Source organism: Enhydra lutris, unplaced genomic scaffold (genome assembly GCF_002288905.1).
Source record: "Enhydra lutris kenyoni isolate GAN:26980312 unplaced genomic scaffold, ASM228890v2 scaffoldscaffold68, whole genome shotgun sequence".
Classification (NCBI taxonomy): Eukaryota; Metazoa; Chordata; class Mammalia; order Carnivora; family Mustelidae; genus Enhydra; species Enhydra lutris.
Window position 1 is genome coordinate 11,260,828 of NW_019154152.1, and position 281,773 is coordinate 11,542,600.

The following is a 281,773-nucleotide window of genomic DNA, read 5'->3' on the forward strand; positions in this document are numbered from 1 at the left end:
CTGAAGCAGACTCTGTGCTCTTGACAGAATTAGTCCATGTCCAATGTCACAACCATGAAATCAAGACCTGAGGCAAAACCAAGAATTGGCCACAAAAGCAATTGAGCCACCCAGGTGCCCCAAGAGATTGAGGAAACTTAAATGCATGTTATTAAGTGAAAAAAGCCAACATGGGAAGACTATATACTTATATGAGTCCTGGTATAGGAATTTCTGGAAAAGATAAAAACTATGGAGACATTATAAAGATAAGTGGTTCCTGGGGGCTGGGGAAAAGGAGGGATAAATATGCACGGCAGAGAGTATCTTTTTTTTTTTTTTAAGATTTTTTTAAATTTTATTTTTTAAAGATAGAGATCACAAGTAGGCAGAGAGGCAGGCAGAGAGAGAGAGAGGAGGAAGCAGGTTCCCTGGCGAGCAGAGAGCCTAATGCAGGACCCTGGGACCATGACCCGAGTCAAAGGCAGAGGCTTTAACCCACTGAGCCACCCAGATGCCCCTAAAGATTTTAATTTTTTTAAAAATAATTTCTATGCTCAACATGGGTCTCAAACTTAAAACCGTGAGGTCAAGAGTCCCAAGCTCTACTGACTGAGTCAACCAGGTACCCCAGAGCAGGGGGTATTTTTAGGGTAATGAAAATACTCTATGTGACAATAACATGTGTCATACATTTGTCCAAACCCAAAGAATGTGCAACAAAGAGTGAGCTGTAATGTAAACTATGGACTTCAGGTGATTAAGATGTGTCAGCTTAGGTTTATCAATTGTAACAAATGTACTACTCTGGTTTGGGGTGTTATAATGGAGGAAGCCATGCATGTTTGGGGGCAGGGGGTACATGGGAAATCCCTATACCTTCCCCCCAACTTTTTGGGAACTATAAGCGGCTTTTTAAAGAAAAAAATAAAGTCTGAATTTGAACATTTTTTTACTAGAGGTGCTCAGCAGCAGATCTGAAGTGACAGAAGAAAGAATCTACAAACTTGAAAGTAGAAATTGTCCATTCTTAAGAACAAACAATAAAGGGGCATCTGGCTGGCTCAGGTAGTGGAACATGAGACTTTCAATCTCAGGGTTGTGAGTTTGAGACCCACACTGGGTACAGAGATTACTTAAGAAAACAGAATCTTGGGGCGCCTGGGTGGCTCAGTGGGTTGAAGCCTCTGCCTTAGGCTGGGTCATGATCCCAGGGTCCTGGGATCGAGCCCCGCATCGGCCTTTTTGCTCAGCAGGGAGCCTGCTTCCCTCTCTCTCTCTGCCTGCCTCTCTGCCTGCTTGTGATCTATGTCTGTCAAATAAATAAATAAAATCTTTAAAAAGAAAGAAAGAAAGAAAGAAAACAGAATCTTAAAAAAAAAAAAAAAAAAAGAACAAAGAACAAACTTAAGGAAGAAAAATGAAGGGAAACACAGGGACCTGTAGGAATACCTTTAAGCATATGAAAATATTAACAATGAGCATCCTAGAAGGAGCAGAGAGAGGATAAAAGCATAAATAATATTTGGATAAATTGAGGCCAAAAACTTGATTTCAAGGACAAATTTCATACAAAAAATTAATCTACACATCTAAGTTTCAGTGACCTCCAAGTAAGAGAAACTCAAAAGAATTCACACTTAGGATGCCTTTGTAGTTCAGTTGTTTAAGCATCTGCCTTTGGCTCAGGTCCTGGGACTGAGTCCCACATCAGGTCCTCCCTCAGCAGGGAGTCTCCTTCTCCCTCTCCCTCTGCTGCTTCCCCTGCTTGTGCTCTCTCTCTCACTCCCATTCTCTCAAATGAATAATGAATAAATAAAATCTTTTTAAAAATTCACACTTAAACACATTAGAGTCAACTATTGAAATATGAACAGAAAATCTTGAAAGCAGTAATAGAAAAATGACTCATCATTTACAAAGGATCCTCAGTAAGATAAATTGTTAATGTCTCATTAGAAAAACTATGAAGTCCAGGGATGCCTGGGTGGCTCAGTTGGTTGGGCGTCTGCCTTCAGCTTGGGTCATGATCAAGTCCCAATGTAGGGCTACTTGCTTGGTGAGGAGCCTGCTTCTCCCGTTGCCTGCTGCTCCCCCCCCCCCCCTGTCTGCTGCTCCCCCTGCTTGTGCTCTCTCTCTGACAAATGGATAGATAAAATCTTTAAAGGAAGGAAGGAAGGAAGGAAGAAGGAAGGAAGGAAGGATGGCTACGAAGTCCAAAAGGAATTCGGATGACATATTCTAAGTAATGAAAGGAAAAGACTGTCAACCCAGAATTTTGTAACCAAAAATCTATTCTTCAAATTGAAGGAGAAATTAAGACATATACCCAAATAAAGCAAAGCTGAGAGAATCTGTCACTAGCAAACTTTTCCTAAAAGAAATACTAAAGGTTGTCCTTCAGGTCGAAATGAAAAGAACATCAGGCAGTAACTTGAATCCACATGAAGAAATAAAGAGCACCAGTAAAAGTTACTACATACAGAAATATAAAATATGGTATAAATGTTTTTATGTTGTAATTCTTTTCTTATCCTATTTAATGGGAAAAGACAGCTTCATGAAATAATAACTATAAAATAGTATTGATATGTTTATAATGTATAAAGATGAAATTTGTATAACAATAATACAAAGTACAAAGGAGTAGGGGAAGGAATGAAGCTATATTGGAGTAAGGTTTGAACACTATTGAAACTCAGTATTAATCTGAACTAAATTATTATAAATTATGATTTAATTATAACGCCAGAGCAACTATTTTTTTTTAAGATTTTATTTGTGTATTTGACAGGCAGAGATCACAAGTAGGTAGAGAGGCAGGTAGAGAGGGGGGGGGGAAGCAGGCTCCCCACTGAGTAGAGAGCACGATGCAGGGCTCAATCCCAGGACCCCAAGATGATGACCAGAGATCACAAGTAGGTAGAGAGGCAGGTGGGGGGTGGGGGGAAGCAGGCTCCCTGCTGAGCAGAAAGCCTGATGCAGGACTCAATCCCAGGACCCTAAAATCATGACCTGAGCCGAAGGCAGAGGCTTAACCCATTGAGCCACCCAGGTGCCCCATGCCAGAGCAACTATTCAGAAAAAATTATAAAAATATAGTAAAGGAAACAACAAAGGAATTAAAATGGTACACTTGAAAATATCTACTAAACACAAAAGAAGAAAGTGACGGAGAAATAGAGGAACTAAAAAACAAAAAATACATATATAGGGGCAGCTGGGTGGCTCAGTCAGTAGAGCATGTGACTCTTGATCTAGGGGTTGTAAGTTCAAGTCTAACGTTGGGTATAGATTACTTAAAAATAAAATCTTTAAAAAAATATATAAAACAAAATTGCAGCTGTAAAACTTACATCATTAGTAATTACATTATATATAAATGGACTGAATTCCCCAATAAAATACAGAGACTGGCAGATAAAAAATCACTGCCCAACTATACACTCTCTACATGACTCAAAAAGGATAGAAAAATATATATCATGCAAAAAATGAGTAAAGGATAGCTGGAGTGACTATAATGATATCAGATGGGGTGTCTGGGTGCCTCAGTTGTTTAAGCGACTGCCTTCAGCTCAGGTCATAATCCTGGAGTCCCAGAATCGAGTCCCCCTGTGGGCTCCCTGCTCTCTCTCCCTCTCTCAAATAAATAATCTTAAACAAAAGTTTATAATGTTCTCAGGCAAAGAGAATTTAAGACAAAAATTGTTAAGAGGCAAAAATAGGCATTTTGTAATTATAAAAGGTTAATCCATCAGGAACGCATAACAATTATAAACATAAATGTACCTAATAACATAATCCCAAAATACATGAAGTAAAAACTAACAGAGTAGGATAGATAAATACATAGTTCAAAAATAGTAGTTGAGAGGGCTATGTGGCTGGCTCAGTCAGTAGAGCATACAACTCTCGATCTTGCAAAGGATCATGAGTTTGAGCCCCATGGACAGAGAGATTACTTAAAAAAACAAACAAACCAGCAGTTAGAAATTTCAATAAACCCTACCAATCATGAATAGAATAACTAGGCAGAAGATCAACAGGGAAGTGGACTTGGACAACACTAGCAACCCCGTTAGATCTAGCAGAGATCTATAGAACATGCCAGCAAACAACAGAGAATATACATTCTTCTTTTTCTTTTTTTTAAAGATTTTTTTAAAAAATTATTTACTTGTTAGAGAGAGAGTGAGCACAGGCAGACAGAGTGGTAGGCAGAGGCAGAGGGAGAAGCAGGCTCCCTGCCGAGCAAGGAGCCCGATGTGGGACTTGATCCCAGGACGCTGGGATCATGACCTGAGCCAAAAGAAGCCGCTTAACCAACTGAGCCACCCAGGCATCCCAAGAATATACATTCTTCTTAAGTGCATATGGGATATCCAATGTTAGGCCATAAAAAAGGCACCAATACATTTAAAAGAACTGAAATACAAAGTATATTTTCTGACCACAAGGGAATGAAATTAAAAATTAATAAAAGAAAGTATTAGAAAGTTCACAAATAATGTATAAATTAAACACACTCCTAAATAATGAATGAAATATTAGAAAATTAGAAGAGATATTAGAAACTATGATGAATGAAGTGAAAATCAAAATAGTAAAATTTATGGATGCAACTAAGCACTGTTTTGAAGGAAATTTAGAGCTATCAAGGGCTGTATCAAAAAGGAAGAAAGATTTTAAATGAATAACCTACCTACTTCCTTAAAAAACAAAAAAGAGCAAAATAAAACCAAAATGAACAAAAGGGAGTTAATAATTAAGAGGAAAACAAAATAAATGGAATAGAGGAGGGGTACCTGGGTGGCTCAGTTGGTTGAGCGTCTACCTTCGACTCAGATCATGATCCAAGGGTCCTAGAATCAAGCCCCAGGTCAGGCTCCCTGCTCAGCGGGAAGCCTGCTTCTCCCTCTCCCCCTGCTTCTGTTCCCTCGGTCACTCTCTTTCTGTCAGATAAATAAAAATCTTTTTAAAAATTTTAAAAAATGGAATAGAGGATAGAAAAACAATAGAGAAAATCCATGAAACCAAAAGTCAGTTCTTTTTTTTTTTTTTTAAAGATTTTATTTATTTATTTGACAGACAGAGATTACAAGTAGGCAGAGAGGCAGGCAGAGAGAGAGAGAGGAAGCAGGCTCCCTGCTGAGCAGAGAGCCCGACGTGGGGCTTGATCCCAGGACTCTGAGATCATGACCTGAGCCGAAGGCAGAGGCTTTAACCCACTGAGCCACCCAGGTGCCCCCCAAAAGTCAGTGCTTTGGCTTTATTTATTTATTTAAAAGTAGGCTCTACACCCAACATGGGGTTTGAACTCACGATCCCAAGATCAAGAGTCGCATGCTCCACTGACTGAGCCAGCCAGGCACCCCCCAAAGTTAGTTCTTTGAGAAGATCAACAAAACTGATAAACTATTATCTAGATTGATCAAGAAAAAAAGAGAGAAGAATCAAATTACTAATATCAGCAATGAAAGAGGAGACAACACTATTGCCCTTACATAAATAAAAGGCATTGTAAGAGAATAACCTGAACAATTGCATACCAATAAATTAGATGTCATAAATGAAATGGCCAAATTCCTTGAAAGACACAAACTGCCAAAGATGACTTAAGAAGAAGTAAAAAATCTATACCTGTAACAAGCAAAAAGATTGAATTCATAATCTTGAAACTTCCCACAAACAAAAGTTCAAGCTCCCACTACCTCAGTGGTGCATTCTACCAACCGTTTAAAGAATAATTAATACCATTTTGTCACAAACTCTCTCAAAAAAAAGAGGAAACACTTTCAACTCATTTTATGAGATCAATATTCCTCTGATACAAAATACATACAAAGACATCACAGGAAAACTACAGACCAATATCCCTTATGGATAAAGAAGTAAATCTTCTCAACAAAATATTAGCAAACTGAATCCAGCCACATATAAAAAGGATTATACATCATGACCAAGTGGGATTAATCCCAGAATGTAAGTTGGTTTAACATCCAAATATCAATTGATTTGAAATATCATATTACTAAAATAGAGGACAAAACCCACATGATTGCCTCAGCTGAAACATCATTTGACAAAATCAAAAATCCTTTTATAATTTAAAACAAAACCAAACCGAACATGGAACAAGCTAGGAATAGAAGTGAATTGCCACAACCTGATAAAGGTATGAAAAGCTCACAGATAACATCATAGTCAATGCCAAAAGTCTTTTCCATTAATGCCAATAATAAGCAAGTATGTCCATGCTTATCATTGTCTATTCAACTTTGTACAAAAGTTGTAGCTAGGGCGCGCCTGGCTGAGTCAGTCAGTGGAGCTAGCAACTCTTGATCTCAGGGTGTTGAGTTCAAACCCCACTTTGGGTGCAGAGATTACTTTAAAAAAAAGTTGTAGCTAAGACTATTAGTCCATAAAAAATGGGCCTCCTGGGTGGCTCAGTAGGTTGGGCCTCTGCCTTCCACTGGGGTCATGATCTCAGGGTCCTGGGACTGAGCCCCACATCGGGCTCTCTGCTCAGAGCGGAGCCTGCTTCCGCCCTGCCCCCCCGCCTGCCTCTCTGCCTACTTGTGATCTCTGTCAAATAAATAAATAAAATCTTTTTTAAAAAATCAGTTGTTTTTCTATATACTAGCAGTGAACAATAGAAAAACGAATTTAAGAATATAACTATTCACAATAGCATAAAATAGAATAAAAGACATAGAAGTGAATTTAACAAAATAAAAGACTTGTCTATTGAAAACTATAGAACATTGTTGAAAGAACTTTTTTTTAAAGATTTTATTTATTTATTTGACAGAGAGAGAAACACAGCGAGAGAGGGAACACAAGCAGGGGGAGAGGCAGGCAGAGGGAGAAGCAGGCTTCCCACTGAGCAGGGAGCCTCACGTGGTCCTCGAACCCAGGACCCTAGGATCATGACCTGAGCCGAAGGCAGATGTTTAATGACGAGCCACCCAGGCGCCCCTGTTGAAAGGAATTTAAGACCTAAATAAATGGAAAGATATCCCATGTTCATCATCAGGAGACTTAATACTGTTAAGAGGTTATTACTCCCAAAACTGATCTACAGATTCAACTCAATTCTTATCTAAATCCCTACTGGCTTTTTTGGAGAAATTGACAATCTGATCCTAAAATCCATATGGACACGCAAGAGACCTATAACAGCCAAAACAATCGTGAAAAAAAAATTAGAAGACTCACACTTTTTGGTTTCAAAACATATTACAAAGTGACAATGATCAAGACAGTGTGATAGTAGCATAAAGGTAGATATGTGGGTCAATGAAATAGAACTGAGAGTTCAGATTTTTGACAAATTGAATTGTGCCAAGACAATTCAATGGGGGAAAGAATAGTCTTTACAATATACAGTGTTGGCATACAACAGGATATTCACATGCAAAAAAATAAAGTTGGACCCTTGTTTTATACCTTATATAAAAATTAACTCACAATGGATTAAAGACCTAAATGTAGGAGCTGAAACTATAGAATTTCTTTAAAAAACAGGGGAAGAGTTTCATGGCATTGTATGAGGCAATGATTTCTTGGATATGACAGCCAAACCAAGGCAACAAAAGGAAAAAATTTGATAAACTGGACTGCATCAAAATGGAAACTGGGCACCCAAGGACAGTTAAGAGAGTGAAAAGGCAGCTTACAGAATGGGAGAAAAGATTTGCAACTTATACATCTGATAAGGGGTTAATCCAGAAAATAGAACTAGAGAGCTTCCACAACAATAGAAAGATGTGTAATACAAAAAATGGGCAAACAACTTGGGTAGACGTTTCTCCCAAGAAGGTGTACAAATGATCAAAGCCTACGAACAGATACTCAACATCACTCATCATCAGGGAAATGCAAATCAAAACCACAATGAGATATCACCTCACACCCACTAGGATGGCTTTTATTAAGACACAAAAAGTCAACAGGAAATAACAAGTGTTGGTGGGGATGTGGAGAAATCGGAACCCTTGTACACTATTGGTGGGAATGTAAAACTGTACAATTGTTACGGCAAATTTTATGGCAGTTTCTCAACAATGGAATTACCATGTGATCCCACTATCCCACATCTGAATATATACTCAAAAGAATTAAAAGCAGGGTCCTCGAAAGATAATTGTACACCAGCCATCACAAAGCCTTCTTCACAATAGCCAAGAGGTGGAAGCAACCCAGAATTGATCAGTGGGTGAATGGATAAACAAAATGTAGCAGATACATACAAGGAAGTATTATTCAGTTATTAAGAAGAAATGAAATTCTGACACAGGGATGAACCTTGAGGACATTACGCAAAGTGAAATAAGCCAGTGACAAGAAGACAAATACTGTGTGATTCCCACTTACATGAAATAGCCAGTGTAGTCCATTCATAGAGACAGAAAGTTGAATGATGGTTGCCAGGGACTGGGGAGAGGAGGAAATGGGGTGTTGTTGCTTAATGACAATGAGGTTTCAGTTTTACAAGATGCAAAGGGGTTCTGGAGATCGGTTGTACAACATAAATACCCTTAACATTACTGAATCATACCCTTAAAAAGAATTAAGATGGTGAGTTTTATATAACATATGTTTTTCCACAATTTTTTAAAAGGCTATAAAAATGCTTAATTATGTTTACAGAAATGCTAGGTGGTGAGCTATTATATTACATCATTTATCAGATCTGAGACAATTTTTCTCTGTTAAACTGGATTTTGGTACTTCAACCTCTAACCCTGTTTATCTCGTTACTCAAAAATTAACCTAATAGCTATCATTTAAGCCTACTCGTGTTGTGCCAGGCTTTTTCGTATGTAATTCTCAACAATCCTCTGGTGAGCAAATTAAGGCTCCAAAAGTCTCACTGATATTTCCCAAGGTTGTATGAGGGACGGAGCTGTCCCTGGAACCCATGGCCTAACCCTAAAGCCTGGGTTCTTCCCTACTGTGCCTCATGCCCCTCAAGCTAGTTTCATCCTAACAACTATTTGGGGGTACCTCAAAAATTCAGATCCCACTTAGAGATGAGCTTCTCTAAGTTTTGATGAATGTTGAGTGTGTGAATCCTATAACGAATAAATTAACAAAGAGATGAATGAAAACTGGAGTGAATACACTGACTGGCTGATGGAGCCTTGCATGGGTGGGGCCTGGAAGAGAGGGAAGGAAGGAAGATTTGAAAGCGGAAAGAGGAAGTACATTCCGTGGTGCATCAGAGCTCTTACAGTCAGTGTATCCTGGCTGAGGTCAGAGACCACTGGGGAAAGTCCAGGGACCTGGAGCCATCACCAGCCTGAAAAGAGGTCAGTCAAGACACAGCTGTGTGGGCTCCCAGCAGCAAAGGAGGCTCAGGCAAGATGCCCTAAGGAGGAAAGGGAGACAAGGACACTGGGCGGTGGGGGGGTGGGGTGAGAGGGTGGGGGCGGTGTAGTGTCTGAGTGGCTTGGTGGGTTAAGCATCTGCATTTGGCTCAGGTCATGATTCCAGGGTGAAGAGATGGAGTTCTGTGTTGTTTCATTTCCCTGCTCAGCCAGGAGCCTGCTTCTCTCCCTCCCTCTGCCTCCCACATATTGCCCTCCCCACCCCGCCCTGCCCGCTCATGCTCTTTTGCAGTGTTCTCTCTCTCCTGAATAAATAAAATCTTAAAAAGACAGAAAGAAAGATCCCTTGGGCTCCTGTGGGGAAAGTGCCTTTAGGGGAAGAAATGGGAGGAGGGAAGACCTGACCCCAAGCCAAGGGAAGTGAATTCCAGAAATGTTTTTGGAAGGACGCTTGGCCAGGGCTTTGTGTGGATGTGGGATGGTGAGAGAGAGGAAGCAGTCTCTGTTGTCAACCCAAAGGAACAGATCTTTAACAGATGGGAGTGGGGGTGGTGAGGGTCAGTCAGGAAAAGAGAAGTGGGCGGCACTTGTGCTGGGTGACTTCCAGGACTCTAAGCACTTGTCTAGTTGGCTGCTCCAACATGGGGTACTTTTATTTTAATCAATTAACTAATTAATTCATTAATTAATTTTGGGGTGAGGGGGGAGAGAGAGAGACACGGGAGATGGGGTGTGTGGAAGAGCAAAGGGAGAGGGTGAGAATTTGAAGCAGGCTCCATGAGATCATGACCTAAGCTGAAATCAAGAGTTAGAAGCTTAACCAACTGAGTTACCTAGGTGCCCCCATGGAGTATTTTATATTGTCCCTCAGGTCCACGGATCTCTGCACTTGTTTTCTGAGGGGTAAGGTAGGAATCTGGTGCATTAGCCTAGAGATTGCCGAGGAGACCAGTGTTATTATGGAGTGGAAGAAGGAAATGGCTTTCAAAGAACAGGGAAAGAAAAAGTATGAGGAAGTAAAAATTAGAAACCCCCAATCTTTCCATATCTGTGTTATTTGACCAAATAGCACCCCATGTGCTACCATCCGTGACTTCAGTGCTGATTGGGAGGACTCAGCAGAGCTGGGGCACTGCCTTCCCCAGGCTAGTGGATTTCTGAGCTGGCGTGGGGACCCAGGTGATCCAGGGTATGATGGAGAGCACGCGCTTGCTGGACATGGCATGAGGGCATTCTGTGTCCCTGGCCCTTTTCAGGGGAGCAGGGCATGGGTCTGAACTATTTAATTACTTTTCCTAAGTAAAGTTGAGAGAAGAGTGGGCACAAAGACATCGCCTCCAACTGAGGAAGACTCTCCCAGGGCTGATCCACTAATCCCAGATCCTCATCGAGCCCCAATCCTGGGATGAGGGAGCCCCTTTGCCAACCTTCTCTACTTCAGCTTCAGGGAGCCTCAGGACCCCAGCCTGAAGGAAGAGGGTCTGACCCCATCCTTCACTGTGGAGATAGGGAGACTGACATGGGGGCCACAGAGGACCTTACACGAGGGTCTCTCCCCTCGGGCGTGGGCCTCCCCAACCAAAGCTGTGTCTGCAGGGACAGAAAGACATGGTCTGGAGACTGATTCACTTCTGCTGCTGTTAGCCTGGACAGCGTCCATGTGCAGTGCCCGGGCCAGGATGGACCTGCTCAACGTCTGCATGGACGCCAAGCACCACAAGGCAAAGCCAGGCCCTGAGGACAAGCTGCATGGCCAGGTGAGGAGGGAGTGTGGCTCCAGTTGGGGAGGGGACTGGTTCTAACAGGGAAGACTAAGTCAGGGGGTGAGGAGAAAGGTCAACTGGCATATGCCCCCGCAACTTGGGTTATTGCTGTCTGGAAAGATGATGGTAAGGTGATGGTAAGATGTTAGGGGTGGCCTCCTCGGAGAATACCATGTCAGCAAGATACGATATAATCATTTGTCGAGCACTTACCCGGTGTTGTGTTGACTGCCCATGATTTCATACCCTCAGTGGTCCTTTGATGTAGGAGATAATGTTCTCCCCCACATAACATAAATGAGGAAAATGAGGAACCAGAGAAGCACAAGGACACACAGAGCACTCAGACATAAGCAGCCCTTGTGGTGGTGTAGGGACAGGTTTGGAGTGTGAGGGATTTTAGCGAGGATGGTTCTTCCTACTTTCCCTATATGCCAGTCCACGGAGTGTCAAGGGTGGAGAAGATGGTCTCTTCTGGCTGTGATACAGGCAACTGGTGCTGTACGTTCACTCATTCTGTAAAAATGAATGCCGTTCAGTTGTAACTCTATTGAAACTCCATGTCTCCTTTTTATGATAAAAACTCTTTATTTTTTAAATGATTTTATTTATTTATTTACCAGAGAGAGTAAGAGAGAGCACAAGCAGGGGGAGCGGCATGCACAGGGAGAAGCAGGTCCCCTCACCGCTTAGCAGGGACCCCATGCGGGACTTGATCCTGAGACCCTGGGATCATGACTTGAGCAAAGGCAGACACTTAACCAACTAAGCCACTCTGGCACCCCAATAAATACTCTTTAGACTATTTTTCTATCCTGGAATAAAATTCAAAGCCAATAGAACCTATCTGCACATTTAAGTTAAAAAAATATCAACATGACTCTCTATCTGTACTACAAAGGAAAAGCACAGGGGCACCTGGGTGGCTCACTGGGTTAAAGCCTCTGCCTTTGGCTCAGGTCATGATTCCAGTGTCCTGGAATCGAGCCCCTCATCAGGCTCTCTGTTCAGCAGGGAGCCTGCTTCCCTTCCTCTCTCTCTGACTACCTCTCTGCCGACTTGTGATCTCTGTCTGTGAAATAAATAAATAAAATCTTAAAAAAACAAAAACAAAAACAAAGGAGAAGCACAAAGAAAGTAACTTATAATAAAATAAAGTATATTTCAGTATGTCAATTCCTGGGCATGACTCCATCAGAAAATCACTGTCAAACAGCATATTTGCTTCTCATCACCAAATCACTATGAATGGGGCAGCTACAGATGAAGATCGATACAGGTGCCTTCTGCTGGCAACTTAAATGCTAGGGTACTCTAAGCTGTGTTGACATTGATGACATAATTTTCTAAGACAGTGAATAACTCTGGTAAAACAAAACACAGAGCATGGCCCTCCTTTTCACAATATTTGCAGTCCTGAAAAAGCTGGTCTATATTAAAAACTTGCTCGGATATGGTGGGTCCATATGTAAGATGGAGTTTGGTTTAGATTTAGGAAATCATAGAGAGGTCTTTCATTGACTTTTTCAGCAAATATTTTTTATGGGGCTGCCACATTTCTGGCACCGGCCTCACTGCTGGGGACAGAGACCTTAACACTTGCTGAGAAGAAAGTTACTCAACACAAATTACTACATAGGTCGTGTCCTTCTTCCTTTGCTCAAAATGTCACCCTCCAAAAAAAAAAAAAGTCATTCTCCGGTGAGACTTACACACAATCACCTTATTTAAAATTTCAAGTTATCCCATACCCCACTTTCCCAATCCCTGCTGTAATCTTCTCCATATAATTGATCAGATCCTGACGCCATATTTTTTCTCTTTTAGTTTCTTATTGTCTGTCCCCACTGATCAAGATGTAAGTTCCATGAACATATATTTCTGTCTGTTTTGTTCTCTATCATATTCTCAGCATCTAGAATAGTGACTGGAATAGAAATAGGTACTCAGTAATTATTTTTTAACGAATCTGTCAAAGAACTTTCTATGAAGTGTGAAGGGCTGCATCAATGATGGCTATTGTCCCCCAACATGGGGTTTCTCTCCGGCTCCCATGACCCCTGATCAGCCCTATTGTGACTGAATCTCCCCCAGGATGAGAGTTCCGGAGGTCAAGGACAAAAGGGTCCTCACAGTAAACTTTTCTAAGACAACCCATCTGAGGCAGGAGAGCAAGAACCAAATGCGGAGAGGCTGGAGGTGGCAGAAGGTTGTGTGTGTATGGGGGGGCGGGTGGGCACTTAGTCGGTGTCTTCCCCACACAGTGCACTCCCTGGAAGGAGAAGGCCTGCTGCTCAGTCAGCACCAGCCAGGAGCTGCACAAGGACACCTCCCTCCTGTACAACTTCACCTGGGAGCACTGTGGCAAGATGGAGCCCGCCTGCAAGCGTCACTTTATCCAGGACAACTGTCTCTATGAGTGCTCCCCCAACCTAGGGCCCTGGATCCAGGAGGTATGGGACCCTGCCTCTCCCCATCCCACCCCTGCAGCTGCCATCCAGCTCCATCAGGATTGTGGCAGGTGATGTCCCATCCCATCTGCATGTCCCATCCGCTGAGCACTGAGTGAGCCCTCCCTCCTCACCTCCCACCAGGTGAACCAGAGCTGGCGCAAGGAGCGCTTCCTGCACGTGCCCCTGTGCAAAGAGGACTGCCAGCAATGGTGGGAGGACTGTCGCACCTCCTACACCTGCAAGAACAACTGGCAACGGGGCTGGGACTGGACCTCAGGTGTGTGGGGTGGCGGGTGGGGACGGAGGTGGGGTTTGAGGATCTGGGGTGGCCAGAAACCAGCTTCAGGCCCAGGGGTTGAATGTCTGCGTCCACCCTCTCTCCGCCTACAGGAATTAACAAGTGTCCAGCCGGGACCACCTGCCGCACCTTTGAGACCTACTTTCCCACGCCCGCAGCCCTGTGTGAGGGCCTCTGGAGTCACTCCTACCAGGCCAGCAACTACAGCCGAGGGAGTGGCCGCTGCATCCAGATGTGGTTCAACCCGGCCCAGGGCAACCCCAATGAGGAGGTGGCGAGGTTCTATGCCATGGCCCTGAATGCTGGGGCCCTGCCCCGAGGGGTGGAGCCTCTCCTGCTCAGCCTGGCCCTGATGCTGCAGCTCGGGCTCCTGGGCTGAGTCTAGCCCTACCCAGACATCATGTCTGCATGTCCTGAGTTTCGATGACCAAGGTGGGCTCACAAAAGGAGGAACCCTAAGTGTGCTTCCATCCATTATCTATCCTTCAGTCATCCCATTCCTGCTCCATGGTGGGCCTTGGGGTTTGTCTGGCAGTCAGCTCAAATAAAAAGACTGACACATCCGTGTCAGATGAATTATTTTTGTTCGAGTGGGTAGATGACAGATTCCACAGTTTCTGGATTCCTTCAGATCAGAGAAATGAGACTTGGGTGTGAATCCCAGCTCTGCTACTGACTATGCCAAAGTGAAGCAGTTGCCTGTCTAGGCTAACGCTTAGTTTCCTCCTCAATAAAATGGGGATATCCGACCTTTCCCTCTGAGTTGTGAAACACAAAGAAGCTGTTGCCTGGAGAGCACGTGACAGCATGTGAGCGCAGTGTCTCACTTCAGTAGCCCTCAGGGACTCCGTTGTAGCCACAAACAAGAGCCGGGTCCAGGACTTTGTTACTTATATTGGTCCCCAAATAGCCCCCCTTTTTCCCAGGCCCTGTCTGCCTGGCTCTGTGCTCAGCTCTGCAATGGGAAAGCTGGGGATGGGAGTCCAGGCTCTGGATTCCCAGTGGGGGTGAAAAAAGTTCACCCATGATGTGGACTGAAGGGACAGAGTTGAGGCTTGGACCCTCAGAGGAGGAAGACAGAAGACGGTCTGGGAGGTTCCTGGAAGAGGAAATGCTCAAGAGCCTTCAATTGGTTTAGCTTGGATGGAAAAAGGTTGGAAACTCTCAGGGGCATCCTAGGGGCAGGAGCCTGGCCTCTCTTCTGGCAACTTTGTCCCCTCCAGGGATTGCCAGATATGCCTATCCTGTCTTTGCCCAGCTCCCAGGAACTGGGCCTGAGTTGATCTCTAGGTCTCCCTCTTGCCCTTTTCGCCTGGGGAAGTTTTGTCTCTACACTCCACTCACAGTTATCCTCAGAGAGGCACAGGGCAGTGTCTGAGAACACCAGGCAGCCCTAGAACCCTGGAGTGAAGACTCCTAATCCAGGCCCTCCCCTGCCCGTCGCAGGAAGGTGCGCCTTTCATGGCATTCACCTTCCCCCATATCTAGAGCTGAGTGACGGGGAAGTCGGGCCGTTTGTGCAGGATGGTTTACGGAGTTCCTGGAGGGGTCTGGAGACACTGGGATGTACGGGGCTGTCTGTTAGGTACTATATTTACCTAGTCTGGAAGGCCCCCACAGACCCCATTCTGTGTCCCAGGCTTTGTCCCAGCTGGGTCAAGCCAACGCATATTTGAAATAGAGGAAGGAGCTTGTCGGGACTGACCGAGATACAGGTTCACTCGAGCAAAGTGAAAGTTCTCTCCCAGGTTAAAGGGGATCTGCTGACGGCGGCGGGGGAGCTGGGCGCGGCGGGAGCCGGGCTGGAAGCCTGCGCCTTTAAGGAGCCAAGGCGCGGAGGGGCGGGGCAGGAAGCGGACTCCCGGGAGACGCTGCCACCGGCTAGGTCTTTTTTGGGGGGAAGGGGAGGGCCAGACCTCTGTGGGTCCGCCCCCTTTCCGGCGACCGGGTACCCCTCCCACCCTGGGCGCCCGGGGGCGTCCGAGCGTACAGGCTCTGGGGAGCTCCCGGGTCGGCGTCCCGCCCACAAAGGCTCAAGTTTGTCGTCTTGGAGGGAGTAGCTTGGGCGGGGGCGGGTGCTAATAATACCCGTTCGTTCTGGCGCCGCGCTTTACAGTTTACACAGCTGTCACCTTCGATACTCCTTAATTAATAATAAAAATAGCCGCTGTTCTGGAGGTTTACTGGATGCCAGGCCCTGTGCCGAGAGCTTTACAAGCACGGTCCCATTAAGTCGGCCCTCATAACATTGCTCTCACTTTGCAGAGCGGGAAGACGAGGCGCGGAGGGGTGCGGTGACTTGCCCGAGGTCACTCGGCGGGTCAGCGGCCCCGGGATCAAGACGGGGAGCCGGGGAAGGCGAAGCGCGGGTGCTACCCTCGGCTCGGCGGAGAGCCGCGGGGGCGGAGCGGCGGGCGGGGCGGAAGGCGAGGGGGGGTGCGGCGGCGGAGGATGGCCATCTTAAGTGGCCGCTGAGAGTCAAGGGCCGCTTCCCCCGGGAAGGGGGCATCGGAGCGGCGCAGGAGGTGGGGGTCTGCGCGCGGGCGGCTGCGGCTCTGGGGAGAAGTCAGGAGCCCAGGGGTTTGAGGGAACTTTCTTCTAGAAGGGCAGTGGCGGAGGGGGGCGCCTGATCTCGGACTGCTGAACCCCTTAAGGCCCGGGCCTGCGGGTATGGGGGATGGTGCCAGGGAACTTGGCCGGGAGGGGGGAAGGGCTCTGCCCGGGTTGCGAGGGGCTGCCAGGGACAGTGCGTGGGGATTCGGGATCACTGGACCTTGTCTGAGGGTTTGTGGGAGATCAGGTTTCTATGGAGGGGATTTTCCCCCGCGGGATTTGTCAGGGACTGGACCCAGTGGAGTCTGGGGGTTCGGGTCTAAGAGGGGCCTGGGTTTCATGGGAGTTGAGAGTCTGGGCCGGCCGGATAATGAGGATAGGGAAGAGGTTCTTCTTGGATCCCTCGCGGGTTTTGAGACTCGACCCGACTCCCTGAGGCTGCAAGGGAGGTGAATGGAAAAGATCTGGGGTGGAATTAGACGTTTATGGGAATTGGGGATCATATCGTTGAGATTGTTGGAGGGGGCTAACTCTCTGGACTGGGGCCCGGGGTCCCAAAATGTCCAGGAGAAGGCGGGGGGGAACTTGACCTTCGTTGGTGGGGGGGGGGGGGGGGGGGGGGGGGGTCCCAGGGGGGGTGGTGGCGGGGCAGGATCATTGTGGGTTTGGGGGGTCCCGCGTCCGGCGGGAACGCGGAGCCCATCATCCCCACTGGGAAGAGAGTGGGGGTAGGGACGGTGGGGCCGTGGGCCGAGCGGAGGGGGAGGGGGCCGGCCGCCCCGCTCTGCGCTGCGCTCCTGCCCCTCCCCCGCCGCCTCTGAACAAACTTTTCTTTCTCTTCAAGTTGAGGCCGGCGCTGCAGGCGGCAGCGGCGGCGGCGGTGCGGCGAAAGAGGCGGCCTGCGCGCCGGACCGCGGAGCCCCCGACCCCCGGCCTGGTCCGGTCCGTGGATCCTCAGGCTCTGGCCCCGGGCCCGGCCCCAGCCTCGGCCCCGAGCTTCCCGGGGCGGATGGCGCGGGGCGGTGGGCGCCGGCGGCGCTGAGCCCTGCGCGCGCTATGGCCTTGGCATGCGGGGCGCCGGGCCCGGGGGGTGCGGGGCCGGGGAGCGCGCTGGGCAGCCCGGCCCCCGCCTGGTACCACCGCGACCTGAGCCGCGCTGCCGCCGAGGAGCTGCTGGCCCGGGCAGGCCGCGATGGCAGCTTCCTGGTCCGAGACAGCGAGAGCGTGGCGGGAGCCTTCGCGCTCTGCGTCCTGTGAGTGGGGCTGGGGCTCCCGGCGGGAGGGGGCGCGGCCCCAGGTTCCTTGCCTGTGTGCGGAGGGCCTGGGACAGTGGGATGCCAGCGCCCCCAACAGTGGGGGCTTTGGCTTTAAGCCGGGGCTGAGGAAGGATGCCGGGGCACTTCCTTCCTGCTGTGTGTCTGGGGATACTTTCTGGGGCGTGGAGGGCTGGGTATGTGGGGTCCCGCTAGCCAGGGTGGCTGTAATGGGGGAAAATCTGAGGAGTTCCTGGCAGACCCTCTCAGGCACCCTTCAGGCAGAAGGGGCGGGAGGGGTGAGGATGTGTGGATGTGCATTCCAGGGTTGTGTGTAGTTCTGTTTATACAGGGATTGGGTGTCTGAGTAGTAGGCATTAGAGGTTGCAGGGCCAGAAAAACCAATGGGTGTGTGAGGATGCCCAACAGCTTCCTTAGGGGTCCTTTCTATGCCCCCAAGACTGAGGTTGGGACTGGGGAGTAGATGCCTGGGGCTGGGGAGGCAGAGTGGTGCTGAGAAGGGGTGGGGGGAGCGAGGCTATATAGGGCCATGCCATTATTTCATAAGTCAATGAGCATGGGCATGTGCCCTGGTCCTGGGTATCCTGGCCCCCTTGGCCCTGAGCTATGAGTGCTGGTTGTGGGGCTAGACTTGGCAGCTCTCTGACTGAGTCTGGTCCTGTGCCTGTACCCATCAGTGGTTCTGGGTGAGTTTGGTGGGTTTGGAGTCCTCTCCCTGAGCTGTCTCCTGTGCCCCATTGTCTGATACTATGTGGACTCCTGTGGGCCTTAGGCTCTGATTACATTCCCCCTGAGCCCTGTGAACCCTCCTAAATCCCTTTATGTCCTTTATGCTTCTGTTCTCTTCACTTCTTTGTGGGTGTATTGGTCTAGGTCAGTAGTTCTCATTCGGGGTTGATTTTACCCGTCAGGGACATTGGGCAGTGTTTGGAGACATTTTTGGCTGTCACACTGGGGTAGTGCTGCTGGCATCAAGTAGGTGAAAGCCAGTAGCGATGCTTCGCAGCATCTCGCAGTGCATGGGACAGGCCCTCACAGAACAATGCAGGCCAGAATGTGAGGACTGCTGGGGTCGAGAAGCTTGAAGAGGAATGGGTCCCCTGAGTCTCAGCTTGTGCTCCAAGTCTGACATCCAGGAGAGACTACCAAAGGACTATATCCTAGAGTCACAGCCCCCTCAGGGCATACCCCCGATGGGGCAGGGGAGGCAGGTGCTGGGTCAGCTGTTGAGTAGGAGGGGGACAGCTGGGCCTGTGTCTGGGGAGGAACATTATTGTCCCAGGAGGGGAGAGCCCTGGCTCCACTGCCAGGGGAGGAGATGGGTGGAGTGAGGGTCTTTTTGTGTCGGGGGCTTCAGCTTTGCCAGCTGACTTTGGCTACTCCTTGAATCTCAAGAGCCCGGGGATGGGTGTGGGGCGGGGGGAGTCAGAATTGGGATAAAAACTTGGGGGAAGGTGATAAGAAACATACTTGCTTACCTGTGTACATACCCACACGTCCATGGGAGGCATTTCAGGACACACTCCTGCTCTCACAGGCACTGGCCTCTGCCAGTGGCTTTAAGTCCCAGCTCTGCCTTTTACTTACTCTGTGACAGTAGTCAAATTGCTTTTCCTCTCTGAGCCTATTTCCTCTTCTGGAGAGTGGGGAGGGCACGAATATCTGTATCAAAAGGGAGGATTAAGTGAGATCACATCTGTAGGGTGTCCTACAGGCATGGCTCAGTTAATGGGATGTTATTATTCTTATAAATACAGTCCATAAAGCAGTACCCACACAGACACCTGCAGAGAACGGGGGCCCGTCAGCATCCATGAGAGCTCCGGGAGGGGACTTACTTGAGTGGAGGGGATGGACTGTGGCCAAGGTGTAGGGTCCCTTCAAATGGATATTTGGTCCTCTCTGGTGCCCAGCACACACATGGGCCCCGGGGGACACCCTTGAGCAAGCTGACCTGATGTATGGCTGCAGACGGAGTCTTCCATTCCCCACTGAGTGTGGCCCACGCTGCCCAGGCCTGGCAGCTGTCACCTGCTCAGCTGTTGCTGCCATCTGTCAGCACCCCTCTTGCCCCTCCTCAGTTTGGGGCTCTTAGAGGCCTGGGTCTCCCATAGGGGGCCCCCTTGGGGCACCCCAGTTTCCTGGCATCTGGGGCAGCAGGGAGAAAGCTGGGATACCCGCATACTTCCTAGCCAAAAGGCCCCCGCCATCCTCAGCTCCAGTAGAGCCAGACACCAGCGTAAACACAGACAGCAGGCACACACGTGTGTGAGCACATCTCCTGTGTGTGCAAACAGAGGTGAACCAGGCTTCTGAGGACTCGTACTCTGGCGGGGGGCCAGAGCTGGTACCACAGCCCAGAGGGGCTGTTTAGACAGCTGTGGAGGCCACAAAGGAGCTGCCTGTTGCTTCCCGGGCCCTGTGGTGGGTGTGGAGCCTATGTAGGTCTGGGTGGCGGAGTGGCTGGGGGTGGCACGGAGAGGGGAGTAGAGGGGGGAGGCTGGTCATTCCTGCTCTTGTTGGCAACACTAGCAGGATAGACGTGGACTGGCCTCCTCATTAACCCTGTGCATTCTGAGCAAAGGGTTTTAGGAAGACCAAGCTGAGGGACCTGAGGGCCGATCCCGGTACCCAGAGGAAGGCATGCCTTGGGGCTCAGACCTCACCCAGGGGGGCGACAGATTCTGACCCTTGCTTTGTCATCAGGTATCAGAAGCACGTGCATACATATCGGATTCTACCTGACGGAGAAGACTTCTTGGCCGTGCAGGTAGGAGCCTGGACCCTGAGCCCGACCTTGATTCCCTCTTGTGACTTGGGATCAGCTGGCTGACCCTTCTTCCACTCTTGCTGGTTCTCAGACCTCGCAGGGTGTGCCCGTGCGCCGTTTCCAGACCCTGGGTGAGCTCATCGGCCTGTATGCCCAGCCTAATCAGGGCCTCGTGTGTGCCCTGCTGCTGCCTGTGGAGAGGGAGCGAGAACCAGACCCACCTGACGACCGTGATGTTTCAGGTGCTGCCCGCTTTGCTGTGTGCACATGCCTTCTCTGCCCCTTCCCCGGACACCACCTGCTGTTTCCCCTCCTGTCTTCTCAACCTGTGTCCCCTGAAGTCCCCTGCTCCTAACCATGATGCCAGGGCCCTTTACCCCACTTTCCAGGGAAGTATCTGAGAGCCGCAGCATCCCCCCATACTTCCCTGAGGAAGGGAGGCCCACTGACTCCTGTCCACAGATGGTGAGGATGAGAAGCCCCCACTGCCCCCGCGTTCTGGCTCCACCAGTATGTCTGCCTCTGTGGGGCCTGGCAGCCCACCAGCAGCCCTTGAGACTCCCACAACTGCAGCTGCTGAGAGGTAAGACCACAGCCTCCTACATGGAGCAGGACTCCCCTTTCTCCTCTGAGAGTGGTGTCCTCATCAAAGGGGGAGAGACCTAAGCCCCCACTCCACCCCTGGGGATCTTCAGCCCATCTCAGCCCCAGAGGCAGACACCCTGATCCACGGGGCTCGGATCACTACCAGCACCATCTCCTCCGGGGATCAAGCTGGAGTGGTGGGATGCTGTCAGCAGGTTCTTCACTGACTTCTTAACCCCTCCCTGAAGTGCTCCCAATGGGCTGAGCACTGTTTCGCATGAGTACCTGAAGGGTAGCTACGGACTGGACCTGGAGGCTGTGCGAGGCGGAGCCAGCAACCTGCCCCACCTTACCCGCACCCTTGCCACCTCCTGCCGGAGGCTGCACAGGTACCCCTCCCCACAACAAGCACACGGCCTTTCCTCTGACTTGTCCTCCCCTGCTCCCTGGTTGCACAAATGTCTGATACCTCTGATCTGTGGCCCTGAACAGGGATCCAGCTGTTGTTTCCTCACTTTTCCTCACCCGAACCCTTGTATCCTTATGGTGGAGGCTGGAGCAACACACTCAGCCCCCTTTCCCCGTACTTGGTTGGGGTGGCGACTTCTGACCAGTTGTCTCCCTTAGTGAGGTGGACAAGGTCCTGTCGGGCCTGGAGATCCTGTCCAAGGTGTTTGACCAGCAGAGCTCTCCCATGGTGACCCGCCTTTTGCAGCAGCAGGTGGGAGTACGGGGAGGCCTGTGAGGAAGGGCTTCACATCTGGGTCTGGGCGGGGGACCTCCTGCTTGCTGGCCTCATGTACAAGCCTCATTCTTTCTCTGTGCAGAACCCGCCGCAGACTGGGGAGCAAGAACTCGAGAGCCTGGTGCTGAAGCTGTCAGTGTTAAAGGACTTCCTGTCAGGCATCCAGAAGAAGGTAGCCTGACTCCTGACCTCTGACCTGACCTACCAGTCCCTGAGTGTGTGTACTGGCCTAACTGATCTCAGCCCTGAATCTGTGGTTTTGCACTGATCCCATCTGCTATTTCCCTCATGGCCCCTGCTCTCCGCATGTCTCCTGACCTTGGCTGCCCTTCCCTGCTCCAGGCCCTGAAGGCCCTGCAGGACATGAGCTCCACGGCCCCGCCAGCTCCACTGCAGCCATCCATACGTAAGGCCAAGACCATCCCTGTGCAGGCCTTCGAGGTACAGAGGGGTATCGGGAGGGGCCTCGTGGGGCACAGGGCTGTTGGAGGTGAAGGGGGCGTCCCCTCTCCAAGGTCTTTTCAGCAGCCCCCCACCTCATGACCTGCAGGTGAAGCTGGACGTGACCCTGGGCGACCTGACCAAGATCGGGAAGTCACAGAAGTTCACGCTGAGCGTGGATGTGGAGGGCGGGCGGCTAGTGCTGCTGCGGAGACAGCGGGACTCGCAGGAGGACTGGACCACCTTCACACATGACCGCAGTGAGCCAGGGCCTGACCTGGGGTTGTAGGTGGGGCAGCCTCCCAGCCTCCGCGCCCGGGCCAGTGAGACTGTCCTCCGTTCCCTAGTCCGCCAGCTCATTAAGTCCCAGCGCGTCCAGAACAAGCTGGGTGTCGTGTTTGAGAAGGAGAAGGATCGGACACAGCGCAAGGATTTCATCTTTGTCAGTGCCCGGGTGAGCAGCAAGCTGGGCGAGGCCCCAGGGGCTGCAGGGGTCCCTGGGGGGTGGGAAGAGAAGAGACATGTGATGTAGGTGGGTCACCCCTCCTGGCAGGGGTGGTGGTGGGGGGCGTCTGACAGGGCAGAGAGCATCTGTGTTGAGAATGGGTGGCCTGAGGGTGGAGTCAAAGGTCCATTCAGTGAATGTTGATTGAGCACCTGTGATAGGCTTGAGTGGTGGGCCAGACAGGCATGACCCTCCCCTCGTGGGACCTGCCACCTACCAGGGACCTCTCCTCACTGGCTGTTGTCCCCCCAGAAGCGGGAGGCCTTCTGCCAGCTACTACAGCTCATGAAGAACAAACACTCCAAACAAGATGAGCCTGACATGATCTCTGTCTTCATCGGCACCTGGAACATGGGTCAGGCCCGGGTTGGGGCTGGGGGGTGGAGGAGAGGACCAGCCCCAGGGCAGAGGCCTGATCCCCCCTACCCCCCGCTATCACCTCCAGGAAGCGTGCCACCTCCAAAGAATGTGACGTCTTGGTTCACATCAAAGGGTCTGGGGAAGACCCTGGATGAGGTCACAGTGACCATACCCCATGACATCTATGTCTTTGGGACCCAGGAAAACTCAGTGGGCGACCGCGAGTGGCTGGACCTGCTACGCGGGGGCCTCAAGGAGCTCACAGATCTGGATTACCGCCCGGTGAGGGGGGTCATCTTGTCCAGTCCCTCCTTAGGCCCCCCCAGACCATCCTGTTTGACCTATGGGCAACCCTGGGGAGCACTATTTGACTGGCTTTCCCTCTGGTCCCCGGGCAAATCCTTTAGGAGATCTAACAAGTCCTTCGTGCTATGGGAACATGCTGTTTCTCTCTGGCCCCTCAGGGAAAAAGGGTAGCAGACCTTTCTGTCCTGTGACTAACAGTACAGTCTATAGTACAGGCAGGGGTGGTGGGGGAGTGTGGACAGTGCCCCCGCCTAGGGCAGAGGTGACTCTGAACCCTCTACCCAGATTGCTATGCAGTCACTGTGGAACATCAAGGTAGCTGTTCTGGTCAAGCCAGAGCACGAGAACCGAATCAGCCACGTCAGTACGTCCAGCGTGAAGACTGGCATTGCCAACACCCTGGGTGAGTAGGGTAGGCAGGGTCTCTCTGTCCACACCTCCTGCTGTGATCTCCAGGGGCTGTGTTCACACATGCGGAGACTCGGGCTGTCCACATGGACTGCATGTGCCCTGTGTGGCCCCCTGGGGATGGGGGTTGCATTCAGAGGCCTACCTGCCTCATAGCCTGGGGGGCAGGGGAAGTGGGAGTGGGAGGATCCTCCCACCACCCCTTCGAGGTGCAGAGGGGAGAGTTGGGAGCTTTCCAAAGGTGACGCAGGCCTTCCTCTCTTGCTTGCCCTGACAGGAAACAAGGGAGCTGTGGGAGTCTCCTTCATGTTCAATGGCACCTCATTTGGCTTTGTGAATTGCCACCTCACCTCGGGAAATGAGAAAACCGCCCGGTGAGGGGGCGCCTTTCCAAGTCTTTACCCTAACTCCCTATTCCTGAGCCCTCTCCCTTCTCCCATATCCCAGTCCATTACCCTCCTTCATCCTTGTCCCCGGAGACCGCCTTCTCCCTTGTCCCGACCCGACTCCTCTACTTCTATCTTGTTCCCAGCTCTTTCCTCTGTCCCCAGGGACCCTGATCCACACCCCATCCCTGACGCCAGAGACTTCTGACCTTGTCTCTGGCTCCTGACCCTGCCCCCACTCCCCCATAGGCGGAACCAGAACTACCTGGACATCCTGCGGCTGCTCTCGCTGGGCGACCGGCAGCTCAGTGCCTTTGACATCTCTCTGCGTTTCACTCACCTCTTCTGGTTTGGGGACCTCAACTACCGCCTGGACATGGATATCCAGGTGCGAACGGGGCTGCTGGGTGGCTGGGAGGGAAGCTGAGCTGGGGGCCAGTGGGGCTTCCACCTCTGGCTCTGGTTCGGGCTCAAGAGGGAGTAGCCGCCCTTATGTCTTCACTGCAGGAGATCCTGAACTACATCAGCAGGAAAGAGTTTGAGCCCCTGCTCAGGGTGGACCAGCTTAACTTGGAACGCGAAAAGCACAAGGTCTTCCTTCGATTCAGTGAGTGTGAGCCCAGCAGGTCTCCAGGGCTGGGACCTTTATGATACCCCTGGGTCTGCAGGGCCCTGACCCCCACTTGTTCCCCGCCTTCCCTAGGTGAGGAAGAGATCTCCTTCCCACCCACCTACCGCTATGAGCGGGGCTCCCGGGACACGTATGCCTGGCACAAGCAGAAGCCAACTGGGGTGAGCGGAGGGAACGGGCAGCGGGGCCCTTGGGAGAGTCCTCTGGGCTGCATCGAATCAAGAGTGCGTGTCTGGTTGAGGTCTGGGCAGTTACTACTCCAGCTTCAGTGGCCCCTCTAAGGCCTTGGGGGTGGGTGATACTGGGTGTTGTGAGGACCCTGGAAGGGAGGCGGGTACCAGGGCCTGGGGTGGTGGGAGTGCTGGGCCTTACCAGCATTCAGCTCTGTGGCAGGGCTCATGACAAGCAGCCCTGGCTGTTGGCCCTGACCATGCTGACATCCCCTGCCCCAGGTCCGGACCAATGTGCCTTCGTGGTGTGACCGGATTCTCTGGAAGTCCTACCCTGAGACCCACATCATCTGCAATTCCTACGGTCAGAGTCTCCGGGGCAGGGTGATGGGCAGTCCTGGGTGGTCACAGTCCTGATTTTGCCCTAGCTTTGGGAAGTGGTAGCAGAGAGTAAAGAGCTTGCCCCTGAGCTCCCATTCCTATCCCAGGTTGCACTGATGACATCGTCACCAGTGACCACTCCCCCGTGTTTGGGACATTTGAGGTTGGAGTTACCTCTCAGTTCATCTCCAAGAAAGGTGACTGTTCTGGATGTGCTTGTGGTGGAGGGGGAAGGGGGGCACAGGGGGTGGCCTGGGGATGTGCTGAGGTTTGACTGTATCTGTGTGTGTATGTTTGGGTGTGTACACGTATGTGCAAGACTGTTTCTGAGTAAGTACTGTGTGAGACTGTGTGTATGCCTGGGGCACCGTGAAAGGTGTGTGCCTGTGAGTGTGTGTATATCTGGGAATATAAGCACACACACATACTGGTATTTGGTTGGAGCCAAGTGTGTACCCCTGAGTGTGCCTGGTAGTGTGGGGGGTTGTTGGCCGGCAATCCCTGCAGGCATTCTGGTCCCCCAACCCCCTTGTTAGATGGTCTCTCATCCTTGGGTTGTCTGTTTGCCTGGTCCAGGGCCTGGACTTTGGGGTCTCTGCATTGGTTGCTTGGGATTGGGGAGGTCCCTCCTGGATGTCCCTCCTCCCCTGCCAGGGCCCCTAATTTCCTGTTCCAGGGCTCAGTGTCTGTCCTGTTCCTCCTGCCACCCTCTCAGCCCTCCTGACTGCCTGCCTCCCTTTGGCCCTCAGGGCTCTCAAAGACTTCGGACCAGGCCTACATTGAGTTTGAGAGCATCGAGGCCATTGTGAAGACAGCTAGCCGCACCAAGTTCTTCATTGAGTTCTACTCCACCTGCCTGGAGGGTCAGAGGCAGGCCCAGGGTGTGGCCAGGAGGGATGGGGAGCCCAAAGTGCCCAGAGTGGTCAGCCCCCTGGATAGGGGGAAAGGAAGCCAGGTGGTGGCACTCAGTTGGGTATCCCCCACCCTCTCCCCAGAGTACAAGAAGAGCTTCGAGAATGATGCCCAGAGCAGTGACAACATCAACTTCCTCAAGGTGCAGTGGTCTTCACGCCAGCTGCCCACGGTGAGGCTTTTGGCAGGGCCTGAGCCTACAAGTGAGGGCACGGGGAGAGGTGGGCCGAGTGCATATGGTTCATGCGTGTGCAATTGTGTGTGTGTGTGTGTGTGTGTGTGTGGTGGGGCTGGGCATGAGAAAGAGTGAAGGCCTTTGCTTTATTGGGCGGGGGCGGGTGGGACCAAGTTGCAGGTTCATTCATCCATTCATAAATACTTTTTGAGCCTTTGCTAAATGTCAGGTTCTCTCTTGGCCATTGAGGATGTAGAAAATGAATGACAATGGCTGTTAACTGTTATGAGAGGCCCATGCGGGGCCATGTCTTCTCTATTAAGGATTTGGGATCTTAAGTGAGAGTAAGCATGGACCAGTCTGAGGGTAGGGGTGAGTGGTGTCAGGAAAAGGAGGGGGTGGTGGAGGCTTTGTTCCTCACTGGGCCTCTCTGCTCCCCAGCTCAAGCCAATTCTGGCTGATATTGAGTACCTGCAGGACCAGCACCTCCTGCTCACGGTCAAGTCCATGGATGGCTACGAATCCTATGGTGAGGGCGGGGAGGGGTGCCAAGGGACACAGAAAGCCAAGCAGAGCTCCAGGAAGGTTTGGCAATCTGCTGGTCTGCCCCAATCTTCCCTTCAGGGGAGTGTGTGGTGGCACTCAAGTCCATGATTGGCAGCACAGCCCAGCAGTTCCTGACCTTCCTGTCCCACCGCGGCGAGGAGACAGGCAACATCCGTGGTTCCATGAAGGTGCGGGTGCCCACAGAGCGCCTGGGCACCCGTGAGCGACTCTACGGTGGGGTCCCCATTGGGAGGGATATGGGGCATAAGATGGGGTGGGCACGTCTAGGAGGGGTAGACCAGGGGTGTGGGCAGGACTTGTTAGAACCCCTGGAATATCTGGAAGTTATGCAGCCATGGCTAGAGGTGGGCCTGCACTGAGAGTAGCTGGAAGCGGCCTACAGTCCAGGACGCCAGGTCCCCTCTGAGTCTTCTTTCTCTTCCTCCCCCAGAGTGGATCAGCATTGATAAGGATGAGGCAGGAGCAAAGAGCAAAGTCCCTTCTGTGTCTCGAGGCAGCCAGGATCCCAGGTGAGCTGGGACTGTGCTGGGTGTCCCTTGAAGGGGTGCCTGGGGGCTTTGGGTCAGCCTCGACCTTATCTCACCCTTGTACACCCCTGGCAGGTCAGGGAACCGCAAGCCAGCCCCTGCAGAGGCCTCCTGCCCACTTTCCAAGTTATTTGAAGAACCAGAGAAACCCCCACCAACTGGGAGGCCCCCAGCCCCACCTCGAGCTGCCCCCCGGGAGGAGCCCTTGACCTCCAGGTGAGAGAAGGAACCTGTTACCCCCCACTTCATCTGTTGCTATGCTTGGCTCTCAGGGCCAGGCTGGGGACCATTTGCTGCCTGAGTGATCTGATGCCCCTACACTTATAGCCACTGTGGCCAGCCAGGCCTCCCTGAGGTGTGGCTCTCTGAGCCCATGGGAGCACAGTCATTCTTTCCTCCCGATTCTGCCTTAAAAAATAGAATTAGAAGGTGTTTTCTGCAACAGTTCCCTCCACATAAACAGATTTAGCTTAAACTTTCTGTTTGGCCTCAGCATGGGTTTTCCTTCGGTGCATTCTATGGAGCGCTCTCCTACAAGGTGCCTCATTGGAAATGCGTTTGTGGTCAAATGAGTTTGGGAAATGGTTCTGGCTGGATTCTTTTCTTAGACAGTACCAGTGCACATTAGTATTCGCAAAAGCTCTGAGCATGTGGACAGGAAGGAAACCCTTTTTCAACTCTGTTGAATATAGTTTCCCAAACTTAATGGGCCAGGAAACTTCTTTTCCACACAGTAACTATTAATACCCTGGGGAACTAGCGTTCTGTGGCTCATACTTGGGGAAAGTGAGGCTTACTTTCCAATTATATCTGAGTGTCGCTTGAACTTCAATAAAAGCTCCTAGCTGCGGTTCGGTGCTTTTTCACTCACCTTCACCTGCTACCAGTCACCTTGGTTTTATCTTCAGGCTTGAGTAAAACGGACCTGAATCCCTGGGTGAGAATCCTTAGTAGATTGGCCTCAGGTGCCTCCAGAGGCTTTCAAGATCTGGCCGGTCATTTGCATTAAAGTATTTATTGCCCTGCCTCCCACACCTGTTTTCCCTAATTTTAAACTCAGGTTTCACGAAGTCAGGAAAGATCTGAGAATCTTAGCAAGTCAGGAAAGGAAGTTCAGGGATTATCTATTCAACGATCATGTCTCCTGGATTTTAGAGGTGAAGACACCAGGGGCCAGCAGGGGAAAGTGATGTGTTCAAGGTCACACGCAGTTCTAAGAACCAGGGGCCCACAGTCCTGACTCCCAGTCCAGTTCTCTCTCCGCGGCACACATTGCCTTCACTTTGGTATCTGGGTCCTGACTTCATTATCCTGCTCCCAAACCCAGGTTGAAGGCAGAGGGGGCTCCAGAGCCGGAAGGGGTGGCAGCCCCCCCACCCAAGAACAGCTTCAATAACCCTGCCTACTACGTCCTTGAAGGGGTCCCCCACCAGCTGCTGCCCCCGGAGCCACCCTCGCCTGCCAGGGCCCCTGTCCCACCGGCCACCAAGAACAAAGTGGCCATCACAGTGCCTGCTCCACAGCTTGGGCGCCACCGGCCCCCCCGTGTGGGAGAGGGGAGCTCATCAGATGAGGAGTCTGGGGGCACACTGCCCCCTCCAGACTTTCCACCCCCACCACTGCCAGACTCAGCCATCTTCCTGCCCCCCAGCCTGGATCCTCTGCCAGGGCCAGTGGTCCGGGGCCGCAGCGGGGGTGAGGCCCGTGGCCCACCACCTCCCAAGGCCCATCCAAGACCCCCACTGCCCCCAGGCCCCTCACCTACCAGCACTTTCCTGGGGGAGGTAGCCAGTGGGGACGATCGCTCCTGCTCCGTGCTGCAGATGGCCAAGACGCTGAGCGAGGTGGACTATGCTCCTGCTGGGCCTGGCCGCTCAGTCCTTCTGCCAGGCCCCTTGGAGCTGCAGCCACCCCGGGGACTGCCCTCGGACTATGGCCGGCCTCTCAGCTTCCCTCCACCTCGCATCCGAGAGAGCATCCAGGAGGACCTGGCGGAGGAGGTGTGTGGACCAGGGGTGGCTGTCTGTGTGTACCTGAGGTTTGTGCTTGCCCATGGACAGTGGTGTCCTTTTACTTCACCATTCAGCACCATTCAGTGGTGTCCCTTCTGCCCTCAGCTGGGGGGACACATGAATGAATCAGCCCCAGTCCTTGGCTCTTCCCCTGAAGCATGTAGTAGAATGTGGCTGTCTGCGGGGCTTCTCTGCGTGGTACCCTCGGTGCTCCCCCTGACATGTGTCCTATTCCCTCAGGCTCCGTGCCCGCAGGGCGGGCGGGCCGGCGGACTGGGTGAGGCGGGCATGGGCGCCTGGCTGCGGGCCATCGGTTTGGAGCGTTATGAAGAGGGCCTGGTGCACAATGGCTGGGACGACCTGGAGTTTCTCAGGTGGGGCGGGGCTGGAGGTGGATGGGGTGGGGTTGGCCCCGGGGCGGAGCTACGGGCCCTCTAGAGCACTTCGCCCATCTCCGAGCTTCTCTTACCCCTACAGCGACATCACCGAGGAGGACCTGGAGGAGGCTGGGGTGCAGGACCCGGCTCACAAGCGCCTCCTTTTGGACACCCTGCAGCTCAGCAAGTGATAGCAGTGGCACTGCGAGGCTGCGAACTCGGCACCCCTACCCCTCCACTAAGGCCCAGCCACAGCCCTGAAGTTGAAAAGTTAGGAGGGGTGGGGCAGTACCTCTCTGCCTATTTATTGGGGATCTGCGTTCCCCACTGCCCAATCATTTGGAATGCCCTAATTAGGACATTCTGCCCTTCACCTGCCCCAGGTCTCCAGAGGTCAGTCACCCCGATTACCAAGGACTTGGGTTATTCGGGTGCTGACTTCCCTTTCTGAACTCCTTCTCCCAGTCCCAGGGGTGCCCGTTACGGTCCATTTGAGTATGCCTGGGCCCTCACTTTCACCGCTGTTTCTGCTGCCCTCCACCTGGCCTGAACCACAGGGGTCGGAGCTCAGCCAGGACCTCTCCCAACCCCCACTCTGGGGGTGTCTGTCCGGAAATGAAGGAATAGCCCAAGGACCGGGCTGGGGTTTATTTAAGCTTTTCTGTGTGGGTTTTGGGAGGGCGGGCACTGTAATATTGGGGCTGTTTGGGGGTGGGGAGAAGAATCTGGGCCATAAAGTGCTAGTTTGCTTAGTTCTCACTGTCTCCTGGTCTATACCACCTTGAGTTGTGGATGTGGGGCTACAGTGGGTTCCTTGCTGGTTGCAAGAGGGTCGGACTCCTGTAGGCAGCCTATCCCCATCCTGGGTACTCAGAAGGGTTGCCAGCATGATGTCTTCAATAAATTAAGTTTTATTTGGATTGAGCCAAACTCACCTCAATAAATTACAAGTTTTTCAAAGGAAAAGAACAACAACAACCCAAAAAAGGGGGTGGGGGAGGAAACCCCTCTGTCCCGATGTCCGGCAGCCAGCCCCCCTGCTCTAAACAGGCCTACCTCTGCACCAGACCGGTTGGGAATGGGAGGGGGTGAATTGGCAGTGGGACCCTTCTGGCAGCTTATTATCCCAACCACGACCAGTGCCGGTGGACCCGATCAGTGCGGGTGGACCAGAGGGCTGGGGCAGCAGGCTGGTCGCTAAGGTGAGGAATGACCCAGCCGGCTGCAGAGCCAGGGGAGGGAGCCAGGCTGTTACTCTACTTGAGGACCCTCAGGTTCCAGCACAGTTATTTGATCCCGTTTCCAAAGAAAGCCAAGCTGGAAGGGGTAGGGGTGGGGGAATCCCAGTGAAAAACACCCTGTTCTGCTGGGTGGGGAAGGTGAGGAGGAGAGGCCCTGACTTGGTCTCCAGAGCTGGGGAGGGCACACACCTAGGGGTCAGACACGGTAGGGGGTGGGGACAGCCGGGCACTTCCAGGCGGGCGCTCAAATGGGGAGGGACTCTGTCAGGTCCTGGAGGGGCAGGGGCTCTCTCCGGGGCAGGCCCGGAGCCTCCAGAGTCCGGCGGCTAGAAGAGATTGGTCTTCAGGGCCGGGCCAGGCTTCCGGTGGAAGGAGGACAGAACCCCGGAGAAGGGCCCGGGCCCGGGTTCCGTCGGCTGCCAGGCCTTAAGCAGCTCCGCCGCGCCTGCGCCCGGCCCCCCGCCCCCGCCGCCCGCCACGCCGGCCCACAATGGACCCTTGAGCGGCTGCGGCCCGGGGCCAGGGCCGGGCCCGGAGCCCAGGGCAGCAGGCAGCGGGCTGGGGCTCAGACGCGGGCTGGCCAGGCCGGGGGCGGGCGGCGGCGGCAGCGACGCGGTGCTGTCGGGCGTGGGGCTGCACGTGGACTCCTTGGAGTCGTCGTCCTCGGACGAACAGCGCGCCTCGCCCTTTTTGGCGCCCGCCGCGCCCGCCGCACCCTTGGCGCTGGCCGCACGCTCCTGTTTGCGGAACTTGGCCCGGCGGTTCTGGAACCAGACCTGCGGGCACAGGGGCCGGTCAGGCCGAGGCCGCAAGACGCGGGTGAACCCTCAGTCCGGAAGGGGCCGGATCAGGATTATTACCAGCAAGCGTCGGCCCCTCGGCCCTCCACCACTTGGCTCGTGGCCCCCCTCGCCTCTCCACTCACCTCTCCTCCACCTGCCTCTTCCTCCAGGTCTTCCCCTTGGGATCTGCTTACCCACGCACCCGCACCCCGCTGCTTCCAGTGTTCTTGGGTCTCCTGGAGGGAACTCTGCCTTTGCTCCCTCATCACTCAAAGCCCTGCCCCCAATTCCTTCCTTCCAGGAGTTTGCGCCAGGAGTGTCCCACGGTGTCCTCCAGCGGTGGAGAACGGGTTTTGGGCACCAGGGGAAATCTTTTGTTCAGGGTCTCCAGTAAAGGCGACCAGCTGAACATCTGTACTTGGATTTGTAAGACAGACAACAGAGTCCACCTGGGCGGGTCCTCCTGAGACGGGAGCCTGCCCAGAGCCCTGGGTTTCCTGATTCAGAGATTTCACAGCTGCAGAGCTGGGGAGGGGACATGGCAGCACTCACTGGCTTTCCCGGATTCGTCTGCCTCGCTTGGCACAGAGGCCGCCTGGGGCTCCCACTCTACTACCCACTCGGCCTCTTTCCACCTTCCCAAGCCTCCCTCTACATGCCTGGCCCTACTAAGGAGACCCATGGGAAATCGTGGGGCTGAAGAACTCAGTTTTCCTCCAGGGTCTCCCGAGGACCTCAGGTCTGCCAAGTCTTGGCCCCATCCCCTCCCCCAGCTGTCCATCCTCTCCTGCCCAACCACCTCCAGACTGCACGCTGGCCCCTGGTCCCAGGTCTCCGCCTCCAAGCTGCACCTGCCTGCCACCTGAGTGAGGCCCCTCTGTCCAGTGGCCCCCAAGTGTCAGGCACTAGCCTCCCACCTTCCTCCACGCGCACACTCCCACACACACGCAAACACGCACCTGCACGCGAGCCTCAGTGAGGTCGATCTTGAGCGCCAGCTCCTCGCGCGTGTAAATGTCGGGGTAGTGAGTCTCTGCGAAGACGCGCTCCAGCTCTTTGAGCTGCGCGCTGGTGAACGTGGTGCGGATGCGCCGCTGCTTGCGCTTCTCGTGCAGGCCCGACGGCTCCGGGAAGAACTTGTAGGGCACTAGGGGTGTGTGCAGGAGGGGGTAGCAACGAGGGTGGGGGCGTGAGGGCCCGAGCTCAGCCCGCAGTGTCCTGCCCTGAGATCGCTCGCGGTCTCCAGCCCCTGAGCCGGCCCCTCGGCTTCCTCCCCTCAGTCCCCGCTTCCTCCCCTCAGTCCCTAATTGAGCATCTTCCCTATTGCTCAGTGGAGATGGCAGGAGTGAAGGGGGACAGGGCGCAGGTAGACATGGGGCCCAAGAGCAGCAGCAAGGGAATCAGGATCTGATCCTCAGGTCAAGACTGCTCACCGGTCCTCAGTCCTCCCCGTGTTTCCTCACTCCCTCCAGTCCACCTGCTCCTCTGACTTCCCCTTTGGTGTGCTTCTACCTTGGTCAGTCTGCCCACTTGGTTTCAGGTCCTGGTCTGTCCACCCTAGCCTTGGTTGCCAGGTCTCATCAGCATCCTGAGTCTTCCAGTAACCAGCTGTGGACGGAGGCTGGGCGACTGAAACTGCCTGGCCTGGGCCCACTGTGAGCCCTGCCTCGTACTTTCTGTCATGTAGGGACTTGGCCCCCTCTACCCTGCCATCTCTCTCCCCCAAGCCTCATTTCCTCCATTCTTCTGGAGAACTTCTTCCATTCATCCCATTCTTCTCATGTGTCCTCTCCTCTTCCTTTTCTTTCTCCATCCACATCTCTCTTCAGCTTTCCCCTTTCAGACCATTCTTTCCTTTGTGCCCGTTGAAAAGGGTCCTTATTTTCCCCTCACCCAGGTTCCTTCACCTTCTCTTTGCCCTTCTTCTTCCTCCCAGGCACCTCTCTCTGTGAGGCAACTCCCCCACAGCCAGCCCCACCACTCTCCCTCATTCTCTTCCCATCCTTGTTCTCTTTTACCCCATCCAAGTCCCCCTGCCCCACAGACCGTGTTTCTGACAGTATCTCCTCATCCCTGTCACCAACCCCTGCTTAGGTCTCCATATTCTTCAGGAGTCCCCAGTATTCTTCATCTTTGTCCTACAACCCTAGTTCTCTATCTCCCCCCAATCCTTGTCTCCAACACTCCATTCCTAGCCCCATCTTCCTCATCTCTGTTGCTAATCTTCTTTGGTCCCCATCTCCCATATTTCCTGTCCCCATCACCTAGTTCTTGTCTCCATCTCCCCAACCCTCGGTCCCCATTTCTCCCAGGGTCCCCAATCTTCCCATTTTTGCTCACACCTATCTCCCCATCTCAGAACTCCATCTCTGGGGGGCCCATATCCTCTTTTTCTCACCCTATCTCCCCGATCCACATCCTCATCTGGCCAAGAGTACCCAATCTCCCCATCCTTGTTCCAGTTTTTGGCTCCATCTTGCTGGTTCTCATTTCTCTAAATCCAGGTCCTTATCTCACCATCCCTTCCTACCCCCTCAGGCCCCAATATTCTGTTTGGGTCCCAGTGGTCTTCCCAGGAAGGAAGGAGATAAGGAGATTGGGTGGGGCAGCCGGGACTCTAACAGGAGAGATGGGGATGATTGAGAGGGTCCATGAGTTTGAGGGTTCAGACTGGGACTTGGATCTAGAGGCTTGGAGATGTTGGGAGCTCATTCTGGGTTCTGCAGGACTCTAGCTGGGAGAGTCTCCAGGGGGAAAGGGAGAATTAAAGTGGCTTAGTGACCTGGACACTCTTTTCTTCCAGCAAGGGAGGGTTTTTCATTGGTGCAAGAGGGTCTGAGCACAGGCAGGATGGGTCCAAAACCGGGCAGGAGGGGCTTGATGGTGCTGGGGCTTCAAGAAGGCTTCCCTCTGGGCAGCTTAGCTGCTGCAGGAGCCCTTGCTGGGGGTCAGACATGAAGTGGGGTGGGGATAAGGATGGGGATCTGATTGGACTGAGCCGGGGGCATCTTCCAGGGATATGGGATGGAGAGGTTTGGTGGTCAGTCTTTGCAGGTGGGGAGGGGAGGACCTGGTGAGGGGCCTGGGGCTGGGCCAGGGATCTATTTCCCTGACCCTAAGAGCACAAGAAGGGGAAGGATGAGAGGGTGGGGCTCAACTCTGCCTACAGGAAGCCCGTCTTACAGGGAGGCTGAGGATCCCGCGGGTGTTGGAGGGCAAGGATGGTGGCGGCTGTGGGGGAGAGTCGCTATCACTTGCCAAATAGGGCAGGGGCTGTGGTTTCCGCAGGATTTGGAGGGAGGGTTGGGCCGGGTCTGGGCTCACCTGCCGAGTAAGGCGCGGGCTGGTGGTCGCGTAGAGCGCCGAGCGCGCAGTTGGAGGAGCCGAGCGCGGGGCAGGGCGGACCAGCCGCGGGAAAGGCGGGTCGCAGGGGGCTGTATTGGAAGCCGCCGGGCTGGCTGCAGGCGCCGAAGTCGCCGTAGGCGGACGCCTCCATGGCCGCCACGCACGAGTCGTACGAATTGAGGTAGGAGTAGTCCATCGGCCCGGGGGTCGGGGTCGGGGGCCGGGCCGGGCCGGGTCGGGTCGGGGTCGGGGTCCCCGGCCGGATGGGGGTCGGGATGAGGGTTCGAGCGCCTAGCGCCGAGGACCCGAGGCCGGCTCTGAGCGCCCGCGAGTCCGCCCGCCCCGTCGCGGCCGCCCTTCGCCCGGGTGCAAAGCAAGTGCAGCCCGGCCGGGCCCGCGCGCCTTTTAACGCTCAGGACCCCGCGGAGGGGGCGGGGCGGGCAAGCTCCGCGGGGCGGGGCCTGGGCGGCCCAGGCCCCACCCCCAGCTACCCCAGACCCCCACTCCAAAGGGTCCCCGCCACCCTCCTTGGGCTCCCGAGGTGCAGGGCGGGGCAGTGTTGGGCCCCATGCCTAGAGTCCCCATCCCGCCCCAATCCCGACCAGACCTTCGCTCTGTAAGCGCACAGGGCAAGGCTGGAGGGTCCCAACCCCTTCCCTCGGCCTCCCCACCTGCGGCCCCGCAGAAGGGAGGGGAGACAGGCCTGGCGGCGCTCCGGTGAAGAAGTTAATTCAATTCGTCCTGATAACCGAGTTATTCTGATCCAGCCCCTCGGTCCCGCCCCCAGCGAGGTCCCATCCCGCCGGGGACCACGGAGGCGGTTCAGGAGGGGGATGGAGACACGGACAAGGAAGAGACGGAGCCTGGGATGGGGACGCGGATGAAGCGAGGACACAGGGAGAGAAAGGGACAGAAACAGTGGTGGGGAAAGAGACAAGAGAGATACAGGTCACAGATGAAGACAAGGAGGAGACATGGAGGAGAGAGAGATTGGAGACAGGGGCAAGTGGGTCCACAGGGACAGAGATGGAGACAAAGCTGAAGCGCGTGCAAGAGAAAAACAGGGATGGAGATGGGGACAAGGCAGAGACAGAGGAAACAAGGATAAGAGAGAGACAGCAGGGAATGGAGAAAGAGAGTGAGGCAGGCGTAGAGACGGAGAAGGCCCCGGGGTGAGACAGGGATCGAAACAAGGATTGAGATGGAGATCATGAGAGAGGTGAGACAAAACAGGGCAGGAACAGGGAGACACATACACGGACACATACACATACACATACACGGAGGCGGTCTCAGAGTGACAAGGACAGGAACAGACGGAGGAGGAACAGAGCTGAGAGAAAAAGCCTTCGGAGAGCTGAGCCCCACAGTGGGAGTGCCCAGGGGGCGGTAGGATTGTGGTGGAGACCAGGCTGGGCTGCCGAGGGGGAGGGTCTCTGAAGCCCAGATCCTTCTATCCTGACTGGGCCACACAACGCTGCCCACACCTTCAGGGCCCAGCCTGCCTCTCCCCTCCCCCAGTTCCCCAGCTCTGTCTCCCTGCCCACCATCCCCCAGTGTGACCCTTTCTTTGGTCCCCAGCACCCTTGGCACAGAGTGTGTGTATGTGATGAACATCAGGATCAGGAGATAGGGAGGAACCAAGTGACCTCCACACTCTCTTTCAGCCTCCCCACCCCAGCACCTCTCTTTTTCTTCACCAGGAAAACTACCTAGCCTCAATCTGGACCTGGCCACAGACCTGACCCTCAGCAGATTCAGCCTCTGGCCTTCACATGGTGAGAAAACCAACACAGGATCCTTTCTAAAACAGAAAAGAGAAGTTTCTGCCCTTGCAGTTCACCTGAGGTAGATTGGACAGCTCTCCCATCCAGTCCCCAGCCTCCTCCACCCAAATCTTGGTAGGTCCTACAGATGGGAGAGTGAAGACCCAGAGGCCAGGGGAGAGTGGCCCCTTACTACCAAAGCCTCTGCAGGATGAGAGAAGGTCTCTGGGAATACCTTTCCCCAATTCCCCACTATAGGGAACACACCCACCCTCAGGTCATCCACTTCAAGGGCCACTAGCTCTTTTCTTCACACAAGGATCACCTATCCCCATCTTCTGTAACTATTCCATGCCAGGGAGGTTCTTTGAAGTGTTTTTTCTCATTACTTTTTAGGTATAGACTTCTAAAACTGGCAGCAAAACTGCTTCAATTCTCCCCACAGGTGTGTGAAGTGTACCTCTCGCCTTTGACACATTGTCTGCAGGGAGCCCAAAAAGGGATCTCAGAATCGAGAAATCGGAAGTGCTCTCCTCAGAACTGTTATGGCTCTCCATTGCCCTCAGGATCAAATCCCAGCCCTCATTCTGGTCACAATGTCCTCTTGTGCCAGTGCTCTGGCCTGCCTCCCCCTCCCCCTCACTGTGGCTTTCTTTGAAGCCCTCACACACTGATTGGTCTTGTAGTCCTGTCCTTTCTGGCTGGAATGTTCATTCCACTCCCCACCCCACCCCACTGCCCTCTACCTCCCTCAAACCCCCAAACCTGGATGACTCTTGTTTACCCATTTGGTCTCAACATGGACTTTATTGCTTCCTGGAAGCCTTCCCTTATGCCCCTAGACTCTGTTGAGGGTCCCATAATAGCTCCCTCTCTTCTGGTGACCTATGTCACCGATATTTGCAAAAAAGTGCAAGGTTTCAAGACAGACCTGTTACTTCCCAGCCCCACCACAGTGTCTAGTCCTTCCTTCTGCACACCACAGGTCTTCCCACGTTTGCTTGTTGAGTTAATGAAAGCTAAGCTGTGTGCTGGGGAATACCTGCCCTTGTTTCTGGGGATGGAATCCTCATCCTCTCAGTCCTACTCTCCACTCTCTGGAAAGGGATCATCCTCCCATCTTCATTCCCTCATTCCCCAGGGATAGGAAACTTCCTTCCTCTGAGCCAACCTTCTGGGTGAAAGAAAGTCCTCCCTCATCTGAGGAATTTGCTGGGGACCTTATCCCTTCTCCAGTGATAAAACTGAAGGAAAGGAGCAAATAAAGCTTGTAGTCAGGGCCAAGCAGACATATGAGGGGAGGCAAAGAGGCCCTGGTTCCAGCTGTCTCTGAGACCATGATCCATCCCTCTTATTTCTATGGTTTGGTCATTAAACCAATAAATTCCCCTGTCTGTCTAAACTACTTAAGTTTGGGCTTCTGACTCTTGCAACCAAAAGTTCTGACCAATATAATCAATGAATGCTTGACACAGTTGCAGGTAGTCTAATTATGGTAGTGGTGATTAGAAATGTTGCTTTAACATGCATGTTACAGGGTTAGCAGGGCAGGAACTGACCTTCCCATGGCTCAGGGTTGTGGAGCTGGAGGTTCCTTTCTCTGAAGGCAGCCATTTGCATCTGCTGATTGGCATAGAAACAGACACCGCCCAGAAAAATGCTTTGAACCCCATCCACTACTGGGTTCAAGTCTTTCAGATGGTGGAAGTGGGGGGACTTTGGGGGGCAGGCTGCAGTGTGTGTGTGAATGAATGTGTGTGTGTGTGTGTGTGTGTGTGTGTGTGTGTGTGTGTGTGTATGAGAGAGAGATCTGGGCAGGAAAGGGGGCTCCCTGAGAACTCACCATAAAAGAAGAAGGAAACAGGGAGAGTGGGCTACACTTTGCAAGGACCTCACACTCAAGAGGCCAGTGGTTGAGACCTGATGTGGGGAGCTCATCCTAACTGAAACTCCCTCCCACAAATGCGTGCACTTCTGGGGGAACAAAAGACTCTAGCGCAAAACACTGTCCAGCAATCTTGCTGTGACATGTCTGTGTTGAGCATGATGTCTTCACTTCCACAAGGGATGACAGATTCTGGATCCTGGTTGCTGGGTTTCAACTCTGCCACATACAGGTTTATGACAGAGTAAGTCGTTCAGCCTCTCTCTACCTCAGTTTTCTCACCTTAAACTGATTTATTTTAATGATTAGATGAATTAAAGTACATAAGTGTTTGAGTAGTACCTGGCACATAGTAAGCATTAAATAAATGTTTTTTTAATATACCGCTGGTGCACCACCACCGTCACACCCACATACTCCCTTCTCCATCTCACCAGCTGACTGAGCCCTGTGTGACTCACAGACCCAGACCACACTCTGATCAGGCTTCTCTGATTTGTTATACCTGATACCTGGATAAAGACTCTGGACATAAACCCTTATCTTTGCACCACACCATCCATCTCTACCCTCAAGATTTCAGAGGCTGTCAGGGCCTAGCAGAATTACCCAGCCTGACCTCTTAATTTTTGCAGAGGAAGAGGCTGAGGCCCAAGGAGTGGTCCTGTAGAAAGAGTTAAACTAAAAACAGTGGAAGTGTGTCAAAGTGAGAGGATTCCCACCCCTCCCCAGCCCCCCAGAGGGAGCAGCATACCAAAAGGAACCTGAGGAGGGTATTTTCCCTTCTGCTCTGACACTAACTTACTCTGAGCCTAGATGGTGGAATTGCCATGAGGATGGGTGAGGAAGGACCCATGTTTTAGAGAACTTTTTCTGCCTGTGGTCACTTGGAGAATGGTAGCCTGGGAATTCCAAGGTACCACCACCTTATTCCCACTTCTACAAGTACTCTCTGACCTTAGCCTCCCCTCAGAACTCTGAGCAAGGCTTACCTAGGCTCAGTAAGTGGCCACCATGCTAATTTATTAAGCCAGTGCCCTCCTTGTCAGCCCTTCTCTGGTATGGGGAAGTGGCAGGAGCAGTGGCTACTCCTTACCATGGAAACTCATCTTCTCACCCTCTGAAGCGATATCCTCGTGTCATATATTACATAACCATGACTGAATGCCAACTGTGATCAGACATTCATGTCTCACTTCTTTATTTTTTTTAAAGATTTTATTTTTTTATTTATTTGTCAGAGAGAAGAGCACAAGCAGGCAGAGTGGCAGGCAGGGGCAGAGAGAGAAGCAGGTTCCCCGCTGAGCAAGGAGCCCAATGTGGGACTCTATCCCAGGACCCTGGGATCATGACCTGAGCCAAAGGCAGACGCTTAACCAACTGAGCCACCCAGGCATCCCCATGTTTAACTTCTAATAAGGAAGGGACTTTATCTATCAGTAGAAAGTTAATGCATTGTCAGGTCCTGCTTGAGGACTTTTGAACTCCCCTCCACCCTATTTATCTACCAATTCCACAAGCATCCTTCTCCCAAATCCCTCTTCTTTCCTGCCATGTCTCTGTGCTCCAGAGAGAATTAGAGGCAAACACATCAACTGTATATCCTCCCAACTTGTCTATCAGAACTAATCTCTTGTTCATCTCTCTGTTATGGGGACAACCCTTTTGACCATTCTTTGCTTTTCTTCCCACCAGTACCTTGGGCTACCCAGTGTACTACCAATTTCTACTTTTGTTTTTAGCTTTTAGCATTAGGCCTTTCCAGGTACCCAAATGCTCAACCATCAAGGATCTCTGAAGAATGAAGGAGGATCTTAATCCAGTTCTAGAAATATTTTTTGAGTGTCTGATCTATGGTAGAACTTCATGAGGCACTAGACACATGGTAATAAATTAATTCTACATGCTTTCTTTAATAATCTCTTAGTCTGGGATGCCTTTGGCTCAAGCAATGATCCCAGGGTCCTGGGATTGAGTCCCACATCCGGCTACTTGCTTAAGCGAGGAGCCTACTTCTCCCTCTGCCAGCTCTGCCTGCTACTCCCCCCTGCATGTGCTCTCTCTCTCTGATAAATATATAAATAAAACCTTTATAAAACAAAAACAAAGACAAAAGAATCTCCTAGTCGGATGGGCACATGGATACTTGTCTATGGGGGAAGTAATCCCTGGAATGTTTCAGTTGTCTGGACAAGAGAATGACACTTAGATGGTGAGGTGAGTTGACTCTTCTTTTAAAAAGGGAAGAAGAAAGGGGCACCTGGATGGCTCAGTGGGTTAAGCCTCTGCCTTCAGCTCAGGTCATGATCTCAGGGTCCTGGGATGGAGCCCCTCGTCAGGCTCTCTGTTCAGTAGGGAGCCTGCTTCCCCCTCTCTCTCTGCCTGCTTCTCTGCCTACTTGTGATCTCTCTCTCTCTCTCTGTCAAATAAATAAATAAAATCTTTTTTAAAAGGAGGGTGGAGAAGGAAAAAAAGCTTGATCCTGACAACCATGCCATACATTGACAAACTTATCCAAGTTTTTGTGTGTGGGAAGGGACCTGCCTAAGGGCTGCCATAGTGGATATCTATGGTGTGGTCAGCCCAGCACAACTCTTCTCTTGGGAACAGTCTCCTCCATCCACATGGCTACCCAGGGAATCATTGCTCTTACATATTCCTACCCTCAGCCATAATTGGTCCAGATGTAGGTACTTGTCCAAAGATGGGTCAACAAACCCTTCCTCATCATTACTTCTTCTTCTTCTTCTTCTTCTTCTTCTTCTTTTTTAAGATTTTACTTATTTAGGACGCCTGGGTGGCTCAGTGGGTTAAAGCCTCTGCCTTCGGCTCAGGTCATGATCCCAGGGTCCTGGAATCGAGTCCTGTCTCGGGCTCTCTGCTCAGCGGGGAGCCTGCTTCCTCCTCTCTCTGCCTGCTTCTCTGCCTTCTCGTGATCTCTGTCTGTCAAATAAATAAATAAAATCTAAAAAAAAAGATTTTACTTATTTATTTGACAGAGAGAGAGAGAATGGGAGAGGGAGAAACAAGCCTCCCGCTGAGCAGAAGCCCAATGCGGGGCTTGATCCCAGTGTCCTGGGATTGTGACCTGAGCCCAATGCAGACACTTAATGACTGAGCCATCCAGGCGCCCTTCATCATTACTTCCTAACTGGGAAATGAATCATTCTCTTTTGAATGGTTAAAGCTATAAATATAAATCTTTTTTTTTTAAAGATTTTATTTATTTATTTTGACAGAGAGAGATCACAAGTAGACAGAGAGGCAGGCAGAGAGAGAGAGAGAGAGAGAGAGAGGGAAGCAGGCTCCCCGCTGAGCAGAGAGCCCGATGCGGGACTCGATCCCAGGACCCTGAGATCATGACCTGAGCCGAAGGCAGCGGCTTAACCCACTGAGCCACCCAGGCACCCCTATAAATATAAATCTTAGGAAATGTTTGTAGCCATTGGTCTGCAGTGAAGAAAGAATAAAATAAAAAGCTGAAGCAAAAGAGTCTCATGTTAGAATTTAGGAGCCTAGTTCCAGTGATTCCTAAGACATCCTTACTCTTTTTGCAAATTAGTTGTTCAGTCCTTCAATGGATTTTTTTTTATTCAATACATTCTTCTTTGTGTTTAATTTGGTTCAAATTGGATTTCTGCCACTTCCAAATAAAGATATTCAAATAAAAAATTGGTATAAGGTATGGAATGATGCAAAGAGCAGTTCTTAAAATACGGAACTGGCCCTGTTGATATAGGATGGGATGCAGTGAGGCTGTCTCAATCCTGAGCCTGGAAATGATATGATCTTGTTAGGTGATAATAAAGTAGCTGGAAAAACTATTGCATGTGTCTCTTAGAACTTGATGTCAATTTTTCCCCTTGCCCTGTGATTGCAACATCATACGGTTAAGTAGAAAAAGGTAAAATATTGGTGGATACTGTCTACATTTGCCACCTCAGGAAGGTGCATCAAGAGGGAACAGGTAGATGAGGGACAGCATAACAATTTGTAACTCTGGTAAAGAAACATCTGCCTGTGGCCAGCATCGGAGGCTGCAGCAAGAGGATAATCATGTGCTTGGCAGGTTGTCTATAGTCAAGTTTTCTGCCACCCCCTAAAGTGAATGTATTGATTAGAAAACAGTGAATGTCGTGTAGCTCAAATGGAGATATTTGGGAAGATCCAGAGAAATTAGGAAAGTGTGATTCTCCCAGTCCTTCTTGGCACTCTTGGCACTCTGTCCTGACAGCAGGAAAGAGTTGAAATTCATTATTCTTTTTTTGGGCATCTGGCATCTGAAACCACTTTCTAAGTTAGGGGAATTCCCATATAACAGATGCCAGACACTTGCTTTCTAAACTTCCCTTACAACCAAGATGCAGACATTTGACCTAGACTCAGCCAATCATGTACACTCATCACAGACTAAACTAAGGAATCTGTAGTAGTGAGGACTCATGGACCATAATAATTCTCTACAGGGGCAAAATTTTGCAGCAAGATCTAGTTCTAGGACAGCAGGCCCCTACAGAGCCTGTTGTTGGCAGCAGTGAGGGTTCAGTGCCAACCACATCAGCTATGCAAGGGGCAGAGGAGGCAAGGCTGTCTTCATGGAGAAAACAATGCAGCTTAATTTAGGGCAGTATTTCTAGTTCTGTGGCTCTATATTTGGTTTTCCAGTCGTTCCAGTAATTCTTTGAGATATCTAATATCTTTTATAAATGTAATACCTAATTAATGTATTTTTTGTTTAAATAAGATGGAGTTAGTTTCTGTTGCATGTAACTAATGACTCTAATATAGAAATTGGTATTAGATTGGCTGAGGGTATCAGACTATCAGAACTGTTGGAATTTTGGAATCATTGTGATGCCTGGTCGGGACCAAAGGCAGTAAAAAGTCGGAGACGGAGTATTATTGAATGGCAAAACAGTTCATCAACTTATTACCAGTGGGCACCTGGAATTAAGTAGCCATAAAAAGCATAGACTTGGGAAACTGTCAGGGATTGGTATAAAGGGAATGAGGAATTCAAGGATTGTGAGGAGTTGTGGAAAGCTTAGAGAGAGAATGAAAGAGGGTAAAAATCAAACTCAACCTTTGCTCCTGTGTGAGAGTTAGAGATGGTTTAGGAGAGGGACATGCTAGGATGTGAATCATGATTAAAGGATTTGGATGGCTAAGAGCAGCCTAAGCTCTCTATAAGTTAGGGCTAGGTTGGGTGCACATAAGGGAAAATCTAAAATAACAACAACGTAAGCAAAATAGTTGATTATTTCTTCTTCACTTAAGTTAAGTCTATAAGTAAGGAATCCAGTGCTTGTGTAGCTGCTCCATGGGCATTAAGGACTCACATTCTTCCCTTTTTTTTTTTTTAATTTCCTAGAGTGTGGTTTCTAACTTAGGTTCTTATGTCCTAGATAGCTGCTGGAGATCCAGCCATCACATCCATGTTCTAGGCAGCAAGAATGAGGAAAAAGGAAAAGAAAAAGTGCATCTCTCAGTGAGACATCTCCCTATAAGGAACCTTCTGGAAGTTTCATACAACACTTCCACTTACTTCTTTGCCTGAGCTTAGTCATTTAGTCACATCAAACTTAATGGGGGACTAGGAGGGCAAGATTTTAACTGAACACATTAGTAGCCCTCTGTCCCTAGTAGAGTCTTTGTTGCTGAGGAGAGAATGGATATTAGGCAGTTGTATTGTTATCCACTGCTACATAACAAACTACCCCCAAATTTATTAGCTTAAAACAACACACGTTTATTATCTCATAATATCTGTGGATCATGAATCTAGATGTGACTTAGCTGAACATTCTACTTCAGGGCTTCTCATAAGGTTGCAGTCAAGAGGTCAACTCTTCAGTCTCAAATGAAGCCTTGACCAGGGAAAGATTGCTTCCAAGCTCACTCATATGGTTGTTACCAGGACTCAGTTCCTCCAAAGCTGCTGGACTGAAGGGGTCGGTCCTTACCAGATGTTGGCCAGAGGTTGCCCTCTGTTCCTTGCTATATGGACCTCTCCAAAAAGGAAAGCACATAAGAAGAGCTAGACAAAATGCCAGCAAGAGAGAAGTCAGTCTTTCATAAAGTAACCTTGGAAATGACATCACTTTTGCCATATTCTATTCCTTAGAAGAAGTTATTAGGTCCTGCCCACACTCAGGGAGGGGGGATTATACAAGGACATGAGAATCAGAAGACAAGGATCACTGAGAGCCATGTCAGAAGCTATCTAACCCAGCAGGCAACTAATGATCTCTGTCACAATCCCAACCTCCCAGTAAAAGTAGCCAGCTACTACAGGAATCCCTTCCTGTCTAATGGGATAGCTTTTCTCTTGTTTGAAGACCATGTAAAGATGTCCCCCTGGGAATCATCGGGTAAGAGGAAACCAAGTTTCCTTATGCCCCATCACACTGACTTCACTATCTCCATACTTACAACCAGAATCAGCCCCCAACATGCCTAATGGTCAAATAGGAAGTCAAATTCACAAGAAGGTCTTCCCACTAAAAGAATTAAGAGATTTTTCAAGTTATATCAATAAAATCTGGCAAATACATGTGGGAATGGATTTTGAGGGTGCTGGACCAGGGAGGAGGAAGACTTAATTTAATTTTTTAAGATTTAATTTAATTTAACTTAAAATTAGGCTGAATAGATCTATATGCGTGCACATACCAGAGAGCCTGGATCCCATGAGTTAGTTCTAATATCTGGGAACTCTTTTTTTTTTTTTAAGATTTTATTTATTTGAGACACAGAGAGAGCATGAGTGGGGTGCAGTGCAGAGGGAGAAGGAGAGGGAGAATCAAACTCCTCTCTGAGCAGAAAGCCCGATTCAGGGCTCAATCCCAGGACCTGGGATTATCACCTGAGCCAAAGGCAGATGTTTAACGGACAGAGCCACCCAAGTGTCCCATAACTGGGAGTTCTAGTTGCCCATTTTTTTTTTAAAGACAAGCATTTTTTTCCCCTAGAGTTTATTATAACATCTTAGTATATTCACTTTACCTTTTATCCACCCAGCTATCCATTCTTCTATCCATCTCTCAATCTGTTTTATTTTTTGATAGATTCACAGTAAGTTGCAGACATCCATACACTTGGTTCCTAACACTTCCATGTATCATTAAGTACAGAAAAATATTATTTGTTAATTTTTCAGGTAAAAATTTCATATAGCAAAATGCATAAATCTTAATTGCACCCACCTACCATGCAATGAATTTGACACACACATACACTTGTGTAACCCAACCCCTTACCATCACCCCAGAAAGTTTTTTCATGCCTCTTCCCAATCAATCCCAACTCCCACTCCCTTACGGGGAGTAACCACTCGTCTGATTCTTTTTCCACTACAGATTTATGTTGTCCGTTCTTTAACTCCTTTGAGTATTTTGTGAAAGCCTTCTTTTACTCTAAAGCAAAAATTTTTTGAGATTCACTTATGTTGTGTGTATCAAGAATTTATTACTTTTTTTTAAATTAATGAGTAGTATTTCATTGAATGAATATACTTGTGTAGGCAGAATTCTAAGATGTCTCCCAAAATTCCTACCTCTTGGTGTACATGCCCTATGTAATTCCCAGTACTATAAATATGATTGTACTATAAAATTGACTATTAAAAAGGGGAATTATCTGGGTGCATCGGACCTAATGACATTGAACCCTTTATATTTGGATTGAGAGTTCAGAAGACAGTGAAGTCAGAGAGATTTGAAGCATCACTCAATAGGAGGAAGATTCTTCATAGCCAAATGGTGGGGCCACATGGCAAAGAATGTGGGTGACCTCTAGGAGCTGAGTGTGACTTCCAGCTGACAGCCAGTAAGAGGACAGGACCTCAGTCCTACAACTACAAGGAATTGAATTCTGCTAGGAATCTGAATAAGCTCAGGAGTGGAGTTTTCCTCAGAGCCTCCAAAAAAAAAAAAAAAAAAAAATGCAACCTGGCTGACATCCTGAGATCCTGAGCAGATGAGAACTGTGCCCTACTCTGAACTGTGAGCTAACGAGCCAATTGTAAGCTACAAAACTGTGAGCTAATGAATGAATGGTGTTTTAAGCTGCTAAGTTTTGGGTTACTTGCCACACAGTAATGTAAAACTAATTTAATATGCAGTTTGTTTAGCCATTTTCTTTTGATAGACATATGGACTATTTCTAGTTTTGTTTTAGTACAAATAGTGCTGCTATGAATATCCATATCCAAATCTTTTTTTGTGTGTGTGGATATATGTTCTCATTTTTCTTTTTTTTTCTTTTTTTTTAACATAAATATTTATTTATTTGACAGACAGAGATTACAAGTAGGCAGAGAGGCAGGCAGAGAGAGAGGGGGAAGCAGGCTCCCTGCTGAGCAGAGAGCCCCATGCGGGGCTTGATCCCAGGACCCTGGGATCATGACCTGAGCCAAAGGCAGAGGCTTTAACCCACTGAGCCACCCAGGTGCCCTGTGGAATTGTTGGGTCATAGAGGAGATGTATATTCAGTTTTTTAAGACACTGCCAGAATTTTTCCTGAAGTTGTTGTGCCATTTTACACTCCCACTAATATGAATGTGAATTCCGGTTGCTCCACATTCTCTTTAATGTCAAATAGTCAGTCTTTTAAATTTTATCCACTCTTGTGTGTGTATAGTGGATCTAATTGCTTTTTACCAGCTGATTGACTGAAACCTGGATTCACTGATTAAGTTAAATGAAGAATCCTTTGGTATAATGTAGCAGAAAGAATCCAAACACTTATGGAGATGGACATGTTGGTTTATAAAACTTTCCTTCTAGGAAGGTGTAATTCATTCAAAATCATCTTCATTCCTTGAGAGGGTCCAGATGACATTCTCTTCACTAAGCCATTGAGAAACATATTTATGAGAGAGTAATGACATCTTTGGAAAGTGTGTAGTAACTGGTTTCTCTAGGCCAGGGATGTTGGGGGAAGACATTGCAGATGGGACTAAAGAATGTGGGCATTTCATTAAGATCCTAACTGATTCATAAAACCAAGAATCCTCTGGAATGGGTGAACAGAAGGCCAACTTAAGGCAAGATAAATAGTTATGGTCTCTCACCCAATTTCCAGGCCTGGGTTAGTTCCTTGGATGAAGTGAAGTTAGATACACTTAAGGAAGATGTATAAATATCTGTCTATATATTCCTAATAGGCTTCCCCAATAGGACTATAGTCATGTCCCAGGATAACTGTTATGTTTGAATTGTGTCCTCCAAAAAGATATGTTGGAACCCTTTCCTCAGGTATCTGTGCAGTAGGTGATCTTATTTGGAAATGGGTTCCTTGCAGATGTAACCAAGCTAAGATGAGGCCATACGGGATTAGTGTGTGTCCTAATCCAATGACTGATATCCTAATAAAAAGACATTTGGACATAGAGACAAACAGCAAGAACATCAAGTGAGGATGGAGGCAGAGGTTGGAGTGAAACACTACAAGCCGGGGAATGCCAAGGATTACTGGTAACCACTAGAGGCTAGGAGAGAGGCATGGAACAGATTCTCTCTCAGATCCTCCAGAAGCAACCAACTTTGCCAACACCTTTACTTTGGACTTTTGTCTTCCAGAACCATGAGAGAATACATTTCTGTTGTTTTAAGTCACCCAGTCTTTGGTACTTGTTATGGCAGTCCTAGAAAACAAAGAGAATAACTATGCCCTTGAGAATTGCTGACTCTGGCTTAATGCTAATTGCAGCTGTAGTTGGCACAGTGATCCACCACTCACAGTGGAGGCTTATGGAATCAAGTGCAAAACTAACTTTTGAGGGGCGCCTGGGTGGCTCAGTGGGTTAAAGCCTCTGCCTTTGGCTCTGGTCCTGATCCCAGGGACCTGGGATTGAGCCCCGCATTGGGCTCTCTGCTCTGCGGGGAGCCTGCTTCCCTTCCTCTCTCTGCCTGCCTCTCTGCCTACTTGTGATCTCTGTCTATCAAGTAGATAAATAAAAATCTAAAACAAACAAACAAACAAAAAACTAACTTTTGATTCTAATCTACCTCTCTGCCAGTCCTGTTTTGAAGCCCATTTTTAAACCCATGATTTTTCTAGTTACATAGTGTATAGTTAGTCATATTCAGCAAGATGAGGCAGAATAGGTCTCTCCAATCCATGGACTATGACTGTTATGGTTGAAAGGGGTAAGTGGAAGCCCTACAGCCTCCTTCCTATCAAAATTATAAACAAAAACCAATACGGCATTGTTGGGGGAAATGTAAGACGAGGGGACCCATCAAAGACCTCGAAATTCAGAGGTGGCGATTGATATTATTTACCCTCTCAACTCACCTATCCAGCTCACGCAAAAGTCAGAAGGTGCTTGGAGAATGGCAGTGGATTATTGAAGGTTAAGACAGCTGAGGACTCCAATTGTTCTGTGTTCCAGATATGGTTTCTTTATTAGAGCAAAACAACAGAGCCTCTGCCACATGTAATAAAGTTATTAACTTGCAAATGTTTTTTTCTCAATTTCAATGAGTGAAGAAAACCAAAGGCAGTTTTGTTTAATCTGGCAAGGGCAGAAATATACCTTCATCATTTTGCTTCATGACCATGTTAACTCTCGGCCTTTGTGCCACAATTTAGTCCATAGGGACTTTGATCATCTTAGCATCACATAAGGCATCACAAAAGTACACTCTAATTATGACAGAATGCTCGTAAAACCTAAGTAGCAGGAAGTATCAGGTACTCCAGATGTCTTAGTGAGTTGGTGTTTTCAGTTTTATTTTTAAAATAAATTAATTTTTAATTTTATTTATTTACTTTTAAAATATTTTATTTATTTATTTGAGAGAGAGAGAGCATGAGCAGGGTGAGGGGCAGAGGGAGAAGCAGGCTCTCTCCTGAGCAGGGACCCCAATATGGGGGTCGATCCGGGGACTCAGGGATCATGACCTAAGCCGAAGGCAGACGCTTAATGACTGAGATACCCAGGCGCCCCATTAATTATTTTTGAGAAGATTTTATTTGTTTATTTGAGAGAGAGAGAGTGAACAAGAGAGAGAACATGAGCAGGGGCGGAGGAGTCTGCTGAGCAAGGAGTCCGACACTGGGCCAGGACCCTGAGATCATGACCTGAGCCAAAGGCAGATGCTTAACCAACGGAACCACCTAGGCACCCCAGTGTTCTTGGTTTTAGTCATTCTAAGACATGTGTAGTGGTATCTCATTGTTGTTTTAGTTTACAATTCCCCATTCACCACATGAAAAATATTTGTTTTTGTTAAGACGCTGAGATTTTGAGGTTTTCCTTTATTACATAGAAAAAAACTAAGTGCCTTCCGCCTTCCTGTGCAAATATGGACTGGTTGTTGCTCAGCAGAGCTATTGTCCTGTGATGTTCCTTTGCGTACTTGTTAGACTACATACACCATTTACTGACTTCTGTGACCTCCTTTTTCTTGGTTTAATGGAACATACATATCCCTAAGTAGCTTCCTGAGAGTGGGGGCATAAAAGACACATTTCTTGAGACCCCCTCATGTTGCCTGGGCCAACACATTTCATTAATAATTCGGCCAGGTATGGATTTCCAGGTTGAAAATAATTTTCTATCAGAATTTGAAAGCATCTCACCATTGTCTTTCAGCTTTCTACATTGTTTTTGAGGGATGTAATTATAATTCCATATTCTTTATATGTGGCTTATTTATTTTTCCTTTGGAAGCTTTCAGAATCTTTATGTTCTAAGAATTCTGGGATATTTCATGATGATATGCCTGGGTGGGAATCTGTTTTCAACCACTGGGTATTTGTGGGCCCCTTCAGTCTGAAAACTCAAGTCCTTTAGTGATGGAAAAAAACTTTTAACAGGAAAAATTTTTTAAAATGCTATTTATCTGATAATATATTCTTTCATTTAATCTCTTTCTTTTTGGAACTCCTATTAGGTGGATGGTAGGCACTCTTAATTGCTTTTTCTAATTTTATTTGTCCCCTTACATTTCCATATCTTTTTGTTCTAACTCTTTGAGATTTTCTTGTTTATCTTCCAATTATTTATGGATTAAAAAATTAGTTAACATATCTCAAAATTCTGAAAGTTATCTCTGTTCCATTATTTTTACCTTTAAAAAAAGAATCTTATTTCTGTTTCATGGTTATTTTCTCTTTTTTTTTTTTTCTTGATTTTTTTTCTTCTCTAGATTTTTGGGTGAGTTTTCTTCTGTTGTTTTCTGTATTGTTTCTGCTTCCTTCTAGTTTTGTTCTTGATTATATTTTTGGCTTTTGTGCTCAAGCTTTCCTTACATGCCTGGTGACTCTTATTTCCTTTCATATTTAGGAGTGAGGTATTAAAAAGTTGGTTGGGGGCTCTCTCTGTGCGTCCAGAGCTTGTGAAATGTGGTTTCACTGCATAGTGATTGGGTTAAGGACTCAGGGTTTTTTGCTTTTTTTTTTTTTAAATGCAAAATGTTGCTTCTACGGTTCTTTTCTCCAGGGTCATTTAGTATCTCTAGAGACAAATCTTTCAAGGTTCTGCCCAAGAAGGAAATGTGCTTGGCTGCTATTGCTCTTGAAGCTTCATGGCAGAAGCGGCTGGGGTGTGTTTTGGGCAAAGCTCTTATTCCTCACTGTTTGCTGTTTGTGGTGGTCCTGACCCTGAAGGCTCTCTGGTTGGCTTCTTTAGATGCTAACACTTCAGTCTCCTGTATCTTCAGGAAAGGGGTAATTGGCTGACCGGGATGGAAGAGACCTAGAAGTCTTACTGCATTTTAAAAATAAGTTATATTTATAGTTCTGAGCTTTTTTGCCTTCTGTGGTAGGAACTTGATTCTTTTCTTCTCCTTCCTCATTTCCTTCCTTCCTTCTTTCCTTCCTTCCTTTTTCTTTCTTTTTCTTTCTTTTTTTGCCATCGACTCTGTGGCTATTGTGTTTTCTTAGTTCTGCTATTCATTTTTCTCAGTTCTGGTTTCTCTATTTAGTTTTCATTTGTAATAGAGTACAGGCATGGATTAAGAGAAAGAAGTTTATAATTTCACTAACTTGAAATAAAAATACAGTATTAGGCCAGATGATTCAATAAAGTAAAAAATTGAAAGTAAAATATAAAAATGTCTTCCTCATTTCTTTCCTGGGTCCTCTCAAAACATTGTGAATGTTTTGATTTCTCCTAGAAATTAAAAAAAAAAACAAGTGTGTGTGTGTGTGTGTGTGTGTGTGTGAGAGAGAGAGAGAAATTGTACATATACAAAGGGGATAAAACCAGATAGTATATGGAGATTTTTTTCCCCAAAATATTCCTGGAGATATTTCACTATTGGCACATGCAGATTCATTTTGTTTTTTATAATTTATTGTGACAGCCACACTGGTTTTGAAACAATATTTCTAGAGCCTTACACAAACTATAAAGGATGTTTTGTAGAGTAAACAACTATCTCAGGGTAATTAATACTTGTCTATTAATTTATCAGGTATGTATAATTGTATTTTTTTACGTTTATTTACATAAGTAATCTCTACACATGCTCCCCTGACTAAGCCGCCAGGAGCCCCTGTATACTTGTATTTTAATACATCAACCTTTCTTAAAGTGATCCCACCTGGTGACAACAGATTACTACATATATAGTTACAAGGGTTTCAGGTGAAATGTTCAGTGAGGCAGAGAGCAAAATTATTGGGAATCTTTTGGTTGCAAGAAACAGAAATTCCACCTGAAAGGAATCTCCAGCTAAAGGGAAAAGGAGTGGGTTTCAGGGATACTCTGTAGTCTTATAGGACCTAAAAACAGGTGGGCTTCATGGAAAACTGGGACCAGAGACCCGTACACCATCACAATTATCTCTGATCTTTAGTTCTGCTCTTCTCTGCACTCTGTTCTTTACTCTAAGCAAATTCATTTCTTCAACTATTCTGGTCCTCAGAATAAATAACTTGTCAATGGACAGTTTCAGAGTTGTACATCTTAGGTAGTCTATTCTGGTTTTAAAATTTCTGGGGGAGAGAGGAATCTGATTGGTCCAGCTTGGGTCACATTAGGTTCCTACCTTAGGACAAGTAAAATGTATCCAGATGTACCCAGAGAGCAACGGATGGCAGTGAATGGACCAATATGACAGCAACCTTGAAAAACATTTGGATTGGGGCACCTGGGTGGCTCAGAGGGTTGAGCCTCTGCCTTCAGCTTGGGTCATGATCCCGGGGTCCTGGGTTCGAGCCCCGCATCGGGCTCTCTGCTCAGCTGGGAGCCTGCTTCCTGCTCCCCTGCCTGCCTGCTTATGATCTCTCTCTCTCTCTCTCTCTGTCAAATAGATAAATAAAATCTTAAAAAAGAAAATTTGGATGGTACGAAGGGTAAGGGAGAGTGTTGCTATCAGAAGGGAATGCTGAGTTGCCCAGGGGTCTGCCATTACTGAATCTTCTAATTCTTTGATGGAGACTTCCTGGAAGTGTAAGATTTTTTTTTTTCTTTTTTTAAAAGATCTCACCTATATGACAGAGAGAAAGATAGTGAGAGAAGGAACACAAGCAGCAGGAATGGGAAAGGGAGAGGGAGAAGCAGTCTTTCCACTGAGCAGAAGCCCGATGTGGGGCTTGATCCCAGGACCCTGGGATCCTAACCTGAGCCAAAGACAGGTGACTGAGCCACCAGGCACACCAAGATTTTTTTTTAATGATTTATTTTGTGAGAGAGGCAGAGAGCAAGTGTGTATGATTAGGGGGAGGAGCAGAGGGAGAGAGAGAATCTCAAGCAGACTCCTCGATGAGCATGGAGCCTAACACATAGGGCTCAACCTTAAAACCCCTGACTCCATGACTGGAGCTGAAATCAAGAGTCAGAGTCTTTTTTTTTTTTTTAAGATTTTATTTATTTATTTGACAGAGAGAGAGAGAGAGACAGCGAAAGAAGGAACACAAGCAGGGGGAGTGGGAGAGGGAGAAGCAGGCTTCCCACTGAGCAGGGAGCCCGATGAGGGGGGTTCAATCCTAGGACCCTGGGATCATGACTCCAGCCAAAGGCAGATGCTTAATGACTGAGCCACCCAGGTATGCCAAGATTCAGATTCTTAACCAACTGAGCCACTCAGGTCCCCTGGATTTGAAAAAAGATTTTATTTATTTAGAGGAACTCTACACCTAACATAGGGCCACCAACTGAGCCAGCCAGGTGTCCCTAGAAGGGGTAAGATTTCAGTGATGCCATCGTTTGAAGAAAATACAAGCCATTGGTGAAGGTTCCAAAGATTTCCTAGGTCACAGAGAAGACCCTACCAAAAGATGTCTTTATCAGTTTGGAGCCCACCAACACACCCTTTTCTGGGCCTCCAAAGCTCTGTGATCCTTTCAAGTAGAAAGCAGTAGGCATTATTGTTAAAACAAGGCCTGATTCAGAGTCTTCATTTTAACGATTTATGGAGATCTACACTTCTTTATGTAGATCAAAGTTTCTCTTTGATATCATATTTCATATTCCTGAAAAACTTCCTTTAACATTTCTTATAATGCAGGTGTGATGGTAATAAATTCTCTCAGTTTTTATTTGTCTGAAAAAGTGTTTCACTTTCAATTTTGAAATATGTTCACTGGGTATGGAATGCTGAGTTGACAGTTTCTTCCTTCAGCACTTTAAAGATGCTACTCTTTAAAGATGCCCCACTCAAGTTACTGGCAACCGCTGATGTTTTTTACCATCTCTATAGCTTTGCCTTTTCTAGAATGTCATATAGTTGGGATCATACAGTATGTAGCCTTTTTGCACTGGCCTCTTTCACTAGTAACATGAATTTATGGTTTCTCCATGTCTTTTTGAGGCTTGATAACTCATTTCTTTTTAGCACTGAATTATATTCCATTATATAGATGTAGCATAGCTTGCTTGTCCAGTTGCCTACTGAAGAATATCTTCTGGCTTGCAAAGTTTCTGGTGAGAAGTGTGCTTTGTTCCTCCATATAATGTGTCTTTTTTCCTTGGCTGCTTTCAAGATCTTCTCTTTACTTTAGTTTTTGGAATTTTGAATATATGATGTGTCCAGGCATGTGTAGTGGTTGAAAAAAATGTATACAAATTCTTTGATGCTTTAAAAAATGGAGTTTAATTCTCTTTAAGTTTGAGATGGACTTAGAGACTTCCTGCTCTCCCAGGTATTTCATTTATTATTTTTAAAAAAGATTTATTTACGGGGGTACCTGGGTGGCTCAGTCAGTTAAACATCTGCCTTTGACTCAGGTCATGATCCTGGGGTCCTGGGATTGAGCCCTCCATCAGACTCCCTGTTCAGTGGGGAGCCTGATTCTCTCTCTCTCTCTCTCTCTCTCTCTCTCTCTCTCTCTCTCTCCCTCTGCTGCTCCCCCTGCTGGTGCTCTCTCTCTAAATAAATAAACTCTTTTAAAAAATCAAAGATTGATTTATTTATTTGAGAGAGAGCAAGTGGGGGAAGGGCAGAGGGAGAGGGACTGAATTCCATGGAGACTCCCCACTGAGTGTGGAGTCCAATGCAGGGCTCAATCTCACCAACCTGAGATCATGACCGGAGCTGAAATCAAGAGTCAGATGCTTAACTGACTGAGCCATTCCATGGGTTTTGACAAATGTCTAATGACATGCACTCAACATTATCTATTATACAAAATAGTTTCATTGTCTTAAAAACCTCTGTGCTCCACTTCTCTGCCCCACTCAAGTTACTGGCAACCACTGATGTTTTTTACCATCTCTATAGCTTTGCCTTTTCCAGAATGTCATATAGTTGGGATCATACAGTATGTAGCCTTTTTGCACTGGCTTCTTTCACTAGTAACATGAATTTATGGTTTCTCCATGTCTTTTTGAGGCTTGATAACTCATTTCTTTTTAGCACTGAATTATATTCCATTATAGATGTAGCATAGCTTGCTTGTCCAATTGCCTACTAAAGAATATCTTGGTTAGGGATGCCTGGATGGTGCAGTTGGTTAAGCCTCTGACTTTTAGTTTTGGCTCAGATCATGATCTCGGGCCTGTATGATTGAGCCATGTATTGGGTTCCATGCTCAGCATGGAGTCAGCCTGGATTCTCTCTCTCTCTGCCCCACCCCACACACTGTGTGCACACTCTCTCTCAAAAATAAATAAATCTTAAAAAAGGATATGTTTTTTTTTTTCAAGTTTTGGCAATTATAAATAAAGCTGCTATAAATTTTATGTGTAGGTTTTTGTGTGGATTGAAGTTTTCAGCACATGTGGGTAAATACCCAAGAAGCATGACTGCAGGATCCCATGGTAAAAGTATGTTTAGTTTTGCAAGAAACAAACTGTTCCAAAGTGGCTGTACCATTTTGCATTCTTACCAGCAATAAATGAGAGGTCTTTTTGCTCCACATCCTCACCAGTGTTGGTGCTGTCAGTGTTATGGATTTCAGCTTTTCTAATGTGCGTGTAGTGGTATCTCATTATTGTTTTAATATGCAATTCGTTAATGATGTGTGATGTTGAACATCTTTTCACATGCTTATTTGCCCTCCATGTGTCTTTTTTAGAGAGGTGTCTGCTCAGATCTTTGCCCATTTTGTAATCTGGTTGTTCATTTTCTTACTGTTGAGTTTTAAGAGTTCTTTGTATGTTTTGGACACCAGTCTTTAATCAGATTATGTAATATGCACATATTTTCTCCCAGTCTGTGGTTTGTCCTCTCATTCTCTTGACATTTAACTTTTATGTGTTTTTTAAATGTTATTTTCTAAAGAATTTTTCTTTAAATTGAGGTATAATTTTTTGATATTAAAAAACTAAGGGGTAACTAGGTGACTGGGTTGAATGTCTGATTCTTGATTTTTCTTTTTTTAAAATATTTTATTTATTTATTTGACAGAGAGAGAAAGATCACAAGTAGGCAGAGAGGCAGGCAGAGAGAGGGGGAAGCAGGCTCCCTGCTGAGCAGAAAGCCCGATGCAGGGCTTGATCCAAGGACCCTGAGATCACAACCTGGGCCAAAGGCAGAGGCCTCACCCACTGAGCCACCCAGGCACCCCTGATTCTTGATTTTGGCTCAGGTCATGATCTCACAGTTGTGACATCGAGCCCCACATTGGGCTCTACGCTCAGCGCAGAGTCTGCCTGAGTCTCTCTCATTCTCCCTCTGCCCCTCCCCCTGCTAGTGTGTTCTCTCTCAAATAAATAAAATTTTAAAAAAGAAAAAACTTAAGATAACCTATGTCATAAAATCCATCCTCTAAAGCGTAAATTCACTGGTTTGCACAAAGTTGTGCAACCATCACCATTATGCAATTACAAAAAATTTTCATCATTCTAAAGAGAACCCTATGATCAGTCATTCCCATTCCATTCTCTCTTCTTGACAACCACTAACCTGCTTTGTCTCTACAGATTTATCTACCTGACATTTTCATGTAAATGAAATCAGAATATGTATGTACAGAAATGTAATGAATTTTATTTATTTGACACAGAGAGAGATAGCAAGAGAGGGAAAACAAGCAGGGGGAGTGGGAGTGGGAGAGGGAGAGCAGACTCCCCACTGAGCAGGGAGCCTGATGTGGGACTCGATCCCAGGTCGCTGAGATCATGACCTGATCCAAAGGCAGACGCTTAATGACTGAACCACCCAGGCGCCCCTCCATTACATTTTCTTAAAAATATCTTTTAATAAAAAAAATACCTTTCAATAAAGAGAGAGAGAAAACATGAACAGGGGAGGGCCAGAGAGACAAGCAGACTCCTCAATGAGCACAGGACTTTACCTGGGTCTCAACATGGGGCTCTACCCCAGGACCCCGAGATCATGACCTGAACTGAAGTCAGATGCTTATCCAACTGAGCCACCCAGGCATCCTTGGATTCCATCACATTTAACACGTTTTCAAGGTTCACCTCCATGTTGTCACACAAATCAGTACTTCATTCTTCTTTTGCTGAATATTCCATTGTACAGATATACCATTTCTTATCTATTCATCAGTTTGATGGTCATTTGGTTTCCACTTCTTTGCTTTTTAACATTCAAGTAACCAGTTTTTGTGTGGGTGTGTTTTATGTCTCTTAGGTATATATTTGGGAATGTAATTGCTGGGACTATAGAAACTCTATTTAATCTTTCGAGGGATTGCTAGACTTACAAAGTGGTTGCATAATTTTCCATTCCCAATTCTTCACATCTTCATCAACACTTGTTACTGTCCATGTTTGATTATAGCCATTCTGGTGGATGTGTAATGGTATCTCATTGCAGTTTCGATTTGCATTTTTCCCTGATGGTTAAATGATGTTTTGCTTATTGCCCATTTGTACATCCTCTTCAGAGAAATGTCTATTCAGACCCTTTTCCCATTTTACAATTAGGTTATTTGTCTTATTGTTGAGTTGTAAAAGTTCTTTCCTTACTCTTTATACTAGACTGGCCAGAGAAGAATGAGCGTTTAGAAGGAAGGACAGTTACTGTTGATAAAATTTAGGATGTGACCATGACATAGGTGACTGAAGTGAGGGCAGAAAAAGACCATTAAATATAAGGAAAGCAGGGTGTTAGATAAGTCATTCATGGGAAGTTAAAGCCACCAAGAATGATGGACTTGTTTTTCCATAGGTTCCTTTGTGAAAAGTTGATTACGGGACTATCCTTACAGAACAGTTTTGTTTGCTTCACTGGCCCAGGACCAGTTTTTTGTCAGTTTTTCATTGTGACATCCCAGAAACATTTGGGTATTGTGAATTTGGACCACAATTGCCCAGACAGCAAATGTTATTACTTTCTGTGTAGGTGATTCTTTCTCCTTGTATCCCTGAGTTATGGTAGGTTTTCTTTTATTTCTGTACTGATTACCAGATCAATGAGTGGTGTTTTTCTAGTTTTTATTTCACAAGGAAGTGGTCCTTTGAGACTCCTGTCTTTGTTGAAGCCCTAGCACTCGACTATTAGGCCTGTATCTTGGTCCCAAGTCTGTACAAAAACTCCTTAACTTCCACTTCATACATCTTTGACTTTTGGGTTCCCATTCATTTCTGCACCCTGGGATCTCCCATTTTTAGTTTCAAGCCCAGTTGAAAAAGTTGAACTTTTTGTTGTCATTACATATTATTTCCATGTTTGAGGTTGGGAAGGGGGTTTGCCTGGAACTACTCCATCTGTTACATATTGGTTAGAAGTCACCCCAAAACAAAGAATCTTTTGAAAACACAAATATGGTCACTTCATTCTCTTAGAATGGCATTCAAGGTACTATGAAAGCAGGAAACTTGCCTTTCTAGTTTCATTTTCCACCGCTTTCTTCTCTTCTCCACACCCAGACAGTCACAGATGACAACTCTTCTCTTTCCTTTCTCTTGTACTTAGGGTGTGTGTCGATGGGAGTGAAACTGACTTATCCTCTAGTTTGTATACTATTTAAGTAGTTACTGACAGTAATAGTAGCTTGTATCTCCTAAGAGCCTAGATCCAGAAAACAGTAACTCCATGTAGTTTCACCTCTGGACACTGTAGTGTGACATGAGTTTAGTTAACTTTAATAAATTAAAAATGCTGTTGAGTCTGGTTAGGTTTGCTCTGAATTATATATTGAGTCATCCATTCCAAGAACTTGGTATGTCTTTCCATTTGCCAGATCTTATTTTATATCCTTCAATAGGATTTTCTTAAGTTTATTCTTAAGTATTTTATAATTTTGAATAGATTTTATATAATTTAATTTTAAATAGATAACATACTAATATGGTTCAAAATTCAATTTAAAAGTATGAAAATGGGGATGCCTGGGTGGCTCAGTTGGTTAAGCGGCTGCCTTCGGCTCAGGTCATGGTCCCAGCGTCCTGGGATCGAGTCCCACATTGGGCTCCTTGCTTGGCGGGGAGCCTGCTTCTCCCTCTGCCTCTGCCTGCCACTCTGCCTGTGCTCGTGCTCTCTCTCTAATAAATAAATAAATAAAATCTTTAAAAAAAAAAGTATGAAAATGAATATAGTGAATCTTCCTTTTCCATTGCTATCCCCTTTCTCTCCCCAATCCTTTTTCAGAGGTATTTTTTTTGTATATATGAGCAAATACATATACTTATTTGTTGCAGCTGTGAATGAAATGCTTTTCCTTTGTTACTGTTTTCTAATTGACAGTTGCTAGAGTAGAAAAAACCTATTCATTTTTATACATTTATTTTCTATTCACACGCTTACCAAATTTCCTTATTAATACTACGTTTTAGTATATTCTCTTGGATTTCTTAAATACACAGTCATATTTCATCAAAAAAGATACATTATTTTCCAGTATTTATATCAATTATTTAGTTTTCTTGCCTCATTGCTTTCAGCTGAATTTTCAAAGCATGGTTGAATCCTGTCTTATTTCAGACTTTAATAAAAATAGCTTTAGTATTTACTATTAGGAATGTCTGCTACTGGGGTGCCTGGGTGGCTCAGTCAGTTAAGCGTCTGCCCGCCTTTGGTTTAGGTCATGGTTCTATGGTCCTGGGATAGAGCCCCACGTGGGGCTTTCTACTCAGCAGGTAAAAAAGAAATGTCTGCTATTATTTTTTTGATAAATAATCTTTTTCTTTTACTTAGAGCTTTATTGTATTTTATTTTAAATAAAATAATTTTTTTAAAGCAATCTCTTTGCCCAGTCTGGGCTCAAACTCATGACCTTGAGATCAAGAGTTATATGCTCTACCCACTGAGGCAGCCAGGTACCCCTAGAGCTTTATTTTTATCAAATCATAGTTACAACTGAAACATCTTATCCAATGCTTTTTTTTTTTTTAGCATATACTGATAGAAAATGTTTTCTTTCCTTCAGTTTAGAAAATTTTATTTTGAAGTATTTTTAGACTTAGACAAAAGTTGGAAAAACAATATAAAGAATTCCTGTATACCCTTACTCAGATTTCCCAAATGTTAATACTTACTTTTACCACTGTGTGTGTGTGTGTGTGTGTTTATGTGTGTGTGTGTGTCCGTGTGTATACATATATGGGCCTATGCATCTGTGTGTATAAAGTTTCCAAGCTGTTAAGCAGCTCCCTTCGGCTCAGGTCATGATCCCGGAGTCCTGGGATGGAGTCCCATACTGGGCTCCCTGCTCAGTGGGGAACCTGGTTCTCCCTCTGCCTGCTGTTCCCCCTGCTTGTGCTTGCCCGTGCTCTGACAAATAAATAAATGAAATCTTAAAAAAAAGTTTCTAGATACATTTGCAAATTCCCTTTACCTTTAACCTCTAAATACTTCAATGTATATTTTATAAAAACAAGGACATTCTCTTAATCATATATTATCAAAATAAGAAAATTAACATTAACATTAATCTTAATATTATAGACATTTAAATAATTAAAAAATTTTTTTTTTAAAGTAAGCTCTACACCCAGTGAGGGTCTTCAACCCAAGATCAAGAGTCACATGCTTGGGGCACCTGCGTGGCTCAGTCAGTATCTGCCTTCAGCTCAGGTTATGATCCTAGGGTTCTGGGATTGAGCCCTGTGTCGGGCTCCCTGCCCAGTGGGAGGTCTGTTTCTCTCTCTCCCACTCCCCCTGCTTGTGTTCCCTCTCTCCCTGTCTCATCAATCAATCAATCAATCAATCAATCAATCTTTAAAAAAAAAAAAAGTCATATGCTCTACCAACTGAGCCAGCCAGGTGCCCCTCTTCAATTTCTTGATGTAGTGTATTATATTAATAAATTTCCTGATACTGAGGCTTGTATATCACTGAAATAAACCTAATGTGATCACAGTGTATAATTCAACTTTATTTTATTTGATAATTCTTATCTACAGTCATAGGTGAGATAGGCTAGGACTATCAGGTTTGAGTATTAATCTTATGCTGGCCTTTAAAATTCAACTGAACATCTTTCCATCTTATCCCAAGGTCTGAAGCAGCTTATACAATAATTAAAAATTATAACTCATCTATTTGTTGGGCTGGATATGACAGCTACAAGTAGTGTTCACCTTGTGACCATTCTGTGGAACTGTATACATGTGATTTGCACATTTTTCCATGTATATTTCAATAAAAGTAGTTTAAGTAAAACAACATGATTTTTCAGGGGCACCTGGGTGGCTCGGTTGGTTAAGCCTCTGCCTTTGGCTCAGGTCATGATCCCAGGGTCCTGGGATCGAGTCCTGCATCTGGCTCCCTGCTTTGCGCAGGGCCTGCTTCTCCCTCTCTGCCTGCCACTCCCCCTGCTTGGGCTTTCTCTGTCGAATAAATAAAATCTTTAGAAAAAAAAAAAAAAAAAGAAGAACATGATTTTTCAGAAGGATAAATGTTTAATCAGCTTTCCAATTTCTTCTTTGGTAATTAATTGGTCTACTCAAAGTATGTTTTAGGAGTCTGCTGGAAAATTACCTATTTGCTCGGTTTCCAAATTTGTTGCCATAGAATTCTCCTGAAATTATTTAAAGAATTTCCATATCTATGTGATTTCTCATTCCTAATCTTGTACTTTTCCCCCTCTTTTCTACTTATCAGGCTGAGGCTTATGGCTTAGATGTGTTTTTTTCCCCTAAATCTTTTTGGTTTTTTTGAATGGGGGAGCGGCAAGGGGAGAGGGACAGAGAAGAATCTTAAGCAGGCTCCGTGCCCAGCAGGGAGCTCAACATGGGCCTCAATCTCACAACACTGAGATCATGACCTGAGCCAAAATCAAGAGTGGGATGCTTAACCAACTGAACCACCCAGGTGCCCCTTCCCTAAATTTCTAAAACAATCACTACACATCTCTGAGTTTTTCTTTTTGAATAACAAAGGTGTTACATTTTTCATTTTCAAGCCCTGTCGCACGCATTCTAGGATACTCAATACAGGTTCTGGGTCTTTGCCCTGTTTGCTCAGGGTCCAATCCCGGCAGATCCTACTGGCTGGCCACAAGAACATGATGAATAAATGCGTGCTCAGTGAATAAATGATACTGTCCTGTCCTGGGACTCACTGTGAAGATCTGCGCTCGCTGCAGGGCCCACCCAACCATCCGAATACCTGGAACATCTGTCATTGTGTCACATCCTGTGAAGAGGACAGTGAGCTGGACAATTGAGTGTCTGCCCTCTGGGTGCTTACCGTGCTTTCTAGTGACAAAGACAGACAGAGAACAGGTAATACAAGGGAGCTGAATTTTGCCCAGTATGTTATGGAGGCTAAAGCTAGGGGCCAACATCACTTAGGAGGTGAAGTTGAGAATCTGTAGAAGTGATACTTAAGTTCCTCAAAATCTGAGGGTTTTCCCTATCTCCTACTCTCCTCTCTGGAAGGTGGCCATTGGGTTTTCTAATACAAAAGTTACCTGGTCTTGAGTTATATGCCAGGTGCTCCTAGCCACAGCTGACTGAACGAAAGACTGACAACCAGGCATAAGAACTTTATCTAATAGGAATGTTCCATATATGATGGTCACTGACTGATTGCATTAGAACCTTTAAGGAAAATCTGAACACCAAACAGAGTGAAAGGAGAAGAAAAGGAGATGGCAGCAGAAGAGAAAAAGAACAGTGAGGTATAACAACAGCAGTCACAAATCCTATGGTATTGGATTGGAACTGTAGGTATTAGTGAGAACTCATGATTTTTAATAACATACATACAGCTACAACAATTAATTCAGATGTGTGTGTTAACATGAATACACCTATTTCCTAGCTCTGTATGCCGAAAGGGCCTAGAAGTAATGACACTCCAGTAGTAATGAATACACCTAGTGTCCATTCTTGAGTGCAAGGAACACAGGAGCTATCTGGGAAAACAGCTGATGCAGGGCTGGAACAGGAAAAATATGAGTGAGCTTGGAACATCTTGTGGTGCTAGAGAGAAAGAAGGGCTAAAAAATGATGGGGGCAATGCCAAAACAATTGCCAGTATGAGCAACAAATAAATTTGTTGCCAGTATGAGCAACAAATAAACTACTGAAGTATGAGATCATAACCCACAGAATAAGACAAATATCCATTAGTTTATACTGATATAAATAAATTGTTGAAATAAATATATGGGAGAAAAGAGGGAGCTCTTGCCTATAGCCGAATACCAATTAATAAGTACAGATGGAATAAGTAAACAGAAAGTCATCATTAGGCCAATACAACATTAATTCTTGTAAGCAAAAACCACTGATGGATGCTAAAATTAGCAGGCAAAAGTTTAAGGATAAGTAAGGTATTTACACAGCTTCAAAGTATCTCCTCACAAGATTCTTATTAATTTCAAAGGGGGAATTAGGTATTTTACAGTAGAGAAACCTGACCCACACCACCACAGTCACGTGATCCAAATTAATATCACCCACTGCTAGAAGGCACTAGAAGGGCACATCATCACTTCTAGGGTAGCTCTGCCAAAACTGCAGACCCTCAATCTAATCATGTGAAAACAGAGGACAAACCCAAATTGAGGAACATCTTATAAAATAACTGGTCTGGATATTTCGGAAGTGTCAAGGTCACGAAAGGCAAAGTAAGATGTAGGAACTACCAAGGGCTGAAGGAGACAAAGGAAACATGACAACAAAATATAACACGGGATCCTGGATTGGACCCTGGACCAGATAAAGGACACCAGTGGGAAAAATGGCAAAATCTGAATGTCTACCGATTAGTTAGTACAGTGTCAATGTTAGTTTCCTGTTTTTAATAATTATACTATAGTTTTGTAAGATGTTAGTATTAGGAGAAATGAGGTGAAGGATATATGAAAACGACTATTTTTGCAACTTTTCGTAAGTCTAAAATGATTTCAAAACAAGTAGGAGTGGTGGTAGTAGTAGTAGCAGTAAAAAGAACAGCAGTCACTGAGGTAGGGAGCAGCAGACAGCTCCTTGACGTACTGGACGGTGATTGCTGAAGCATCTGCTGGAGCCCATGTCTTGACTTCTGACTGCCTCGTACCCACCACATGGTCATGGTATTCTTCCATCACCAAAGGGACTTTAATTCCTGTTGCTATTTTCTGCTTCCTGAAAGAGAGTAGCTAACACCAAAGGAGGGATCCAAAATGGTCCTGCAGGTGATGGGGTGGTCATCAATGATGGCTAGTATCGATGGTGCCCAGAGATGCACCAGGCCTCGCTGTGTCCTAAGCCAGGGTTGACACGTGCCTGGTTTATGGTATGCCCTTGGGGGATGGTGGGTGTGCAGACCCTCTGCTTAGTGACTAACATGCAGACTGCACAGGGGAGTGGTTTATTCCAGGCTAACTCAGCTGGGACAGCAGTATAGACAGAGCTGATGCAGACTCCTTGGCCACCTAGGCACAGCCTGATTTCATTATCACTCTTCCTACAGTTCCCCGATGTCTGTGTTGGTCTCCTGAAAGAGGCCTCATAGAGCTGAGCTTGCTTGGTCATTTGGTACTGTTGTCCAGTCCCGGAGCAGAGCAGGGTAGTGACCCACTCAGCCTTCCTCCTAGAGGTGCCTTACACTGGCTTGGTTCCAAAGCTGGAGAAACATGATCTGGCCTGACACCAGAATGTGCAATGAGTGGGAACAGCTACCATAAGGCAGTGGAGCGGGGAAGAGTTCTATGGGTCCCTTCTCCTTGGAATTCTAGGGTATGGGAAAGAGGTAGCTACAGTCTACACTGCACAATCTCTGCCTGGGCCTCTGCACTCTTTTCCCACAATCTGTGCAGACATTCTGGGCACTCAGTTGCATGAAGGCCAGCAGAGGGTGGCAGGTCACAGCCTGGTACCCGTCTTTTCCCAGGCAGATCTGTTCTTAGCTGCCAAACTTCTGAGCTTTCTGTGACCATGATAAAGTTCCAGAGACTATAGGCCATGGGGATCATGCTGAAGGATAAAGATAAGGGGCCTCCTCCTCCTCCTCCTCCCTGCCTTGAAGCGGGTGGGGAAGCAGCTCCTCTCTTGGAGACCTGTTAGCAAGTTTTTGGGCCCATAACAAAGGGTCCAAGGGAGGGCAAAATCCCTATCTTTGACTTTGAGGTTGAGGAGGGGTCTACTGGGGGTAAACAGGCATCAGGCTGGGTGGAGAGGAGGGGAAGATAGGTCAGTTGCCATGCCACAGCCGAGGGGCCTTTATTGGATGTTGAGGGCACGTAAAGGCAGGTAGGTAGAAGCTAGAGGTTGTGGCACACCTTCTCAGGGTGTAGTGGTGCCCGAATGTCCAGTTTGCGGGTCTTGCTGTCCTTGTCAATGATCTCTAGCCGCAGCTTGGGTGGGCGCTTCTCAGCCTGGGGGGAGGGCAGCTCGGGGCTCTTGAGCAGCTGTTTGTCTGAGTCCTCCACAGTGATGCGCAGAGTGCAGCCCCCCGGCAGCAGGTCCTGCTCATAGGCAGCTGCCAGCTGGTTCACCACACGGCGCTCGACCTGTAGGTGATGGGCAAAGGGGTCAGCACTGCTAATGCCTGTGGCCTGTAGCCCAGGGCAAGTCAGAAACCTGAGCTTCAGCTTCCCCCTCTGCAAAGTGGGTTTAACAACACACAGCTTGCAGGACTAGGCTAAGAACTCAACAATGCCAGTTTCTGAAGTTCCCAACTTGTTCCTCATTCCTGGCTTATCCTCTAGGACCGGGGTTTTACTTGATCATCTTCTGGTTTGGGTTCTGAAGGGGCATCTGCTCTGGGTATGGGGCTATTCCAGGCTGGGAGCCCAGAGTGGGGCGGAGGCACCAGGGAGGGAGGTATGGAGGTGCCTTACTTCTCTCAGGCTCCTGTGCTTACCTCATGCTTGATGGAGCGGGCACCATAGTGCACATTGTAGCCATCAACCAACACATCTGCCACCTCGCGGTCCCAGAGCAGCGTGATGTTGTGCCTTTGCTTGGCCTGAGATAGGTCAAATAAGAACATGCCTGCATGTGGCCCAGTGCTTTCCATCTCTCACCACTCTGGCCTGAGGCCTGGGACTGTGAGTGACTGTATCCCCCAGGGCCACTGGCCCACACCAATGTGCTCCATGCCTCTAGGGGGGTTGCTTCCAACCCAGTGTTCCCTGATTTTCAATGGGCAGATGACCCAACCCCACCCATGGGCAGTTCCTGCTCTTACTCTCTTGGCCCAGAAGTTCAGTTCCTTGTTGACAAGTTGGATGAGCTCCGAGTGGCAGAAGGGGAGGAAGTAGACAATCTCGTTGATTCTTCCCAGAAACTCATCCCTCCGGAAGTGAGCCTGTAGGGCCAGGTTAGGGTAGGTGAGCTCTGTGACCCAGAAGGGGTAAAGGGAATTACTGGACCCTGGTGGGGAAGACTAAGGATGGCTAAGGGGATCTTCCCACTGGAGACTCTAGTAGGAAGGACAAAGACCTCTTACTTTCAGGATAGGGCGTATCACATTCTCCTTGAAGTTCTTTGAGATGGTTATCTTGTCATTAATCTGGACATCCCCTGTGGAAAAAGAATCATAAACTGCCTACTCCCCAGATTTAGGGAGCTCTTGCTCCCATTCACAAAAAGAGCTCTGGTCCTGCCCCTGATGGTCTGTGTGATCCTGGTCAGGGTCTCAGGCTCTTTAGGCCTCAGCCTGGTCTCCACTTGAAAGAGAGGATTGGATTGGGCACTTCCTGAGGCCCCTCCAGTTCTATGTGCTACAAATACAAAGCATGGGGTTCCTTAGTGTAGGAGTTGTGTGAGGGAGGGAAGGAGGGGGACAAGAGTCAGGACCAAGACTTGAGTTCTGACTTGGAAGAAGGGTTGGAAGGTTCATTTGCAAATAGAAAGGTGACAGATGTGGCCTCCTGGCTGATCTCATCCTTGCCCCTAGGAGATGTGCTGGTGGTCTGGGCACTTGCCCACCTGCCCAGATGGCTCAGGCTGTGTGCCATACCAAGGTTTTCTGCGATACGGTTATGGCTCATCTCCAAAGCTTCCTGTCTCAGCTGCAGTGCATGCTGTGCGATCTCGTCGCTGGCCACATTGGAGGTCATGATGAAGATGGCGTCCTTGCAGTCGATGGTCTTCCCTTTTCCATCTGTCAGCCGGCCCTGGGAAAGAACAGTGACTGCACAGTCAGGAAGTGCTAAGCTTGGGCACCTCTTCTGGGAGGTCTCTCCAGAACCCCCAGCTACTCACTCCTGCTGGTTCTCACTGTCCTGGGCTGCAACCATTCCACCTGCTGATAGTGTCTCCAATCAAGACTGAAGCTCTCTTTGTCATCCATCAGGGCCCCTGATTCATCTATGGCACCCCAAAAGTTAGCTCGATTAAACATGCATCCATGCAATACACTTTTTTAGAGGCCCAATCTGGGCCAGGCTCTATGTTGGGCACTGGGGCCTCACTGAACCTTTGACATGCTTCTTGTTAAAAAAAAAAAAAGAAAAAAGACACTCAAGAAACCAGCAATGACAATTCAGTGAGTTAAGTATTATAAGGGGTCACTGTAGGAGCTCAGAGGAGGGTATTTTATGTGGCCATTGTGAAGACTAATATGGTCATGTTGGTGAAAAATCCTTGGTTAGCCAAGCTGTGCAAATGTTCTGAACTGTTATTAGACAGCAGACATGTAATATACTACCTATTTGTTGGTATTTGTTGTATCAAAATGAACGAGACGAATGAAACAGGTATAATCTCTGCAACTTAAAGCCATCCTTTGGCTTGGCAGAGAGGGACAGAAAATAAGGCTCCTCCTTTAACCAATGTGGGAAGAGGCCTTGGAACCTTTAGCTCTTTCTAGAAAGGACACAGATGAAAGAAACCATCTGTACTGGAGACAGATGCACTGAGGAAAGAGAAGAGACAGAATGACAGAAGTATAGCTATCTGGGGCCACAGAGTTCAAGGGCAAGAAGCTCCCACCGACTCAGCAAACAATGCTGTATCACTGTACCACAGTACTTTACAGTTATTTATGACGCAAGCAGCGGTCAGGGCCTTGGTGAGTGGAACCTCTAGGGGAATAACAGTGGACACCGGTGGGGCACTTCTTGCACCACAGGTGCTGTGCTTTGTGTTCTCTGTGCCCCACTGCACTCTCCCACCAAGCACAGGACCTGACAGGCCAGAGAACATGGCCCTGGGGACACGTCACTGACCCCAACCTGTCGGCTCCTGCCTGCCCCGGGCTCAGGTGGTAGCTAGTCCTCCAAGCATTTCCCTTTCCCTGGTGGTATGGACCTCACTCAGGCTCAGTCCTTGCTTCTAAAGCCAAAGCAATGGCAGACCAGCCCTGGCCCTCAGAAGCAAAGAAGGAAGGATGTGCATTAACTCAGTACCTACTCCACGCTGGGCATGGTACCTGCTTTTTAGCCTTGCTTTATACTGGCCCTTGGCATAGGCTTCTTAGATTTATTTGTTCAATTTGAGAGAGTGCAAGTGGATGTTCTTGAGCTTTTGCCACTGGCTTCCCTGATCATGAGTAACAGAGCAACAGAATCCACCGAGGGCAATTCTAGTTCTAGGGACCCGGTCGCGGTATGTGTGTGTGCGTGTGTGTTTGTATGTCTGTGTGATGTGTCCAAATGTATGCATAGGGCACTTGGCAGAGCTCATCCCCGAGGACGGAGTAAACACACTGCTATACTGGCCAGAACAGTAACCAGTGGCAATTTCATCCCAGGATCAAAGTCCTGCTTTTTAACTGGGACGGGGATGGGTCTCAGGTGGGTGAGGGTAGCAGACATGGTGTATGACAACCCAAAGCATGACTTTCACAGTGCTCGTGTCTCCTCCTCCTCCTCCTCCTCAGAGACCTTGGCAATAAGGACTGCCAAAGAGTCCTCTCCAAAAAGGGAGCTGTCACTGTCCCATCCCAGCAATGACTGTGTGTGAATGTTACCCCAGGGTTATAGGGGCTGTTTTCCCACTGCTTCTGTCCTTGAGGGAGGAGCAGAAGCAGACTCTGCAGGGGCAGTGTCCTCCTGAGACTTCTGCCCTGCATGGCAGGCTCTGGGGTCATTAGTTCCACTTGGTGTTTTGCTGAGAGCCTCAGGGCTCCTGACCAGACTTGGGAGAACTGAGCTGGGTGGGAATGGGGGGCTTCCTTCACACCCCCAGACTGGAGCAGGAGCCCTTACAACTCCCAGCACTTGCCACTTATCCTAGTACAGCACGTATGAAGGTGGGGTGAAGTGCTTTTTGCTGTTAGTCTTCCCAACTCTTTCATGAACACCGAGGCAGAGACTGTGTATTGTGAACCACATTCCCTCTTTGACTTTCCTGATAGGTCACAAGACTCTGTTATTAGCCCTCCCTTCTTCTCTGCATACCATATACCCCCTAGCTGAGAGAGCTCATCCTTTCCTAGGGCTTCTCTTACTCTACCTGTGCTGACATTCCTCAATCTCTGATTCCAGTCCAGATCTGTCCTATGCTCTAGACTTCTCCAACTGATGACCGGCCTCTTGGACACCTCCACCTGGTCGTCCCTCAGGTATCTCATTTTTAGCAATTTCAAACCTCAACTCCTCATCTTCCTCGCCGATCTGCTGCTTGTCCTCATGGGTTCCCTGCCTCAGCTGGCGGCAGCAGCAGCTGTCCAGCCACCCAGGCCAGAGTCCTATAGTTGACCACCCCTGGCTCCTCTGTCTCCCCTCACATTCAATCCCTGAGTCCTGCACAGTCAGCCTGCTGGGAGTTCTGGCCAGCCCACTGCCCTGCTTCAGAGCAGGCATCCCCACATCTAGCCTGGATGCTTCACCAGCCTCCTCGCTGCTCCCCCTCTTCTACAGTCCATTCTATCATGGTTGCCAACAGGATCTTTATAAAGTGAGAATGTGGCCATGTTTCGTTCTTACTTAAAGCTTTTAAAGGCTCCTTTCAATCTAAAACCCACATTCCTTCGCCTGGGACCATAATTGGTCCCTGCCAACCTTACCCACTCACCTCTACTGTCCTGCTCTCACTTTCATTTTGCGGTCTAGTGGTGCTGAGCAGCTAGAGTTCCCTGGACAGGCCAGGATGCCTTGTGCCCCTGTGCTTCTGCATAATAGGTGTCCACTGTCAGCCCTTCTACACTGTTCACCTAGAACCTCCTTAGTTATCCCGGAAGGTATGCTGAATTACTGTTGAATTAAGTTAAATTAAATTAAGCAGAGCATTTCCCTTGACTCTGTGGGCTCTGGGAGTGGCTGGAGTGAGTAAGACAAGATCCCTGTCCACAAGAAACCTATAAGCATAAATCTAAGTAATCTTGAATGGCAGCTTTGGTCAATGGAACCAAGGGCATAAACTTCAGAGATGGTAGTAGGCTGCCAGAGGCCGCAAGAAGGAATTATTATCAACTCCCAGAAAGTAGTCAGTGGAGTGACAGCAGGGGAGGATTACAGGGCTTACATATGGAGGTGGTAACAACTTGGAGGTAGCACTTGTTGTATCTCAGTCAGTAGCTGCCTCCCCTCTTCTGGGCCAAGAAGGCCATCAGAGGTAACTCTACAGAGATGTAAGAAGCTGCAGTGCCCATGCCCTCTGAGCTGGGCCCCCCCTTCCCGTGAAGGCTTCCCTGCAGATCTGCCTCTCTCTTCTGGCCCTGGCTGCATAGTAGTTATTACTGAAGCTGCAGGCTCTGAACTGGACTACCTGGGCTCCCATCCTGGACTCCCTCTTCCCAGCTGCATGCCCATAGGCCAATCACTTCTCTCACTTTGCTTCAGTAATTACAGAGGCAGGAATAATAACCACCTTCATAGGGATGGTGGGAGGACTCGATGAATTGATATAAGTAAATGTTTTAGAACAGTGCTTGGCACATAAAGTAAAAAATATCTACTATTATTATGTCTTCTTTCCAACCATCTACTATGCAGGGAGCTCCCAGAGACCAGGACTGGGCCTGGTCCATAGCTGTGTACTTGAATCCCATCAAGAGAATGGAACAAGGTGGGAGGTCTCAGAGCACAGGTATGAGTAACTGAATATGTAACCTTGGAAGGACCGGCCTTCATTCCTCGGCGGCTGGTCTGGGGACAGGGTAGACTTGGGGAGCTAGGAAGATAGCAGTAAAACTGGGGCAGGGACAAGGATGCTGGGCCAGGTGGGGAAGGTGATGGGCAGCTATGAGTATATCTGGATCTGGGTCTTCCTGGCTTGGCACCTGGTATGCTATTTGGTCCAGAAGTCCCTTCCTGCTCTTTGAGTACACTTGCAACATGGGAAGCAAAACACCTTCCTGTTGTCCCCGGGCTGTAGGGGCCTAAGTGGTAAGGCAGGCTGGACTCCCTCTGGACACGTGTTGGCTGATATAGAAGAGAAGCCTCATTCCCAGTTCCACAGGGCCCCTAAAGGAGGTCAACCCTGCCTATGTTCATAAGTCTCTCTTCTCTGCTTGAGGTAAGGAGTGGTACAGAGAGGGAGAACTGGGACTCCAGAATCAAACGTATCTGTGGCCCAAACATGGTTCCTCTGCACAGTAGCTCCATGCCATAGGCAAGACATTTATAACCTCTCTGAACCTCAGTTTCTTCTGTAAAAAGAGTTTCTACTCTGCCTGCTGTTATGATGGTTAGCAATAACATCTTTAGCCTAGTACACAGAATGCACTGAAAGAGAAGAGAGTTTTTCTCATTTAGAGCTCACCCCACCAGGAGGCGGCTGTCTAGTTTGTGACAAGCCTGAAAAGGGCCTGTGGCAAGAAAAGGGCTCCATGAGCCAGAAAGTTCTTGGAGATTATCTTGGATTCAGCCTGTTTGTCATATGAGGCCCCTGATGCTTAGAGATGGAGTCGAGTTGAAACTAAAAATTCAGGTCTGTCCTGGCACCTCCGCTCTGTGTCTCTCTAGAAGGCAGCCTGGGTAGCCACAGAATTTCAATTCTTGGGTAGTGCTGGTTTGTCCTAAAGTGCCCAGCATGGGCCCTGATCCAGAAAGGGGGCAAAGCCACATCTGCTAGGTGACTGAATGTACACATGTGGAAGCAGCAAGTGAAGGAAGGGTCAGACAGGCCTCTGGGTCCTTGATTCTTATTGCTCATAGGTCCCCATGCCCCGAGATGTCCCCTACTCCATCCCAGCCCAAAGTGACTTTCACCTCATCAAATAGCTGCAGCATGATGGTGAGCACGTCTGGATGGGCCTTGTCCACCTCGTCGAAGAGCACCACAGCATTGGGACACTGCTTCAGCTTCTTGGTCAGCTGGCCGCCCTCCTCGTGGCCAATGTAGCCTGGTGGGGACCCGATAAACTTGGCCACCTGGAGGAAGGAAGGAAACATACTGGAAAGGTCTTTCTATACCTTAGTTTCTGATATGGGCATGCACAGGAAAATGGCTTCATTCATTTTTAACACTGCCTATCTCAACAAGGACAGTTGGACTTTCTTCTGGGGTGGTAGGAATCCTGCCACAATGGAAGAGTCTACAGATCTTCTCTAGGTTTCTTTTTCAGAGCAAGTCCTATGCAAATCAGATCGGTGACCCTCTTGCACATGTATGCCCCCAAAGGATGAATCCCAAGGCTGCTGGAGTTATCTAAGGTCCAAATGACAAGTCCCAAGAAAATACCCATGCAGAGTGATGTTGACTCAGAGGCCCTCCATACCATACTTCAGTGAGGACTCTCACTTACCTCATGCCGCTCTTGGAACTCAGACATGTCCAGCCTGATGAAGCCCTGTGTGGAAACAAGCAGGAGTCCATTTGGAGGCAGGAAGGTAGAGGAAGAGGGTTAAGGAGGAGAACATCTCAAATATCCCCTAGGCTTTCAGACCGCACTAATGCAAGATCTTCTATCCTATTCTATTTTTTTGGCTCCTTAACTCCTTTTCTGTCCACTCCTCTCCCACATGATTCCCTCATTCCCTACCTTAATAAACCCAAGTCATGTCCCGGCTTTTCTAAATCTGGCTCAAGATGTCTCTTTTTAGGCTTCTACTGGTCTGATTACCACATCAGCCACCCCATATTTCCCGAGGGCATCCTGTGTGTGCTGAAGCTACAGCAGCGAACAAGTCTTGGTCTACATCCTTGAGAAGAAGCCGTCAAGTGGGGCAGGTAGACATGGGTAGAGTCAGTTTCAGTCTGTGTGGGCCATGCGGAGAAGGAAGGGGGCAGCAAGCACCCAGCCAGCTCCATGGTGCCCTCAACTTTGCAGCTTTTGTGGGCACATGCCTCTTTGTTTTATATTACTTCTCTTTTGTGCTAAGAAATCTTTTAATTTATTTACATTTCTTCATTTCACTTAAAAACTATACATAAGGCAGCTTGTAGCCCATCCCTCTCCACCACCAGGCCTAGGAGTGATCTGCTGGGAACTGGCCCTCTGGGGTGAGGTTCAACCACGATTAGACCCAGGGAAAGGGTACGTGTGTGTGTATGTGGTGGGAAGTTTGCGAGTTAATGCAGGCAGAGTGTTCACTCTTTTTCATGACGAATTTAGGGACTTATAGTTACATGTGCCCTGTCCCTCCACCCAAACCAGGGTTCCCCAGGCTCCTCTCCCACTGGCACACGTTTCCACCTCAGAAAGTGCACTCACTGAATACCCTTCGTCCCACAGCTGGGGATGACAGGGCACCAAGACCCTAGAGGGAGGTAGCTATCTATGTCTGAAATCTAGGCCACATTCTAGCATGCCGCTGGTCAGAACTGTAGTTTTTCTCACATCCTGTCACTCTGTACCTGCAGTACAGGGCAGCAGAAGTGCTCTGGCAGGGACATGGCTTCCAGTCCTAGGTTGGCCACTGTCTTTGTGGCGCTGGGCATGCTGCCTCTTCTTTTGGAGCTGCAGTTCCTTTCTGTGGAACACAGGCTCTTGTTTCCTCTACCTGATTTGCTGAGTAACTGATTTGCTGAGTAACTCTGAACAAGTTTCCGGGCTTGATTTGCTTGCCTGGAATATTTTTGGTTTCACATGATCTTAGCTTAGGGTTATCTAGAAGTGAAGCAACAATTATGATAGTAATATCCAATATGTACCGATCGCTTACTATGTGCTAATGGTGTTTAGCTGTTTACATGGTCTCATTTAACATTCATAATAATCCAGTGAGATAGGTGCCATAATTGAACCCATTTTACAGATGAGAAAACAGATGGGAACACAGATCCCAGCCAACTCCGGAACAGTTGAGAGTTGGTATTTGAAGCCAGGCAGGGGACTCAGACCCTTGTCACAGTACCATGCTAACTGCCATCTTCCAGGCACTACTATCCTACCTCAGGAGAAGACCACAGAGCCCCTAAGCACTAAGGTGCTTTTGCAAGGATTATTAACCCTAATAACGGAAGCTAACAAAATTGCTCAAATTTGGGACAAAGAGCAGAGGCTAATGAGTGAGAAAAAATAAGCCAAAGATCTGAAAAAGGAATTATACAAATGTCCAAACAAAACCTTGTGAGGCAGCCAGGTCTAGAGGCATTCGTGACTTTTTACAAATGAGGCCACTAAGGATCAGAAAGCCAGAACTTAAAACCAAGTTGAGTCCCCAGCTAGTGTACATGTCACTGAGCCGGCCCTACTGCCCAGGTCCTCTCCAGCTCCTGTGACATGGCCCTTCCTGTATATCTTTCCTTGGGTCCTGCTGGCATCAGGTACAGTCCAGGACTCTCAGGTTTTGAAGGCAGGTTTCATGCCTGCCTGTTACATGGCCAGAAAATGCCTGTGCTAAACACAGACTCTGAATGGAGTTGGTACAAGAGGAGTTTTATAGAGGCACCACCTAGGATTTAAATATTAAATACACAGACGGTTGTACTGGGTTTCTCATGCCTCACATCTCCCTATTTGACACGGGAACAGACTGACAAGTTTACAATCTAGCTGCCTACTACAGCTAGGAACAATGGCACTGAAAGGAGAGTTGAGAGACTTGGATTCTGATTTTATCTCTTCCCCTTGCAACTGACCCTGGATGGGCCCCTACATGCTATAGGGTCTGGGTCTTCCCATCTGAAAAGTGGCTCTAATTCAGCATCTATGTTATCTTCCTCATGGGGTTGAACAAGAGGTCGATGGGGTGGTACCGTGGAAAATATGAGGTGATGAATAAACATGAGATCAGGGCTCAGGCACTGATTAGTGTGCTAGAGCCTGAGGTCACTGTGACAATATCTCGCTGTGGGGAGGGGTCAAGCAACCTGCCTAAGGCTAGTACAAAGAAGAACTGGAGCCTGTGCTGAGGCATGGGCAGCTCCAGGGCCTTGAGTGCCCAGCCCACTGCCTCTGAGGGGTGATGGTATACTGTAGGAAACCATCCCCATGCTTTCAGGAGCCCCTGCCCTGGTGTCAGTCAGCCCCTCGTTCAGATGCGCCGACTGAAAACGACCTGCATCATCAGTCTCTTAACACGCCCATCTCCTTTCTACACCAGCAAGTCAGCCGATGCTTCCCTTCTTCTTCCACTGTGTATGAAGACATATTAAGACAGCTTGGATAAGGAGATTATAATTTGTAATTAAATATTAACCTTTCTGACAGTATTAAAATTAAACCACTCAGAATTCCTCATCCCTAATCAGGTGGTTCCTGCCCGTAACTGTATCTTCCCTAATAGTCCTGCTAGTTTATGGCTCTTTCCAGAGTGCTAATTGTTTCAATCGCTGCCAACCTGATGAATTGTCTTAAAAATGCTATTTCAGTTGCAGCATGCTAATATGCTGTCCTTGCTTACTGCCTGTCAGGAAGGTCTGCTCTGGGCTTGGTTGAGGCAGAGCACAGCTACGGGCAGAGCCAGGGAGGCCTCGGAGCCTTTAGCCAGTTATTAGGCAGAAGGGGGCCGGGGATGTTGCCATGGCTGCCAGGCCCTCAGGGAGGAGGCAAAGGGGCAGTGAGGCCGGAAGCAGGACGGAAGGTGGCTAGGACTCTGCTGTTAGTGCAATTTTGGCTGACAGCAGCCTGAGTAATTTCTCAATGCCTCAGCTGGGGAGGCCTTCCACAGAAATTAGGCAAGGGCATCTGGGGTCACGGGCAACCTCAGGTGGTAAGCAGGGGTACCTTAGCCTCCACAGCGGAAGGCTGGTGGAAGAATGTCTGGCTTTAGTTGAAATGTTTCTGCAATCTCCAAGGATGGCTCTGACATCTCTCTCTGCAGGAAAACGTTTCCATTCAGCCTAGAAAGTCAAACTAAAAAGGCCTTGAGGGCCCGAGTCTGAATAAATATAGGGATAGTCTTCTCTTTCGGCGAGGTCCAAAGGCTCTGAAGTCATGGGGAAAAGGGTCTATGACCACCCCACAGCTTAGGGCCAAAGAAATGTTTAAAAGCTCATATACAACGGAGAGAAGCAATATGGTTATCTTCTCATTCCAACTTGTTTTCTTCTATAGGCCCCAAGACTCTCTCTAGCATGGCCTTGATGTACTAGATAGTAATAATATCTTTCTAAACCTGTTTCCCTCTCTAGCCCGAGTTCCTCAGGGCAAGGAGTATGTCCTAAATGCTGAGTTATCAGGATCTATACAATACCTGGCCAGAGCAGATGCCTGAAAATGCATGGATGAATCTCATTGGGTTCTCCTAAATGCCCTAGCAGTCAGGCAGGGCAAGGATTATTTTTACTGTTTCACAGATGAATAAGCTGAGATACAAGAAGGTTGGATAACTTGCCCAAATTCCTGGAACAACCGGTGGCCAAGTTGGGGTCAGACTGAGGCCTGCTTTCTGGGCCAGGGTCCATCTTTTTGATTCACATTGCCAGATTCAGGGAGCCTAGAATTTGGGGGGCTAGCAGTAGTGGTGAGGTCTCCATGGCCTGCACATCAGACCGACATCCCAGCCCTTACCTTTTTGGCATCTTTGTGCATATATTTGGCTGTCTGCTTGGCCAGCTCTGTCTTTCCTAATAAGAAGGAAGGGAGAGGTGTTGGGTTAGGACTAAATGACTTATCTTCTGGAATGAAAGAATATTAGAAATGGATGGACACTGGAAATAATGTTTTACGGATGGGCTCATGGAGGGTCGGTGACTCTCCCAGTCACTGGAGGGAGAATTAAAGGTGGAGCTGGAATCAGAATCAAAGTATACACTGCATCTTGATTTTTCTGTGGATAGAGATTGAGACTATTTTTCTACAGCAGCATCCTAAGAATGGAAGGTGGACTTTTATAATCTAGAGCCAATTTGTCCTTTGAAGCCCAGTGCAAACCTTGCCTCTGACAAGAGCATTCTGATTCCTGGTCACTGCACTGAATCTCTTTAGACACTTACAGTCTTGCCATTCAGCCAGGCTCCAGAGCCAAAGGCCAAACTGAGGCTGGGGGGCAGTGGTGGGTGGGGGGAGGATAAAGACTACTTCTCCTTGGCCTCATAGCCTTTCTTTGTAACATAAAGAAGAAATGACAATACCAAGTGGTGACTCTGAAGGGCCTTTTGGTATGACGGCCAAACCTTCAGAACTCATTGCCTAGCAAAGGAAATCAAGTTCTACAGTATCATGGTGAGGTGGTGGTAACCTAATCTGGGGGAGTGCTAGGTCCTTGAAGATGCTAAGAGGGAATGAAGAGACAACAAATGCATGAAAACTTGCCATCAGGACAATGATGGGAGGAGGTGGTACAGGTAGGGGTGCTCTGTGAGGGTGGAGAGTGAAGATGTGAGAATACCTCAGATAATCCAGCCCAACTGGCCAGAAAAATACCCAACCCATTTGACTAAAACCAATTTTGCTATGCACCCCACACTGTGTTGGCCACATCAAGGGCTTTCTTTAGCTTCCTAGAAGGTTATGCCCCAAGCTGTACTAAATAAGGTTGGTGTGCTGAGCAGTGGTGGTGGTTTAACTGTTCCCAAAGGGCATCGTTGGGGATGCAGAGTGGCCAGACCAGGGCTATCAGACCCCAAAGGGCCAGGTGACTTAGGCCCTACACCACAGCTTCGAGTGAGAGGGACATAATTCCAGCTGTTCCTAACCTAATGTGACAGATGATCCTCTTGCTGGCTCTGTAATTTGGAGGTGGTGTTTTCAGAGCTGGAGTTGTACAGAAGTGGATTGTGTGACTCTGGGCCATAGCAGCTAGGGTTCCCCCAGCTCTCCTCCCCCACTTTCCAATCTGCTCTCAGTTACCTATTCCAGATGATCCCAAAAAGAGGAAGACCAGAGGGTGTTCTTCGTCGTACCAGCCATTCTCCTTCCTCCGGATCGCTAGGGCCAAACACACAAGATTGGGGGGGGGGGGGCAGGGAGAGAGGCAGATAAATCAATGACACAAAAGGCAGGATAATTATCACTAAGTATACAATATGTTTTACTGCTCTGCGCCCACTCAAAGTCCTCACTACCATTAGTGCTGCCTAATCTGATTAGCTGGCAAGGCCCCTAGAGACACCTAATCAGGTTAGCATGGATTTGGAAAGCTGCCCAGAGCAGATTTCGGATAAAGTTTTCCAGGATGAGCACTCAGCGTTGCCAGGGAAACTGAAAGGCGGGTGGACGGTGAATGGAGGGGTAGGGGGCTGGTGAAGGAGAATTCGAGAGGAACTTTAGCTCTTAGATGGCTGGTTACCCATCTACTCACCACTCTTGAGAGACTGAGCCTGCCTCCTATGCAAATGGAAGAGACAGAAGCCCATGGCAGGCCCTGAGGGATCCGGGGTGTGAGCTCTGGACTCGTTCCCATTTGGGGAAACCAAGATCTAGTCTGCTGTCTGAAAGTATAGCCAAATGTACTTTCTGGAATCCAGTCAAGGGTAGTGTAGAGCTCAGGGCACAGACGGGTGAGCCACTCGGTTAGCACTGCCATTAACCATGGCCTCCAGTGAGGAGCAGTGGCTGGGGAGTGAGACAGACATGTACTAGGTTCCCTAAGAGTTCAGCTCTGCTCGAGACAGACCTGACCGCTCCTCTTCAGGAGGAAGTATATAACCAAGGGCTGTGCATTCAAGGTGAGGAAATTAAGTGCCTAGCGACAGAGTGGCAGAATCGGGCTCAGAGGCATCACTCAAGTGGAAGAGCAGGGGGAGGAATGAGGCAGAACCACTAGAAGAAAAACCATTTATTGAACATGCTATCTGCTGCACACAACTGGAAAAACTGTCAACATTTTTTATTACTCGAGACCCACACAAACACCCTGAGAGCAAAAGTCTTATTTTCAATTCTAGTCTACTAAACAGGAAACTGAGGCAAGAGATAGAGAGACTTGCCCCAGTCATACAACTAGTAGATTACTAGTTCAGAGTAGAATCTCTTCTCTCTCTAAACATTTCTTCTTTTTGCTCATATAGGGTTGCTTTAAACATGAATGGGAACATGGCAGTCAGAGGCAGGAAGGCGATAGAGCATTGTGTAATGTCAGGCTGGTCTGGTTCTCAAGTGTCAGGGGGAGATTAACAAAGAGATATATGCCAGAAGACAAGACCTGGAAAACAAGTCAACTGAGAAAGAGCTGATGGTCTTGGGGGAAAGTACTGGCCAGTCCTGAGGTACAAAGATCATAATGCTATACTGTGTGCTACGATCTATATGGCTGGGTTCCAGAGAAGTAGCTGCGGAGGTCAGGAAAGGCTTTCTGGAAGAAGTGGAACTGATGAGGGATTGTGGAAGCTGGGAAGGATCTGGAGGGCCCAAAGTGGCCAGCATGACACAACTGGGGAGACAGGAATGAACATGAGTAATTGTGGGTGGGGTCAGATTACGGTCTCAAATACCTGCCTTTGTGGCCTCTCTTACCTCAAACTCATATGCTGCTACCTGAAGATCTTTCCAGTTCTGGCCTCAGCAGAAACAGATGGAAGTGCAACCTCTTGGGAGACATCCCCTGAGAATCCTGAGAGGGCCTTAAGAAAACACTCAAGTCCAGCCTCTCCCTTGGGCAAGGTTCCAGATCATCTCTACACTGGCTGACCCAGTCCTATGGAAGGCTTGGCTCTCAGAGGAACCCACCAGCTTCACAGGTACCTGAAGGCTGGGGATGATAAGGGGTAGTCCATCCCTGGCTGAGATGGGAGTCCCCAGTGCCCCTGAGAGAAACAAGACCCTGTGCGTGGCGTTTTTGGGGAGGCAGAGATATAAATGGCAAAGGCTAGACTTCTGTGGACACGATGTGGAGGTGTGTGTTGAGGGAGGGGTGAGAGAGGGGCATCTGAAAGGAGTCATATTCTTCCAAAAGTTGGGTGAACTGAGAATGTAGGATGGAAAGAAGCTGAGCATGAACTGGGTTCAGGCTTCATGGGGTATCTGGGGGAGGCAGAAGTGGCCAGGCATCACCCAGACAGGTGGCCTGGGGGAAGTGCATTTCCCCAGGTGTCAGGTACCTGAGGTTCTGATCTTGATCTCTCTTTCAGAAAAGCTTCCCAGCTACTGTGAGCTACATACTGCTGGGCTACGCAGTTCAAAAACACCATGGAGAAGGAGGAATTGGATTATGCCTGTGGCCATCTTTCCCCCTTCTTTTCTAATAATGCACCTGGGAGAGAGCCCTTTATAATGCCAGGCAGACTCCACTGCACAGCTGTCCCTGGCCAATTCTGCCAGACCCGGGGCACGAGTCTGGGGTGGGTTTGATCTGGCCCCCTGTGAAACAGGCGAAATGCCAACCATTAAACAATTATAACTCTGGATATTTCTAATAATATCTGAAGAGAAAAATGACCAAGCAGATGGAGTCCGACAGAATGAAAAATGGAAGCAGCTAAGAAAGACTGAGGAAGGCGGGCCCCCAGGGTGTGTGGCTGGCAGGGTGGCTGATGACCATGGCTGGGAGCCCTGAGGGTTCTGTCAGGCTGGGGCAGAGACTCTGAAGGGCTGCTGGAGACGTGGCCATAGGTGCTGATGTTCTTATCATGGACCAGCAAATGCAACAACTTCTTCTGCTAGCACTTTTCAGTCTATCAAAAACTTCCATAGACATAACTTCATTTGAGCCTCATTATGAATCTACAAAGCAGGCAGGGCAGGGAATTTTATCCCCCCCTTTTATTAAGTTTACTTTTTAGTAATCTCAACACCCAACGTGAGGCTCGAACTCACGACACTGAGATCAAGAGCTGTGTGCTCTTCCGACTGAGCCAGCCAGGTGTTCCTTGATTCCCTTCTTATAGATGAGGAAATATGTGCAGAGAAGTTAGATAACCTGCTCAGGATTATACAGGTAAATAAATGAAGGCCCTGGGCTTTACCCACAACTCTGGCTGACTCTCGAGCCTGAACTCATGCTTTAGGAGTTTAAAGAAAGGAGTCAGCCTTCCTGGCCACAGCACCTCCTCATACCCTAGCCTCAGCCAGAAAACTTGTCTTTCTGTAGCCTTTCGGTCTGGCTCATTCAGCCTTTGATACATGGCCTCAGGAGCCCCTGTCCTCCAACTGTTTCCTGACCACAACTCTCTGGGTTCAAGATGGTACCAGGGTTCCCTGAGCAGGCAGCTCAGCCCCTTCCTTGGCCCGTCCCATCTCTGCAAGCTTGCACAGGCCTGGCTGCCTCTCCACAGACTGGGTCAGCACCAGTGCCTCCTTTCTGTGTTCTTTCCCTTAGGAGAATGCCTTTTCCTGGCTGTGCCTACCACTACCGGACCATCTTCAAACTCACAGGCAGCGAACTTCTTGATTAACTCCACGACCCCACCTCTACTCCATTAACTCCCGGGGTCTGGGAGTTGAGCATCTGCTCAGTAGGTTGAGCATCTGCCTTCAGCTTGGGTCTTGATCTCAGGGTCTTGGGATGGAGCCCCAATGTCAGATTCCCTGCTCAGTGGGGGTCTGTCCCTCCCCCTGGCTTGTGCTCTCTCTCTCTCTCTCAAATTGAATGAATAAAATCTTAAAACAAAAATAAAAACAAAACCTCCTGGGGTCTTTATTCTCTGGCCCACGTCACCTACAGGGTGTTACAGTAGACAGGGTAGGAGTTACAGGATCGAGTGTAGAGTCCTGGCTCTGCCACTTTCCAGCTGAGTGGCTTTGAATAAAATATGGATTCCTGTACAGCCTTGGTTTCTTCAGTTTTAAAATAGGAATAGTCAGATACACGCCAAGCCCCGCACATGTAGATGAAATGAGTCCAGGGTTATAAGGGCACTCTGCACAAGCAGGATAATCAGAGAAGTACAAACCACAGTAGTCCCAGTAGCAGTGGCAGCTGTAGTGGTATGGGACAGATATCTCTTTCATCCTCGTGCTAGTCCTGAGCAGTAGGTACTAGCTCCATTTTACATAGAAGACTGGGGCTCAGTGACGGGCATGGCAAGGGGTTTCATCCACCTGTGCCTTTGTGTCCTGGAGGAGGGTGTGCCCAGGCGTGCCCATAGTGTGTAATCTATGGCAGCAGGTGCTAGGAGCTCCATTTCCTGAGGAACTCTTGGGACTAGCCCAGAGGTGGTTTAATGCTCGATGATTGAATCAATTAATTGTTGGTTTTTCTGGGATCACAAGGAGGAAACAACAAATACTTCGATTTCCATATTACAGAGAAGAAAAGTGAGGCCTGGATCTGAGTCTCTTAATGCTTCCAGTGGTCACTATGACCCATGGTGAAGAAGGCTTCCTCTCTCTTCTTAACCCCTCTCTAGGGAGCCTTCTCCATCTGAGCCAGGTGCTGTGCTAATGTAAGGTCTGTGCCATTTAAGTGAGCGCTGCTGTGCAAACTGTGGCTTCCAAATGGGATGGGAGCCCCGGGAGAGGTGTGGGAAGAGCCATTCGTGTCCAACTGACATACGCGCCAGGACGATGAGGGGGCACTGCCAGGCAGTGTGGGCATGATGGGACATTCCAGACAGAAAGACCCACCATGTGCAAAACCAAAGCAAGAGGAGACACCTGCCTCCTCCTTCTCCCATCCCAGGCCATTACCTCCATCCAGCTCCAGGTTCTGAGGCTATCTGTGTGGGCTGACTCCTTCTTGAGAAGTTCTAGTGATCTAGTGTGGGAGGTGTATTTTAACCTAACCTGGAACATGTCTGTACCATGCTTATGGCACCTCAGGGGAACCAGTCCTTCAGAGGAATTCTTGTGGATGAGTCACCTGAACATCTTTAGCAATCTCCTGTCTATAGCTTGTAGGTTCGGGGAGCGCAGCTCAAGAAGTGCTTGCTGGCGGGGCACCTGGGTGGCTCAGTGGGTTAAAGCCTCTGCCTTCAGCTCGGGTCATGATCTCAGGGTCCTGGGATCAAGCCCCATATCAGGCTCTCTGCTCAGCCGGGAGCCTGCTTCCCTCTCTCTGCCTGCCTCTCTGCCTACTAGTGATCTCTCTCTCTCTCTGTCAAATAAATAAAATCTTTAAAAAAAAAAAAAAAAAAAAAGAAGTGCTTGCTGGCAAAATGGGTACGGACTGGAGCCTCAGGTTGGGAGGATGAGAGAAGAGTTCTCTTCTTAGTCTCTAAGGATTAGTGCTTCTGAAGGCTTACTATTGCTACTGAGTGGTTAACATGATTAACATAAAAAATGCAAATAGCTTTTGCTGAACAACCCCTACCCCAGGTGTGTGTGTGTGTGTGTGTGTGTGTGTGCGCGTGCACTTCTTAGGAATCACTGGAAGGAAGACTGCCGCCCTTCCAGAAAGAGGCTGGGATGAGAATCTGTAGAAGAGAGGCTGAATGTCAAGATGGGCTCAGGCTTCATTCACTTGAGTTCAGCAATTTTTTACAGACCTGTGTGCCTAACCCCAGGGAAATGCTGCAAGAAGGTAGTTCCTGACCTTTGGAGAGAGACATTCAAAAAGATGTCCTGTGGTAGGTACAGTGATAAAAGGTGTCCACAGGAAGCCCCAAGAACGGGCCCTGTGTCCTGGAGGAGGGCTAAGAAAGGCTTTCTGGAAAAGGCCTGGGTCCTGAGTTTCTCGACAGGCCAGGGAAGCGCCAGGGTGGTCTGGACAATGAGAATATCTGAAGTGGTACGAGGTGGAATGGGACTGCACGCAGTTTTCTAAATTAATCACAACCACGCCATGACTCAGGAATGACCTGGACTTATTTCTCAGCTCAGAAATCGGACTCTAAGGGGGTTGGTCCAGAAAGGTGAAGGGCTTGGGCAATTACAGTTTTAGACGGTCAAAAAAGGGAAGCAAAGGGGCGCCTGGGTGGCTCAGTGGGTTAAGCCGCTGCCTTCGGCTCAGGTCATGATCCCAGGTCCTGGGTTCAGGCCCCGCATTGGGCTTTCTGCTCAGCAGGGAGCCTGCTTCCTCCTCTCTCTCTGCCTGCCTCTCTGCCTGCTTGTGATTTCTCTCTGTCAAATAAATAAATAAAATCTTAAAAAAAAAAAAAAAAAAAAAAAAGGGAAGCAAAGCACAAGATAGCCCACTGTGTGACACATGGCTGATGCTGAGATTCTGAATTCAGGCCAGAGCCGGGTACGAAGATCAGTTGTGATGGCAGAGCTTTCCTCAGGGAATTCATGGGCTTCAGAGTCAAGTGGGAGCAGGTGCAATGGGTGCTGGTGATAAGCCCCTGGTTAGAGGGAGCGTCAGGGAAGCTTCCAGGTGGGCAGGCTAACCCAAAGTAGGACTGGGGAATGGCCTATCCGCAAGGGTCAAAGGTCAAGTAGTGTACGTGTTGTTATTAACTATTTCAATACACTCGTGTTCCTAGTATGCTTGTGAGCTACTAAAGGGCAGGCTTACAGCTGCTCCTCTTTCCTCAGAGCAAAGAGATGGACAAGGGGCCCAACCAAATTACTTCAGTGAACTACACTACACATCTATTTCAAGCAGAGAGTTGGAAAAACTGGAAAAACAAAAGGATTCGGTCATGGTCTCTGCTCTTGGGAGTCTACAATCTATTGCTCCTGAACTGAGTTAGGTTAAGTAAAAACCAGCTAGAGTGTGGGAGATGGGCAGGGCAGGGGTGCAGTTGGGAAAGGACCAGAAAAAATGGAATTCCAAGCAGAGGGCAGCAGGGTAGCGTCAAACACAAGCAAATCAACACAGCATGTCCACAGTGGAAGCCGCCAGGTGTACACTCGCTCAGGGAAGGGGGATGGGGTGGCAGCAACAGGGGTGGGCCTTGTATACCGGGCCATGGCAGCAAGAGCCACTCAAAGATTTTGAACAGGGCAATTTTCATATTTTACAAAGCTCACTCCAGTTGGGGAGGAGGTATGATTACAGGGGAAGGAAAGGAGGCAGGGAGACCAGGGAGGAGGCCACTACATGGTTCAAATGGGAGATTCTGAGGTCCTGAGCAAGGGCAGTGGTATTAAAAAAGGAGGGGAGAGGCCAAGTTTGAGACCCATTTAAGAGGCAGAATGCTAGGACCTAATATGTGATGGGCTATAAGGGGTGAGGGAGAGGGAGAAGCTAAGGAATTGTCTAAGTTTTTATTCAGGAGACCAGTGAATGGCAATGCCTTTACTGAGACAGAGGAGAGGTTGGCCCATTGGAGAAGGGGGTGGAGTCTAGCCCTGCATGTGCTAATGAGACAGCTAGTTGCTTTTCTGAGGAGAATGGTGGGCACAGAGGCTCTGAGCTCCCAGGAGGTTGGCCCAATGGGCTAGGCATCCTCCCCCTCCCATGCCTAGGAGTAACTGTGGATTCTGGAAGGACTGACTCACTTTCAGTGCCAAGGCTCTGGCCTGTGGTATGTAGGCTAGGCTTGCTTTGGCTCCAGTGACCCTAGAAGACCAGAGAGGCCATGGGGGCCTAAGCTAAGGGGTTGGTACTTTATCTCCTCCATTTGTAAGGCGGTAACTGCGCGCCAGCCTTGCTAGAAGCCCTGCAGCTGGGGATCACACTGATAAATTCACTGTATTACTTTGCACAAATCAATATCCCAGCACTTACCAGGGGTTGATGTGACCGAAATTGGTTTCAGCCAATTCGTGTGGGTAATAAATGGCCATTTATCAAATCAATTCATTCTGCGGCACTTCTCTGGCTGCCCATCCTCATGGTACCCCTGGGGTGCCAGGCTCTACCCAGCCAGTCCCTAGCACATAGCTGATGCTGCCTAGAGGATCTAGAGAGACCTGGCCTACCCCTGTGGATCCGCCTCTCTCTCCTGCATCTGCTTTAGTCTGGAGACCTTGGGCTACTGGCTGCTGCTTGCCCACCACAGATTCTGACCCAGAGAGTACCTCATGCTTCACTTGGTAAGGGAATATTACCTGATCACCATCAGTGTGATCACCAGCCACAGGCCTCTCAGTTAGTGGGCATACAGTTACTACCATACAAATGGAGGAGAGATGCCAACCCCACAGCTCAGGCCCCAATACCTGTTTGTCTTTTCTAGGGTCACTGAGAGAGCAGGGTCAACCTACCTAATACAGGACAAGGCGTAGGGCCTTCCTGATCTGAGGCAGAGTTTGGGTAACAAAATGGAGCTCTGGGTAGAGGGAAGCTCTCAGGGCAGACATTCCGACAACCCCTCGGAGGTGGGCAGCTGGATCATTTACTCCTGCTCTGGGCCAACGACAAAGAGAGACAAGATGGGTGGTACTTCAGAGGTCAGTGTAAGATCAGAGGAAGAGGCCAGCCTGGGGCTGGGACTACGGATCAGTCCTTGCGTGAAGGAAACAACTGTGGGCCTGATCTAAAGAACATGCCCAACCCTGGATGATAAACATCCTGAGGACAGAAACTAGAAAGAGCACGTGCTATATTGTGAGACAGTCGTGTACTTGGTTGCCCAGCTAACAGCTGGGGAAACTGACGCTCAGAGAGGCCAAGTGAGTAGCCCGAGTTGCATGGCTGTTAAGTGGCAGAGCTGCTATCGGATCCAGTTTGGTCTAATGCTCTCCATTCAACATCTTCCTCTCCGCTCCCTCCCAACTTCTGGGAGCTTTACATCTCATGGGCTTGAGGAGCCAGGGAGAGGCAGGAGGTCACAGACACGGCCTGCTGGTAAAGGACCGTGTAAGAAGCAGAGGGAAGACACTATGATGGCAGTGGCCGTGCTGGCCCCTGTGGACAGGAAACTCCAACAGGAGATGCTTTCTGAGCTCTCTGCCCAGGTAATCTCTCTCCCATGAGCAACTCCTCTCTTCAAACCCCCAAGGGCTCCCAGGGTCCCTTCTCCCTCCACCTCAGCCACAGCCTTGGCAAAGAAGTAGGGGGTTGCCACCTGCCAGGTGGAAGCTGAGAGTGGATGTATCCAGACACAAAAGGGCAGCCTGGTGTGGTTTGGGTAGTGTACTGGGGCCTGTGTGTTCAGAAAAGCTTTCTCAGCTCCTATGTGTGGCTGCAGACAGCCTTCTGACCTCTAGCTAGTGAGGCAGTTCTAGTCCGTGGGCTCCTTTTATCTGCTGCTCAGGTCAGGCCCCTGATGAAGGGTTCATGACCACTGCATGAGTCTCACTGATGTTTGAGGAGGATGGAGATCAGGCTGGGCTCGCTGTGTCGCAGGGGTGGCTGCCTTCATTTTTCAATTACTACTCTAATTGGTGTCCTAGGGCTGAAATGCCGCTCCAGAATGTCCCAGAGGAGCACCACAGTACAGTCTGATGTCTTCTTTTATCAGTGAGCCTCTATTAGGTGCTGTCTTTGGCAGTACCAGACCGCATCTGGTGGAACCAAATACTTGGAGAGAAGGGGTAAGCAACACAAATGGTACCAAGACACTGTAGGGCAGAGGTTTTTAAACTTGAGCTGAGCATCAGAATCACCTGTTATAGGTGTTATAACAGGGCCTGTTATAACACAGACTGCTGGGCTCTACCCCACAGTTTCTGATTCCACAGGTCTGGATGAGACCTGACATCTGTAATTCCAATGAGGTCCCAGAGGATACTGATGTTGCTGAGACCATTTATTTGAGAAACAATGCCTTGGGGATATCTTGTTTAAGCTGGACACAGGTTACTCTGCCCTTGCCTCATCTGAGGTCACCTTCAGAAAGTCATGCACCTGAGTCACAGACTAGAGGTGAGGCCACCACCTTGAGCAGCACCCTAGTTTTATATTCTTTCTAATGGGGTCTGCATGGGCAGGAAGAAAATTAGAGTAGGGCTTATACCAGAGAGCAATCTGGCTCCTAGTATGGGACATAAGAGCTTCTAGGGTTGAGAAGAAGGCACTTACGACTTTTTCAGGGTGTTTTTCCTAAAGTCAAGCCAGCTGCTGACAAACTATACTGAAAAGAGGCAGAATTCCAGGCTGGGAGACAAAAGACAGAAGTTCTAGTTCTGGCTGAGTTGCAACATTACAAGTGATGGATAAGCTCCTGTTCTCTGGGTCTCAGTCTGCCCACCTGAAAAGTGGGGGTTGGGGACAGTGGACCAGATGAAGATCAGAGTTAGAGCACAAGAAAGCAGCCTTGAGCAATTATTATAAGTGCTCTATATCTCAGCTTCCTCCTCTGCAATGTGGGGATTTGGGGCACCTGGGTGGATCAGCTGGTCTGCCTTCGGCTCAGATCATGATCTCAGAGTCTTGGGCTTGAGCCCCGTGTTGGGCTCCTGCTCAGTGGAGAGTCTGCTTCTCCCTCTCCCTCTGCCCCCAACTCATGCTCTCTCTTCTAAATAAATAAATAAATAAATAAATAACTTAAAACAAAAGCGGGGGGGGGGATTTAATGCTACCAACCTCATGGGGTTACTGTAAGGATTAAATGAAAATGTATGTGCCAAGCTTAACCCAATGCCTGGCACACAGGAAGTACAATGAATGTTAAGTTGTAACAGCCCCCTCCGCATGGTATGGTGACAGCATACACCTCACTGCAGCAGACCACGAGCCACCCACCCTTTTGTGGTGCTGGCTGGCCCCCTGCTACTCACCAGCACCCACTGTGGCGATGGCACTCTCCTGGCCAATGATGTGCTCCTTCAGCCGCTGTTCCAGGGGAAAGCGGCGCCGCTCCTCAGCCTCACGCTTCCGTTGCTTCTCCTGATACTGTGGGGAGAAAGGGAAGCTGGCTCAGGAGGTGCCGGGCCTGGCAGGATCGTTTCATTCCACACTATAACCCAGGGGCAAAGAACACAGGTCTGGGGCTCCAGGGGTCCAGATGCACACTCAGGCTCCTGGCCACTGGAGGCTGCCCCAGTCCTTCCCACTGTCCCCTTATCCGAGTCCTCACCTCAGGTGGCCACGGCTCAAGAGTCCTGGCTCACCCTGCTAATAAAATAAAGTACTGCAAGTAGATTAACCCTTGACTCTGGAGTCTGACAAAAGGCCTGGGTTTGAATCCCAGCTTTATCACTTACAAGATGTGCTAATTATCTGGAGCAAGTTACTGCCCCTCAGTTTTCTCATTTGTAAACTAGGGATTAAATATGATGATATGCACAATGAGCCGGCATGCGGTGTAAATGCTTAACGGAGGTTCTTTCCTTTCACTTACCCTCCTGAAAATCTTTTTGGTTTTTACTCTCTCTCTCTCTCTTTAAACATTAAATTCTATGCCCAATGTGGGGCTTGAACTCATGACCCCGAGATCAAGAGTCACACACTCTGCCGACTAAGCCAGCCAGGTGCCCCCAAAATCTTTTTGGCTTTTAAACCAGAGCTATGAACACCCTCCACTTCAATGGTATTGCATTTCAATTAAACACAATTAGTTGGCAATTGCCATGTGTCTGGCCCTGTGCATGCCATGATGGAAATGGTAGACTGGGGAGAAGGAGGAGGACTGGGATCTAGGGGGCTCTAGCTGCTGCTGAGTGTCTGGTGTGTGTCTTGCCCTTGGCTTGTTGGTCCACTTTAGAAAAGGCAGAAAGAAGGAGGCCTGGGCGTGATCACACTATAAGGGAAGAGAGGAGAGCCAGGTCTGCCCTCAGGGAGCTCTAAGTTGGACAGGGAGGTGAGGCGGGGCTTGTACACAAATACTTCTTAGGCAGGATCAGCCATTTTCCTCTAAAGTATGCATGCCTATTTCTAGCTTGTACCTATCACTAAAAAACAAACAAACAAACAAACAAAAAACAAATAAAATCCTCCCACTATTGAAAACAAATTTGCTGGGGCGCCTAAGTGGCTCAGTCAGTTAAGTGTTTGACTCTTGACTTCAGCTCAGGTCTAATCTCAGAGTCCTGAGTTCAAGCCTCACACTGGACTCCATGTTAGTGTGGAGCTTGCTTAAAAACAAAAACCAAATTTGTTCCATGTTTGTGCATCTGTCCTCTAAATTGATTATGAGTTGCCTGAGGGCAGGCACTGTCTTTTACTCACTGCTCAAGTCCTGGCACAGTAAAAGGCAGCTGGTGAGTGTCGGAAAAATAAATTTGGTGACAGATAAGAAGAGGAGAGAATTAACAGCTAACCTGGGTGGCACAGGAGTCCGGAGAAGGGAAAGATACGCACAGCCTGGAACACTGTGGGGAGGCTTCTGGGTGACTGGAGGCTTGAAGAAGTTGGACTACTGGGTTAGGCTGGAACGCGGGACTGTCTGGAGGCCAGGCAGGGTGCGTAGGTATGCAGGTCAGATCAGAAAGTGCTCATGGAACCAGGCAAATGGGGGAAGGAAGCAGGCCTTGGAATGGGACAGAAAGATCTGGATCTTCAAGAGGCTCCTTTCCCCTAAGACCCCGTAACACTGACAGCTTTCTAGAAAGAGAGCTGCCAAGGTAAGGCCCTGTCACAAAAGTTGTGGCTGCAGATTGCTCTTGCAGGCAGAGTGGATGAAAAATACCTGCTGCTTGGGCAGTGTTTTCCTGTTACGGTAGTGACCTTGACAGAAGTTAAAAAAAATAAATAGCAAACAATCCAATTTTGGCTGTTGCTATCAGTCTGTAACTGAAAGCTCCCATCAGTCCTGGGTTTCATATGGAGCAATAATTCGGCGCCAATCCCAGTGGAGCGACGCTTGCCGGTTGGAATCCAGAGTGTCACTGCGCAGCTCCCTCAGGCACCACATACATCACCTGGCTCTGACGACTCTGCCATATATCTGCCTCCTCCTCCTCCCTGCCCACCCAGCCCCTCTCAGCACTTGGGTCCACTGGGCTGGGAGGCTCTGATGGAGAGACACACACACACTGCCTGGTCCCGCACTGGCTAGCAGCCGGGCCGGCTTGGAGGCAGGCAGGCCATGAAAGCAGCTTGAAGCAATGGAAGCTGACTGCCGAGGGCTTGCTGGGTCTGCTTCCTTACCTGCCCTCAGTGATGGTCTCAGAGTCTTCCTGCCTCTGGGCCTTTGCTCATACTGCTCCCTCACCACAGAAGTCTCCTCTGTTCCCATCAACCTCTAAGTGCCCTGGTGATCTCAACTTGAATACCACATTGTCTAAATAGCCTGGCGTAAGGCTTCATGCCTGGCACCTCCAGAGTACATGTTTAACTGCCTGTTTGTCCCTCCCTACTCAGCTATGAGATCCTCGGTGACAACGGCCACGTCTTACTCAGCTCCATGGCTCTCTCACATAGCACAGGGCCTGGCTCCCAGAAGGCATCAGTGTGCGCTGCCAACTGAATGAGGTTAAGTCCCGGCTGTGGAACAGCTTGCTGAGCCAGACGCTGCACTTCACGTACAGTGTCTCCTTCAGTCCTCACAGCTGTCCCCATCGGAAGCTTGGCTCCTCTTTTGGCTCACAGCGGGGCATGTTGTATGGGAGAAGTAGGCGGCTTTGCTCCGGAGAGACCGGAATTCAAACCTCACCTCTTCACTCACTGGCAAGCTGACCTTGGGGAAGTTAACTGGCCTCCCGGAATTTTCGTTTCATCATGTCTAAAACGGAGACAGTAACTCACACCACCTTGCAGGGTCCTGGTGGGATGCTGGTGAGGATTGGGTGAGATAATCTACACAAAGAACGTGGCAGAGACTCTGGCACAGAGCAAATGTACAGGCAGGAGTGTTGGTGGAGGGACACAAGTGCAGAGCACAGTAGCTGGCCCTGGACAGGCTTCTGGTAAATGTTACTTCTCTTCTCCTTCACTGCATGTTGGTAACTACCTAACCCAGTGCTTTTTTGGGGATGAGGTGGGGGCGTTGGAACCCTTTTAACTAACTTATGCTGTGTGGGCTCCACAGATGAAGAACTGCTCTGGCTCAATTAGAATCTAGGAGCCTAGTCCACTTAGAGCCCCCATTGCCCCAGAAATGGCTCCTTCCTCAAGAAGCCTAGGTCTGAGGGTACCATCTCCATACAAACTGGGTTCTGGGGATACCTCAACTGCGCAAGGCAGCTCATCTATGCCTGTCAGTTTTCCTTACTGTGGTAGAGAATTCTGCCTCTGGGTGCTTTCCATGCATTCATCTGTAGGGCCTCTTAGAACATATCTTTTTCCTTTGTCACAGGCAAACATGACTTCTAGCCACTCTGTTGGTTTGGGTGTAGATATTGTAGTCTCCCTAAGTCTTCTCCAGGGAAACATTTTTATCTTTTATAACTCTTCGGTGTCATGATTTTAGGTGGTTTTAATATTCTTGTTATTTTCTTGGGCAAGGAGAAATGGTCCTTGACTTCTATGGGGGTGAATATGGGGGAAAGGTTATACTGTGATCTGGCTGGTTTCTTTTGTTCTTTCTTTTTCCTTTTTTTCTTTTCTAAGATTTTATTTATTTATTTGAGAGAGAGAGAGAAGTGTCATGAGCAGGGGGCAAGGGTGGAGGGAAAAGCAGACTCTCTGTTGAGCAGGGAGCCCGATTCAGGACTTGATCCCAAGACCCTGGGATCATGACCTGAGCTCAAGGCAGACACTTAACTGACTGAGTCACCCAGGTGCCCTCTTTTCTTTTTTTTTTTTTTAAATTTAAAGATTTATTTTCTTATTCTAGGTGGGGATGGGGAGCGCATGAGCAGGGAGAGGGGCAGAGGGAGAGGGGAAGCAGACTCCCTGCTGAGCATGGAGCATGAACCAGCCCCATCCTGAGGCCTTGAGATCCTGACCTGCGCTGAAATCAAGAGTTGGATGCCCAACAAACTACCCAGGCATCCCTAGCTTGTTTCTTAGGAGGTTTCTAGATGGTCCTGGGAAAGATCCAACTTTGGCCTAAATCTAGGCACATCCTGATTCTTTCCAACCTGGAACCCTAAATATCTATTAAGAAAACTTCTGAAAATGGATCAGACTTTTTGATTAAAAATGAACAGGATGCTGGAATTAAACCAGGTTAAAGTTTCCTGCTTTATGGTCTTTTCCTAGTGCTCAGCACAGAGTCTGTATTTTAAAAAAATGTGTTGAGGAGCGCCTGGGTGGCTCAGTGGGTTAAGCCTCTGCCTTCAGCTCAGGTCATGATCTCAGGGTCCTGGGATCGAGCCCCACATCTAGCTCTCTGCTCAGCAGGGAGCTTGCTTCCCCCTCTCTTTCTACCTGCCTCTCTGCCTACTTGTGATCTCTGTCAAATAAATAAATAAAAATCTTTACCAAAAAAACATGTTGAATGAACTGCTTCTTAAGGCATTAGCTAGGAGCCCCGGCTTGTGAAAAATTAGCTTGTGAAAAACCAGCTAGTGGAAGAACCAAGGAAAGGAAAATACTTGGTGTATATATATTCTATGTGGGAGAAGAGAGAAAGATGGGAGAAGGCACTTGGTAAGGGTTCCATAAATGTAGGCTACTACTGTTCCTGGCTTTTTGAGGAAGCCTACAGAGACTAAGTCAAGGCCCTATTTTGACAGGGTTCCAAGGAGAAAAAGATAGGGCAGGTGACCCAGCCTGTAGAAGCAGAGGGTACTGGGCTGAGAAGCACTAGGAAGAAGCCACCCAGGAGAGCAGGAGTGGGGGAGTGATCATCTTAATAAAAGCCACATGCAATTAGCTTCAGAAGCCCTCACCTGGAGCCGGCAGCAACCAGCTCCCCATGCTGCATCTTGGCTGGATAATCATGGCCACTGGTTTCCATCATTCTTGATTTAATATGGCACCCCTCCTGGCTGTGAGTGCATTTACAGGAAAGGGCTGGGAGGCTGGGGTGAAGCCTAGCTAGGCTCTCTCAGAGGTGGGTGGCTGGGATGAGTGGTTCTTTGGGGAGGGTTAGAGAGGGAAGGGGTATGTCAGGCAATCCTATTATTGAGTATTCCTCAGGGAACAGGTCTGACAATGAACCTGGCAGTGTGTTCACCAAAAGGGCAGCTGAGGCAGTGGTGGGAGTGGTGAGTAGGCAGAATGAGACCCTGGGTAGGAATGTGGTAGGAATGGAGGAGGGAAGAGAAGAAAGGCCAAGCTACAATTTGCCTCTCATGGGAGGTCAGGGCCACAGAGCCTACTGGCTGCTCTCAGATACACTCAGATATGCCCCATCCTCCTGACTCTAACCTCAACTCACATCACCAGGCTTCTGTCATGTGCTGAAGCTAGAATGACAGAGAGGACTGGGTAGGAAAATCACCAAAGGGACAGGAAGCAATAGATGAGACTGGGGTCAGGGGATGATAGGAAGAAACACTGAGTGGGGGGGATGATGGTAAGAGCAGCTCAGGAGGTCCAATAAAGAAGCCTGTGGGATGAGAGTGGCATCCAAGGGACTTGAAAATCTCCTGAACTAGCTCATAAAGCACACATCCCTGGAGAAGAAGTCAGGAACAGGGCAGGTGTCAGTTCTATCACACTTGGTGACTGTTATGTCAGCACCCCAGATTCCATTCTCCTCTCCTCTCTTGCAGCCCCATCCTTCTTGCTACCAGAGTGATGTTTTAATATGTAAATCAGATCATGTCACTATGCAAATAGCCAGGCTGATCCAAAGACTGGTGAGAGAAGGTTAAGAGGGGGCAAGGACTGGCTCAAGTGAGAAAATGAGTTTTGTTCTCAGTGGCATGGGATGTTTATAATCCTACAACTGGTGACATTAACTTTGATCACTTGGTTAAGGTGGTCTGTGCCAGGTTTCTCCACTATCCTTTCCCACTTTGTAATTAATAAGTATCCTTAGGGATGAAGAACTGAGCCTATGTAAATAATCCTGTTACTCCTCAAACTCCCATTCACTAGTTTTAGCATCACTGCGAAGTCTCACCTGATGGGGACCAGCTGTTCTAATCCCCATGGCCCTAAGAAGTTCGGAGTATCTCCTCTGTACAGAGATGAGGTAAATTAAAACACAGTTCCTCTAGTAGCAAGTAACAGAGACAGAATGCTAACCCTTGCGGTCTGGCTTCAGAACTTTGTACTTGCCACCTTGCAGGTAAGAAAAGACCTGTTCCCTGCCTCAGGGAGTTTAGGGTCTGTTTAGGGAGATCAGAGTTAAAACACAAATCTCCTATTCCTACTTTTAGCATGGGGCTACCTAATGATTTTACTAAAAATAAACACCAGAAATGCATAACCTGAATTTAATCATAAGGAAACATTAGACAAATCCAAATTGAGGGACATTTTACAAAATAACCTGCTTGTACTCATTAAATGTCAAGGTCATGAAAGACAAGAAAAAACTGAGGAACCATTCTAGGTTAAAGGAGACTACTAAAGAGACATGAAACTAAATCCAACTTGGGATCCAGAATTCTCTTTTCTTGTAAAGATAATCATTGGGACAACTGGTGAAATGTGAATAACATCTACAAATTAGTTAATATCAATATTAATGTTCTGCTTCTGACGACTGTATCAAGGTAAGAAAATGTCCTTGTTTTTTTACGAAACACAACTATTTAGGGGTAGAGGAGCATCATGTGTATAACTTACTTTTAAATAGTTCAGAAAAAATTATGCATATCTCTATAATATTTATATACATCATAAAGCAAAATGAAAAATGTTAACAGGTAATGTGGGTGAAGGGTTTACAGAATTCACTGCACTATTTGTGAAATTATGTAAAAATAAAATATATCAAGATAATGCTTCTCTTTGGGGGATGGGTAGTGACTGGAAGAAGTATAAGGTGGGTTTCTGAGTGAATGGTCTATTTCTTGATCAGATGTATTTAGTTTGTGAAAATTCAGTGAGCTCTATACTTGTGATATGTACACCTTATAAGAGTACATGTCAACAAAAAGTTTTCAAAAAGTTAAAAACAAAAGAGAGAGCAAAACCTTGTCCCCATAAAGCACCTAAGTCTGTGTCTGGCCCACAGTAAGCCTACAGTGAAGGTCAGATGGTATCGCCACCCCTGCAGCGCCAAACACAGGGCTAGGTGTGCACAGGTTGGCACCTGAGACGCAGCAGGGAGCAGGCTGGGCAAAATGGGGAAGAGGCATCACTTCACCCTAAGACAGGAGTAAGAGAACCCCCTTATCCTTCTGTGTACCTCACCCCTTCTCTCCTAGAGGGCTTTCCGCAGCTCTGATGGAGGCACCCAGCCTTATAGCCCAGAATGCAGGCCCAGGGGAGCACTGCATCCCCAGCTACCCCTGAAGCAAATGAAAAAATGCAGATATAGGAAATGTGCTTGTGATTCTGTCACTGGGATATGCAAATAAAATATATATGATAGGCCTATCTGCCTAATATTCCTGCCAATTCATTCTCTGGGTGTGATTAAAATGAGCAATAAATTCCTCGTGAGTCTCGGTGGAATGAGGATCTGGGAGTGGAGATGCAGGCTGGCACCAGCACGTCCCCCTCAGCTGAATATTCATCATGGAATAGCTCCCCATATTTTTGTTTTATCTGCCATCGTGTGCACAGAGATATATTTCTACCTCTCTCTTTCATCTCTTAGTTAAAACATGAAAATGGTCTAAGCTCTAAGTATTAAACTCTCCATGTAGTAAAATCCTTCAAACTGAGATCACAAGCTACCTTTTCTATGAAGCCTGCCCTGCTCATTCTGCCTGGACATGATCCATGCTTTCTTGGAGACCCCCCAAACTCTCTGCAGGCCCCTTCTAATGTACAAATCAGTCTGTGGGTATCAGAGATGAGATAGCCTGCCTCTCCCCCATACTCCTTTTCTAGACGGCCAGCTCAGAGGACAGGGGCTAGGCTTCATCTACCTCTGAATCTTCTCAGGAGGCCCAAGGAAGCTTCTGCACAAAGAATGCTGAGAAACTGAGCAACATGGCAGTAAGGAGAAAATCATTCAGGCCACTTAAGGTGACAGAGATTCTTAGATAAGTGACACATTTTTAAAAGGCAGAATGAAATTAAACATTAGGCTTATGGATAACTGGAAAATGGGAAAATTATCAAGAAATAATATTTTTAAAAAAGATTTTATTTATTTATTTGACAGAGAGAGAGGTCACAAATATGCAGAGAGGCAGGCAGAGAGAGAGGGGGAAGCAGGTTCCCCGCTGAGCAGAGAGCCCAATGTAGGGCTTGATCCCAGGACCCTGAGAACATGACCTGAGCCAAAGGCAGAGGCTTAACCCACTGAGCCATCCAGGCACCCCGAGAAATAGTATAAAGTTGAGCACCTGGCTGGCTCAGTTGGAAGAGTGTGCAACTCTTGAGTTCAAGCCCCCACACTGAGTGGAGAGATTACTAAAAAAAAGTAACTAAAAAGAAAGAAAGGAAGGAAGGAAGGAAGAAAGAAGGAAGGAAAGAAGGAAGGAAGGAGGGAAGGAAGAAAGAAAGAGAAAATTAGGTGGAAACCCCTCCCCCCATGGAACTAGGATCATAATTCACTTTCAGGGTCAAGGAGGAAATACGAATGTCTGATAGGCCGGCACATAATAGGGAGTTGAGCCGCCTATGCCTGGAGAATCTATATTCCCAAACCCTAAGGGGTCACATTTTTTATAAATTCTTGGTTTAGCAAAATAAAATATGGCTGCCATTTGAGACTCCTGTATATACAGTAGGCTATTAATCAGGTTAAAAAAAGAGGTCATTTATATATAGATAGATAAGGTCCAGAACAGGCAAATATAATGTCATAAAAGGAAATCCTCTCATTCATATCCAATAGCTATTTATAACGACTTTCTATAAGTCATCTGCTTTCTTTCTCTCAACTTCAGTTTTCCCATCTGTAAAATGGAGGTAGTAAGAGCTGCTTCAAGGATTTGTTATAGGATTAGAAAAAATACAGGAGAGCACCTGGCACAGTACCTATTATTCACTCGGGCACTAGCCTTGTACTAACATGACCAACATTAAGCCACTTCTAAGGCAGTCAAATTTAGTTAAGGATCCCTCAGCAGCCCTAACCCCTCCACCTATGCCGGCACTAAGAGGCCTGCTCTGTGTCATACCACTGAACACACCACGGACTCTCTTGGCCAAGTCCAGGGACAACCCATGATGATGGAAAGAGCCTGAGAGGGATGACAGGAGTGTAGTCCCTGAGGTTATCTGAAACATTTTCAGGGATTTCCTTAAGACACCTGAGGAAACTGACCTGGCCTCTAGGGCTGCTCCTAGGGGTGGAAAATCTAAACAGAGAGGAAGAAGTGCTTGCTCTCTAGGAACTTTCACTCTTGCTGGTCCCAAGCACTCCTCAGGATGTGCTGTGAAAGCCCATCTCCCTTCCTACCCTCCCACCCCTTCTCTGGAGGGAACTACTGCAAGACAGTTACTCAGGATTCCAGGGAGACAAACTGTATGTCTCATGCTGGTTGCCAGATATTTCCAGTTCTCCCCCTTCTGGGCACATGGGAGGGTTACTCTTCTTGGCCTCTTGTGATTGTGTGGGAACAAAGCATTATCTGTCCAGTGAGTTGTGAGTGGAAGTAGAGGGTCAATTTCTAGACTAAGTATTTAACTACAGATGCAAGACCCTCCAGAGCATTCCTTTCCCTCTGGCCAGCGACATGCAACATCCCAGATTGTGGCTGTAATGCCAGTCTGGTCTCTGAGGGCCTATGACAAACACAGGCCCCACCACTGACCCATCATGGACAGGCTGCATGAAGCCAAAAATAAATCTTCATTATTCTACACCACTGAAATTCTGGGTTGTTACAACATAATCTAGTTTATTCTGATGAATACATAGGTAATTATATACTGAATGGAATCTTAGAAACCATTTTGTGCAATGTCTTCATTTCACAGAGGTAAACTGAGCTTCAGTGAAGGGAAATGCTAGGCCCACGTCACCAAGTCAGTGAGTGGTAGAGTTGGGATCACAACCCATGTCTTGTCTGTCTCGGTCCGGTGACCTAAGTGCTCTTACTCAAGACACAGAGAATATTTGCCACCAGGTGGGACTTGTCACACTAAATCATCTCAAGGCATTTCAGCCACTGTGCCAAAAGAGACTCCACAATGATGGAAAGAACACATGACTGAGAGTCAGAAATCAAGTCTTCTGCTCTTTCATGAAGATGGCACTGAAAGCAAAGAAGGAAGTCCCTGTCCCTCCGAAAGACAAAACCAAAGCCAAAGCCAAAGCCAAAGCTGAAGCTTTTAAGAAAGCAGTGCTGAAAGGCGTCCACAGTCACAAAGAAAAGAAGATCTGCATGTCATCTATATTCCCACCGCCCAAGACAATGGGTCTCTGAAGGCAGTCCAAATATCCTCCAAAGAGCACCCCCAGGAGAAACAAATTTGACCACTGTGCCATCATCAAGATCCCCCTGACTATCGAGTTAGCCATGAAGAAAACAGAAGACAACAACACAATTGTGTTCACTGTGGATGTCAAGGCCACCAAACACCAGGTCAAATAGGCTGTGAAGAAGCTCTAGTACATGATGTGGCCAAGGTCAACACCCTGATCAGGCCCAATGGAGAAAAAAAGGCGTATGTTCAACTGGCTCTTGAGTATGATGCTTTGGATGTTGCCAACAAAACTGGGATCATCTAAACTGAGTCCAGCTGCTAAATCTAAAATTTTCACCATAAAAAGAAAAAACAAACAAACAAACTAAGGCTTTCAGTTCTAGTCCCACCATTGAACCTACTACATGACCTTGCATTCAAGTCTATTAGTTTCTGTTTTGACACCAATGCACTCTGGGACCAAAGGCAAGCCATGTCACACCCCAGGCCCCCGTTTCCCCCAGAAGTAAAATGAGTCCATTGATTTAGGCTTCAGGTATTTAAAACATGTGCCTCACAGAACGTCTATAGAGGCTGCCCAGGAGAGAAGGGCTAGGCCAGGTAGGTGTGGCTCTGATCCACCTCTCCTTCAACCAGAACAGCTTTATTTTCCTCTGACTTATTTGCTTAGGCTTCGGTAAGATTTCCCACCACTGGACTTAATGATTTCTGAGGCCCCTGGCAGCTCCGAGATTTGTAATTCTAGTTCTTGGATTCTGCCCAGTAGTTTCTGAGTGATGATAGCTTGGTGGCTGGAAGAGCAGAAGGCAACCAGCATTTAGGGAGTTCAAAAGTTTGGTTGAGAAGAGCAAATTATGACAGCAATTTTTTTGGCCCAGACTGTCCCAGGCTCTCTGCAGTATGTGTGGAGTATGTCTGGATATGTGGGACTACTACTATTCCAGAGAATGGTTCTGGAAGGAGTGATGATGGGAAAGGATTGCCTGCTGAGGTTATAGAATATGTGAGGCTGAGGTAATAGGACTTGGGCTAAAGATTTTGTCTAACTATCCCTGGTCCTATGAAAAGGAGCTAGAAGGCCCATTACCTCAAAAACTGAATCTGAAGATTAGTCCTCAGAAGTCAGAAGTGACTCAGACCTCTGCCTGGTCATGACAGGGGCAGCTACTTATTCTTGATGAAATTGGGGGCTGGATTTGTATTTAAACAGACAATAATCCCTAAGGAGAAGTGGCTTGGTATGGAGCCAGACATAATTTAATGAGTGAAAGATTAAATGCAGCAGGGAGTGCCCAGAGGCCTTCTCCTTTTTCTGAGACTTACCTTCACCTCAGAAGTCCTCAGAAGCTTCATCACCTCCCCTTCTCGGGCATAATCCAAGGGTGTGTGTCCCATTTCATTCCTCTGCAGAGGGTTGGCTCCTGGCAGGAAGAGAAGTAGTCAAAGGCTCTATGAGTGATCACAGTGAGGCCTCAGCCTTCTCTCAGAGGTAACCTGGGCCCTGACTTCAGAGAAGGAATTTCCTTCGAAGTGGGGAGCAACAAACCCTAAGAGATTGTAGAATGGTGAGAAAAAAATGTCAAGGTACTCTGAGAGGACAGTCCTTAGTTCTCTCTAACACCGAGGTCAGGGTATCGGGGTCCATACACATATACGCACTCATGCGCAGAAACATATTACCCATACTACCATGTACACAAAGATGTGTTATATGTACACATAGGTGTGTCGTACACAAATACACACACAGTTACCCTCCCAAATACACAAAGCTGAACATGCTAATATACCAAACACATAGATTAATATATCCTACCACCAGTGCATCAGTCATTAAAATGTCCGTATGATTAAGGTCATTTGCATATAGATGAATATTCATTAATAAAATCATATAAAAGGGGTTCCTTTCTAAAGCACAGAATATAAAAAAAAGTAAAACAGCCCCCTTTTTTCCTGCTCTCTGCTCCTCTCTCTCTCTCTCTCTCTCTCTCTCTCTCTCTCTCTCCTTTAATGCCCTTTTACCTTGGTATTTCCGGTCTACCAGAGTTAGTAGAGTCCTCTGGAAGGGAGTAGGCATCACCAGGAAGCTGGTTATGGCAGCCCCGAGGTTTGATGCCCTTACCAATGCCTAACTGTTGGTGAATGTGTGCGTGTAGGCAGGCATTTCTTCCAATCATTAGTTCCTGTGATTTGAGGACAAAGAATTTGAAGTATGATAAAAAGAAGGCACTTGCCCAGGCCACCTATCTACCTTCTTTCTCTTTTAAACAGGCAACTGACGAGCCTGTTTAAACTGGGACTACTTGGTGCAATGTCTTGGAAGATATGGAGGAAGGGGTCCCCTGACCTCCACATTGCTAGAATCTCCTTCCCAAGGCCAGGTCTGAACACCTCACTCTCCTCTTCAAAAACTGTCCATACCATTCAGTTTGGCAAACCTTCAATGTGTGGGGCTTGAGACACAGAAGAATCAGATCTGGCCTGGCCCCCAAAGCACTTCTCTCAAACCACAGAAAGCTGTGCCTTGAACAGAGAAGATGCTCAAGAACTATGTATTAAATGGAACATTCCTTGATCTTCTTTCTTGCTAAAGAAGTACTATCTAGAAGTAAAGAAGGGTTAAGACTCCACCCCTGTCATCAGGATATAGTGAGCTGGTTGGGAGCACTGTACATGCAGGCAAATGCACATCAGCATACGGCCTGGCTCAAGGTGGGTGTCTAGCTATGGTTTGCTGATGGACTACAAAACCCAGCATTTCTCAGTCCTACGCTGTGGAAACATCTGTTCCAGGATATAAAACTATTCCTACTGAAGTTCTCTACTTCTTAAAGGTCTATAAATTTTCAACAATTGTAAGCATTTATTAAGCATTTACATACGGCTGTCTGCCTGGACTACAGAGGAACAGGTGTGGGAGGAAGAGGGGCTGGTGCAGAGAGCAAGAAGTATGATCCAGGCCAAGGACACTTATCAATGAGAAAAACTAATACTTTTATACATAATCCTATTTTCTAACAGCAATTTGAAATATTTATGTTCTTTTTTATTGAGATATAATTCACATACCATAAAATTCAACCTTTTCAAGTATAAAATTCACTGGTTTTAAATATACTTACAGGGTTGTACAATTACTCTAGATACATACAACTGATTATACATAGATAGCACTGATTCTAGATCATTTTCATAATCTTGACAAGAAACCCCATAACCATTATCAGGCACCCTCTATTCCCCCTAAACCCAACAACCGTTAGCCTACTTTCTGTTTCGATAGATCTGTCTATACTTGACATTTCCTATAAAAGGAAACATACAATATATGGCCTTTTCTGTCTCGCTTCTTTCAGTCAGCATGTTCTCAAGGGTCATTGATGTTGTAGTAGCTGTCATTCATGCTGCAACATGAAAGCAGGAAAGCAGCATTCCTTTTCATGGATGCGTAAAGCTCCTTTCTGTGGATAGACCACATTTTGCTTAGCTATGCATCAGTTGATGGACATTTGGGTTGTTTCTCCCTTAGGCTATTGTGAACAATGCTGCTATGAACATATGCGTACAAGTCTTTGCATCTCTCTTGGCTATAAATCTAGGAGTGGTGGTCACAGGGGCTGCAGGTATTTGCTGAGCACTAACTATGTGCTGGACACTGAGCTCTGCACTGAGCTCTGTACACTGTATCACTTAACCCTCGCAACCACTGCTGAGAGGGAGAAATTAAAATCCCCATGCCACAGACATGAGAACTGGGGCCCAGAAAAGTGAACCAACTAGCCCAGGGTCACAAAGCTAATTATTTGCTTGGACCAGGAGTCCAACTCATTGCCAGGTTTTCTCAACTCCAATTCTCCACACTCCCACAGGGCGGCTCTGACACAGCCCTGCTGAAATACCCTTCCCTGGCTTTTCACCGCTTACAGGACCAAGTGGTACCTCCCTGTAAGGAGGTTGTCTGTGCTCTTCCTAACTAGTAGCCAAGTCCTTAGGGGATCCATTGGAGCCTCCTTCTTTCAGTTCTATTAGTGGTGACTGGGGGCTTTGTATTTGCAGGGCTCTGGATGCAGGATGATGGGAGACTGGCAAAGCCAAGGAATAGTCTTCTCTTTTGTTATTTCCTGACCACTCTGAAGCAAGTGATACCTTGGCCATTCTCCTTTGATTGCTATAAAACCATTTTTTTTTTTTTTTTTCAGATTTTCCTCACACCCCTGTGGCTATCTCTTGTGCAGACTCCTCCTCCTGTCTTTAAGATTAGATGCTACCTACAGTGTGCATGAAGGCACAATCCCAGCTTTCCAGAAGTTAATGGGGATGAGAGATGACCAAACAACCACAACTCAGGCTGAATGTCAGTGTGCGCTGAAGGAAAGATAGACAGTACTGGGGTGGGGGGGTGGAAAGGAATGGAGTACTAAGGGGCTTGTTCACCTAGTCTGGCCTTACTAGCCCAACCCAGCATCACCCTGGTGCTCAACACCGAGGGGTCCACAAGGCTGAGGGCCACTGGCAGATGGCATCCTCCCCTCCCCACAAGTTCCTAGGTCATGGCTAGGGCCAAAAGGGAGCTACAATTCAGCAGGGGAAAGGCCTCCATTTTAGGTAGCCTTGAGGGGAACTCAGTCACTAATTATGGGCTGGAGTAAAAGGGTAATCTATAAGGAGAGACCTATAGAAGGGAAAGACAAGAGGAGCGAAGGGAAGAAGAGAAATGAAAGAGAAGGGGAGGGAGGCAAGGAAGGAAAAGTGGGAGAGGAAGACAGTGGGAGAAAGAACAGAGGATGAGATTAGCTGCGTCAAACAAGTGTTGTCAGTGATCTATATTTGCTTACAGAATGAAAAATGTGTGCCATAAACACTGGCCACTGAGTAATTTCTAGTAGGAGTTGTGTCACTTCTCATAAACCATAGGATGGGGACAGATAGGACATCTCTGCACCTGGGCCAGTGAGCACAGGGATGGCTTTTAAAATAGTACTGGGCCAATCTCTAGCTCAGGAGGCTCTGAGTCAGTCCCCACCCAGCCACTCCTGAGGGGGAAAGCCAGCCGGTTTCTCCAAGGTTCTGGAGCCTCAGGGCAGCACTTCTCTGCTCCCACTTTAGGAAGGCTGAAGTGGGGGCACCATGGAAAATGTCCATCTAATATTAGTGCCCCAACCCCCCACACCCTTGCTCTGACTTGACTAATTGCTGTAATAATTGATAGAACCTGACTTTTACAACTGATCGATTTCACCTCCACGACCAACGGCCACAAACCATTATACTCCAATAAATAACCACACTGGGTGTCACCCGTCTGCCCTCTCCGGGGGCATCAGGATGGCCCGTGCCCTGCCCTGACCTCCCCTTGTCTCCTACCCAGGGCCCCTCCGGGCCGAGCAGCTGGTCTAGAGGGTCAGGCCTCTGGGAGCAAGTGAGAGGGCCGAATGGAGGTGGGGAGTGCTAATCGCAGGCCATCCGTCACCTCCCACTGGCTGTCTGGGGCTGGGGCCAACACCTGGAGCACCCCAGGCAGTATAGAGCAGGACCCCTCCTCTCCTTTCCCTGCTCCAGATTAGTGTGTCCCAGCTTATAATATTTGATAAATAGCAGAATGGCTTCCTGGCAGCACTGCTGCGGCTGTGCCTGCCCGCTACAGCTGTGGAAGGTCACTCATTGGGGAAATATGTTTCTGTCAGTGGTATTGAAAAAAGTTTAGTGGAGTGACAGGCCTCAATTTTTCAAATTTTATTAACTCCATCCTCTTAACCATTTGTCTTGAATTCCTTCAGATTCTGGGGGATCTGTCAATAGGGCTTGGGTCAGCAAAGTAAGGTGTGTGTGTGTCGGGGTGGTATGGGCTGGTCCTGGCTGGTACCAGTGCTGGCTTGGGTCTTATCATGTAAAGCAGTAGAAATGGTGTTGGTAGGACAGAAGTCTGGCCAACTGGGACCCAGGGAACCCCCTGCTCTTCTCTGGCATAGTGCCTGTCTTTGGTTTGACACAATCATAGATTTTCTGAGTGGAAAAACACCTTAATGGTGAGCTCTTCCAAGTCCCTAAGAAAAGATTCCCCTTCACTATATCAGAAACAGGTGGTCTCACCCTGGCTTGCCTGACTATGCCCAGAACCTAGCCCTGAGCTCATGGTTCTAAGGGGTTCCCCCACTAAACCGAGGACAGAACTCAGTTTCATATGAGCTCCAACTTCTCCCTCCAAACCCACTCCCACCTTGGTCTTCCAGCAAACACTTGTTCATATTTAAAGACTTGGTTCAGGCTTCTCCAAGAAACCTTCCTGGTTTCCCTCCCATCCCAGGTTCGGTATCACCATTTGTGTTCCCACGGGCCCTTCTGCTTCTACCTTACTGATCATTCTGCACGGAAACAGTCTGTCACTGAGAGCTCTTTGAAGTCAGGGATCATGTCTGATCCACTGCTGTATCCTTGCTACACAGCACAGGGCCTGGCACAGAACAGGTTTCACTAAGATTAACCAAATGAATGGATTTCTTTCCAGGGACTATCTTCTGAGGTCACACAAAACATGGCTGCTCTTCCGGCCTCAGAAGAGCCCTCTGACAGCAAGTGTATGACTGTCACTGACTCCTGAAGGCCAAATCTCCTAGCCTCTTTCCTGGTCCCAAGACATCTCTCTGGAAAATTAGGTCAGGTCAGGCCCAACACCCTCTAGGCTCTGTGAGGGGAAGTGGGGAGGAAGAGGTAGGACAGATTGGCTCACCTGCCCTTCCTTGGGAAAGGGCTGAAATTAGGGTGGGGGAGGGGGCTTGTTACTCCCTCTACCCCTGTCACTACTTGTTCTGGCCCTCTGCCTGCTTCTGTGAATATCAACGAAGATAATGTTAGTATAAGAAGGCTTTAAAAAAACACAACAGTGTACAAATGTGTTAAGCCGTATTATTAACAACATTGACATGCTCATACACTCCCCACTGACCCCCGCCCCTGCGGTTCTATCAGCCATTCTGGCCTTCTAGTGATCCAGGTCTACCACCAATGAGTTTCCCTGACTAACCCCTTCCCCTGCATGTAGCTGGCTCCCAGCTCTCTAAAAGAGCAAGATGTAGGGTGGTGGGGGGGCGGGTGGCGGAGCTTGCATGGGTGGAGGCTACCACTTCCCTGCTGTGTGATCCAGGACACTTTCTTCACTTCTCTGGTGGTAACAACTGCTCCCTTGCCTACCTCTAGGGGTTTTGTTTGGACCAAGTAAAACAAAAAGCCTGAAAATGATTGGGGGGAAAAAGACGGTACAATGTTCTTTGTAATAATGTTTATATTCACTCTTCCTTCCATTTTTACTGCTAGCTCCTTTACCATCTTCATCTTGATTTTCACTATTTCAACAGTTTGTTTACCCCCAATTAGAAGTTTTCTGTTGAATATAAGGGAAAATTCCCCTATAATCAGAAATGTTTGTTAGTGTGGAAGGATCTGCTCTTTCTGGATGTGAGTTCCCCACCAAGGAAGCATTCCTAGAAAGACAGAATGACCACATCAGAGAAACCACAAGTCTTCCCTGTCTCCACCCTGTTGTTTGGGCCACTCTTCACACCTGGAACCCTGCTCCTTATTTCCCTGACTACCCCTTCTTCAAGGTCCCTCCCTCTGGGAAGCCTCTACCACCCTCCAGCTCTCAGTGCTCTCTTGTCTGTCCATGGGATCCTGTTGTCTTTCCAACACCCTCCCTTTCCTGGGGGCCCATCCCCATTTAGTCCTCACAGTTAGTATGCCTGTAGCCCCTCAGGTCAGAGAGAGAAGAGATCTGTCCAGAATGCTGTCAGAAGGCTGAGTGGAACCAGGAAGAGCCCCAGTTCCCTGACACCTTGTCCTGATCTATTTCCATAAATCACACCAGTAAGCACTCTCAAGATACATACACACACATACCTGTGCACCTCTAGATCCACCTCCCTTGTGACCAACAAGCTTTACCAGCACTCACTACATGCCATACCCTGTGCTGACTCCTTCCATGTATTTCATTCTTAACAATTTGAAGAAAGCAGAAGAGGTATTATTTTCCCCATTTTCCAGGTGATTTAATGGAGTCTGGCAGAAGAGCAAGATGAAAAGAGGTAAGCTAACATTTGTCGGGTATAAGGTCTTTGTACATAGTGTCTGAATTATTCATCATACAAAGACTCAGAGAAAACAGGCTCAGAGAGCTGAAATAATTTGCCCATGGTCACTCAGCAGACAAACAGTAGAGCTGGAATTTAAAGCACAGATTTATTACACTATTCTTTCTTTTGTACGCAATTTTACATAATCAGTTTTTTTGTTGTTGTTTTTTAAAGAAGCCAGGTCTGCTTTTCCACCACATAGTGCTATCTTCCAAAGACCTGACGACTCAAAACCAGAAAAAAAAATAATCTCTCTTCTTCCTTTCCATTGTGCTGAGATGCTCCAAAACCAAGATACAGGAGATTTCTAGAGGTAGGTTTAAGATCAACAGCTTTGTAGGGTACAAGATGGGGTTTCCTTTTCTTTTCATTTGGGGCTTCCCCAACTGGGGACCAGGTGAATAGTGACCCACATTAACTGACATCCTAGAAGATCATCTGCAACTCCTAACTCTCCAACAGACACAGTCAGTTGAGACCCCTTGCCTGCAGAGAGGGGGATATCTAAAGTTCATGGAACAGAGAGCTACTGCCTCATGACCAGACCCAGCCATTCTATTAAAACCCACTGAGAACTGACACTAGGCCAAGTGCTGGGTACACAGTAGGGTCAGACCGGTTCTTACCTTTGGGCAGAACCCAGACTGATGGGAGACAGACAGGAACAGAAACAGTGACAATGCAGTGTGGTGAGGGCGGACAAGGGGATGAGGATGACAACTCCCCTCCCCCCACTACAAGAGAGCTACATACTGTGTAGCTGGAGAGACAGGAAAGCACAGCACCAGCTGGGGAAGAGCAGAGGTGTTACACTGAGTCAGCACTAAGGAAAAAAACACTGGAGAAGTCTGGAGAAGGGAAGGTTGGAGCCTTCTAGTCCAGGGCTCTTTCCATCTGCCCACAATCCTAGGCCCCACCCCCAGACTTTCAATTCCACGTGACCAGAAGGACTAGACCACACAGAGGTGTCACTATTCTCTTCAGTGGTGGCAAACTTCCCTTTGCCCACCACTCAGACCCTCTATTCTGTGAAGCCCAGCTCCATTTCCCCTGGCTAGAAACTCTCCCAGACCACTCTAGCCTACGTGCACCACTTCCTCCTTTGAACCCCTAAAATACCTAACTGATCACATACTTTTTATACACATACGTCTCATCTCCAGAATCAGATGTATCACTAAAGGGATGCCCTGTGACTGCCTAGAAAAGGAAATGGTGATGATTGCCAGGCAATGAGGATGGGGTCACAGAAACCCAAGTCATGCCAGACTAACTTCAGTTCCTTTCTTCATCGGGATTATCTGTGCTCAATAGATGCAGTCAGGGCAAATGTGGACTTCATCAGACATTTGATGGGGTATCTCAGGATAACCTGAGGACATGATGGAGAATTGTGGGCTGGGTGCCACTACAGTATGGAAGGTTAGTAGTGACTGGTGGACTAACCAGACCCAAGGGGAATGATCATAGATGACCTGGAAGGAAGTTCTGAGTGGCAGCAAATAGGGCTGGTCCTGTTTAGTATGTTTATCCTTGACAAAAATATCACAAGATGGTCTGTTCATCAAACCTGTAGGCATCAGATTAAGGTGAGAAGAGCCAGATACACCTGGTGGAAGACTGACATTAAGAGCTGAAACAAATGAGATGAAAAGTAATGGAAATAAATGGGAAGTCACGGGTTTTAGAAGAGAGACAAAGTAGAGATGGTTTGGGAAGTGTGATCAAAATAGGAAAGGGTTGGGTGCCTGGCTGGCTCAACTGGAAGAGCCCGTGACTCTTGATCTCTGGGTTGTGAGTTCAGGCCTTAGGATGGGTGTAGAAATTACTAAAAAAAATAAGTAAAATACTTTAAAAAAAGTAGAAAAAGGTTGGGAAGCCACATGAGAATAATGGGTTAAGGAACTGGAGGTGCAGGCTGGAGAAAAGATAGCTCAGAAGAACATGCCTGCATCTTCAGGTATTGGAAGGGCCAGCAGTGGAACAAGAATTAGATTCATTCTACATTAAGCCCCGCAGTAAAGTTAAGACCCTTGGAAGCAGATTCTGGTTGAATATAAGAAATTTCTAACCATCATCCAAAGATAGATTCTGAGAAGCCTCAGGAACAAATGAGTTCCCCAGCACTAGAAATGTTCAAGCACTGAGTGGATGACTATCTGGTAGATCTACTACTTATACCTCAGCTTATGGAGTTTTTTTTCCCCAAGACTAATTGTTAATTTGTGTTTGTTCATTCAGAGATACTTTTTGAGAATCTTTTATGTGTCTGGCATCAAGCTAAGTGCTAGGAATTCAAAGGTGAATAAGAAAACACTGTCCCAGGGTGCCTGGGTGGCTCAGTGGCTTAAGCCTCTGCCTTCAGCTCAGGCCATGATCTCAGGGGCCTGGGATTGAGCCCTGCATCAGGCTCTCTGCTCCACAGGGAGCCTGCTTCCCCCTCTCTCTTTGCCTGCCTCTCTGCCTCATTGTGACTACCCACCACCGTCAAATAAATAAAATCTTCAAAGAAAAGAAAAGAAAGAAAAGAAAGAAAGAAAACACTGTCCCAGCTCTTAAAGAGTTCCTGGTCCTGCTGGGAGAAGATGGATAAGTTTATTTCAAGAATATCTTGTGCCTCGATTACAGGCCTCAGCACAGAGAAGGTTGGCTTCAGCTTAGATTAAACCAAAGAGATCCCGTAGAAATGCAAACACATATTTGATTATTAAAGGCCATAGCTTAATCAAGCCAAATCACTTGCTTAAACCAACTACTCGCTGTGGGAACAGAAGTGTACACTGAAAACACAATTCATGAATTCTGTACATGATATTTTGCTCTTAGAGCCTGAGATCTGATCTTTGGCGGGGACCTGTTTATGTACCTACAGATTGTCTTACAAGTGGCTGTGATGTCAGGGTGAAGTGATTTAGCCAGCAGGGCTACCCAACTCTCCATTTCTTACCCACCCTATGGGGACTGCTTCAGCACAGACATAAACATGCTCCTGCCATTACCTTATTGCACTCGTCACATGGGGAGGCTAGAAGGCTTGATTCAGGGATATGATTGGATTTTAAATCCCAGTCTCACAGGATTTTAATTACTGGTCTGGGGCAGCAGGGATAGGCGCTGGCTGCCTTTGGATGGAGGAGGTCGATACGCCACTCCACAACATATTGAGCCACAATGCCTGCAGACTCTATTGCTCTATTTAATCATCTTTTGCAAAATTTACAGTGGAACAGGAGGGATCAATACAGAATTTATCACATTCTCTTGTAAATATGAGCCAGGAAAGAGTTCCAGGCAGTTTGTTACTGAGTGGGAGGGAACATGTCTGTGTACAGCTGGGTATTAGGAGAGGAGACAAAATCCATACTTGGCATAAGCTACAAATGCTCAGCCAGTCCCCCTTTAAGCCTGAAAGCAAGTTCAATGGGAAGAACATGGATTCATTCATTCATTCAACCAACCAACATTCCAGAGCACCTATTTTATGCCAGACCCTGTAGAGGCTCTGGGGATATAGACTGGTAATTCTGCTCATGAGATCATAAGCAGAGATAGACCACAATGGCTGTGCTACTTGCTAGTGAGTGGTGGAACTTGGCCAAGTTACTTAACGGTGCCATTGTTTATATATATGGAATATATAGATAATAAGAGTATCAAATTCAGTTATTTTAATTATTAAGAGAGGAAAAAAAGCCATAGTATAGAGCTTAGTACACAGTAAGGACTCAATAAATGATAGCTATTGCTACTTTTAGTACAATTACCATTATTAGGCATTCCTTCCTACAATGCATCTCACCAATGGTCTATTGCAGAGATCGCATACTGAACGCGAAGCCCCCCACCCCGTCTCTTTAGCAGACAAAAGGGAGAGAAAATTCTAAGACAGAAATGCTTGATGAAAAGTGAGAGTGAAGTCATCAGACTTATTTACAGTACTTTGTTTGGAGACCAGTAATTGATGCTTCCAGTCACCAAATAATGAATATGGGGGAGTCTGTGGAAGGTTGGGTTTAGATACACTGAATATGAGAGTCTAAAGAATATTAAGCATCAGCAGAGGTATTGGAGACATGAAAATGCTTAGCCTGTTGTAAGGCAAATATGTAGGCTAGTCTGGTTAGAAAAGAGGTGGTACAATAGCATGGAAATAAGTGTTCAAACATAATTCATATATAGAGTTAGGTGGGAAATAGGGTTTGCCTTATTCCTGCCAAGGATTTCTGTTCAATGCAACCTAAGGTAGGGGTTTTCTAGATGAGAGATGTTTCCGAATAGCATGCGGCATAAGTACTAGGAGTACAGGGATCCTCAGCTCATTTTCATTTTGGGTAAGTTTCCTGGAGTTGTGGACTCTCAGGAGACCAGCCCACTTCCCTCTCTCCCCACAATCCAGCACAGACTACCCTCAGAAGTGGCATCAGGTTCTGTGCCCAGAAAGCAGCTGGGAGCAACTGTCATGGAAGTGAATGACTTGGGATAAAGCAGAGTTCAAAGTGCACATAATAAGAGCCTGGGTCCCTGGGCTTCTGCATTCCCCCCACCCCCGCCCACAAATGACAGCTGAGACCAAGGCAGCCAAGCCTGGGGTCTGGGCTGAATTTAGCAGTCAACAATTATACTGTTGACGTCTCGGGCAGAGCCACAGTCTCTGCAGAAGGCAGCAGCTTTTGTTCATGCACTAAAAACACATCATCTTCAAACATGCTAATCGCATGTCTGCTTCTGTCTAACAACATTGAAGGGAGGCTGAGGAGAGGGCACACAATGCCCACACATCTGGCTAATTCAGTTATGAGGCCAATCAATCTTGATGGGTTGTCTATAAAACATCAACCACCCCAAAGGACTGACCTGACCAGATGTTTAAGCTTCTGCTGACCAATCCCAGCCTAATGTCCACAACAGAGAAGAGGGTTTACCAAGAGATGGCTTACACTGCCACTTACATGTTTATTCCCAAAGCTAAGTAAAGCCTTCTGCTTGCATGAGAGCAATTGGTACATTAAAGTGGTTGAGCCAGGCTTACTGCAACGAAGCCCAGGTGACCCATGAACAACATAGATTTGAACTGTGCAGGTTACTTACACATGGATTTATTTATTTATTTATTTATTTTTTAAAAAGATTTTATTTATTTATTTGACAGACAGAGATCACAAGTAGGCAGAGAGGCAGGCAGAGAGAGAGAGGGGGAAGCAGGCTCTTTGCCGAGCAGAGAGCCCTATGTGGGGCTCGATCCCAGGACCCTGGGATCATGACCCAAGCCTAAGGCAAAGGCTTTAACCCGCTGAGCCACCCAGGTGCCCCCACATGGATTTATTTTGATAAATAGTACTATACATCTATTTTCTCCTCCTTATGATTTTTTAATGACACCTTTGCTCTAGCTTACATTATTGCAAGAATATGGTATATAATACCTATAATATACAAAATGTATGTTAATCAACCATTTATATTATTGGTCAGACTTTTCTGATCTACAGCAGGCTATTAAACATTGAATCTCGGGGAAGTCAAAAGTTACAAGCAGATTTTTGCCTGCATAGCGCCCCTAACCACTGCATTGTTCAAGGGCCAACTGTATACTAAAATATACAAACTTTTGCTCTGACCTTCAGGAAAGCAGGAGGCCTTCTTTACAGGCAGCTTCGAGAACACTTGCAAAAACAGAAACCAATGAAATATTTTTGCTAACTACACTTCCTAGTAGGGAGAGAATCAGGAGTGTGGAGGTGGGTATCTTTATGATATTAAATGCTACAGGCTCCAGTCCTGGGTGCAGGAACCATTCATCTGCTGATGTCTGCTTTTCAATCCCCCATCAAGGATGAAGGAATTACTCATCTCCCTCATAAAATTGTGGCTTTTTAAAAAAAAAAACTAGAAGCTACTGCCAACAAGGACTCTCTCAGTTTATGCTCCTTCCTTTCTGGCCAACTCTGGTCACTAGGCAACAGTCACCAAAAATAAAAGTTGAAGGGCAGTGGGAAGATTAGGAAGAAGGAGAGGGCAGGGAATAGACTTGCAGGCTACACCAAAAGGGCCATTTTTGACTCAGAGCTTCTAACTGGTGCTAATGATTCCATTCCCCTCAAAAGGATTTTTCTCTAATTAATTCTAAGGACTTTACCAAGTTTGTCTCAGTTGAGGCTGCATGACAAAACAGATGGATGGACTTGGAAAAAGAAACTTTTCAGAAAGTGGTGCGAGAGAATCACACATTTAAAGTGAGGTCTTGTGACAGTCTGTGGCTAGAATAGTAGCTGGCACACAGGAGGAGCTTAATAAATATTTACTGAGTAATTATGCTTCAGTTATGATGTAGTTGGGCTATGTTCCTTCAATTTCTATTTGTTAGGAGAGACCTAACAAGTCCCTGGAAATACTGCTAGACGAAATCAAAGAGATCAGGAGAGTCTTCTCTCAGTCTGAACAAACGGGAATGAAGCAGTGTTGGAAGGCAGAGGTATGGACCTCATTAGCATACCCAACAACTCTTTCTTCTTCATCATGGCTACAGTAGTCAGTGCTGCTGACCAATCCTTCCTCCTTTCGATTCTTTCCACTTTGATTTTCATGATACCTAACACCCATGACTTTATCTCCTATGCAGGTTCCTGTTCATTCTTCTGTCTCAGGTTATGGGTAACATCCAAGGCTGAGTCCTCAGCTCATGATCCTTTCTCTGTATGTACTCTCCTTTAAGAAACTGTTCCAGTTGGCACAGTTTAAACTACTCCAGTGGTTTGCAATCCTGGCTGTGTATCAAAATTATATGGTAAGTATTAAAAACATATCAGTCCAAGGTGGGAGAAAATATTTGCAATATAGATCACAGATAAAAGGCTGCATCCTTAACATACAAAGAAATTTCAAAAATCAAGAAAAAGAAAAAGACCGAAAGTCCTATAGAAAAACAGGCAAAAGACATGAAAAGACAATTCACAGGAGATACAAAATGGCTCTTAACTTTAATCATAACAGGAGAATCAAACTAAAACTATGCTAAGATACTATCTCTCACCTACCAGATTGGCAAAAATCTAAAAGCTTGACAATACACTCTGTTGGGAGAGGTGAGAAAAAAAGGCACTTTCATATAACATTGTTAGTGGGAATGCAAAATGGTACAACTTCTGTGGAGGAGAAATTCACAATATCTAACTAAAGGACATATACATCTACCCCTTGACCCAGCAATACCACTTCTAGGACTTAACTATAAAGACATACCTCCAATAATCCCAAATATACGTGTAAGAGGTTATTCACTGTAGCATTATTGGTAACTAAAAGAATACTGGAAAACTCAATGTCTAAGCCTAGGAAATACAATAAAAACATACAGTGGAATACTATGCAGCTATAAAAAAGAACAAGGAAGACCTCTGTGAACTGCTATCGTGTGATTGCCAGGAAATATGGTTATGTAAAAAAAGCAGACTGCAGAAGAGCATATATCATGTGCTACCTCTTGTGTAGGAAAAAAGGGTAAATTTAAAAATACATATAATTTACTTATACAAAGAAACATGGGGTCAGGGTTACTGAGGGGCGCAGAAAAAGGGTAAAAAGGGATACAGGAGAGAGTTTTACTTTTCTGAATATATCTTTCTATATAGTTCAAACAACAAAATTAAAACAAAAACAGGTAAGGTAGAAAAGCCTAAAAACTAGAAGTGAATTGAAAAATTAACCCAACTGTATTTCAAATGATTAACACAATGAAGGGGAAAAAATACCACCCAAGTAACTTTTGAAGCTAGCATTTGACTCTATACTCTTAGCCTTGGATGGAGTAGGCATGAGAACTGCAAACAAACCCTGATCTGAACTCCATTTAGTAGGTCTGTTTTCTAGAGTAGAACAGGTGAGGCAAGGATGAAGCCTTCTTAGATGTATTACAGGAGTAAGAAAATGAGCAAATGTATCCAGTGCTGTTTGGAGCCAGCATTCTCCCTACAGAAGAAGGGGCATATAAAGCAGAAATGTGTGAAGACAAAGAAGAACCCGGTGGGAATGGACTGGAATGGGAGGTAGTGGTATTCAGGATTTCAAAAATATGTACATGCAATATGCATATGTGTATAAATATGTATATGCACATACATGTATGCACATGTGTATATAACCATATATATTTCCTGGTCCTCTCAACAGAAGGGGTAATAAGCAAACGTGGTACTCAGGTTTCAGCATATAATACAACTGCTCATTAAAAAGTCTTAGGGCGGGGTGCCTGGGAGGCTCAGTGTTTAAGCCTCTGCCTTCAGCTCGGGTCATGGTCTCAGGGTCCTGGGATCAAGCCCCACATCGGGCTCTCTGCTCAGCGGGGAGCCTGCTTCCCCCTCTCTCTCTGCCTGCTTGTGATCTCTCTCTCTGTGACAAAAAAAAAAAAGTCTTAAGGCTTCTGAGAGAAATGGCTGATTCCAGGGCAGCAGCAAGGTGGACACAAGAGGGGAACATCCTGTTCTGCCAGGAAATACGGAAATGCTAAAAAAATAAAAATAAAAATAAAAAAATAAATTGGGGTATGCCACACTGGCCAAATCTGAGACAGTTTTAGCATTTTAGCACAACGTAACAAAGAACAGTAATGAGTTACAGAACAATTAAAGCAATAGTAGCCATGAGCACATTTTCACAACAGATAAATAAATGTGGAAGAAAGGACTCTTGTTTACCACAGGATGACAGATGCTGAGTGGTCAATGTGGAGTGAGTGCTGGAGTTGGGAAAGTTGTAAAACACTCATTTTGCAACCACTGCATAAAAGACTGGTTCAGGAAGGAATCATCAATGGAAAAAAAAAAATCATCAATGGAAGCTAAGTCCAGAGGGAAATTTTGATGAGGAGCAGGATAGCTGCATAGTCTTAAAACTGTCTCCCCACAGACTGCTTATTAATTTTAAGGGAAAAAGTAATAAAGAGGGACACCTAGGTGCCTCAGTGGGTTAAATGTCTGCCTTCAGCTCAGGTCATGATTCCAGGGTCCTAGCACTGAGTCCCGTATCAGGTTCCTTGCTCAGCAGGGAGGCTGCTTCTCCCTCTGTCTGCCACTCCCCCTGCTTGTGCTTACATGTACGCACCCCCCGCCTCTGACAAATAAATAAATAAAATCTTTTAAAAAAGAAGTCATAAAAATACAGTGGAGAAACCACTTGGGTTTGTGATGGGGTGGGAGTAAGACCGTTAACTGAAAACTTTTGAATTTTGTACTGTGTACTAGTATTAACTATTCAAAACAGGAAGAAAAATAAAACATATCTCTGAAAGTCTAGTAGGCAGAATAATGCCCCCCCAATGATATCCACATTCGAATCCTTAGTACCTGTGATTGTGCTAAATCACCTGGCAAAGGGGAATTAAGGTTGTAGATAGAATTAAGGTTGCTAATCAGCTGACTCTGAGAAGGCAAGATTACCCTGGATTATTCAGGTGGGCACAATGTAATCGTAAGGGTCCTTAAAAGTGAAAAAGGGAGGCAGAAGACTCAATGTCAGAATGAAAAAGGAGAAAGACCAACTGACCACTGCCAGCTTGAAGACATAAGGGGACTACGAGACAAGGAATGTGGGCAGGCTCTAGAAACTAGAAAAGGCAAGAAAACAGATTTTCTCTGGGTCTCCAAAAAGTAATGTACTCCTGACACCTTGCTCTTAGTCCACTGAGATCCATTCTAGACTCATTTCCAGAATTTTAAGATAATAAACTTGAGTTGTTCTAAGCCACTAAGTTTTTGCTAGTTTGTTCACAGCAGCAATAGGGAGGATACGTAAGAAAAGTTACAATGGTTGCTTCTGAGGAGGACGACCAGGGACGTGAAAGGGAGACTTCTTTTTCACTATATATATTCTGGTACTGCTTAAAATGTTTACCTTGTACATTTTTTTTTAACTTGAAAATTTTCTCTTTTTTTTTAAATTTTATTTTTTATAAACATATATTTTTATCCCCAGGGGTACAGGTCTGTGAATCGCCAGGTTTACACACTTCACAGCACTCACCATAGCACATACCCTCCCCAATGTTCATAATCCCACCCCCCCAACCCCCCTCCCCCCATTAACCCTCAGTTTGTTTTGTGAGATTAAGAGTCACTTATGGTTTGTCTCCCTCCCAATCCCTACCTTGTACATTTTTTAAAGTAAAAATCACTGTTGGGGCACCTGGGTGGTTCAGTCGGTTGAGTGTCTGAATCTTGGTTCCAGCTTGGGTCATGATCTCAGGGTGTAAGACTGAGCCCCGAGTCTGTCAGGTTCTGTGTTCAGCAGAAGTCTGCTTCCCCCTCTCCTTCTCCCTCTGCTCCTCCCTCCACCCTCAAGCGCGCGTGCTTGCACTCTCTAAAATACATTTAAAAAAAAAAATAAAATTTTGAAAGTAAAAACCACTAGTCACCAAACAAACGACAGTCACCTCCGGAGCTCTATTGATTTCAAAGTGGAGTTTAAGTCCTCTGCTCATCCCCAAGGCTCTTCACACTCCCTACCCATAATCCAGCAGGGGGCCAGCTTCTTCCTCCTCTCTAACATGCAAATCTTATTTCTGTTACTGACGCACCTGAAAAGCTTTCCTCCTTCCCTCTACTTGTTTGAACTCTACCTGTCCTATGGAACAACCTCCAGTCTCCCTCCTCCACGAAGCTTCTACAACACCAACAACGATCTTCCCCTCCTCATTATATGGGAATGCGTTTATTATGCGTTTATTCTGCCCTTGGTGTAAGTTTATTTCAGTCCTGAACTGTCCTGCACTGTTCTCAGTGTGCTTTGTTTATGAGCCTTTGCACCAACCTCGGGTGCAGCCTGAAAGAAGGGCCTGCCTCTTTCTCTTTTTTATTTCCTGTAACGTCCAGTGCCCATTATAAATACATTTATTCAACAAATGTTTACCGAGTACCCGTCATGCGCTAAGGATACTGCAGGATGCTGGGAATATAAACACTGCAGAACCAGACCCTCTACCTTCAGGAAACACATTAATATAACAAAGGAGAGATCTAGTGATCAAATAACTGTATGACTACATGTTGTGGTAAGTTTAAGAAAGAAATTATTCAGGATGCTTTAAGAGCATAGGTTCAGAGGAACCTAGAAAAGGGACACTGGCGGTCAGCTGCAGGAAAATATTTAATAGTTGCTGAATTAAGTATTAGATTAATTCTCAGATTTGCAATTGGATAAATCAGAAGGCATTCATTGAAAGTCACAAAATATGAAAACAGAAGGAAGCTTTGAGATTGAAATCCAATGATCTAGTTTTAGATCATTAGAGGCTCAGTGAGGCGGAGGGTCTCCTCAAGGTTGCACAGCAAGGCTGAATTAGTGCCAGATCACCTAAACCTGACTTAGCACTTCCAACCAAACAGCATTCATTACTTCAAAGGGAGTTTCTGAAGGATTCCTGAAGTGGCAAGCTCCTTCTTGCCACTTTCATTTAGAAATGAAAGAATTCATTTCTAAAACCATGTTTGGGAAGGAGTCTATGGTATAAGCCTATAGAGAGCATCTCTGCCGTGCTCCTTCTGGGACACTGCCAGGCCTCTGTGTAGAGGAAGAGAAAGCAGGAATGCTAGAAGCACAACTCCTTTTGGGTAGGGAAACTTGGTCCTGGGCAAATCCCCAGTCTGACTCTAGGATGGGAACTTTGCTACTATTCTGCAGCCCTTGACCTTCAGATTGACATCCCTTCTTAAAGCTGCAGTGCTGCCCCTTTTCTGTGCATTCTGTCCACAAGCACATTCACTGAAGGAGCAAGACTGGGCCAGCAAAGGGCAGATGGCCTTGCTTCAGGAAATCTGAATTCTACTCAGCTCTGTTTCCAGGCCCAGTGCAGGTGGAGGAGAACACTGGACAGAGAACAGACCTGCCCCAGCTAAGGCTGACCTCTTCTTCACCCAGGGGAGAGTTGGCCTCCAGCTGCCTCTGTTGGCGGTGATGAGGTCATGCCGGATACCAGCCAGGCTCATCCAAGGACTGCTTGGAGCCGATTACAGTCTTGATGAAATGAGGGTGCCTGGATGGCAGGCGGCTCTGAAGAGCTTGGGCTCTGGTGGCCAGGCGCTCATCTGTAACTCAACCATGCAGTGACTCCTCTACATCCACAGGATCTGGGATACAGAAATATCTTTCCCTGGGGGTTAGCAAGGACAGTTCTTTACTCTGCACTGGGTGAGGGGCTGACTAGGCCAAGGACAGAGGAAGGACTCAGGGTCACTGAGGGCCCCTGTTGACCTTTACTTACCATGTGGACTGAAATGTTACCACCACAGAACCCCTCCATTCCCACATGCCCCTGACGAGAGTACTGGGTCCCTCTGGATGATTCTCCATAGGACTTTCTCAGGTTAAGTGATGAACTGAGATCTACATTTCAGGTCTCAAAACATTTACTCAGGGAAGGCTTCTCTAGATTCAGACCAGATCAGGTCCCTGTTAGGCTCTCATAGGACCCTCTATTCTTCCTTAATAATACTTATCTCAGTGACAATTAGCTAATAATTCTGTAATTATTTGCCTAATGTCTATATTCTGCCAGAGTCTAAGCTTCACAAGGATAGGGAGATGCCATAAATGTTGTTAAAGTAATAAAAGGAAATAAGCGAAAAGACAAGTTTTACAACAAAAACAAAATTTTACAGATAAGTTTTGAATAGTACTCTTTTTAAAATATTTTATTTATTTATTTGACAGAGAGAGACACAGTGAGAGAGGGAACACAGCAGAGGGAGTGGGAGAGGGAGAAGCAGGCCCCCCGAGAGCAGGGAGCCCAATGTGGGGCTTGATTCCAGGACCCTGGGATCATGATCTGAGCTGATGGCAGACGCTTAACAACTGAGCCACCCAGGTGCCCTTGAATAGTACTCTTTAAAAGAAAACTTTCATATACAACAGAGGAGCTCCTCTTAACTACCAATAGCTATGGGGCCTATTGGGTCCTCCTGGCTTTCTGGCCTGCAACCACTCACGCACACAAGCCAATCATTTCTTGTTCTTTGTTTTTTTTAAATTACAGAGAGAGAGAAAGAGAGCAGGAGCATTTGCGGGTAGGGGTGAGGTGGGCGGTGGGGTGGGGGGTAGGGGGATAGAGCAGGGAGCCCAACGCAGGCTTGATCCCAGGACTCTGGGATCATGACCTGAGCTGAAGGCAGACGCTTAACCAACTGAGCCAGCCGGGCACCCCCAATCATTCCTGATTTTGAGTGGCATGGAGGATTTTCTATCTTTCTAACAGCTCTATTGAGATATAACTTATATACTATAAAGCTCACCCATTAAAATATACATTTAATGCTTTTTTAGTATATTTACAGAGTTGTACAACCATTATCATAATCTAATTTTAAAATATTTTTACCAGCTTTGTGCAGTGGCAGTATCGTAGCTAATGAGGTTTATCCGAGGTGCAATTATTGCTAATTGAAAATATTTTTACCAGGCCCCAAAGAAACCTTGTACCCATAAACAGTCACTCCCCATCCCTCCCACACTTATTGGCATGCAGGGTTTTTAGCTCCATATCCAAACAACATGAGGAACCTTCAGCTTCTACTGATCTGACATGATCTCTTCATCATACAGATGAAAAAAAAGTGATGGCAGAGATGCCACAAGTCCTACAGAGGTGAGACGGTGGCAAGCTGGGTGCCTGCATCATAATGGCAGTGCTCTGATCTCTCTGCTAAATAGTCTGACTGTGTGTCCCAAATAGCCCAATGGACTTCAAGCTACTTGAGGGCAGAGGCTATAATCTGCTCATCTGTCTTCCCTTCTTGTCCAGGCATACCATCAGGGCAGTGATGTCTCAGGTGTGGTCCATGTACTGGCACAGGTCTGTGAGCCCTGATACCAGTTCTTGATGAGGAAAGTACAGTGGATTGTCTGGAAACTTTTATAGCAACTTAGGATAATTTTATATCTGTTGAACCTAATGACAAATTCAAGCCTCTATTTTGTATGCCTTTTTAAAATATAATTTTTCCAGTAATTTATTTTTATTGTTTTTTACAAAAGTATTGGTTCATGACAGATTGCCAATTCATACAACAACAAAAAGAAACAGATCTTTCATAGATTGTTTGAGCAAAGTGCTGCCTTAAAGCAACCCATTCTCCACTCCTGTTCCCCTTTACCCCTTCAGTTTCCTTATATCTCTTGCACTTGCTCTTCCCATGCTCACATCTGAAATGTAGGTTCTTTCAGTTGTGTCCTTGGGTATCTTTAGCTCTACAGCTCTCCATGGGCAACTCACAGACTTCCACTGCCCCCAAGAAACCAACAGCTCTGAAATTTTCATGCCCAACTTAGCAGTCTTTTCTTCTTGAGCCTCAGACCCATTTATCCAACTGTCCGCTACACACCTCTCCGAGAGTGTCCCCCAGGTTCCTTGATTGGTCAACAGCTATTTATTAATCACCTACCATAAGCCAACTGTGAGTGGTTTTTTTTTTTCCCTAGGAGATATGAATATAGCAGCAAAATAAAGAGACATGGCTTACATTTTAGTGGGGAAGAGAGGGATGATGAACCAATAAACATGATCATTTTAGGGACTGATAAATGGCAGAAAGAAGGAAAAACGGGATAATATGAGAGAAAGTGACTGGGGGAACTATTTTACTAGAGTGCTCAGGGAAGGCCTCTCTGAGGAGGGGGACATGTGAGTTGAGACCTGAATTCCCAAGGGGGAAATGATCCCAATAACTGGGAGAGGTAGGTATAGAGGCCCTGCCAAGGGAAGGAGTTCAGTGCACCTGAGGGGTAAGAGTAGGCCAGTATGTAACTGGAGAACTATGAACAAGGGTGGGGAGTGGCTAGAGATGAGGTCACATAGGCAGGCAGGGTCTGGGTTCTTTGGGGCCTTACAGGCTCTGGTAAGGAGTTTGGATTTCATTTTGGTGTGGGTGATACCAGTGGAAGGTTTTAAGTAGAACAATGACAAGACTGATTGACTAAGATTTATTTTTTTTAAATTTTATTTATTTATTTGACAGAGAGTGAGAGAGAGCACATTTGACAGACAGAGATCACAAGTAGGCCAAGAGGCAGGCAGAGAGAGAGGAAGGGAAGCAGGCTCCCCGCTGAGCAGAGAGCCCAATGTAGGGCTCAATCCCAGGACCCTGGGATCATGACCTGGGCTGAAGGCAGAGGCTTTAATCCACTGAGCCACCCAGGTGCCCCAGATTTATGTTTTAAAAAGATCTCCTTGGCTATAATTTGGAGGATGGATCTGGGAAGACAAAAATGGAAATGTGGGACTAGCCAAGAAGCTGTGCTGGTCATCACCTTGGGACTAGAGCTGCACTAATGGAAATGGGAAAGTAGGAATGGGTTCAAGATGTGCTTTAGAGGTACAACTGACAGGACTTACTGAAGGACTTGACAGGGAATATAAGGAAAAAAGAGAATTCAAGGATGATGCCAGGATTTGGGGCCTGAAAACTATGTAGATGATGATATCATTTATTGAGATGTGGAAGACCTGGCAGATGCCAATTTGGGGAGAAAAGCAGATGCATGCATATTTTGGCCAAGTTGACACTGAGATGGAGGGAAAAACAGGAGCTGGGGGAGTGGATTAAGTGAATAGGGATCATTCTTTTTCAGGACTTTTGCCATGAAGGGATGGGACAGAAATGAGGTGGCAGTTGCACGGAGATATACGGCTCAGGAAATTTTTAGTTAGCTTTCTTGTTTAAGATGGGTGATTGCAGAGCATATTTTTATGCTGACTGGAATCAGCCAGCGGAGAGGGTAACAAAGATAATGCAGGAGAGATAAGGGATAACTGGAAGGGCAAAGTCCTTGAGAAGCAGAGGAAACAGGAGCCTGAGCTCAAATGCAGGTTTGGTCTTAGGAACTGCAGAGGAAGGAGGGTGGCATTCAAGTACAGATGGGGGTAGGCCAATGGAAGCAGTGGGAAGATGAGGTAGTTCCCTTCTGACTACAATATATTTTCTGTAGGAAGCGTGAGGTGGGGTCATTGGCTTGGTAGCTGGAGAAGAGGACTGGAGGTCTGAGGAAAACGAAGGTATAAAAAAGGCTCTAGAATAAGATGGTGACTGTACTCACAAGTACGGTGGGGTGGATGACAGTGAGATTTACGGTTGTAAATGCGAAGTGAGTCCACTTAGCATGGCTGTGTGATTTTTTTCTCCAGCAATATTCAGTTCTCCTGATACAGACATGAAGTAAAAAGAAACTGGGTTTAACCAGGGTTAGTCAGTGTTTCATCAGATGGGTGCAAAGAAGGGAAAAAGCAGCAAGGGAATCATCAGAACACTGGGCCATGGAATCTAAAAAGTAGGAAAGGAGGAAATGTTCAAAATAGCCCTGGTCATACCCCTGTACCTCCAATCCTATATTTCCTATCTCTGCCCAAGTACATGCCATCTACTCAGTCATCCAACCCAGAACCTGGACCTCATCCTGACTTCTTCTCTCTCACGGTCTGATCCTATGGATTCTACTCCTGACTCTTTCTGGGATCAGTCTTCTCTCCCTTCCCACTGCAACTGCCTTGGCTTAGGCCTCACCTAAACAATTGCAAAGCTTTTAAATGAAATATTTCCCCTTTCTCCAACCATGCCCCTTCCTATCCATGTTTTTCCATTTTCTTAACCTTTGTTTTAAGTATAACATATACAGAAAAGTACAAAGAATACAGATGGGCATAGCTCAAAGAATTCTCATCAAGGTAGATACAGCTGCACAACCAGGATCTAGATAAAGAAATAGACTATTACTCATCCCAGAAGCCCCTTGGTGTCTTCTCCCAGTCACTACCTGCCTACTTGAGGGTAACCACTATGCTGACTTCTTATAGCACTGGTTAGTTTTGTCTATTCTGAACTCTGTATGTAAATGTAGTCATACAGTAAGTACTCTTTTATGTCTGGCTTGTGTCCAGAATGCTAGGTTTGTGAGAGTCATTCGTGTCATTCATTCAATTGATTACTCCACTGTGTGAACATTCCATAATTTATTTACCCATTCAATTACTGATAAACATTTTTGAAACTCCTAAACCATTTTTCACATTAATATAAATCCAATCTTTCCCTCCCCTAAATTTTAATCCTTTCCCCCTGGAGGATAAAGTCCAATTTCCTGAGCAGGGCTTGGTAGAGGCCTCCATTATTGGCTCCTGCTTTCCATTCTTGCCTTCTGAGCCTTGCATCCATACCCTATAAACCCAGTTCTTCTGAACCACCTGCAATGTACTGAATGCATTGAAGTATGCTGCTTCATACTCCATGCCTCTGGAGATGCTGGTCCCTCTGCCTTTCTCCCTCATCCGCCTGGTAAACTTGTATTCATCTTGTAAGACTTAGTGCAGACACCATCCCCTACACCATGCTTTCCCTGCTCTCCCCTGGGACTGAAAGGTCTTTTCTCTATGATCCCTCAGCACCTCCTATACATCTCCATTAATATACCTGATAGCAATTCTTTGTTAAAATGTCTGATTTCCTCTCTCAACTATGAGTTCCTTAAGGGCAAACACCATGTCTGGATCGTCTTTATTTCCCAGGTGCCTAGGGTAGGACCTATGACAGGAGAGGTACTCAGTAAGTGTTTGAAAAATGAATGAAAAGACTTGCCTAGGGGTTACATAGGATGCTAGAGCTGGAAGGGGTCCATGGGATCAGCTACTCTAACTTCCCTATTTTACTGAGAAGAAAGGATTTGCCTACAGAAGAAAGGACTTGCCTAAAGGAGAAAGGATTTCCTGGTAGCAGGGCCAGAACAGCTGATCTTCAGCCCAGTGCTCATTCCCCTTCTTTGCACGGCTGGCAAGAATCAGAGGGTGAAGTTTCCAAAGGACAGCCCGAGGCAAAGCCAACTCCCTCAGCATCTGGCAGTCCAGCCAGATGGACAGACAGTGCAGTGGAACAATGAAAGGAACTTTAAGTTTCCAGCCCCCAAAACAAACTAACAGGCTGTTCAAGGGAAGATGTCAGCAATGGGAAGGCTTTTAGCCTTAGGCAGAGGAATCTGCCTCATTTGATGAGGAATCTGACTCATTTGATGACGGCTGGTTAACACTGAGGACTCCATCATGCCCTTGGGATAGAAGGGCAAGGAAGAGCCAAGAAATTAAGTAGAAGGAAAGTGGCTAAGGGAAGCCCTGGGGAAAGTGCTGTTAGGTTTCACAAAGGCCAAGTGTTTTGGAGGTGATAAGCACTGAAAAGGCAGTGGTACTGTAACTACAAAGATAGTTGTAAAGAGGTGGCTTGTGTGTAGAGCTCTAAGACACCAGATACAATCTGACACAAAGATCGAGTGGGCCAGGAAACAAGGGTGCCACATCTCCAAATGGAAAATCTACAGTGGCCTTAGAAATTTATCAGTGCACCCCATCACGTACAAAACTGTGTGCAGAGCACCGTGACAAAGGAGGCAGGGGCAAATCAGACACTGTTTTCACCCTCAATCTACCTCAGTCTAGTAGCAGGAACTGGACCCAAATCCCAGGAAGCAGGGAAGAGTTCAGAAGGGAAGTGGCACTGAAGATGTGGACTGACTGGCAGAAAAACCTGCATGAGTAAAGGCATCAAGGTAGGAACTCTGGGGCGACATTACTGTATAGCTGGATATTGGGGTAGCAGTGGGAAAAAAGTTAGGTGAGGGTCAGACTAGAATGTCTCCAAAATCAGGTTAAAAAGTTAGGATGAGTAGGATTCTTTTTATATTGTGTATATATATATATGTGTGTGTGTGTGCATGTGTGTATGTATATATGTATTTATTTTAGACTTTTATTTTCTTTAAGTAATCTCCACACCCAACACGAGGCTCCAACCCCAAGATCAAGAGTTGCATGCTCTACAGACTGAGCCAGCCAGGAGCCCCTATTTTGTATTTATTTTTTTAACAAGTAAGCACTGAGTGTTTTTGAAGTTAATAACAACAAGTATTATCCATAAAGTGCCTCCCCTGTAGAACCTACACATGCCCTACTCCTGACATGAGAGAGTAGGTGGCACACTCCCATTTCCAGATGAGGAAAGAGAACCTCAGAGCAGTCCGTAGTTGGCCCAAGACCACAGGCTATTTGGTGGCAAGGCTGGCATTCAGATCCTGACTCCACAGTTCATGCTCTTGCCTTGCAGCTTTCCTCAACTGGGCTTCTCCTCTGAACCACACACAGGAAACTATGTAACGATTTTTTCAATTCTCCCAAGAATGGTGCATAACTTGTACCATTTTAGATGCCTGGGAGAAGAGTTATTCCATGTGTACATGGCTGCCTTACAGCATTAGGGCTCAATGCTCCAGAGGAACCCTGGTTGAGAAAGGCTGCCAAGATTGGAGGTATGTCTCAGGAAGATGGATCTGGCAGAGAGATCACATCCCTGGGAGGAAAGAGCTGCGAAAGCCCCTGAGGAGCCCTAGAAATACAGGTAGACAGCGCTAGGGGCTTAAGGGAGGCAACTCCCCACCCTCCCTGATTACTCCTCTTCCTAGTCATCCTGTCTCTCCTACCCTACCTCCCTCCAACCTTCTCTTGTACTTGGCAGTCAAGTGCTGAGGCAGAGCGTTTTAGTTTATTAGCCAACAACACAGGCAGAAGCAGCACAGTCACAGAATGAGAACCACAAAGACGTCCACTTCTGTGTGGAGCTCAGGAGTAGAAAACTGGTCCTTGTGAATTCAGAACTCAGAACCCAACCACATAAAACTGAGGCAAACTCCCATTATCCTTCCCCCCTTTTTTTTTTTAAAAAATTGTGTTATGTTAGTCACCATACAGGACATCAGTTTTTGATGTAGTGTTCCATGATTCACTGTTTGCATATAACACCCAGTGCTCCATGCAATCCATGCCCTCCTTAATACCCATCACCGGGCTCACCCATTCCCCTATTCTCCCCCCCTTGTAAAACCCTCAGTTTTCTTCCCAGAGTCCATAGTCTCTCATGGTTCATCTCCCATTCCCTTTTCTCCCCCTTCATTTTTCCCTGCCTTCTCCTAAAGTCCTCCATGCTATTCTTTATGCCTCCCATTACTCTTCCTAATAAGGTTTAAGTGCACGCGCGCACACACACACACACACACACACACACACACACACACACACCCCTGCCCCCTAGGCCCAGGCTTTCTATAACTGACTCCACATCTTTACTCACTAGGGTATTTCCTCCTTTATGTTCCCAGAGCCCCTGTCCAGTCCCCCACCAGAAACCCACCCAGCTGTCACTGCCTGTTTCCATATCTATCTCCTCTACCAGTCTGAGAATCTCTCAGGGTCAGGGTCAATTTGCCTGATCATCTTAGGATGCCCTGAAGTCCACGGGTTCAGAAATGACAACTACCTAGCCCACAGTGACAATGCAGAACTAAAGTAAACCCAAGACTCCCAAGCTTGTGTTCTTTCCACTATGTTACAGGACCTCCTAAAGATGAAGAAATGACCTGTGCTAAGCACCCAGCCTAACAATGCAAGAGCTCAGAGGTGGTGCTGTGAGACTGGACCAGAGCACCAAGAGAAGCTTCCTGAGAGAGGGATCTAAATGAGAAGAGAGGGAACACGATGGTTGTTTTAGGCAGGATGGAGAAGTTGTGGCTTAAAGAGAATGAAGTCTTTATGCAGGAGCACAGGTTTTACATAAGGAGGAAATAGGAGGCTTATACCTGTCAGGAGGAGAGCTTGACATCTTTATACAATCATGGTGCACTTACCACATATCTGGGCATATACAGGCATTATCACTAGTCCCCATGTTACCCCTGTGATACTTCCCAGGTGTTATCTGACAGACAAGAAAACTGAGGCCTAGAGAGTTAAGGCAACATATCCAAGGCAAAACAGCTAGTAGGTGGGGGAGGTAGGATTTAAACCCAGGTTGGCCTGACTTTGAGGTCCGCAGTGTCCTTTCTATTACTCCACGCTGCCTCTGAAAGGATCAGAGAACTGCCCACGTTAATAGACTGATGCAGCTGCCTGGACCTCCTCCTAGCTCTCATATGGGGTAACTAAAGCCCTGTGGACACTCAGCAATTTCAAAGACAAGGGTTCTGTGTGGACCTCGTGAGCACAGGCTGCCCCTATGCCTAGGCCTGCCTTGGATCTCCCAGAGAGTGTCCCTCTAGAGTTGCTGCAGCAAAGCCAGTGGCAAATATAGGCTGAGAAAGCTCATCGGGCAGGAAGGCAGGCCCTTCTGCCTTCCCTGAAACCCTCAGGAGGAGGTCAGCTGAGGTCACAAGACCTTGGAAATGTGACTGGAAATAGCCCCTAGGACAAGAGAGCAGGATCTTGCCTCTCGGTTGGTTGGTCACACACACAGGCAGACCAAGAGAGGTCAAGGGGGGTAGGGGGGATAGAAGTTGTCAGGCCTGCAGGCCCTGAGTGACGGCCACTTGTTCAGGTCAGGAAAGGAGAAATAAGTGGGTTAATAGTTTTGGCCCTTGAGGCTGGGAGATTAAGGCAGGGGGTGTAAATAGATGCTGGGTAAAAAGGCAGGTGGGCGAACTGTAAAGTTGGGGGCTAAGGGCATCTGTTCCAAGCCAACAGGCAGGAACCATGCCCCTGGAATGGCTCAAAGGACCAGCCTTGGCCTGGGGTGGTGAGGGTGGAGGATGGTTCATAAAAGGCCTGTGCATCTTCATTTCAAAGGTGTTCGATCTGGAAGGCTGGGTGAGGGTCTCTCTTTAGAGTGAATTCCCTGTTTGGGGGCTGACGAGAAGCAGGGAATGTAAACCACTGGACAATGGCTGGGAGTACTGACTGATTTTAAGGCTCAGCAGAAACAAGCCCTATGGCGAATGCTCCAATTCTTAGCTGCAAATGTCTTGCCTGAAGTCTTTCCAAAGGATAAAGTCAGCAGCACCTTGCTTGGAGACAAGTTTTCTAAGTCTCTGTTTCTGAAAGCAGTGAGCTCTTGCTCTGAAAGCATCAGTCACCCCAGGCACTGTCACCACATCCATGAGAAGTCCTACACCTCACAGTGTTCATGCCCCAGAGCCAGCCACACTCTGCTGCTCTGGGGCAGATCGCCTAGGCTGGGGGTATGGGTCAGGCCTAAGTTCTAAGCCAGTGTGGCTGTGGCTGACAGAAGGTGGCAGGACTTGGGGATTACTGAGAAACCCCTCCAGCCCAATCACATGACAAGGACTAGAACATTATCTGGGAATGTTAGGCTGTGAAGGAAAGGCTCTGGGACTGAAAGAACTTTCTTTGAATACTGGATTTTGAAAAAGTGATTAGGCTGCAGAGGACAGTTGGCAGAAATTACAGAGAAGAAAATCACAGCGTATTTAAAAAAGATGTTTTAACCAGTTAGAGAAGAATTAAAATGGAATGGACTCCTGGGGAAGAAACACGGTTCCTTCAGTCATTGCTAGGGTCCAAGGAAATGCCGGCCTGCCAGCTGTTGAAGGTTCCTGTCAGGGTTACTCAGAGGACTTCTGAGGCGGCTTCCGGTTCCCAGGCTCTATGAAGAATGACCACCAACAAGGAGGCCCTCGGTATCCAGGCCCAAGAGAAGGTCCCTAGGCCCTCAAGAAGTGGCAGCAAGGGCATAAAGAGATAGTCATGTGCCATACTCACTCAGAGGCCTGGGCACGACACACCTAGGTAAGATGCTTCTCTCCCTACCCCAAGGAGAGGCCAGAATGGGATAAGGGGAAGTGGGAGGGAAGGTGAGAGCTTGGGAAGTATCTGACAGGGTGGCAGATAACTCTGTACCAGACCAACATAGGATGAGCCCAGCCCAAACTGGGGGATGGCACATACTGTCCCTCCAATTAAACCAACACTCTCCAAAGGGAGGGTATTCAATCAGTGAAAGATTTATTGACTGCTTACTTTATGCCAAGTACTATACTAGGTGCTGGGGACAAATCAGTGGCCTTTAGGGAGTAGGTCAAGTTAAGAAGAAGGCTACTGAACACATGAAAATAATTCCAGATTGTGACAAGAGTGATGATGGGAAAGAATAGCGTGCCATGATCCAGAGTAATGAAAGGGGCCTAATTTAGACTGTGGTTGGGGCATGGGATCAAGGAGAATGTCTCTGAGACCTGCACTGGTAGAGAGTTGAAGGGCTTCCCTCCTTGTTCCACTAGCCCTGCTCTGGAGGTCACAGGGGAGAAAAGAGGACACTTCTGGAGAGAGGCACAATCAAAAAAACTCAGAGCAACTCAGAGCATATGCAGACAGGCAGCATGGTGTGGTGCGTGACACACACATAGCCAAAGAACACATTCCAGCCACACGAAGGCAAATCACACATCTCAGAGCCACTCTCATGAGGTGGAGCCACCCTCTGGGCATTTCCCGCTCTGCGAGGGGAACAGAGCTCTGCAGAAGCATGGATCTTCCAGAGTGGAGAGGTTGCCAAATACTCTTTCTCTGCCAACCCCCAACCGCATTCCCCCATGCGCTCACCTCCATCAAGCAGCTCCTTGACAGTGCGGTAGTCATCAGCAAGGACAGCGTAGTGCAGGGCTGTGCAGCCCTTGAAGCTGGCACGGTTGTTCAGTCGGTTGTTGAAGTCATCCTCTCGGGTTACCAGGACTGGGGGGACAGCAACACAAACCCTCCCATTAGCAACAAATGCCAGGAGTCACCAATATCACCTTGGTGTTTTCTTTCCCTCCCTCAATCATCTACACAGCTTACTAAACATATAATGCACCTACTATGTGCTGGGCCATCGGTGAGGGGTGAGAGGAGGTACGACAAGGCCAGTTAGTTCACAAATGTTTACTGACATCTGTTATGTGTTAGGATTCATTTGGAGACACAAAAATGAATCAGTTATGGTCCCTGACTCACTCTGATGAAGAAAGCGACAAAAACAGATATATAAAGTGCTATCTGAGATAAATGCTATGTTAGAGTTATAACAGGGTGATACAGAAGGCAGAGGGGAGCTTAGTTCAGTTTGGGCATGAAGAGAGCATCCCAAAAGATGAGAGTTTTGAAGGGGGGAAGAGAAGTTATCCAGGTGAAGAAAGGAGGCTGGGGGTTCGCTAGGGGATGGTAAGAAGGTGAGAGAAAAAGGCGTTCCTAGCCGAACAATAACATACCTCTCTATTTTGAAGATGTTTATAAACTAGTGAGTATTTAGTACTATTTTGTAAAGAACTTTTTTAATTTTTAAAAGTTATTACACATTTGAAATCACAAAATAGTACAAAGTAGGAAAGGTATCAACAGCTTAGCAACTCAGGAAACTACATTTAATATTGTTATATGTCTCTCTCTCTCCTTAAATATATATACATACTAGCATGTATGTATATCCTACACACAATCCTACAAAGCACATATATATCTCTTATGCATACCTGTTCTTCAAAATTAGAGCTTACTATTGCAATTTTGTATTTTTTTTTTAAAGATTTTATTTATTTATTTGACAGAGAGAGAGATCGATCACAAGTAGGCAGAGAGGCAGGCGGGGCGGGGGGGGGGGCGGGGAAGCAGGCTCCCTGCTGAGCAGAGAGCCTGATGCGGGGCTCGATCCCAGGACCGTGGGATCATGACCTGAGCCGAAGGCAGAGGCTTAACCAACTGAGCCACCCAGGTGCCCCAATTTTATATTTTTTTAACCTTTAATAATCTGCTGTGGACATTTTTTTTTTTTGAAGGTAAGAAGAACAAGCATTTCATCCCAGAATCCTTGCAACTGTCCTCAGACAGTGGTGCTATAATTCTACTTACAGACAGGAACTAAGGGTTATAGAAAAGTTTTTGATTCAAGGGTGCAAAGGTAGTCAGTGGCAGAAATGCAGGTTTGTCTGACTCAAGAATATATGACTTTAGGCAATCTCTATACTGTCTTCCTTTGGCAGAGCCATTGGAGAGTGAGTTCAAGATGTAAGGAGGAGGCCATGAATGTAGCAAGTGTCTGCTGGTCCTCCCAGAGACTGGTTGATAAAGGAAAGACAGACACCAAATGGTTAGTAGAGAGTAACTGTAGGTGAGATGATTTTCTAAAGGCTATGTGAGACCTGAGCATGTTTATAGTATTAGGGAAAGATTCTAAAAGGAAGGGGATAAGTACAAAGAGAAAGACTTTCATTGATTGATGACCTCTGGGCTATGGAAGAAAAGAGGGGTTCAAATGCACAGGTGGTTGTACTTGCTCTTGAATCTCAGTTTTCTCAACTGAAAAAATATGGACAATAAGCCCACCACTTAAAAAGAGTTGTATTAAGGAAGGCATGTGATGTGATGAGCACTGGGTATTGTTATATGCAACTAACAAATTATTGAACACTACAGCTGAAACTAATGATGTACTCTATATGTTGGCTAATTGAATTTAAGTAAAAAAATAGAGTTATATAGATTAAATGGGGAAAAAAAGAGAATAAGCATTTCATGTGGTCAAAGAACCAAAACCCCCCAGTTCACTCTAATGCTAATATTCATGACTCTCCAATTTAATACAGAAGAACCTAAAACTAGTTCCATCAATTTTATAGGACCCGCTGGGCTGGGTGACCACATATGTTCCAGTTCACCCTGGATGGGTCTGGTTTATGCCTACTACCCTGGACAGTCCCAGTTTGGACAATAAATTGGGTGGTTACCCTATCTCTGGGGCCCTGCCTTGGATATGAGAACCCATAGAACAATATTTATCCTGCATAGATAGGGTCTCTTTCTGCCTCATGTAGAAATTATTGAAATTACTGTCTTATATTCCCTCCTGAGCTGAGTTTGTTGAGGGCAAAATTTGGGTCCTACGTACCTGTACTCCCCTCCCCCTAGCCCATGGCACAGAGTTTGAAAAGGCAAAAGATTTCCCTTACCTCCCACTGGATAAAGGGTATAATTTAGTCAAGAGGTAACCTTGCCTAGGTAGTTAAAAGTTCCATACTATTTTTTTTTTTAAGATTTTATTTATTCATTTTACAGAGAAAGAGCACAAGCAGGGGGAGCAACAGGGAGAGGGAGAAGCAGGCTCAGGCAGCCTGATGCGGGGCTCGATCTCAGGACCCTGGGATTGTGACCTGAGCCTAAAGCAGACACTTAACTGACTGAGGCACCCAGGCACCCCACACCATACCAGTTCTAAATCACTCTTTTCTAAGTGACAATGGAATGAAGTCTATGCATTTCCCCTCCTGAGAAACTGGACTTCCTATTTAAAAGTTCCCCAAACAAGAAGACTGTAACATCTCTTCCTAATACTAACAGATGTCACCTAATGACCTATTTCTACTCTATGCCTGGCATGGTCACTCCACACAATCTATTTAATTCTTCTAACCACCTGATATAGTAGGTATTATAATTCCCATTGTACAGATGAGGAAATTGAGGTACAGAGGTCACCTAGTGAGTGAGTGGTTGAGTGAGGATTAGAACCCAGATCTAATCCGAATGCTTTTTGTTTACATCATATCATGTTGTCACTCTAATTTTGCAAATGAGGGAATCAGAGCCCAGAGCCCAGATATTCTGGTCTCAGTCTTGGTTCCTACTCCCTCTTCTTTCTCTGCTCAAATGAAGGTACAACACAGTCTTGGTGGAACTTGCCTTTATAGAGATTGGCCTGAGCTTTGTAGCTAGCCTCTGGATAAGCTAGCTTAGGTGGAAGCATTTCAAGTGTTTAGCCAAAATGAAGTTGGTGGAATGTGTACCTGCAGAACAGACACTGCTGTAGTTTAGCCACACAAAGGTAGATCAGCTCTTCTCTACCACACAGAGGCTCTCCAGATTGAGCACCTCCTCCAAACCCTGAGTGTTATCTGACCTCTCCCAAGCAGGAAAAACAGGAAGAAGCTCTGAGTAGCAAATATATAAGCCCCATGTACATCTGCACTTCTGCAGTACAAGGGCTCTTCAGGTCCTAACTCAGAGATTACTAACTCTTAGTCACAAACAGTCTTATCAAATCATGGTAAGTGATCTTATTTCCAGCCCACTGCAGATTAGGAGAAACAAACAAGGCTGGGGAGGAGGCTTCAGAATCCAGCAAATTGATTATAATCAAGTCCTGGCTAGGCAGGAAGGGAAAAGAACAGCACCACAAAAAGCTGAAAGAGGAAGTCAAGAATACAGCACCCCAAAAGCCCCTAGGGGCACCACTGAACTCCACATAGGACATTAACTGCTGGATATAATGATGCACCTGAGGAAAAGTGATAGTTGGCTCACGAAAGCAGGAAGGATATAATCCATTTTACAAAGAAAACACATCATTCATTCAACAAACAACATTTACTGAGCATCACTGCATAGTGATAGCTTCTGGAGACATACTAATGAAGAAGACAGGGTTCTTGACTTTAAGAAGTTAACAGTCTAATGCAACAATCAGGAACAAATTATAAGACTGTTTCGTAAACACAATGACAGAGCTGTACACTGGGTGCTTCCCATAAAAAGCACATGAACTTAAGGAATACGGCTGGACTTACTCGGTTCAGGGACAAATGTCAGCAGAGTGCCAGCGTCATAGCCCAGCTAATAAGGAATGTATCTGAAGAGGGTTCCTGCTCACCTCTGAGGTCTCATCTCTCACTAATCCCTTCCTCATGTGCTTTCTAGCCTCTGATGTTTTGCAAATACTATTCCACTGCCTGGAACGTTTTCCCCTCTCCCATGCCTTTGGTTGACTAACTCTAATTCACTTTAGGCCCTCTGGTTAGAAGTCCCTTCCTGCAGTGATTCTCTCTCAGTCTGAGGCAGCTGTTCCTCCCAAGAGCTCCCCCAGCACCTTAGACATCTCCCAATTACTGTATTGACTGTATTCTGTTGCAATCATCTGTTTACTTGACTATGTTCCCTACCAGACCAAATGCTCACTGAGGGCGGAAAGTGTGACTGTCTTTAGAGTTGTATCCCCAGTGTCCAGTAGGTGTCTAGACATAAATATGGGCTTCATAAATACTTGCTGAATTAGCTAATAGATAGATACATAATACATAAATAAGTTCCTAGGATTACCTGTTTTAGAGTGTGGCTGTTATGTAAGTGATCTCAGGAGCCAGACCCTGGTGTATGGATCCCAGTTCTGAATTTACTCACTGTGTAATCTTGGGTAAATCACCTAACCTCTCTATGCCAAGTTTCTTTATCGGTAAATGGAGATAACAGTAGCCTCTCATGGGATGTTGTAAGGATTAGACAAGACACTGTGAGTAAAGGGGCTTGGAACAGTGCCTGGCATACAATACCTCTCAGTAAACGTCAGCTATTACCCTTCTTGTCTGGTCTTGTGCTTCCAAAAGTACATTCTCTCTGTGAAAAGTGGCTGCATTTGGGGAATCCTGCATATACTTTTCTTTCTGAAAGGCACAGTGCTGAGTAAGAACCAGCTGTTTAATTTGGTGTTAGTCAGCAGTTTCCTGTTTGGCAGCCTCTTTCTACCTTGTCCTTGTTAAAATCCTGCAGTATTAGTGTTCCCCAGAACATTCTTTGGGACTGAGTAGTGCATTACAATCACCTGTAAAAGAGCATTTTGCTTTCCTTATTTATTTTAGATTAACCCTGTGATGTAGAAGTTATTGTCATGTTACAGATGAGAGAACTGAAGTTGAGAAAGGTACTGTAATCAGTTAGTATGGGAGCTACGACCTAGTCAAGGTCAGCTAGGCCCATTCGGTGCTCTTAGCAATAAGCTCTTTTCCTCACATCACCCAGTTTGAGAAGCCTGTCCCATAAGATCTTGCTGAAGCCCCCAGATCATTCGAGATCATACTATTCTTTATCCAAAAAAAGTAGCTAAAGGCGGAAAGGAGGTGTGGGGAGAGGTGTAGCACGCACCATCACCCACTCTCACTGAGGAAAAGGAAATAAATCCATGGAAGCTAAAATGACTCACCCAAGACTGGTTCACCAGCTGTCTACCAAGGTGGTCTTTTGAGGCCCTGTGTTTACGGCTGATCCTCAGCCAGTGAACTGACCCCTTCCCAACTAAACCATTTAGCAGCCTGTCTCCAGCACAGGGTAAGATGAGCTCAGGTTCCTGTTTCTCCTCTAAGCCAGCCATTCACGTCTCTCTGCCCCTCTGACCACAGGGAGAAGGCCAACACATTGCACTGTCATCCTCCTGCTCCCACCTCTGCCTTTCGACGTTGCAAAGTCTATGCCTTGGGTGCTGTCGCAAACACATGTGCCCCATGTGCTCTTTGAAGGATTCCCTTGGACTCAGCAGGGCCAAGGAGTCAGCAGAGGTGAAAGTAGTCCCTGAAGCCTGTCACACAGCCCTGGCCACTTGCCAGCACTGCTGAAACTGCAAAAAAAAAAAGTGACTGTCTTCCCCAGTGAGAAAGACTGATTTAAGGTAAAGGGGTCTTACAGTCCTGAATCTAAGCTCTGCCACTTACTAAGTTCTTCTATCTGTAAAATGGGTATGATAAGAAATAATTTGAGCAATACTAAATATTTAAATATTATGAGAATCAAATCTGATAATAGGGGTTTTTTTTTTTGATAAGAGGTATTTTTTAAACATCACCACATTTACTAATGCTGCTCTCTCTCTTGGGTTAAGCACTGGGGGCACGGACATGAGCCAGACATGGCACTTTCCACATATGCAAAGTCTATTGGGGGAGATTTTGAAAAAAGGTATAGGAGGCAAGATGGGTGGTCTCTGGGTAACAAAAGCTTTATTACTGCTGCCTTATGCAGAAGAAAGACAACCCTAATTACGAGTGCCACTCCCAGGAACTTGTGCCATCTAATGTCACGGAGGGTCCAGTAGCGCCTTTGCCTTTAAAGATGTGAGCATGTCCCCATGAGAGAGAACCTCTACAACTACTCTGACAAGGGCAAGAACAGCCCCTTCCATCTGTGCAGCATCAGTGCGATTGTTTCCTCACCCTGTGACAACTTAGGACAGATACCATTCTCTCTGTTCAACAGATTAGAAGACAGAGGTAAAAAGGCTGGATGGCCTGCCCAACCTGCACTGCTAATTGGTAGTGGAGAGAACCAGATCCAGAGCCTGCCTGGCTCATGCTTCTATGCTTCTCCATTCCCAGCTTCTGTCAGTGCCTGTAGGCTCAAGCCTCACATAAACCAGGGTTGGCTGACCTTGCTTGAAGCTCAGGATCTGGGTTAAAGTTTTATCAAGAGTCTTAGGGAAGAAGCCTCTGGGCTCTTTGCTTCCTCCAGGCTATTCTGTATCTACTACCTCTTTAAATCCTCACTACCTGAGACAGCCTCCTCCTGCCAGCACGGATGGGACCACCGCCACCTCAGCCTCTATGGGCGCTGTCAGCTCTGCCTCTTGTGTTTGTCTTTGGGCAGAGGATGGAGCGAGAGGGAGACTCCCTGTGAGGAGTCACATGAGACCAATCCCAGGGAAGACAAGGCCCTTCATTTCCTTCCACAGCCTGGAAACCCCTCTTTCCTTTTTAAATCCTACCTGTTCTTTAAAGCCCTGTCCAAGGCTCCTCTTCCAGGAAATCCTTTCCTCCCAGCTCTGCCCTGGATGCCTGCTGTGTTGATTATGTGTACCCATTTACCAGTTAATTCTCTACTAACAACATCTCTTATAATAGTTTCTTGCATTAAAATTTCCCTCTAACTCCCCAATTAGATCCTAGGCTCTTCGTGGATGACAGTAACTAGTTCATAACATTTTCTGTATGTATTTCATACAGTATCACGTATTTCACACAGCTTCAGCGATGAACATACGAGAACCTTTATCCACCTGCCTGCTTATGAACATACTACCACTGAGCAGCTCAGAACAGCAGGTGCTATAAGAGTCACACATTCACACAGTCTGATGGCAGCAGAGACGGGGCACACACATTACCTCAAGACATAAACTGTCTTGAGGATGAGGGGAATCTTGCTGGGTAGAGAGGGGAAGAAGGACGTTCTAGGAAAGAAAGTGGTGTTTGCAAAGGCCAGGGGTAAAGACTGCACCACCTGTCCATTCAAGAAACTGAGTCTCTCAGTGAGCGTAGGATGCTGTGATCAGAGAGGAGGTTGCCCATGGAGGCAGAGGGCCGACTCTCAGAGGGGTCTGGATTCTATACTGAAAGCTATGGGAACACAATAGTTTTTTGTTAAGGAATTAAGCAACATGGTGAACAGCAAAAACAACAGATCAGGAGATGAGAGACCTGGACTAAAAAATAACTCATTCAACTACTTTGGAATGCATTTCAAGCCCTCTGTGCCCCAGACTCCCTATTTTTCAAGTTGAAGAGTTTTTCTACACCAATGGTTCTCAGACTTTAGTGGGAACAAAATCACCTGGGTAACTTGTAAAAACTATTGATTCTTGGGCCCCCATCTCAGCAATGTTCAGTAGGCAGTGCCTGGGAATGTACCAGAATGCACCAAACTAGATGGTCTCTGAGTGTCCTTCCTCTAATGTTCTTGTGCTGAAAACAAGAAAGATGCAAGGCTAATTAAACCATCCCACCTCCACCTGCCTTGTCTTGCTCCCAGGAAGCCAAGGATGTCTGAGCATCAGAACACACTTCCCAAGCCTCATGTTTAGAGGCTTAGAGCAAAGCCCCTAGGACACTAAGCCTTGGGATGAGACCTCCAATATCTCAATTAAACATCCTTCTGCCCCACAGAATCCCAGTTGGAATTCGGTCCTTTTTCACCATACACTCAAGGTCTATCTCCTCATTCATCCACCAACCATTAATTAAGTACTTTCCATGGGCTGGGCCATGGGCCTCAAGAGCTTGTAAATGCTGCAAATAATGCTGAAAAAAATCTATCTTTCATAAAATATCTCTGGCAGGAAAGAGTTCAGAATTTTGAGTTGGAGAGAACCAAATTCTAATCCTGATGACTCGCCTCAAGAGCTTGTAAATGCTGCAAATAATGCTGAAAAAAATCTATCTTTCATAAAATATCTCTGGCAGGAAAGAGTTCAGAATTTTGAGTTGGAGAGAACCAAATTCTAATCCTGATGACTCTGGAAAATTACTTCAGGCCTCAAATTCATCATTGGTAAAATGGAAACATTAATATCTATGAACTGGTTTGCTGTGAAAATCAAAGATGATGTGGTATAGTCAGGGGCACAGGAAATGGCCAGCCCCCTAGGAAATGGCCATTTGTCCAGTCCTGGAGCTGTAATACATCCATATTCCTCTGTTCGAGTTTCAGAGGCTTTTCCTACCTAATCCTAGTTAATGTCTCCAAATAGACTTTCAACTCCTCTCTTCCTGCTGTCAAACCCCTATAAGAGGACCCTGGTGATCCTACCATGAGTCCTCAGGAGGCAGCACTGTGATTTAGAAAAAAAAGAGGTCGGAGTCAATCAGACTGGGGAGCAAAAGTCACTGTGCAACACTGATCAAAACACTTAACATCTCCGAGAATCTGTTTCCTCATCTGTAAAATAGATATCACCTATCTTGCAAGACTCAATGGCAAACCCAATTAAAAAACAGACCAGGCTGGGGCACCTGGGTGGCTCAGTGGGTTAAAGCCTCTGCCTTTGGCTCAGGTCATGATCCCAGGGTCCTGGGATCGAGCTCCGCATCGGGCTCTCTGCTCGGCAGGGAGCTTGCTTCCTCCTCTCTCTCTCTGCCTACTTCTGATCTCTGCCTGTCAAATAAATAAATAACATCTTAAAAAAATATAGACCAGGGATCTGAGTAGATAGATGTACAAATGGCCAAAAGGCACATGAAAAGATGGTCAACATCATTAGCCATCAGGGAAACACAAATTTAAACCATAGCAAGAAACGACTTCATAACCACCACGATGGCCAAAGTAAAAAAGACAGGCAATAGAAAGAGCTGGTTAAGGATGCAGAAAAACTGGACCCCTTATACATGGCTAGTGGGAATGTAAAATAATGGTGCAGAAATAATGTTTTCTTTGGAAAACAGTCTAGCAGTTCCTCAAAAGTTTAACAGAGAGTTATCCTATGGCCAAACAATTCCACTGCTAGATATAAAGTCAAGAAAACTGAAATTATATTCACACAAAAACTTGTACACAAACATTCACGGCAGTAATATTCATAATAGCCAAATGTAGAAACAACTCAAATATCCCTCAACTGATGGAGACGTGAAATTTGGTAGATCCATTAATGAACTATTATTCAGCTATGAAAAAGGAATGAAGTACTAGTATGTGTTACAACATGAATGAACCTTGAAAACATGCTAAGTGAAAGCAGTCAGTCCAAAAGATCATCTATTGTATGACTCCATTTATATGAAATGCCCAGAATATGCAACTTTAAAGAAACAAAGATCAGTGGCTGTCTACAGTTAGGGGGAATTGAGAGGAAATGGGGAATGGGGTTTCTTTACGGAGTGATAAAAATGTTCTAAAATTGACTGTGGTGATGGATGCACAACCCTTGTGAATATACTATAAACCAGTGACATACTTTTTAAAAAAGAGATTTATTTATTTGAGAAAGAGAGCACACATGTGTGCATGCACACATGAGTATGAGTGGAGGGAGGGGCAGACGGAGAGAGAGAATCAAGCAAACTCCCAGCTGAGCATGGAGCCGGACACAGGGCTCGACCTCAGGATCCTGAGATCACGACCTGAGCCAAAATCAAGAGTCAGACACTCAAGTAACTGAGCCACCCAGGCCCAACTTACACACTTTAAATGACTGAACTATACAGTATGTGAATTAAATCTCAACAAAGTTATTATATTAAAAAAATGTACATAAGGAGGTGAGCACACTACCTGGCATGCAGTAGGTACTCAATAATGGTAAAACATTTATTATTGTGCCCTTTCCTCTTCCCGAGGTGACACTCGCACTCTGGCCAGGATCTGCTCACACTAGCCTAGAGACTATGTCAGGCTCATTGCAGGGAGCCCATTTCATCCTCAGTAGAAGGTAACAGGGGAGTCTTGATGCCTAATATCCTAGGGCTAAGAGTCTTTCTCCAATACTCAGATTAATAAGTATATAACTCTTGAAGAAGTAAGAAAATAACAGCCTCCATTTATTGAGCACTTACTACATGCCAGGTTCTGTGCTAGGAACTTTACAACTGTTTTCCTCCCAAGAATCATACTAGGTTATTATTTTTATTGTTATTACTATTCCTACTTAATTAATGAAGAAACCATGACCTACAGAAGTATGTAGCTTGTTTCAGGTCACTGATATTCAATGACCAAGCTGCTCGGTTTAACTCCAAGGACTGTACTTATTTCTCTATGTGATTACATGACTTCATTATTCCTTGTCTTTATCTGTAAGTTACCCATTCTTTATAACTCGAGCAGTTTGATTTTCACTGATCTCCCTTTCCTCTATGCATTCAAGTAATATCTAGTTAACATCAAATTAGTTAATATTCTCTTAAGTCTTATGGGTTTGCAGATTGCCTCATGTGTATGTTCCTGAACATGGCAGGTGCTCAATAAATACTTCTTAGTGAGTAGATGGTAAGCTTGTCTCCCCAAGAAGAAGATGGGTTCCTGAAGGATAGATCCTGTGTCTTAGAAATCTTTTCATCCTTCCTACAGGGAAGGCACTCATGGCCATCTAGGCTGGCCTATGGAGGGAAGACAAGACCTCACTTGCAGATGGTTCTCACAGACACCACATTCTTTGCCCATGGACTGGAAAATTTCTCCTTAAGAACAGAACTCTGTTTATCTCTTTATTACCTTCTAGTAGGAGTTCAGAAAAGGTTTGAAGAATTAAAGGGAAGACTGGGTCAGCACTTACTCTACTGAAGTCACATAAAGGGCAGGCTTCCCCTAAGGACCCCAAACTCATCTTCTCTCATCCCCATGAAAGGGAAGGGGGAGAGTGGGAACGTTGGAGCTTTAAGAAGACACATTGTTGACCCTGCCTGTGATGCTAGACAGTGTGGCATCCTTTCTGGCCCAGGACCCTCCCCCAACCCCTTTTTAGAAAATATTTTATTTTAGGTAATCTCTACACCTAAAGTGGGGCTCAAACTACAACCCTGAGATCAAGAGTTGCATGCTCCACCAACTGAGCCAGGCAGGTGCCCCTTCATGGACCACAGACTCAGGTGGAGGTTTCCACAGCCCACGTGTCACCTTCACATCATCAAATTCAAAGTGTGGGACAACCTCTTAAGAATGTGTTACTCTGCTGTCTGCAGGCCCAGCAACACTGTTTGATTCTCCCCTTCTTCCCATCTCTTCTAACTCTCACAGCAGTTAACATGTCATAGCTATTTAGAGTCCCTCTGAGGTGACCTATTGTTACTCTGAGCTTAACTTCTCCCCACTGCCCCTGCTGTGCCCCCGTCCCAACCAAAACATCCCATCTTTCAGCGCCAGGGATCCTCCAGGTAGGGCTGGCGACAAGAGGAGCCTGCCCTCTCTGCCTTTCAGCCAGTTATGCTTCCTGGTTGGCCAAACTCAGTCCCTCTGTACTCCTCATCTCTACACCTGCTTGCCTCTCCTCTGCCTTTTCTTCAAAATGTTAAAAACTTGCAATAAAAAACAAATACAAAATGCTGTAATTAATAGCCAATTCCAAGCCAACCCAGCATCTCTACTAATAAACCTCAACACTTGCAAAAAGAACAATAAATTCTGCCTCTCTCTGTTCTGAGGTGGTCTCTTTTATATCCAGTCCGTGTGTGTGTATGTATGTGGGTAAGTGTGTCTACATATATATTTATTTTCCTTTATTTCCCATCCAGGGAGGGGCAGAATAATGAACTGCGTGCGTCAGGGAAGATGAATCTGAGATACTAGGGAGCAGTGCAGTAAAAAGATTAAAGTGTTATTATTGTTGTTTTTTTTTTCCCCCATGGTCCATTGTGACAGCTCGACCGTCATCTGTAAAAAATGTCTCAGCGAGAGATAATCATCGGAAACTCAATAAAGCGTCAGGGGGAGCCTCAGCCCCCATCAATCACTGGGTGCCTGGAAAATTTCAGCCCTCTGTCTCCCTTCCTGCTATCCATATAAATGTCTCTAATATATTTTGTGTGGTGTGTGGGACCCATCCCTGATTTGGAACTTTTGATGAAGAAATATTTATACACAAAATATGTAAATCAGTTAAAAATCACAGGACTAATTCTTCGCCACCCCATCCTACTTTTCTTTATTTTTATAAATGTATCAAATTTATTCTTTTTAATAAAACATGTCAACTAGTCTATCTCCTTCTCCTAGTCAAACATATATAAATATATGTATAGGCATAGAAGGCTAAAAGGAGAGAAACAATTAACCTAACTGGCTGATACACTTCACCTTGAAGTTGGTTAACAGGCATGATGGATTGACAGTGCACTGTCCATCTTGGTGACTACAGCAGCTGGCACTGCTGAGAAATGAGACGTAGAACCAGTGGCCCTGGAGGTGCAACAAGGCTGTGACAATGATGAGGAAGACGCAGGGACATTAAAAGTAATAACTTGCCCCAACAACTTTTGGCCTGGCAGATTCCCAAGACTTCTAAGACTCTGGACAAGCAGAGGTCCTGGTACATACAGGGTGCCACGGTTGCTGGGTTCTGCATAAGAGCAGAGGATAGCTCTGCTGGCATTTGGCTGCATCTCCCTGCCTCAGTTTCCTTGAGTGCCTGCATCACAGGGTGCTGTGGCACACCGTTATCAGTCCATGTTACCCGCTGCTGCAGTGGTCTTAGCATCGCCTTTCTGTTACCACCTCCCCTGCTTCTCCACCCTGGAATGGATCTGTTCCTGCGGTGCCCTCTCCTCTAGAACCTTCAGAGCCCCTCTCTGTCTAAAGGACAAAGTCCCAGCATCTTGATCTGGCCCCAGTGCACGAACTCAGCATCTTTACTGTTCACTACTTCTCAAAATAAATGTGCTCTGTAGAAGCTTCATCTGAACAAGTTCACTTTGCAGCTTGACACACATTGCTCTGTTTCCCAGTGTTTAGGATATAACACACCCCTTTATGCCCAACTGTACCCACTTTCAGGCCTTCCATAAAACTTTTCACTCTGGGGCTCAGATACCATTTTATTTCCTTGACTGCTTCAACCAGAGATTCTCTTCTCTGAGCTCTTGATAGTCCTCTGTTATCTGTACCTCTGACTGAACACTTGTCAATTTTACTGTCTTGGTCATGTCTTCAATTTTTGTTATCACTACTAATGACTTTTCTTGCTAGTACCTTACACATTTGCATGATGCCTTATATTTTCTCAAGTGTTTTCATAAGTACTTCAATCTGATCTTTGTAATAAGCCAATGGTGTAGGAAATATTCTTCCCTACAGATGAGAAAATCAAGTCTCAGAGAAATAAAGAGAAATGCCCAAAGTCACACTGTTCGGTGATGGCTAAGCCACTCCTTAGACTCTTAATAATGTTTGGCTCTCTACAGACAACAGTTTGCTACCCCTGAAAAGCATTTAGAAGGCTATGTTGAAGAGTCTGGGTAAAGTTCCATGAGAGTACAGAAAACCAGAAATTCACATTAGTGGGATTCCTTCTATGTTCTAGGTTTTAGGTTAGGGACAAATATGCTACCTCTAACTCTTCTGATAACCTTTATTTATTTATTTATTTATTTTTATTATTATGTTCAGTTAGTTCCAGGAAACAAACTGGTAACCTTTATTTTATAAATAAGGAGACAGGACCCCTGAAAGGTGCAGAAAATTGCTGAAGGTGTTATAGCTATTATGTGTCCTGTAATACCCATAATACAGTGGCATAAGCACTCAGCCTCGCTAGGAGTGAAGTTTAAAGTGGCAAAATAAGGTCTCTTCCAGGGAGAAGGCCCAGATGAGTTTTTAAAAAGCAGTTCAAGCCCAAAGCCAGAACTAACATCTGTGGTCTAGATCATGCTACTCAAAGAATGTAGAGCTGTGAGAAATGCAAAATCTCAGTTCCCACCCCAGAGTCACTGAATCAGAATCTCTGGGGGTAGGGCCCAGGACTCCATGTTTTAACAAGCTCTCTAGGTGATTCTTATGTCATTGGGTACATAATTACTTCCACTTAAATTTATGCTCTCTGAGGGCATACATTTTCTCTGCTGTCCCTAGGTAGGGCTGGGCACACGGTGGGTGCTGGGTGGTTAACTTCTACTGAAGAGATGAACCAGGATGAGACCACTCCCTGGCATGTCCTGGGGAAGGGGAGAAATTATTAGAGAGCTGTTGCATTACCGCCAGTGGGGACTCCTAGCCATCTCCTGAACTCCAGGGCACTTGTCCACTGGTTTGTGATGCGCCAGCTTGCACCGTCCTGTCCCCCATCTGAAGACACAGAGATGGGGAGGTCAGCTACAGCAGGCCAGAACCTGTAGCCCATGGAGCTGTGGGCAGGGGACCACCCAGACTGTTGGGGTTGGCCTTGGGAGGTAGTGCCTGGCAAGTCAGACCCTCTAGCCCCAAAAAGGTCCTACGCCAACCCAGCTTCTACACGACTCATCTTTATTCAGCCACCATTTGGAGCTGAGAAGAGAAGCTGATTTATATCCTGTTCTGACCATGTTTCTGCCGTGTTTTATTGTTTTAATTGTATATATAAGAGGTGCTCAGAGTGCTCGCTTGCATTTCTGACAGCCTGAGACACCCAATGTTTATAACAGTTACTTACAAGCACCCTGCGGCATCTTTGGCTGGATGACTTGTTTACTGTTACCATTAATTTACTGTCTCCTCCACCTGAGGATTGGGACCCACCGCCCATCTGCCAGCCACAAGTGGAACTCTCCTGGAATGGGCATGGATGGGGATCAAGGCACTGAATGGAATGTGGTCAATATCAGGGAGTGAGTTGGTAGAGAAGCAGCAGTGATCTCCATGCTCCCCTCTCCACATGTGTCCCCTCTATGTGCCTTTGCTCAAGCTGTATTCCCTGCTTAGAACAGCTTTTCTTTTCTCACTTTCTTTCTGCCCTCCAAAGCTCAGCTCAAATCCCACTTATAAGTACATCACTTGCTCTGATGGTGAGCCTAGAGCTTCTAGACCTTAGAAATCACATGGCTGATAGGGACCTTAGAAGCCATATTACCCAAAGACCCAGGGCAAGAATCCCCTGTACAGAATCCCTGATGGGCAGATAGCCAGCCTCTGTCAATGCCCCTCGAGTAATGAGTTGCTCAGTACCTCCAAGGGAGCTTTACACGGAGTCAAACCCACCTCAGTAGAAAAGTTCTTCATCAAATATCATCCTTCACATTATGCTTTACTTATCTCTAGTCATCCTAACAACCCTGAAAGATGGGTATTTTTATCCCTATGTTACAGAGGAGAAAACGGAAATTCTAGAACCTTACTACTGGCTCAAGAACACATAGCTAGTAAGTTACAGAACTTAGACAAACAGAGCTTAGATAACTGCCTAGCTTTAAATCCTGACCTCTCTCCAGGACACCATTTACCTCTGAAGATGCCACTCTTAATGGCTGAAGAGAATGGACGGAACAGTCAGGCCAACCCGGTTTCTATGCTGGGCACTCCCGCATCATTTGCACTAGCAGACCTGCCCTCTGCCCAGAAACACCCACCTTGACAAGGGTGGGGAATATTGTAATATGCCCAGCTGAGCAGTCATCTTGCTAAGAAGCAATGGCCATATATAAAACAGAAGAGTTTTGCCAGGAACGGGGCAACCGATGACAAAGTCTCAAAAAGGAGGTTGCAGAAGTTTCTTTCCTTTCTAGACTGTGCCTGTTCTAAGCAGGTAAAACAGAAAGAACCTCTCTGAAAGAAAACAAGGCAACTTCTCCAATGCTTTTGGCACCCCTGTTTGGATCCTCTTTCTTCTTCACACCTTAGATGCTGTACCCTGAGTGAGGAGATTGTCCCCTCACCTCTTACCTTCACTCTTTTCCTTGGACAATTTTAGTCACATCCACTGTAGTCACTACCAAGCAAACGCTGGTGACTCCTAGATCCCTATCTCCTGCCAGACTTCTCCTTTGAACTCCAGACCCACACATCCAACCATTCACCCAAATCAGAAATCGCGATGTCACCACGGATGCCTCCTTTTCCATCAATTCCCACATTCAGCTAAGAATTCAACCTCTTAATATTTTTTTTTTTTAATATCTACTTTCTCCATTTCCAAAGATCACTTTTAGGAATCCCCAGAAATTTTAAGTGCATTTTGGGGGAGAGGAGCATAGCTTCTCATCCAATTCTCAAAGGAGGCCATCATCCCCTAAAGGTCAAGAGCCACTGCTAATCTCTCTCCTCCAATTTCATCCCTCACCCCATCCAAATGATTCATCTAAAATGCAAATGTAAACCAAGCATCTCCTTGCTTAAAATCCTTCAAGGACCTTCAGAAAACAGTGTGAGCACCCTAGAACTGTCCTACAATGTCCTTCTCATGCAGAACCCTGCTTCCCTCTCTAGTCTCGCTTCTTGCTATTCTCAATACTGAGGCAGATGAGTCCACTTGCTGTCACCCACCCATCCCACGTCTCTGCATGTGTTGTCCCTTCTACCCGGAAGATCCATACCTCTTAGTCTGCCCGGCAATCTCCCACTCTTCCTTAAGACCCTATTCAAAGTCATTCACACTATGCCCCTTCCCAGACAGCAGTCTGCCCTCAGGTAGAGCTTATCATTGCCTATGCCAGTGCTATCTCCATTCTTTGTACATCTACCTTTGCATTATCACTCTGTACTGTGATGCCTTGTTCATAGGTCTGTCTTCTCACTTGACTGGGAACACTTTTGAGGGCCTAGACCATGTATATTCATTTCTACATTCCCAGCATCTGGCAGTGTGCCTGACACTCAGTAAATGCATGCTGAATTATAAAGAAATAAAACTAATAAGCAATTACAACTGTAGAGCACTTTACAACTCACACATCATATGCTTTATCTCTTGATGTTCACAATACTGATAAGGTAGAAAAGGGATGTATTACTAGGGTTTAGAGGTCCTGCCAAGGTCACGAACGACAACTTACCACTTCCTTTCAGTACTTAGCACAGTACAAAGGGCCACAGAAATATCTACTAGAAATTTAGTAAATTTGATGGACCTGGCACAGACTCTGCTGCAATAGTGAAGGACTGTCCAACTAAGCCTGTGACTTTCCTTTGAATTTGCCTAGACACACTCTGGGCAAAAGGCTAGCACTCTTGCTCTTTTCTACTCTCCTCGTACATCCTGTTAAGTCAGGTAACCTCCTGTGAGAAAGTCTGTCCCATCCAAAGGAAATAGAATCACAAGGTTCTTTTGTTCCAGTCTACCTCACCAATGAAAATGACCCAGAAATAGATACAGTAGGTAACAGATACAGGTTGAATGGATAAAAGAACAAGGTATCTTTAAAGAAAAGAAAGGAAGGAAAAAAGGAAGAAAGAAAGATCGATCAATCGATCGATCTGGTTAAGAAGGAGCTAAAGGCTTAGTAAGGAGAGAAGAGAGTCCTGGGATGATTCTAAAGAACTGTTACTTTTCAGGGCCTAGAGCATATGAAGTTGGGAGGGCAGAGAAAATCCAAACTGATATGCCAGGGAAAATTAGATAAGCTGCCGGAAACTGTGGCAGGCAGTGCAGTCTGGAATTTAACAAAACAAAAACAAAAACCCTTAGAACAACAACAACAAAAAGATGCAGAGACAGGCATATCCTGCAAGCCAAAGAAGAGTGAGTTCATCAATGATTCTGATAAAATTCTAGAATGTGTTTTTTTTTTTAATGGTTCTTAAACCCTTAGGTAATTACTGGGTATCAGTATGGGCTCGCTAAGGACAAGACAAGACCATGTCAGAATAACTTAGTGTCTTTTGGTGAAAGGGTTATTGGGCAAAAAAAAAATTACAACAAATGCTAAACACATTTTTATTTTAGCAAGAAATCTAAGAAAATCTCTTAAAATTCTGTGGACAACATGAGAAATGGAGGATAGAAAAAAATGAAGTTTGGTGGACACAGTTGTGAATGTTGAGTAATGCTTCAAAATTGTCATGATTACATGCTCCAAGGCTCCGTATTGAATTGAGTCCTTATAAACATTTAAACCAAAGACTACATCTGAAGGTCCTCAGTCTCATAAACCAAAGATTAACACATAAAGCACATGATGGCAGGGATCTTGCCTATCTAACTCACCAATGCCTAGAACAGTGTCTGCTAGGTAGGAATGTCATCAGTAAATATACGAATCCACAGAAAGCTTACTCACTAAATTCGTAGATCATACAAAATAAGAAGAGATACTTAATATTTTCATCTTATTTCATAAGGAATATAATAGCCTTTTCCAATATTTTTGTTGTCTATCTACCTACCTATCTAGAATATAGGCTAGCTAGTGTAAGAGTTAAAATAAAGTTAAGAGGAGGCTGACAGAAAAGAAGGAAACAAAAAGGAAGGAAAGAAGGAAGAAAGAAAAAAGAAAATACCTACAACAGGGTCAGCAAATATAGCCTATGGGCCAAATCTAGCCTGCTGCCTGTTTTTGCAAATTAAAGTTTTACTGGTTCATACCCACGTACATGTGTTGTGTGTCTATAGCTGCATCGGCTCTACAGCGGCCAAGCTGAGCACTCACAATTCAGACCAGGTGGCCCACCAAGCTTAAAAGCCACTAAGCAGCTTTTTCCAGAAAAAGTTTGCTGACTACTGATCTAGAATGTTGAATATGAGCATCAATCTGGAGAGAACAGGGGCGCCTGGGTGGCTCAGTGGGTTAATAAGCCTCTGCCTTCGGCTCAGGTCATGATCTCAGGGTCCTGGGATCGAGTCCCGCATCGGGCTCTCTGCTTGTTAGGGAGCCTGCTTTCTCCTCTCTCTCTCTCTCTCTCTCTGTCTGCCTCTCTGCCTACTTGTGATCTCTCTCTGTCAAATAAATAAATAAAATATTAAAAAAAAAATCTGGAGAGAACAAAGATATAAAACTTAGGTGCAAGGGGTAAGAACTGGTGTGACAGCAAAGGTTGGCCTCCATGGCTTCACAGCTCTGGGATTCTATGAAATCAAAAATAGTGTCTGAGCCCTGCTGGGATCCTGAGAGCAGATGATAAGGCACTCAAATAATCCCTTCCCTTCCACCTGGCTCTGCCCCCTCAGAAAACACTCCTCTTTGCTTTTTGGTAAGAGCACCTGGACACAAGACCAAGCTGAGGACAGTAATGCTGTGTTCGAGTGAGGAGAGAACAGCCAAGAGGAGTATTCACACAGGGCAAGTTTCACTCATGAAATTCTCCTCTGAAACATAAAGTGAACATAATTCCTCCAGCTCAGTGGGGAATCCAAGGAAGCATAGGTCATGGCTGCAAGTGGAGCTGTCAGCTGAGGAGGAAAGGAAAGACATATGGGCAGATGAAAGTTCAAATAACCATATAAAAGGCCAAGATTTAGAGAACATTCAAAAGAGCAGCTGAGGGCAGGCTGCAATTATTGCCAAGGACAGGAAAGGCTTCGTGGAGGATCCAGCCATAGAAGTGGAGCTTGACAGAAGGAGCAGGTTTAGAGGAGTAGAGAGGTAGGGAGAGGGCAACTCCACACTTCCCCCGGGCAGCAACGCTCTGACACTCTTGACACCACCTTCGTGCTGCTGGCCTGAGAAACCTCACTGGGGCAGCAACGACAGCTTTGCCCTGGGCTACCACAGCTAAGTCAGTCTGGCAGCCTCACTGACTGCTCTGGAGACCAAGCGCACTGCTCGCCTCGCCGAACCTCCCTTAAGTCAGTGTTCTATCCCTTAGGCAGTTGGCATGACTGTCTGTCCTCTGGGCATCACTGCCAACCCTAGAGCAGTACTTCTCAGCTACCCTATTGATGGAAACAGGGATATCTCAGCATCTGTGAGTGACACAGGATAATGGACAGGCAGGGGGGTCAGTATGAATCAGCAAAAGCTCAAAAGTAAAATAAATATTCATTGCTGTTTATAGCCAAAGCAACCTATCCTCTTCTACACCTCACTTCTGAAGAACTACTCACCAGAAGAAGTAACAAAGACTGATTGCCTGAGTATGCTCCGACAGACACGTGACTGAATCCTGATACAGGTGCCCACTGCCTCTTTCTTCTGAAGTCCAAACAACCCACATTAACACCCTCATGAGGCACAGATGCCACCCCATTTTATAAGCATAAACATCAAGGCACAGAGAAGGTCCACTTTTTGTCCTGGGTCATAATGGTAAATCGAGGGGCCAGTCCCAGAGATAGGATTGCATTCTGCATATAGAAGGGGGAAAAAGCAGTATTCAGAGTGGTACTGAGGGACCTCTGAGGCAGAGGAAACCAGTGAGGCTGATTTCTAGTTCTGGGACAGGGATGGGATAGGTTAAGTCTGCAGGAAGTAGAAGAGGAACAAAGCCACATTCCATGCAGTTGCCTTATTTTATGGAAACCTGCTCCAATATCCACTCACCTGAAACTGTGGGGTGAAGTGCTATCAGGAGAACACCAAGTGAAAGGTATACCCCACTCCCCGCTCTGGTCATGAAGTCAGGCCTCTATCTTATTCCCCAAGACTCCAGAAGGGACATAAATGATAGAGCCAGAAGGGACTGTGAAGGGCATGTGTTCTAAGCTTTCTGCTTTATCCATGAGTTCCCAGAGGATGAGGGACTTGCAGGCTCTCACTCTGAGCTGCTGGGAGAGCGGGCACAGAGCAAGGCTGCCTAGAAGCCAAAGGGAGGAGAGGGCTCAGAACAGCAGGGGATTCTGTGCTTACCTTCCAAAGAATGGATTCCCTGCTCCTTGGCAGTCTTATAAACACTGCTGAAATCATCCCCAAGGTTTGGGTCAGCACCAGCAGCAAGCAGGATCTGCACCACACTGGAAGAAATCAGAAAGACAGAAAGTGTCAAACGCTGGAAAGGCAAAGGAAGTAGAGACTCAGATTCTGAAGCACGTTTGGGGATTGGAGCTGCTTCTGCTCATGTGAGTGGTACAGGGGAAAGAAGGTAAACTCTGCCAGTGTAAAAGACAAGGAAAGCTCTGAAACTGACTAGCCGAGTGACTCTGGTCAAGTTATTAACACCTAAGGCTAGGTTTCCACAACCACAAAATACAAAGTACTTATTCAACAATTACTTATTAAATGCTTACAACAGTGTTGTAGTCACTGTTCTAGGTGCAAGGGTCTGCATCCTCATGGAACTTATGGTCTTCTGGGAATATCAAGAATAAGCAAGAAATTATAGCAATGTGTGGTAAAGGCTATGATGGAGGAAGTACTGCGGCGGCTGGGTGGCTCGGTCGGTTAAGCATCTGCCTTCAGCTCAGGTCATGATCCCAGGGTCCTGGGATGGAGCCCCGCATCAGGCTCCCTGCTCAGTGGGGAGCCTGCTTCTCCCTCTCCCTGCCACTCCCCCTGCTTGTACACACATGCTCTGTCAAATAAATAAATCAATCCTTAAAGAGAAGAAGAAGAACAACAACCATGTACAGTGGGAAACCAAGGGAGGAGATCAGGAAAGGCCTCCCGGAGGATGTGGTATTTAAGGATCCTAAGACTTGAAAGGATGCATAGCCAGATCTGGGTGGTGAAGTGGGAGGACTCAATGCATTCACAAATCCTGGAGACAAAAGGGCACAGAGCTTCACCTGAAGAAAGTAGCATTGGAGCTGAGAGTGTAAGGGGAAGAACTGTGGGAGAGAAGGTAGGCCACTGAAGGGCTTAAAGGGGAAGTGACTTGACAACATATGCTTTTCCTCCCCACTTCAAAATATACAGACTTAGAAAAATGCATACTACATTGCAATATTAAATTAAAGAATGAAAGTCTTCCCTTATATCCATCTCCTCAATCTAAATTCCAAAAGTAACCACTATTTATAGTTTGGTGTATTTCCTGCCAAAGCTTTGCTATTCGAACAATCACTCTAGTGGCTGTGAGAATGGATCAAAGGGAGTGGGACCAGAGGTAGAAGCCTCTATAGACTTGTTATACGGTTAAATTAGGTAAATTTACAGAGCACTGAGCCTAGTGTGCTTGACCCAGGAAGGGCTACATATATATGTTCACTTCCCTTCTATTGTGGCATGTTTCTGCTAATGCTTTTTCTCCTTAAGGAGAAAAAAGAAAAAAAAAAAAAAAAAAGCTCTGTTCACCATAAAAAATTCAGAAACTATAAGTAATTAAAAAGAAAATGTTTTTAGAATATATAAACAACCTTCCAGTTTTTTCAATGTATGTATATATTTACAAAAATAAGACCATACATAAATTCTCTCAAAACACAAACATACACACCTCCACTTTTTTTTTTTATTTGACAGAGAGATAGAGAGATAGCACAAGTAAGCAGAGTGGCAGGCTGTGGGAGAGAGAGAAGCAGGCTCTCTGCTGAACAGGGAGCCCGATGTGGGGCTCGATCCCAGGGCCTTGCAATGATAACCTGAGCCAAAGGCAGCCACTTAACCAACTGAGCCACCCAGGCACCCCACATTTCCACTTTTTAATAAAGATTTTATTTATGAGAAAGAGCACTTGAATGCAAACATGTGAATGGGGAAAGGGGCAAAGGGTGAGGAAGAGGGAAAGTGAGAGAATCTTAAACAGACTCCACACTGAGCACAATGCAGGGCTGGATCTCACAACCCTGAGATCAAGACCTGAGCCAAAACCAAGAGTCAGATGCTTAACTGAATGAACCACCCAGGAGCCCCAACATTTCAATGTTTTAAGTATTTGTCTACCATGCTGTTTTCAATAGCTGCACAGTGCTCTACTATAGTATACTTCATTTAACCAATCTCCTATTCTAAAACATTAGATTATTTTAAATATTTCAATAACACAGTCTGATTATTTCCTTTGGCTAAATTCCTAGGAGATGAAGTTCTGGATCAAAAGTGTAAGGTTTTTGTGTTTTGTTTTGTTTTTAAGCTTTTTAAATTTATTTGAAAGAAAGAGAATGAGCTAAGGGGAGGAGCAGGGGGAGAGGGAGAAGCAGACTCCTTGCTGAGCAGAAAGTTAGATGAGATCATGATCTGAGCCAAAGGCAGATACTTAACCAACTGAGCCACCCAGGCACCCTAAAAGCGTAAGCCTTTTTAAGTGTTTTGATAAATATTGAACTGAATTTCACAAAGAGTGTACCTTTTTTTTTTTTTTTAACTAGCAAAGGAAGAAGGATGAGAGTAACTTGTGCTTTCCTTTCACCAAAATAGGGTATTTATTTTTCTTTCTTTATCACGTGTCAATCTGGTAAGCAGAAATGGAATCACACTGCCATCTCCACTTGCACTTCTTGGATTACTAATGAGATTGGACTTAAAAATATATATGTTTAGTAGTCAGTTGTGTTTCTTTTTTCATGAATCACGATGGTTGACTATTTTCATAATGTCCTTTGACCATTTTTCTCTTAGCATGTTAATCTTTTGCTTACTGGCCTTCAAAACTGTTAATGCTTTTGAGGGTGTAATGGTGAGCATTTCTAAAAATTACTCTATCATAACTATTAAAAAGTCAAATTGTAGGGATGCCTGGGTGGCTCAATCGCTTAAGCATCTGCCTTCGGCTCAGGACATGATCCCAGGTTCCTGGGATCGAGTCCCACATTAGGCTCCTTGCTCAGCAGGGCGCCTGCTTCCCTCTCTTCTTGCCTTTCCCTGTGCTTGTATTCTCTGTCTCTCTCTGACAAATAAATAGATAAAATCTTTAAATAAGTCAAATTATAGTTTTAGCTTATCTCTTTGTTAGTTTTTCAATATCTGTAAGCAGCAGTGTTGATAGTTTTCCCTGTGCCAATTGGCTTGAATTTCATTCAAATAGGCATAGAACCTGGTTCAATTATTTGCCGCATGGATGGATGAATTTTTAAAATGATTTCTTAAATTTATTAATGAGAGACACAGAGAGAGAGAGGAAGAGGGAAAAGCAGGCTCCCGGTGAGCAGGGAGCCCAATGTGGGACTTGATCCCAGGACCCTGGGACCATGACCGGAGCTAAAAGCAGACGCTCAACCATCCGAGCCAGCCAGGTGTCCTGGATGGATGAATTTTAATAACTCCCATGTACACAGACACACAGTCCTCACAGGTAAGTCAGAAAACCAAAATCCACCTCCCAAGTAGCTGAGGTTCTCCTACAACTGATCTAACATGGTCAGGCTGAGTCTCAGGTGTCTATCACCTTACCTAAAAGGATCTTAAGAATTACCTTTCATAGGGAGGGAGACAAACCATAAGAGACTCTTAATTTCATGAAACAAACTGAGGGTTGCTGTGGGGTGAGGGGGAGGGATAGGGTGGCTGGGTGATGGACATTGGGGAGGGTATGTGCTATGTAGTGAGTGCTGTGAAATGTGTAAGCCTGATGATTCACAGACCTGCAACCCTGGGGCAAATAATACATTATATGTTAAAAAAAAAATTACCTTTCATAGGTAATCTATCCAGTATATCGATTACAATCCTAAGAAGAAATGAGAAGGCTCTCTAAGCAGTTAAAATCCATGTCTAAAACTCAGATATTGAATTCGCAGCAGAGTCTGTCAGGTTCTCACTTGGAGGTGTATTTGCTCTTCGTTTACACATAATTGGGATAAAACTGGCATTGGTCTTCCTTGTTTCCCCAGAAGATGAAAAGCCAAGAGGGTACAAAAAGACTCTTATAGACATGCAAACCAACACAGAAGGCAGTGAGAAAAAAATATCTGCTAGAGAGATAGTACGGTATAGAGGTTAAGAACATTGGCTTTAAAATCTGGGACAATCTGAGCATCAACATGAATGACAATAATGGATTATAACCCATTGAGTAAAAAAAGATTTTGTAATTCCATACTGAAAATAAGTATGCTAATGGGATGAAAAGAAAGTTCTTTCTTATTAAAGAATGACAACTAATAAATGTAGAAGGTATAATGAAACTAGAACATCATTTGCAATCTCATAATTATCACAGATGATAAGAGCATCTGGCTCACATGGCTGTGTGAATACACATAAAGTGCTTAAAACACACCTGACATATAGTAAGTGCTCAACAAACGCTGGTTATTATTTTTACTAAGTCCTTGACCTGTGGTTGGGCTGTGGGGAAGTCAGAGAAATGTGAACTGAGACATTTAAATTGGGAAGACAGCATATTTTATAACTAAACGGAGAGATCTGGGTTCATATCAAAGCTCTATCATTCACTGTCTGTGATCCAGGACAAGTTACCATACCTCGGACGCCCATTCCCTTACCAGGAAAATGGCGATAATAACGCCCCCCCGCCACAGGTTATAAGTATGTAAAACTCAGTAGTACAAGACACATAGAAGGAGTCCACAAATATGAGTTCTCTTCCCTTTGTCCATATAATCTTTTTTTTTAAGATTTTATTTATTTATTTGACAGAGATCACAAGTAGGCAGAGAAGCAGGCAGAGAGAGAGGAGGAAACAGGTTCCCTGCCGAGCAGAGAGCCCGATGCAGGGCTCGATCCCAGGACCCTGGGATCATGACCTGAGCCGAAGGCAGTGGCTTTAACCCACTGAGCCACCCAGGCGCCCCCCTTTGTCCATATAATCTTAATGATAATAACATGATTCTGGGTTGAAGCAGGCACCAGATGTATACCTGACCATGCCCCCACCTCCACCCCAGGACTCATGGTGGCACAGCCCTGTGTTAAAGAAGGCAGCACTTCTTTCTATATTCTGCACAAGGTGGCTTGTTTTAAAATCCAAATGAGAAAGGTTTGTCGACCTAAACTCAAAGGGACATAATTTGGTTAATCCTCAGCTGCTGTGTCCAATCACCATTCAATCACAACCCCTCCCATGGCAGGCTGTCCCTCCAGGCAGCTAGTGTCACTAACTGTGCTACCTGGGCCTCTTCAGGTTCGTGAATATTGATTCCATCTGTCCAATTTGCAGGCTGCAAGACGTGTCCAAGCAACCAAGTATGCTACCCTTGGCCCTGGAGGGCAGATGGTGGTCTGACAGGATGGAGAGAAGACAGTGACTAGGCTCAGCCCTCAGACTGCTAACCCAATCAAAGGGAATGGGCAATTCACTTCACAAACTTGGAGGCCAAAGAGGGTAAGCAACCAAGCTAGTGACTCATTCTGTAACCTCAGAGAAGATTCCCTTCATTTTTAATAAAACTCAAAGGCAGGAGCCCCAATGCGGGGGTATAGCTAGGACTAAAGGAACTGTGGCTGCTTAGTGGCCAAGAGTGGCACCAAACACCTTGCCAGATGGCTAGGAGGCTTTCTGTCCAACAGCCTTTACTTACTTACAATGCATCTAATCCAGACCTCCAGGGGGATAAGGCCCTTCTTGGGGAAGCCAGACCAGATCAGGCTAGAGGGCTACATGACTCTGGTTAGCTAGCTTTGATGACCAACAGAAATACAGCGGGGCAAAAACAGGGTAGGCGGCTAGCCAGGTTAGAGAAAGCTAAGGCAAAGCTGGTAAGAACGGGCTTAACAGTTGGCCATGCCCAGCAAGTGTCAAGAAGTTCAGAGTAAAACAGAACCAACGGCCAGAGACCGGGCAGCATAGATATGAGGCAGAGTCAAAAGCCAGGTCAGATGTTAAGGACTAGAAGCTAAAGAAGAACAGTAGGTTAACAAACCAAGTAGGTAGCCAGAAACCAAGGAATATACAGGTATCAGAAGTCAAGGAAAGGCAAAAGCAGAAACCGGGAGCAGCACTGAGACTTCGGAATGAAGTGATTTCTTTCTCTTTGATGCCTTTTACTGAAGCAGAAACAAATTCCCAGGTTCAGAACTGTATTTGGGAGAAGGTGACTTACATGGGGAGATGGTAAGTAGGCCTGCCATCCGGCTAACACAGGGAGTACAAGGTCAGAAGTAAAAAGAGAATCTGACGGCACAAATGGAAGCAGATGTCGCTATTCGAGGTAATCTATCAAAGGACAACTGCAACCTCCCCTCTGTTCTGATGCTGGCATACTGGCTGTTGATCTTGAGTAGGTCTGGGTTTAGGTATTACTGCCTTAAACTTGGGTAGCTGGTACCATACAGGCTGTGGTGTATGGGCTAGGCCTTTATGGTTTTAATAGCTGGATTAAAGGGGACAGAGTATATCACTCCATGAACTTTTGTTTTTCTACAATAGGAAACATTTCTACTCAAAGGATCTATGCTGACTACTCAACAGCTTCCCTCTGGGCAAAGACTTAAGAATACCAGCAATTCTCTGAGCTAGCTCAGGATTTGATCTCTGATGGTCTGTGGAAAGAAAACCAATGCCATTATTAGCCTCAAAGACTAGAGATAATCTCCAGACTCTACTGCTCTAATTTGGAGATTCAGAGGCTATGTACAGCCCAAGAGGATGGGGGTTTGTCTTTTAATGACTTGCCTCTAGCAGCACTACTTGCCTTCCCGGACGCCAGTCAGAATCTGTTCTGTTTCTATCTCCGCCCAAGTGAGCTGACTCACTGAAGAGACTGGGCCTTGTGAACACTGAAGGTGAAGGATGTGAGAGTGAGCTCTGATCCTAGGCTGAGTTTTATTCTCTGTCTTGTTTCTACTACCTGTTAGTACAAGTATCTATTTTCTCAAGGGTACAGAGTGTGGCTAAGTACAAGGAAGACAGTAGTCTAATAAGAGCTAACATTTGTGTATACTTCCCCCATGCCACATGCTGTTTTAAACATTTCATATATACTAACACATTTAATCTTTGCAACAACCCAATGAGGCAGCTTAAGCATTAAGAAAACTGAGGCCCTGAGGAGTTAAGTAACTTGCCTAAGGTATCATTCAGCTATAAAGTACTGAGGTGGGATTCAAACCAGGGCAGTGTGGCTACAAAGTCTATGTCCTCATCCCTCTGCTATACTGCCCCTCATTTCCCTATACTGACTCCGAGGCAGCTAACAAACCATGGGAGCCGTGCCTCAAGTCAGGTTTTAGCAGCAAGGCTAGGATCAGAAAGCCCAACAGAGGAAGAAACTAACAAAAAAGATTACTATTAAGTATATGAAGAGATCTTCAAGCTCATCTGTTATTAGAAAAAAGCCAATTAAAACAATGAGATATCACTTTAAATTCCACAAATTGGCCAAAGTTAGAAAGCTGAAAAATGCCACGTGTTGGGAGAGGACACGGGATTCTGGGACCATCTAACAGACTGGTGCGGCCACTCTAGAAGGCGATCTTGTAATACTTTATCAAATTAAAGTACCTTACCCTATGACCCGGCACTTCTGAATATATACCTCCCACAGCAATTCTTTCACAGATCCATAGAGGGCAACATGGGAGACGTTCATCCCAGCATTCTGTGACAGTGGGGAGTTGCAGACAATCAAGTGTCCCCCACTGGGAACGAGTAAGTTAAACGTGGTAGAGACACACTATGAAATATGATACAGCAGTTAGAATCAACAGACTGGATATACATGCAACAACACTGACATGATTTTTCAAAAAGGGCTGATTCCCTACCCCCTTCTATTAATCATAGCTGAACCTGACCATTTGTTCCAAAAGTTTATTCCTTCAGGACGTCTTTGAACTACAGAACTTCTAATTCCTATGATGATCTTGTGGATTATCTCTAGTGGATCTTGGGGACTGAAGGATTATGGACCCAGCGAAAACAATGAATTCTCTGAAGTACACCAAAGGCCATCAAACGTGCCACTCCTTCTGCTGGGAATGTTTCCTGCTGCTTCAACTGGTTAGTGCCCATCACTTTCAGGGCTCTTCAGGAACTAGGTCACCAACTTGACTGAGTCTTCTCTGACCCCCAGCCTGGGTCCATGTCTTTCCTGTTTGTCTACCCACAATGCAGTACTTACCCCCATGGGTAAGTGACCCTCATCATGTTGTACCATGATTGCCTGTTTACTTTTATTTGCCTTCTCTGCTAGACTATGAGGGAAGGGCCATGTCTTGACCTTCATTCCCAGCTCCTTGCCCAGTGCCTAAGCCAAAGTAGTCAGTAGATGCTTTCTGAATGAGTGCATGAATAAATGAAGGAAGAATAAATAAAATCATTATTTTATTTCTTGGGAAATGGAGAAGAACAGTAGATGCGACTCTATCAGCCCTGCCCAAACATCTCCCACCTGAGGATGCAAACTAGGTCACAGGCAGTTTAGCAGTGGAAAACCTTCACCTTCCTCTCCTGAGTACCAGGCCTTTCCTGCCTTCCAGCAGGCTGTTCCTAGACAAAGCTGAGGAAATAAATAGGAGGGTGGTCCCAAAGTGGCAGCTCCTGAGACTCATGGAACTCCCTTTGGAGCCACAGCCCCCATGAGGCGCATTTTAATTTGCTGATCAGGTTGTAATTAGATTAGAGGTGGGAGCATATGTAGGAAGGTTGGCTCACACTGACCTTGATGAGCTCCTGCTTTCAGGACAGTGGGGCGTCACAATGCATGGGAGGACAGTTACATCGATCGATGCTAAGGCTTTCTGCTCTCAGTGGCCGGAGGGGCTTGGGGTTGCCACATTGTTTAAGAAAAAGCGAGGAAACCTGTGGTGTGGGCCGAGGCCTATGCTGGGCCAGGCGCGTGTCAAAGACGGCTGGCGAGCAGCTGGAGCTGGTGAAGCAAGAAGGGCAGTGATCTCAGCTCCAGGTCGTCCCCACACAATGTTGAGCTTCAGGAGAAGCTCCTCCAACTCCTCCTCCCCTTCACCCCCCACATCCAAAGCACAGGGTCACTGTGATGAGTGTCACGGGTCCCAAGGAGAAGACAAAGAGTTGACCTATTCTCAATCCAGTGCACACCTCGATGAAGGGAAGAAGGAAAGAGGTCACAGTTCAGGAGGTCTGCTGGAAAGTCAAATGAGCTGTGACTCATTCAGTCCACTGGCTGGTCTATGCGCTGGTCAGGAAAGCAGGGTGGCCTGACCAAAGGCAGCGGCATGTGTTAAATCTAAAGGTCCTGTGGCATGGGGGCATGAACCCTGAGTGGAGAAGGTGGGGAGAACAGTTTTCTTTTTAAAGCCAGCTTCCTTAGGAAAAAAACTAAGATTTGGTAGGAGGCAAAGAATCTGTGTAGAAAATGTGCCACAATTTTCTCAAAAGAGGATAATAATCTTTTGTTTTCTTCCCTCAAAAGGTACAGATCAGTAATCATAACATAACAGCCGTACTTCACATTCACTGTTCCAGGTCCATATAACCACTTACAATGAGGTACTAGTCCCATTTTATAAATGAATAAACTGAGGCCCAGCAAGGTAACATGAGCTGCCCAAGTATACACATGAATTAAATTAAGAATAGGAACCAAGGGCGCCTGGGTGGCTCAGTGGGTTAAGCCGCTGCCTTCGGCTCAGGTCATGATCTCAGGGTCCTGGGATCGAGTCCCGCATCGGGCTCTCTGCTCAGCAGGGAGCCTGCTTCCCTCTCTCTCTCTCTCTGCCTACTTGTGATCTCTCTCTGTCAAATAAATAAATAAAATCTTTAAAAAAAAAAAAAAAAAAAAAAAGAATAGGAACCAAGATTAAAATCCAGGTCTGTGTGGGGCCAAACCTGGTACACATTTCCCTAAACCACACTGGTTCTCACTCATCCAACCATCCATCCGTTAGTCTGTCTTACTATCCCATAATTACTGAGCCTCTATTATGTACCAGGGATAGTGACATTTTCAGATGGTAAGGTAAAGCAGGTCATAGCAGCTAGCTGGGTTAAGAGGGAGTCTTCTGGGACGCCTGGGTGGCTCAGTTGGTTGGGCGGCTGCTTTCGGCTTGGGTCATGATCCCAGGGTCCTGGGATCGAGCCCAGCATCGGGTTCCCTGTTTGGTAGAGAGCCTGCTTCTCCCTTTCCCTGCTGCTCTGCCTGCTTGTGCACATGCGCTCTCCCTTTCTGTAAAATAAATAAATAAATAAATAAATAGGGAGTCTCCTTCGGATGGAAAAGGGTCAAAATCAACGGTGGGCCCAGACAATGTGAGATCACATGTACTCGCTCTCGCTCGCTCTCTCTGTCAAGTAAGTAAATAAATAAATAAATAGGGAGTCTCCTTCAGATGGACAAGGGTCAAAATCAATGGTGGGCCCAGACAACGTGAGATCATTTGGGTCAAGGCCCAAAGAAGACATGGCACATTAAGGAGAGGGCCATGGAACCAAGATCACCCATCACAGGGTTTCCCAGACAACCTGGATCTCACATTCTCAGCTTAGTTCTAAATATAATTCCCTATCTTCCATGTCTTTCGATCTGTGCTCTAGAATACACGGTTGCTGAACCTATAGGCCAAAGTGGTCAAGCCCTGGTTGTTAGGGATTTTATTACAACATGGGCCTGGACTAGGTTCTCTCTAAGCAAATGCTCTATAAGAGCATGCTGGGGCTGGTATATTCCTTAGACTCTGGATGAAAATAACAAGAAAACAAAAAATATTAGTAACACCAGCAGATACCTACTAAGTACCTAACTACACACTAGGCATCCCACTGAACGGTTTTATGTGCATTTTAATCTTTGCAATCTCCCTATGCTGAGGTAGGGGCTATTATTATTTGCATTCTGCAGGTAACGAACCAGAGCTAATAAGAGGTATAGGAAGGTTTTAAAGTTAGGCAATCTCCTTCCAGAGCCCTTGTTCCTTACCACTACATCACATACAACTAGACTACATGCTCCCCCAAAGAGGGACTGTGCCCTGACCATCTGTTCCTCACACATAAGGCCCACTATAGGCCAGTAAATATTTGTTGAATCAATTCACTTCTGGGGCCTTAACACTGCACTTGCTGATGCACACACTGAGTTTTGGTCAGCTTCTGGGCTTTATTCACTACTACTGCTAAGTTGGGTCTTCCTCACCCTGGATTTTACAGTTGGCTTTTGGTTTTAGTTGTAGACTTAAACACTCATCCCTATTAATTTTTTCACCACAGATTTAACCCATTGTTCGAGCCCACTGAGTTCTTTTTTCAGCATCTCCAATTCTTTCACCCAACATATTATCTCTGTCTTTAAGCCTCATTTTTAAAAAAATTTTATTTATTTATTTGACAGAGAGAGAGATCACAAGTAGCCAGAGAGGCAGGCAGAGAGAGAAGGGGAAGCAAGCTCCCTGCAGAGCAGACAGCCCAATGTGGGGCTCAATCCCAGGACCCTGAGACCATGACCTGAGCCAAAGGAAGAGGCTTAACCCACTGAGCCACCCAGGTGCCCCTCTTTAAGCTTCATTTAATCTGCCAGTTGGGTTGGCATTTATCCATGATCTCAATGGAATCAGTGACGTAATGACTGAATAGGACAGGGCCCCGTGGCTCACCACTGAGTTTGCTCTCTGGTCTCCAGTCATATATACACAACATATGAAACAGGCCGTTCACCATCTGACTGAACTGTTCTCCACATCATACTTTATTCATATGGGTATCATGAGAAACAAATACCCTGCTGAAACCCAGACACACCTACTATATTACCATATACTCCTGATCCACTAGCCTGCAGCCCTATTAAATAAACAGTTCACCTCTTTCCATCATCTTGGTCTATGGAGGCCTGCTAGGAATAGGACTTCTAAAACGACAAATACATCTGGAAGGCTGTGGTCCACGGCCATTTTTGCTGGCTGTAAGTGAGGTCTCTGGAACCAGAGGGAGCACAAAGCTCTTCTTAAAATTGAAGCTGTTTATGCCCGAGATGAAACTGAATTCTATTTAGGTAAGAGATGTGCTTAGGTGTACAAAGTAAAGAACAACACAGTGACTCCTGGTGGCAAACTGAACAAAACCACAGTAATCTAGGGAAAAGTAACTAGTGTTCATGCCAGATTCTGAAGGAACCTGCTAAAGCCACTGGCCACAGAATCCATGTGATGCTGTACCTCTCAAGGATTTATAAAGGTGTAGATTTGTTCTCTTATAAAAATAAATACATAATAAATAAGCAAGCAAGCAAGCAGCTCATGGCACAACATGGGTCTGATGTCTTTAAAAAGAGGTATGGGAGTGAACCAAATCACAGTCCCTAGAAGAGGAACATCCTTCCCCAAGTAGCTGACTTGGATGAGCAGTGGATGCTCCCCTGATCCCAACTGATACTCTCTGTGAAAGCACCAAACACAGAACCCCAGGACGAGATACAGTGTTGGAGAAGGGGGGTTACCCTGAGATTGTTATGTTAGTCAAATGAGCTGGCAGTGCTTTCCAGGGAGCACTGTCTTGGGTTGCCTGAGGTCAAGGCATGCATCTGCCAAACTAGAATCGGTGCATGCTGGAATTGGAATATCATTACTACGAAACAGGATTATCTTGAGCAACGATTCCAAATGGGATTAGAAATGACTGTTACTCAGACATAATCGGCCACAGCAGCAGTGGGAGAAACATCAAGCCTGGCACACTTTTCTGGGGGCATGATGCTGGCATTCCGGGCACCTGGCCAGCACCCTCACCCACCCTTCCTTGCTGGGAAATACTGGGCACTGTCCAGCACTGGGCATGTGGCCACCTGGGACAAGAGCCAGTCCCACATCAAAGTGCCCTGCTCTGGGGTCTCATGTTCTAGGCCCAGCTTCTTAGATGAAAAGGGGTGTAAAAAAAGTCTCCTTCTGCTTCTGAGCCACCTAAAGGTGTTGGTGAGAGACAAGTAATACCCCACATTCGAAGACAGGTTTACCTGCAGACTGTTAACTAATTTCCTCTTGGAGTGACCCACAGTGGTAATAATAATTAAGCATCACCACCACTACTACTATGCTATTAACTAAAGTACCCAAACCTTATCAAGTGCTTACTGTACAGCAGGCCATTATTCTAAACAATACAATATTTACATATTTAAACCTCAAAATAGCCTTTTAGGGTAGATTTGCTCATTAGCCCCATTTTATGGTTGAAGAAACAATCACAGATAAGTGAAAGAACCTGCCAAGGTACATAACTAGTAAGAGGAAGAAGAGGAGTTGAACCCATGTAATCTGCTCTAGAACCTACAGATGTATCGATGCTAGACTACCACAGACTGAGAGGATTGTGGCCAATGTTGGATAAGGCCTTTCCGTCACACTCGCTCATCTCTAGACTGCCAGCTCCTCCAACTGGATCTGGCACATTCTTGCTTTCTCACCTTTGTGAACTGATGTTCACACCACTCCTTTGGTACTGATGATATTCCAGAAATGCTGTCCCTCTATTCTCTACCTCTACCAATCAAAATCCTGTCCCATCTTTCAAGGTCCACCTCGTGTGAAAGGCCTCCTTTCATTATTTCATCTCTACACAGCATGATCTCTGCCTGTCACTCGAGGTGATCTTCTCTGGGACACTGACCACATTCTGTCTCATTCTACAGGTTAAAAAAAAAGGGGGGGGGGGGACTTGTTTATCCCTTTACTGCTGTCAGCTTTTTTTGTTTTTTAAGATTTTCTTTTCTTTCTTTTTTTTTTTTTTTTTTTTTTAGTTTAAGTAATCTCTACACCCAACGTGGGGCTCAAAGTTGCAATCCCAAAGTCAAGAGTTATATGCCCTACCAACTGAGCCAGCCAAGTACTCCCTGACCATCAGCTTTTTGAGACAAAGAGTGCTCTGTTTTTAGACTTCTCAAAAATCCAGCATATCTTGACACCAGTGGGTCATCAAGAAACCTTGACTGAGCTGATTTGACTCTCGTCCTGGTACCTCTAAGTCCATCCCATGGCCTTGCTCCCCACCCCTTCCCTCTACAGGCAGTATATCCAGTGGAAAGAATGAGAATTTGTGGTTCAAAGAGATCTGGCTTCAAATCCTATCTCCCTGTTTCACTTATTAGACAACCATGGACATATCTGAACTTCATTTTTCCTAGCTGTAAAACAGGGATAATGAGGGGCGCCTGGGTGGCTCAGTGGGTTAAAGCCTCTGCCTTCGGCTCAGGTCATGATCCCAGGGTCCTGGGATCAAGCCCCACATCGGGCTGCCTCAAGAGCTTGTAAATGCTGCAAATAATGCTGAAAAAAATCTATCTTTCATAAAATATCTCTGGCAGGAAAGAGTTCAGAATTTTGAGTTGGAGAGAACCAAATTCTAATCCTGATGACTCGCCTCAAGAGCTTGTAAATGCTGCAAATAATGCTGAAAAAAATCTATCTTTCATAAAATATCTCTGGCAGGAAAGAGTTCAGAATTTTGAGTTGGAGAGAACCAAATTCTAATCCTGATGACTCTGGAAAATTACTTCAGGCCTCAAATTCATCATTGGTAAAATGGAAACATTAATATCTATGAACTGGTTTGCTGTGAAAATCAAAGATGATGTGGTATAGTCAGGGGCACAGGAAATGGCCAGCCCCCTAGGAAATGGCCATTTGTCCAGTCCTGGAGCTGTAATACATCCATATTCCTCTGTTCGAGTTTCAGAGGCTTTTCCTACCTAATCCTAGTTAATGTCTCCAAATAGACTTTCAACTCCTCTCTTCCTGCTGTCAAACCCCTATAAGAGGACCCTGGTGATCCTACCATGAGTCCTCAGGAGGCAGCACTGTGATTTAGAAAAAAAAGAGGTCGGAGTCAATCAGACTGGGGAGCAAAAGTCACTGTGCAACACTGATCAAAACACTTAACATCTCCGAGAATCTGTTTCCTCATCTGTAAAATAGATATCACCTATCTTGCAAGACTCAATGGCAAACCCAATTAAAAAACAGACCAGGCTGGGGCACCTGGGTGGCTCAGTGGGTTAAAGCCTCTGCCTTTGGCTCAGGTCATGATCCCAGGGTCCTGGGATCGAGCTCCGCATCGGGCTCTCTGCTCGGCAGGGAGCTTGCTTCCTCCTCTCTCTCTCTGCCTACTTCTGATCTCTGCCTGTCAAATAAATAAATAACATCTTAAAAAAATATAGACCAGGGATCTGAGTAGATAGATGTACAAATGGCCAAAAGGCACATGAAAAGATGGTCAACATCATTAGCCATCAGGGAAACACAAATTTAAACCATAGCAAGAAACGACTTCATAACCACCACGATGGCCAAAGTAAAAAAGACAGGCAATAGAAAGAGCTGGTTAAGGATGCAGAAAAACTGGACCCCTTATACATGGCTAGTGGGAATGTAAAATAATGGTGCAGAAATAATGTTTTCTTTGGAAAACAGTCTAGCAGTTCCTCAAAAGTTTAACAGAGAGTTATCCTATGGCCAAACAATTCCACTGCTAGATATAAAGTCAAGAAAACTGAAATTATATTCACACAAAAACTTGTACACAAACATTCACGGCAGTAATATTCATAATAGCCAAATGTAGAAACAACTCAAATATCCCTCAACTGATGGAGACGTGAAATTTGGTAGATCCATTAATGAACTATTATTCAGCTATGAAAAAGGAATGAAGTACTAGTATGTGTTACAACATGAATGAACCTTGAAAACATGCTAAGTGAAAGCAGTCAGTCCAAAAGATCATCTATTGTATGACTCCATTTATATGAAATGCCCAGAATATGCAACTTTAAAGAAACAAAGATCAGTGGCTGTCTACAGTTAGGGGGAATTGAGAGGAAATGGGGAATGGGGTTTCTTTACGGAGTGATAAAAATGTTCTAAAATTGACTGTGGTGATGGATGCACAACCCTTGTGAATATACTATAAACCAGTGACATACTTTTTAAAAAAGAGATTTATTTATTTGAGAAAGAGAGCACACATGTGTGCATGCACACATGAGTATGAGTGGAGGGAGGGGCAGACGGAGAGAGAGAATCAAGCAAACTCCCAGCTGAGCATGGAGCCGGACACAGGGCTCGACCTCAGGATCCTGAGATCACGACCTGAGCCAAAATCAAGAGTCAGACACTCAAGTAACTGAGCCACCCAGGCCCAACTTACACACTTTAAATGACTGAACTATACAGTATGTGAATTAAATCTCAACAAAGTTATTATATTAAAAAAATGTACATAAGGAGGTGAGCACACTACCTGGCATGCAGTAGGTACTCAATAATGGTAAAACATTTATTATTGTGCCCTTTCCTCTTCCCGAGGTGACACTCGCACTCTGGCCAGGATCTGCTCACACTAGCCTAGAGACTATGTCAGGCTCATTGCAGGGAGCCCATTTCATCCTCAGTAGAAGGTAACAGGGGAGTCTTGATGCCTAATATCCTAGGGCTAAGAGTCTTTCTCCAATACTCAGATTAATAAGTATATAACTCTTGAAGAAGTAAGAAAATAACAGCCTCCATTTATTGAGCACTTACTACATGCCAGGTTCTGTGCTAGGAACTTTACAACTGTTTTCCTCCCAAGAATCATACTAGGTTATTATTTTTATTGTTATTACTATTCCTACTTAATTAATGAAGAAACCATGACCTACAGAAGTATGTAGCTTGTTTCAGGTCACTGATATTCAATGACCAAGCTGCTCGGTTTAACTCCAAGGACTGTACTTATTTCTCTATGTGATTACATGACTTCATTATTCCTTGTCTTTATCTGTAAGTTACCCATTCTTTATAACTCGAGCAGTTTGATTTTCACTGATCTCCCTTTCCTCTATGCATTCAAGTAATATCTAGTTAACATCAAATTAGTTAATATTCTCTTAAGTCTTATGGGTTTGCAGATTGCCTCATGTGTATGTTCCTGAACATGGCAGGTGCTCAATAAATACTTCTTAGTGAGTAGATGGTAAGCTTGTCTCCCCAAGAAGAAGATGGGTTCCTGAAGGATAGATCCTGTGTCTTAGAAATCTTTTCATCCTTCCTACAGGGAAGGCACTCATGGCCATCTAGGCTGGCCTATGGAGGGAAGACAAGACCTCACTTGCAGATGGTTCTCACAGACACCACATTCTTTGCCCATGGACTGGAAAATTTCTCCTTAAGAACAGAACTCTGTTTATCTCTTTATTACCTTCTAGTAGGAGTTCAGAAAAGGTTTGAAGAATTAAAGGGAAGACTGGGTCAGCACTTACTCTACTGAAGTCACATAAAGGGCAGGCTTCCCCTAAGGACCCCAAACTCATCTTCTCTCATCCCCATGAAAGGGAAGGGGGAGAGTGGGAACGTTGGAGCTTTAAGAAGACACATTGTTGACCCTGCCTGTGATGCTAGACAGTGTGGCATCCTTTCTGGCCCAGGACCCTCCCCCAACCCCTTTTTAGAAAATATTTTATTTTAGGTAATCTCTACACCTAAAGTGGGGCTCAAACTACAACCCTGAGATCAAGAGTTGCATGCTCCACCAACTGAGCCAGGCAGGTGCCCCTTCATGGACCACAGACTCAGGTGGAGGTTTCCACAGCCCACGTGTCACCTTCACATCATCAAATTCAAAGTGTGGGACAACCTCTTAAGAATGTGTTACTCTGCTGTCTGCAGGCCCAGCAACACTGTTTGATTCTCCCCTTCTTCCCATCTCTTCTAACTCTCACAGCAGTTAACATGTCATAGCTATTTAGAGTCCCTCTGAGGTGACCTATTGTTACTCTGAGCTTAACTTCTCCCCACTGCCCCTGCTGTGCCCCCGTCCCAACCAAAACATCCCATCTTTCAGCGCCAGGGATCCTCCAGGTAGGGCTGGCGACAAGAGGAGCCTGCCCTCTCTGCCTTTCAGCCAGTTATGCTTCCTGGTTGGCCAAACTCAGTCCCTCTGTACTCCTCATCTCTACACCTGCTTGCCTCTCCTCTGCCTTTTCTTCAAAATGTTAAAAACTTGCAATAAAAAACAAATACAAAATGCTGTAATTAATAGCCAATTCCAAGCCAACCCAGCATCTCTACTAATAAACCTCAACACTTGCAAAAAGAACAATAAATTCTGCCTCTCTCTGTTCTGAGGTGGTCTCTTTTATATCCAGTCCGTGTGTGTGTATGTATGTGGGTAAGTGTGTCTACATATATATTTATTTTCCTTTATTTCCCATCCAGGGAGGGGCAGAATAATGAACTGCGTGCGTCAGGGAAGATGAATCTGAGATACTAGGGAGCAGTGCAGTAAAAAGATTAAAGTGTTATTATTGTTGTTTTTTTTTCCCCCCATGGTCCATTGTGACAGCTCGACCGTCATCTGTAAAAAATGTCTCAGCGAGAGATAATCATCGGAAACTCAATAAAGCGTCAGGGGGAGCCTCAGCCCCCATCAATCACTGGGTGCCTGGAAAATTTCAGCCCTCTGTCTCCCTTCCTGCTATCCATATAAATGTCTCTAATATATTTTGTGTGGTGTGTGGGACCCATCCCTGATTTGGAACTTTTGATGAAGAAATATTTATACACAAAATATGTAAATCAGTTAAAAATCACAGGACTAATTCTTCGCCACCCCATCCTACTTTTCTTTATTTTTATAAATGTATCAAATTTATTCTTTTTAATAAAACATGTCAACTAGTCTATCTCCTTCTCCTAGTCAAACATATATAAATATATGTATAGGCATAGAAGGCTAAAAGGAGAGAAACAATTAACCTAACTGGCTGATACACTTCACCTTGAAGTTGGTTAACAGGCATGATGGATTGACAGTGCACTGTCCATCTTGGTGACTACAGCAGCTGGCACTGCTGAGAAATGAGACGTAGAACCAGTGGCCCTGGAGGTGCAACAAGGCTGTGACAATGATGAGGAAGACGCAGGGACATTAAAAGTAATAACTTGCCCCAACAACTTTTGGCCTGGCAGATTCCCAAGACTTCTAAGACTCTGGACAAGCAGAGGTCCTGGTACATACAGGGTGCCACGGTTGCTGGGTTCTGCATAAGAGCAGAGGATAGCTCTGCTGGCATTTGGCTGCATCTCCCTGCCTCAGTTTCCTTGAGTGCCTGCATCACAGGGTGCTGTGGCACACCGTTATCAGTCCATGTTACCCGCTGCTGCAGTGGTCTTAGCATCGCCTTTCTGTTACCACCTCCCCTGCTTCTCCACCCTGGAATGGATCTGTTCCTGCGGTGCCCTCTCCTCTAGAACCTTCAGAGCCCCTCTCTGTCTAAAGGACAAAGTCCCAGCATCTTGATCTGGCCCCAGTGCACGAACTCAGCATCTTTACTGTTCACTACTTCTCAAAATAAATGTGCTCTGTAGAAGCTTCATCTGAACAAGTTCACTTTGCAGCTTGACACACATTGCTCTGTTTCCCAGTGTTTAGGATATAACACACCCCTTTATGCCCAACTGTACCCACTTTCAGGCCTTCCATAAAACTTTTCACTCTGGGGCTCAGATACCATTTTATTTCCTTGACTGCTTCAACCAGAGATTCTCTTCTCTGAGCTCTTGATAGTCCTCTGTTATCTGTACCTCTGACTGAACACTTGTCAATTTTACTGTCTTGGTCATGTCTTCAATTTTTGTTATCACTACTAATGACTTTTCTTGCTAGTACCTTACACATTTGCATGATGCCTTATATTTTCTCAAGTGTTTTCATAAGTACTTCAATCTGATCTTTGTAATAAGCCAATGGTGTAGGAAATATTCTTCCCTACAGATGAGAAAATCAAGTCTCAGAGAAATAAAGAGAAATGCCCAAAGTCACACTGTTCGGTGATGGCTAAGCCACTCCTTAGACTCTTAATAATGTTTGGCTCTCTACAGACAACAGTTTGCTACCCCTGAAAAGCATTTAGAAGGCTATGTTGAAGAGTCTGGGTAAAGTTCCATGAGAGTACAGAAAACCAGAAATTCACATTAGTGGGATTCCTTCTATGTTCTAGGTTTTAGGTTAGGGACAAATATGCTACCTCTAACTCTTCTGATAACCTTTATTTATTTATTTATTTATTTTTATTATTATGTTCAGTTAGTTCCAGGAAACAAACTGGTAACCTTTATTTTATAAATAAGGAGACAGGACCCCTGAAAGGTGCAGAAAATTGCTGAAGGTGTTATAGCTATTATGTGTCCTGTAATACCCATAATACAGTGGCATAAGCACTCAGCCTCGCTAGGAGTGAAGTTTAAAGTGGCAAAATAAGGTCTCTTCCAGGGAGAAGGCCCAGATGAGTTTTTAAAAAGCAGTTCAAGCCCAAAGCCAGAACTAACATCTGTGGTCTAGATCATGCTACTCAAAGAATGTAGAGCTGTGAGAAATGCAAAATCTCAGTTCCCACCCCAGAGTCACTGAATCAGAATCTCTGGGGGTAGGGCCCAGGACTCCATGTTTTAACAAGCTCTCTAGGTGATTCTTATGTCATTGGGTACATAATTACTTCCACTTAAATTTATGCTCTCTGAGGGCATACATTTTCTCTGCTGTCCCTAGGTAGGGCTGGGCACACGGTGGGTGCTGGGTGGTTAACTTCTACTGAAGAGATGAACCAGGATGAGACCACTCCCTGGCATGTCCTGGGGAAGGGGAGAAATTATTAGAGAGCTGTTGCATTACCGCCAGTGGGGACTCCTAGCCATCTCCTGAACTCCAGGGCACTTGTCCACTGGTTTGTGATGCGCCAGCTTGCACCGTCCTGTCCCCCATCTGAAGACACAGAGATGGGGAGGTCAGCTACAGCAGGCCAGAACCTGTAGCCCATGGAGCTGTGGGCAGGGGACCACCCAGACTGTTGGGGTTGGCCTTGGGAGGTAGTGCCTGGCAAGTCAGACCCTCTAGCCCCAAAAAGGTCCTACGCCAACCCAGCTTCTACACGACTCATCTTTATTCAGCCACCATTTGGAGCTGAGAAGAGAAGCTGATTTATATCCTGTTCTGACCATGTTTCTGCCGTGTTTTATTGTTTTAATTGTATATATAAGAGGTGCTCAGAGTGCTCGCTTGCATTTCTGACAGCCTGAGACACCCAATGTTTATAACAGTTACTTACAAGCACCCTGCGGCATCTTTGGCTGGATGACTTGTTTACTGTTACCATTAATTTACTGTCTCCTCCACCTGAGGATTGGGACCCACCGCCCATCTGCCAGCCACAAGTGGAACTCTCCTGGAATGGGCATGGATGGGGATCAAGGCACTGAATGGAATGTGGTCAATATCAGGGAGTGAGTTGGTAGAGAAGCAGCAGTGATCTCCATGCTCCCCTCTCCACATGTGTCCCCTCTATGTGCCTTTGCTCAAGCTGTATTCCCTGCTTAGAACAGCTTTTCTTTTCTCACTTTCTTTCTGCCCTCCAAAGCTCAGCTCAAATCCCACTTATAAGTACATCACTTGCTCTGATGGTGAGCCTAGAGCTTCTAGACCTTAGAAATCACATGGCTGATAGGGACCTTAGAAGCCATATTACCCAAAGACCCAGGGCAAGAATCCCCTGTACAGAATCCCTGATGGGCAGATAGCCAGCCTCTGTCAATGCCCCTCGAGTAATGAGTTGCTCAGTACCTCCAAGGGAGCTTTACACGGAGTCAAACCCACCTCAGTAGAAAAGTTCTTCATCAAATATCATCCTTCACATTATGCTTTACTTATCTCTAGTCATCCTAACAACCCTGAAAGATGGGTATTTTTATCCCTATGTTACAGAGGAGAAAACGGAAATTCTAGAACCTTACTACTGGCTCAAGAACACATAGCTAGTAAGTTACAGAACTTAGACAAACAGAGCTTAGATAACTGCCTAGCTTTAAATCCTGACCTCTCTCCAGGACACCATTTACCTCTGAAGATGCCACTCTTAATGGCTGAAGAGAATGGACGGAACAGTCAGGCCAACCCGGTTTCTATGCTGGGCACTCCCGCATCATTTGCACTAGCAGACCTGCCCTCTGCCCAGAAACACCCACCTTGACAAGGGTGGGGAATATTGTAATATGCCCAGCTGAGCAGTCATCTTGCTAAGAAGCAATGGCCATATATAAAACAGAAGAGTTTTGCCAGGAACGGGGCAACCGATGACAAAGTCTCAAAAAGGAGGTTGCAGAAGTTTCTTTCCTTTCTAGACTGTGCCTGTTCTAAGCAGGTAAAACAGAAAGAACCTCTCTGAAAGAAAACAAGGCAACTTCTCCAATGCTTTTGGCACCCCTGTTTGGATCCTCTTTCTTCTTCACACCTTAGATGCTGTACCCTGAGTGAGGAGATTGTCCCCTCACCTCTTACCTTCACTCTTTTCCTTGGACAATTTTAGTCACATCCACTGTAGTCACTACCAAGCAAACGCTGGTGACTCCTAGATCCCTATCTCCTGCCAGACTTCTCCTTTGAACTCCAGACCCACACATCCAACCATTCACCCAAATCAGAAATCGCGATGTCACCACGGATGCCTCCTTTTCCATCAATTCCCACATTCAGCTAAGAATTCAACCTCTTAATATTTTTTTTTTTTAATATCTACTTTCTCCATTTCCAAAGATCACTTTTAGGAATCCCCAGAAATTTTAAGTGCATTTTGGGGGAGAGGAGCATAGCTTCTCATCCAATTCTCAAAGGAGGCCATCATCCCCTAAAGGTCAAGAGCCACTGCTAATCTCTCTCCTCCAATTTCATCCCTCACCCCATCCAAATGATTCATCTAAAATGCAAATGTAAACCAAGCATCTCCTTGCTTAAAATCCTTCAAGGACCTTCAGAAAACAGTGTGAGCACCCTAGAACTGTCCTACAATGTCCTTCTCATGCAGAACCCTGCTTCCCTCTCTAGTCTCGCTTCTTGCTATTCTCAATACTGAGGCAGATGAGTCCACTTGCTGTCACCCACCCATCCCACGTCTCTGCATGTGTTGTCCCTTCTACCCGGAAGATCCATACCTCTTAGTCTGCCCGGCAATCTCCCACTCTTCCTTAAGACCCTATTCAAAGTCATTCACACTATGCCCCTTCCCAGACAGCAGTCTGCCCTCAGGTAGAGCTTATCATTGCCTATGCCAGTGCTATCTCCATTCTTTGTACATCTACCTTTGCATTATCACTCTGTACTGTGATGCCTTGTTCATAGGTCTGTCTTCTCACTTGACTGGGAACACTTTTGAGGGCCTAGACCATGTATATTCATTTCTACATTCCCAGCATCTGGCAGTGTGCCTGACACTCAGTAAATGCATGCTGAATTATAAAGAAATAAAACTAATAAGCAATTACAACTGTAGAGCACTTTACAACTCACACATCATATGCTTTATCTCTTGATGTTCACAATACTGATAAGGTAGAAAAGGGATGTATTACTAGGGTTTAGAGGTCCTGCCAAGGTCACGAACGACAACTTACCACTTCCTTTCAGTACTTAGCACAGTACAAAGGGCCACAGAAATATCTACTAGAAATTTAGTAAATTTGATGGACCTGGCACAGACTCTGCTGCAATAGTGAAGGACTGTCCAACTAAGCCTGTGACTTTCCTTTGAATTTGCCTAGACACACTCTGGGCAAAAGGCTAGCACTCTTGCTCTTTTCTACTCTCCTCGTACATCCTGTTAAGTCAGGTAACCTCCTGTGAGAAAGTCTGTCCCATCCAAAGGAAATAGAATCACAAGGTTCTTTTGTTCCAGTCTACCTCACCAATGAAAATGACCCAGAAATAGATACAGTAGGTAACAGATACAGGTTGAATGGATAAAAGAACAAGGTATCTTTAAAGAAAAGAAAGGAAGGAAAAAAGGAAGAAAGAAAGATCGATCAATCGATCGATCTGGTTAAGAAGGAGCTAAAGGCTTAGTAAGGAGAGAAGAGAGTCCTGGGATGATTCTAAAGAACTGTTACTTTTCAGGGCCTAGAGCATATGAAGTTGGGAGGGCAGAGAAAATCCAAACTGATATGCCAGGGAAAATTAGATAAGCTGCCGGAAACTGTGGCAGGCAGTGCAGTCTGGAATTTAACAAAACAAAAACAAAAACCCTTAGAACAACAACAACAAAAAGATGCAGAGACAGGCATATCCTGCAAGCCAAAGAAGAGTGAGTTCATCAATGATTCTGATAAAATTCTAGAATGTGTTTTTTTTTTTAATGGTTCTTAAACCCTTAGGTAATTACTGGGTATCAGTATGGGCTCGCTAAGGACAAGACAAGACCATGTCAGAATAACTTAGTGTCTTTTGGTGAAAGGGTTATTGGGCAAAAAAAAAATTACAACAAATGCTAAACACATTTTTATTTTAGCAAGAAATCTAAGAAAATCTCTTAAAATTCTGTGGACAACATGAGAAATGGAGGATAGAAAAAAATGAAGTTTGGTGGACACAGTTGTGAATGTTGAGTAATGCTTCAAAATTGTCATGATTACATGCTCCAAGGCTCCGTATTGAATTGAGTCCTTATAAACATTTAAACCAAAGACTACATCTGAAGGTCCTCAGTCTCATAAACCAAAGATTAACACATAAAGCACATGATGGCAGGGATCTTGCCTATCTAACTCACCAATGCCTAGAACAGTGTCTGCTAGGTAGGAATGTCATCAGTAAATATACGAATCCACAGAAAGCTTACTCACTAAATTCGTAGATCATACAAAATAAGAAGAGATACTTAATATTTTCATCTTATTTCATAAGGAATATAATAGCCTTTTCCAATATTTTTGTTGTCTATCTACCTACCTATCTAGAATATAGGCTAGCTAGTGTAAGAGTTAAAATAAAGTTAAGAGGAGGCTGACAGAAAAGAAGGAAACAAAAAGGAAGGAAAGAAGGAAGAAAGAAAAAAGAAAATACCTACAACAGGGTCAGCAAATATAGCCTATGGGCCAAATCTAGCCTGCTGCCTGTTTTTGCAAATTAAAGTTTTACTGGTTCATACCCACGTACATGTGTTGTGTGTCTATAGCTGCATCGGCTCTACAGCGGCCAAGCTGAGCACTCACAATTCAGACCAGGTGGCCCACCAAGCTTAAAAGCCACTAAGCAGCTTTTTCCAGAAAAAGTTTGCTGACTACTGATCTAGAATGTTGAATATGAGCATCAATCTGGAGAGAACAGGGGCGCCTGGGTGGCTCAGTGGGTTAATAAGCCTCTGCCTTCGGCTCAGGTCATGATCTCAGGGTCCTGGGATCGAGTCCCGCATCGGGCTCTCTGCTTGTTAGGGAGCCTGCTTTCTCCTCTCTCTCTCTCTCTCTCTCTGTCTGCCTCTCTGCCTACTTGTGATCTCTCTCTGTCAAATAAATAAATAAAATATTAAAAAAAAAATCTGGAGAGAACAAAGATATAAAACTTAGGTGCAAGGGGTAAGAACTGGTGTGACAGCAAAGGTTGGCCTCCATGGCTTCACAGCTCTGGGATTCTATGAAATCAAAAATAGTGTCTGAGCCCTGCTGGGATCCTGAGAGCAGATGATAAGGCACTCAAATAATCCCTTCCCTTCCACCTGGCTCTGCCCCCTCAGAAAACACTCCTCTTTGCTTTTTGGTAAGAGCACCTGGACACAAGACCAAGCTGAGGACAGTAATGCTGTGTTCGAGTGAGGAGAGAACAGCCAAGAGGAGTATTCACACAGGGCAAGTTTCACTCATGAAATTCTCCTCTGAAACATAAAGTGAACATAATTCCTCCAGCTCAGTGGGGAATCCAAGGAAGCATAGGTCATGGCTGCAAGTGGAGCTGTCAGCTGAGGAGGAAAGGAAAGACATATGGGCAGATGAAAGTTCAAATAACCATATAAAAGGCCAAGATTTAGAGAACATTCAAAAGAGCAGCTGAGGGCAGGCTGCAATTATTGCCAAGGACAGGAAAGGCTTCGTGGAGGATCCAGCCATAGAAGTGGAGCTTGACAGAAGGAGCAGGTTTAGAGGAGTAGAGAGGTAGGGAGAGGGCAACTCCACACTTCCCCCGGGCAGCAACGCTCTGACACTCTTGACACCACCTTCGTGCTGCTGGCCTGAGAAACCTCACTGGGGCAGCAACGACAGCTTTGCCCTGGGCTACCACAGCTAAGTCAGTCTGGCAGCCTCACTGACTGCTCTGGAGACCAAGCGCACTGCTCGCCTCGCCGAACCTCCCTTAAGTCAGTGTTCTATCCCTTAGGCAGTTGGCATGACTGTCTGTCCTCTGGGCATCACTGCCAACCCTAGAGCAGTACTTCTCAGCTACCCTATTGATGGAAACAGGGATATCTCAGCATCTGTGAGTGACACAGGATAATGGACAGGCAGGGGGGTCAGTATGAATCAGCAAAAGCTCAAAAGTAAAATAAATATTCATTGCTGTTTATAGCCAAAGCAACCTATCCTCTTCTACACCTCACTTCTGAAGAACTACTCACCAGAAGAAGTAACAAAGACTGATTGCCTGAGTATGCTCCGACAGACACGTGACTGAATCCTGATACAGGTGCCCACTGCCTCTTTCTTCTGAAGTCCAAACAACCCACATTAACACCCTCATGAGGCACAGATGCCACCCCATTTTATAAGCATAAACATCAAGGCACAGAGAAGGTCCACTTTTTGTCCTGGGTCATAATGGTAAATCGAGGGGCCAGTCCCAGAGATAGGATTGCATTCTGCATATAGAAGGGGGAAAAAGCAGTATTCAGAGTGGTACTGAGGGACCTCTGAGGCAGAGGAAACCAGTGAGGCTGATTTCTAGTTCTGGGACAGGGATGGGATAGGTTAAGTCTGCAGGAAGTAGAAGAGGAACAAAGCCACATTCCATGCAGTTGCCTTATTTTATGGAAACCTGCTCCAATATCCACTCACCTGAAACTGTGGGGTGAAGTGCTATCAGGAGAACACCAAGTGAAAGGTATACCCCACTCCCCGCTCTGGTCATGAAGTCAGGCCTCTATCTTATTCCCCAAGACTCCAGAAGGGACATAAATGATAGAGCCAGAAGGGACTGTGAAGGGCATGTGTTCTAAGCTTTCTGCTTTATCCATGAGTTCCCAGAGGATGAGGGACTTGCAGGCTCTCACTCTGAGCTGCTGGGAGAGCGGGCACAGAGCAAGGCTGCCTAGAAGCCAAAGGGAGGAGAGGGCTCAGAACAGCAGGGGATTCTGTGCTTACCTTCCAAAGAATGGATTCCCTGCTCCTTGGCAGTCTTATAAACACTGCTGAAATCATCCCCAAGGTTTGGGTCAGCACCAGCAGCAAGCAGGATCTGCACCACACTGGAAGAAATCAGAAAGACAGAAAGTGTCAAACGCTGGAAAGGCAAAGGAAGTAGAGACTCAGATTCTGAAGCACGTTTGGGGATTGGAGCTGCTTCTGCTCATGTGAGTGGTACAGGGGAAAGAAGGTAAACTCTGCCAGTGTAAAAGACAAGGAAAGCTCTGAAACTGACTAGCCGAGTGACTCTGGTCAAGTTATTAACACCTAAGGCTAGGTTTCCACAACCACAAAATACAAAGTACTTATTCAACAATTACTTATTAAATGCTTACAACAGTGTTGTAGTCACTGTTCTAGGTGCAAGGGTCTGCATCCTCATGGAACTTATGGTCTTCTGGGAATATCAAGAATAAGCAAGAAATTATAGCAATGTGTGGTAAAGGCTATGATGGAGGAAGTACTGCGGCGGCTGGGTGGCTCGGTCGGTTAAGCATCTGCCTTCAGCTCAGGTCATGATCCCAGGGTCCTGGGATGGAGCCCCGCATCAGGCTCCCTGCTCAGTGGGGAGCCTGCTTCTCCCTCTCCCTGCCACTCCCCCTGCTTGTACACACATGCTCTGTCAAATAAATAAATCAATCCTTAAAGAGAAGAAGAAGAACAACAACCATGTACAGTGGGAAACCAAGGGAGGAGATCAGGAAAGGCCTCCCGGAGGATGTGGTATTTAAGGATCCTAAGACTTGAAAGGATGCATAGCCAGATCTGGGTGGTGAAGTGGGAGGACTCAATGCATTCACAAATCCTGGAGACAAAAGGGCACAGAGCTTCACCTGAAGAAAGTAGCATTGGAGCTGAGAGTGTAAGGGGAAGAACTGTGGGAGAGAAGGTAGGCCACTGAAGGGCTTAAAGGGGAAGTGACTTGACAACATATGCTTTTCCTCCCCACTTCAAAATATACAGACTTAGAAAAATGCATACTACATTGCAATATTAAATTAAAGAATGAAAGTCTTCCCTTATATCCATCTCCTCAATCTAAATTCCAAAAGTAACCACTATTTATAGTTTGGTGTATTTCCTGCCAAAGCTTTGCTATTCGAACAATCACTCTAGTGGCTGTGAGAATGGATCAAAGGGAGTGGGACCAGAGGTAGAAGCCTCTATAGACTTGTTATACGGTTAAATTAGGTAAATTTACAGAGCACTGAGCCTAGTGTGCTTGACCCAGGAAGGGCTACATATATATGTTCACTTCCCTTCTATTGTGGCATGTTTCTGCTAATGCTTTTTCTCCTTAAGGAGAAAAAAGAAAAAAAAAAAAAAAAAAGCTCTGTTCACCATAAAAAATTCAGAAACTATAAGTAATTAAAAAGAAAATGTTTTTAGAATATATAAACAACCTTCCAGTTTTTTCAATGTATGTATATATTTACAAAAATAAGACCATACATAAATTCTCTCAAAACACAAACATACACACCTCCACTTTTTTTTTTTATTTGACAGAGAGATAGAGAGATAGCACAAGTAAGCAGAGTGGCAGGCTGTGGGAGAGAGAGAAGCAGGCTCTCTGCTGAACAGGGAGCCCGATGTGGGGCTCGATCCCAGGGCCTTGCAATGATAACCTGAGCCAAAGGCAGCCACTTAACCAACTGAGCCACCCAGGCACCCCACATTTCCACTTTTTAATAAAGATTTTATTTATGAGAAAGAGCACTTGAATGCAAACATGTGAATGGGGAAAGGGGCAAAGGGTGAGGAAGAGGGAAAGTGAGAGAATCTTAAACAGACTCCACACTGAGCACAATGCAGGGCTGGATCTCACAACCCTGAGATCAAGACCTGAGCCAAAACCAAGAGTCAGATGCTTAACTGAATGAACCACCCAGGAGCCCCAACATTTCAATGTTTTAAGTATTTGTCTACCATGCTGTTTTCAATAGCTGCACAGTGCTCTACTATAGTATACTTCATTTAACCAATCTCCTATTCTAAAACATTAGATTATTTTAAATATTTCAATAACACAGTCTGATTATTTCCTTTGGCTAAATTCCTAGGAGATGAAGTTCTGGATCAAAAGTGTAAGGTTTTTGTGTTTTGTTTTGTTTTTAAGCTTTTTAAATTTATTTGAAAGAAAGAGAATGAGCTAAGGGGAGGAGCAGGGGGAGAGGGAGAAGCAGACTCCTTGCTGAGCAGAAAGTTAGATGAGATCATGATCTGAGCCAAAGGCAGATACTTAACCAACTGAGCCACCCAGGCACCCTAAAAGCGTAAGCCTTTTTAAGTGTTTTGATAAATATTGAACTGAATTTCACAAAGAGTGTACCTTTTTTTTTTTTTTTAACTAGCAAAGGAAGAAGGATGAGAGTAACTTGTGCTTTCCTTTCACCAAAATAGGGTATTTATTTTTCTTTCTTTATCACGTGTCAATCTGGTAAGCAGAAATGGAATCACACTGCCATCTCCACTTGCACTTCTTGGATTACTAATGAGATTGGACTTAAAAATATATATGTTTAGTAGTCAGTTGTGTTTCTTTTTTCATGAATCACGATGGTTGACTATTTTCATAATGTCCTTTGACCATTTTTCTCTTAGCATGTTAATCTTTTGCTTACTGGCCTTCAAAACTGTTAATGCTTTTGAGGGTGTAATGGTGAGCATTTCTAAAAATTACTCTATCATAACTATTAAAAAGTCAAATTGTAGGGATGCCTGGGTGGCTCAATCGCTTAAGCATCTGCCTTCGGCTCAGGACATGATCCCAGGTTCCTGGGATCGAGTCCCACATTAGGCTCCTTGCTCAGCAGGGCGCCTGCTTCCCTCTCTTCTTGCCTTTCCCTGTGCTTGTATTCTCTGTCTCTCTCTGACAAATAAATAGATAAAATCTTTAAATAAGTCAAATTATAGTTTTAGCTTATCTCTTTGTTAGTTTTTCAATATCTGTAAGCAGCAGTGTTGATAGTTTTCCCTGTGCCAATTGGCTTGAATTTCATTCAAATAGGCATAGAACCTGGTTCAATTATTTGCCGCATGGATGGATGAATTTTTAAAATGATTTCTTAAATTTATTAATGAGAGACACAGAGAGAGAGAGGAAGAGGGAAAAGCAGGCTCCCGGTGAGCAGGGAGCCCAATGTGGGACTTGATCCCAGGACCCTGGGACCATGACCGGAGCTAAAAGCAGACGCTCAACCATCCGAGCCAGCCAGGTGTCCTGGATGGATGAATTTTAATAACTCCCATGTACACAGACACACAGTCCTCACAGGTAAGTCAGAAAACCAAAATCCACCTCCCAAGTAGCTGAGGTTCTCCTACAACTGATCTAACATGGTCAGGCTGAGTCTCAGGTGTCTATCACCTTACCTAAAAGGATCTTAAGAATTACCTTTCATAGGGAGGGAGACAAACCATAAGAGACTCTTAATTTCATGAAACAAACTGAGGGTTGCTGTGGGGTGAGGGGGAGGGATAGGGTGGCTGGGTGATGGACATTGGGGAGGGTATGTGCTATGTAGTGAGTGCTGTGAAATGTGTAAGCCTGATGATTCACAGACCTGCAACCCTGGGGCAAATAATACATTATATGTTAAAAAAAAAATTACCTTTCATAGGTAATCTATCCAGTATATCGATTACAATCCTAAGAAGAAATGAGAAGGCTCTCTAAGCAGTTAAAATCCATGTCTAAAACTCAGATATTGAATTCGCAGCAGAGTCTGTCAGGTTCTCACTTGGAGGTGTATTTGCTCTTCGTTTACACATAATTGGGATAAAACTGGCATTGGTCTTCCTTGTTTCCCCAGAAGATGAAAAGCCAAGAGGGTACAAAAAGACTCTTATAGACATGCAAACCAACACAGAAGGCAGTGAGAAAAAAATATCTGCTAGAGAGATAGTACGGTATAGAGGTTAAGAACATTGGCTTTAAAATCTGGGACAATCTGAGCATCAACATGAATGACAATAATGGATTATAACCCATTGAGTAAAAAAAGATTTTGTAATTCCATACTGAAAATAAGTATGCTAATGGGATGAAAAGAAAGTTCTTTCTTATTAAAGAATGACAACTAATAAATGTAGAAGGTATAATGAAACTAGAACATCATTTGCAATCTCATAATTATCACAGATGATAAGAGCATCTGGCTCACATGGCTGTGTGAATACACATAAAGTGCTTAAAACACACCTGACATATAGTAAGTGCTCAACAAACGCTGGTTATTATTTTTACTAAGTCCTTGACCTGTGGTTGGGCTGTGGGGAAGTCAGAGAAATGTGAACTGAGACATTTAAATTGGGAAGACAGCATATTTTATAACTAAACGGAGAGATCTGGGTTCATATCAAAGCTCTATCATTCACTGTCTGTGATCCAGGACAAGTTACCATACCTCGGACGCCCATTCCCTTACCAGGAAAATGGCGATAATAACGCCCCCCCGCCACAGGTTATAAGTATGTAAAACTCAGTAGTACAAGACACATAGAAGGAGTCCACAAATATGAGTTCTCTTCCCTTTGTCCATATAATCTTTTTTTTTAAGATTTTATTTATTTATTTGACAGAGATCACAAGTAGGCAGAGAAGCAGGCAGAGAGAGAGGAGGAAACAGGTTCCCTGCCGAGCAGAGAGCCCGATGCAGGGCTCGATCCCAGGACCCTGGGATCATGACCTGAGCCGAAGGCAGTGGCTTTAACCCACTGAGCCACCCAGGCGCCCCCCTTTGTCCATATAATCTTAATGATAATAACATGATTCTGGGTTGAAGCAGGCACCAGATGTATACCTGACCATGCCCCCACCTCCACCCCAGGACTCATGGTGGCACAGCCCTGTGTTAAAGAAGGCAGCACTTCTTTCTATATTCTGCACAAGGTGGCTTGTTTTAAAATCCAAATGAGAAAGGTTTGTCGACCTAAACTCAAAGGGACATAATTTGGTTAATCCTCAGCTGCTGTGTCCAATCACCATTCAATCACAACCCCTCCCATGGCAGGCTGTCCCTCCAGGCAGCTAGTGTCACTAACTGTGCTACCTGGGCCTCTTCAGGTTCGTGAATATTGATTCCATCTGTCCAATTTGCAGGCTGCAAGACGTGTCCAAGCAACCAAGTATGCTACCCTTGGCCCTGGAGGGCAGATGGTGGTCTGACAGGATGGAGAGAAGACAGTGACTAGGCTCAGCCCTCAGACTGCTAACCCAATCAAAGGGAATGGGCAATTCACTTCACAAACTTGGAGGCCAAAGAGGGTAAGCAACCAAGCTAGTGACTCATTCTGTAACCTCAGAGAAGATTCCCTTCATTTTTAATAAAACTCAAAGGCAGGAGCCCCAATGCGGGGGTATAGCTAGGACTAAAGGAACTGTGGCTGCTTAGTGGCCAAGAGTGGCACCAAACACCTTGCCAGATGGCTAGGAGGCTTTCTGTCCAACAGCCTTTACTTACTTACAATGCATCTAATCCAGACCTCCAGGGGGATAAGGCCCTTCTTGGGGAAGCCAGACCAGATCAGGCTAGAGGGCTACATGACTCTGGTTAGCTAGCTTTGATGACCAACAGAAATACAGCGGGGCAAAAACAGGGTAGGCGGCTAGCCAGGTTAGAGAAAGCTAAGGCAAAGCTGGTAAGAACGGGCTTAACAGTTGGCCATGCCCAGCAAGTGTCAAGAAGTTCAGAGTAAAACAGAACCAACGGCCAGAGACCGGGCAGCATAGATATGAGGCAGAGTCAAAAGCCAGGTCAGATGTTAAGGACTAGAAGCTAAAGAAGAACAGTAGGTTAACAAACCAAGTAGGTAGCCAGAAACCAAGGAATATACAGGTATCAGAAGTCAAGGAAAGGCAAAAGCAGAAACCGGGAGCAGCACTGAGACTTCGGAATGAAGTGATTTCTTTCTCTTTGATGCCTTTTACTGAAGCAGAAACAAATTCCCAGGTTCAGAACTGTATTTGGGAGAAGGTGACTTACATGGGGAGATGGTAAGTAGGCCTGCCATCCGGCTAACACAGGGAGTACAAGGTCAGAAGTAAAAAGAGAATCTGACGGCACAAATGGAAGCAGATGTCGCTATTCGAGGTAATCTATCAAAGGACAACTGCAACCTCCCCTCTGTTCTGATGCTGGCATACTGGCTGTTGATCTTGAGTAGGTCTGGGTTTAGGTATTACTGCCTTAAACTTGGGTAGCTGGTACCATACAGGCTGTGGTGTATGGGCTAGGCCTTTATGGTTTTAATAGCTGGATTAAAGGGGACAGAGTATATCACTCCATGAACTTTTGTTTTTCTACAATAGGAAACATTTCTACTCAAAGGATCTATGCTGACTACTCAACAGCTTCCCTCTGGGCAAAGACTTAAGAATACCAGCAATTCTCTGAGCTAGCTCAGGATTTGATCTCTGATGGTCTGTGGAAAGAAAACCAATGCCATTATTAGCCTCAAAGACTAGAGATAATCTCCAGACTCTACTGCTCTAATTTGGAGATTCAGAGGCTATGTACAGCCCAAGAGGATGGGGGTTTGTCTTTTAATGACTTGCCTCTAGCAGCACTACTTGCCTTCCCGGACGCCAGTCAGAATCTGTTCTGTTTCTATCTCCGCCCAAGTGAGCTGACTCACTGAAGAGACTGGGCCTTGTGAACACTGAAGGTGAAGGATGTGAGAGTGAGCTCTGATCCTAGGCTGAGTTTTATTCTCTGTCTTGTTTCTACTACCTGTTAGTACAAGTATCTATTTTCTCAAGGGTACAGAGTGTGGCTAAGTACAAGGAAGACAGTAGTCTAATAAGAGCTAACATTTGTGTATACTTCCCCCATGCCACATGCTGTTTTAAACATTTCATATATACTAACACATTTAATCTTTGCAACAACCCAATGAGGCAGCTTAAGCATTAAGAAAACTGAGGCCCTGAGGAGTTAAGTAACTTGCCTAAGGTATCATTCAGCTATAAAGTACTGAGGTGGGATTCAAACCAGGGCAGTGTGGCTACAAAGTCTATGTCCTCATCCCTCTGCTATACTGCCCCTCATTTCCCTATACTGACTCCGAGGCAGCTAACAAACCATGGGAGCCGTGCCTCAAGTCAGGTTTTAGCAGCAAGGCTAGGATCAGAAAGCCCAACAGAGGAAGAAACTAACAAAAAAGATTACTATTAAGTATATGAAGAGATCTTCAAGCTCATCTGTTATTAGAAAAAAGCCAATTAAAACAATGAGATATCACTTTAAATTCCACAAATTGGCCAAAGTTAGAAAGCTGAAAAATGCCACGTGTTGGGAGAGGACACGGGATTCTGGGACCATCTAACAGACTGGTGCGGCCACTCTAGAAGGCGATCTTGTAATACTTTATCAAATTAAAGTACCTTACCCTATGACCCGGCACTTCTGAATATATACCTCCCACAGCAATTCTTTCACAGATCCATAGAGGGCAACATGGGAGACGTTCATCCCAGCATTCTGTGACAGTGGGGAGTTGCAGACAATCAAGTGTCCCCCACTGGGAACGAGTAAGTTAAACGTGGTAGAGACACACTATGAAATATGATACAGCAGTTAGAATCAACAGACTGGATATACATGCAACAACACTGACATGATTTTTCAAAAAGGGCTGATTCCCTACCCCCTTCTATTAATCATAGCTGAACCTGACCATTTGTTCCAAAAGTTTATTCCTTCAGGACGTCTTTGAACTACAGAACTTCTAATTCCTATGATGATCTTGTGGATTATCTCTAGTGGATCTTGGGGACTGAAGGATTATGGACCCAGCGAAAACAATGAATTCTCTGAAGTACACCAAAGGCCATCAAACGTGCCACTCCTTCTGCTGGGAATGTTTCCTGCTGCTTCAACTGGTTAGTGCCCATCACTTTCAGGGCTCTTCAGGAACTAGGTCACCAACTTGACTGAGTCTTCTCTGACCCCCAGCCTGGGTCCATGTCTTTCCTGTTTGTCTACCCACAATGCAGTACTTACCCCCATGGGTAAGTGACCCTCATCATGTTGTACCATGATTGCCTGTTTACTTTTATTTGCCTTCTCTGCTAGACTATGAGGGAAGGGCCATGTCTTGACCTTCATTCCCAGCTCCTTGCCCAGTGCCTAAGCCAAAGTAGTCAGTAGATGCTTTCTGAATGAGTGCATGAATAAATGAAGGAAGAATAAATAAAATCATTATTTTATTTCTTGGGAAATGGAGAAGAACAGTAGATGCGACTCTATCAGCCCTGCCCAAACATCTCCCACCTGAGGATGCAAACTAGGTCACAGGCAGTTTAGCAGTGGAAAACCTTCACCTTCCTCTCCTGAGTACCAGGCCTTTCCTGCCTTCCAGCAGGCTGTTCCTAGACAAAGCTGAGGAAATAAATAGGAGGGTGGTCCCAAAGTGGCAGCTCCTGAGACTCATGGAACTCCCTTTGGAGCCACAGCCCCCATGAGGCGCATTTTAATTTGCTGATCAGGTTGTAATTAGATTAGAGGTGGGAGCATATGTAGGAAGGTTGGCTCACACTGACCTTGATGAGCTCCTGCTTTCAGGACAGTGGGGCGTCACAATGCATGGGAGGACAGTTACATCGATCGATGCTAAGGCTTTCTGCTCTCAGTGGCCGGAGGGGCTTGGGGTTGCCACATTGTTTAAGAAAAAGCGAGGAAACCTGTGGTGTGGGCCGAGGCCTATGCTGGGCCAGGCGCGTGTCAAAGACGGCTGGCGAGCAGCTGGAGCTGGTGAAGCAAGAAGGGCAGTGATCTCAGCTCCAGGTCGTCCCCACACAATGTTGAGCTTCAGGAGAAGCTCCTCCAACTCCTCCTCCCCTTCACCCCCCACATCCAAAGCACAGGGTCACTGTGATGAGTGTCACGGGTCCCAAGGAGAAGACAAAGAGTTGACCTATTCTCAATCCAGTGCACACCTCGATGAAGGGAAGAAGGAAAGAGGTCACAGTTCAGGAGGTCTGCTGGAAAGTCAAATGAGCTGTGACTCATTCAGTCCACTGGCTGGTCTATGCGCTGGTCAGGAAAGCAGGGTGGCCTGACCAAAGGCAGCGGCATGTGTTAAATCTAAAGGTCCTGTGGCATGGGGGCATGAACCCTGAGTGGAGAAGGTGGGGAGAACAGTTTTCTTTTTAAAGCCAGCTTCCTTAGGAAAAAAACTAAGATTTGGTAGGAGGCAAAGAATCTGTGTAGAAAATGTGCCACAATTTTCTCAAAAGAGGATAATAATCTTTTGTTTTCTTCCCTCAAAAGGTACAGATCAGTAATCATAACATAACAGCCGTACTTCACATTCACTGTTCCAGGTCCATATAACCACTTACAATGAGGTACTAGTCCCATTTTATAAATGAATAAACTGAGGCCCAGCAAGGTAACATGAGCTGCCCAAGTATACACATGAATTAAATTAAGAATAGGAACCAAGGGCGCCTGGGTGGCTCAGTGGGTTAAGCCGCTGCCTTCGGCTCAGGTCATGATCTCAGGGTCCTGGGATCGAGTCCCGCATCGGGCTCTCTGCTCAGCAGGGAGCCTGCTTCCCTCTCTCTCTCTCTCTGCCTGCCTCTCCATCTACTTGTGATCTCTCTCTGTCAAATAAATAAATAAAATCTTTAAAAAAAAAAAAAAAAAAAAAAAGAATAGGAACCAAGATTAAAATCCAGGTCTGTGTGGGGCCAAACCTGGTACACATTTCCCTAAACCACACTGGTTCTCACTCATCCAACCATCCATCCGTTAGTCTGTCTTACTATCCCATAATTACTGAGCCTCTATTATGTACCAGGGATAGTGACATTTTCAGATGGTAAGGTAAAGCAGGTCATAGCAGCTAGCTGGGTTAAGAGGGAGTCTTCTGGGACGCCTGGGTGGCTCAGTTGGTTGGGCGGCTGCTTTCGGCTTGGGTCATGATCCCAGGGTCCTGGGATCGAGCCCAGCATCGGGTTCCCTGTTTGGTAGAGAGCCTGCTTCTCCCTTTCCCTGCTGCTCTGCCTGCTTGTGCACATGCGCTCTCCCTTTCTGTAAAATAAATAAATAAATAAATAAATAGGGAGTCTCCTTCGGATGGAAAAGGGTCAAAATCAACGGTGGGCCCAGACAATGTGAGATCACATGTACTCGCTCTCGCTCGCTCTCTCTGTCAAGTAAGTAAATAAATAAATAAATAGGGAGTCTCCTTCAGATGGACAAGGGTCAAAATCAATGGTGGGCCCAGACAACGTGAGATCATTTGGGTCAAGGCCCAAAGAAGACATGGCACATTAAGGAGAGGGCCATGGAACCAAGATCACCCATCACAGGGTTTCCCAGACAACCTGGATCTCACATTCTCAGCTTAGTTCTAAATATAATTCCCTATCTTCCATGTCTTTCGATCTGTGCTCTAGAATACACGGTTGCTGAACCTATAGGCCAAAGTGGTCAAGCCCTGGTTGTTAGGGATTTTATTACAACATGGGCCTGGACTAGGTTCTCTCTAAGCAAATGCTCTATAAGAGCATGCTGGGGCTGGTATATTCCTTAGACTCTGGATGAAAATAACAAGAAAACAAAAAATATTAGTAACACCAGCAGATACCTACTAAGTACCTAACTACACACTAGGCATCCCACTGAACGGTTTTATGTGCATTTTAATCTTTGCAATCTCCCTATGCTGAGGTAGGGGCTATTATTATTTGCATTCTGCAGGTAACGAACCAGAGCTAATAAGAGGTATAGGAAGGTTTTAAAGTTAGGCAATCTCCTTCCAGAGCCCTTGTTCCTTACCACTACATCACATACAACTAGACTACATGCTCCCCCAAAGAGGGACTGTGCCCTGACCATCTGTTCCTCACACATAAGGCCCACTATAGGCCAGTAAATATTTGTTGAATCAATTCACTTCTGGGGCCTTAACACTGCACTTGCTGATGCACACACTGAGTTTTGGTCAGCTTCTGGGCTTTATTCACTACTACTGCTAAGTTGGGTCTTCCTCACCCTGGATTTTACAGTTGGCTTTTGGTTTTAGTTGTAGACTTAAACACTCATCCCTATTAATTTTTTCACCACAGATTTAACCCATTGTTCGAGCCCACTGAGTTCTTTTTTCAGCATCTCCAATTCTTTCACCCAACATATTATCTCTGTCTTTAAGCCTCATTTTTAAAAAAATTTTATTTATTTATTTGACAGAGAGAGAGATCACAAGTAGCCAGAGAGGCAGGCAGAGAGAGAAGGGGAAGCAAGCTCCCTGCAGAGCAGACAGCCCAATGTGGGGCTCAATCCCAGGACCCTGAGACCATGACCTGAGCCAAAGGAAGAGGCTTAACCCACTGAGCCACCCAGGTGCCCCTCTTTAAGCTTCATTTAATCTGCCAGTTGGGTTGGCATTTATCCATGATCTCAATGGAATCAGTGACGTAATGACTGAATAGGACAGGGCCCCGTGGCTCACCACTGAGTTTGCTCTCTGGTCTCCAGTCATATATACACAACATATGAAACAGGCCGTTCACCATCTGACTGAACTGTTCTCCACATCATACTTTATTCATATGGGTATCATGAGAAACAAATACCCTGCTGAAACCCAGACACACCTACTATATTACCATATACTCCTGATCCACTAGCCTGCAGCCCTATTAAATAAACAGTTCACCTCTTTCCATCATCTTGGTCTATGGAGGCCTGCTAGGAATAGGACTTCTAAAACGACAAATACATCTGGAAGGCTGTGGTCCACGGCCATTTTTGCTGGCTGTAAGTGAGGTCTCTGGAACCAGAGGGAGCACAAAGCTCTTCTTAAAATTGAAGCTGTTTATGCCCGAGATGAAACTGAATTCTATTTAGGTAAGAGATGTGCTTAGGTGTACAAAGTAAAGAACAACACAGTGACTCCTGGTGGCAAACTGAACAAAACCACAGTAATCTAGGGAAAAGTAACTAGTGTTCATGCCAGATTCTGAAGGAACCTGCTAAAGCCACTGGCCACAGAATCCATGTGATGCTGTACCTCTCAAGGATTTATAAAGGTGTAGATTTGTTCTCTTATAAAAATAAATACATAATAAATAAGCAAGCAAGCAAGCAGCTCATGGCACAACATGGGTCTGATGTCTTTAAAAAGAGGTATGGGAGTGAACCAAATCACAGTCCCTAGAAGAGGAACATCCTTCCCCAAGTAGCTGACTTGGATGAGCAGTGGATGCTCCCCTGATCCCAACTGATACTCTCTGTGAAAGCACCAAACACAGAACCCCAGGACGAGATACAGTGTTGGAGAAGGGGGGTTACCCTGAGATTGTTATGTTAGTCAAATGAGCTGGCAGTGCTTTCCAGGGAGCACTGTCTTGGGTTGCCTGAGGTCAAGGCATGCATCTGCCAAACTAGAATCGGTGCATGCTGGAATTGGAATATCATTACTACGAAACAGGATTATCTTGAGCAACGATTCCAAATGGGATTAGAAATGACTGTTACTCAGACATAATCGGCCACAGCAGCAGTGGGAGAAACATCAAGCCTGGCACACTTTTCTGGGGGCATGATGCTGGCATTCCGGGCACCTGGCCAGCACCCTCACCCACCCTTCCTTGCTGGGAAATACTGGGCACTGTCCAGCACTGGGCATGTGGCCACCTGGGACAAGAGCCAGTCCCACATCAAAGTGCCCTGCTCTGGGGTCTCATGTTCTAGGCCCAGCTTCTTAGATGAAAAGGGGTGTAAAAAAAGTCTCCTTCTGCTTCTGAGCCACCTAAAGGTGTTGGTGAGAGACAAGTAATACCCCACATTCGAAGACAGGTTTACCTGCAGACTGTTAACTAATTTCCTCTTGGAGTGACCCACAGTGGTAATAATAATTAAGCATCACCACCACTACTACTATGCTATTAACTAAAGTACCCAAACCTTATCAAGTGCTTACTGTACAGCAGGCCATTATTCTAAACAATACAATATTTACATATTTAAACCTCAAAATAGCCTTTTAGGGTAGATTTGCTCATTAGCCCCATTTTATGGTTGAAGAAACAATCACAGATAAGTGAAAGAACCTGCCAAGGTACATAACTAGTAAGAGGAAGAAGAGGAGTTGAACCCATGTAATCTGCTCTAGAACCTACAGATGTATCGATGCTAGACTACCACAGACTGAGAGGATTGTGGCCAATGTTGGATAAGGCCTTTCCGTCACACTCGCTCATCTCTAGACTGCCAGCTCCTCCAACTGGATCTGGCACATTCTTGCTTTCTCACCTTTGTGAACTGATGTTCACACCACTCCTTTGGTACTGATGATATTCCAGAAATGCTGTCCCTCTATTCTCTACCTCTACCAATCAAAATCCTGTCCCATCTTTCAAGGTCCACCTCGTGTGAAAGGCCTCCTTTCATTATTTCATCTCTACACAGCATGATCTCTGCCTGTCACTCGAGGTGATCTTCTCTGGGACACTGACCACATTCTGTCTCATTCTACAGGTTAAAAAAAAAGGGGGGGGGGGGACTTGTTTATCCCTTTACTGCTGTCAGCTTTTTTTGTTTTTTAAGATTTTCTTTTCTTTCTTTTTTTTTTTTTTTTTTTTTAGTTTAAGTAATCTCTACACCCAACGTGGGGCTCAAAGTTGCAATCCCAAAGTCAAGAGTTATATGCCCTACCAACTGAGCCAGCCAAGTACTCCCTGACCATCAGCTTTTTGAGACAAAGAGTGCTCTGTTTTTAGACTTCTCAAAAATCCAGCATATCTTGACACCAGTGGGTCATCAAGAAACCTTGACTGAGCTGATTTGACTCTCGTCCTGGTACCTCTAAGTCCATCCCATGGCCTTGCTCCCCACCCCTTCCCTCTACAGGCAGTATATCCAGTGGAAAGAATGAGAATTTGTGGTTCAAAGAGATCTGGCTTCAAATCCTATCTCCCTGTTTCACTTATTAGACAACCATGGACATATCTGAACTTCATTTTTCCTAGCTGTAAAACAGGGATAATGAGGGGCGCCTGGGTGGCTCAGTGGGTTAAAGCCTCTGCCTTCGGCTCAGGTCATGATCCCAGGGTCCTGGGATCAAGCCCCACATCGGGCTCTCTGCTCAGCAGGGAGCCTGCTTTCTCCTCTCTCTCTCTGCCTGCCTCTCTGCCTACTTGTGATCTCTGTCAAATAAATAAATAAAATCTTAAAAAAAAAAAACAGGGATAATGATCCTTCCCTATTAGGATTGCAGGGAGGATCAGAGCCAACACTGGAAGTGATGGACATGGGCCTGGCACACAGAAGCCCCCAGTCACAACCATAGCCGTGATACCAATATAGTCAGAGGATTGGCCAGTGCAAAGCCCAGCCTCTTTGGGCCAAAGGAAGCACCCCTCTGCAACAAGCAGCCAGGCCAAGAACAAGCTGGGGACCCTAGGAAGAGGCTGTAGGCCTTTAAGTCAGGGTAGAGTTCTACGTGGTTAGGTCCCTTAAGGACCTGCACTGAAGCACGGGTGCAGGGGTGCTGTACTTGCTCTGCCTCCAGCCAGCCAGCAAGGAAGGAGAGCCTTGCAGGGAAGCTGCCCCAGGCCCAGCTGCAAGAGCAGTATCACTGTAATAACACCTATGCAGCTGCTGGCCCACAAAGAAAGGCCTGCACAGCCTCTTCTGCAGGACAGAAGTCTGGTTGAGGCTGCTGGTTTATCAAACACAGGGTTTAATGCCCACCCACCCATCCCCGTAGTAAGGTGGAGGGAAAATAAGCAAATGCTAAAAATAAATGAGTGCTACGAGAGGAAATTAAATGGTCTTCAGCCAAGGATGGCGGCATTTTAAAATTAACAAAGCCCAGGTACCACATCCAGGAAGGCCTTGGCAAATGCATGTTAGCCGCTCATTAGATCAGCTCTTCAGGGACCCCAGCCAAGCAGGGAAGGCAGTGCCGGGAAGCAGTCCTTCCGATGCTGATGAAATGCACTCCAGGAGAAAAGGCAGAAGAGGGAGGGAGACTCTTGTGGGGAATTTCAAACAGTTTTGCTGAAGCTCTGCCTCATGGCCTCACCTTCTCTGAGGCAGGGGCTTCCAAAGCAACCAGCAAACCCAAGTGGACTCAAATCCAAATCTCCCCCCACCACTCCACTCTTTCAGGATCTGTAGCTCCTGAAGCACCACAACAGCCACACTGTTTAGGTGGTCTCCCTGCATGGCAATGCAGGGACAAGGAGTCGGAGGATAATGTGGGATGGGAGGCAACCTCTCAGTCCTGTACCCTTTTTCCTTAATATTAAGGATCGTACGATATGCTACGAATTTATAAAAGCTCACCGTGTATCACTTGTAAGTGAATTTATCATTATTCGTCAGTAATTATGTTTCATGCCATCACATATCATGAGATATCACAAATCTTTATTCTCTACCAACCGAGTATACAGTACTCTAATATGAAATACCATCAACCAGAGGAAGTCTAAACATTCCAGCTGACGATGAACCATACAAATTCATTTTGACACTACAAATGTGAATTTTTAGTATGCCATAGGTGACAATTAATAATGAAAATGAGACACGGATGATAGCTTTTAAAAAAAATTTTTTTAAAGTAAATTTGCTGAGGTATCATTTACTCACAGTAAAATTCACCCTTTTAAGACGTACAATTTGATGAGTTTTCATTGTATATCACCACCACAGTCAAGACTTTGAATATTTTCATCCCTCCGAAAGTTCCTCTGGGCCCTTCCTCCTACTCCTAAATCCTAGCAGCGACTAAACTAAGCTGATTTCTGTCCCTACAGTACTGCCTTTTCCAGGCTGTCATATAAATGGAGTTATACCATAGGTAGTTTTTTGTGACTGGCTTTAGCTTAGCATAAGGCTTTTAAGCTAGGTGGCTCAGTAAGCTAAGTGTACAACTCTTGCTTTCAGCTTAGGTCATGATCTCAGGGTTGTGAGACTGAGCCCTGTGTTGGGCTTTGCACTGAGCGTGGAGCCTGCTTATGATTCTCTCTCTCCCCCTCTCCCCCAGTCACGTGCATGCGCTCTCTCTTTTAAAAAAAAAAAAAAAAGATTCATCCCTTTTGCCGCATGTGTGAATGGTTTGGTTTGTTTTTAAAGATTTTATATTTATGTAACAGAAAGAAAGAGCACAAGCAGGGGGAACAGCAGGCAGAGGGAGAGGGAGAAGCAAGCTTCCCTGGAGCAGGGAGCCTGATGTGGGGCTTGATCCCAGGACCCTGAGATCATGACCTGAGTGAAGGCAGTCACTTAATCAAGTGAGCCACCCAGACGCCTCTGAATAGTTTTTTTTTAATTGCTGGGTAATGGTCCACTGTATGGATGTACCACAATTTGACTATTTACCAGCTGAGGGATATTTGGGTGATTTCCAGTTTTTGGTGATTATGAACAAAGCTACTATAAATGTCTGCATACAGGTCTTTTTGAAAATGTATGTTGTTATGTCTCAGCTAGTATTGCTGGGTTGCATGGTAAATATATGTTTTACCTTCATGAGAAACTGCCAAAGTGTTTTCCAAAGTGGCCACAGCATAATGCATTCCTAATTAGCAACGATGGCAATTGTTCTGCAACCCTGTCAGCACTTGGTATTGTCAGATTTTCTAAATTTTAGCCATTCTAAATGACTAATGCTGAGTTATCTTTTCACGTGCTTATCTGCCATCCATCTCTTCTCTGGTTAATGTCTGCTCAAATTTTTGCCCATTTTTTAAGAACTGGGTTGTCTTTTTACTATTGATTTATAAGAGTTCTTTATATCTTGCAGATAACATTCCTTTATCAGATGTCTGTTTTGAGTTTCTTTTTTGAAGAATTAAAAATTATAAGGATCTAAATCATACCATTTTTCTGCCAAACCGCTATCCCCTGCATATACACACTGATGAAAGGAACAGGACAGACTTCAACCTTCAGTTTACAAATACCTTGGTGCCATTGGATGGACAGTCAAGCAATAGCTGATACCTGTTAAAACTCACGAGGCTATTTTTACCTCCGCTATAAGCACCCAACCAGCATTAGACTTTAAGGAAAGCTACATCTGGAGAAATGGCAGTCTTATAAACAGCTTTTGGCCCCCCAGGCTCTGGGCTCCCAAAAGCCCTGTTCTGGTCCACCAGGCTCCTGGAATGGTCAACAGTCGTCACACTCCATTGCTGGCCATTGTCCACTGGGAAAGGTAGGAGGCCCCCAATCCATCCTTCAGTAAAAGAGCAAACAGAGGGGCCTGTGGCTGCTTGGACATCAAAGTTGAGCAAACAGGCCTGGCAGGCCCTGCCTCTCCGCCTACACATCCTGCAAATGCCATGTGAAGGAGCTTCCCTGAGGGGGTCATGACTTTCAGCTTGTCATAGCACACATCAAAGTTTGCACCACACACGAACTGGGTACATGGGTTCGAATCAAGTCGCCTAAGAGCGGATACTCAGCCATTGTGTCCAGTTTTAATCCTGTGTTTTCCCAAGTAATTAAGCCTTCTTGCTTATGAACTTGTGACTAAGCAAAGCATCACTGAGAGGTTGTAACATCAAAGTGCCTTCCACCGTCTGTCCGTGTTTGGTAAAATTGGATTTCTTTCCCTTCTTTAAGAAAACTAATTGAATTTAGCTGCAGGCTGGGTATATTTGCACGAGCTGGTGAAGGCTATGCTAAGTCACAGTGATCATCCTGGGACCCTGTGGCCCAGCCTTTAGCTGGGTGGGGTCAAAGTGCAACACAGAATGAGGCCTCCAGACTCCAGCAAAACAAGTGCCTGTGGCATGAGGCTTACGGAGGCCTCACTATGGAAAAGGGGTCAGCCCCCAGCAACTGCCCCTGAAGTCACTACTACACCCAAGCTGTTACTAGGGCTGGCAAAAGGATCATCCTAGTAGAATGTTAGTAAATCTTTGGCAGAATGGCTACTGAAGACAATGGCCATCACATTACTCAAGTCCTTGATGTCGGCAGTCCAAGGAAGCTTCTTTTTTTTTTTTTTTTTTAAAGATTTTATTTATTTATTTGACAGACAGAGATCACAAGCAGGCTTCCCTCAGAGCAGAGAGCCCGATGTGGGGCTCGATCCCAGGACCCGGGGATCATGACCTGAGCTGAAGGCAGAGGCTTTAACCCACTGAGCCACCCAGGCGCCTCCCAAGGAAGCTTCTTAAGGCAAAGGTTGTGCTAATATTATCTGAATCCCCTCAGAGCCTAGCACATCAGCACCAGACACAGTATAGTTTTAAAAAATGTCTGCTGGATACATAAAATGATAATACATAGGGGTGTGAGAACAGAGTTTTTTTCCCTGAAGAACCAGATCCTCTGTATCCCTATTTTTGCCCTGCTCATTAGGAAGCTTCAAGCTAAAGTGAAAATTCCACTAATTACCTGACTTACAGTGAGTATAGCATGGTCCCATTTATGTGAAATCACACACACACACACACTGCTTAATTTCTAGATAGAGGGAATTCAGTTGACTGCTACTTTCTTCTCTATATTATTTTTACAAAAACAATAAAGCTATTTTCAGAAAAGAAAACCTCTGGTTCAATCCTGATACAATTATCTTTCCTTTTACCAATATGATTTCTGATCCTGATCCAGTTTTACCTCTCCTGTGTACATTTATATTTGTATTTTAATTTGAGTCACTGCAAGCCCTTTTTGGGAATAAAAGGAGAGAATAAATTATAAATTAAGTTCCCATACACACTTTTAAAATTTTGTTCTACAGTACTGTATTTTTTAAAAAATTAAATAAAATAGTACTGTCTTTACTATTCAAAATTAAGTTAAAAAATACATATATAAATAACAGTTCACAAGATGTCTGTCTCCTTAAGGATAGAGATTATTGTGCTATATCCCTCAGGACATAGGCATGAAGCAGGCACTCACTAAAGGCAGTTGAGGGTGAAATGACTGGATCCTCTTAAGACCTCTTCCTTGAGGCTGTAGGCTGACATCTAACAGAGGTGAAGGTTCTCTGCTTTCAGCCTTGAAGCAAGGGGTGCTACACCCCTTTATCCCCCCTTCATCCAAGTCCAACTGAAATGGTGGCATTTCGGGCCTGGCCGATATGATTCCAGAAGGTCTTGGTAACTGATGAAATGAGGATCAGTACACTTCTAATAAGGAGAAACTTATTGGCAGACTGTACCGGTATGGACATGATCATCTTTTAAGACCATTCCCGTGGCACCTTTACAATGAGGCCTACTTACCCTGACCAAGGTACTCCTGGCATTCCTTTTTATCAGGTTCTATTTTTCCTCTTTCTATAGCATTTCTTACCTTCCAATACGGTATATATTTTATTTATGTATTCTGCTATCATTTACTATCTGTTCCTATCTAGGGACCACCACCAGTATAGACATAAGGTCTACGAGGGTAGGCATCTTTGTCTGTCAAGAATAGTGCCTGGAAAACAGTAGGTCCCCCCAAAATATTGTGATATGAATAAATTAAACTAAAAGGTATGCCACTTTTAATAAAAATCACTGGAAGGAAGAGAAGGACACAAAATCCATGTTTAAAACACCAATAATTGGGGCGCCTGGGTGGCTCAGTCAGCTGAGCAACTGCCTTCGGCTCGGGTCATGATCCTGGGGTCCGGGGATCGAGCCCTGCATCAGGCTCCCTGTCTGGTGGGAAGCCTGTTTCTCTCTCTCCCTCTGCTGCTCCCCCTGTTTGTGCTCTCTCTCAACCAAAAAATAAAATCTTTAAAAAAAAAAAACAAAAACCACGAATAATTAGTCCTAAGAACCCAAACAAGTAAATACCAGCCAACACTCTCACTTTGCTCAACAAGCATCACTGAATTGCTAATGGCACTGGATAAAGACAGGGCAATCAGTTAAGGTAACAAGTCATTAGAATTAGAGAAAAGTGTCCCCAGAGCACATCTACCAGCTATCTGCACACTGACTGACAATACTCTTTAAGTATAGTGTTATTTCCTCATCTGTCTCAGTGGTGGAAATACTACACCTAGAAGGGCCACAACACTCCCTTCCCTTTCCTCCGCCACCTGCTTGCTATCTCTTGTGGATGGAGACCCCCCCAAAGCTGGAAAAGAAAACTGGTGGGTGGGGTGGAGGTGGTGGTAGGTGAGTATCAGTGGCAGAATAAAAGCACGCTTGTGTGTAGACAGGACTAATGTGGACAAAAGAGAATAACAACTCGACATTGTAACAGGTGACACATACACTATCTCACTGGGCTCTCACAAAAATAGAGCGGGAATCCACCCTGCTGCCAGAGTGAGTCCCCTCACACCTTCTGCTCTGATAATATCCTGTCCACATGGCTCTGACATCATGGGTCATGCTAGACTCTGTGTCTCTACCTGCCTTTCCTTTCCATATTGGACCCTGAGTTCCCAAGGTCTCTGATTCTCCAGTGATTAGCACAGAGTCTGGCTCAGAGTAGATATTTACCAAATGCTTGTGAAAATAACTGATTTCAGGTGGAGAAAGAGGGGGCCCACAGAATTCTGAAATTCAACTAAGGGTCAGAACCAGGATGGGATTCCAAGCCTCTCAACTGCAAAGCCTATTTACACCAAGTTTCCTTTCAAGTGCTTGGAGCTTATGAGGCAAATAAGGAAATGGAATGCTGAGAACAGGTTCAGGACAGAGGAACAGAGAAGAGAGTCCTATCTCCAATACAGCTAAGTCTCTCAGCCTGTCTAAGGCAGTGCCACCTCTATATTAAAAAGTCCCTGTTTCATCGGTTTCGACATTTATGATCCTTCCAAAGGAGGCCAGTAGTGGCAGACAAAAGCCTTAATGATCAGCTTAAAGGAAAAATTAAAACTGGGCACTTCAAACTATCAATTTCCGTGGCTGCTACTAAAGTGCCCAGTCTGCTTTCTTTGAAAGCATTTCTTTTTGCTCTTATTTAATCAACTCTTTTGCATAACTACTGCTAAAAACTGGGAAGGAGAAGTAGGATCCTGGATCTGGCAGTGGGAGGCAGCAGTGAGGTAAAGTAAAACACAAATTTTGCAGGCAGCCAGACCAAATTCTAATTCTTGTCTGTGTGACCTCAGACAAATCATCTTACCTTACTGGGGTTCAATTCTCTCAGCTGCAAAATGAGAATTCTGGCAAATTGTGGCAGTTGTGAGAACTGGATATAACACTCTATACATAGGGGACTATTTCAACCTTTACAAAATAGCTTCTCAGAGGGAATGGGGAAGTGCGCAGGAAAAGAGCAGGGCTTCTAATGGGAGGGAGGGGGTACCCCCTTCCCTAGTTTCCATCAGAATCTCCAAAGAAATAGCCCAGTGGAGCCCTCGCTGGGGACAGTGACTAGATTCCTCCACATGGACAGATGGTAGATAATGCAAACATGAACAGAACTCACATGTGTACCTTCAACCACTTAACACAGACTTGCAAACATTTCATGGCTTCAATAATGCAAACGACTCACCTAAGGTCACAAAGCAAATGAAAGATGAAGCCAGGATCCAAGGCTATCTCTGCCTTTTCCCCATCTCCTATACTTTCATTACACCAGGTGTAGACCTGACCTTCAGCTCAGTCCATCACCCTGACTCTGGGGAAGACAGCAAGGAGACAAGCAAGGGTGGGCAATGTGGTCTGCAAGGATCAGACTAAGGGAGCCCTGTGTGGAAGAAGATTTCTCACCTGTCGTTTCGGCTGATGGCTGCCACCATGAGTGCCGTCCAGCCGAGTCTGTGCCTTGCATTAACATCTGCACCTTCCGACAAGAGCCTAGAAAGAGACAGAGGAATATTTTTAGTAAATGGCTTATCGTGGAAGTAGGAGTGGAAGAAGTGAAATCGTCAAAAAACAGGGAGGCTGGGTGAATCTGGAAATAGTCACAGTACTAAGTACCCACCCCAGTTCCTATGGCTTGAATGAGTCTGACCCCCTGCTGTTATCTTCTCAGCCTTCTGAGGAAATAATGTGCCTTCCCTTCTTTAATAACCCTCCCACTCCCTTGGTCCAGAATGCTCTTTCCCTGATTCTTCGCCCATTCAAATCCTACTAGCACGCTATGGGGTTCAATCCTGCTTGAGAACTCCCTCCTGTGAAGGCTTCCTTGGCTCATCCAGTCCACAGATCTCTTTTCCATCCTTAGAATTTCCCTATGTTCAGCACTGAATGCCCAATGACACTGGTTATCTAGGTAGTTCCCAGTTTACAAAAGGATCACATCCTCAGGTTTCTCTGTATGGTGGCTGTTTGGAAACTGAAAATCTTGAACCCAAGGACAGATGGGAAGAGTATTAGAAATGCTGGATTAGGTTTCTAGGAAAGTCACATGAGCCTATTTGATTCTCTAGGTCAGTGCCTAGCACATGGTAGGAATTCAAGCATTGCTCGATAAACTAATAAAAACAAGGCTTTAAATATATCACTAAAATCCTAAATTCTGGGTTCTGGGAACAGAGGGCCCTACAATGTGGGTGTGAACATAGAGAAGGGGAATAAACAGAACCAACTCTTACTGAACATCTACTGTAAGCAGGAAGTGCCTTCAGAACTTGACACACATGCTCTCATTTACTCTTCACACAAGCTTAAGGAATTGATGTTAACCTCTTTTCATGGATGAGGTGACAGGCTCAGTGAGGTGAAATGTCTCGCTGAAGGTCACAAAGCCAGCTAAGGGGCAATCAGTGATTGAAGTTCAGGTAGATAATGCCTCTATAGCCAGAATCCCTGTCACCTCACCACCCTTTCCCCAGACTCAGCTTCGCTCCATGGATCGTGGAAGACAAGAGACTCAACTGACTTTAGCCAGTCATGGTATGTGCTTGGTCCTGTGCTAGATTCTAGGTGGAGATGAGAAGACAGGGGGTCTGCCCTAAGGAGCAAATGATTTAGCTGGAGTCGGGAAGGGTGAATGGGGGGAGACTAAGGATAGTAGGAAATCAAAGCCTGGAGGGTGTAGTTTCCCACCAGAAGTGCCACAGGAGGCCAGGAGAGTGCAAGACCAAAAGCCAAGAGCGATTCACCAACAACGCAGGATCTGCTTATGAGGAATAGTGGAGGGTGTTTGGGGAACTGGGAGGCCACTGACTCTTCAGTGGGTTCCAAATGAAAGGCACCAGCAGAAAGTCTGGAGGCGGGGTTGAGTCCTAGCTCCATTCTTGTGTCACAATGTGCAGTAACTGCTCATCTGGACCAAGCCAAATAAAAGCTCGGTGTGGGTTGAAGCAAGCAGGTGATGAAGGCCTGGGAGGAAGAGCCAGAGCATGTAGGATTCACCTGGCCTGTGCTGACGCAGGGAGGGAACAGGCACTGTCAGAGTGCAGGGAGAGACTGGCCAGCAAGCCATAAGCATGCATGGGAGGAGCTCTGTGAATGGGGGAGCGCAGGGTCCAGGTGCACACCCAGGGAACCTAACCCAGGCTCAGTGAGCCAGAAGTCCTCCCTGAGGAGGTCATGCCAGAGAGCTAGCCAGTCAAATGGGGTCGAGGGAGGGGAAGGAGTATATCAGGCAGAAGTAAAGCCTCTCGCCCAGAGAAGAAGGCAGCATGACTGGGCCCAAAATGTGAGGGAGGGTTGTCAAGAGAGGAGGTCAGGACACCCTCATCTCTCCCCTCTAATTTGGAGGATTTCTTCTAGTGAAACTCCTAGGCTTCTTTGCCACACGCACTTATGCTTCTTTTTGCAGAAACAACTTTTTTTCTTTTTTTAAGATTTTATTTATTTATTTGACAGAGACACGGTGAGAGAGGGAACACATGTAGGGGGAGTGGGAGAGGGAGAAGCAGGCTTCCTGCCAAGCAGGGAGCCTGATGCAGGGCTCAATCCCAGGACCCTGGGATCATGACCCAAGCCAAAGGCAGACGCTAAATGACTGAGCCACCCAGACGCCCCCAGAAACAATTTTCTATGCACAAGAATATTAAAGTGACTAAGAGCCCTATGAGACAAATAAAAACAAAACAAAACCCACAAAAAAACCTCTTTTTGTACAAAACCTCCTTAATTTACAAAACCTTCCCTGGTTTAGCAGGTGCTGTGCAAAGCGCATGGGTCGGAAAGCTTAGAGCCTGGAGTTCTGATCCTGTGATTCTGATCAGATGGCCTCATTTCTCTGGTCCTCAGTCCAGGAGGCTAGAAAATGAGGACCAGCTAAGGCAAAACAAAGAGGTTTCTGAAGGAAAAGACACGAAGTGTGCCTTGAAGAACAAGCAAGAACAATTTAGAGGCAAGGGAGGAAGTGCATGCCGGTCCAGACGAAAGTAACAAGACAGAAGCAGGGAAGCAACGGGAAGGCAGATTCAGAGATATAGATGGATTCAGGCAGATCCATCCAGGTGACAGCTCACAGCAGAGAAACAGGCAGCTGCCAAGGTATGCAGGGCCTACTACAGGACCTCTAAAGCCAAGCTACCAAGGTGGTGGGCATAAATCTTTTTGAGCCACAGGCTTTAAGCTGATGACTCTCTCCAGAAAAGTTCATAGGAACACACATACCCATAAAAGAATTTTTCCTTTTTTATTTTCCTTCCTTCCTTCCTCCTTTCTTTTTACAATGTCCACAAGTTCACAGCTCTTTAAGAAATCAGTAACAGATCTTAGGTTAAAAACCCAGTCTAAAGGGTTGACAAATGCCTGGCACACATGCTACTCTCCTGCACTCCTGCACTGAAGTCAGAATCATGACTCCCTCCTGGCAGCTCTGTCCTGTGGAGCCTTTGAAAAAGCCTCAGAATTCTCCTCAACACTTGTTCGAATCAGCCATCATTAATCAACTAAAGCTGGCAACAGAGAAGAAACCTCTTCAGCGTTCCTTAGACTCTCACCACAGGCAGAGGGATTGTCACCGAAGGTTTGGGCAAAAGAAATTATAAAATTAACCTGATAGCTTAAGCAAGCTGAGTCTGAAATGGAAGAGAGTAGAAAGCGGGGACAAGAAGACAGTTTGGGGGCTGCTATAATAGGAGACTAAAGGAGATGAGCCAGAGAAGGGAAATGAGAAAGCAGGACACAGCCAGGAGAAACTCAGTGCAGTAAGAATCCCTCCTGTCTCCAGTGGGTCAGGGACCCATGTTCCCCTGCCTGGATCCTGAGAGTTCTGGAAGCAGCTCTGCTCTGGAAGCAGGACGGAAGAAGGGGTGGAGATGTCCCTTGAGGGCCAAGTATAGTGTAATGAAAAGGATGAATAAAGGACTTTGGAATAAACTAGACCTGGATTTAAATTCTCGTCCAGCTAGATAATCCTGGGCAAATCAATTCTCTGAGTCTCAGTTTTCTTACCTATCAAATAGGGACACTAATCTCTACTTTGCTGGGATCCCAGCCCAGTACCTGGAGTATAGCCGAAGTTCAGCACAGGGTGACTTCTGCCTGACAGCTTACCCTACTTCTCCCCTGCCTCAATGGACCAACATGTTCTAGTCTGAAGCTGGCAGCAGCAGGTTGGCCAATACCCAGGGATTCTGAGACAGGGTCACACAGGATGACCTGGATAATTCAGCCAGCCTGGCTCCAGGCACTACTCTATTCATCTATTCAACAAACATGTGTACACACCTACTTTGTGCCCAGCTGCATGCTAGCTCCTGAGGAGGACACAAGACAGAGGTTCTTGCTTTCCAGAACCTGAACCAAGCAGGGTTTTTTCTTTTTATACACATATACACATATGCATTTCTGTTTATTAACTCTTTTCACAAGAAATTGCATATTAAGATAAACTCATACTGCTAAGTATACAATAATTCAATTTTTAGGAATTGCTATATAGTTCTCCATGGCGCATCCACCAGATTTTTCCCTCTCTGCTGATACCCACTCAGCAAGCCTCCATGTCCCAGCCACCAAAAGTGAGCTCAAAGAATGTCTTACATGTGCCCTCTTGGACGGGTTTCTCTGGGGCGTGCATTTGCAGTGGGATCCCTGGGTTTCAGTTACTTGGTTTGATGCCACTGTGCCAGGGTCCTCTCCGGGACAGCTGCTCCATCTACCTTCCCGCCAGCAGGACAGGGATGTTCCTGTGTACTGCTCTCCCTACCAACACTGGGCAGTTGCCAGCTTCCTACTGACTGCAAGCCCCATAGGTCTAAAGGAATCTCACGTTATTGTCTTAGTTTGCGGCTCTGATTAGCAACAATTTTGAGCTACTTGTTACACGCCGATTAGCACTTTGGGATTTTCCTTTTCCATACAATGCAGGATATTCTTTTAACAGGAGGACTGCTGGGGAAAAGGGCTTCTCCAAACTTGCGATCCTGCCAATGACCAGAGCTGAAGGAGCACAGAACAGGCAGGCACCCGGGGCTCTAGTCAGGCTGCCGCCGCCTCCTCTAACACACTGGGAAAGGTATCTCATCCTGAGCTTCAGCCTCCCCATGGGTCCACACGGGCTTCAAGAGGGGGCACAGAAACCTGAGGGAAAGGGTACCACCAACCTGAAGCGTCACTTCTAGGAGGCAAATCTCAGTGCTCTTCGGCGACACTGCATGGTTGAGCCCTGCCCAGCATCCTGACTGAGTGTTGTTCTTTGCAGCCTCCTGGGCCTCCGGTGTAATGGAAAAAGCAATGACCCTGGAGTCCAAGGGCTGGGGTTCAGATTCTGGCTCTGTCGCTTACTAGCTGGAACGTGGGGAATATTAATCTCTACTGTGCAAGGTGTTGTAAGGATTAAAAGTGACACCACACGGTAGCACTCCATAGAGTGGCGGCACTTGTCAAATCAAGGGAGGAGGGAGGACCAGAACCAACACGACAAAGCACCACAAGCAAAGCCAACTACAACTTTGCCTCCTTCAGAGCTGGGTGGGACCCCTCCCCCACCTCCCTTCCGTACAGAGCAGCCCTCAAAGTCAGCATTTCACACACACAGGTCTCCTCCATTTCATTTTGTTGCTTTGCAAGTGAATGCCCAGTGGGCAGTCATTTCAAAGTAGTGGCCAGCTGGGCTTGCAGGTGGCTGCCTGCTGAGAGTGGCTGAAAGGGCCTCTGAGGCCTGAGAAAGCCACCCCTGCTCTCCCCTGTGATTTTCACCAACAGACAAAATGCGGCAAGTGAATTAATCTCTTTTAAAAAGAGCAATGCTTGTGACAGAGCATGGTGTCTCCGAAAAGGTTAGGATTCCATCATCTCTGAGATGATGAGTGGAATGCTTAATGCGGGTTGCCACTCAGGGCAGAGCAGCCTGTGTCCGGGGGCTGGGCACTGCAGGCCTTTCTGGGCTCCCTGCAGACTTGTGGAAGACCCTTCCCTAATGAACTAGGTCTTCTGCCTGGCAGGGCAGTAGTGGGTGACACTCACTGGGGGTGGTCCAGGGCAGTGGACAAGGAGAAGGTCACACTAGCAGTCAGGAGTAGAAGCCCAGCTCTTGCACAGATCTCAGGCAGTAGTGGGGGCCAGGGGAAGAAGCAGGATGGATTTGGTCCACATACAGGCTCCGGCACTTACTGGGTGGGCACGAATGGATGAATGAATGACCTAGCCTCTCTGAACTTCACTTAGTCCCTTCATCTGAGTGACAGCTCATGCTCTCTGAGCCTGTTTCCACATCTGTTAAAAATGGAGAGGACCCCAGCAGCCCTACCCTATAGGTCACATGGGAGTACCATGAAGAAACAATGAGACAAAATATAGAAAAATGCTAGCCAGGCAATAAAGGACTGGACAAACAGAAGAGCCTGTGCTATTATTATTTCCAGTTAGTACCTACCCCATTTTAAGGAAGGAATAGTAAAGGAGGATATATGTGAAAGGTGTACACAGAACTTGGACCATATGTGCTCAAAATTTGCTGTGGATTAATAAATAAACAGTCTCAAATCCCCAGGCAAGGGCAGTGGTAGAATAAGGGTACCCTAGCCCAAGACCTGAGATTTCCATAGGAGACTAACACATCACGGTGGGGGGGGGGGGGGGGGGGACGACGGACAAAGCTGCTGTGATCAGGGATCCAGGAGGGTTCTGAAGGCTGGGGACCAAACACAAAACAATTCATGGAAAAGAGCATGAGAGGGTCAAACTTTTCCTTCCTGCTGTGAGTGCTTCTGCATTCTTTTAAATTTTATTTATTTATTTGTAGCAGTGAATATACTATTGCTTTTTTAAGGAAAACTTTCTTAGGGGGAAAAAACCTTCCCCTTTCTTTCTGCAAGAAGCCTGTGCTAACCTGTATCAACACTTAGCAGTTTCCTTGTGTCCCCTACCCAATCAGTGAGTGTGGCCCTCCAGACTCCTCACTCCCTGCCCTGGCACCACCGCCACACGTGGGCTGAATGAGTACATGTCTACAGCACATCCCTACACACTCACCAATACCTCAGTCTTATGTTGGAAGTTACCTGTTCTGTATTGGTGGGCCTGTCTTTTTCAAAGAACTTGGGCTCCTGTGTATATGTGGGAAAGTGTGGGTGTAGCTTCTCAGGCTCAGGGCTGGGAACACTTAAGATGCAGGCCTGGAGCTGGAGGCCATGGATTCTAGTCACAGCTCTCTCGGTAACTAGCTGTGTGATCCAGATCTGTCTCTCTGCGCCTCCCCTTTCTCTGTGGTAAAATAACAGAACAAATGATTTCTTAAGTCCCTCCCAGTCCTGAAAGCTCAGGATTCTAAATACATATAACATCAAAATTTGAGAAGTGGATTCCTAACAGATACAGGCATTAGCAAGACTTCTAAAGAAAAGACAAGTCCCCCGGCTGCTGTCTGTAGGAGGGAGAGTCCTAGAAAGGGATATGGGCAGTTTTGAGTTATTCTGGCTAACCAGCTCTTCCACTCAGGGGAGGGAGGTACCACTTGATTTTTTCTTCCTCTTTCTTTATGACCAATCAATACAAAGCGGCCACTGAACTTCAATCGTGCATTGTTCCAACTGATTTCCGGATCCTTTGCATTAACTGGCTCTCAGCTGCAGCTGGGGAGGGGGCTGCAGGGTAGGGAGCCCTGGCCCACCTGCATCAGAGGCCTGGAAGCAGTGAGCCATGCAGACTCAATCATGATCACTATCTGGGCAACAGGGCTCTGGCTGGAGCCTCGCAGAAGGTCCTGTTTACAGTAATAACAGCACCAGGCCAGGCTGTCTGAGCAGAAGCAAGGCGCCTGGGGCTAGAATCCACACGCACAGCCTCCATCTGCGCCTTATCTACCCAGTCAACCAGGGCTGAGAGGGGCAGGGCAAGGGAGGAAGGAGGCTGCTCTCAGAGCCCAGCTCGGGCCAGCGGACTTCAGGCAGGCTCCTAGTGCTCTAACCCCACAAACACAAGGCCTCTCTGGCATCTTCTGCATTTGCTACTTGAACTAAGCATTCTCCTTCAAGGCCCCTCTTGGGACCCATCCTCTAGGAAGCTCCAGAGGTGCTGCTCTTACTAGGGAGATGGCCCACTCCAGCAATGCCATACCAGAACTGCTCCAAAGGGAAGCTGATGAGCAGTGAGGGAGGAGAAAGACAGGCATTTATGCAGCCTGCAAGCTTCAGAACTAGTTATTTCCTATCATATAGGTTTTTAATTCCTAGATGTAAAGAATGAACTGAAAAGATCAATCAGTCCAGTCCTTTCTTCTATATACATACAAACATGGAGGTTCACAAAGCATCAGCCTTCAACTACACTAATTTGGATATGAGCCTGTATCTTTCTCTTCCAGGCTGTGTGACTGTGGCAGGTTATGTTGACCTCTCTGAACCTCAGTCACCTAACCTTATCAGCCTATCAGACCTACCTAACAAGGGTGATGAGCTTGACCAAAAGAAATAGCATATGTCAAGCACTTATATTTTCCAAAAGTTAACTGTCATTACCACAAGTGTTCTACTTGTTCATAAGTACACAGCAGAGGAGCTGTATCAGACCCTCACTGAATATTGCTGGATTGAACAGAATGAAGTCCAATGCTGGGTGACCATTCTTCATCCCATCTCTCATAGTTTCTAGCAGGAACTTGACACACATGAAAGTGCAGAGATTATTTTTTTAAACTTTATTTTAAAATGATGTCAAGCGTACAGTGCAGTTATAAAAATAGCACAAAAAACCTCAGCCTCTGTCCTTCATTCAGATTCTTGTTACATTTGCCTCTTGTGCTTAACCACTCCTTTTCTCTATTTTTTCCTGGACCATGTGAGAGTTAGTTTCAAACATTATGACCCTTTACTCCTAAATACTTCAGCACATATTTCCTAGGATGAGGCTAATCTCTTACATAACCACTAACCAACAATGATCAAATTTGGGACACTTAACATTGATAAAATATTTTTATCTAATATTCAAATTTTGCCAACTACCCCAATAATATCCTTTATAGCCATTTTCCCTGTAAAACAGATATAAGCCAGGATCAATGTTAGAATCAGACATTGCATGTGTCTTCAGTTTCCTTTCACCTAGAATAGTTGCTCAGGCTTTCTTTGATTTCCATAATTCTAACACTGCTGTAGAGTAAGGCTAGTTTGTTTGTAGAATGTCCTTCAGTTTGGATAACGATTTTTTGAGGAACCTATCTTCTATTATTCACCCACTCATTCCACAAACTTTTCATGAGACTGAAGTTATTATAGGATTCTGAGCAGGATAAGTTCCAGTGTCCTTGCCTTCAAGGCACTCACTGTTCAGCTCCACACCTGACAAACAGCTAAAATATAAGGGAGGACCCTGGAGAAGGTACCATGCAAGTGTAGGTCAGAGCAACAGAACCACAGGGACAACTCTCTGGAGGCAGAGGCATGAGTTGTGCCAGAAAGGACAGGCAGAAACCCAATTCCCCTAATGACCTCCTACAGTCCTCCTGAGGAAATCTCTGTTTCCCCAAGCAGTGTGTCCCAGGGCTGGAATGCAATAAAACATGAAAAGCAACAATACAAGGCTAGAAAGGGGAGGGAGAGGCCCAGGGCACCCTTGTCTGGGTACCACTGCCCAGGGCTATATGCTCTGTCCCCAGCTGCCCTGGCAACTTGGTGACAAGAAGGAAAGCCCTGTCTAGGCAGCTGAAGTGTGGGGAAGGGCCATAGGCGCCACCTACTGGCACCGCAGCAGGACTCTAGGCTGCTACAGAGGGCAGCTGGGCATCTGGCTGGGTTTCCAGAAAGCTTGTCATGTGTGCTATGGCAGTGAGACACAGAAGTGGCTCAGACTTCCCAAACAGGGTTGGCACTTGAACCACCATTGCCAAGGTCCAGAACCGCATGAGCTTTTCAGTTAAAGACAACTATGCAAAATACTTGGCCTCCTAGGGGCGCCTGGGTGGCTCAGTGGGTTAAAAGCCTCTGCCTTCGGCTCAGGTCATGATCCCAGGGTCCTGGGATCCAGCCCCGCATCGGGCTCTCTGCTCAGCAGGGAACCTGCTTCCCTCTCTCCCTCTGCCTGCCTCTCTGCCTACTTGTGATCTCTGTCTAATAAATAAAATAAAAAATCTTTAAAAAAAAAAGGTGACTGGCCAGTAAGTGGCAGCTTGGGACTGGGACCCATGCTCTCTCTGCTGAACCACACTGTCTTCAGGGCACATATCCCATTTTTTCATCCTTCTTTCCCACATTTAAGCTGGGGCCAGCACACCACAGGAATCTGATGGGACTAATCAATGACAAAAAATGATAAAGAAGGAAGAGACTTAAGTAGAAAGGAAGGATCTGAGGGATGAAGATACTCTGATTAATTCTGCTTTCTAGACCCTTCTCTCCTAGAAGAAATCCTCTTCTCCTAGACTCAAGATGAGACAGGCCAATCCATCCCTCTTCTTCCTCACAGTAGTCTCTGCACTAGCTCCACAACTTTTATACTCAAACACCAATACGATGCATTAAAGTGCTCTTGCCTTTAGGTTAAAACAAACTTGGCAAACAAAACCAATCAAAAGGTTGTAGAAGCACAGGAAGGCCTGGTTCTCAGCAGACTGGGCTGACTGCAAGCTTAACAGAATCTAGGAGTGCCATGCAGCTGCCAAAAAACCTAGTGCAAATTCAGGCCATATTAATAGAAGCGTAAAATATGTAACAAAGGGGATGACTGCCCTGCTCCTCACAACTGTGGTCATGCCACAATTCAGAAATGGCACCAAAATCTGGGGGCCATTTCATTAGGAAATGATAGGATGGGGAGAAGACTTGAAAGCACAGTTTAGGGAACCAAGGCTTATTTAGCTTGGGGTTCTGTCTCCTAATATTTAAATGTCTGAAACAGGCAAAGGAAGCTGTGTAGTCGTAGAGGACAGAGCAGGGGCTAAAAGGGGCAGCTGCAGAGGAAGCTAATGCATAATGACAGCCCACTACATGTCAAGTGCAAGGCCAGCACTTTTACACATACCACTTCAGAAAGCACTATAAGATAAAATGTTTTTCTAATTACAAAGTGCCATTGCTTACATTACTCCAAATGTCCAGAAAGTCTTGTATCCAAATACGACCTATCTCTAGGCCCAGAATAAACACCACCTTGTCTATGAAGCCTTAACTTGTCTTACGTACTAATTATAATTCTCTTACCAGACTACAAGTTCTTGAAAGGCAAAGGTCATCATGATACATGTTTATGCTCCTCCTCAATGCCAAATAGGGCATAAGGCTTATAATGGACCTTAAGAATAAATGCCAAGAAAAAAAAGAATAAATAAATGCCAAAGAATATATACAAATGGCCAGTAAGTACATGAAAAGAAGCCCGGTGGATGGATCATTAGCCATCAGGGAAATGCAAATCAAAACTACAGTGGGATATCACTTCACACATACTAGGATAGTGATAATAAAAAAGACAGATAATAACAAGTATTCACAAAGACTGGAGAAATCAGAATGCTCATTTATTGCTGGTAAGAATGTAAAATGGTACAGCCACTTCGGAAAACAGTCTGGTAGCTCCTTAAAATGTTAAACATAGAGTTACCATATGACCCAGCAGTTCCATTCCTAGAAATCTTCCCAATAGATATGAAAACAAACATTCACATAAAAATTTATACATGAATGTTCAGAGCAAAACTACTCACATTAGTCAAAAAGCAAAAACATAAATGTCCATCAATTGATGAAAGGATAAATAAAATGTGATATATCTATACATGGAATATTATTCAGCCATAAAAAGGAACGAAGTACTGATATGTGCTACAACATGGATGAATCAACAAAACATAATGCTAAGTGAAAGAGGCCAGCCACAAAAGACCACACTGTCTGATTTCATTTATATGAAATGTCCAGATAGGCAAATCCATGGAGACAGAATGTAGATTAGTAGTTTCCAAGGTCTGGTGGGAAGGTAGAACAGGGACTGACTGCTAACGAGACTAGGATCTTTTTTGGGGTGAGGGATTGATGAAAATGTTCTAGAATGAGATAGTGGTGATTGTCACATAATTTTGTAAATGTACCAAAAAACATTGTACTCTTTAAAGGAGTGAATTTTATGGTATATGAATTATATCTCAAAAAAAAAAAAAAAGAAAGAAAAGAATGAATGAATGAATGGTTATTCAATCAGAGTCTGCTTATTCTTCAGGAGGCAGAGAGGGCTTCATACCTAGAGAAGTTCAACTGAGGGCTGGATGTTTCCCAGCAAAAACCTTTTTTGGTGGTGGTGGGGTGGGGGGTTGGTAAGAAAAGCTAAACAGGGACCTGAATACTGAAGAGTAAGTGAGGCCAGAGACCAAAGTGCCTTGGATCCTGTCTACCCATGCAGGGGCTGTAACTAAGTGTCACCTGCCCTGGAAAGGATCCTGGCCTGCCTGCGGGACTATGAACCCCTGGGAATTCAGAGGCCTCCCCCAATTGTCTGTGCTTTACACCCTGTCCCTGCTCACTATCCAACTGTAAAAGCTGGTCAAACACACAGACTTCATGGGAGGCCTTGGTGCTATCCCCCCAAACAAAAGGGCATTGAGATGGAAGCCTCAGCTCAACCTCAGAGAGGATTCTTAGGCAGCCTTCCTGGGCCTCCCATCCACATGAATGGAGGGCCCGGAGCCCAGCCAGCCTGCCCAGCTGCTGTACCCTCCTGCTGGGCAGCCTCTGGAGAATAAACAGGGTTTCATTCGACCCATCAATCAGCCAGCCGGACTCTATCTGTACTATGTGCCTTGGAGTGCCCAGCCAGCCTTGTGTGGAGCCAGGAGGAGGTGCCATCCACCTTGCTGTGACAGCACAGCCTCGGTGAGGAGACATGGGCATGAGAGGCAAGGAGGCTAAAATCCTACGTGATACTGTATGGTGCAGACTTTAAGGCCATGGGAATGTGATATGAAAGCTCACCGCGGGCTAGAACAAGTAGTGAACTGCACTGAGAAAAGCACACGCTTTGGGTCTCAGCTTAAATCTCAGCTCCACTATTTATTAGCTGTGAGGTAGTGCGAAATTTAAGCATCAAGTTTTCTCATCTGAAAAATGGATATAACACCATCTGTTCTGCAATACTGTAGCAAGAAAGGAAAACAATACACATACAGTATCTAGTACTCTGCCTCAGACAGAGTGGATATTTAATAAACGACAGCTATTATTACCAGTGAGGGAGAGCTTTCTAGAAAAGGAAGGGGTTGAGGTGGGCGATGAAGCACGAGTTAGAGATCCTAGAGAGAAGGACTGGTGGAGCTGAAAGCACCACAAAGGCTTCCAGGTAGAAGGAGTAAGCTGCATGTTTGGGACAGTGAGAAGCCATGTCTGACTGGAATGGGGTTCTCGGGATGGAGGGCAAGGCCAGACTTGCCTGGTGGGAGTGCAGGGCAGTGAGGGGCAGGGGGAAGGGTGTCGGTAAAGAGCAGAGGGAAGGACAGAAAATTCTTCAGGAACCTTGTAGATTCCCAAAAAGGCAGACACAAGTGGTTCTCCCTCTAGCTAAAAAACACTTCCTGAACAGAAAAAGGGACCCTGGAAGAGTGCTGAGGAAACTGTGACCACAGCAAGCCTCTCTCTGCCTCAGGCTCCTCATCTGTACAATGAAGTGGTATGCCACTTCCAAGTGGACAACTTTGGAAATTACTCAAGTAATCCTCATTCCTGTTTCATCATCTGTGAAATGGGGCTATTATTAGTTGCACAGTTGTGAGGATTTAGTGATTAGAGACTCACATAATACCTGCCTCAAAAAAGGTATTCAATAAACATCAGCTACTATCAGTAATATTTAACAGTATTATTAAAGTATTATTTTGTAATATTTTATAGTACAAACCAATATATTAAAAAATTATATGCACAAAAAATTATGTTATTAAAAAGTAATATCCCATAAAAAGTAAATAAAATTCTCAATATATGTTAAGTTCTTAAAAAAAAAAAAAAAAAGGAGTAAAACTAAGCCTGATAGCCTGCGTAGTTTTTTGCCCCCACTTACTATTTATTTACCTTGGCTTTGTTAGTCTGGAAGGTTTCTGAATGCTCACTAACTAAAAGCTTAAGAAACATGTACAGGGCAACAACTGAATATTCAGAAAATTCTATCCATTACGTTATTTACCGGGCAGTGTAATTAACAATACTTAGTAACAAAACTTACTATATACAGAGCATTCAGTGTGCTAGGCATAGCACTAAGCAGCTTCTCTCATTTAATTTTCTCATTTACTACTTACAGCAAAGGTGTGAGGTAGGTCAATCATTATCTCACTTTGCAGAGGAAGACTCTAAGGCCAGAAGAGGTTAGGCACCTTTCCCAAGGCCACAGAGCTGACAAATGACACAGTTGGAATTCAACCCTTGTTTTCTCAGACTCACAGCTGGGAATCAAATCTTGCTTTCTCAGACTCCAAAGTCCCTACCACTGGGATTCCTGCCAGTGATATGAGAGCCTCTGACAGACCCACTGACTGAGTCAGAGGGGAGAACCACTTATTGCCTTAGGAGTCTGGACCTAGGACTTCTGATCAAAAGGAGGAAAGGGAAGGAACTAAGAGTAAAAGAGCCTCAAAAGTCAAGTGATATTAAAAAAAAAAAGTGAGTTTTTCTGAGAAAGCTTTCAAACAGGGCAGGGACATAGCAGGAACTGTGAGGCAAGAGGCAAAAGTGAATATCGTAAGCCCAGCGACATATTTAGCTTGACTACTTTCAGTGTTCTTAGATTTCTCTCCCTCAGTTTCCAGGAAAATCCCTTGGGAAAAAGCCAACTGGTTCTAGCCATGCTGATAGGATTTGTGTTATGGTCACGACTGAGCTGGGTTTTTCAAGAAGCAGCACTTGGGCCACAGCAATAATGCTGGGGAGACAGAGCCTGACAGCCCCTGCTGCGGGACCCTGGGGCACTGCAGTTTTGGGACCTATCCTGCCTCGGTGGCTGGATCAGTGCCAAAGAAGATCCTGGCACACACAGGCTGGTAACAGACTGGCTCCTTATGTTGCTCAGCCATCAGAAAGGTTGTCGATCACGTCAACCCAACTACCCCGCTGGCACCACCAATCGGTTACCAATGCTGTTAGAATGAAGACAAAGCTCCTCACTATGTCCTCTAACACTTACTCTAGCAGCCCCCACCGACTCCCCCGGCTGCAGGTCCCTGCCCTTTTTAGTCCATCACACTTGTCATCACTCCTCCTTCCACTGGGTCTTTGCAAATGAAAGTTCCTTCTGCCAGGAAAGCTCTTCTGCCCTTCTTCACCTAGGTTAACTCCTCACCAGAGTTCAAGCTTCCTCTGGGAAGCTTTCCTTCACTAGAAGAAATTCACTAGGGGCTCTAGGATTCTCTTTGCCCTCCCTTGCAGCACCTGTCACAGCTGTAATTTCTCTCTCTCTCTCTCTCTTTCTGTAATTTTATATTTGCACAATCAACATCTGAGTAGGCTTTAAGCTCTGTGTAAGTATTTTTGGCTTACCACCAATCCATCAGGGCCTAGCCAAGTGTTAGCACATAGCAGACACTATTTGTTGAATGAATAAAGGAGGTAATTCCCCATTTTTATATTATTTTTTTCAAAAGGAGGTCAGTTCTCTGCTTATAGGTTTATTATAACTGCAATTAACTATTAACATTTGCCTAACTCTTTACCATTTACAAAACACTTATGTGATATTCAATAAGTGCTTTTATTTTTCAGTAAGCACTTGTTAACCAGCACATGAATGGTGATGAACAATTGCAATGCTCTGCCATCTATATAACTCACAGTTAAGGGACCAAGGCCACACAGACAAGAAGCAGTAGGGAAACACTAAAGGCTCCACCCCAGGGTTGGGCTCCCTTTCAGGGACATCCCTCCTCCCCACATGCCACCCCCAGAGGCCTTAGCTTTTCTCTGCTTCTGCGCCTGGCTAACCACCTGACTCTGCTGGGCTTCTGTGCAGCTGACTGTCTGCTTCCACAAATCACCTAACTATGAAGTTCAGAAAAAGCTGCCAATCTAGTCTTCCCCAATTACCTTCTATCACCAGGGAGCAAGTAAGCAGAGACCCAGTCACACACCTCTGCAGAACTGCTTACCTGGTGCTTCAGCATGTAATCTGGGCCTTTCCGAAGGGACTTGGTTTTCTCTGCAGAGCTCAACACTGGGAACTGTATTTCAAAGTTCTTGTGGGGCCCCCATTAACATGATTTGGAGACTAACATTAATATGATTTGGAAACTAAGACTCAAAGAGGGAAGTTCTGTGACTTATTACGGGTCCCAGAGCCAGTCTGAAGTGGAACCCAGATTGCTCATTCTAAAAATCTTGTATTCTTTCTGTAATATTCCACTGCCCTCTGACATCCCAGTATTCAAAAAGTCCATGGGTGTTACACCCCAGCACTCAAAAACCAGTGTGATGATCTTAAGGAACTCTCATAAGCATCAAATTAGAAGTGTGATGCCAGTTAGGCCTTGACCTTTGGTCTAGAATAAAACTTGTTTCAATCAACTGTAAACCACAAGGACACTTAAATATTTACTGGTTCAGAGAGCTGGATGTTTGGTTGCTCTGATGCCATCATTAATATCTTCCCATCCAGCCCAAATGATACAACAATCAATAAACAGATAGCCTCTCTGAGGACCTGAGACAGCCAAATGTATTTACCAGCCAGGGTTTTTGTTAATTAGATAAAATCCCTGGATCAATGTGCAGAACAGTTACCTATGCTGTAGCTGAGCACATTCTGGACACCTTAGTCCTGGCATAGGGACAGCAAGTGCCTCAAGCCCCAAGCTGGGGCATCCAGGGACAAGAACCAAACCAAGCAATCGATGTAAAGCTAGAACAAATGTGTTTAACTTTCAACAAAATCTAACTCTTTCTTCTTTCCTGAACTGTAAACCAAATCAGACTTTTTTCCAAAGGCATCTAGTAAACAAGTCTGAGCTGGTATTAATTCCTTGATTTTCTAAAACCATGAAACCAGAAATCAAAATGAGATAACAAAACAATCTCTAGGGGCGCCTGGATGGCTTAGTCAGTTAAGCATCTGCCTTCTGCTCAGGTCATGATCCCAGGATCTTGGGATGGAGCCCCTCCGCAGGGAGCCTATTCCTTCCTCTCCCTCTGCCTGCCATTCCCCCTGCTTCTGTGCTAGCGCGCAGGCGTGCTCTCTCTCTCTCTCTCTCTTTCTCTAATAAATACATAAATAAATCTTTTTAAAAAATCTCTAAAGTGATCATTGAGATTCTTTTTTTTTTTTTGGAGAGGCAACATGGTATATACAGCGGGAAGAGTCAGAATGACGCACACATTCAACTGCCTAGTTGAAAGCTTCACCTGAGTATCTCACTAGCATGTCAACTTTAGCATGTTTAAAACTGAGTTCATAATCTTTTCCTACCAACCCAGTAGCACTTTCATCTGAGCAAACAGCATCTACACAGCTGAAATTCATTCTTAATACCTTCTTCTCCCTAATCAGTGATATCCAATTCTATTCATTCATTCAACATTCATTTATTAGTACATATGACATATCAGGCACTGTTAGTGCTCTAACCACCACCCAGTCCTGTCTAGCTTACTTCCTCCATCTCTGCTGACATCTTAGTCCAAGTCATCATCTGCCATCAATCTCTTCTAGACTATTCCAGTCACTTTCAACCAGTCTTCCTGCATCCACCACTCTCTATCCAATCTATTCTCCATGGAGCAACTAGGGAGATCTTTTACAATTACAGATCTAGATCATGTCACCAGGTCTTTCTCTCGTTTGTGCGTGCACTCTCTCTCTTTCTCTCTCACACACACAAGTGTACAGGGTTAAAATTCTTTAGTGGTTGCCCAGTGATCTTAGTAAAAATAAAAATCATCACCATGGCCTACAACCCAGTGTGGTATGGTCCTTGCTTAACTCTCCAGCTTCAGTTTATGTCACTGTGCCCTTGCGCTCTAGAGTCCAGTCAGATTGGCCTTTTCTCAATTCTTGATGTCTTCACATCTGTTCCTGACTTAGGGCCTTCCACCCCACTGCTCCCTCCAACCAAATGTAATTCCGCCTTTGTCTTCATCCTTCAGAGCTCACTTCAATCTCATGTACTCCAATGCTTTCCCTTACTGATATATACCCTCTCCTCCACTCCTCCTAGATCCAAGGTCAGATTCCCAAGTGCCTTGTCCTTCCCTTTTTAAACAAGTTTGAAGATATAATTAACATACCATGTAATCCACCCATTAAAAGTGTACAACTCTATCATTTTTAGTATATTCAGAGCTGTACAATCTCACTACTAACTCCAGAGCAGTTTCATCATCCCCAAAAGAAATTCCGGACCCATTAGCAGCCAATCCCTATTTCCTCCCAACACCAACCTCTCCAGTCCTTGGCAATAACTAACTAATTTATTTTCTGTCCCTATGGATTTGTCCATTCTGGACACTATATGAATTGAATCATACGGTATGTGACAATCTTTTGTCTGACTTCCAGTTAGCGTAATGCTTTCAAGGTTCACTGACGTTGTAGGACACAGCAGTACTTCACTGTTTTGCACTGATGCATAATATTCTACTCCGTAGCTTTGTCATATTTTTATTTATCCATTCAACCACTTATGGACTTTGGGGTTGTTTTCCTCTTTGGGGTATTAGGCATAAAAATGCTATGAACATTCATGTTCATGTCTTCATTTCTCTGGGTTATGTACCTAGGAGAAGACTTGCTGGGTCATAAAGTACCTCTATGTTTAACATACTGAGGAAATGCCAACCCTTTTCCAAAGTAGTTCCACCATTTCACATACCCAGCGGCAATACGGGAGGGTTCCAATTTCTCCACATCCGACAAAAACAGTTGCTATTATCTTTCTGCTTACAACTATCCTAATAAGTGTGAAGTGGTATCTCATTGTGGTTTTGATTAGCATTTCCCTAATGACTAATGACGTTAAGCATCTTTATGTGTGGGTATTGAGAACCATGTGTGCTCATTTGAGTATCTTTTTTAGAGAAATATCTATTCAGATTCTTTGTTCATTTTTTTAAAAAGATTTTACTTATTAACAGAGAGAGAGAGAGATAGCACACAAGCAGGGGGAAGAGCAGGCAGAGGGAGAAGCAGTCTCCCGGCAGAGCGAGAAGCCCAATATGGGACTCGATCCCAGGACCCCAGGATCATGACCTGAGCTGAAGGTAGCCACTTAACCGACTGAGCAACCCAGGCATCCTTTCTTTGTCCATTTTTAAATTCAGTTATCTTTTTATTGATGAGTCAAAGAGTTCTTCATATATTCTGGGTACAACTCTCTTATCAGAGATATGATTTGCAAATATGTTCTCCTATTCCGTGGGAGTCTTCTTCACTTTCCTGAAGGTGTCCTTTGAACAGTTTTCAATTTTGATGAAGTCCAATTTATCTATCTTTTTCTGTCTTCTTGTGCTTTTGATGCTATATCTAAGATGGCTTTGCCCTAACCCAAGGTCACAAAGATTTACGTGTTTTAAGAGTTTTATAGTTTTAGCTCTTACATTTAGGCCTATGATCCATTTTGAGATAATTTTGGTGTATGGGTGAGGTAGGGCTCTAACTGCATTTTTTTGTATGCAGATATCCAGTTGTCCCAGCACCATTTGTTGAAAAGACAAACTGCACTTCATTTTTAAGTACAAAATTTTGTCTGTATAATTAGTCACTGGCTCCCAGTTAGACCGTTAAATACCAAGAGGGCAGGGTCTGTGTTAATCTTGTTCACCACTGCATTTCCAGCATTCAGCCCAATGCCTAGCTCCTAATAAGCACTCACAAACCTTGGTCAAGTGATGTATTATCTCTGTTATTAAGAAATACTCGGGGCACCTGGGTGGCTCAGTGGGTTAAAGCCTCTGCCTTCGGCTCAGGTCATGATCCCAGGGTCCTGGGATCGAGCCCCGCATCAGGCTCTCTGCTCAGCGGGGAGCCTGCTTCCTCCTCTCTCTCTGCCTCTCTGCCTACTTGTGATCTCTGTCTGTCAAGTGGATGAATAAAATCTTTAAAAAAAAAAAAAAGAAATACTCTACAAATCTATGGGTTATAGGTATTATCTCCATGTTACCTAAGCTCATAGAAGTTAGGCAACATGTGTCTTGTTTTGTTGGGTCTCAATTTTGACTCATGTGCCCCATCCTCCCCTAGGAAGGGAGTTAGTGAGCTCCTCCAGGACAGGAATTGCTTCTCCTTCCTCATGCTGTTGCCACCAACACAAATTTAGCTCAGGGCTAGGCACAGAAGACACGCTGGACAGATGATGACTGAGAGACAAATGGACAATGCCCTCCATGGCCAGGTCCCTCCCTCTCTCTGGTTCCTCCTGACCTCAAACTGTGATCAAGCAACACCAAACAATGTATAATTCCCCCTTCCCACCATACACCCTAGGCTGTCTCTTGCCTCCATGCTACCACTCAAGTGGCCCCATTTGCCTGGAATACCTGGCCCTTCTATATCCTAAGCCCTAGAGATATTTAAAGCCATTTCCTCTAGGATGCTTTCTCTGGTCTCACAGGTTGGTTAGGGGCATCTTCTGGGCTCCTGTCTCACAGCACTGATCATACTATGTTGCCACAGTCTCCCCCAGTCTCCTGCATTAAGGGCAAGAATCATGCCTGGTCAGGTATCCCCTGTGCCAAGCATAGGACCTGGCATATGCTCAGTACATTCTGTCAAATGATCAAATAATTCTGGAAAGGGCAGGCAGTCTGAGGTTCAAGACTGATATCACAGGCCTCCTTCATTAGACAATGTTCAGGCTGATGAACAACAGAGTTATGCACTCAGCAGAGAGGTCCAACTCCCTGCTGGGAGAAGGGAAATGGGTAGGGGTGTTATCTTTCACTCAAGTTTGTTCTGAAGGAAATGTGATATCCATTGGGAGAATAGGAGGCCTCACTTTTCCCAGCCCTGAGAGCTCTTCACATGGCTCAGCCCAAGCCTGGACAGATGTGTCTTCAGTCTGCCCTATGCCCTAGGTTTCGGGTGAGTGGTTCCTGCATCCAGAAGCCAGGCCTGGGTACGGGCTGAGCCCAGGAGTCAGGCCACCTGCTCATGATGCTGACAGGTGGGACAGGGGCCCAGGACAGGGCTTCCACTCCTGAGGAGTCAGAGCTAAACACACTAACAAGGTTTAAGTGCCTTGGAGGAGGAGGGAAATGGTTGCCACACAGGGAGAAAGGAGAAGAAAAGAAGGGAAGAGGAAGGCACCCAGCTTTCTTCTAATATAGCCAATGGAAGTATGGAAATAAGACTCTGGACTGCCTGTCAAGTTTACTGAAAAATTAGTAAAAAAGCAACTTTCCCCAAGTTCTGTCGTGCTGGGGGACAGAGTATGAAATGTGGGGAAACATACCTGTCCCTGCCCTGGGGAGGCATACAATCCAGTGGTTTAAGGTGAAGTCTAGCTCACAACCTTCTTAATATCAAGAACAGAACGTGACCAGTGGCAGATCCTTCCCTGCCCCTCTAGCTAGGAAGGCTCACACCACACACAGTCAGCAAGCACCACATAAAGCAGGTCAACAGTGCCCCCACATCAGGGTGACTGTCCAGAGCTGCTGGCTTAATCATCTCATAAGGCTGTCTGTAAGGATTGCTGATTTGGGGAGCAGTGAACCTTGCTGCTTTTCCTGTTCATGGACTAACTGCCTCCTCAGTCCTGACAGTGAGCCCTAGTTCTCTCACCCAACCTCCAGCTTCTCTCCTAGACAAGGATCATTCTACTGTCGCAGACTGGCCTGGCCCTTTTCAGATGACTTTCATACCCTCCCAGACCAGAAGGGAGATGAGGCAAAGGAAGGGGAGATCACCATGGGAGGAGTCCAAGAAGGCTTCATAAGGGCTGTAGCACTTGACTCAGTCTGGAAGGATTTAAGCAGAGGGTAATGAGTGCAGAGTACAGAAAGGTGGTTTGTGTAGAGGGCTCATATCCAAGACCTAGGAACTTCAGATTGCAGAGTGTCCTTAAAAAGGAGGATGAAGCCCCTCCCCTTTAATCAGAAGAACCTCAGGCTGCTGCCCTTCACTATCCAGAGCCTTCCTAAGGCTCTAGGGCTAAGGAAGATTGGGGGACGCCAAGGCAGACACACAGAGCTCAAAGCCTCAGAGCGGGCAATGGGAAAAGAATGGTAAAGGACAGTATTATTCACCAGATCTAAGTTTTATTCCAAAAACTGATATCATAAACAATACTGATTATACACTTGATGACCTAACCATGTATAAACTATGTCTAAGTAGTTTTTAAAAATTGAGAATGGGACTCTATCCTGCTATATAGGAAGGTCTCTTGGGAGGAACTAAAGGCAGGATACACAGGAAGAACCTAAGAGCAGCATGAAGCGCCCATGCAGAGTCTAGGGCATAGAAAAGCTGAACAAAGACCGGCTGTAGGAATTCAACTTTCTTCTAGCAAGGGTGGTCAGGCTCTCCCCACCTCCACCTCTAGACCTATCTCTGGTAGCAGGAAAAACTGTAATTGATAGGTTACAGGTCTGCTTCCTTGAGACCAGAGCCTGGGTCACCCCCATCTCCAGTGCCCTCCAGCAGAGGACTATGCATTCATTCATAAGCAGGAACTGTTTTGGGTGAGGAAGAGGGAGGAATGTCCTAATTCAGGCCTTTATCTTCTAGAATTTGTCTTACTGAAATAGCCTCTCCCCACTTGTTTATCCTTTACCCTTGTGAATGATCCTAATTAGGTCATTCACCTGCTCAAAGACCTTCCATGTCTCCCCACTGCTTACAGGATAAGAATACAAGACTCCTTACCAGGGACATTCCAAGCCTTGCACACTGGCTTCTCTCAGACCACCTGCCCTCTTGCCCCACACCCTGCAACGCTGCACAAGTACCACCTCAGCAGCACCAACATGACCCCGCGCCCAGCAGCCAGCCAGCATCTCCCATTCCCTGCCTTTGCTCAGTTTGTTCCCAACTTTTTGCTTCGGAGTGGGGGGGTTGGGGGGGGGGGCACAGGAGGTAAGAAGAGTAGGGGTAAGACTGGTGTGCTAAAAGTCAGGCTGTGTGCCTTGCTCATTTCTGACTCCCTTACAAGGGGTGAAGGGAGATTGAGTCATCATGACCAAAAGAGATGACACGACTGGAGGCAGGAGAAAAGCTGCTAGAGACTGAAGATATGCACGAAAGGCCCTTACAAATGCTATCCACACAGCAAGAAGGAATGTTCTGCATCACACGGATCAGATATTCAATCACTTTCCGCATTCTTTTGACAAGTGTTTAATTGCTATCAGAAAAACGTGTATTTCAAAGAGCTAAAATAATCAACACTCAAGGGCTTAATGGACTAGGGTAAACTCAGCCTCCCCTGGGTGACGGCAAAATGATTCGAGGCATTGCTGCTTTACCAATACACCGTCTAAACTTTGCCAGAGGAAAGCAGCAGCCTGGCAGTCCTCTGCAGGAGGGCTGACCAATCACTGACAGGTGATTTGAGGGTCAGCAAAGGCCTGAGAGGAGGGGGCAGAGCCAGTTTTGCCCCCTCACGCCCTTGTACTGCAGCAGAAGGAAGCGCGGCTCAGCTGTTTCTGGGGAAACGAAGATGCCACGCACAGCTGGCAGTTATGAATGGCTCTTATAACAACAAGCTGACATCTGTGCTTGGTTTTTAAGATGCATCATTGCATGTTTATTAAACTATTGCTCCATCATATTTATTTGGCTACGAAACAACTCCCAGCCCATACTTCCAAAAGTAGTTTATTAAAAACTAAGCCTTGAACATTAATACTCAAAAGCACCCTTGAGAATCAATAATAATGCTGCAGATAAAATGAAAGGGAATCAAAGCAGTAAGTCTTAGTGGGGGTTGCAGATGACTTTCAACACTTTCTTATATGTTCAGGCAGCTGGAGCGAGGAGGAGCACCAAGAGTGTGGCACTGGATGCAGGGGTAGCCACCCCAAACACAGGACTTCCTGTCTAAAATGTGGACATGGTAGCAGAGAAAGGGGGCATCCTGTGACCACCTCGCTTTATACAAAGGGCCAAGAAAGGCCAAGATGAGGCCCAGTGCAGGCCACTAGTTTCACCAAGAATAAAACCTCTGCCTCTAACCAACAGCCCCACACTGATGCTCTGCGCTGGTTCTGGTCTGAGCATCTATCCTGGACACAGACTGCCCAGCCCCGGCACCAGGCTGAGCCCCAACCTGAGTCCTGTCCCCTGCCCAAGAACAAACTTCAGATCTAATCTGCCAGTGGTCCTAAGGGGCCCAGCTGAGCCAGGCAGGCTGGAAGAACGCAGTCAGCCCCCAAGCAGGAGCCCAGCATGTGCACCCCAGCCCTTCAGAAAGACCTTTCTAACCCCAGAAGACCTGGCAGAAAGGCTTCTTCCAGATCCCTGCCAAATCCCCAAACCTTTCCACGGGTGCCCACCTGTACCCCATCCAGCAACAAACAATAACACATGGGGCCAGTTCCACAAACATATAAGAACAAATTGGAAGATTCAGTAAAGAACCCACAGGATGATGGGGTGCCTGGGTGGCTCAGTGGGTTAAAGCCTCTCCCTTTGGCTCAGGTCACGATCCCAGGGTCCTGGGATCGACCCCCGCATCGGGCTCTCTGCTCAGCAGGGAGCCTGCTTCCCCCTCTCTCTCTGCCTGCCTCTCTGCCTACTTGTGATCTCTGTCTGTTAAATAAATAAATAAAATCTTTAAAAAAAAAAAAAAAAAAAGAACCCACAGGATGTGGAAGGGATTCTAAATCATGCCCTGCTAAAAATAAGACAGGGGGAGGATCCAGCGATGTTTGGGGCCAAGAACAAAGGAGATACAGGGCTGACTCCCTACTTTTAAAAAATCTAAGGGTTGACCTAAACCAAGAGAGTCCAGGTGATTGTGACTATAGGGAAGTTACAGGGTTCCCTTCCCAGATGAGTGTGAGGATATTCTCCAAGGCAGTACTAAGGACTGAGGAAGGCGTTTGCCCAGCTCAGGCCCTCTTGTGGGGGACAGCAAGTCCTGGGGATCAACACTCACCTGCTGACTTCTTGGACATTGTTGGCACGAGCAGCTTCCATCAGGGCTGCATCTGAAAAGAAAGGGGACACTGGTCAGACCCCTGGCCAGGACCTACCCTCAGAGCTAGCTGCATGGAGGCCCCATTAAAACAATGAAATGGAAGCACTTTGGAAACAAGAGCTTTGGGGTGCCTGGGTGGTGCAGTTAATAGACTCTTGGTTTCGGCTAGAGTCATGACTTCAGGGTCCTGAGATCGAGCCCCACATTAGACTCCAGGCTGAACACAGAGTCTGCTCGGGTTTTTCTCTCCCTCTCCCTTTCCCCCCCTAAAATAAAGAAAGAAAGAAAAAAAAGGGGAAAAAATCGCTTTAACAAAGGAAACGATGCCAAGATATATAAAGAGAAAGCCAATCATCCCCTGCCTGCATGGTAGCCACTGTAAACCCGTCTTCCACATCCATTAGAGCCCAAACCCGTAACTTTTTTTTTTTTTTTTAAGATTTTATTTATCCATTTGACGGAGAGATCACAAGTAGGCAGAGAGGCAGGTAGAGGGGGAGGGGAAAGCAGGCTCCCTACTGGGCAGAGCCTGATGTGGGCCTCAATCCCAGGACCCTCAGATCATGACCTGAGCCCGAGGCAGAGGCCTCAACCCACTGAGCCACCCTGGTGCCCTCAAACCATAACTCTTATAGTACAAGTGATCCAGGTAAAGTGCTAGCAGCTATGCATGGCCTATGCAACCTGACACGTGAACCCCTTCACTCTTCGTTAGCTAGAAAGCTCGGACTAGTATGTTTCATGCGGCTGTCATTGTTATTAATCATCCCCTACCTTGTCCCACTGTCTCCCCCAACTCTGATTTCTCAGGCTAGTTTTGAATCTCATGTCACAAGTCACCAACCCAGCACAGAGGAACAGGCAAGCGTGTGGGCTCCTCAGTTAAGAGCCCTGACCAGGAGCCAAGAGGCCCAACTGTCTGACCCTGGCTCCCGGGACTGTGGCAGCCCCTTTCCTCTCAACTCCAGCTTCCATGACTATAAAGTAGATGCAATAATCCTTGTCCTGGCAAAACTAACAAGGATGCCAAGGAGGTGAAATGATGGTTGAAAAATTTCCCAACTCCTCGGTGCCAAGCTCAGCAAAGGGAGACCCAAAAGAGAGGGTTGCAATTCCTTAGATCAGAAAAGCAATGCTAAGCCTGGCCTCCCCTGAGCAGCCTGCAGGCTGTTGGCACCACCTTGTGGCCATAAAGAAAAACTGCATGACTCGAAAACTAGCAGAGGCAAGATTTTTTCAGTCATGGAGCCCTGTGTGCCTAGCAGGGTTCTGAACACTGGAGAGACTCATACCGAGCCCCGCCTCAGGGATTTCTCAGTCCAGCCAGAGACTCACCCAGCAAAACATGAGAGGAGGCATTGCAGTAAGGTAGAAAGAGCAGAATATGGAGACAGACCTGGGCTCCCACCCCAATTCTGCCACTGACTTGCTGTATGCCCTGGCCAACTCAACTAACCTCCTAAGCCTCACTTTCCTCATCTGCAGAGCAGGGATAAGAGAGCCATCTTGTCATGCACATGTAAAGCAGATCTGTGGTTCAAACATTAGTATCTCCACCTCACGTGCCAGCCTAGACTCCAGAGTCAGAGGTCTTTCCTGGTTATCTTCCCCCATGGCTCTCTAAGCACACATCCAGGGATGCTCAGGCAGCCCTCAGTTGGAAGGGGAACAAAGCTTCCTCACAGATCACTGTATCCACTCCTCCCTCACTCTGAAGAAAGAAGTGGCTTCTGCAAAGTCACAGGGGGAATGAAAAGGAGCTTGAGAATCAGGGCCTCCTGGCTCCTACAGGGTACAGTTTCTACCTCACTGTATGGAGGGCCTGAGCTTAAAACTCCAAATCAGGGTACAGCATAGCTAGCGAAGTCTGAAGGGTTGGAAGTGAACATGGTTTTTCGTCATTACTTTAGAAAGTAGACAAAGTCCAGGGGTGCCTGGGTGGCTCAGTGGGTTAAGCCGCTGCCTTCGGCTCAGTGGGTTAAGCCGCTGCCTTCGGCTCAGGTCATGATCCCAGGTCCTGGGTTCGAGCCCCACATCGGGCTTTCTGCTCAGCAGGGAGCCTGCTTCCTCCTCTCTCTCTGCCTGCCTCTCTGCTTACTTGTGATTTCTCTCTGTCAAATAAATAAATAAAATCTTTAAAAAAAAAAAAAAGAAAGTAGACAAAGTCCAGACTGGAGCCCCCAGGAACCTCTAAGGCAAGACCCTGTACACCTCCCCCAATACATCTAAGCATACTAGCATCGGACATTCCCGCTCATGAACTTGCCATGGCTCTCCGCTGCCTACAGGACAAATTCCAAACCCTCCAAAAACCCTCCTGACATCCAGGCCCCACTCCATCTGCTCTCACCTCATTCCAAAGATCCCCTGTCCTCCAACAAGGCCGGCTACCCTGCGAGCCCCTGCAAACACCATGCTAACTTATGACTCCCATATCCATGAAGCCTTTGCATGCAATACAATCCAACTCAAGACACATTTATGGAGTACCTACTAAGTTCCAGATGCTATGGTGGGCAAACAATGTGAAAGTATTAGGGAAAGGAACTTGTATCAACCTGAAAAAAAAAGATAAGCTGCATTCCTTGCTCTCATGGAGCTCACAATGTCACTCTCCCTTTCATCTCTTGCCTCATCCTACAGAACTCAAGTTCAAATTCCCACCCTCCAGAGGTCTCCTATCTTCCAGGAATGCTTTCCTGACCCTGCTGGCCCTCCAATCACCCAACAAAACATTGTCAGACCACTCACCAGACCCATAGGCCTAACTGCCTGCACTGTCTCCTTAAATGACTCTGTGCTGTTGGGAGTTCCACACCTCCCAAAATTGGGCTCACAGAAGGTATTCAAAAAATGTCCAAAGTTATAGAATTACAGCATGTCTAAGTCAGAAGAGCCCTTAGAGTCTCTATTTCAACATCCTCATTTTGTAGATGACGAAACAGGGCCAGTGAGGATGAGAAGCAAGAATCCAAAGTCACAATGGGACTTAGAGGTAGAACCAGAGCAAGATCCCAAAGGTGCTTACTCCCAGTTCAGGACCCTTCCTTTATAGCTGGCCACATCCTGCTCGATAACCTTAGTTCAAGATAGTCCCCACTCTTGCTCCCAAGTCTCAGAGCTTGGGATGCATGAAACCTATGAACACCATGCTTCCTGCCTCCCCCCTGAGGAACCACTGAGAACCTGCATGGTTGGACTCATGTAAGCCAGAAGTCTGGCTGCCCGCTCTCCCAGTTCCTGCTCAACTCCTTACACCCAGGTGAGATGCCAACCTGGGTCAGCCAGCCCCCATGGTTGCTTTGGGTCTCTAAGGATCCAACTTCTTTGTTTTTCTTCTCCTGCCAACTGCATGGCTGGGCAAGATCACCTCACACCTGAGACCAGGGACAACAAAATCCCTAGGAGGCTGATGGGCAGACCCGGACTGCTGAATTCAAGACTCAAAATAACAGCACTGTAAGAGTACTGAGAAATCATTCTTTCCTGTGTAAGGGGGGAACCTGAAACCAGAGAGGAGCAAGGGGTGACTGAAAGCAAGTCTGTACTCCTTTCTTGGGCCACCTTTCTCGGGAAAACTTTTCCTAAACTATCTAATAGTTGCCGTTAGAACACACAGCAGTTTCTTGGGAGACCACTTAAGAGAGGAATTCGACCAGGCAGAATGTTAGTGCATAAAAGGCCCACACTCCAATTTTAGAATGTCTCAATGTTTCCATTGTACAGATGGACAAAGTAATGCCCAAACGAGGGAGCTGACCTATGACAGGAAGTTATCCAACTCAGAGGCACTGAGTCCTCCAGTTCACCAGCCTGCCCCAATAACCAGACGATGTCTGAGTCCCTACAGGCCTGAAGCTCTGCTGACCTAAATCTATAAGCAACTCCCGCCCTCCAAAGAAACGGAGTCGGGTCACTCCTCCCACCTTAATCTTCCTCGAACCCAGACTGCCCCGATAATCACCCTTGTTAGACGGGTTCTTGCTGTAACAGTGAACCACGAGCGCCGTAGCCAGGGCCCACATGCTCAGTCCGTTCCTGCTGGGGACCCCGTTCCAGCTGTCCTTTCCCGGGAGTGTTTCTTCTGGGCTAGGAAGGCGTCCCGATGTTGCGGCTACGAGGCACGAGGTCTCGGTGAGTCCTCCCTGGCGCCCCCAGGTGGCTGCCCCTTCATGGGGGAGGAAGACTGGCGATGTTCCAGGGCGCCCCCCGACGGCCGCCCTCAACCATTGCGGCTCCCCGCGGCCCGCGGTGGTCACACTCGGGCTGGAGGCACTTCCATGACTCCGGAGCGATGAGGACCTAAGCAGCTGGAGGAATAGCCGCGGCGCCGGCGCTGTTCTCCTCAACACCAAGGACCCCAGCATCGTGACAGCTGCTTCGATAACCCCCTGGTGCCGGCCCCCGTGCTGGCGGTGTCCAACATGGCTGCCGCGGCGCGTTCGAAGACGCCGCGAACGCGGTGGAATACCGCACTACTTCACGGGAGTGGTAGTCCATAGCCTTAGACTTTTCCGTAGCTGGAGAACAAATAAACTACATTTCCCAGAAAGCTGTGGAACTTGCGTCACAATGACTGCCGACTCAGAGGAGCCTAGTGCGTGTTGGGAAGTGGAGTTTCACTGAGGGGGCGTGGTAAAAGGGGAAATACCTGGGTAGAACGTGGAGATTAGGATTAAGGTTCGATTCCCAGAGGCTCCTGCCAAATTTAGTCAAAATACACGACGCAGGCGGACGCCTGGGTGGCTCAGTTTGGTTACGCCACTCCCTTCAGCTGGGGTCGTGATTCTGGAGTCCCAGAATCCAGTCTGGAATTGGGCTCCCTGCTCAGCGGGGAGTCTGCCTCTCCCTTTGACCCACCCCTCTCTCGTGCCCTCTCTCTCTCAAATAAATAAAAATCATTAAAAAAAATTTTTTTAATGCGACACAGGTTCTGACTACTGCAAGTTAAACAGAGATCTGCAGTAGAAAACTTTTATGAAATGTATGCTTATTTCTTTTAGCCTGTGTCTCTTTTTAGCCTGCGACAGCTTTTCAAAAAAGTCTAGGGGAACCAGTACACCTGTAATAACAATTCTCTTTATATTCTTACATAGACTTCCTTTCGGTTGAAGAGCTAACTCCCAGTCTTGTTTTCTCACTTGTGTTATTTTCGAAGGGTTTTCACGTGGGTTGTCGCATCGTATCTCATGACAGCTGCATGCGGAAGCTGGGCAAGAAATATTATTCCTGTCTACAGGAAAGGGAATTTCAGCTCAGAGGTGGAAAAAATTGCTAATCAATCAATAAAAAAAGCTCAGGTCTTCTAACTCGGAGCTCAGTACCGGCACCCCCATTTCTTCCTTTCTTTCCCAGACAGTCCACAAGCAAAGGAAGAAGCTATTTTATGCCAGTCCCATCTCTTACTTCTGCCCTTCCTTCTCTCCTCAAACTTCATGTCATCAGAGCCTTCTCTGACGATTTTATTTAAAATAGCAATTCTCTTTCCCACATGCTTCCTATCCTGCCTAGTTTTTCTTCACAGTTCTTACCAGGCGATATACTGAAAATTAATTGTTTATTGTCTCGCGCCAATAGAACATGAGCCCCACAAAATAGGGACTTTGTTTTTCCTCTCTTACATTACTAGCACTCAGAACAATGTCTAGAACAAAAAGAGCTGCTAAATAAATATTTCTTTGGTAAAAGGATTACTCCTGCTTTATTATCGTGGGGAAATGAATATAAACTTTGGAGTGCAGGCAGACCTTGATTTCAATTTTGACTCTTGAATTTACTAGATGTATGACCTTGGACAAACTTCCTTATCCTTACCCTTTCTCATTGTTAATTTCCTCATTATTATCAAAAATAATACTACATACCTTCAAGAGGATCGCTTGTATTGAATGAGGTAATATGGAGACCACCACCGTCCCTGGCTCACATTAGGTCTTCCAGAAATGGCAGCCAGCAGTGTTTTCCCTGCTCTAGGGGTGCATTGGATTCCCTACTCTAAACTTCTTTTTAAGTTTTTATTTAAATTCCAGTTAGTTAACATACAGTATAATATTAGTTTCAGATGTACAATACAGTGATTCAGCACTTCACGCAACACTAGCACTCATCTCAGCAAGTGCCCTTCTTAATCCACATCACCTGTCTCACCCATCCCCCACCCACCTATCTCCCCTCTGGGAACCATCATTTGTTCTCTACAGTTAAGAGTCTGTTCTTGGTTTGCCTCCCTCTCTCTTTTTTTTTTTGCCCTTTGTTCCTTTGTTTTCTTAAATTCCACATACTAGTGAAATCATATGGAAATCATATAGAAAAGATAGATTTTTTGGCTCTACAAAAAAATAATTCTGATACTGAAATATATACAGTGAAAAATATACACAGTGAGAAAATGACAATATGGGAAAAAAGATATTCGCACCACAGTGATGAAAGGGCTAAGTAATATAGAAAACTCCTAATAATAATAATAAGCAAAAGGCCTACCACACAAGAGACAAATGGACAAGGGCAAGGCCTTTGCTAGCTTATACTGAGCCTTTGTGCAAAGTAAAGAACGGGTCTCCCTGAGGATGAATTAGAAAAAGAGGCCTGCACAGTGCGAGTGATTAGGTGTGCAGGGCGCTGCCAGATTCCACATTCTGCTTCCATGAACTACATATCCAAACTTAGCCTCAAGCAAAGGACTTGACCAAAGAGCTCATGAGAAAAAAAATACAAGTTGTATTTAAACATATGAAAATATGCTCAACTACGCCCATGATAAGAAATATACAATGGGGTGCCTGGGTGGCTCAGTGGGTTAAGCCTCTGCCTTCCTCTATTGGGCTCTCTGCTCAGCAAGGAGCCTGCTTCTTGCCCCTCTTTCTCTCTGCCTGCCTCTCTGCCTACTTGTGATCTCTGTCTGTCAAAAAAATAAATAAAATCTTTTTTTAAAATGTACAAATGAAAAAGCTTTATTGATCCATATCTTACACCATAAACAAAAACAATCTCAAAATGGATTATAGATCTAAATGTAAATCCTAAACTCTAAAACTTCTAGAAGAAAACATGAAGAATATCTTTCTGAAATTCAGCGAGGCAAAGATTTCTTAGATACAATACCAGAACCATGAGCCATTAAAAAAAAAAAAAAAAGATAAAATCTGACTTTGTCAAAATTAAGAACTTTGGCTCCTCAAAAGCCACTTTGTTAAGAAAATGAATAGAAGGGTGCCTGGGTGGCTCAGTCGGTTAAGCGGCTGACTCTGGATTTCAGCTCAGGTCATGGTCTCAGGGGCCCAGGATCTAGTGTCATCAGTCTCCATGTTCAGTAGGGGTCTGCTTTAAGATTCTCTATCCCTCTGCCCCCCCCTTTGCTTGTACTCTCTTTCTCTAAAATAAGCAAATCTTAAAAAGAGATAAAGAATGAACAGAGAAACCACAAAGGGGGGAAAATATTTGCAAATTATATATTTAATAAAAGACTTGTATCAGAATATAAAAAGGATTCACAAAACTCAATACAGTAATAAGAACATGATTTGATTTTTCAAATGAGGGTCCACCTGGGTAGCACAGTCATTAAGCGTCTCCCTTTGGCTCAGGTCATGATCCCAGGGTCTTGGGATCAGTCCTGAGTCAGGCTCCCTGCTTAATGGGGAGTCAGCTTCTCCCTCTTCCTTTGCAGCTCCCCCTGCTTGTGCACTTGCTCTGTCAAATAAATAAATAAAATCTTAGAAAGAAAGAAAGAAAAAAGACTGCATGCTGTATTATCCCATTTATATAAGATTACAGAAAATAAAATCTAATTTATAGTAGTAACACAAAGTAAACCAGTGGTTGTGTGGGGATGGGTGGGAAGGGAGGTACGGGAGGCCGGGGGTGGGGGGGAGGGAGGCAATTACAAAAGGATACAAAGAAACCTTTGGGAATGATGGTTATGTTCATTATATTGATTGTGGTGATGGTTCACAGGGCACAAATGTCAAAATTGATCAAATTTATACTTTAAACCTGTACAGTTTATTGCATGTCAATTTCACTTCAACAAAGTATTTTCAAAAACAGTAAGATAAGGGGTGCCTGCGTGGTTCAGTCGGTTAAGCGTCTGACTCTTGATTTTGGCTTAGGTCATGATCTCCAGGTGGTGGGATCGAGCTCCACACTCAGAGCACTGAGACTGCCTAAGGAGTCTCTCTCTACATCGCCCCCACCCCCAGCACTCTCACTCATACCCTCTCTAATAAGTAAATAAATAAAACAAAAATTACAAAATAAAGTAAAAACTATAACATAAGGGGTGCCTGACTGGTTCAGTGAGTGGAGTGTGCAACTCTTGATCTCAGGGTTATGAGTTTGAGCCCCACGTTGGGTGTAGAGATGACTTAAAATTTAAAAAAAAAACAACTATAAGATACGGTTCACCTATCAGATTGGCAAACATACATTTTTAAATATATTTTAAGCATATATATTAAGTATGCCTCTATACTTAATTATATTAAATATATAACATCTGTGGCAAGTTTATAAAGAAAAAGACACATTTTTGGTAGGAATGTAAATGGGTACAACCTCAACAAAGGGCTAGCTGCCTGACAATATCAAACATCGGAATTTTAAAATATAGATAGACTTGTCATAGGTAAAATGAGGAAAGTTTGGGGCTATTTGTAATAGCAAGAAGCAGGAGAAATACCCCCAAACATTTCTCATTGGAAACAGGCTGAATATCCTTCAATAGGAACTGGATTAAATACATTAAGTTAAATCTAAACTATGGAATATTATTTTTTTAATGGAGTAAAGCCTGTCGCTTTTAATATGGAACACTCTGAGGTGTTTTAAGTAGAAAAAAAATCAAGGCACTGAACAGTTATATACAGCCATTAGTGTTATTTAAAAACTTGATATATACATTTATGTGCTTAAATACTTAGGATATCTATGGAAGGGTAATAAAAACAGTTGCCCTTAGGGTGGGCGAAATGGAGCTGGGGGATAAGGGAGAGAAATAGAGAGGGAAGGAGGGCTTACTTTCCATTGTACACGCTTTTGAATTTTGTACCATGTGCGTATACTGCCTAGTCAATTAAATCAACCAATCAACTAATTGCTCTTATTTCTATATCAATATTCACTTTAAATTAACTTCCAGCATCAGCTAGTGGGAGTACGTTTAGTTTCAGACTGCTGCGTTATTTCTCATGTGGAAACACTGACATCTTGTGGACTTTCAAGACAGTGCATGAAATATCATTAAAATCAGGAAGAATTTTTACCATTCCGCTCCCCTCCTGTACCTTCCTCCCAACACGTATTTGTTGATGCCTACCCTGTGCATTTGTCCAAGCCGTTAAAGCAGACATAGTTTCAGTAATATCGAACCTCATTTATAGTACATCTGTGAAGTGCCAGATCCTGAAACCATAGTCCCAGTCCAAGGTTCGGAGCCTCGAACGGCAGGCAGTCCACTGACATCACAGCAGAGGGGTAAGTGCTGCAGCTGAGACAATTCAGGTTTCCCTGGGAGCCCACAGCAGGCTGAGAGGCCAGGGAAGGCTTCCTAAAGGCAGAGACATCTGAGCTGAGTTCTGCAGGAAAAGCCACAGTTGACAAGATAAAAGGGAATATAGTAGCTGGCTGGCGGGGCACTTGGAGAAGGGGTAACTGCAAAGGGAACACTCTGGAAATTCACAGAGGCTGAAGCACAGACTAGGAGAGTCTAAGAGGTGGACAAATGAGGCTTCATTTAATAACCAGAGAGGTTAAAGCAACTCACTAGGTTCTCTCTCAGCAAGTATGTGCTACACCAAGAATTTACACCCAGAACTAAATGACTCCACTTCTTTTCCTCTTTTCCACCGTCAAGATTTTGCTCTGTGAGCCTTTCCTGAGCACCATGCCTCATGCTCTGCTCCTCCCTTCCTTCCTCCCTCCCTTGCTCAGTCCCTCCCTCTTTTCCATCCCTCCCTTCCTTCTTCCCTTCCTTCCTTCCATAATGCTTGTTTCTTCAGCCTGGCTACTAGAGAGGAGAAAGGAAGGCTTTGGGGATCATAAAGCGATCATTCAGGTCTCAGAAGAACTCTCCACTCTGGTTTTTGTTGATTTTGTTGATAAAGTTAATAGAAGAGAAGGACTGGGCATCAGAGCCACTCTCTGTCTTCCTTGAGAGCTGGTGGAATGACCACCACCCTTTCTCCAAGCTTGAGGGGGCTCTGATCTTTCTGACTGACAAGCATAATGCAAACCCCTTCTCATTTATCTGACATTATTCGATACATACCTTAACTAGAAAGTTGACAGAAGAACAGAATCTTAAAAAGGCAAAGGAACAGATGAAATTCTAGGGCACATATTTTTCATAGAAAGAAAGGTGAACTCTGACCACACATCTGCTTGGCTGCCCCTTGCCCCAGTCTCCTATTTGTCTTGTTCGGGTGGTGGACAAGCTCCTTTATCTTCTGTCACACAATGGCTTCTTTGGAAGCAGAAGCTGAAGAGGGAGTTTGGGTACCAGATGGTTTCTGTGATGTGATGTGAAAAACAAGACAACAGGCCCACCCAAAACAAAGTTGTTTATGCTAAGCCCACATCACCAAACTGAGATTTAACTTAATTACACTTTTGTCTTCCCCAGAAATAGAGTCTTAAACCAGCCAATCCGGAAATCGCCCGAGGAATCTGCCAGATGTACCTCTGCCATCCCCTATGGAAAGCAACCTCGCAGTAACCAACCTGTTTTCTTGCCTAGTGTCACTTCCTGCTCCCTTCTGCCTCTAAAAGTCTCCCATTTTGTACAGTTTCTCAGAGCTCCTTTTGACATGCTAGATTGGATGCTGCCCGGTGCATGACTTGTTGCATGAAGCCAACGAAATCTTAAAAACTTAGTCTGAATTTTGCTATTTGCTGTTTCACAGGATCCACATTTGTAAAGATGGGGTGAGGGAGGTGGGAGGAAGGAGCTGGGTTAGGCAGAGGAAGAAACTGAACTGCTCTCCAGACCTGCCCAAGTCTTGGCCAACCTGGAGTTACTCTGGAATATTGCCTGTCAGTATCTCGTGTGTGGCTGGAACGGCTCAGTCAGTCACGGGGAAGGGCTGCTTAGGCAGATCCTGAAAGAGGGGACAGCTACATCTGCCTCCTGGCTATGTTCTCTGCATCTGGGCAGCAAGTCCTTCCTTGAAGGGGGACCTGATATCTCCATGACTACCAACACGCATAAAATGATTCATTCACGTATGGGTCATTCAGTGCACACCAGCTGCCATGCTGACTGCTGGAGGGCAGGAGGGGATAAGGGATGGAGCAGAAGTGAATCCTGTCCTGAGTTTAGTGGAGGAATTAGATACTTACGGAGCAGGATGGGAGATCCAGAGAGCAGTGAGAGCGTCTAGAAAAGCACCACTGCCCTAGCGGGGGTGACCTCTGCTAGGGGTCCTTCTCAGTCGACCTTTCCAAGACGTCTACATCCTGCTCTCTCACCACACTGATGCCATTTGTGTCCTCCTCTTCTGTTCACTGAAACCGCTCTTCGTGAGAATACCTTCCCATCCATCTCTCTCCCCAGCAGCAGTGTAATCTTCGTATCTGAGTGTCGTGGTGGTTTTACTGGATTCTATCACCTCCTTGAGTCAGACGGCATGATGTGGGTTCTCTCTCTTGAACTAGCTGTAAAGAGCCAGAGGTGTAAGGGGGCAGATGGAGAGGGATTTGGGGGCAGGGAAGAAGGAACCTGGGTAAGAGAGGTCTTGGGGCCCTGAAGAACAAGCTGCATTTGGGAAGACAGATTTTACAATACTACACTGCCTCGTTCTCCAGAGCTCCAAGACCCCCTTACCTGCCTTCCCACTTCTCTGCTCCAAATTCTCTCTCCATCTGCCCTCTTACACCTCTGGCTCCTTACATCTGGTTGCAGCTAGTGGGATTGTAGCTAGTTTCGGTCATCCTTATATTTTAAATCTCTTACAGAGGATGCAGCCAGCTCCCATCTTTAACAGAATGGATTTAACGTGGAATACAAGGGGGTCTCAGTGGTGCAAGGAGTAACTGGATCAGAGCCCACGGCGTCCTGTGTCACATCACTTAGCTTACCTCTGATGTTAGCCACTACTGTGACTGACAGTTCTTAGAGATTGCAAATTCATCTAGTGCTGACAGCCTCCCCCCTCAAGCGGGAGTCTGTTTGCATCATGCCAGGATCCAGGGGCAAGTTAAGATTTGCTTTTCAGATGGAGGACAGCCAGCAGAAAAAGGGTATAGTTTTATTTCAATCCCCTACGGGTCTGCACCGTGATTATCTTATCGGGGTTTTGGCAGAAGGTCTCCCTTTTGGTACATTTCCCACACCACTGGGTCTGCCGGGTCTCAAGATCCAAGCAGCAGGGCAGCTTGAACCCCTTCCGCCTGCTGCTGAGCCTTTTCTGGCCCCAGGGCCCACTCAGAGCTGGCGATCTTGTGGATTACTTGGTAAACGGGTTGGCATAACACGCTTCAATGTAGTACCTATGTTGCCGCCAAGATCCAAGCAGGTTATCACCAAGCTCTGTGCCTCTCTAGTGAGGGTGGTCAAGTCAAGATGAAACAACCTGCCTCTCGTTTAATAGCTGTATCTCAACATGCCTCAGGCAACTGGACCCCAGAAACTTCATCCACAGGTCAGGTCCCTGAAATTCCATAGAGTTGATCTCCTGTCCTCTGGAATGCCCATGTTCTACCAGAGTCTTCGGAGTGCTTACTACTTCCGGCTCAGCAGCTCCTAGTAGCATAGTATCATCAATGTAATGGGCCAGCGTGATGATCTGTGGGTTATCAAGATGATCAAGGCCTCCTCTGGCTAGATTATTCCAGAAAGCCAGAGGTGGACATAGCCATGAGAAAAAATAGTGACATAATACAGCCGTCATGCCACATGGAGCCAGATTGCTTTGGGGCTGAAAAGAGCTCTCTAGATTTGCTTCAGTAAAGATACCACGTCTGGGTTGCAACTGTAATTGGATTCACTAGCTGATTATGTTCATAATAATCCACAGTCACTCTCCAGAACCCATCTAGCTTTCGTATCTGCCTAAAGGACAAATTAGATGGGGTTGGGGTGGGAATAGCTACTCTGTATCTTTCAAGCCTGGTTGGTGGCAGTAATCCTTGCAATTTCCTTGGGAATGTGTTACTAGAATGATGCCAGGAAGGAAGGTGATTTTGTCTCCTCAATAGCAGGCTACATAGGTCTGGGCAACTACAAGGTGAAGCAGGATTGTCCCTGAACACCATTATCTCCAATGACCCACTTGTAGAATTCACATTTCCTGTTGCCTTATCGTAGGTCCTGACAAATTCCTATTCCTGTGCGCGCGCGCACGTGTGTGTGTGTGGGTGGGTGGGTGTGTGTGTGTGCGCGTGCTTCTACCAGGTAACTGGAGGCTGTGACCATGGTTTGCTCACTCGGGGCTCCTCATGCCAATAAACCAGCAGACAAAGAAAGACGTTTCTATCGTGGCAGGGGTTGTCGACATAGATTCACATGAATAGCATGGGTTGTCATTTTATAATGGATAAAGGAGAATGTCTGCAATTCAGGGGATTCACTGGGGCAAGTCTGGCTGTTTCTCTGCCCAGTGATTACTCTGAATGGGTAATTGCCACAATTGCCTGGCAAGAGCAAGGTTACCGGGCAAGTAACCCAGACCAGCCAAAGTGTTGGCTGAGAGTGAGGGAAACCTAGAATAGTTGTTAGAGCAGAAGGAGGATGAATATCAGTTATGGCCCCGGGACCACAGCTATAGCAAAGGGATTTAACTTGGTCTTACAGTCCCTTTTTAAAGAGTTGCAACTGGCCATCAGCTTGAAGAATTGGATTTACACTGTTCTCGTGGGGAAAAAGTGACAACATCATTTTTCCTCAAAGCAGCTCCAGATATAAACGGGTAAGAACAGACCTAAGTGGCATAACAGATGGGTGGTACAAGATCCAGATTATTTCACCCCAGAGGTGCTCAGCCTGACCTGCCCAGTGCTCTCCCCAGGATCTAAGCCACTTGCCATATTTTCTGACCATACTGGCCCCAGGGATGCCTGATTTCATTCCACTGGTCATAGCCCTGACCACCGTATCTCCCAGCTCTGCTTGCCTCAGGCTCCCCTTGGGGTTCAGGACCAGGGGTCAGCACGACTTCTGTCCCATCCACTGCCATGGGAGTCACAGCAGCTCCCACACTGACCCGACTGGACCCTTTGGTGCTCTGGCTTCCTCACTGACTTCCCAGAGTGGTCAAATACACAACGTGGAGATTGCAAGGAATTATTGTCCCATGGGGAGGATTTTGGCCCATGAGGGAAGGCACCCACAGATAAATGGCTTCCTTTTCCTCCCCCGATAGATTGTTTTTAGTTGCTGTGGTTCCATATGGCTTCTCTGGAAGGCTCCTGTAAGCAACCCTGTTTGGCATGCTTGTAAAGATGGACTACCTCAGTATAGCACCACCTTGTAGGTGTTCTCTTGACTTCTCTACCTGATATTCCTTTTTCCTCGCTCTTGCGTCTTTCCAAGAAAAGAATCAACACATGTTTTGCCTCAAACCGGCCTGTGTTCTAGAAAATCTGGGTTAGGAAAGAGGTGTAGTCAGAGAATGGAATATCTAAAATTGAAATTGTGGTGAGACCGAAGTCCTTGTAAGGATAAGGTCTAGAATACAACCATGGAAGAGAATGGCTTAGACAGAGTGGAAGGCAAGTTCACGGAGAAGAGAATATTGAGGGAACTTGAGTCCAGGGCACTGGAATCATCATCAATGTGGATGTGGAAATCCCCAAGAATGGTGTTGGAGTGTTGGAGAGAATGATCCAGGGGCTAAAATCTTCTAAGCATGGGGAGGAGGGCAGAGATGCCCGCAGACAGAAGGGTTGTGGACAGTCTAGTCTCTTCATATTGTGGCAGAAAGGGCATTTGGGATTGGCAATGAGGAACAGGGAGAACATGTAACTCACCTCCTGGCCCAGGGATACGAGGGCCAGAGGCCCGCAAGCAGCTACCTTTAGAGGGGATTTCAAAGAAAGCAGGATCTTCAGACCAAAATTATGTTGCAGAGCAAGAAGACAAAGAGAACATTCATAAAAGAGGGCAAGGATGCAGAATAGTCTGCTGCTGAATGAACTTGAGCTCCAAGGGCACAGTGAGAATTTTCAGGAGATGAGTTATGGCAGGTGGGGTCAGGAAAGGTGATGTACAGGCCACTCAGGGATGGGACTGGGGGAATGAGGATGACTTGGAGGCTGCATGCCCAGGGAAAGGGGACTGGTGAGAGCCATCCTGATGAGCCCAAGGCAGAGAGTGCTAGAGGAGCTGGGGAGGAAGGAGAGCAGCTCCTATGAACTGTATGCATCTCTGGCCCCTGCTGCAGGAAATGGGCAGCACCACAGGCATGGGGGATGGGTCCCGCTCTGAAAGCTAGAGTTCCTCCCCTGGGACTTCTGTGGGTGGGGAGGCCTCTAGGAGAACACAGTGTCCTCCCTCCCTGGCTGAATGGGCCTCCTAGCCCGCTGCCTGTCACAGTGAGCTAGGCACTGGCTGCAAGGGATCACAAGGGCTGACTGGGCCCACTGGTCTGTTTTCTGTCCTTCTGTTCTGCATTCCGACAAGGGACTGATTCCCTTTGCTGGTGTTTGCTGGATGCCTGCCTATTCCTAAAACACCTTCGTATCCTTTTCACTCCTTCCCCTAGTTTACATAATTCTTTAATCTTTATCGTCTTATGAAAAAGAGTCTATTTTTATTTCTTGACATTTCTCTCATAACCTACCATTCTTTTCCTGTAACTGACTCCTTCTCTCACCTTAACTGACTTTGTACATTTTGAGGGTTCTTAACCTGACAAGGCCAGCCCAAACTGTTTCTCATGTGCTCAGCAATGCACAAACTTCCCTCCTCCTTCCGGCCAACTCTTCGGAAGGACTTGGTGACCCATAGGCAATAATCTGAATTTACAGACGGTGCATTAGAATTCCCTTAACCTTGCTACTTCCTTTCTTCTAATACAGATTTCCTCTCTGCTCAACAAGGTCTCATCCAGTATTTCCCTACCTTTTACTTACACTTTTCCATCTTCCACAGCACTTCCCTCATCTTCTACAAAATCTGTCCCTCCCCCTACAAACCCCCCCGCCTCCACGTATAGCTATTTCCCCGGTTTACCTTGTATCTTTTCAGGATTTCTTTCCTGCTCAAACCTACTCCTATCATTTATATTCTGAGTCTGACCAAAATACCACTGCATGACTCGAATAGTTTGGGATGGTCAATATAAAATTTTAAATCAGTAATTTTGTCAACGACTTGCCCATTATTACCACCTTTTAGCTCCTTTTGTGAAAGCTCCCATTATTACCACCTTTTAGCTCCTTTTGTGAAAGCTTCCACTATTTAGGATTTTGGGGAATGCAACAGTTTTTTTAACAGACTTACCAGCTCGGACTCACGGACTCACCGGGGTCAGTGGTTCCCTCCCTGGGGTTCATTCATGTAGTCACGTGCTCTTCTCACTGAACCTGCCAGGCGCCCCTCACAGCTCTGTTTTTAAGCTGGTCTGCCCAAGTTATCTCTAAACACATCCTTGTTTTCTTGAATAAATGACAGGATGCCACAGGCTGTTTGAAATGCCTCCTACTTCAAGAGATGGAAACACTTTCTTTCCCAAAATCTTAGCCTTTCTTCCAGGAGAAAAGTATTTGAGTCAAAATCTAGCTAGTGCCCCTCATCAGCCAGAGGAAGCCTTCTTGATGCTGGAGTATTCTCAGGCCACTTTATTGCCACAGCAAGAGTCTCCTTTTCCTTTTGGCTTTTTACCCCTCTACTTTTTAAGGAGTTTTGAGTATATCATGTCTCCAAGTTACCTTAACCAAAGTTCTTGTTACTTTTCTCAATTTTTTTTTTTTTTTTGAGAAATACAGAGTGAGCTGGGGGAGGGAGAGGGGAAAGAGAGAGGGGGAGAGGGAGAATCTCAAGCAGACCCCCACTGAGCGTGGAGCGAGATGCAAGGCTTGATCTCACCACCCTGAGATTGTGACATGAGCCGAAATCAAGAGTCAGATGCTTAACCAACTGAGCCATCCAGGTGCCCCCATTGTTAATTTTCTCTAAAGTGAGATATTATCAACTTCCCCCCTTCTTTCCAGCTGAAAATTTTTCCACTTCCCACCAACATTGATGTACAAAATTGTCAAAGCAACCACAGGAGTTAGTTACGGCTCTGTCCCACCTTTTTTCTGAGTCTCCACCCCATGCTCTTAACCCTCAGCTCAAGAATCCCTGGGCTCCAAAGTGTGCATGTCCCTACTACCAGACTCATAAGCATCATCACATCCCATCATCCAATACCCCTTCCTAGAGTAACTTTCCCAGCCAGAGAGGAATACACACTTCACAAAGGTGCACGGAGACACAGACCCAAGGTTTCCCAAGGCTTCCCAAGGCTTCCCAAGGCTCCACTTCAACTTCTCTAGTTTATGCCTTCTGAGTCTTACAATTTAAATCTATTTTCTTCCCCTGTATATTTTGCTTTTTCTTTGGTGTTTTTGGTCATTGGTAGTTTTAGAACTGATCTCCATTTCCTCATAGATCCTAGAATACATATCTATTACAAACCTTTCCAATCCTCCCAAGGTGCTTATAGCATCATTTTTGGTTCCTGTATTTATGGCATTTGTAACTTCAAATGCTAACTTTTATCTTTATGTCTTGTTTCATCATCTATAGACCATATCTCTTGACCCCAACTCTTATAGAAATAATGTCTATGTTCCTCATTTACCTTTGCTTCTACCTTCCATCTGTTTCTATCATCTGTACTTTCATTTTTGTATTTTTAAAAGTATTTATATTCTTGGAATGCCTGGATGGCTCAGCTGGTTAATCATCTGCCTTTGGCACAGGCCATGATCCAGGGTCCTGGGATCAAGTCCCGCATTGAGGACTTGCTCAGTGGGGAGCCTGCTTCTCCCTCTGCCTCTGCCCCTCCCCCTGCTTCTGCTCTCTCTCTCTCTCTCTCTCTCTGTCTCTCTCTCTCTGTCTCTGACAAATAAATACATAAAATCTTTTAAAAAAGTATTTATATTCTCTCCTGTTGCCATAAAGCATTCTGTTCAAAAAGTTGAAAATCAATAAGCAAATGTATAAAGTCTATATCAGGTAAGAATATTTCTGTTTTATTCAGAAAGAAACTTGACCCAGATTCATTATGTAAAAAGTGAGTTTATGGACTCACTTAAAAGTCCCAGAATGGGGGCTGCCTGGGTGGCTCAGTGGGTTAAGCCTCTGCCTTCGGCTCAGGTCCTGATCTCGGGGTTCTGGGATCAAGTCCCACATCGGGCTCTCTGCTAGGCAGGGAGCCTGCTTCCTCCTCTCTCTCTCTCTCTCTCTCTCTGCTTGTGATCTCTCTCTCTGTCAAACAAATAAAATCTTAAAAAAAAAAAAAAAGTCCCAGAATGGGGTTGGCTATGGGTGTGGCCTGAAGCAGGAACTCATAAAATATCATCAGGTCATAAGTCCTCTCCATCTTTTGGCTCTGCTTCCCGCTGTGTGTCAGTTTCCTCAGAGAGGCTCTCTCTGTCCTGTGATTTTCATACGGCAGCCAGCAACTTCGAAGATACATCAGTCCAGATTACAACCAGCAGGAAAGTGAAAATCTTTGTCTCAACATTTCCAGCTACCATCCTAAGTTTCCCTGTGACTGGACATCTTAGGGAACGTGCTGCTTTTTTTTTTTTTTTTTAAGAACTTATTTATTTTAGAGAGAGAGAGAGAAATCAGGAGAGTAGAGTGAGGGGCATAAGGAGAAGCAGACTGCCCGCTGAGTAGGGAGCCCAATGTGGGACTCTATCCCAGGACTCTGGGATCATGACTTGAGCAGAAGGCAGACGCCTAACCGACTGAGCCACCCAGGTTCCCCTATGTACTGCCTTTTAACCAATATTGTCACTAGTGTGTGCTTAATATTATTTGGGTTTAGCCTGGCTTATATGGTCCCTTCTTAGATTTGAAGGCAGAGCCCTACCCAGACCAAATGGCTGATTGGAGAAGGACCCTGAGCTAGTTAGGAGATAAATATCATGTAATTCTTTATTGATTTGTAGTTTTCCTTCCTCTCCTCCAGGCAACAGCTTTCCTCAGCCCCAAAGCCTATCACCCTTCCCCTCACGAATATAAACTGAAGTCTGGGGGAGGGAGTTTCAGGCCACCCAACCCCAAATTATGAGTAAGCTTTGCTGGAACAGCCAGCTCCTGAGAACCTCTGAAGAAGGACCCTGAGGAGAGAATTATAGGATAGTTTTACCAGGGAAGGATTTTGAAGCAATTTTTTTTAAGAGAGGGAAGAAAATAGTTTTCTAGAAATAAACATGGTTTTCATCACCTCCTTGAGTGTCTCCAGATTTTCAAGCACAGCAAATCTCTTGAATCCGTATTTTCTGTAGCTTCAGCTTCCTGGATCCCCCGTGCTCCCGCTCCAGCCTGTCACGGCTACAGGGCTCCCACCCTTGGGCTCCTTTCATGACCCTCCTGGCTTGAGTCGCAAGTCTGCCTCTTTGTGGGCTTACTGCCTGGTCTTATTTGAGTTTATCCTCAGGATCTTTCTCACTGGGAGATGTTGGGAGATGAAAGGTCCTTTTTTCTTATTTGTCTGAAAATGTTCCTAGTCTATCCTTACACTTGACAGAAAATTTGTCAGGATATAAAATTAAAAGACCAAAAATATTTTCCATCAGAACTCTAAAGGCACTATTCTGTTGTCTTCGAGTACCTAGGATTACAGGTGAGCAGGCCCATGTGAGCTTAATTTTCAAGTCTAATTTGGAAGTCACCTCTAATTTTCATCCATCTTTGAAATCTTTTAGAATCTTCCCTTTATTCATGGAGTTTTAAAATTTCACAGTGATTTATCAAAATGTGAGTCTTTTTTTCACTCAGGTGCTTGGACTTTGGTGGATCCTTTTTATCTGGTGACTTGTGTCTTCAGCTCAGGTCAATTCTCCTCTTAGTTCTTTCATGCTTGTCCACCCTCTTTTATCCATTTAGACTTTCTATTACTTTAATGTTGTAAGTCTTTTTTCTCATATTTCTATCTTTATCTTACAATTCTTCGTTGACTTGCTTATCAACTATATATTTAATTCCCAAGCTCATTCTTGCTTCCTGGTTTCATAGCTGCTGCTGCTTGTTTTGTTTTGGTTACTCTCTTTCACCTTGTAAGCTTTCAAATATCTGGTAATACTAATTTATTTTTTTTTAAGATTTTATTTATTTATTTGACAGAGATCACAAGTAGGCAGAGAGGCAGGCAGAGAGAGAGGGAGGAAATCAGGCTCCCCGCTGAGCAGAGAACCCGATATGGGGCTTGATCCCAGGACCCTGAGATCATGATCCGAGCCGAAGGCAGAGGCTTAACCCACTGAGCTACCCAGGTGCCCCCTAATTTATTTTTTTAACATATTATTTATTTATCTGACAGAGAGAGAGAGAGCACAAGCAGGGGGAGGAGCAGAGGGACAAGCTGGCTTCCCACCAAGCATGGAGCCCAATATGACAGTCGATCCCAGGACCTGGGGATCATGACCTGAGCTTAACCGACTGAGCTACCTGGGCACCCTGATACTAATTTATTTTTAGGAAAGAGCCACAAAGACCTGACTGGGACTCTGAATATGTGCTGGGCTTCTTTACTGGAGAGCTTGACTCCAGGCTGATCCATTCATCGGCTGGCCAGAGGGCAGAATTGGAAATACATATTCTCAACAGCTGCTTGAGAGACTGATACCTGCCTGCTGGGGTTTCTGGGTGAGGATAGGGTGGGAGAGGGTGTAAGAAGGGTACAACGTTCTATCTCTAGAATTTCAATTATATTTCCCAGCTTTCACGGCCAAGTCTTCTTTCTTTCTGTGGCCATTCCTGGTGTTTCCAGGTCTCCTGGTTCTCCTGGGGCCTGATTCTACCCAACTCTGTCTCCCAACTCTCTAACACGGTGCAGGCTGCTGTTTCCTTGCACCTTGCATCACTAGGAACTACGGCTCCGTCTGCTTCCTTTCTCTTAGAAATGCGTTGACATTTCTGTTACACTGATATCCCCCCCTCTTGCTTTTGCTTTGCTGTGCCTTTATATCTTTCTTCAGTCATATAATGGGTTTTCAGGTGGGAAAAGACAACTTGTGTTTTCCCTCTTGAATCAGAAGTTAATAGATGATTGGGTATGAGCACTAAAAGCAAAAAACCAAACAACAACAACAACAACAAAAAAAGGAATCCAACATTCAGTACTGCCTGTCTCCTTGGAAGGAAACCGCAGACATGCTCCCCTTCAAGACAGAGAAGGCTCCCCATGGACAAGCCGTAATGGCTACTCTGGGCATGGCTCAGCTCTGTGGGTCTCTGTCTTCCCTGTCGTGGGGCAAACCATAGGGAATGAGATGAAAGGAACTTCCTGATGGGATGGATGTGTCATCAATCACACTGGCCCGAGAATGTGACGGGGGTCTGATATCTTATGGGACCCTCTCTGTACCATTCCATGGCTACCCTTCCGTTCCACTCCCACCACTCCTCAACTGTCCAGCTGAATCTGCCTCTCACTGGGCTTTTTTTCCCCAAAGATTTCCCAGCAGAAAAGGTGCATGTGCCATTAATTACCTTTATTTTTCTTAAGATTTAGTTATGATCTAATACTCATTTACCTCCATGATTTAATTTCACATAGGGACTTAAGTTTAATAAACTGTTACATACTTCTGACTGTATCATGTTGGACCAATACAAAATAGCTCTGGATTCCTGATACATTCTGAGCCAAGATGTCCTTGTTATTTATATTCTGGACATTGCCTCTAGGTTAAGGAAGAGGAAAACTATCTGAAGATAAGATTGTCACATATAAGACAAAACTGGCTTCATCTTTTAAAATGCAAACCCTCAAGTTTGGATGACCACAAACATAACCTTATAAAATATTCTTACCCTCGCAAAGTGGATATTTGCCACAGAGAGTGCCGCCTATCTATCACATTATCTGTCACATTGTGGGTGCTTGATAGATGTTTGCTGGGTCAATGAGTATTGGGCCAGAACTGTTTAAGTACCTTTTGATTGGGTCAGGATCCATTCTAGAGACCAGAACGGCACTCATTACGTAGGTAGCATTAGCTACAGTAAGCTGTGGGGAGACAGGCACTGAAGAGGCTGAAGATTAAGGGAAACTTGTAGTTGAATGTTTGGAAAAGGGGAAGGAGCAATCATTAGCGTTTAACTACTTTTCAGTTCCAGCTGAAGCGGATTCTGGTTCTGAATTCATTTAAAAGGTACAGGATGTTTAGAGAACATTATTTTTAACAGTGGAAAACCAGAAACAGAATGAATGTCTGACACTAAAAGAACACAGTTACTGGATAGAATAATAATGTTGTCTTTTTAAAAATAGGCTCTATTTTTTAGAACAGTTTTAGAGTTTCAGAAGAATCGAGAAGATAGTATAAGGAGTTCCCACATACCCCACACCCAGTTTCCCATATGATTGCGATCTTACAGCAGTGTGGTCTATTTGTTACAATTAGTGAATCGATATGGATACCTTACCATTAACCAAAGTCCATGTTTTATTTAGATTTCCTTAGGCTTTTGCCTGATGTCTTCCTTCTGTTCCCGAATCCCATCCACAATACATCATGTTTAGTTGTCGTGTTTCTTTAGCCTTCCTTCGACTATAACAGCAGCTATGATGTAGGGTTTTAAATTGATGAATTTACAAAAAAAAAAAAATATGTGAATGCATTTACATAAGGGAATAGATACCAAAAAGAAACACAAGGAAACAAAAATACCGGGTTGAGGGATCAAGGTCATGGTCGAAATGTACATATTCATATTATTTTCTTTTTAAAATCAAGTTCTAGTTAACATTGGTTCAATTATAAATTCTCAACTCCTCACCTTTACCTCTCCCCATCACATTTTTACAGTTTTTGACTCACAGGTAAATAGCCTACAGATGTCAGCTTCAGTCGGCTGATGGGGACACACGAACAGGTCCCCGAGTCTCCCTTGAGGTTAGGCTGGATGCCCTGAACTGTGAGCAGAATGACATTTCTTCTGAAATCTTCATCTCTTCCTCCCCCCATCACTTTGAAACTGAGATAAAGTACGTATTTGGAAATTAGGAAAGCTTCTCAATTTCTGAGGCTAGATGTCTAATTCTTTAATACGTTGAAAGGACAGATTCCTTACTCCAGTTAGGGAATAAACACCATGTGGAGTTTTTTTCTCTATTTTTCTTTTTTCTCTCCCCCAGGCACCTTCCTTTTCCTCTTTCTTCAGCAACAAAGCACTACTCCCTGCCATGTAGAACTAACTCATGCACCTCATATGTCCAGACTCTGCATACACTCTGCTGGGAGACCGCCACGCAGAAGTGCAGAAAAGACGCAGAGTATTGAGAAGAGCGGAGCAGACTTTTTGGAACTTAAAGCGCTTTGAAACCATTTTGCAGAAGTGGAGGATCTTGGGGGAACAGGAGTGGTCAGAAACTCACCAGCTTCTTTCCTCTTCTTCCTGGGAACACAACTGGAGTCCACTGTCCAGCCTCCCACCCAGGTGGGCGTGGTCCCAGGCCTGAGTTCAAGCCGCAGAACTGGGGCAGAAGTGGTGTATGCCACCTCAAGGCCTGGCCTGTAAATATAAGGTCTTCTCAAGTGAGGAATGTTGGTGAAACAGAAATGATCATGCTCACCCAGCCAACCCTGTAGCTGCTCAGCATACACACCTGTCTTCTCAGACAGACAATCCCAAACGCCCCATGAACATAATCCACAGACCGCCTCAAAATCACTAGTCACATGCAGCTTCTGCCTCCAGCTCCGAGGCCAGGATCTCTGGCTACAACCTGTATTGGGTCTGGATACTGTTTCTCACGATCCATCATCTCTTGAGTGAAGTGATGAAGTCTCCCCGCTTCCACCCAGCAGTGTTGAAAATTTCAAGTCTGTCACTAGCAACACTTCATTTCTGTATTATCAGGCCTCTCGGGTGACAGAAATCCAAGGTGTTTGGCAAAGTGAGATGAACCTGAAGCCAAAAGAGAATTAACTTGGTCTCTGCAGGATGTGGCATCTATAGCATTTAGATTCGGCATCTGTGGGGCAGTGACAGTGGGCTGAGGTTGGAGGACGGGAGAAGGCTGATTCTGGAGAGAAATGGAGAGGCCTCGCACCTGCAGAATTTACACGGACAGCTTTCAAATCCTGCAAACTGCCCCCCCCGCCCCCATCTGCCTACTCTTCCCTCTTGGGTTCTCTGAAACGTGTTTGTATTTTTATAATAATTAATCCTCCCTTTCTGCCTCCCAATTCTTTTTTGGCTTAATTAATTTGGAATTGGTTCTCAGAGCTTGTCACTAAAGAATCCTCATGAACACGATGAAGCAATGTTTAGAAAAGCCAAAAGAAGGAGGCATCCGCTAATGATGGGTAGGTTTTATTTACTTCTTCCCCTCAAAAGAGTGGATTCCAAACCAAGACATTGTAAATTCTTTTTTGTTTTTAAGATTTTATTTATTTATTTGACATACAGAGAACACAAGTAGGGAGAGAGGCAGGTAGAGAGGGGTAAGCAGGCTCCCTGCCGAGCAGAGTCCGATATGGGACTCAATATCAGGACCCTGAGACCATGGCTTGGCTTAATCCTCTGAGCCATCCAGGCGCCCCAAACATTGCAAATTCTTTAATGAGTCCCGGTTTTCTTTTCTATGAGGGTATGATAATCACCTTTTAGAAATTCCCCTGTGGAGATTTACGGGGGAGTAATATCTTTAATTAATTGAACTTTCATTAAGTTTAGAGATCCCTGCTAGAAAGAAAATCTTTGCTAATCCCTGAACCAGGGTTCTAGGTTTAAAATCCTCACCGTCATTCACTCATAACTTCTTCGTTCTTGCCTCAAAGGGCTGTGCTTCTGGAATATTACCTTGGTAGAAGATATAGAATGTCTATCGACAGGGTGACATCTGGACACTAAGAAACAAATGAGGAAGCAACCGCAATAGTGAAAGGGAAAAATTTCCCCCCAAATCATGGCAAAGTAAGTAAAAGAGGGAATGGGTTCAGGAGATGCGCAGATGGGATTTAACAACTGAGTAGGTGTGAGATACAAAGGAGAGCTCTGAGTCAATGAGAACCCAAGGCTCCATCTGCAGCATTTCCATTGTGTTCGTTTAATTAAAATTGCATTCCATTACCTTTTACCCTTCATATTGGCAAAAATTAGAAAGCTAATTAACGCTAAACGGTGTTGGGGATAAAGGAATATAGACACTCAGATATTCTGCCACTGGCAGAACAGGCTGGTGCAGTCTTTCTGGATCCCAATCTGGCAGTACTAAGTGAGACTAAGATGTGCCTATATCCAAGGGATGTTCTCACACATGTCAAAAGGGGAGATGTACAAGGGTGTTCATTGCAAGCGTTTTCTTTAAGTAGTGAGTTGGAGGCAATCGACTTACCTGTCACTTGGTGGGTCGAATAGGTAAAATGTGGGGGAAGCACCCAATGCAGCATTCTGCATCAACTAGAAGCAACAAACTAGCTTTATCTCAGCACCACAGCTAGATCTCAGAGCCACAGTACTTGATAAAAAAGAGTGAGTGAGGGGCACCTGGGTGGTTCAGTGGGTTAAGCCTCTGCCTTAGGCTCAGGTCATGATCTCGGGGTCCTGGGATCGAGCCCTGCATCGGGCTCTCTGTTTAGCAGGGAGCCTGATTCCCTCTCTCTCTCTCTCTCTGCCTGCCTCTCTGTCTACTTGTGATCTCTCTGTCTGTCAAATAAATAAATAAAATCGTAAAAAAAAAAAAAAAAAAGAGTGAGTGAGCCAGCACCTGGCTGGCTCAGTCAGGGGAGCATACAACTCTTCATCTTGTGGTTGTGAGTTTGGGCCCCATGTTGGGTGTAGAGATTACTTAAAAGCAAAATCTTAAAAAAATATAGTAAGCTATAGCCTTTTACATAAATTGGCTATTTACATGGATTAAAAAATGTACCTAACATAATGCATTTTGTAAGAAACATAATAAATAAGAGGATGCACGTCACACGTATTAGAGTATTGCCTATTTTGAGAAAAGAATGGGAGGAATGAGAATAAAAGAATAAATCAGCAAATGAAAGAGAGAAGCTTCAAGCAGACCAGTAAGGACAGAGTGCCATGAACTAAGGAGCATTACGGACTCAACCCTCTGACATGAGGTGAGAAGAGACTTCCACGAAGGAGGTAAATATCCCACAAATATCACTAACATTTGAGGAACTCCTCGAGCGGCACTCCTCCTTGGAAGGTATGCTTTGACCCAAAGAAGCACATGTGGAAGAAAGGCAGGCAGAGAAGCCTTGCATATCAAGATGTAGTTGACCATGTGAATGGCCATGAGCTCGGGTGAGGAGCACCTTAACAGTTACTAGGTCGAGACAGAGAAGAAAGGCAGAAAGCATGGTGGGAACAGGACCCAAATTTCATGGCCGAATGAAGGGAATGGACAACATGTTTCCAAAACAGGCATACTTGTTAGCAGAGCCAATTTACACTGAGAAGGACTGGGGGTTAAGGAGAGACAGCAAAAAGCAAGATACGAGTAATCAAGGGGACCAAAAAAATGACCATCATATGCATGCTGAAAGTGAAAGTATGTATTTCCTCAGGATTATAAAGGGTCAACCCTGAAAAGGAATCAGGTCCCTGGCAGCTCTGAATTGGAGACTCTCTGGGATCTATGAATAAGAAGATGGAGTCTGGAGGAAACGAAGTCCTCTTACGGAAATGAGAATTTAGGGGAAGGGGAAGGAAAGAATTGAGGACAGGGGGTGGAGGGTGGTGATAGTGGGAGGGGGGTGTGGGAGTTGAAGACCCAAATTCTATACTTGGCAAGAAGTATTCCAAGGAAGGAAGTAGAATTCTTTTAAAAACTCTAAAATTTAACCATATCCCATAATTTCCCTCCAAATGCTGAAGCGGCCCTGCTGGTTACCTGAACCTCAGATGGCCCCTTGTCAAACTGGTGGGACCCAGATCCTCAGGACAGTGGTTAAGTATATTCTATTTCCCCACCTTTCTCTCATCCTCTAATTCAAGGTTCCCTGTGTCAACCACCTCTTTACTCCTTTAGTCAGATCTTTATTAGAAATGAAAACTGCACTCAGGACATTACAATAAATGCTCTCAGCGAGAGGGTAATTTATAGAGGAAGTCATGGTTCTTGGACTTCCCATGTCTACTTAGGCTCTGATGGAACATTCTGATACACCTCTAATGATTAAGTTGTACTGAGTCCAGCATGACGGGTATGGATCTGAAACTGCACTCGAGACTTCAAGATGAGAAAATAATTGAGAACAGGAATCTATTTCACTTGTCTTTGTAAGTCCCTGAGCCTATTCGGGCATTTAGCACATATAAAGTACCAAGGCAGTGACTGAAGTATCAGGGAGAATTGATCCAGAATGCTTAACTGCCTCACACCTAAGTCAGGTTGCACCCTGCCTGGATTAGGGCTAAAAATACAAGTGGCGTGAAGTTGGTTGTGAAGAGGGGCTACAAAAACTCAAAACCAGGAAAATTTTGCCAGTCTCAGAATGGGGACGATGGCCAACGATTACTAACTTCCCAATTGGCTATAGATACATATAAATAAGATGTTTACAGAAAATTACTTAGGATAGTGAAAAACCAGAAACAAGTTTGAAGAGGTACTGGAATGTTCCAGAGAAATTAAAAAGAAAGCACTGACATTAAAATAGTTTGTGACAGAGTGAAGGGATTTTAGGTGAAATTTGACTTATTTTTATAATGTTGCAAATTGTCATTTTAAAGTTTAAATTGTCACTTTAAAGTTTCTTTTAAAAATTTTAAAAGAAAAGGAATTCATTGAACTTTTCACCTTGTACCTAGTCAGTGAACAGATACTAACTTGAAAAAAGCACATGGGAACCCACATTCAGGACTGCTACTCATTTACCCCATGCTTGGAACAGTGGGTAGAACATTTCCCTCTCAATTTTTCACCTCATCTCTCTTACATCATTTTGAAGAGAAATAAAATGGGTATTTGGCATATTGAGTTTAGACGGGGATCTCATTCCATTGCCTTGGAAGTTAGGTGGAGAATATTTTGTAGGCCCTCAGGGAGAAGTATCTAGGGACAGTTGGAACATAGACAATATATTAATTTCAGTTTCCTGTTTTCCCCTGTCTTCTCCCAGTTGGTTCTGGACCACCTAAATTCTCCTTTTATCGCAAAACACACCAGTTAATGCAAATAGATGTTTGAGGAGTTGCTGCCAAGTTCACACACTCAATATCTGATCAAGCTCCATCAGACATCTGTAGTGCATGTAAGTTCTGGATGGCTCTAGAGGAAAGGAGTGATCAAAGTAAACAGGACTGCCACTGTCTTGTTGTCCAGTTTGTGCACTGCCTAAAGATGCCTGGTTGAGTATGTGAGCCAGCACAGTCCCTACTTCACCCCCCAAGCTGTGCGCACTTACTTCTAGGAGCCACTTCAGAAGGGGTGCCATTTTCTTCTTACAGAGATGTTGTCCACGTTCCAAAACTCTAGCCCCCAAGGGCCATGTCTGCTCAGAGGAGGCACTCTTGTCTAACTTGTCCACAGAGAAGGAGCTTTCTTCCATTCATTCAAGGCACACACTCTTAGCAGACATCTTGAGAGTGGGTTAGGGCTACTCAGAGAAATCCTGGGAGGAAGGATTTCGAGACAATTCTGAAAGAAAAAAAGATGGCTTTTTTTTTTTTTTTTAAGAGAAAAACTGGCAGGGCCCAGACTTATTTCAGGCAGGAGGATATACTGCAGACACTCTCAGTGTCCTGCCTGCATCCCCCTCAGACTGCCATCTCTGCATCCGATGCATTTCTGTACCTGAAGGCTGTCCCAGAACTCTGGAAAGCTGTCTTGTTCACCCAGACTCATTCTGGAAGGACTGGGGAATTAACACTCCCAAGATCAGCCATCAGCCAATGACTGATGAGACTTGGTGTAAAATACCCCAAATTCTCTATTTCTGTAGTGAGGTAACCCTGAGGTATGCTTTGCATCCTTTTCCATAATTTTCCTGTGGCCCTGTGGCAGCTGGCTCAGTAACATACCCCTTTTCTGGCGGCCTCCTTTCCCTGTGTCCCTTCCCTAACTGTCCTGCAGGTGGCGCCTGTACCTCCCAAATAAACTACTCGCACAGGACTCTCCCCGTCAGCTTCTGAGGGCCTCTCCGCTGAGGTAGTGAAGGCCTTGCAGGTTCGAACAGACTGGTCTGGGGCTGAGAGTGAGTACATGAGTGAGGCCGGAGGCCCTTTGCTTAAGGACTTAAGAGACCAGATTGAGACTTTACACTTGATTTAGGAGACCATTCATGTATTGGGAGAAATAGGAGTATTTTTCTTACAATTTATTATTTTCACATTTGATGTGTTAATTCCTAGATTTCTATCAATCTTGCATTTTGCAGTGAATTCTGGCTATTCAAATCTTGCCTGAAGTCAAAGACTGCAGCCTTCCTATCTATTAGTTGTGTGTAAAAAGAAACTCTAGGGAGAAGTCTTATTACGGTATCAGACAGAAATGAAATTCAGAGCCATGAAGCCATTCTCAAGAGTCTGTTAGAGAAAGATGGAGGCTAAGGCTAGTCACAAGACTACAGGTTATAAGACTACCCATGAGAGGATTTTTATTTGTAGCCATCCTAGTCAATATTTTATAGCCTTTTTAAGAAGTGACTTAAGGTTATCTGAAGTCTCTTTAAAAACATTGAGACTTCAAAAATTTAATATTATTTCCTATGGTAGGAAAACTCAAGTCTCAAAGTATTGCATAATAATTGGTTGTCATGGGAAACCACATGATTGTAACTGATGTCTGTAACTCCTAAAGGTATATAAATAACCTAAATCCCTTTGTTCTGCAGAAGAGTCTCAAAATTCTGTATCTGACTCTTCTCACTTAAGCCCAGAAAAAAATTAATAAAGTCAGTGACTCTGGCAGATTCTGTCCTAAGACAATGCATTTGAGAAATCTAAATTAGAAAGTTGGCAAATCTATCACATCCTCTCTGCCTTGCAGGCTTAGAAACCTGGATTAATCTTTCTTAGAGGTATTTCCCCCATGCCAGCCAAGTTCAGCAACCTGGTATCATCTTATGTGTGTGGACTCCTATCAACCAATCTAGAGAATGCCACGCTAAAAAAAAAACAACAACAACAACACTAGCTTGTTAATTTACCCCAGAATTCTTTCTGCAGAGGGGACTAGAGAGTCACATTCTCTGCTTAGAGCATTTTTGCCCTGCAAGGCAGTCTGCTCAAGGAGTCAAATTATCATCAAAAGTTTGTTTGGGGGGGCGCCTGGGTGGCTCAGTTGGTTAAGCATCTGCCTTTGGCTTTGATCATGATTACAGGGTCCCCACACCAGGTTCCCTGCTCAGCGGGGAATATGCTTCTCCTTCTCCCTCTGCCTGCCCCTCCCCCTGCTTGTGCTCTGTCAAGTAAATAAATAAAATCTTTGTTAAAAGAAGTTTGGTGTGGGGTGCCTGGGTGGCTAAGTGGGTTAAGCCTCTGCCTTTGGCTCAAGTCATGATCCCAGGGTCCTGGGATCGAGTCCCACATAGGGCTCTCTGCTCAGCAGGGAGCCTGCTTCCTCCTCTCTCTCTGCCTGCCTCTCTGCCTACTTGTGATCTCTCTCTCTCAAATAAATAAATAAAATCTTAAAAAAAAAAAAAAAAAGAACCAGAGACACAAAAAAGTGAAGCTCTGCTGGCCTGGGTACACACTTCTTTTTTTTTTTTTTTAAAGATTATTTATGTATTTGATAGAGAGAGACAGTATGAGAGGGAACACAAGCATGAAGAGTGGGAGAGGGGGAAGCGGGCTTCCCACCAAGCAGGGAGCCTGATGCAGGTCTCGATCCCAGGCAACTGGGACCATGACCTGAGCTGAAGGCAGATGCTTAATGACTGAGCCACCCAGGCACCCCTGGGTACACACTTCTGAGAGTGATTTTCTATATTTCTACTCTGACTCATTATGTGCTGTTTTTAAAGCATTAACTCTTCTGGACCACTCTTATTTCTATATTTAAGGGAAAGAGAAGGTACCTCCATATAACCATGAAAGATTTGATAGAAAGAAATGGGAGGTTTTCTACAAGGAGTGATCAACATGAGCCAAAAGTGTCCTGTCCAACAGGATTTTAGCTGGGTTTAAAAAAAAAAAAAAGAAATCTCAATTTACCCTCTGTTATTTTGAAAGTTCTAAAAGTGGTTAGCCTTATGTAGGTCAGAATAAGTAGGGATGGTAGCTTTAAATCTGGAAAAGCTGGAAAGCGTGTATAGAAGTGCACTGATTCTAAGTGCATCAGACCAAGGAAGTGAAATGTGAGTTTGAATAGGCATAAAGTTGCAGATTACAAATGTGGATGTAGGCTATAATATTCAATTTGAGTACCCATAAGTGGCTTTAACAGCTTGCTTTGTTCATTTATTGAAGCCTGGATGCACTGGTGGCCTAGAGTCCACGAGGTTAAGGTGTCAAAGGCCCAAAAAGCACAGGGAGATGGGAATCTTGGTGTGTACCTAAGTGTGGAATCTCCTTGGCCATCCTCAACGGAAACCCTAGCAAGTTCCTGAGGCTGCCCCCTCACCACAGTATAAGCTATGCACAGGTGATAGAAGCACCCTGAAAAGCAATGCCAAAGACAGTAGCGGGAGACACCACCTCATAACTGGAGTTGCTGATTTCTGTGGGAACAGAATTCTGGATTGGCAGAGGCCAGGTGGTAGCTCTTAACTTCAGGGTGAGGTTGGGGGAATTGCCACAATCAGCTGTAGGGACAGAAAGGCCCTTAGAGTGTTTTGTCTTTCGGAGACCTGTGATGGCCGCTAACGGATCAAGGGGTTCTCAGGAATGAAGAGATGGGCCCTCCGCTAAGGCGTGGTTTTAGCTGTGTATTTGGAAAACAGAAACCTGACTTAAGTTGTCAAGGTGGGAATATACTGCCTTATATCCAATTATCAAACCAAGCCAGATCACAGGCCTAGAGCCCCTCAATTAAGGGGAAAGCTGGGTCCCTTTAAGGAAGGACCCAGCAATGTGGCTGTATTATAAACTTTCCTCCAAGCCTCCCTGAGAAAGACCTACATCCAGTTATTAAAATGACTGCACTGGGAGGGAAAAACCTGTCCGGAGCTAGTAGTACTGTTTTAGTTGATGTTGCTCACTGGGAGGAAAAATACCACCCTGGTTAGATTGAGGGTGTGTGTGTGTGTGTGTGTGTGTGTGTGTGTACACATATATGTACATGTACATGTGCCAAATATGTACATATGCCATATATGTACATATGTACACATGCCGTATATGTACATGTACACACACAAACTAGAATAAAGTAGACATACTTGGTAATTGGTATGTCTTGGTAATTGGTAATTGGCTGAATCCCTCCATCGGTTACCTGAACCTTTCCTTTATTGTCTCTTATTCAATCCATCCCTATGGCCTCGTGACAGGGACGGACTGGACAGGAGATATGTAGATGGTCTTCCTGCAATGGGCATAGAGTATGAAGGCAATCATGTCCCACAAAAATGCCCAACAGGAGGCATGCACTATAGTTCAGTCACTCAGTAATAGTCATGTGGACAAGATGACTGATCATGCAGATGTCAGTTTGTCTCTTACCCTATCTGTCTCACTGACTGCCCAAGGGATCAGGTACAAAGTGGCATAGTGGTGAAAGAACAACATAAATTCCCCCCATCAGAGTTACTTTGGCTACCACCACTGGTGAGTGTTAATAGCAGAAGCTAACAAGGGTGCCCAATATAGCACCATTCCCCGGAGAGACCAACCAGCCAACTGACATTACATTTATTTCATAGAAACCTTTCCTTCACTGAGGACTAAAAAGTGTCCTCATGGGAGCAGATATATTTCCAGATTTTCTTTCCATGCTCCCAATGCTTTCACCAGAATCATCAAAGACCTACAAAGAATATCTTATGAAATAACCACCATGACATCCCCATACAACATCATTTCTGACCAAGAAACTATTTTTATAGTGAAAGGTATGCAGCAATGGGCTCATACCATGCAATTTATTGGTTTTGGATATACGTTATTACCCAGAAACAAATGGCCTTAAAGAAGAATGGAATGACCTTCCCGAAGACTCAGTTATGGTGGCAATAGGAAGAGAGCACCCTTTCAAGTTGGGGAGCTATCCTCCAGGAGCAGCACATGTTTGAAACCAGCAATCAATGTTTGATGTTGTTTCATCCACAACTGGGACACACATGTATAGGAAGAAAGAGGGTGGAGGTAGGAATGATCCCTCTCATGAGTATATTTAATAATCCAGTTAAAGAATATCTGCTTCTTGTTCTCACAGTCTTGGTGTTGGCAGGTTTATAAGTCTTAATTCCTAAGCAAGACGACACTTCCAACAAGGAATAGTCATGGTTTCACACAATTAGAAGCTGAGACTGCTCAACTGACATTTTGGTCTCCTCGTGACACTGAGCCAACAGGCAGACATGGGTTTTCTATTGTCTGGGATAGCTATTCCTAATTGTTAAGGGGTGAGTGAGTTACTGGATGTTTCAGGACATCATAGTCTAAGGAAGTACCATGGAGAAATTCTAATTTTGAGTTATCTCTGATATACCGATTATTTTTTTTAAAGATTTATTTGAGGGGCGCCTGGGTGGCTCAGTGGGTTAAGCCACTGCCTTCGGCTCAGGTCATGATCTCAGGGTCCTGGGATAGAGTCCCACATCAGGCTCTCTGCTCAGCAGGGAGCCTGCTTCCCTTCCTCTCTCTCTGCCTGCCTCTCTGCCTACTTGTGATCTCTCTCTGTCAAATAAATAAATAAAATCTTAAAAAGAAAAAAAGATTTATTTGAGAGCAAGCTAGCATGAGTGGGAGGGGCACAGGGAGAGGTAGAGAGAATTTGAAGCAGACTCCATGCTGAGTGCAGAGCCCCAACACAGGGCTTGATCTCATCACCCGAGATCATGACCTGAGCCTAAACCAAGGGTTGGATGCTTAACTGACTGCACCACCCAGGCGCCCCCCACCCCAATTATTTTATTTTAAATCAACAATCAGGGACACGTGGTCTAACATGAAATGCATAGAGGTGGGAATTCCCTCTTAAACTTTGATCTGGGGAAAGCCTATGAAAGACCAATCTAGCCTACAGATAAAAACAGAAAACCCAATCTTTTGAAGTCACATAGGAAATATAGCAGAGGTGGAAAAGCCCAGTTTATGATCACTGACTGAAACGACATAGTCTTCTGACACAAAAGCAGTTCAGAAAGAGAGAGCAGGGACAACTCAAAGACCACAAAGAGGCCTACCATGAATACTCAGTCCTGGTCTGACAAGGCTCCTCCACCATTCCCAAGCTCTGTGGGGCTCCAGGTTCATCCAGGATGTGTCCGGTCACGGTGGAAAATCTGACCACAGATTCAAAGATAGTAGTAAGATTGTGTTATTAAATACAAGTTCCATGCAAGGAGAAATGGAAAACATCAGAATGAAGCAGTTCCTTGACTTGCCTTGCTAGAGGTGTGTGGCTTCTATCTTCCAAGCAGAAAATAAAAGGTAAAGGATTTTCTTTAGATGCACTAAATCATGAGGCCAATTGCACTAAGCAAATGATCATACCCTTGAGAAATCTTCCATGGAACTTCCTTAAGACTGAAAGTGTCCAGGACTCAGGTGTAAATTCAAGCCTAGAGTTCTGCATCCTGGGCTGGAAGTTGAGTCATTCGCACAAAAGTGCATTTAATGCTGACTCCTCATTCTCGCAGTCTTATACTTCTTTGTAGTCCTTGTTCAACTTGTAGGTAATATGAGTGTTAGCAACAGTTCACCTTTTGATCCCAGCTTGGTGCTGAATAGTACGGGTAATGTTTTCCAGTCCTGGGCCCACATCCTCCAGACAACTACTCTCCCTTCATACTTTATGGGACAAGATGGCCCCCAGAGTGGAGGCATAGACTAGGGTCTGTCGGAGATTGTAGATCTTAAATAGGGGGAAGTTTTTATTTTATTCATTTTTAAAAAGATTTTATTTATTTATTTGACAGAGAGAGTATGAGAGAACGCAAGCAGGGAAGCAGCAGAAGGAGAGGGAGAAGCCCGATGTGCAGTTGGATCCCAGGAGCTTGGGATCATGACCTGAGCCAAAGGCAGATGCTAAATGGACCGAGCCAGCCAGGTGCCCCGTGAAGAAGTTTTTAATGATAAAGCTAAATAAAAGCCATGCAATTTAATTCGCCATAGAGAAGTTAATATGGATTTGTTACACATGTTGCATCCATGAGCTCTTATGGTAAGAATGCATTAAATTTCATGCTTAAGCAAGAGGTCCATGGTATGGGCTCTGTATGGACACGGTTGACAAGACGGTTGATGACTGGTATGTAGGCTGTACTGAAGAAATGGACAAAAGTCCCTCCAGCTGTTACAAGAACTAGAAGCAAATGAAAATTTTAAAACCAAAAGTAAGGGGCCTTTGGCTGGCTCAGTTGGTAGAGCATGTGACTCTTGATCTCAGGGTTGGGAGTCCAAGCTCCATGTAGGGTGTAGAGATTACTTAAAAATAAAATCTTAAAAAAATAATAAAATAAAACCAAAAGTAAAAGGGCAGAGGGGAAAATGAAAGAGAAAAAACAAAACAAAAACACCCAAAACCAGAATGAGCAACACAGCATTCTCCGCAGAGCAGCCCTAGTGACCTACACTGGGCACATCGCAACAGAATTTAGCAGCTGTAAAATTCCATCAAAATTCACAGAACTTTCAGTTCAAAGCATTGCATTCATTATTATTTGACAGGAGCTCTTCAGCTTTTCAATCTAGGGGAAAATGTTCAGTTACAGAGGCTCTACCACTAAGTTTCAAGTTTCATTACAGTGGAAGAGGAAATCTGCACTTCGGGCAATTTACCTTACATCTTGTTCTCAACCAATAGCTACTCATACACCTTATTTTAGTGGAGAGGACTTCTTCTTTGACATCAGAACCTTCTTAGGAATTTCTATTAAAGACTATGTTTTTTTTAATCCATGTGAAGGTGAAGAGCTGGTTCCAGATTATGAGGTATTCTAAAAATGTCAACATTAAAAGAAGAAAAATGGGAATAATATTAAATCTTAACTTTGGGCAATTTTTCTAAAATGACAATAATTTCAGGGGCACCTGCCTGGCTCAGTGAGAAGAGAGTGTGACTCTTGATCCCGGGGCTGGGAGTTCAAGCCCTGTGTTGGGTATGGAGATTATTTAAAAATAAAAATCTTTAAAAATAAAAATAAAGGGGCACCCTGGGTGGCCCAGTGGGTTAAGTCTCTGCCTTTGGCTCAGGTCATGATCTCAGGATCCTGGGATGGAGCCCCGCATTGGACTCTCTGCTCGATGGGGAGCCTGCTTCCCCCTCCCCCTCTGCCTGCCTCTCTGCCTGCTTGTGACCTCTCTCTGTCAAATAAATAAATAAAATCTTTAAAAGAATAAATAAAAATAAAAATAACTAAGTAAATAAATAACAATTTCAGCTGCTTCTCTGGTAGCTTGGGTGAGTCTGGGATGGTGTTCTAGGTGGGAGCTGTGAGGCCATCATGAAAGAGAAAAGGGCGGTGCTCTGCTACAAGAAACCACCAGGACAGAGAACCACCGGGCCTCCAACCAGCTGCTGAAGACTATGAGGTTCCTAAAAAGACAGGGTTGATATCCTGGGATAGAAAGCATCTCAGAGTTTCTGGTCTAGCCAAGCTCCTAGCCCCCCACCTGTGCAGAAAGCTCAGAGATCTGCTAAGCACCAGGGAACACAAGTCATGGAAAATACCAGAATGTGTGGCCATGGAAAGAGTCGGGGGTGGGGGTGTCAGGAAATGTGTTTCCAGGCAGACTGGTGCGGCGGCGGCAGGAATCTTGGCCAACATCCAGGTGCCTGGACTGAGAGGGTGGCTGTGGTAACGAGGAAGGTCAGGGGACTGTTGTTCTCTGTTGTAGCAGGAAGAGAGTGAAAGCTGGTGGACTGAGGGGTCAGAAAAAAAGATGGTGGACCCTGAGATTTCCAGTGTGGAGAGTATACAGATGCTGAGCAGGTTGGAGGGCATTTCCTAGAAGTGGCTGACTAGAGTGAAGAGTAGGTGAATGGTGTTAGAGCTGACGAGATAAAAAATCTGAAAGGTTTCACGTGAGTGGGCTGCCCAGCAGACCATGTACACAGGATGATACCTGGAGTAACGAAGGTTAGAGGTGGTTAAACCAGAGGACACAAACCTCAGTGACAGCCAGTCCATAATGGCTGGAAATAGCAATGCAGAGCAGAAAGAAGGGTTTCCCTCTCCAGCTCTGTGAGAGAAGTGCCACCAGAGGCAGCCTCCCCTCTACCTGACTCTTCCCAAGGTATCCTGGCTCTCAGGTTTCTGTGCATTTCTACCCATTGTTCCTTCTGGCCTGAAGTCTCTTGACTTCATGTCCTATTTCACCCAATCTAAGACACTATTCGTTCAGTACAGTAATTATCTTCCGAGACCTCCTCCCTCAAATATCATCTCCAATGTTAAGGTTTCCTCAGTACTTTCAGGCAAAATTAAACTTCATACCATGCTTCAGCCCCAGGTTTGGGGTCAGATGACCTCAATGGTAATTCAGGCTCAACCACTACCAGTTCTGTGATTTGGGGTGAGTTTCCTGAGTAATCTGTCTCAAATGCCTCGTTTGTAAAATGAGGATACAAATAATAAATAGGTCAGGAGTATTTCTGTGAGAATCAAAGGCGCAAAGTCCATAATTTGCTGCCTAAAGCATATAGACATTGCTCAATAAATACCATCTTTTCCTCCCTGGAGAATTTTGAATGCATCTTTGGCTGAACACCCACCATCTCATTGATAATCATTTGTTTATAGTCTGGTGATCTCTTTAATGCCAGAGCCCTTGCCTCCCTGTTCCATCTGTTGAGGTCTGGTTTGACTCAAGGCTCTAGCGTGTGTTGCTGAAGTAAGGTTAATAAGATGACAGGGTCCAGCCAGCAGTGGATCTGTGCCGCAGAGGGACTGAGTATCCAGCAAGTTTCAACCAAATCATGCTCCAAAAGGGTGCTAGAAACAAGAGAAATGTTTGGGGTTGAGATGGGATCACAGAGAGTGATTACCAGGAAACTCTGAGCTTTTACACAGAGGGATTTTGAATTTGGATCAAGCCTAATGAAAACCGGACAGGCAGGTAAACAGTCCAGCAGGGGGAAGCTGCAGCCTGCCGTCTTGGGTCCAGTGGTGGGTTTCCATTCTGATTCAGGCAGGCTGAGAACCCCAGGAGAGGAAGCAAGATCCCACCAAGAGTCAGAACTCCAGTTAACATGGGTTACTGGAAAAGGAATATATACATTGCTGTGAAAGATGAACTTCCATGAGGTCCAGACCCAGAAACATATTCCTGAGGGGAGGAAGACAAGCATGAAGGAACGCCCATGGTGGCCAAGGACCTTCAAGCCCCAGGTAGGAAAGGTCTTTCTTATCATCAAAGACCCTTAGCTTGGAGCATAGGAGCCTGGGAAGTGACGATGGGAGGGAGGGTCCCATTAGACCTGATAGCCCAGTCAACAACTTTAGGCAACCTTAAATTCAGAGAAGGAAAGGAACTGTTCTCACGGTCTGGCATTCCTGAGGCTTCAGGAATCCCTGAAAGGCAAGAGGAGTCCTGTCAGCAAGGACAGGGAGCCCTGAGTGCCTACTTTTTTGGTTTTTTGACCCTAGGGTGGAAGCTGAAAAGTTTGAGGGGCCCCTATCTTGAGAAACCCCACAGAGAAACCTTTCCTTCTCCTCCTCCCACCTGCAGGAATGAAAGAAAGCCCTGCCTTCATCTTGCTAACGTCTACCCCCCTTATCCTGCCGCTTCTCCCTGCTGAGCTAGAGAACCCTCCCCTGCCTGGCACCTGGCTCAGCCTGGGGTTTGTAAAGAGGGGTGTGGGAGGGAGGTAAAGGGGTAGGGAGCTGACCGGCCGGTGGGCCAGCATCAGGAAAGGGAAGGGTGGTAACACAGGATTATTTCTGTGGCCTGCATTAATGCTCACATCCCCCAAGACATCGAACGCATCTCCCGGTTCTAACTGCAAAACTGACTGCAAAATTGTTTTCACGTTTACCACCTGAGATAAGTCCCTAGTCTCCTGACACTTCACTATGACTACAAAGCAGTATTTTTGGGTACTGTCAGCAGTAACAGTCTTAAAAATGCAATTTAATTGTGATGAATGTTATTATCTAAAGAAATAAACCATTTATAATCACACCTTGCTTTTCTGCAACCAGTGATTTCTACAGGTTGTATGATTTGTTCAAGAAATTCTCTCCAGGCATCAGATTTGATGCCTGCAATTTAGAAGTTCAGAAGGTTCATGACTTGTACTTCCCACAGATATCCCTGAAGCCCTGATTGATTGAGCCAAAATATTAGAGCGGTCTTAGATAAATCCCTCTCCCTACACTATCCCACCAGAAATCCAAGCAGTTCCCCAGCCCTGTCCATTAACTTTGATAATAGCTCCCAAATCTAGTGCTTGCTTCTCACTCTGATTATTGCCGTGAAAATGGACTTGCACGTTCTGATGTGCAGACAGCCAGGACGCCCAGGCCCCGAGTCTGGCGCCTCCTTGTCAAGGGCGGGTTTGGCTAAGGGGCACAGAACTCAATTTACTCTTCATTCCCCACTTTCCATGCTGGAAGACTTTACACTGCCCTCTGTCTACCCACTAGCAAGACATATGACAAAGAAGTAAGTAAAACCATATGGTAAAATGGTAGAAAAATAGACAAAAAGATCACGGGAGAGAACAGAGTCAAGAAGAAGTCCCACAAATGCACGGGCACTCTAGATATGGGAGGGGAGGCCACAAGTCGGAGAAAAGGATGACTCAGTGAATGGTGAGGGGACAACTGGCTTTGAAAACAAAAAACAGAAAACAAAAAACTGAATTTGATTCCTGCATAGCACCATACACAAAAACAATCTCAAATCTCAAATCACACTTAGCCGCCTAAATGTGAAACATAAACCTCTAAGACTATTACAAAAAATATGGGAGAATATATTTATTTAACCCCACAGCAGGAGGTTCTTTCTTACCAAAAAAATAAAACAGGCCAAGAGTTTATTTCTTGCTCATACCTAATTCAGGCCACAACGGGGCACTGCTCCTCGTCACTCAGGGAAGCAGGATGCTAAGGCCCCATCACAGAACATGCTCTCAGGTGACCGTGATCATGACCATGGCAGGAAAAGGGAGCGCACTAAGTGGCCGGCTGTGACCCTACAGCTCAGTCCTTCTGGTCGGGTTCACACAGCCAGTGAAGCCACACACCACATCTAACTTCAAAAGGGGCCTTATAAGGTGCCCAGAGAAGAAAATACTAATTGGGGAAATATTTCTTAAATAAGACCAACACACACACACACACACACACACACACACACACACACACACACAAGTAAATTGGTAATAACAATAAGCTACAAGGTACTGCGTGCTTACTGAAAGTCAGGTATGCACTGTTCTAAGCACTGTCCGTGTTTCCTCATTTTGGCCCTCAGGATAACCCTTGAGGGAAATTCTGCCATTTTCCAATTTTATAATTGAGGCACTGAGGTTATGTAAATGGCTGTCAATGAGAAAAGAGAACATATCAGACAAGGAGGGGTGGTGGTAGTTAACAGTTAGAAGGGGCTATGTTAATTAACTCTGAATATATTCTTGAAGCAAGCCCTTTGTTGACTATGTGTTGCAAATATTACCCATGCTGTGGCTTACTTTTCCACGCTCTTAATGGTATTTTTTAGAATAGAAAAAGAGGGGTGCCTGGGAGGGTCAGTTGGTTAAATGTCTGCCTTTGGCTCATGATCCCAGGGTCCTGGGATGGAGCCCCACATCCTCCCTGCTCAGCGGAGAGTCTGCTTCTCCCTTTTCCTCCGTCCCTCCCCACTACTTGTGTGCACATGCTCTCTCTCAAATAAAATCTTTAAAAAGAAAGATAAAAAAGAAATCATTTTAATGTAGTTCAATTTATTCAGTCTTTTATGATTGGTGTTTATCGTGTCTAATTTAAGAAAATTTTCTCTACCCCAAGATCAAGAATTTTTCCAATGTTATTGTAGGGACCAAGGCCAGGCTGTCCCAAAATGTACCAGTATGGTACAGTGATTATTATTATTATTTAAGAGTTATTTATTTTAGAGAGAGAGCACAAGGGGAGGGCCAAAGAGGGAGAGAGAGAGAGAGAGAAGCTCAAGCAGATTGCACTGACCTTGGAGCCAGACGTGGGGCTTGATCTCACCACCCTGAGATCATGACCTGAGCTGAATTCAAGAGTCAGATGCATAACCGACTGAGCCACCCAGGTGGAGTGGCTCATAGAGATTATTTTAAATAAAAGTTACTTAAGAAAGAGCTGATACAAAGGCACTCCGACCCTCCTCTGTGTCCCTAAAAGCAGGAACTAATCTCCCATAGGAAAGATACCTTCTCTGTACAAAATAAAAATACATCCTTATCACCAGAGGAAGGAACTTGAAAGCCCAGACAGTTGTAGAAGCAAACCAAATGACTTTTTCTAATCTACAACTTCAGTCCAAATTCCACTTAGAACTCCTTATTAATTCATGCTTCCAAACATCTGTTTTCTTTATCCTGTCACTTCCTCACAAATTTATTGTGTCTTCATCTAAAAAGTATAAAAACTGCCTGCCTCATTTCTTTAGGTCTCAATTATAAATAAAATGAATACTGGTTTTTCTTTGTCCTGTTAATGTCTCAGGTAAGTTTAATTCTTAGTCCAGCTGGAAGACCCTGAAAGAGAAGAATTTTTCCTTCCCTCCTTTATCTTCTAGGAGGCTTGTTATTTTGTCACATACAGATCAGCAACCCACTTGAAACTGATTCTGGAGTAAGGCGGAAGGAGTCAGATTTCATCGTTTTCCACATAGACATCCAAATTAGGTCAGGGTTGGAGTAGAAAAGGAGACTGCTGCTCTGTGCTAACCTTAAAAATAAAGATGCCAGGGCACCTGGGTGTCTCAGTGGGTTAAGCCTCTGTCTTTGGCTAAGGTCATGATCTCAGGGTCCTGGGATCGAGCCCCTCGTTGGGCTTTCTGCTCAGCGGGGAGCCTGCTCCCCCCCCCCTCTACCTGCTTCTCTGCCTACTTGTGATCTCTGTCAAATAAATACATAAAATCTTTTTTTTAATAAATAAATAAAGATGCCAGTTATGTGGCAAGCAAAAATGGGTTTATCAGGACTAGCAGAGAACTGCAAGCAGGGACAAGCAAACTATGGCAAAACCATAGGAAAGTCTGCAGAACAAAGGAGAGGAACACTGTGTGGACCAGGCTAATGCCATCATGGACAACTCTGCCTCGGTGACCACACTGTGACCCGAGCCCTAAGTAAAGCACCCCCCTCCACACACACACACACACACGTTTCTTTTTGTTTGTTTAATTCAGCCACACCCTTAAGCTCACTTTTAGGGCTTAAGGTCCTTGATCTGCTCTGGAGATATGCCTATGGCACAACTATTCTCAAACATTTCCTCCTGGGTGGTACTAGCACGTACTTCCCAATCTCTAAAGCTGTAAAAGCGTGTATTACCGGAAATAGGGCTGCACAGATCTACATGTCTTGCCACCATGCAAGACACACTTCTGTCCACGATAAGTCCCTTTAATAAACTATTTCCTGTTAAGCCGGACCTGTAGGCCTTTTCCTTCAGCATTTTGACCTCAAAGGTCATTTTGGGTATAGCCCGACTATTATAAACCAAAATTCCATTGGTGAAAACTAGGAGTCTGAAGTCTGGTGGCTCTTCATTGGCTGAGTTGTGACAGTCTCTCATTGGCTGCATCGTAGTAGGGGAGGAGGAACACTTTCCTGCTCTTGCTGGAAGTTAAGTAAAGAATCCACCTGTTGGGTCTGTAATTGACAAGGAGGGCTAGGGCTTTGGAGTTCCCTCTGCTGTATCTCAGTTTCCTCCTAAACTATGTTTCTTTTCAGGCAAGGAATTTTCTGGAAGCAGTCATACCCTCCCTGGATCCTGAGTGACAAGGCATTGGTCCCTGTGTTTAAGAGAAAAACAGAGGTCATAGCAAGAAAGCGTTAAATGGGTGGGGTCCATTTACTTACAGTGAACACAGGATCTAAGACTGAAAGCCTCAGCGCCTGTCAGCCATCTGGGTACTTAGCAAGGCTTGGTAAGGTCGTCTCCAAAGAAGATCCAGTGACATCTTCCTTTGAGAAACTTTACATGATCTCAGTCAGCAGCTTTGCCATTACTGCGCAGAGGTCAGCTGGTATGTTGTGCTTGGAATAGGCTACTTAGATACGCATCATTAGTGCTTTAAAATAATCGACCCAACATTGTCTGGCCCACAAATGCTCTGGCCTTGGCAGAGTAACCAGAAATTGTACAGGTCTCCCACCGATGATGGATTGTGTGCGAAGAGTCCTGGTTTTCACCTTGCAGTACATGCTCATAAGAGATATGGAAAGGCCATGTGGCCACTAGAGTCCAGTTTTTGCTTAAACCCTGACCAGTTTTATCTATTTTAGAATCCTGTTTTGAAGTTTCATCACTTTCCCTGACTCTAGATACTGTGAGCCATAAAGGCATTCATGAATCAATAGGCTTTGCATCTATTTATAGGCAAGGGTAATCCAAGCTTAAAAATAAACCTTTAGAGGGGTCCTGGATGGCTCAGTGGATTAAGCATCCAACTCTTGATTTCAGCTCAGGTCATGATCTCAGGGTGGAGAGACTGGGTTCAACCCCCTGTTGGACTCTGCACTGGGTGTGGAGCCTGCTTAAGATTCTCTCTCCCCAGGGTGCCTGGGTGGCTCAGTGGGTTGGGCTTTGGCTCAGGTCTTGATCCCCGAGTCCTGGTATCAAGCCCTGAATCGGGATCCCTGTTCAGTGGGGAGTCTGTTTCTCTCTCTCCCTCTGTCCTTCTCCCTGTTTGTATGCTCTCTTTCTCACTCTCTCAAATAAACAGATAAATTAAAAAAAAAATTATCTTCCTCTCCCTGTGCCCCTGCCCTCCTCAAAAAAAAAAAAAAAAAAAAAAAAAAAAAAAAAAGAAACCAACCAAACCCCCCCCCCCCCCAAAAAAAAAAAAAAAAAAAAAGAAAGAAAGAAAAGAAAAGAAAGAAAACCTTAGAAGAACTCTTTCACCAACAGACATAGTATTGTTGGGTCCATGGTCAAAGGAATGAGACTGATACAAAGCAAAAGTTAAGCAAAGCTTTATTTCGCACCAAGCATCGAGAATCAAACTGACCGGTCAGGGCCGTCTCTTACAAAGAGGGGACCCTTCCCTGCCTCACAGACTAGCTTTTTAGAGCAAAGGCCATGTGGTTGAGCCTGGCTACACACAGGTGGCCAATGAGATTACAATTTACCTTAGCCTAACTAACACCTTGGTCAGAATTGGCGCCCAAAAGTTGGGGCCCACTCTCCCTGGTAGCTAGGGAGACAGTATACACACTCCACTAATTGGATGTCTCCACCTGGCCTGAGCTGCCCTTGTATTTGGGCTTTGCAAGTAAGTTCCTTTGGGAGGGGCAGGGTCAATCTAAGTTTACTGCATAGGGTCAATCTAAGTTTCAATCTAAGTTTACTGCATAAACAACAAAATGGCTCCCTGTGGCTAAGTAGGCCCTTACACTATCAATTCTTGTGTTTGGGCTTGCTTTAAAAGTGCATAAATTTACTAAAATCTATACACATGTGGTCAACACTGCACTTGAATGAAAGCATCTGGAATAAAATGTATTTTCAAATACATATATTATATATATATATGAGGTTGAGTCGTTCTTGTCTTGACAGGTTTTCCCACACTGCAGTCTTAAAACACACATAGTTCTTCCAATACTATTGACAGATTCGGAAAACGGGTGCATCCCAAACATGCTAAGTGTTCCTGGAATCCCCTTTGTTTGTGGATGCTATACCTTGGGTGATGTGTACAAAGAGAAAGAGAAGACACTCGGTGCTGCCAGTCAGCGGTTCAGGGAACACTGTAGAAGGCTGGGGCAGAACGACGCCATGGTCAGTCTCCACAGGCGACGAATGTGGGGCCTTAGAGAAAGGCAACGTCTGAAAGAGAAGCTGGAAGAGGTCAGTCGATTACAAATGAGAACGAATGTGCCTGAGAACAGGAATGGCTACAGTCTACTATTGGCCATCAGAGGAACAGGATTTTATGATCACTGTAGAAGAAGGTAACAAAAGCAAGGTTCCTATATGAGTGAGGGCCTGTTGGGTTTTTTCCACAGTTGCCAACAGTCATGAAGTCCTCAAAAGCATGGTGAGAACTGGTACAAATGCCAACAGACTCCTGAGAAGTGAGAGTACAGGTGCAGGGAGGTTACAAGAGCAGAAAAGAAAGAAGAAATTTTTCTACCTTGTGTTGAGAGCTGACTGCATAATCCAAGACCATCTTTTCTCTCAGCAATCAGTCACTCTTCATGGAGGGTTTTATAACCATTAACTTTAATATGGCTTGATATGTGTGCATCTCTATTACAGGGAACACCTTCCCTGTACCACTTCACACTCTCCCAGCCTTGCTTACAGCTCCCAGCCCCATGTGCAGCTGGTTCCTTGGTTCCTCACTGACTCCTGCTGTCACACCCCTCCTCAGGGGCGCACTGCCTCTCCCTTGCTGCCTTTCGGCTTCTCTGATGCAGATGCACAGAATGCCTGGGAGAACCCACTTTGCGTTCATACCTATGCAGCTCAGCAGTGTGGGCTGGTCAGAATTCCGTGGGGCAACTCTCAACCAGTGGAGGACCTAAACCAGACAATAAAAATGTCTCCCTTTCGTCCCCCTAGCTACATGATTCTGAGACTCATTTCATAAAGCTCCTCAGAAGGCCCCAGCAGGGTGAAGGCTCAGCTGCCCACTCCATTATGCATCCTTATATTGGCTTTGCTCCTTTCCTTTCTACCCTCTAGGTCCTTCTGTTCTAGGATCACTTCCTAAATAAGCCTCCTGAATGTGTAGGCAAGGCAAAAAAATCTTTTTCTTCTACCCTCTTACAGTCAGTGAGTGAGGCATGTGAATCAAACCAAAAGCAGACAGATTCATGAGAGAAAAAACCAGAGTATACTTATTTATGCACGTAACACACACACACACACACACACAACACATACACACAATGTGTTATTCAACCATGAGTAACTCAAACAGGTGGTTAGAATTTGGGGCTTATGTACCTAACTTAGTATATGAAGAGGAAAAAGAGAAAGGACACTTATGGGAAAACAAATGACTTTTTGGAAAGATAAATGAGACTTTGGAGAATAGATGAGAGATATGATAGTCTCATGACAATGTCTGTTTGGGTGCGGTGCCAATTTCTAGTCTCAGAGATTATACAGAGAGTTGTTCCCAAGACGGGATTTATGACAATTGAGTTCTTCTGGGAGGCTCTACTTTTAGGCAGATAAGGGATTCCAGGAACTCAAATGCCTTCAGTTCAGAATAATTCCTATGTGAAAGTGGTATGTTTTGGGGTGGTGTACCCTGATCCTCTACAAATGTAAATCCATCTCTCAGGTTAAACAGATAAGAACATATAATCATATTAAACAATATGCATAAGTGACAACATCTATTTTTTAATCATAACGAATATTATCAATCATATTACAAAGCAATGTTTACAATACATTGATTAATTTGTCTTCTTAATTTGAATATTTCAAAGACCAAATGTATTTATACATAGAAAATAATCCACAGGTTATAAATCCACCTGGGGATTATAACCATGTGCTTTATTTTCTCTGTCTCTGGATTTTAACTTCTTTACAAATCTCCAGATGAACAATGGTAATGTATTAATCTAGCTTATTATTTTATCACCTGTGATTCAAAATCATTTATAGGTTTTAGAAAATATGCTAAATTAACATTAATCAATCTTGCGGATTATAAGCATTTGTAAGGGAAATACGGTAACAAAACATACACTTAAGTGAAAACTGTAGATTTACTTAATTTGTCATATTGGGTAAATATTATGTAAGTTCCAGTAGTACAAGAAACAATTTATAAAATACCAGTTCTTTATTTTTTTTAAGTTTTATTTATTTAAGTAATTCCTACACCTCAAAAGATCAAGAGTTGTACACTCCTCCAACTGAGCCAGCCAGCTGTCCCTAAAATACTAGTTCTTTAAAAGTATTAAATTTCACTGAATACTTGTGTTTACACTTACATTCTCTTAAATATCAGTGTAAGTAATAATAATCAGGAAATTTGAACTTTCCACTTAATTCGACTTTTGGGGGAAATTAAAAAATTAAGTTCAAAGTCTTACAGGACTACTACATTTGCATTTTCATTTCCTACAGTGGTAAAATCAAGAAGACCTATATCATCTTTTAGCTAAAATTCACAACATCATTTATTTTATCAAAGGGTTTACCTTGACTGAGAATATTAAAGGCACATACATTAGCATTTAATTTCCTCGCATTTATTTATTTTTTCCATTTTATACCTGTTTACTTGAGAGCTTTGCCTATAAAACTCCTCCTTGATAAAGGCACATTGTTGCAATAAACCTCGGAGATGAATAAGACAGAACTGATAAAGAATGTACATCTGATAAAGAATGTACACAGGCAAGATTAGATGGCTGTTGCATTCTTCTTTTCTCTTTCCTCCCCCAATTCCAAATCACAAACAGCAGCTGATTTCAAAAGCCTCATCTGCTCCACCCAGCCCTGCTCTGGCCGTGAGGGCTTCTGTTACACTTGTTTAAGATTAATTCTGAAACTGAGAAGGATTTTACAAAATGCACATTCATATCCAGAACACGTTCTTCCTCCTTAACACAAGGATTCTCAGGGACCCGCACAGATCAAGAGTCGGTGATTTAGGATTCTGGCGAAATTCTTGGTCAAACAAAACCAACATTCGGAAGACACTCCCCAAGGGTGAGGTAAGAGTTGTGGGAACTGAATCAGTAGTTGGTCCACACCACTGAGCTGGGCAGGAAGGTCCTTCTGTCCTTGGAAGACATACCCCTGGCCTCTGCTGCAGGGAAAGCTGGACTAATTCAAACACCAGATACTGACTCAGCAGAAAGCAACATTTTCCTCTTAGAATTCAAATTGAGTTGTTTCAGATATTTCCTTAGAAAGTCATACAATGAGAAACATTCAGGAGATACACTGGCTAAGGTGTCCGTATGCAGGAGAAGGTGGAAGACTTCCCACCCACAGGGCCCCTTTGTGCACAGGTTAGAAAATGCTCCGGTGTTTGAATCGGGGGAGGGAGAGCTCCAGCTGTCGCCCAGAGAGCTACAGAGATTGATGCTTACTAGCACTGAATCGGCCACCAGGGGGTGTGGTGTGCACGTTAACCCAGGCGTTTCCCAGAGCCCAAAGCTCACAAGTCTTTTGGGGTGGATCTGGAACTCTCAGGCAGGCCAATAGCTTGTTTCCCTTGACTTGGGAAAGACGTGGGTCATCAACATAAAGTTAAGAGGCAAAACACCCTTGAAGGGCCCAAAATTAAGACGCTGAAGAGCAGTGTTAGTGATGGCTGTACCCATTGTCATTGACTGATAAGAGTCTCCAAACAATTGAATAAGGGAAAAATTACTTTAGAAAAAGGGAACTCTGGAGAGAAAAGGGGGAGCTTGGGGGTTTCCCAACTGGAGACTCCAAATGAAGACTAACCTGAGTTTGTCTTCGGGAAAATATAAGCTGGGTGGTAGTGCCCTGTGCAAGAACAGCGAAAGGAAGTCCCGCAATTCACAGACCTTGGGAGGAAGCACCTGGGCCGTGCTTGCACGCAGGCCACTTGGCAGAGAAGATCAAGGGCTTCCTTATATTTATTTTATAGAGTAACGGAATTCTCTGAACCTTGATTGGAAGTCTTAGTACTGAAGGGTTTCTTAAAATCTTTGCGAGTGCTAATTTTTGGCCTGGTGTGAATTTGCATATCATTGGGCCTGATCTGCATATTTATTTTGTAACTCAGCAGGGACCATGAAGCTATTAAACCAAAGTTAGATTTTCCCGCTTCATATTTGAAGAAAGGGCTTAGATTTGAAAACAACAACAGTGTTTAAATCTGTATTTGTTTATTTTGTAGGTTATTTATACATATTTTGTTTCATCCTTCTAAGAATGTAAAATTTACCTTTTACCCAAAGGTTTTAATACTCAATTGAGTAGTTTCACTTTTTTTCCACTGGAAGTCATTTTTTTCTAAGTGAAAAAACTGTTAAAAGATTCATCCTTTTGAAGATAATTTCTTTAATCTATTTAAATGTATTAACATAAATTACAGAGTGCAATTTACAGCTCAAGTCTTCTTGTAAACACGGTGTTCTGCGATTTGGAAGGTTTTCTTTTATTTTTCTCTTAGCCTTGGGGGCTTTTCACAAAAGGCTAGCACATTTTAAGTATTGGAAGTATGGCTTGATTTCTTAATTTTTCCCCCTGGGAGACTCTAAATCCCTTTATCTGGGATTTATATAAGTGCTCACTGATCTCTTGAAACCGACGCAAATAAGAAATTCACTGAGGTTGAGAGACATTACGAAAGTATTTTCTGCAAAATATTTTCTACAGAGCAGGCCTAATTAATTCAAAAGTCTTTTTGATATCAAACTCATTTCATGTCACCCGTAGTGTATCCAGACCAATCTTCCAGAAATCAGCAAACTGAAATATCTATTGGGCTTCCAGCCCCTTGGATCCCCCACTCCTGATCCTTATTACCTTCATACCAATTCAAACGCAATTCAGCTGGGCTTTAACATGGGGTAGAAAATCTCAAACAACTGAAGAAATTTTCAAATTATTAGGCAATCTAGGGACACTTGGGTGGCTCAGCCAGTTGAGCGTCAGACTATTCTTTTCAGCTGGGATGGTGATCTGGGGTCCTGACCTCTGGATAGTGGGACTGAGCCCTGCCTGGGGCTGCACTTTCAGTGAGGTGTCTACTAGAGATCCTCTCTCGCTGCCCCTCCCTTCCGAATGAATGAATGAATGAATCTTTTTAAAAAAATTATTAGGTAATCTAAAGATTAAGCAGTAACATCCCATCCCCCCCCTCCCCGCCCAAGGAGAAAAAACCATGCATACATTGATTAAAACAGCGACCCTGAGTTTCCCTGAACCATCATACACATATTTATCCTCTAGGGGGCGGTAGTTCCCCGTTTCTGGGGAAAAACAACCCTCTCAGGGCCAGAGTTTGGCAGCTCTGAGCCTCTAGGGAAAATTCACTTAGCTAGGCCATAATTTGAACAGAAAGAAAACACTCCAGCTTCGAATCAGATAAAATTCTAACCCAGAAACTAGAAACATTCATTCCAGGAGACAGAAGCACAAGAGCTCTTCCATCTGCTCTGACTGCAGGCAGGCTCGTAAATAAGACTCTACCTATATTGTCTGGATTCATACCCATGAACATCTGGCAAAAGGCACAAGACAATAATCCACAACAACAGGAAACAGAAACCGCAGTTTTTCACTTCCCAGTGCTCTATAGATGTTCTTAGCCTGTCGCAGCTTGATGTCCTTGTTAGAAACAGATCTCAGAGACAGGCAGGTACCCCCAACAAGACCCAAATGGATTGTCATTGCCTGGCTTCCCTCTGTAAACAGCCTGGGACAGAGACTTACCTGGAAGGGCTACAGCCACAGTGCAGGTATGAGGAACCAGTAGGCTGACTAGTCATCCCTGATTGTTGGGGACGGAGGGGGTCCGCAAGCTGTGAGACTTTCAGAGCTAAAATTGGGGAAACAAGTTGGTCATTACAGGAACTGGAGAGCTAGCTCCAGGGAAGGAGGGAAATCCAGTACAAGGCTGAGCTGATGCATTCGTTGGCTCTCATAGGACTGAACGGGGTGCATCTCAGAATTAGGGAGCATTTATCCGTGGGTTCTCATCCCCTAGTAGACAAGCATTGCCCCTTGGGGTGTTCACTTGTCCCACGTCCAGGGCTCACACATGAATTAATACTTGTGAGTTCCCACAGGCATTTCTCACTGTGGCTTCAGAAAAGCCGTGGGCAGAAAGTGAGAGAAACACGATGCAGCTGACGGCCATCAGCTGAGGTGTGGGGTCACGCCTCCACAGATCCGGTTGGGACAGCAATGGCGGGGGTCAAAACTGGACTGACAAGGTGTGAGGTGGGGCAAGAAGTGACCACTCCATGAAGGTGAAAAAGCTTCCCTTTGGTTGGCTCCTATTTGAGCCCGACCTGGAGTCGCAAGTCTCTGTTCTTAGCTTCGTATCAGTTTATCAATTTTAATGATATATTTTTAAAAAACCTCTCAAATTCTTTGTTTAAATAAGTAATTTTGTCGGGTGCCTGGGTGGCTCAGTGGGTTAAAGCCTCTGCCTTCGGCTCAGGTCATGATCCCAGGGTTCTGGGATCAAGCCCCACATCGGGCTCTCTGCTTGACAGGGAGTCTGCTTCCTCCTCTCTCTCTGCCTACTTGTGATCTCTGTCTGTCAAATAAGTAAATAAAATCTTAAAAAAAAAAAAAAAGGTAATTCTGGGGGCACCTGGGTGGCTCAGTCAGTTGGGCGACCAACTCTTGGTTTTGGCTCAGCTCATAGTCTTAGGGTCGTGGGATCCAGCCCTGTGTTGGGCTCTGTGCTCAGCCAGCCTCCACTCCTCTCTCCCTCCCCCATCCCCTGTCCTGTGCACCTGTGTGAGCATGCGCACTCTCTCAAATAAATAAAATCTTTAAAATAAATAAGTACAGGGGCGCCTGGGTGGCTCAGTGGGTTAAAGCCTCTGCCTTCAGCTCAGGTCATGATCCCAGGGTCTTGGGATCGAGCCCCACATCAGGCTTTCTGCTCAGCAGGGAGCCTGCTTCCCCTTCCCTCTCTGCCTGCCTATGTGCCTCAAAAAAAACAAAAAATAAATAAATAAAAATAAAATAAATAAGTACAGAGTGGTTTTATTTTCCCTCATGTATATTGAGGAAGGTGCCATGCCAAGGATCCTGTCTTGGCAAAAAAAAAAAGAGAGAGAGAGAGAAAGAAAATTCACAGGTATTTGTACCTCCCCAAAAAGCTGAGGGAATTCAAGTGTTATCACCGATCTAAAACATTATCAAGACAACTGTATTAAGAAGCTAGGGCTGGTATATCGAATTAAGAATATGCAGACTCTGCCACAAGGCACCCACACGGTCAGGAGCACAGGGCTCCCTCAGTATCAAGCTCCCACTTTGGGGAAATGAAACCCACATGGTTTTTGCTCCAAGGTGCAGTTTCAATACACGCCACAAGGGACCGTCCTCTGTCCCAGGTCAGGAGGCAGGGGGGGAGAGCAGAGTAGCAAGCACCTATTGCCTACAAGGTGGCTGGGGCAGAGGTCACTTTTTGTGGGCTTACCTCTGCATGATTATTTTAGAAGGTGGTCTGGGAAAAGTAAAGCAGGAACTTACGGTGGGAATTCTAAACTTCAGTCCTTATTTAAATGTCCAGACTTGGGGCACCTGGGTGGCTCAGTCAGTTAAGCGCCTGCCTTCTGCTCAGGTTATGATCCCAGGACCCAGGATAGAGCCCTGAATCCAGCTCCCTGCTTGACAGGGGTCTGCTTCTCCCTCTCCCTCTGCCTGCTGCTTGTGTTTTTTCTCTGGCTGTCTCAAATAAATAAATAAAATCTTAAAAATAAATAAATGTCCAGACCTGAGTGTGAATAAGGTTATCATATGCTAAAATACCTAGGCAACAATTCAGAAAAAACAAAAGTTGCTTTTTTCATCAACAAACAATCAAAATTATAGACTTTAGAGGTTAAGCCATACTGTCACAAGACATAGCAACTATCTCTGAAGCCCAGATGTCTTGCAAAATTTTTTGGAAATCGTATTTGCCAGGATGAGTTATATATATGTGTGTGTGTGTGTGTGTGAGTGCGTGTATAATTTTCATAGTTCTTTTAAATTCTTTATTATAGAAAATTCTCAGAATCTCCTTGTACTATCAACAACCATCCGATTTTAGCTGTTCTTTTTCTATGTCCCTCTGTTAAGGACACATGAAGCGGCTAGCCACAGAAAAACTAATTATGTGATCCTAAACAAATAAAAGCACTATTTGTCTCGGGAAACATAAAGTCTAGAGATAGTCCAAGCTATAAAATTAAACGATGTCTTCAAAAAATTGAGCTCCTTCTATTGCTTTGGTCTTCCATCTTTAGAATGTGGTGGCAGGAGGACTGCTAAGCCTCCAGAAATCACATCCTTGTTGCAGGAAAGAAGAATGAGGAAGAGTGAAAAGGACCCAAGGATATGCCAACTGCCTCAGGGTTCCTTTAGAAACCTTTCCCAGAAGCTCCCAGAAGTTACTTATATAAGTAATTTTTACTTACATGCCTTTGGCTGGGATGGGTCACATGGTCTCTACTTGCTACGAGAGAGTGTGGGAGGTAAGCAATTTGAGCTGGGTACACAGCCACCCTGAATTAGATCAGGGTCCTGTTAGTCAGGAAGGAGAGGCCTCAGCCATTTTGCCAATGATTTTCTCTTCGCTTCCAATGCCTTCCCTTCCTTGACCACCCAGGTTATTCCTTTTTTTTTTTTTAAACAAATATTTACTTAATACTCTCATCCTGCTAGTCCCACGGCCAGGTCCTGGGGTTCTGAAGAGAATTAAAATGTAGTGTTTGATCTTGAAAAGGTCCTACTTTAATCTGTAGCAGGAAGCCAATACACAATATCTAAACTTAGCAAATGCAGAGTCACACAAACACATTATTTAAAGATACAGAAGCTACACCTCAAAGATAGAAAACGAGAAATGCTTCAAAGGGATCGCCTCTAGAGACCGGACTGGGATGGAAAGGTGCAGAGCTGGAGATGGTTGATACGATTATAAGCTCTTGTGTATTGTTTGCCCTCCCTTTTTTTTTTTTGAATCGCATGCCTACATAAATTTGATAAAACAAATAATTCTGAAAAATAATACTGCAGTAAGCATCCTTGTGCATAAAGAATGGTTGCCATTTTGGGTTATGTTTGCATGGTGTATTCTTAGAATTTCTGAGTTAAAGGTCAAAGATACAAATTTGTTTCCAGAAAGTACGCAGGGGTGCTGAAGAGTTTAAACAGAGTAATATATGTAGGCTACCAAGCACATAGCAGGCCCTCAGTACACATCAGTTAGGAACAAGTAGATCACCCAATATTTTGTCTGGGTTCCAACTCCTTCCCAACAGCTGCCACACAGAAGAAGTGCAGCTCTCTTGATGAGCTTCCTCTGGGTCTTTTGCTAATACAAATACTGCTGCAGTGAGCAGTCTTGTGCCAACGTCAATTCAGGTTTTTGCCAGTGTATATTTGGGATAGTTTCCTAGAAATGGATAAACCCGTATGTCATTTTGCTAGATGTTGCCATGTTCCCTGTACAGAGGTCATACCATTTTGCACCCTCCCCAGGAATGTGTGAGTGCGCCTTTCTCTCGAAGCCTCCCAAGAGAAACTGTTGTCCAACTGTGGGATTTATATTCATCTGCTGGGTGAGAAATGATCTCTCAGTGTAGTTTGAATTTGCATATCTAACTGATGCTTGTCATTTCCCCCTGCCACTGCCCATCCTAAATTTCGCTCGACCTCCGCTAGCCCTTCAGCTGGTCTAGCTGCTGGCCAAGGGGATGACCTAGACCTTTGTCCCTGAGGGCTCTGAGCCCTTGGTGGCCTTGGCTTTATCAGACCACGGATGTTTCAGTCACCCACGCAGTGCTACTGCTGGGCACAGAAGCAATAAGAGGCACCCTAGGGAATGCCCTGAGCTCCGGACATGCTCCTTTCTGCCCCACTCAGTGTCTGCAACGCTGCCTTTTTATGAAAATGGCAAATCCTTTTGGCCTTCTGAACCATGGGCATGGAATCCGAGAGTGACCAGGTGGCGGTTGTAGCTTCAGGTTCAAAGGAACTTTCCAGTGTCCTTTGGTGGAAGAGCCCCTCCCTGGAAACCGGGACTTCTTTCCAGTGTAGCCTAAAGTTGTAAGAACACAAAGCCCAATGTCTGCAAGTAGGTCACCGTCACCGGAAATGGTGGTAGGAGGGGCCACTCCTCCTTTTACCATTTAGCTCCCCGACCTCTGACCTCTGTATTCCCGCTAATGGGGACGGAGTACCAGAGTACCGCATACCAGCCCTCAGTTCAATACAGGTTGCATACCTTCTGGGACAGCCCCTGCAATCCTTCAAGGGGACATCCCTAGGCTAGTGGCCTCACTCAGCCTTCCAGGTGACTCAGGGTGTCAGGGGACCAGTGAGTAGTATGGGACTGTGCCCCTTGTCCGGTCTTCATCATAAAATATGGCCATTAGGCTAAGGCAGGGCAAGGCAGAGTGCTTTGTTGGGAAATCAGGGATGCTGTCACTCTGAATTGGTGGCAGAGGCCCTGTAGGCTGGGAAGGCAAACCCACACCCCAGAGCTAGTTTACATTCCTCTAAGAAAGAATTAACTCCCCTTCCAGGTAGAAGGAGCATGGTATAACCCGCTTGCTTGAGTGCTAGGGATGGAGCAGCGCTGGAGAACATTGGTGGCAAGTTAGATAATCAGATAATCAACAGAGGCGTAGCTAGAGAGGCGTTGGTGGGTGTGAGCCCCTGCTGCTGGGCCTCTGCACAGCCCCCATCCCTGCCCCTGTGACTCCCCCATTTATGGGTCCCAGCCCCAGCACTGGGCTGGCTAAGGATAGCGGCTGGCTGCCATGGGCCAGAGGAATCATCCTGTCCACCGG

General features: G+C 45.8%; 4 protein-coding genes across 12 annotated transcripts; 2 read left to right on the forward strand and 2 right to left on the reverse strand.

Annotated features, from left to right (window-relative positions):
• The first annotated feature begins 8,947 nt into the window (after window positions 1–8,947).
• LOC111159447 (folate receptor beta-like) lies at window positions 8,948–14,409 on the forward strand. Of its 5 annotated transcripts, none has more exons than XM_022521933.1 (5): window positions 8,948–8,962; window positions 10,934–11,071; window positions 13,342–13,530; window positions 13,672–13,807; window positions 13,921–14,409. In XM_022521933.1, exons 1-5 carry the CDS (start codon window positions 8,948–8,950, stop codon window positions 14,205–14,207), a joined length of 765 nt encoding a protein of 254 aa, XP_022377641.1. In that variant the 3' UTR covers window positions 14,208–14,409. The 5 variants fall into 5 exon arrangements, with proteins under 5 accessions (XP_022377641.1, XP_022377647.1, XP_022377642.1 ...); XM_022521939.1 differs by lacking the exon at window positions 8,948–8,962 and adding an exon at window positions 9,191–9,296 and having other exon boundaries at window positions 10,911–11,071; XM_022521934.1 differs by lacking the exon at window positions 8,948–8,962 and adding an exon at window positions 9,199–9,345 and having other exon boundaries at window positions 10,911–11,071.
• Window positions 14,410–16,266: 1,857 nt separating this feature from the next.
• Window positions 16,267–30,837, forward strand: LOC111159402 (inositol polyphosphate phosphatase like 1). 3 transcript variants are annotated; one of them, XM_022521835.1, is made up of 29 exons: window positions 16,267–16,353; window positions 17,226–17,634; window positions 20,362–20,425; window positions 20,517–20,667; window positions 20,888–21,008; window positions 21,259–21,399; window positions 21,638–21,731; window positions 21,838–21,927; window positions 22,098–22,196; window positions 22,306–22,456; window positions 22,544–22,650; window positions 22,954–23,056; window positions 23,147–23,343; window positions 23,653–23,770; window positions 24,053–24,149; window positions 24,411–24,549; window positions 24,669–24,768; window positions 24,865–24,953; window positions 25,245–25,326; window positions 25,451–25,540; window positions 26,093–26,224; window positions 26,339–26,427; window positions 26,872–26,959; window positions 27,055–27,210; window positions 27,428–27,506; window positions 27,600–27,740; window positions 28,852–29,524; window positions 29,777–29,910; window positions 30,014–30,837. In XM_022521835.1, exons 2-29 carry the CDS (start codon window positions 17,438–17,440, stop codon window positions 30,102–30,104), a joined length of 3,813 nt encoding a protein of 1,270 aa, XP_022377543.1. In that variant the 5' UTR covers window positions 16,267–16,353; window positions 17,226–17,437; the 3' UTR covers window positions 30,105–30,837. The 3 variants fall into 3 exon arrangements, with proteins under 3 accessions (XP_022377543.1, XP_022377544.1, XP_022377542.1); XM_022521836.1 differs by having other exon boundaries at window positions 26,093–26,206; XM_022521834.1 differs by having other exon boundaries at window positions 26,093–26,427.
• Window positions 30,838–31,480: 643 nt separating this feature from the next.
• LOC111159646 (paired like homeobox 2a) lies at window positions 31,481–35,477 on the reverse strand. Its single transcript, XM_022522196.1, has 3 exons — window positions 35,261–35,477; window positions 32,896–33,083; window positions 31,481–31,930 (listed from the first exon to the last, which is right to left on the reverse strand). Exons 1-3 carry the CDS (start codon window positions 35,475–35,477, stop codon window positions 31,481–31,483), a joined length of 855 nt encoding a protein of 284 aa, XP_022377904.1.
• A 27,054-nt stretch (window positions 35,478–62,531) lies between these two features.
• LOC111159438 (ClpB homolog, mitochondrial AAA ATPase chaperonin) lies at window positions 62,532–230,354 on the reverse strand. 3 transcript variants are annotated; one of them, XM_022521918.1, is made up of 17 exons: window positions 229,870–230,284; window positions 225,864–225,915; window positions 201,221–201,307; window positions 179,527–179,630; window positions 173,030–173,119; window positions 131,351–131,479; window positions 101,141–101,238; window positions 89,320–89,434; window positions 78,745–78,822; window positions 77,464–77,519; window positions 73,312–73,356; window positions 72,776–72,937; window positions 67,639–67,795; window positions 67,126–67,199; window positions 66,865–66,984; window positions 66,538–66,642; window positions 62,532–66,184 (listed from the first exon to the last, which is right to left on the reverse strand). In XM_022521918.1, exons 1-17 carry the CDS (start codon window positions 230,270–230,272, stop codon window positions 65,936–65,938), a joined length of 2,124 nt encoding a protein of 707 aa, XP_022377626.1. In that variant the 5' UTR covers window positions 230,273–230,284; the 3' UTR covers window positions 62,532–65,935. The 3 variants fall into 3 exon arrangements, with proteins under 3 accessions (XP_022377626.1, XP_022377625.1, XP_022377624.1); XM_022521917.1 differs by lacking the exon at window positions 173,030–173,119 and having other exon boundaries at window positions 229,870–230,354; XM_022521916.1 differs by lacking the exons at window positions 173,030–173,119; window positions 201,221–201,307 and having other exon boundaries at window positions 229,870–230,272.
• Between the last annotated feature and the right edge of the window lie 51,419 nt (window positions 230,355–281,773).

What these genes read in the sequence shown, in the direction of transcription:
- LOC111159447 (XM_022521933.1), top strand. An exon ending in AGGACAAGCTGCATGGCCAG is followed by an intron (nt 11,072 to 13,341) that starts GTGAGGAGGGAG and finishes TTCCCCACACAG; the next exon opens with TGCACTCCCTGGAAGGAGAA. An exon ending in GGGCTGGGACTGGACCTCAG is followed by an intron (nt 13,808 to 13,920) that starts GTGTGTGGGGTG and finishes CTCCGCCTACAG; the next exon opens with GAATTAACAAGTGTCCAGCC.
- LOC111159402 (XM_022521834.1), top strand. Translation starts at nt 17,438, where the DNA reads ATGGCCTTGGCATGCGGGGCGCCGGGCCCGGGGGGTGCGGGGCCGGGG. An exon ending in TCCCTGTGCAGGCCTTCGAG is followed by an intron (nt 22,197 to 22,305) that starts GTACAGAGGGGT and finishes CATGACCTGCAG; the next exon opens with GTGAAGCTGGACGTGACCCT. An exon ending in AGGAGGACCTGGCGGAGGAG is followed by an intron (nt 29,525 to 29,776) that starts GTGTGTGGACCA and finishes CTATTCCCTCAG; the next exon opens with GCTCCGTGCCCGCAGGGCGG.
- LOC111159646 (XM_022522196.1), bottom strand. Translation starts at nt 35,477, where the DNA reads ATGGACTACTCCTACCTCAATTCGTACGACTCGTGCGTGGCGGCCATG. An exon ending in GCCCGCGCCTTACTCGGCAG is followed by an intron (nt 33,084 to 35,260) that starts GTGAGCCCAGAC and finishes ACACACCCCTAG; the next exon opens with TGCCCTACAAGTTCTTCCCG. An exon ending in TCACTGAGGCTCGCGTGCAG is followed by an intron (nt 31,931 to 32,895) that starts GTGCGTGTTTGC and finishes CTGTGCCCGCAG; the next exon opens with GTCTGGTTCCAGAACCGCCG.
- LOC111159438 (XM_022521918.1), bottom strand. Translation starts at nt 230,272, where the DNA reads ATGCTGGGGTCCTTGGTGTTGAGGAGAACAGCGCCGGCGCCGCGGCTA. An exon ending in CCGTATCGCAGAAAACCTTG is followed by an intron (nt 67,200 to 67,638) that starts GTATGGCACACA and finishes CTTTTTCCACAG; the next exon opens with GGGATGTCCAGATTAATGAC. An exon ending in TGAACTTCTGGGCCAAGAGA is followed by an intron (nt 66,643 to 66,864) that starts GTAAGAGCAGGA and finishes GACCTATCTCAG; the next exon opens with GCCAAGCAAAGGCACAACAT.